Source organism: Microtus oregoni, unplaced genomic scaffold (assembly GCF_018167655.1).
Source record: "Microtus oregoni isolate MIOR12 unplaced genomic scaffold, Mior012 000021F_ref0000039, whole genome shotgun sequence".
Taxonomy (NCBI): domain Eukaryota; kingdom Metazoa; phylum Chordata; class Mammalia; order Rodentia; family Cricetidae; genus Microtus; species Microtus oregoni.
In genome coordinates, this window is record NW_024543080.1 from 26,619,483 (window position 1) to 26,885,000 (window position 265,518).

A 265,518-nucleotide genomic window follows, 5' to 3' on the forward strand; every position below is an offset into this window, starting at 1 on the left:
TAAATTTTGTGGGGAAATTTCCTCCAGGAATTTCCTAGTTATACAAATAATGTTTTAAATAAATGTCATGAGATTATTTAATGGTTTTATTTTCAAAATAACAGCAATACATAAAAGTAACTATGGTGTAAGATCTCAAAGAACTGGGACACATTGTTTCTGCTATATTGCAATCCCCCCAGATCCTCTGTGAACTACTTGCTGATACATTAATAAAACACTTTAAAACGTCACATCAAGGATATAGTTATATATAGTTAATATATAAGATATTAAAATAAACACATAGTACAAGCAATTTAATTCAGTTCTGTGTTCTTAGCAATGTGGAAATACTCAGATTATTCCCCAAGGCCCTCACAATGTAGATGTTCATGTCTATAGCATCACTAGGAAGTGTGACTAGGAAGGCACAATTTTGGCTAACCTGGGAAACCTGAAAATCAGGATGGATGACAAACATCGTCACATTTTGGGGGAGGGTTGTTTTGTTTTGTTTTTTGTTTTGTTATGTTTGCTTTGGTTCGGTTTTCGAGACAGGGTCTCTCCGTGCAGCTTTAGAGTCTATTCTGGAACTTGCTCTGTAGACCAGGCTAACCTTGAGCTCACAGATATCTGCCTGCCTCTGCCTCCCAAGTGCTGGGATTAAAATCATGCACCACCGCCGCCTGACACGACATCACATTTTTAATATCCCAGTGTCATCATCCTAGGGTTCTAAGCTCAGTCCCCAGGAGGAGTGTCAGAAAGGAAGAACTGAGTTGAGTCTATTCCAGAGGAACCATTTGTGACATCCAGGGCAGAGGAGCACACACACACTCAGAACATTGTGAACTCCATTTTATAATTTTCCCTGCTTCTTTTGCTATTGCTGGCATGTGTCACTATTGAAAATGGACCTTGCTTTTAACTGCTGAGTCATCCATGCTAAGTCAGCTTTCACAGGTCACAGAAACACAACAGACTCAGCTCCCAAAGGCATTATCTCTTTTAATTGATACTCACAAGCCCACAATGCCAAGATGCCATGCCCAAGAACTGTCCATCCCAAACTTACGCTCTATCATAAACAAGTGGCCCTCACAAACAGGGAGAATAGTAAGAAGTCCACATCACACATTGTATCCACATTCCTTCCTGATGAGCCCCACCCCTTTTGGTCCTTGATATGTTTTATGAAAGAAGGCTAACCACATCATGGCCATCTCAATCCATCAGAAAAAAAAATTACACCATAAAACTGCAGGAAGAAAGAAAGTAGCATTTCAGTCTCTCCCATGAGGTTCTTCCTGGCCTCTCTGCAAACATGGATGGCACTCCACGGTGACCAGCGCTAGATGGGAACAGTAGGTAGTGTCCATGCTGCATGTGTAAGCCCACTGTGCAGTTGTGTAATGATAAGATGATTGCTTAAATTACCATCGAGAATTCTTTAAAACCTGCTATGAGGTGACAGTCTGTGTGTACAAAGACAAATGGCCACCTTGCTTCCTTTAGAATGTATTGTCAGACATCCTGTCTGTTAAGTAATTGAGAAGGATATTGGGCAACTATATGTACATATCCCATAATAGCACAGTGTACAGGGCAGTTAAGTTTGATTGAATGAGTAAGGAAGGACTTCCGAAGTGAAGAATATTTTATCTGCCTCTGAACATGCCATCCATGGTAACAGGGAGAGAAAGGGATTTGTGGGACAATTAGCAAAAATGAAAGGATTTTGAGTGGTGAGTCATGAACATGGGTGACAGAAATGGTTTTTACAGATAAGGAAGGAATGAAGGGACTGGAAAAAAGCTAAGAGACCCATCTTGGATACAGCTGTGGATGTAATGAATGAGGGTGGACTCTCCTGAGGACAATGAGGGCAGTCACAGACTTAGTAAGAGCAGCGGGGGCAGTGTGTGTGACCTGTAATCTAGAGATAACTGATGCCTGTGCAGATTGGAGACAGGCAAAAACTCCACACTGCTGTCACCCAGCACAGCACAACCCTGAGAATAGAGGCAACATCAACCAGAGAAAGAACAGTGAATCTACCAGCAGGGGTTAGCAAACATACTGGAACGGTGTGTACTGGGGAAAGTTAGCAGTGATGCTAAGGTTTGTAGTTAGGAGCCTGGTGGAAACCAGGACATTCGTGTGACAGGGTGTACTGGAGCAGCAGAGCTGTAGAAGGATGACAGGAAATGGTTTCTTTTGCTTGCATTGAGTTTGGAGTGCCTGCCGGCCATCTACACAGAGAAGAACCCTCTAAACTCATTTTTTAAAAGAAAAGAAAATTGTTCTCATTTGTCTGGAGACTCAAGACTATAGCAACAGTACTGCAAAGAACTTCTGCCAAAGCACTGTGGACATCAGAAACAAACAGAATAGACTGGAAATATTCACGTTTTTAGTGTCTGTATTGTTGTAAAGTGAAGACATGCAAATCAATAGAGAAGAAAAGGCTTACTTAATAAATAGTGACTCGCAGTTGGCCATTTGGGGGAAAATGTGTGTATTTCAAGCATTGCCTCGTGCCATGTACAAAATTGAGAACCTCAGCTGAAAAAAGTACCTCCATGAGATCTTATTTAGTGATTGATGGGGAAGGACTCAGCCCAGTGTGGGTGGTGTCATCTCTGGGCTGATATTCTTGGTTCTATAAGAAAGCAGGGTGAGCAAGCCATTATAAGCAAGCCAGTAAGCGGCTCCCCTCCGTAGCCTCCAGCTCCTGCCTCCAGGTTCCTGCCTAGTTTGAACTCCTGCTTTGACTTCCTTCAATGATGGACTATAGTGCAGAAGTGTCAGCCAAATAAACCATTTCCTCCTCAACTTGTTTTTGTTGTGGTGTTTCATCGCAGCAGTAAAAACCCTAACTAAAATAACTATTAACCACAAATACTTTTCCTTCTGTTCTAAGTAGATAATGTATTTCTCTTGCTGAGATTTCAGGGCAGGGTAAATATTTTAGACATATTAAAAGCTTATGATTATGATGGTATAATGTTGGAATAGAAGACAATGGGGAGGAGGGAGAAAAACAAGGGGAATTATTAAACCTCTTAATGTTTTACCTGAAGCAAATCTTAAGGCACTTGTTCTCTTTAGCATCATGGTATTACCTTAACATCCAGGAGACACTGCTGCAGCCAGTGATAAACCTGTTATGTTAAAGTCTGTTTTGTGAGTTTTTGGAGTCTGGGGCTGTGAATGTCTCTAAACTCATTATTGTTTCTTACCACCTGGGCTTTTGGCAATCCTTGTACCTCTGGCTCTATGTTTAATGATAGTCCCTGTAATAACAGCTGAGTGGTTAACTGGAAATTGAAGTATGACATTGGAGATATAGAGAAGTTGGTAAAGAAGATAGGAGAAAGAGGAAGAAGGAAAATATATGCAGTTTTGGCATGACTAAAGATGAATGAGCAAGATAAATACTCCTAAAAACACAGTTAAGTGAGGGGTCCCCCTACCCTGACAATAGGGAAACAAGAAGGAGAGGTAGGCCCCCAAAATTCCCTCAGTACCAAGTATGTGGCTCTGGTGTCCAAGAGAAAGGAGATGGGCCATCCTGATACCATGATGTTTACCCGTGGCTCCCTGTTACAGATAGTGGTTGTAGTCGGGTCAAAGGAGTCCAGGCAGCCTCACTTGTCCATGGCCAGACCTAGAAGGTCAACCTGGGAATTTTCTCCATGCCACAATGTACACGAGGACAATCAACTGCCCAATGTCTTTCCTTATGGCATCTTGGACAAGGTCTCACAGGACCAAGATAAGGATTAGGGCATGCTCAGCCCCAGTGATCAATCAGTTCTACCACATTTGAAACACGGGCCTGGGGGTTCTCAAGCCCTGGCAGGCAAAGGAGTAGCACAGACAGCACAGATTGAGCAGTCTGTTGCCTCAGCTGGTTGGAGGGCCATGGCTAGCATATGACAGTGATGATTGCGGGCTTTGTCATTCCTTGCATGGTACACCTTAAATGCCAACTCTAAGACTTACACCTGTGGGGGCCAAGGGGCCTTTCTCCAAATGTCTAAGTTTAGCCTTAATGTCAGGGTAGCACTGAAAAAGAATGAGTCATGAGTAACTGTCTGCCTTCCGTGGTTTCTGGATCTAAGTTAGTATACTGTAGCAGGGCTTTAGTGAGGCATTCCAAAAATTCAGAAAGATTTTCCTTCATATCTTGAATGATCTCTAAGAGCTTATTATAGTTTACTGGATAGAGGGTAGCCTTAGGGAAACTTCTGGCAGGTTTCCCTAAGGCTACCCTCTATCCAGTAAACTATAATAACATGAGCAGAAGTGGAGTGTTCTTCCGGCTCAGATGGCATAGCCAGGAACATGTGAGCAGGTGAACAACTTGCAAGGACAGAGGGCTTAGGCTTAGGGTTAAGATAGTAAAAGGCTTAGATATAAGGAAATGTCTTCCATTTGCCTATGTGCTGACAGTAGTTAGAAAGCTCCTGTAGAATATTGGGATCAAAAGTGCCATTAGACAGCTTCTTTAAATTGTTATCTAAATTATAACAAGGCCTTTTTTAAAAAAACAAAGATGGACAAGTGTGGGAATCTGTAAGTAGGGCATAAAGGCCTAGGATTTTAGGGCCTCTAAAAGCATTTCAGGGGGAAGACTGGATTGATGTTCTTGGATGGCTTGCTACCCATAGCTGAAATTGTAAAAACCTGCAAAAATGGCAATACCACAAGGCTTATAGGGGGATGTCTCTCCTCTATAGGGCGGCAAACACCGTAGGACTTGTAGATGAGCATCCTCTACCTACAGGCGGGTGGTAAAGCCTGACTGGCTCCAGTCTGGGAGACTAGGAAGCCAGAGAGGTTAGAGACTGAGCAGTCTCTCATGGTGGGGACCACTGGCGAATGGTCCAAAAGAAAAAGAAAAAAGAATCTGAGGTGGGTGGGTAACCCTGGGTTGTCCAATTATGTTTTTAGCTAAGGGAAGCTATCCAGAGATAAACATCAGTGAAGGGCTCAACCGTAGCCATGAAGGCCGTGGTTGGGGGATGTCCCCCCCCCCCCCATTTCTAGGAACACCAGATGATTGCCAGAAGCTCAACAGCCAGTTCCTCCGGTTCAGAGAAATGGTTAGGCTGACAAAAATGGGGAAACTCACCAATTGAAGCCAGTGGTTTGCATAGAGGTTGCACTCAGGCAGATGGAACACGTGGTTGTTGTGGAAAAAAAATACCCGGTTCTGGAAACCAACCTCAGGAGAGGAGCAGGAGAGCATCCCAAGTCTCACAGAACCAATGAAATTACCTGATACGCGTGAGAAGAAAACACGGAACATGCAACAAGCCTGCTCAGGAGTTTATTGGGGGGTGGTGTACAGGCCTGGTGAGGGTCAGTGTGCACAGAGAAAGCTAGATTGCATTCTTAAGGAGTTGTTGTAATAGAAGCGGCGGGGCTGCATCCCCAGCACCCCGGCCGCCTGGCTAGCTTATGCCCCGAAATAACAACATACAAACTGTATTCATTTAAGCACTGCTTGGCCCATTAGTTCCAGCCTCTTATTGGCTAGCTCTTACATATTAATCTAACCCATTTTTAATAATCTGTGTAGCCCCACGAGCTGGCTTACCAGGGAAGATCTTAACCTGCATCTGTCTGGAGTGGGAGAATCATGGCGACTCCTTGACTCAGCTTCTTTCTCCCAGCATTCTGTTCTGTTTACTCCGCCTATCTAATTTTTGTCCTCTTAAAGGGCCAAGGCAGTCTCTTTATTTAACCAATGAAATTAACACAAGCCAGAAGACTCTCCCCCATCAAGGAGTATTTTGTCAACTGTTAAGAAAAGAACACCATTTTGGTAATTGCCAATTCTGGTAAATATTTTCAATTTTTATTGATGACCAAATTTCCTAAAGCAAACTTTCAAACTTATGACAGTGGTTCTTAACTGTACTTCATGTTCATGTTTAGTTACTGTGATAATAAAAAAAAAAAAACACTAATTGTTAGCTAGGAATACAGTTCCTTACATTGAAATTTACTTTACAGTCACTTTGACCTACATTTGTCTATATGGCTAAATTACTTCTAGTGGGTGTAAGCCTAAATGATACATACAAGCTTCAAGAAGTATTCATGGTGGCCGAGTGCAGATACGAGGCCTGTGTAGAGGGCACCATCTTAGACCCTGAATTAGAGGCCACAATAAGGCTGCCACTCAGACCTGATTAAAGGAATCTGAGTTGCTCACACTCATGATGTCTCCTTATTAGTGAAGGAGTGCACACTTTACTCTATGCTTATTGATAGGGAGATAGACAAACATCACCTCTGATCTTTCTGCTGTTTACACTCTGAACCTATCACTGTTCTATGTTCCCACAGGACTTAGGAAGCAATTTAGACCACAGGCAATCTGAAAGCAATCCTGCTACAGGTTAAACACATAATGAGAGGACTTTGAAATGGGAATCGGTGTTACACTCCGCAGTGCCCCATACCTTCAGAGCAGCAGCTGGTTGTCCCTCTGCCCTTTCAGTCTTGGTGGCTCCTCAGTCACAGCACTTCTGACTCAATAAAAAGGCTATGAAATCAGTTTTTGTTGCTGTGCAACACACCTTAGAGAATTACTGTAGCCTCCTATGTTATAAGAGAACAGATTTTCAATATAGCAATGTCTGAAAATCACTTATAAAGCTATATAGTGGCTTAACAAATCTAATAACACTGTTCAGGTTGAAATGAACTCTATGTTTCCTTGCAATCAGAAAAAAAAAGCACCAATGGCCAGTGTGATAAGAAAAGCGGGTGGTCTTTATGTTCAAGCTCTAGAAAACAATTACTTAGTGAAAACCTAATGACTGTTAGTTATTCTCACACTTGCCTCGGTGTGCAATCACACTGAAGACGTTAAACAACAGTAGAATAAAATCCTTTTTCTTCTGGGCCACGGTGATGGTGCATGCCTTTTAATCCCAGCACGTGGGAGGCAGAGGCAGGAGGATCTCTGAGAGTTTGAGGCCAGCCTAACCTACAGAGAGAGTTGCAGGACAGGCTCTAAACCTACAGAGAAACCCTGTCTCAAAAAATCCAAAAGAAAAGAAGAGAATAAACCACTTTTCGAATGTGGCAAAACAGAATTCCAGCGAGTCTACGTCCACTGACTGACTCACTTGGTGTGGTCAGGGGGTGGCAGGGCAGGGCTGTGAGAAGAGGCTGTGAGATAAATAGAACTGTGTTTTTGCTGTTAGGTCTTATTTGATATGTATTTATCAAAATTCATCATGTATTTTTACCTCAAAAAATAAGCAATAGATTTTCCTGCCTGAGACATTAAGCAAAATGATAAGATAATTTAATCAAGGTCATCAGTATCATATATATACATAGATGCACACATACATTTATATAAAATAATAAAGAGAAAAGAGGGAAAATATTGGGGGTTTTGCTCACAAAATAATACTAGTGAAAAATTACAGCAGTAATTGAGCTAGAAAAATTACCATTTCATAACTCCTTAAATCATAATTAGCAATGATAAGAGACGTACATGAATGGTAAGGTCATGTAAGGAAGAGCTGTTGAGGCACAGGCTAATTCTACCCAAGTATCACCCCACAAATTACTTTTTCTCTGCAAGGGGAAGGCTTCCCCCTTTTTCGCAGGGATGCAGCGACACTTCTCTTTGTCACAAAGCTGCTCACTACTGCAGGTGACACAGACAGATAGGTATATGACTCCCAACCCTACGCAGCGGGAAGCACAGTACTGAGCGATGGGATGTCCTATAAGACATTCAACCCACAGTCCTCAAGTGTCAAGGGCAGGAAAGCCAAAAAGCTTTGTTATGGGGGATTGAAAAGACACATTAGGAACAGGTTTTATATGATTTTTGTTAATCATAATTTCCTTAAATGATTGTGAGACTTTTATTGAATAATGTGAGATGTTTCTGAAATATATTTTATGTGTTTATGTTATGAACTAAGGGTGTTGGGCACACAAATGAAATGTGGTTATTTAAGAGAAAGATCTCATTCTGTAGATGGAGGCATGCTGACTTCCTTAGAGATAAGCACTTATCACTCCTGCCACCATGGTTAGTTCCAGAAATGTGTCATTGTAACCACAAAAGAACAGATATGCACATGAGTTTAAAAATTCAGTAATACATGAGAAATAATTATTTTCTTGACTAGAAACTCAATATCAAGGAATAGAGATGGATATGAAGGCGTAAATATGAACAAAAATCATGGTCTCAGGCAAGCAATGTGCTCAAAGGGTAAAGGCGCTTGCTGCAAAGACTGATGACCTGAGTTTAGTCCCCAGGACTCACACAGTGATAACAAAGAACAGAGTCCCTCAAGTTACCCTTTGACCTCCACACCCTCCCCAAGGCACACGTGCTTATGCAATACACATTATTATTTAGATCATTATTTCGTATGGAAATTATTACTAAATGACTCAAAGTTCAAATATTGCTCTAAAGTTTAGGGTGATTTGTCTCTTCACCTCTCTCCAAGACAGCAAAGAAATATATAAAGGCTTCACATGAACCCATAAATATTAGCTGCTGAGATCTTTCATATTCTCATTTCAAATAAGATTAGCTTAATAATTTATACATTGGTCGAGGGTGAATTAATAAGCACACGCTTTCTTGTGAAGGGAAACAAAACCATATCTCAAGTTACACATGAGCTCAGCACTAGGAATGCTATAAAAATAAAGATCAGTGGGTCCAAGACTGTGAATGCCAATATTAGTTTATAGAGAGAAAGACGTGTTTACCGCAGGGATAAGTGATTGCGCAGTCTTATGTAACAGAATTTCACCCATTTCAAAGCAATTACAGATAACTTATTTTTCATCAGTTCAACTTTAGAAGTTTAATTTTTATTGTGTTTTGTTGTTGCTTCCACCATGATTTGTGGTGTTGTTGCTATTCCATTTTTGTTTATACTTTCTCCCACTGGGTTTTGGTCATAGTCAGCTATACATTAGATAGTCTTCTCTGGTCCAAATCGTTGAGGTGGTCTAGATAGCTTTGCTATGAAGTATGTGGAAACTTCTAGACTAATAACTACATTAAAAAATAAAATGGAATTTCCTCTCTAATCACTTGAGAAGCAGACGAACAAGGACCACTGTAAGTTAAAGGCCAGCCTGGTATGCATAGAGAGAAAGTTTCAAGCCAGACAGGTCTGACTGCTTTGTAAGACTCTGAAAGAAGAAGAAGAAGAAGAAGAAGAAGAAGAAGAAGAAGAAGAAGAAGAAGAAGAAGAAGAAGAGATAAGAGATAAGGCTGATACTTATTCAATGACAAACAAGATGCTGCTTTTGATCTGAATAAAACTCTCTTAAGATAGTAAAATAATTTCCTAGAGCTCATTAATTTTACATTGGATAAAATATATTTCATATCCTTTCGTTTTCACGTGTTTCAAAGGAAAAGTCACAAATAATTAAAGGGCCCTTTGAAATGTTCAGCAGTTGATCACTTGGAATTCAGTAGTCAGTGACTCAACCTAAATTACATTTCTAAGAGATTTAATTTGTAAAGAACTGATTATTAAATTTTTTTTTTTTTGGTTTTTCAAGATTAGAGCCTGTTCTGGAACTAGCTCTTGTTCTGCTCACCTGAGCAGCACAGTAGTTGACCCTGTAGACAGGGATGAGGGTGAGCCAGCCCGAGGGTATGAGGGGCATAGCTGTTACCACCTCCCTTGTCCGTGGTGTGGTGGTGAGGGCAAGGAAATGATGCCCTCCCCTTGTCCTTAATGCCTCCAGCTAGTGAGGAAGCTGACCCTCCCTTTTACCAGCTACACTACTGGGGAAAGCAGGCCCTGCACCTTGTCTGGGTTGCACAGCGGAGCTGGTTCTGATGACATGGGCACAGCTGAGCCTGCCCAAAAACACTAGCATGGGAAAGTTGGCCCCAGCCTTCATCTGTCCTATGGTGACAAGGGCAGGGGAGAGATGTGCCTCCCCTCCCCCACCACCACTTCAACTCCTGAAGCAGGTGGGAGAACTGGCTACACCACACCTGGAAAGCACAATAGAACTGGCCCTGAAGGTGTAGGCCTGAGAGAGCTGACTATGAGGACATGGAAACAAAAGAACCAGCCCCACCCTTTGCTCCTCACAGCAAGGCTTTGACTAGTTGGGCAACGCTGGTGAGCACACCCTGGTGGTGAAGACAGGAGAGAGCTTGAGGGCTGACCAACCCTGTAACCACCCAGGCCCAGAACCAGGCTTAAGAGTTGACCCACCCCAGCATCCACCTCATCTGTGATCTTCTAGATCATATAAAGGGGATAGTCCTGAAGACCCAAAGCTGTATGACTTCCACCAGACAGGGCAACAACAGAAGATCCAAGAGGAGTCCCAGTGAGGACCCAGCATTAATAGTGTAGCAGAAAGCAGAGGCCTTGCCGGGCAGTGGTGGCGCACGCCTTTAATCCCAGCACTCGGGAGGCAGAGGCAGTCTGTGAGTTCGAGACCAGCCTGGTCTATAAGAGCTAGTTCCTGGAAAGGCTCCAAAACCACAGAGAAACCCTGTCTCGAAAAAGAAAAAAAAAAAAAAAGCAGAGGCCTCAAACCAGACCACTGGCTTTTTGCAATGAACACTTGCACATAAAGATATATGGATAAAAGGGTTTACTGCGTGCGTGACTTACTATGTTACACCACAGCTTCCATGAGGCAATTTTTCTGTTTGTTTCTTTTCCTTCCTTCCTTCCTTCCTTCCTTCCTCCTTCCTTCCTTCCTTCCTTTTCATTCTTTTTGTTTTTTCTTTTCTTTTTTCTCTTAAATTTTACTTTATTTTGGGGAAAAGTTTGCAGGGGCAGAGAGCAGATACTAAGGAAAAAAGAATGGGAAGGAGATGCATGCTGTGAAAGACACGGAGAATCATACATGAAAAGTACTGTTGTCTGGGGACCAGCCTCCAGCAGCACAGGGCTTTGACAGGAATCCATGGGGTCGGTAAGCTAAACTTTTCTATCTCAGGGGGGGATTAGGGAAAAAGGCACTCACGAACTTCTTGATGGTTTCCTTATTTATTCTTATTATTTTTCCTCTCTCTTCAATCTCATGTTGTTTTACAGCTTTTATCCCCCAACAGAATCTTCCAGGCAGCACAAGAGTCAAAACAGTTGCTTTCCATTTTTCAAGTGAATGATTTTGAGTAAAAACATGGTTTTCATCTCCCTCACATGTTTAAACATTTTATGTATTACAGGTGAAAGACAAATTATCCCAAGAACCCACATACATTCATACCCAAGCAACTTGTTATAGATCAACCATGTGGCCAGCAAGGTATTTTTGTCAGGTCTTTTATGGGCAGGCCACATTTTGCAGTTAAAAAGAAAAAGCCAATTACTTTATCACTTACCTTGAAATGTATTCTTATCAGGATTCTTAAGGAAATCACAAACCTAAACTTTCATATATGGAAAAGAATCAGTCAGCTCTACTTTAAATCTTTAGGGTACATATCCATTCATTAATAAATTTTTATATCAGGAGATTGAGGACATAAGTGGGCATAAGGAATTATCATCACTTTAGGTCATCAACAAAACCTAGCAAGGAGAGGACATCTGCCAATAGTAATCGGTCTGTTTTTTTCTGGTTCCCTAACCTTAAAGAGTTCCCTATTCAACCACGTCCCTTTCTAAACCTTTAAATTGTCTTCTTGGATTTTCCACCTCAAAGCCATTTAACAAAACATCTTAGACCAACTTTGTTATTTTCTTTTTTTTTTCAACAGTATATAGAAAAGTTACTAACTTTGTTATTTTCAAAGCTTTCTTTCAGCTGTGGTACACTCAGTCCTGTGAACACATCTCCCAACATTAAGGTTAAAAGAATTTAAACAGCTCTGCTATTGGGACTCAATTGTTAGTCATTAACTTGAGTTACAATCCATGCAGCTCCGTTGGGGAAACTCACAGACCATGGCTATGAAACATATCCTTGTATTTATTTTTATTCATCAAAACTCTGTATAAACTATTATCATTATTATCAAATTAGATAGTATAGCTTAGGGAGGGGTCACCTTCTTGACAATCCACATATAAAAATGCCCAGTAGAATGGATATTTCCAAGAGATAAACACACTATATCATCGGCAGTGGAGATTGCCCATCCTCCACTCACACCATACTAGATACCAGAGAAAGAGAGCTGCAGCAAACGTGCAAGGGCACAGCAGAAGCAAAAGACATCCCGTGGTCTGTAGTCCCGTGGCCTTGCCGAAAAGAGACTGGCTCATCAGGGGAGTCCCTTCTGCTGGGCTGACCCCTGGAACTTCAATTGCTACTCGCTGCTCCTCTGGCATGGCCCATGGACAAAAAAGAACATTAAAAAAAAATAATTCTACTTACTATGCTTGCCTACTTTATTTAGAGTTTCTTTCTTTTTTCTTTTTTTTTAATCTGTATCGATGAGGAACGTAGACCATGGTTTAATTTTTTTTCTGCCATCTTTGCCTTCTTTTGTATGAGAATAGCAACACCCTCCCCATCATAAAATGAATGGAGACCATTCCCTCCTTCTAGTGTAGACTTAATGTTATGAAAGGTTAGGAGAATTCTCTAACTAAATTCTCTCGGCCTGAAGATTTCGTCTTGAGAAGTTTTTAAGTTATCAGTTTTGATTTATTTAGTCGTCATGAGGATTTGAAATTATTTATTTCCTATGGCGGGAGCTGTGGTTAATTTGTGGCTCTAAAGGAATCGACACATTTAATCTAAGCTGTCAGGTGTGTGCATATAGAGTCATTTGGAACACTTCCTTCCTGTCATTTCTGAATGGTCTCCAGGGGCATCTTCAGTTTCATTCCTGCTGGGCTTGGGTCATCTCGGATGGCTTTCCTCGAGGGTTGTGGCTCTTATTGATCATTTAAAAGTCAGAGCTTTCTGTTTCATTGATTTTTCTTCATTGCCTTTCCATTTCTGGTTTTACAAATCTCTTCATTTATTATTATTCCCGTTCTTCTCCTTACTCCTTGTCTCCCCTTGGCTTTTAGACAGGTAATAATTTAGATTATCAGTTGAGACTTTTCCTGCTCTCTGGTGGTGTGCATTTGTTCATTCCTGTGTTAGCTGCATCCCACAAATCTTGATCCATGCTGTTTTCTCTCTCATTCAGTTCGATGCATTTTTTTTTCTGTTGTCTTTAAGCTACACTCCTTGATTGTTTACAAGTGTGCTGTTTCAAGTGTGATGCTCAGTTTCCAAGTACTCAGGTATTTTCTATCCAAACTTCTCTCTTCTTAGAAATATACTAGCCACAGGACATTCACAGCACATTTAGGGTCCACACCAACCTAGCATAATCTTGGCCTTACCTGATTTTATCTGCAAGGACTGGGTTTGCAAGTGAAGCTGGATTTAGAGATTCCAGGGATTTGGATGGACTATTTAGGGGCGATTGCTCAGACTACATTGGGGGCGACGTTAAGCAAGACAAATGATGAGAGCTTCAGCCACAAGTGAGGTCAGCAGTGCTGCTGCCTTAGTTCCCACCCAACACCCCTGCTCTGGTTATCTCATTATCTAGGTCTAGGTCCCATTCTGACCCATCCCGCTCCAGCTATTTCTGACAGAAATGCTACCATATTGTAGGAGCCAGCCATGATAAGCTAACTATGAACAGATCACCCAAAGGAAGTTCTTTACTTCCAACCAGTATCACCTGCCAGAGTAGGACTCAGCCATCGATAAGTTTAATGGAGGCCTGAGTCTCAGTAGTTTGTCCTTCCTGGTTGCAGGAAGAACCATAAACTAAGATTACCTGAGCACCACCCAAGAACAGACCACCCAAAGGAAATCCCTGACATTCCAACGTAGATAGGATCACCTGCCAGCACACACACACCAGGACACCCCTAGACAAATGTCAGCCAATCAGGGATCCTGCACCACAACCCTCACCCCCACCTTTACTACTATAAATACCTAACTCTAACTGAGCTCTAAGGCTCTTTGCTTTGACATGCGGGACTAGGTCTGCTTGTTGGCTTTTGGGGGACTTTGTAAATTTGGGCTTAACAATATGAGCATGGTACGTTACATATTTCTGTGTGTAAGTCCTCAAAACTTTAGTTCTAAAAATGATATCAATGATAAAGTCATAATTTTATTTTTTGATTATTTATACATTTCCATTTTCATGAATATTTTTGAAAGAGTTTCACTATGTAGCCTTGTCTGGCCTAGAATGTGCTATGTAGACCAGTCTGGTCTCGAATTCATAGAGTTCTCCCTCTGCCTCTCACCTGCTGGGATTAAAGACATGTGCCATCATGCCAGGCCCATTTTCAAGGAATTTTGAAAAGGAAAGTTTACCTAGGTGCCAGTGAGATAGTTCATCTGGTACGGGCACTTGCTTGTAAACTGGATAATCTGAGTTCACTCCCAGAGCTCACACAGTGAAGGAAAGAACAGTCCCACACGTTGTCCACAGATGGACACATTGGCAAGTGTGCTCGTGTATACGCATGTGCCCACACTAAGGCATACAGGTAAATAATACATTTATGTGGCAGCTGGGAAGATGACACTTCCTCCTCTGCTATTCACAATTGTTTCAGTCTTTTTAAAAAAAAAAATACACGAGTCTAGCAATGACCACAGTCCTCTTCCATTGATGTTCATCTCAGATCCATGGTACTCTTCTTTCTCCAGTCCCTTCCCCTGACTATTTGGACTTTGAGCAGAGTGTTTTCAGTACTTCTTAAAGATACATTGGCATTTAGCGCTCCTGCCTGTCTTTACTTTTATAGTATAAGTAGCTAAAGCATGGACGGTCAGATGTATCCACCAATGATTGGTACCGTTTACACGTTGGTTTACAATGCTACATAATAAAAATATCCACTTCCATTGTGATTTTCTTTTCAGCTCTCTCTTCTGCCTCACTAACCCTTCCCTTTGTCTCTGACCAATAGTTTACAGGGACTAATGTTGCCAAGAAGGCAATTCCTCAAAACTTGTCTGTTGTGAAATACTAGTTTCAAATGTGTTACATTCAAATGTGTTATCGCTGTGGGATATTTGTTTAATGGTGCAAAGATGTTTTACATTCTTTTACGTTGCAATTGTTTAACTCGGTAAAGCCGTGCTACTGTGCCTGCCTAAAAAAGCACCTGATTGGTCTAATAAAGAGCTGAATGGCCAACAACTAGGCAGGAGAGAGAAATAGATGGGGGTGCCCGGCAAAGAGAATAAATACAGAAAAAAGAAAGAGGAAGATGCCAGAGGCCAACCACCCAGCCACACATCCAGCCAGAGTAAGATGGGAAGAAAGGCAATTAGAATAGAGAAAGATAAAAGCCCAGAGGCAAAACATAGAAGAAGAGAAACAGGTTAATTTAGTTAGAAAACCTGGCTAGAAACAAGGCAAGTTAAGGCCAGGCATTTTTTTTTGTATTATTATTATTTTATTTTTTTCATTTTTTTTATTGAGAAAAAGAAAAAAAACAAGTTTCCGCCTCCTCCCAGCCTCCCATTTCCCTCCCCCTCCTCCCACCCTTCTCCCCCTCCCCCCACCCTTCTCCCCCTCCCCCTACTCCTCTCCCCCTCCCTCTCCAGTCCAAAGAGCTGTCAGGGTTCCCTGTCCTGTGGAAAGTCCAAGGTCCTCCCCCCTCCGTCCATATCTAGGAAGGTGAACATCCAAACTGGCTAGGCTCCCACAAAGCCAGCACATTAAGTAGGATCAAAACCCCGTGCCATTGTCCTTGGCTTCGATGGGGGGAACTTGGGGAAAAAGGATGATTGGGATAAAGGAAGGTTGGATAGGGGAGCACGGAAGCACAATTCTTAGTTAAGGGAGCCACCTTAGGGTTGGCAAGAGACTTGAACCTAGAGTGGCTCCCAGGAGTTCAAGGCGATGTCCCCAGTTAGTTCCTTGAGCAGATGAGGATAGGGAACCTGAAATGACCCTATCCTATAGCAATACTGACGAATATCTTGCATATCACCATAGAACCTTCATCTGGTGATGGATGGAGAGAGAGACAGAGACCCACACTGGAGCACTGGACTGAGCTCCCAAGGTCCCAATGAGGAGCAGAAGGAGGGAGAACATGAGCAAAGAAGTCGGGACCACGAGGCGTGCACCCACCCACTGAGACAGTGGGGCTGATCTATTGGGAGCTCACCAAGGCCAGCTGGACTGGGACTGAAAAAGCATGGGATAAAACCGGACTCTCTGAACATGGCGAACAATGAGGGCTGATGAGAAGCCAAGGCCAGGCATTCTTAAATAAGAATAAGTCTTTATGTTTTTATTTGGGAGCTGGTGGCAGGCACCTAAAAAGTAAAAAGAAAAACCAATTACACTTGTTGTTTGTCTTAGTTCCTCTGGAATCCTAACTTCCCTACCAGCTCTTGGATTGGCTAGGAAGCCACATCATCCCATTTTCTCCTCAATCCTCCCTGGAAGTCTCTTGCAATTACTCTCTGAAACCCGAGAGTGATTTAACAAATAAAGTGAAAGTAAATTTTCTCTATGGGTTATTTTTATTTCTATTTTTAAAATACAATATTTTTCTAATGGTAGCTTTGGGTCTCAGGCTGCAATTTTAACTCTGAAACTCTCTATGAGGCTGTATGAGAACATTATTTGTTTCAATTTAATTAACTTGCTCAAACAAATATACTTTTTGATTCCGTATGTCAGGTTACAAGAACGTCCAAGATCTGTCTGAGAATTGCTATATCCTAAGTCAATGTTTCTCCACAACCCCTTTGACAACCCTCTTTTTCAAAAAAAATTACATTATGATTCATAATAGTAGCAAAATTATAGTTATGAAGTAGCAACAAAAATAATTTTATGGTTGGGTATCACTACCACATGAGGAACTGTATTAAAGGGTCACAGCACTAGGGAGGTTGAGACCCACTGTCTTAAATGGTCCAAAAATCCCTGAACATGAATCAGGCAGAAAAGGCCAGTTGTATTTGGATGGCAGGTAGACGCTATCCATTGTCATCCTTAAAACCATCATCCCTTCCCACTTTTCCACTCTACTCTCCATCAAACCTTGGCTTTATGACCTATCCTCAAAGCTGTCGTTCCATGGTGGGAGGTATAGCAGGGGTGGCACCTGATCCCAAGCAAGTGACTCCTGACTGGCTAAAACAAGTCATAATTATTTTTATCCCTCCCAACAAATGATTGATTTCGAGTGAACATGTGATTCAGTCCTGTCTGATAAGACATACAAACAGGCTGAAACACTCAGAGCGATGCTTTCTTTCTCTCAGAAAAATATCCAAGGCAGAAATATTTGATTTGTTCCTTTCATCCTGACTGATAAGAAAGAATATGAAAGTTGAACCTGCAGAAACTACCACACAACCATGGAGTAAACAGCTGGGTGGGATTTCTGATAACTCGGCTGATTCTTGAGATGATCAATAACCAAGTGAAACCCAGTCTTCTCTACAGACTCTTCTGAATCTTCATGGCTAATGATTGTTTACAAAATGCCCTGTCTAACTATACCTTTCTCCTTCTGCAGGGACTGTACTAGGTTACAGCATTCTGTGGGGTGTTATGTCACACTCAGACACGCCTACTTGATTTACTTATGCTATCATTTTATCTACTGTAAATATATTTGAAATTGTCCTGTTCTAATCACAAAATTCCAAGGACATTCTTTGTGTTCTCCTGAGCCAAGCTCTTCTGATTCTGAGACTACCAGAATTTTTAGTTATCCTTACAAATGGCTGGAGCTGGCAGAATATTCTTACCTTCTGGAATTCTGATTATATGAAGAGATGTGATAAGAAATGGACTTAATTAGAGATAAAAGAAAATCCAACTTGCATGAATTCAAACAAATTTTTCCTTATCTTGCAATACAGTCTAAAAATAAATATCAGACTTGGAACATGACTGCCATTGAGTCTTAGAGAAGGTGCCTTTGCTAAGGTATTGATCAATATAGGAAGAAAATGTAAATTTATAATAGAAACTAGATAGTAAGGATTACAAAGCAGGCAGATTACAAAGTATGAAGACTTGAGTGATTTAAGGTCATGCCTACTTTATGTCTTCTACAGAAGTGCACCTCCCAGCCATCTACAATGTGATGGAGTAAACAGCCTCTCTCACCTGTTGAGGCCAGAAGTGTGCTTTCCCTGTCCTGCATGTTGTTGAACTAAGGAGGAACAGCACTGTCATCAAAAATCAACTCTGTAACCACAGGAGAAAGAATTCACTGTGACAAGACCGCTTGCTAGACTCAGTCCTGTGACTTTTCATGCCTCATACATGAATTTAGCACTGTACTGATAAAATTAATAGCCTTGAAATTGGCATAAATAAGAAGGTACATTATCAAAGAACAGGTCATTGGCACTTGACTGACCAATTGAGGAGGCTAGAAGTCAACACGTCTGTTAGGCTGTTCTCTGCTGTGATATAGAATAGATTTTTATGTGGATAGAGCCCTCAGCATTACAAAGGAAAGAAAGATGGCATATGATGGGGATTTCAAACTCATTCAGCCTACTTAATATTTTTTCTACATTCAAATAAAAAGATGCAACATTAAAGGAAAGGATCCAACCTTCTTCAAACATTGGTGGACTAAAGGTACCAGAGAACTAAGTAATAACTGAGACAATGATAGGCATTTTATCGTCAAACCTTATTGTTGAATTGAATAGCTGAGGTGAGGATTCAATGTTCGATATGTTCTTCAAAGGCTTGTACCACTACTAGCAATATTTGTATGTGAGTGGTTGAATTAAAAATAGCAATAATAATACCTCTTCTAAGATACTTGTAGATTTTAAATTACTCTAAATTTAATTTAAATTTAATTGTGTGTGTGTGTGTGTGTGTGTGTGAGAGAGAGAGAGAGAGAGAGAGAGAGAGAGAGAGAGAGAGAGATATTAAAGCCATTTACTCAGTCCTTACAATAATCCTGTAGGCTAAAGTCTACTATCATCTCTACAAGTGCGGAAACTGCAATAAGAGAGATTAAATTAAATTATGCACCCAACCACAGAAATCGGAAAGTGTTAGTATTTAAAGGTGAAAAGTGATAGTATTTAAAGGCAGAACTCTATTTCAGAATCTCTGCTTAAGTACTATGCTATATCACTCCTCAAAGCCAAAACAAAAATTTGAGGCTTAAGGCAGAACTTTCAGCTGTTTAGAAAAAAGTGCACTCACGCTGGGATAGATTTGTTGGGGTGAATGTCAGTTATGCACTTGACCAGAGAGAGGGCTGTCTTGCTTAGCAAGAACAGTGATCTGGGTGAGTCAGTAAACACATTCCAGGAGAAGATTGACATGTGAAAGAAAGGGCACCTGAGAGGCAAAGACCTTTCTTGACTGCATATAGCACCACCAGCAAGTCAGGGACCCAGAAGAATAAATAGATGAGAAAGCCAAACAGCACGTGTGAGCTTTATTCTACTGCACTCAGGGTGTCTGCCACCGCTGCCATCCCCTGTGGACATCAGGCTCCAACTTCTTCAGTCTTTCAACTTGGCATTCACACCAGTGACCCTCCAGAGATTTTCTGAGGCTTGTTAATTTTTTCTTAGCCCTGATCCTGACTCTTTGAGCCTTATCTCAAACCAGTTTGGATTTATTGATATGGAAGCACTGTTGTTCCTGGCAGAGGACAAGAAGCCCATTACTAGCAGGGGTCAGGAGATCTAGTCCCCTTCAGTTTTGGAGTACCATGGCAGACAGAAGATCAAGTTGGTGCTGAAGGATGTCAAGCTGCTATGAGATTTCTTTAAGGATTTCTGAAAGCTGAGGAGGCAGAGAGGTTAATTGGCACAAAGTAGCCCTTAGTTCAGCTCCTTCAGTTCTCAGTCCTGAGAAAATGGCCAGAGCGGCAAGAAGAGGGACGAGATTGATGTTCCACTGACGAGCCAAAAGCTAATGATATTAAGGAAAAACCAGTTTTTTAGAAAAACGGTTTTTTAGAAGCCAAAGGGAGGCAGCAGAGTTAGACATGGAGGGGCCATTAAGTATTTGCCTAGCCTAGGGATGTTACCCCCACACACAAATATTGAGAACCAGAAGAAGAATCAGAAAGATTGGAAGTAGAAAGGACAGAAAGGAAGATAGTGCCAGAAGGGTGATACCCAGTCTTGTGGAGCAAATGTGAAGGCTAAGTTGTATTCGTTGTATTTGTAAAACTGGAGGGAGCCATCAGGAATGGACACACGGATGTGGCTTCTAGGAACACATAAGATTTGAAATGAAGGCTTAATGACTTACAGCAAAGAACAACCATTGAGTTGAGACATTCCTGTCAAAGAAGCTAACATATGGATAAGAAAAACATCTGCTAACATTTATTATCCTGAAATCAGAGAAAACAGATTTCCAGATGGAATTTTCCACCCCCACCCCCAAATCCCACTTCTGTCCTATAAAACTCTGAACCCATTGTGACTGGGAGCACAGTCTCCTTTCTCTCAGAGAGACTGCTGCTCTTAATTGTTGTAATCAAGGAAATCAAGGATGCTTTCCACCTGTGAGGTCAGTCTCCTCTTTCTTTTATTTTCATGTCACCTCAGCCAAGCACAGTCTAACAAAACCGGCAATGGGAAAATTCATTGAATTCTGCAGCTTGTAATTTTCTCAATGTGAGGCTGTTCCAGGAGAACAGAACAAAATCTCACCCTTGGGCGGCCACAGTGTCTCTGCTGCAGGAGCCAGATGCTCAGATAGTTGAATGGTCTGTGAGCACGTGAGAGGACAGAGCTCAAGGAGGGAGCAGCCTGCCTTGCTGTTAGCTGCACTGGGTGCGCCTGAGCAAGCTGCTGGGCTGCCTAGTCTGCACAGAAGCAGGGGGTGGGGAGCTCCTTGACCTTGCCTGATGCATTTTATTGGGCACTTGTCAGGACTTTCAGAACATCTCAATGTCAAAACAAGAGAGTTCAAGGTTGCAACGAAAGGAGGCAGGTTTTTGAACAGAAAGCTGCAAGGCAGATCGATTTTAGCCTTAACTCACTCCATCTCTAGCTTTTGAATGCCTGCCAAATACTTCAGGTTTCTTCAAGGTGACCCGTGCAATGGTTCACTCATATCCCATCTCCCACTTGCCAGTGTTTCCAAGGCACATTGTACCAGGATAATGACTGTATACATATAGATGGTTTAGTGATATAGATATGAATGCACACACACACACAAACACACACACACACACACACACACACACACACACACATTATCTATTTGCTAATGCCAGAAAACAATCTGAGTCAAATGAGTCAAAGTGGAGAGAATGTCAGCTTGTCCTCTTATTAGAATGAAATATTAATTGTAGGAGTAATTTGCAGAATAGGAATTTTTACTACTTAAAATTGTATTGCATTTCCCACCTCCATTTCCGGACCATACTTCCTAATATGTTGGGGAGATGGACATTCAAAGGGAGGTCCTAGTATTTAACTCTGTAGACTTTTCTACCATCTACTCTACAGAGAAAAATCAGAAGTGATGTCTTGTGCGACACAGTGAAACATTTCTTCTCACCTACTTATGCCACTATTAAGAGTTTTGCTAGTCAAGCAAGGTAGCTCTTCCCTGTAATCCCAGCGCTGGGAATGCACAGGCAAGAAGAGTATCAGTCGTTTAAGGGCTGCAAAGTGATATCCTGACTCAAAAACATTTTTTCTTTATTTTTACATTCAGTTGGCCTACAAAAGTTCCTGGAGCAAGATATGTAACATGATTAAGAATATTAATTTTGATCAGTTTAATGGTTTTGATCTCATATATCAATGAGCTTTCCAGAGTTCAGTCAAAGAGTATATAAATCCTACAGTGGTCAGATCCATGTCTTCAGAAAGTTTTCTTTTTCTTTTTTGTTTTGTTTTTTGAGTCAGGGTTTCTCTGTAGCTATGGAGCCAGTCCTGGAACTAGCTCTTGTAGACAAGTCTGGCCTCAAACTCACAGAGATCCACCTGCCTCTGCCTCCTGAGTGCTGGGACTAAAGGTATATACATCACTACTGCCTGGCTCAGAAAAAAAAGTGTTAATAAATGCTATATATGTAAAAGAAACTTCCCTTAATTTTTTCCATCCTATATAATTCCTTTCGGTAACCTGAACTCTCAATGAGTTGCATTCCCTGTATTTATTTACTTTTAAAAGTTGTGTTTGGGGAAATGAGGGGATAGGCGTAATGGGAATTGAGGCTTCCTCCCCAGCTGTTCTATACAAGGCTACAAAATTGACACAATAGATGGCCAAAGGGGCTCCATGGTTACACCCAAACAACTCAGGCTGTTGCCAGTGCTGTTGGCTGCTCTTCACAAGTTCGTGGTAAGGCCCTATTGCTGATGACAACGCATGTATATCTCATTGGACAAGGACAAATCAAACTGGTGCCTAAGTAGCGCCTTCACTCCTACTGACTGGTGTTCATGGTACTGAAAGGTACTCTGCATGATATCAGAGGAGAAAGGTAAAGAGCAGCCCAGCTACAAACCCTGCAATCTACAACAGAGATCTACTGCACGGTACGATGGTACAGCAGGGGCATACATGCTGCGGGAGTAACCAACCACTGACACATTGGATTTAACTGGGAGGGAATCCATGTCTAGCACTGCTCAGGGAGCTGAGAACCAGAGACTAGATCGAATATGGGCCTAGAGAAAAAGCAAACACTATTGTTCCACTAAGGAAACATGGCAATAAAAGGATCCCTAAAGGCATTCTGCTCTACAGTACCTCACTCTGTCATCATCAGAGAAGCTACCTCTTGCAATACAGAGACCTACAACTGGACAATGTGCAGAGAGTAAAAGACTTTGGAACATGGGGTCCTAAATAGTATATCTTCATCAAACCCCTCCCCGGGTTCAGGGAGCTATTCCAGAAGATGAGACAGATGAGGATGGAAGACACCAAGGAAGCAATGTCTGCCAGACACAGCAGAAATGACACACATATGAACCCAAGGTGACTGTGGCAGCACACACAGGGCCTCAGTTCAAGCCAGAGGCGCTTCCAGCACTCAGGGGGCAAGTGAACACAAGCTCCCGATCCTAAATAAGAGGTTATTGTCAATCTACAACAACACGCAAAGAAAAAAAAGTCTTATTCAATCAAGTCTCACTGGGTATATATGTTTAAGAGCAGACCCCATGTCCAGCAGAGGATAATCAACACAAAACAAACTCAATGCTGTTTTTGTAGATATTTTTTTGTCTCATATCACTTTGTTTGGATGTTTTTTAAAAAATCATTTTAGTCATTCACCTGTATATTATAATTTTTGACTTTGTGTTTGTATGAGGTGTGTGTGTATGTGTGTGTGTGTGTGTGTGTGTGTGTGTGTGTGTGTGAGAGAGAGAGAGAGAGAGAGAGAGAGAGAGTGTTTTTTTCTATTCTGGTTTGTTTTATTAGCCTATTTGGTTTCTAAAAAGAGAGTGAAAGAAGGCATGGTGTTGGATGGGTAGGGATGTGGAAAAGACCTGGGAGGAGATGGTGGAGAGAAAATCATGCTAAAAATATTATATGAATGTCCAATAAAAACAACTTTTAAAAGAATCTAAAAAGATATTTTTAAAAAAAAGCTGGGCTAGCAGAAATGTGAAGATAGGTACCAATAGCAGAGCTGAGAATAACAGCCAGGCTTACAAGTAAAGAGTGAACTTGGAAAACCGAAAGAGGGAGGGACAGATGGAGGGTGGGCAGAGGCAGAATGAGGGGGAGAAGCAACAGCAGGCTTCTTTTCCAAAACTGCAGAATAGAATTGCTAGGTATGATGGTTTGAACAGGACTGGCCCCCACGGGGACTCATATAGTTGGATACTTGGTCATTAGGAAGTGGCACTCTTAGAAGGTATGTCCTTGTTGGAGTGGGTGTGCCCCTGTTGGAAGGCATGTGTCACTGGAGGTGTGCTTTGAGGTTTCAAATGCTCAAGCCAAGCCTGATGTCTCTCTCTTCCTGTTGCCTGCTGATCCAGATGCAGAACTCTCAGCTACCTCTTCAGCCCCATGTTTGCCTGCATGCCACCATGCTTCCTGCCATGATAATAGTAACTAAACCTCTGAACTGTAAGTCACCCCCCAGTTAAATGCTTTCCTTTATAAGAGTTACCATGGTCATGGTGTCTCTTCACAGCAATAGAACAATGACTAAGATGTTAGGCAAGATTGACTAAAGCCAGTGTTTTCCACCAGCCGGTGCCACTTAAAAAGGAACGCCCATATTCCCTGAAGTGAAAAAAATATGGCAGTGGTTCAGCAATCCAAGCTGACCCAACATCAGGGGGCTACCCACAGCCTGTGTCTCCTGAAAGAACACATCCATCATTGCTTCTGCATTATCTCTGTCGGAGCCATGAAGAGACCGCAGACAGCCTCATACATGGAGGTGATATTCTGTGAGACATAGAGCCTGTCCTCTTTAAATACATCATTGCAGTGAATTCCAAAGGAAGCCTGAGGAACTGCTCCAGATCAGGAGCAAGTGGCACATGGCAACCAAAAGCAGTGCACACTCTGGAGAACATGATCTAGACGAGTGATAAAAATAGGAAGAAGGGCCGAGATGGGGTGGTGTACTGTTGAGGCACAAGTTCCGGATTTTTGTGCGGAGCAGATTCCTTTTCCAGCTGCCGTGACTCTTGACTAAAACCAAAAGAGGCCAGTGAGGAAATGCATCATGAGGTGAAATAAACAGGATCCAACCAAATGGCATTAAAATAGCTGCGGTTGTCCTTCAGCATCTGTGAGAGAAGGGTTCCAGGCCCAACCTATCCCCAACAAATTACAAAGTCTACAGGAGCTCAAGTTTCTCACATAATACGGGGTAGTGTTTGCATTCTACTCATACTCAGACACACACACATATCCACATACACACGCATGCACACGCACGCACACACACCCCTGTATACTTTTAAATCATCTTTAGGTGGCCTGTAGTGCTTATTACAATGATGCTATATAAGCAGTTGCTATACTGTTTAGGGAACAGCGTTGGCATATGTTCAGCACAGATGATTGTTTAAAATGTTTTCTGTGAGTGTCTGAGTGTGTACATACATAACACAAATACAGAAGACCAACTATAAACATGTTACTTCTGACAGGGAAAATATAGACACAACTAAAATAATGGCACAGTCATAGGCCAATGGAAGCCAATGAAATGGATTTGAAGTGGACTTTTGTGAAATAAAGAAAAATATCAGGAAGTGCCTAACCTGAATCTGAGGTCCCATTGATAGGCAAATGCATCAAACATTTTCAAAGATTTCTGTAGTTCTCAAGTTCAGAGGTCCCCGTTAATATTTATCTCTAGTGTAACCCTTTAAATATACACCTGAGTGTAGCCTTCAAAAATACTTAGAATGCAAACCCTAAATTTGGGACAATCTCACAACTGGTCAAAATGCAGAGAACAAGTGACCATGGGTTAATCAGTATCAGTTGATCTGTCTACAACACTATCATTATACCAAAGGCTCAGGGACCATCACAAAAGAGGGACGGAAAGATTGTAAGAGCCAGACAGAGGGCCAGGATTACTGTTGCAAGATAATGTGTTCTAGACGTGACAGAGTAGTTACAGCCAGGAAATCTCAACAATACAGTTGCCTAATCAAGATCTGCATTATCAGGACACCAGTCGGCATGCCAGAGTGAGTGGGGTATTTTCACAATTCGAGCTACAGGCAATCAGTGGCTATTCTTCTGGAATGAAATAACCCTGATAAAAGATCTAATCTCACTTGGTCAGACCTAAATGCATATACATTGAGCAACGCTAAATGGACTAAGCATATGCATGCATGCACACATGCGCACAGGCACACACACACAATAACAACAAACACACACATCCACAGCAAACACTCACACAAAACACACGTGTGAAAGAGAGAGAGAATCAGTAAGAATTAAAGAGAAGGTCTTGAGTTCAAGAGGTAGCTGGACAGCATGTGAGAGAGCACCAGAGGAATTGGAGCAAGGAGATGGAGACCTGGAAATGATGTAAGTATGGTACCCATGAACGGCATCAACAAAGTAAGAGCTTTTAATTGGGGGGAATGAAGTTGTTCCCAAGAGAATTGGAAACCTTAACCCTGAGGAGCAGTGTATTTCCAATTAAGCAAATAAAATACAAACTGCTAACATTTTTAGATATCTTAATCATTCTGTTTAAGAGAATTTTATCTATTATTGAAGTCTATCGTCTGTTTCAAAATTAAATTTAAGGAACTAACTGGTGTAAGTTCAACATTTTCTGTCGAAGTCCAACTTAGGTGAAGTGTTGAAGCTTAAGTTTTACTTTTATTACTTGCACTTATTGTATAATAATAATATTGAAGTGCTTAGAAAACACTTTTCCTAGGACTGACCTTTAACAAGCAAGAATTTGTCAACTCTATCAGAGTAATTTAAAATGCTTAAATAACTGCAAATTTATAAATGAAACCAACCATTAATCAGATACTTCCTTAAGACTAAGTCTATGACTTAGTTGGATTTCAAAACTTAAGAGAAAACTATTGTATATGTAAATTTAATGAATCAAATAGTAATTTTTCTTAAATGCAGGTTTTCTTTAGATAGTTTTGCAGTTCAGAAGTACCTCCCCCTGTGTTGTACATAATGAACACACTGAACTTTCAGGGTCTTCTGGTGGTTCGTAGGGCTCCATCATCAGAGTAGGCACAACCCATCTGACCCCAGCTTTTTTGTACCAGTGTCTGTGTGTCTATCTCTGTCTGTCCTTTCCCCATTCCCTCTCCTCCCCTGATCAGGGCTCCAGGACCAAGCCCCACCTGTCCTGGCACGTTTTTCATTTTCAGTGGCAGAGAGAGGCGAGAGCTTTCTCCACCCTCCCTGCACTGAATGAGTATCTCAATATGACACACACTCACGAGTATGAGAAACACTGGTCATGAACTGAAATTTTCAAAACAGTGAGCCCAATCAAATCTCTCTTTTTTAATTTATTGTCTCTAGCATTTAGTTACCATAACAGAAAGCTAACAAAAGCACCACTCCTTATTATTATTGTTATTATTATTATAATTATTTCTCTCATAGAGTTTCTCAGCAGTTTCCCCTCCCTCTGCTCATTTCAGTCCCTATCCCCCAGATCCACTCCTCCTTCATTTCCTTCAGAAAAGAGCAGGCTTCTCAGGGACAGAAAGGGACACAACAACACATAATAAGACTAAGTGCAAACCCTCATATCAGGGATGGGTGAGGCAACCAGCAGGTGGAAAAGGGACCCAAGAACAGACACATGCCCATTGTTGGGAGTCCCACAAAAACACCAAGCTACATAACCATAACATATATGCAGAGGACCTAGTACAGCCCACGCAGGCTCCGTGATTGTCCCTTCAGTCTCTGTGAGCCCCTAGGAGGCCTGTTTAGTTGATACTGTGGGTCATGATCTCCTAGTGTCCTCAATCCCTCTGGTTCCTACAATCATTCCTCCCCTTCTTCTGTGGGGTTCCATGAGCTTCAAGGGGATGGTCCCAATGGAAAGCTCCAATTAGGGCTCTCTCTTGGCCTACTGTTTGGCTGTGAGCCTCTGTATCTGCTCCCATCAGCTGCCAGATGAAGACAACAACTGGTCTATGAGAATAGCAAAATACCATTAGGAATCATCTCACTGATTTATTTTTATCCTAGAAAAAAAGATATCTGGGCTATCGAGCCTCTGATTCCCAGATTAACTATCCTTTTTAAAAGGAATAACAAAGATGCAAATAGCATTAAAAGATAATGAATAATCTTTTGAATAATCAAGCATATGCTCCAACATGTATTGCTGTTCAAAGAATGACAGAAATTCTGATTCAGTGGGAGCCAATCCAAAGTCAAACAGTTAAAACTCTATCTGTATGCAACTGTGTTGTCTCGTTGCCTCCTTTTGCCTCTGCGCTATCCTGAGCCCAAGTCTGCTGTGCTATCTACATCGAGGACACTTTGCCCGTCAATTGTCCCACATGACAATAGTCTCCAGAAACACTTAACAGCTACACCTAGAATTGTGTGATCATGATCTCCTAGGAGCCTCTCTGTTCAATCGAGTGGGCTATGAAGACGGATCATCAAGCTCACATAAACAACTTTGAGGGTCTCCAGTGAGAAGTGGTAAAGCTCAGACATATTCTAGAAACAATTATATCAGAAACTGACCATCTTGGCCACAGAGTATGACACGTAGCAACTTTATATTTATTTATGCAATTATTTGATATCTATTTATCACCCTGGTATGATAAAATATTCTGTAAAATATGCATCCTGTCAGTTTCAATTGCCCATCAGTTGTCCTACATGACAATAGTCTCCAAAGGCCAGATAAGTCAACATGATAAACATCTTAGGCATGTCATATATTCTATGGAATCCACAAAGTCAAACCATCGTGAATGACATATAAGAACCATGCTATGAGGCAAGAAGAGACTTTTAGAATGCATAGATGATCCAGTAGATGGTTTTTCTTGAATGTACATTTCCTTTTGAATAAAACATTAAATATTCAACAAATGCCTTCCCCCAAAGATGTGAGAATTGACTCTTCCTTGGAACACACTGGCAGCCCCTATTCCTTCTGTATAATACAAATCTATATCTTAAAGCTACTCTCATTTAAGCTGGAGAAGAGTATTTTCAGTTACACTGGAGTAAAAACAAAGTTCTTAAAAATATCCCCAACTTTTGAAGAAGATAATGTTCGAAAATATTAACTTGAATTAAAATCCCACTGATACTTGCAAAGAGAACGGTAATACAGGCATAAGAAACAAGTCATGAGTTTGAGAGAGAAGTATTGATTTTTTTTGTCACTGAGAATATTAAGGGACTGGATTATTCAGTGAGACAATTTAGAGCTTTTGGCTGTAATTGGTTTGTATTTAAAATTTGGTCGCTTAATTTTGACAGCATTATTTGTAGTGCACAATTTTCGTGCCTCTGTAGTTTGGACATTTAAAATTGGAACCGTGTGATTTGTGAACCTCCAGGTCTGTCTGTCACATCACTCAGCAGGATGTTCTTGAAGTCATGTGTGTTTAGCATGTGTCCACATATCACTCCACTGATATTCCATCCTAGATCACATTTTATTCACCTATCACTTGGCTGACAGATAGCTTGGGTTGTTACTTCCTTTGGATACAATGAGTCCTATCCATCTGAACATACAGGAGCAGATTATACAGAGACCTATGTTTTATGGTTTTATTTTTCTTGGGTACATGCAGTGTAATCCTAGGTCATGTGATACCACGTTTAACTATTTGCCCAACTACTTCAAACAGCTGTGTCATTTAAATTCCAGCCACCAGCATTTGCATATCTCACCCTGTTATTATTTATGTTGTTTATTTCCCATTCTTTCGGGTACCAACTTTTCTGATCTTCATTAACATTTCCCCAGTGGAATAATGATGTTGAGCATCTTTTCAGGAGCCTATTCCATGTGGATATTTTCTTTAGCAAAATGACTATATATGTATTTTAAAATTAGGTTATTCTTTTTTATTCAGTTATAAGGATTCTTCTTAGCCCGGCAGTGGTGGCTCACGTCTTTAATCCCAGCACTCAGGTGTTGAAATAGGAGCTGTGGGGCTACGTTCCTGGCACCCGGCCACCTGCATGGTTAGCTTTATATCGGAAATAATTACACAGAAACTGTATTCTTTTAAACACTGCCTGGCCCATTAGTTCCAGCTTCTTATTGGCTAGCTCTTACATATTGATCTAACCCATTTCTAATATTCTGTGTAGCACCACGAGCTGGCTTACCAGGAAAGATCTTAACCTGCGTCTGTCTGAAGTGGGAGAATCATGGCGACTGCCTGACTCAGCTTCTTTCTCCCAGTATTCTGTTCTGTTTACTCCACCCACCTAAGGGTTGGCCTATCAAATGGGCCAAGGCAGTTTTCTTTATTAGTTAACCAATGAAAGCAACAGATAAGATACAAGACCCACCTCCATCACTCAGGAAGTAGAAGCAGATGGATATTTGTGACCAGCCTGGTCTACAAGAGCTAGTTCCAGGACAGGCTCCAAAGCTACAGAGAAACTCTGTCTCAAAAACTTTAAAAAAAAATTGAAAAAAATATGGGTTCTTCTTATACTCAAGGCATGTATCACTTATCAGGTATATGATTTTCTATGTTTTTTTTTCTACATTGTTTTAAGTGTTCCTCAGAAGCACAAGAAGACTTTGATGCCATCTGATAAATCATGTTTTCTTTTGTTGCACATGCTTTTGGTGTTACACCAAATAACTTAATTTACTGAGATAAACTCAGAAAGAGTAACTCCTGTCTTAGTCAGGGCTTTTATGGCTGCAATAAAACACCATGACCAAAAAGCAAGTTGTAGAGGAAAGGGTTTAACTGGCTCCAAGTCACTGTTCAAAGAAGTCAGGACAGGAACTCAAGCAGAGCAGGAACCTGGAGGCAGGAGCTGAGGCAGAGGCCAGGGAAGTGGGGAGGAATGGAGGTGGAGGGGTACTGCTTACTAACTTGCTCCCCATGATTTTCTCAGCCTGCTTTCTTATAGAACCCAAGATACCAACCCAGGAATGGTACCACCCACAATGAGCTGGCCTCCCTAAACAAGCACTAATTAAGAAAATGACTTGCAGGCCTGCCTACAACCTGACCTTATGAAGGCATTTTCTCATCTGAGGTTCCCTCCTCTCAGATGACCTCAGTTTCTGTCAAGCCGACATAAAACTACCTGGCACACTCCCACTTTTCTTCTGAGTGTTTTATAGTTGGAGCGACTTTTGCACTCGGGCCTGTATCCATTTGAATGAGTGTGGGCAGATGGTCTGAGGCAATGGGTCAGTTCCATTCCATCATCTGCCATTTAGATTGCTCTTGGTCTCTAATTGTTTAGACATGGAGAGTTCTTAGCCCCAGTAAGAACATTCCCCTGGTCCTTTATGTTTTCCTCTTCTTTTATGATGGTTACTGTTCTGAAAGTTCACTATCCACTGCTGTAGCAGAAGTCCTTAGATGGAATGATGAATAAAGGGCAGAGATTTGTTTCTCACATCTTTAGTGCCCGGGGGATCCAGTATCAAGGCAGCAGCATCTGATGAAAGGTCTCTCCACTGTTACTCATTGCAGAAGGGCAAGCGGGCCTATGAGCGTACCAGGGGCCCAACTCACATTCCCCACTCCTACCATAACACCACTTATTGGTCCACTGAGGAGGGCCCAGCCCTCATCCCTAATTGCCTCTTTAACTCACAGGTACAATTTACAATTATATTTTCAACCCATAAACTTTGGAGGATACTGGCTAACCACAGCAACCATCTTCTCACTTGAGGGTCACTCCTTATTTGTCTGAAGTTTAAATAAAGCTGGCTCTACGCTCTGCTAGAGCAGCACAGTGAAGCTATGTTTGTAATACTTGGTTTTCTGTAGTTACTCAATAACACAAGCCATCCTAATCGAAAGAAAAATTAAGGAACAAGTTTTCCCTGAGCTCCTCTATGGAAAACATTTATTACCTTAGGCACAGTCAGTCAGCAAACTGAAGGGACATCCAGGGACAGTAACACAAAGATGACTGGGAGTAGGCACAGTTGAGGTTCCTAATCTACTGACTTAGAAGGTTCATGGGGAAGGGAATAAAGGTGTCCTTAGAGTGACATTTAAGACTCTCTATTCTGTTACCATGGATCCAGATGAGAAGCTTTGTTATAGACAAATTTGTTTGTTACCCATATACTCTGTTCTATCACTTCAGCCATCTCATTCTCTAGACAATCTTTTCCTCTGAGGATTTATTACGGAGTTAACAACTTACTTGGCAACAGGTTTCATTCATTTCTATAGACTTAAGCCTTACTCAAGCTCTAGTTCAAAAATGTTGGTCATCCCTGCATATGGAATGTTCCCTTCTCTCCCAGTCTGTACTTGTGTCTTCTTGTCTAGCTGGAATGGGGTGTCAGTCATCCTGCATCACCACCAATTAGCTTTCCCCAAGTCCATCATAGCCTAGCACGCTGATCCAGGCCCTGACATGAATTTAACGTATGTTTTCTGCATAATGATAAAAAGGGATCCTTAGGGAAGCACGGCAGCTATCCTTAAATAGCCTGCTTTCTTTTAAGTCATCAGCTAGCAAGGTGATCGCAGGACCTGAACGTTTTTAAATGACTTGCTGACATCTGAATTCAGCTGCAGATTCTGTAACAAGGTCATGTTGCTAGAACCAGAGTTCCCTGCCAGGGCCTGGCTGGATGCATCTCACACAATGGAAGGTGAGATGTTCCCTGAGCTCTGAAACCAGGTAGGTGCAGATTAGTGCAATTCTCAACCTCAATGGAAGGTGAGACGTTTCCTGAGCTCTGAATCCAGGTAGCTGCAGATTAGTGCAATTCTCAACCTCGATTACAGTTCGGAACCAGAAAAATGGATGACTTTCTAGCAATCACAAAGGAGCCAATTTTCAGAAAAGAGGGAGTTAGGATACTCCTGCCAATATGGATTCTGCGATGGGAACATGTGGGAAAGAGCCAGAGGAAAGACACAGGCTGCATCTTCCAGCCTAGACTGTATGAGAAACTGTTTTCATTTCCTGTATGAACTGAACGGCTTTGGCTGTCGGCTCAGGTAATACACGCATATCAGACAGCTCTATAGAAAACAGGCTCTTATAGAAACCTTGGAACTCCCTTTATAAAGTTATTATCAGTTACATAAGCAGAAGCGAATCCACTGAAGGGCTCACAGGAATTACAAGGGATTGCTCATAAATCAAACAGGTCGTTTTTTTCGAAGCAATGAGTTTATAAAAATCTCATGCAAAGTGCTAAACAGAAACTACTACTCCCTACCCCTCTACCCCCGTTTGTTTGCTTACTTTTAAAGCTGATTCCTCTCCCCCCCCCCTCATTCTTAGTCATTTACTTTGTTTCAGACACATTTATATCAATCAAGAGGAAGCCTGCTTTTCCCCCAGGAGATTGTGGAACCGAAGAGGAGTAAAAATGGCCAGTTGATGACAGTCTTGTTAAGGATTCATTCCTTTTCTTTCTTCCAACAGACTATAGTTTTAAATTATGGCCATCACTGCTACGGACATATTTACGTTTAAGTCTGCTCTAAGCTGAGAGATTTCAAGAACACTGGAAATGTGTTTTCTTTGTTCTGATCCCAGCCTCTGAATATGAGGCAGGTGGAGTGAGTTCCTCATACATATGGATTGGCCACCTGGGAATTCATGTGAGGTAGAGTTCTGATTAGCCAGTGCGACCTTGCAGGAAGTAGAGGAAATACCACAAATGGAGAAGACGCCGTTAGCAGATTTTATTTATCTTTTCCTTATGCTCGAGCTGCAATCACCTCTTTCAAGTTAAACTCCGTATTTTCTCTCCCAAATCTGAATGAAATCACAAATGAAAGGCCTTGGTATGAAACCCTTTCTACTGGGTGCCCAGAAGAACAATTCAGGGAGAGGGACCAAGCTTACCTGGTTATTCCTTCCTTCCCAGCTCAGGAGATTACTAGGCATAAAGCCGTCCTCATTCAATCTTCAGGGTGAAATCAAGAACAAATTAAAAACACTTCATTTGCTTCTACTTGTTATATTTTACTATACATAAAATAAAAGGTACTGAGGTCGTGCTGATCTTTAGGATATAAGGACATCTTTATGGATTTTATATCAACACCCCACCAAGCTTTGAGAATAAACTACTGCATCGAACTTTCTGGGGCAGAAACCACAAACTGAATTGCTTGGTTAACCACGTGCTTAACTGTTGATTTGCTTGCAATTTCAGACCCTTAACAGGTTGAAGTGTTGAAGATGAGCTGGTGGGAAGCACGGGCTCACACCCACGTTGGTGGCGAGGTTCTAAGCCTTCCAGACAAGAAGAGGAGCGGCTCCTACGGCTTCATGCCTCACAGCCTGCTACTAGCGAGGGTTCAAGTGCAGCTCAGGCCAGGAGTCAGCCTGGGAGTTGATCTAGGCTACGATTCCACCCAGAGGGCCAACGCAGAATCCCCCACACCAGCAGAGACGTCACCCTGACCAGCTCAGATCCCTAGACTCTGCCTGCCCACACCGAACCCAACACTCTGGCGCTAAGGGCGGGCGGTTCCATCGCATTGCGGAACCAGAGAGTGGATGGAGGCGGCAAAGGAGCTTTCATAAACTAGAGTAGCTCTTCCTTTTTAATTAAGACTTGGGATACTAGTGCTGGCCTTGAGGAATGCTGAGGTGTGCCTAGAAACCGAGAATACTAGATCGATGTCCCCTCCCCGCGGATGGTACGGCCCGAAATGGGCGGGACCTGGAGACCCGGCGCTGTCCCCGTCCCACTCCAGGAGACCAGCGAGTGAGCGCGCGCCCCGCAGACCCCGCCCCCGGCGCCGGCTCCGGCTCCGCCCCTCGAGCCCTCCCCTCTGCCGCTGCGGGAGACTGAGGCGGCTCTGCGGACGAAGCTCCTCTGTCGCCTTCCTCCTCCCGCGAGTGCCCAGGCGGCTCCTGGTGGCGACGCTGCCCAGGGTGGGAGGCGCGGCCCCGAGGCGGTGCAGCCCTCGGCGCGGCGCAGCCAGCTCTCCCGCCCGCGCGGCGCCGTGACAGGTGCAGGGTCCCCGCCCGAGACCCACCTGCAGGGGCTGTCGTGATGCCCACCATGAGGAGAACAGTGTCGGAGATCCGGTCTCGTGCGGAAGGTGAGTGACCGCAGCAGCAGGAGGCTGTGCGCCCAGCACGCCTGGGGTCCGACGTGTGTGTGTGTGTGTGTGTGTGTGTCCCATCTCTTAACCCCTCCCAGTCGTCTGGTTGTCGCCTCTGATCCCTAGTGGACCCCTCCTGCAGCTCTGCCTTCAGTGCACTGGCAAATGCTTTCCAGGATCCAAAACCTACGAATTTGTGCGCTGGCGGGAGCCCCAAGGTTTCCTTTACACCCGCAGCGCGACTCTTCAGTCCTTGCCTCCCAGCGCACTCACTCCCCCCACCCCCGCCCTTCACCTCCCCCTCCCACACGCACACCGAAAGCGCGCAATCTTTGCAACCTTTCTGTTCCCAATCAGCTTCCCCACCCCCATGAATAGATTTCCCCCAATCCCCCGGCCTCCAGTACCCACTGTTGTTGTGCTGCCCCCATATCACGGCTTCCCGAAGAGCCGGTTTGCCATTCCCAGGCGTCGCGATTCTTTGATCCACTGTTCCCAACCTCCCTGGGCTGGAGGAGCCTTAATTGGGTTTGGGTTCTCAGTGGGTACCCGGCGGCGTTCCAGTCTCGGGAGTTCTGCCCCCTGCGGCTCACCAGGCTCTAGTTCGAGGTTTCATTTTTGTTTTTCTTTTTGCGTGAAGCCTGCACTTTGGCCGGCTTCGCGGATTTTGAGTAAGGTGCATGCTTTCTTTGCTCCACCCAGGGCCAGCTGTTGAGTGGCTCCACTTGTAGGAAGTGTGCAACAGATGCCCTAGGTTATGGACAAGGGCGCCTTGGGAAAGGCTGAAAGGCTGTGTAACCTGAATGAGGAGCCCTCTGCCTCCCGTCAGGCGTGTGGCAGGCATTCAGTAAACATTCCTTGGTTTTGTTAGTGCAAAGCTAGAACGCTGTACTTTTATTTTCCTCTGTTTGTTTTCCCTCTACTGTAATCCTGCCCTTGGACGCTGTAAGAGGTGGGATAGCACGATTTTGAGAAATAGTCTGTCTTACTATGGTACTGATTCTCATCCCTGTCCCTATCCATGACCAAAAGGTACATGATAAAGTGGTTCTGATGGGGGGGGGGGGGGAATAGAAGTGAGGAGAGGAAGGCAGTAAGAACTGTACTGCTCTCTTGTGAAAAATAGGGATTCTGGGCTCTTAATAGGTAGGGTTTTCTGATTCGAAGAGACAGGGAACTATTAAGTTAAACTGCTGTGTCAGAAGGTGACACAAAAGTCAAAATTGACCTGTATCTTACTTAAGAATTTAGTACTATAGACATGGGTTTGTTTTGTTTTGGTTTTTTTTTTGGTTGTTTGTTTTTTTGTTTTTGTTTGTTTTTTTTTTGTAATTTTGAGTGAAATGAATGAATGCACTCACCAATTGAGCCATGGAAGCCATAAAGTGAGGACAGTTGGTGTTGAAAATGTTATCCTATTAGTTGATGTTTACAAATAATAGCAACTGATAGAGTAAAGGAAATAGAGGGAAGAAGACGAGATCTAAAACAACAAGGCTGTGTCAGGTTGAGAGAATTGCATTAGTATTTGAGAGGCTGCACTGTTGTTTTTGATTGACACCTGTGTTGTTCAAACCCTTCCCCAACAATTGCCTTATGGGATCTTGCAACACTTCTGGAGGCTGTTGAGTATCATGGTGGGGAAACCTGACCCAGAATGGCGTTGTGAGCTGACCAGAGTCAAACAGCTAGTTCAGCAGCAAGCTCGTGTCAGGAGCGACAGATGCTACTGTTCATTGAGTCTGTGTGGTCCTGTGTATTCACAGTATCAGGGCTGTGGTGCTGATGGGTGAATGACCCCCCCCCCCCATATTGGTGGATTTCACCTTATTAGGTTCCAGTATCCCTGGGCTTGTTGGTTGGCCTCCCCTCTGGTTCCTCTCCTAGGAATGATCTTTGCCTGCTCCCACTTACTAGATAGGCCCTAATTCCAAGCTGCAGTCCTCTTGGCCTCAGCTGATTGGAATAAGGTGGGCTCCTCACTCAAGGGGCAGCCAATCCCTGAGTGATTCACGAGTTTGTAACTTTGTGGCTCTCTAGAAAGGAGTCCCTGTGCTATCAAATGGCTTCTGGGAAAATTAAACCTAGAGGCAGAGGGAGAATCGAAACAAAAAGGGGCAGAGTTAAGTGGGCTCGCAGGAGAAAAACTGGGTGGCTGTAGCGTACCCTGCAAATAATACCCAAACAGGCAGCGGAAACTGGGTGAAGAGCAGAGGACCTTGCCTTGCCCTCCTTCCGTAGTTTTCTGTTCTGAATTCCCAGTGGAGTGTTAAACCATTTCACCTCCTTTGAAGTGACTTGAATGGATTTCTGTTCCCTGGACTTCAGATTGGCCAGATGCACAACTGCTGTGTCTTGTAAGTTGTTTACAACCAAACCGTAAAGAAAAACCTTAAATAAAGTAGGCAGCAAATCATCGTAGTGGGCAGATTGTTAATTGAACTAACTGTGGGTGGTGGTGGCATAGGTCCTGTTTACATTTAGGGCTTTAATTTGTGTTTATTAATGAGCAAGAGAGTAGGGATGACTGCAGAGCCCTCTTGTGGTGCCAGCTTTGCATATGGAGAATCACAAGGGGATCATGTTAAATACAGATTCTCATATAGGAGCTCCAGGGGTGTGGAGAACCATTATATTTATGACAAGCTCAAAGGTCGGGCTGAACACTGCTGACCTGCAGACAGCAATCTCTAAAGGGCATTGAAACTATTTCAGAACTAGAAAGTGACGAAGGTAATAAGAGTGGCTTGAAAGAGATGCTGTAAATGGGCATGGCTTAGATTAGACTTCAGGAACATGGCTACAGGTAGGGGAAGTCTGGAAGGAGGGTGTAAGTTCAGACAGGCGGAGCATGGCTGGATCAAAGCATTGTGACTACCAAGTGAGTCATTTGGCTATAGAATTGAATATTTGGACAAGGTCTTAGACTTTGCCTAATCTAATTTCTCATTTCAGCATGACACTAATATACAGTCCCCGAAGGGCCTGGTGTGGTGCCAAATCCTTATCACAAAGTGGTACCCCAAAGAACCATGTTAGTGCAGTCAAGAAGTATGTTGAAGTTTGATGGGCAGTCTTCCTTGGAAAGGTAACATGAGGGAGGTCTGATATAGATCTGACTAGAGAGTGTTGCAGGCAGAGGGGATGGTCTGGGCAGAGGCCTCAAGGCAGGGGAGTCTGGGATGTTGTTACAGGAACACACCCAGGCTGAACTCTACAGTGAGTGAAGGGCGGGAGACAGACAGATGACAGACACACACACACACACACACACACACACACACACACAAATGTTTGTTTTATTTGTTTGTTTTCTGAAAGAGAGTATCCAATCTGCATATTTAATTTTAATTTCCATGTTTATAAGATCCCAGTGCATGAAGATGCAGCTTCTGAGACTGGACCCTGGAGGAGAGACTAGAGTGGGCGGGCGCAGTGGCGGCCTAGGTGCCTCCTGAGGTTCTGGTGCAGAGTCCATTCTGAGGAATTCTTTCTTACAGTCTTGAGCCTGACTAGTAGAGAGAAACCTATCAAACCGACCAAAGATGCTCAGTACAATAAGAGAATAATTCAAATTTTATAATTATAACACACACAAGTTGACTGTTTCTGCTGAATGCTATTGTTCACACTTATAATCTAAACACTTGGAAGACTGAGGCAGGAGGACTGCTGAGTCATCAAGGTCAGCCTAGGCTAGAGAGTGAGTTCTAGACTAGCCTGGGCTACAGCACTAAAGAAAAGAAACAGAACTGACATGTTTTAAAGATCCTTAGAAATAGTGAAGTCAGGTACAGGGAAATAAATCAAACTTGGGACGTTTCAGTTCAAAGGCGATATTGAAACACTCATAGTTATTTTCTAGAGAACAAGAAAGATGAAACAGAAGGTTAAATACTTTCTTTACTGCTATCCCAGCTAAACCAAATGGGTATTGGAACACAGTTTTCATCATCACAGACTGAAATACTGATGGCTCACATAGAATACTGATGTGGGGTTCCCCTCTGTATTGTGATGAATATGTTTTATTACCATTAGTTAATAAAGAAGCTGCTTTGGCCTATGGCAGGGCAGAATAGAAAACTAAGCTGAATGCTGGGAAGAAAGAAGGCAGAATCAGGCAGACACCATCAAGCTGTTGAAGGAGAAAGACACTGGAACCTTACCAGTAGGCCACAAGCCTCATGGTGATACATAGATTAATACAAATGGGCTAATATGCCAGGCGGTGGTGGCGCACGCCTTTAATCCCAGCACTCAGGAGTCAGAGGCAGGCGGATCTCCGTGAGTTTGAGGCCAGCCTTGTCTACAAGAGCTAGTTCCAGGACAGGCTCCAAAGCCACAAAGAAACCCTGTCTCAAAAAACAAAACAAAACAGACAAAGAAACAAAAAACAAATGGGCTAATCTAAGATGTAAGAGCTAGTTAGAAATATGCCTGAGCCATTGGCCAAACAGTGTTGTGACTAATATAGGTTTTGTGTGATTATTCAGGTCTGGGTGACCAGGAACCAACGTGCAGTCTCCTTTACAGAATACCATTTTCCTCTCTCAAAAGCTAGTGTGGAAGAAGCCAGTCAAGGTCAGCCATGCCTGCCACATAAAGTCCTACAAGATATTGACTCCGTAGGCCTTTCTACTTTATCATCCTGTGTTGGGACCAGCTTTGACAAGTATACCACTTAACAGGGTAGGGGCATGGGGATTAGAGAAATAAGTAAAGCGAACAAAGACACAAATGAAAATAATAAAACAGAATCATAGGGTAGTATTGGGAGGGAGTTCCATATACTTTTGTACCCCAATACTACAGGGAAGAAGGAAAAAGATTGCTTTAACAGGATACAAAGGACAACTAGAACAGTTACTTGTGTCAGTGCTTAGAGCCATCAAGTCATTACTTCCACGAGAAAAGCATTCTGTTCTTTAGGCAGTGAACCCACCCTAGACCAAGTATCCTGAAGGCAGCCACTCCTTAAGTCAAACCTCAAAATTCAAAAGAAGGAGCAGAAGTGTGCTTGAATCTCTGACCTTGGTCAAGGTGGAGTGGATCTACCTGTGGAGGCCTCCGTGTTGCAACCACACCCTAGGTCAGGGTTTGTAGCCAGAGTTGTTGTTAACAACTCTAAGCAAACAAAAACTCTCTGACCTTCAGACAAGGTGGGAATAGGCTCACGTGTTTGAGCCTCCACTGTCCTGAAGTTTTACACCTTAAACGGCAAGGTCGCTGTGTGTCAGCTCTCTTACAGGAGTTCCAAAACAAGAAAGCCATAGGGGGGTGGGGGGGTAAGGGATTTTCTTGCAAATGCCACACGATGACAAATGCCCCATCTGCGTTTGCACCCATCTGCAGGAGAAGCTGGGCAGTGGAGTTTTCCAGCTGAGCATGTCACTACTCAGTGGTGTGTCACTAATGTGAAATGGTTCCTAGGCAAACACGCTCAGTCACAGTCAGGTACCCAGACTGCCAGAGGCTGTTGCTTGAAGAAAGTGGGGAAAATTTTAGACCCCATACTTTACAAAATCATCCGCATCATGTTATTCAAAACTGAGGAAATATACTTTAAAACAACAACCATAAGCAGACCTCCCCATGGGCTTCTGTTATTTTCTGTTGAGTGTTCCAGTGTGGAAATGTGAGACTAGTCAAGGTTGTTTGAAACATGCCATGATGGATTTAGAACCTCTGAGCTTTCATCCTCTCAGCAAATAGCCACCTTTGTGATATTATAGAGTACTATGTTCAGTTCACTTCAAAGATAACAAAAGGAGCAAGGTAAGTTCTCGCAAAGGACAAATTTTAGGAAGCCTTTTCCGTTGTATAGACCAAACATGACTGAACGACCTTGTTTCTTTGGCCAGCGTGTGTGGTGTACCTGCCTTATGCCAGCTAGTTGGGAGCTGGTACAAAAAGGATGAATGAAAGAGTCATGGAGATGGGTTTATAACCAGGAGCAAGCACTTGATCCAGTCTCGAGGTGTCGTTTCAGCTAATGTCATTCTGAAGACACTAAGTGCAGCAGACTCCCTTAGGTTGTCTAACATATAGAGAATCCACCCCACGTTCTGTCAGTTCACCGACAGTAAAACAGGATGCTGGTGCCTGGTTAGCAGCCCAGGAAAGTTTGCCCAGGCAGAGGAGGCTTGTGGAGGCTGTGAGGAGTCTGCTATGTGCGTCTCTGCTGAGAATTCTGTTAGGGTGAATGTCAGCGTGGGGATGGCTGCCCTTGGCTTGCCTTTCATTCTTTACTCCCTAACAAATGAACCTTTCCATGCTCTTGTCCTCTGGCTTGTAAGCTCCCCAAGGGCAGGACTGTCTGTCAGTTTTGTTCACTGGTATAATGTCACCCTATGGGAGGGCACAATGGACCAAATCAGCAATTCTACTCACCCAGCCAGTTTGTTGGGCTTACATATAGGACCATAAGGGACACAAACCAGCCACATCTCAGAAAAGTCTCCCCAGAGTCATGAGTGATGTCTTATAGCTGCATAGGAATGTCCCCTTCGGTTATATACTCATATATACTCAACAGCCTCTGGGGGCCACGTACAGTTGGGGCAGAGTTTGCCCAAGGAAATAATTCGCAGTAACTCTTTAACCAGCATGTGCTGTGTGTCCACTGTGTGCCAGTTGGAAGCCAGGACAGAAAGGGTGGTGAATGGAGTTCCTAAGGCAAGGACTGTGCATGTTTGGGGTCCGTATTTGTTAAATGCAAAGACTGCTCTTCATTTCATTAGAGTTTGTTTGGCATTTTGGTTAGCCTGCTGGTTACTCAGAAGTTTTCTCTGGGTATGCATTTAGGCCAGTTGAGGTTTTTTTGTTTTGCTTTGTTTTGTAAACAAACTCTTGAGTAGGCATCATTATACACTGTACTGTCCCTTTTCAATTATTTCCATGGGCAAAGTCTCTAGAAATAGGACTTCTAGGTCAAAACTCTGTGTGTTTTAGTAATTTTCGATACATATTTCAGATTTTCTGGAAGGATTATTTTGCTTTAGACTTCCATTGGAAATAATCAGAAAGTGTGTGTTCTTCTGATTATTTCATAATCTCTCACTCTTCTCGGCAATCCATAGTGAATTTTATTTTATTCTGATAAATATACAGCTCTGGAGGGGTTACCTCTGTAAGTCTAATTAGGTTTTGGGTAAGTTTAGTTTTTGATTTGTTTCTGAGTTTTTTACTTGTATTCCTATACAAAGTTTATTTTATATTAATATTTTCTTCTAAGTATATAATAATTGTGAGCTCTATGGTGGCATCTGCATGCCTGCAAAGACCACACTTGGGTCACATTCACCTCCCCTTCGCTCTCTCCTGCATTCTCCTCTTATCCCTTCCTATTTTTACATTTTTTTTTCAGATTTTACATGCAAGAGAAAACAAGATATTTGAATTTTAAGAACTTCTTGTAGGTTAAAGATTGAACTTCTTCCTTGATTGTACGTTATCTGTTAGTTTTATAGTATTTTGCATGTATGCATGCTAATCTTGCCAGGGGACAGTTTCAGGTGTCATTTCTCAGGAGCCGTCTACCCTTGGTTTGCTGTTTTGAGGCAGGGTCTCTCACAGGTCTAGAACTCTCCAAGGAGGCTATGCTCTCTGGCTGTTGACTGAGCTCCAGAGTTCTGCCTGTGTCAACCTCTTCAACTTTGGGATTACAAGTGTGCACCACCAAGCCTGACCTTTTACTTCTGTGGTCTGGGGTCAAATTCAGGTTCCTGTACTTGCAAGTTAAGCATTTTACAGATTGAGCCAGCTCCCTAGCCTACAAGTTACCTTCTAAGAACTATTATCTTCTAGATTTTTCTTTTGCTTAAAATTTCTCCTTTGGCCGGGCGGTGGTGGTGCATGCCTTTAATCCCAGCACTTGGGAGGCAGGGGCAGGCGGATCTCTGTGAGTTCGAGGCCAGCCTGGTCTACAAGAGTTAGTGCCAGGACAGGCTCCAAAGCTACAGAGAAACCCTGTCTCAAAAAACTAAAAAAAATAAAATAAAATAAAAATTTCTCCTTTGTTATCACTTTTTATTTCAAGATGACAAGTTTTTACTTAAAAATTTCTTCCAGTACTTCTAGGTTTCAGTTTGTATGAGGACATCGCTAAGTCCTGAGGGTTTCACTTTCTTTTTTTTTTTAATTTTTTTTTTTTTTTTTTTTTTTTTGGTTTTTCGAGACAGGGTTTCTCTGTGGCTTTGGAGCCTGTCCTGGAACTAGCTCTGTAGATCAGGCTGTTCCCGAACTCACAGAGATCCACCTGCCTCTGCCTCCCGAGTGCTGGGATTAAAGGCGTGCGCTACCACTGCCCGGCGGGTTTCACTTTCTTATGAGATGTCAGGTCATGGTCTTATTTTTGCCTCAGATTTCTCTCCATTCAGTATTTAATATTTATATTTAATAGCTTGATTTCCCCATTGTGGTTTAGAGTGCTTCTTTACACATGAGTTTTTCTGGCGTTGATCTCCTACCTTAGAACTGGTGCTAGTTAGTTTTCTGTCAACACAAACTAGAGTCATGGGAAAAGGAAATCTTAATTGCGAAAATGCCTCTACCAGATTTGTCAATAGACAAGTCCATAAATATTTTCTTGATTAATGATTGATGTGGGAGGGACCAGCCTCCTGTGGGTGGTGCCATCCCTGGGCAGCAATCCTGTGCTGTATAATAAAAGCATCAAGAACAAGCCAGCAAGTAGCATTCCTCAGTGTTTTCTGTTTTTGACCCTGCCTCCAGCTCCGGACTTGAGCTCTGCCCTGGCCTGTCTTGATGAAGAACTCTAACCTATAAGCCATAGAGACACTCTCCTCTCCAAGTTGCTTTTGGTCATGTGTTTATCACAACAATAGATTGCTAGAGCAATCCCCACCATTCTATATTAGTCCTCTGTTCTGTTACCTAATATCACATTCCTTCATAGCAACTTAAAAACATGTTCTTCAGCTGGGTAGTGATGGCGCATGCCTTTAATCCCAGCACTCAGGAGGCAGAGGCAGACCGATCTACAAGAGCTAGTTCCAGGACAGGCTACAAAGCTATAGAGAAACCTTGTCTTGAAAAACCAAACCATATTCTTCAGTCTTACTCTTGCTGGTCTATCTTCTTACAGTTTTTTTTTTACTGTTTTTATGTTTATTTACCCACTCAAATTTTTAAATTTATTTTCTTATTTATTTTGTATCCTGGTCACAACTTCTCCTCCCTCCTCTCCTCTTAGTTCTTCCCCCAATTCTCTCCTCTGTTCCCATCCCCCCAATCCACTCCTCCATTTCTATTCAAGAAAGGGTAGGCCTCCCATGGATATCAACAAAACATGGCATATCAACTTGCAGTAAGACTAAGTACCTCCCCACGTATTAAGGTTGGGCGGGCAAGGCAACCCAGTATGAGCGGTAGCCCCTGTTCCTACTGTTAGAAGTCCCACAAGAGGACCGAGCTACACAACTGTATATTGTGGCATCCTGTCTTTTGAAATCTGTCGTTTGGGTTTTGGTTTCTTAAAAATAGATTTAATAGCCGGGCCGTGGTGGCGCACGCCTTTAATCCCAGCACTCGGGAGGCAGAGGCAGGCGGATCTCTGTGAGTTCGAGACCAGCCTGGTCTACAAGAGCTAGTTCCAGGACAGGCTCCAAAACCACAGAGAAACCCTGTCTCGAAAAACCAAAAAAAAAAAAAAAAAAAAAAAAAATAGATTTAATAAACAAAAGCCATCTTTCGTACATTTTATTCATTTTTATTTTATTGATAACAAATGTGAAATGGATGTAACTTTCGACCGCGTGTTTTTATGTAAGGCCCTTTTCACCTTCTCCCCTGCTGGTCTGAAGAACTGTAGAACTGGCCTTCATGGATTATTTACACCTCTAATTGCCTTGGCAAAGAGAAGTGTCGGTGTTAAGTTAAACCTTTATTCATTATTTTGTGCACACTATCTTTGAAGTTGGCTGATCTTGAGCCTGCTGGGACTATGCTCAATGGGATCAGCTTAGTCATGTGACAGACATTTCAAGTAGGCACAGGAAAGGCAGGGACCAGGGAGCCTCTTTAGTGGGTCAGCCCTGCTTAGGTGAAGTATGGGAAGGCTTTAATGTTGCAAGCAAACTCAGGTGAGCAGCGGTGAATTCAAAGGTTGCTTTGTTTTGATTCCAGTCTGGGAGGGCTTAGGCCCTGCCAAAACTCTGGTCGCCCAGGTAAAGTGACCCTGGTGTAAAAAGCCATTTCCTTCCAGCCGTTACCGCCATCTTTTCTCCTCTTGGCGGCTCCTTACTCTCCTGTCTTGATCATCTACAGAGCTCTGACTTGGCACTTTTAAAACACGACACAATAAAAGGTGGGGGTTTCGGTTTTGTTTTGTTTTTTCCTACTCCTCTCCAACATTTGTTGTCTGTGGTAGCTATTCTGACTGAAAGGAGCAAACTAGTGCAGCCATTATAGGAATCAGTATGGTGGTTCCTCCACAAAGAGCTCTCAGTGACTCATCCGTAGTACTCCTGGACTGATACCCAAAGGACTCCATATCCTACCACAGAGAATGTATAAGTTCATGGTTTCTGCTGATAGGTTCATGATGTCCAGGAAATGGAACCAGCCTAGAGGCCCATCAACAGATGAATGGATAATAATAATGTCATACATACATACATACACAATGGAACATTATTCAGCTATAAACAAATATGAAATCATGAAATTTGCAAGGAAATGGATACATCTGGAAACTATGCTATTGAGAGAGGCACCTGAGCTCAGAAACACAAAATCTCCATGTGCTCTGTTGGTCTTGGCTATAATGTAATCATATGTGTATGTGAATAGGTATAGGTGGAATAAAGTGTCAGGAAGGAGACAACAGAAGGTAGTGATAGGTGAGTAGGAAGGATGGATGATGTGCAGAAGGACTGGAAAGAGGAAAAGAAACCAGAGTAGGGAGACCACAAGGGGGAAGCAGAGGTTACCAGGGAGTGTGGGAAAAGAGAAGGAGGCCCACAGAGCACACTTTGAGAATTTCGTGATTGTATGGAAGGTGTTGTTTGTCACTTTTAATTTGTTCCAGGGCAAGGGGTTTGTAATCCAAAGTTTTCCCCATTTTTTTTTTTTTGGTTTAAAACTATTAAATCACTACTTAATATGTAAATTGCATTGCTATACATAGAAAAGTTGTTTTAAAAATAAAAATATTTATACACATACACACACACACAGATGCAAACATCTTGCCACCATTTCCCCAACCTTCAGTGCCTACCACAGTGATTGGTGCAGTCCCAGGAACAGATACCCTATCTTCACTGAAGATGCTGGTACCTAACACAGCATGGACTTTAGGCCTTTGCACTTGTGGGCAATTTTGATGCTGATCCAGACAGACCTACCAAGGCTTCTGAATAACATTGTTTGCATCTTCTCCACCACTGCTCTTGGATGACACATTAAGACACACTGACTTCAGGTGGCAGAGTTCGGGTTCTGAGGGCCTCCATCGCCCATGACCACAGCTCCCAAACTCCTTCTGCTCCCGGGGTGTCATTCAGTAGCAGGGACCAGCTGACCCTTTCAATTCTCTAGTGTATCTTACTCTTTTTCTTTACTCCAGGCCGTGTCCCATCTCTGGTCAAAGAAAAGAAACATCTCCATGCATAAATTTTACCCAGGTTTGATATGTTGTACCTTATTAGAAATATGCTTTATTAGAAATATGTTGGGTTCCTTCTGCCATCTATGCCAGAATTGTAATTAATGTTCTGTGGTAAAGTCTGTCCATTTTATTAGTTTTGTTTATTTCCACGGGTGGGGGCTGACATTAGAAAAATGACATGGAAAAACGGTCTACCATCTTTAGTGCAAAATTTGCTCAATGTGGGCAAGGCAGTGGCAACTTTGTGTGAACTAAGTGGTACTCAGTGCTGGCTTCATGGTCTTACTGGGGGCTTCTAAACCATTCTGGGGCTTCTAAACCATTCAAGTCTATGTAAATCAAAGGTTGTGTGTTATCTCTTAGGTAACAATGATGTGTATCAGTGTCCAATACACTGGCGTAGGTCCCTGAGTTTACATGATGGCAGAGAAGATGAGGAACAGAGTGTGGAAGGCCACAGCAATTACTAGCCAAGAATCCAAGGGCATGTGGCTGTACCTGGTAAAATTTTATCTTAATCACCTGGTTACCAGATGGTGATAATTTTATTCCTTTTAATTCCCTTCACGGGAATGATCGAGTTCATGAGATGATACAGCCATTAGGTTTGGAGCTTTACTCTCAAATTCTGAACTGATTATTCAGTTCAATATAAGCAAATGCAAGGTGTATGTGGTTTGTTTTTAGCTGTGTTCCAACCACTCTACGAGCTTGTTGACGGTGAGTGACGCCAGTCCTCACGCTCTCTAACCCCTTTGCCTTATATGTAGTGGTAACTGTTATATCCACTGTTATATCCATCCTGTGTTTGAGGGCCAGAAATGTATCATTACTTTTCAGCTAACAGGCAGGACGGGGAAGCTTAGCAACTTGGCAGAAAAGGTCTTTGAAACATCTTTGGTGACTTTTATCTCCAGGGAGGAGGCAGCCCTGTCAGATCCCTGTTGATTCCTCTAAGGATTGTGTCCAAAGCGCCTTCACCTACAAGATCTTAACTTTAAAAAAAAAAAAAAACAAAAAAAAACAAAAAAAACAATAGAAGAAAGCTTTGAGTTATTAGTTCAGTTCAACACTAGATAGCCACCCATTCCTGTCTTTTTAAAAAAAAAATCAGAAAAGAATCATTGCACAGGTTGACTTTTTGTTAACTACAAAGTGAATATAATTAGCAAAAGGAAAAAAATTAAGGCCCTCTTAATTTCCTCAGATACCTACTTGAATTTCCCCTGGTCCTATTAAGTCACTCTCCCCATGGACCTTATTATCAGGGCTTGCAAAACAATCGCCTGTATATTTTACTGTTGGCTAATACCGAAGATCAAAGCTTTTTGTCTGAGCTTGACAGTTCTCTTCATATCAGGCATCTTTCCGTATGTTCGACTGGAATTGTCTTTCTAAAGGCATACACAGAAGCAGTTGAATGGCATCATTTCTGGCTGTTCTTCTTGTGGCTTTGGTCTGTTCACTGGCACCTGTTGATCGTGGAAACCATAGACAAGTAGAGTGTGTTTGCTTGGTGACAGACCCCTATGGCTCTCCGTCCTTCAGTGCTCACCCACGTCTCTTTGTCAGCTTTTAAAACATTTTTTATAGACTACATTTTGATCTTATTCTTTTCCCTTACCCAGCTCCTCCCAGATCCTTCCTTCCTGCCCAACTTCTCAGGAGAGAAAGAGGTAAAAGGGGAAGGAGGGAGGGAGAGAGGGAAGAGAGAAAGAAAGAAAGAAAGAAAGAAAGAAAGAAAGAAGGCGGGCAGACTAAAACAACAGCAAACAAATAAGGTAAGGTAATCACTGGGTGTATCAACCACACTCTAGGGCAGGCACCATGCCCAGGAGAACTTGGCCAACCCAAAACAGGTGTTCTGTTTAACATCTCGCACTAGTGTCTTACAAAGAATTCCTTTGAGAGAAAGTGAAATGAGGCCCTTAGACTTCCCTGTAAGACTGATGAGCACCACTGGTTTTGCCCTTTCAAAAGCACTGTGGCCTTGGGAAAGTTGCTGTTAATCTCCTTGCAGGTACCAGTTTCCTTTGGCAGAAGGCTAGTAACCGCCAATAACCTGTCTGCTTTGAAAAGGGAGGAAAGTCTGGTTACACCGTGGAAATTTGGGGGGGCTCCTAGCATGCCCAGGGATCTCTCACCCAAAGAGTCGATTTCATCCACACCAGGAAGATGGTTGAAGCAGGAGACTTGAGTGCCCGTGGAGCTGATGATAAAGGGGCATACAGAGGACACAACCTGAGAGGCCAGCAGATTCGTTGATAGAAAAGATGTAGTGTGTTGAAAAGAGAGTCCAAGTTTGTGCCTGTGGCCAAACGGTGGCACCCTTACTAAGCTAAACTTACTTCCACTTCAGAAAAGGTGAGGAACTCCCAACATGCAAGACATGAGAAGGATCATTCTGCCCCGGGGTGGCCTTTATCCATGGCGTCAGAAAAGTTCTTGAAGCTTTTGTTCCATGCCTCCCCTCAGCATGCTGAGGCTGCTGGTAGTCTCAAGCGTGTGTAGGTGTCGCTGCTTTAATGTCGCCGAGAGCTGGGTCTGGGTCTTTGAAGTTCTGCAGCCCACCAGCCGTCACTTACACACCCCAGTCTCATCTCTTCAGTGGAGGTTTCTGTTGCCTTTTCTAGCCACATCCTGGCAAGCTGAGGGAAGCCAGCCCTGACCTACTTGGATCTGTGCGCCTAACCCTTAGATCTGCGCATTGTCTCACCTAACCAGGCTTGGGTTGTTCAATCCTGCCCACGTGCTTACGCCAACCAGGCATCCCCAGCACCACACCCAGTCTCTTGGTTACACTAGGGCAGAGTGCTTCTTCATGGCTTTGCTAGTTTTCTAGCCTCGTGTAATGTGCACTTGGGTGTTTGGCGTGCCAGGCAGCTACACCACCTTTCATAAATGGCCAAACAGGGTGCTACAGCTTTCCCCTTGGTAGGGTGTTCAGAGGTAAAAGCTGTTGTTCTGTTTGGCACACAGACGATGGTGTTGTGTGCCCTACTGATGACCGCCCCCCAAGGTTGTAGTTGGCAGCTGGACTTCAGTTCCTTCACTAGGTGGTTTTGTTTCTGTTCTTTGTGTATTTTTTTTGTGATTGAAGCATTGTTTTAAAAGAATCAAGGTAGATTTTTGATTCTTTATTGCAGAGTCACAAGGGAGTTAAGAAGCAGGTGCCAGTCAAACGCCCGTGAATCATCCTGAGAATAGTGTGACATCCAGGTGATGTTATTTGGGTACTTCGGTGGCTTGTATTCAAACGAGGTGAAGTCAACGAGAGCCAGTTATTCATCTGCCTGTTTTGTATCCTAAAATGCTTAAGTGCCTCCAAAGGAGGAAAATTGCTGAGCCTCATGGTTGCTTATTAATACTTTCCCAGGATCCTCTAGGAGCTGGCTAGCTCATTCAGAGCTGGAATTCAGTGATATCTGCCTGTAAGGGCATTGATTCTGCCGTCTCTAGAGTTAACTGTCTTATGAACATTCATTGTGACTCAGTGGCTTACTTTTCTGTGTTCCAGTTGTTGAGAACTTGCTTGCTGGGCTAGCACCGTATGTGACCTTGAAAATTGGGTTTTTCTCTTACTTTTCATTAAAATATGATTATGTCAGACAAAAGAAGTAACAAAGAAAAAATAGAGAATTACATCATCTCCTCCCTCCAACCCGTTCCATGTCCCTCTACCTCCTTGCAAATTCATAGCCTCTTTTCAATTATTTTTGTTTTGTATATACATATACATGGAAATATACATATTTATATTATATATAGTTGTGTAAATATAACCAGCTGAATCCATTTGGTGCTATTTGTATGTATATGTTTTAGGGCTGGCTACATGGTACTGGATAACCATTTGGGAGGGGGGCTCACCCCTGGAAAAGACTCTTCCTCTCCCAGCAGAAGCTGACTGCCTGTAGCTCTTCATTTAGAGGTGAAGCCCTGTTAGGGTTTCCCCGTCTACATTGGCATGTCAGTTGGAGTTTTCATTGTCAGGATCTTATTTAAGTAGATGTAGTGATGAGATTTCTCGGGTGCAGGTGCAGGGGTTGTGTTGTATGTTAGCAGTGGTTTGAGGCCTCCTTTCCTGCTTGAATCCTGTCCTGTCTGGGGAGGGATCACACCTTTCTTTTGCAGCTCTTTCTAGCTAAGAAGACTGCACATCAGTCCATGTGCCCTCTTCACATCATGGGGATTGCACCCTGACCTCACCTACTTCTAATTTAGCCACTGGGAACGCACCCTGAGCTCATCTACTCCTAACGAATCCCCAAGGCCTCCGCCTCTAAATTGTTTCATTCTCTTACTGCCTCACAATGGTAATTAGATTTCAACGCACGAGCCACTGTGGGACATTCGTAAGCCACATGCAAACCATGGCAGCATGCCTGTGGCACCCTCTAGCCCTCATCGCCATGGTACCGAGTCAGCTGGCCTTGCTGTGAATTACAAGTCCATGTTCCCAGAATAGGCCTGACTCTATTCCTGTCTGGACTGTGTTGGTCCTGATACCTAGGGTTAGGTTTTAGATCAGGGAAGGAAAGGAAGTGGGAACCAAGAACAGCCCATGCTTGAACTTTACAAATTTCACCTGCTTATAGGTCTGTATCATTACAGAGCCATGGATTGTAATACGATGGTAGTCTGTCTGTCCCATCCCTCTCCCTAAAACCTCACACATGATAGACAAGCCCTAGACCACAGAGCTGGATTATATCTATAGCTCCTGTGTGCTATTATTTTTAGTAAAGAAATGAAGGGCTGGAAGTGGTGACCTTTAACCCCAGCATTCTGGAGGCAGAGACAGGCAGACCTCTGTGAGCTCAGGCCAGCCTGGTCTACACTGTGAGCTCCAGGCCAGCCAAGGCTATATAGTGAGACCCTTTCTTCAGTGGGGCAGGGGAGAGGAGGGAAGAAAGGAAGAAAAGAAAAAGGAAGAAGTTCATTTATGGAAGCCTGCTGGTTTCTGGTCATTAAACCATCCTCTTAATTATTTCTTTCCATCAGGTGTTTGACTGACATTGACTTCTAAATCATGAGACAATAGGAGTATTGTTCAGGCTTAGGTAATAAAAAGAACACTTGCTAAAATGGCATACCTTTTCATGTATCCTCTATTTATGTATATATTGAAATAGCTCCTTCAGAGTAATTAAATCCTACTCAGCCTTTCTGAATTCTCTGTGAATAGAAGATGTTCTTCTTAGCTTCCAAATTAATCGTGTTCAAAACATTTCTACAAGTCCTCGGAACACATGAGTCCAGATCTAGGAGCGTGGAGAGCACATATGTTGATTTCCTGATGTGTAAACAGTACCTTGTGATGTGTGAAATCTGGCCCTTTAACTGTGCAGACAGTGGGATTTTTGTTTTATTGTTTATTTTATTTTGTGTTTTGTTTTTAGATCCTCTGTATGACATTTCACTTAACTATCATCCAGGTTCTCACAACTCTGAAGAGAGAGAGGGAGAGAGATTAGCTATAAGATACAAAAATCTTGTAGGTGCTACCTTAAAAACAACAAGAACCCCTCCCTACGCCGTGCACCCACCCCCTCCCCCATCCCAGTCTTCCTTTTGCTCTGCCCTTCCTGGTTTTCGATGCTGCTTCTGGATAGACAGTGAAGTGAAACTGGAGTTCTGCTTCTGTTATCTGTTAACTTAGCACATCTATTTCAGGCACGGCCTGTCTCATCAGTTTCTTGCATCCCAAATGAAAGGGGAAACTATTTTGGTGGTCTCTTTAACATTTTTAAAAACACATTTGCTCCATTCTTGGGTCCCTGTGCTTGCATTCGCTCATGACCACCGAAGCCTGTGTCCTGCTTTTTGAGGCCTCCTTTAACTTGTTCTGGAAATTTCTGTCCAACAACAGTGGCATCTGCCAGCGGCCCCACAGACTGTCCCTGCCATGCAATTGTCACCCACATTCAGAGGCCTAGTTTGGTCTTATGCAGGTTCCCTGATGACCCTGCTCAGGTCATCTGTTTCCCCATCATGGTCTTGATCCCTTTGCTCATATTACCGCTCTCTTTGACTGGACTCTGAGAGCACGGCCCAGTGCTTAGCTGTGGATCTCCACATCTGCTTCCGTCAGTTGCTGGATGAAGGTTCTAGGACGACAATTAAGGTAGTCATCAGTCTGATTACAGGGGAAGGTCAGTTCAGGTACTCTCTCCACGATTGCTTAGGTCATTCCTGTGGATTCCTTGGAATTTCCCTAGTGCCAGATTTCTTGCTAGCCCCATAATTGCTCTCTTAATCAAGATTATCTCTTTCCTTACTCTCCCTTGTGGCACAATTATTAAAAATCGAGAGACAGAAATTGGGGTTTGACCTGAAGGTCAGAAAAGCAAAACAGCCAGCCACTGGCTTTTACCTCTACCTCAGACCAAAATGGTGATCCTGCCTCCAGGAATCTCAGAATGAGACTGTGAGTGAGAGCTGCCTTCTCCTGTTTTTATATTCCTCTCTAGTGCTGGGAATAAAGGCATGCAATTTATATAGCAAACTAGCGTGGCTACTGGGATTAGAGGTGTGTGTCACCACTGTAAGACTGATCAGTGCGGCTGTTTTACTCTCTGAACTTCAGGCAAGCTTTATTTATTAAAATAAAAATGAAATATCACTAGAGTCCCTCTCTATCCTTCCTCCATTTCAGTCATCCGGTTCTCTCATGTTCTCTTCTCCCCTCTCCCTCCCCTTCTACCTTTTCTTATAACCCCTGCCCATGCTCCCAATTTTCTCAGGAGGTCTTGTCTACTTCTCCTTCCCAGGGGAATCCATGCACGTCTCTCTTAGAGTTCTCCTGTTACCTGGCTTCTCTAGGACTATAGACTGTAGGCTGGTTATCCTTTGCTTTATGACTAATATCCACTTATGAGTGAGTACATACCATGTTTGCCTTTCTGGGTCTGGGTTACCTCACTTGGGATGATTTTTTTCTAATTCTATCCATTTGCCTGCAAATTATGTGCTTGAACTGGCTTTTTGGAGTCCATTCTTTTTGGAGGGATACCTTGCTTGGCCTAGATATAGTGGTCCTGCCTCAAAGTGGTATGCCAGATTTTATTGACTCCTCATGGGAAGCCTCACCCTCTCTGAGGAGTGGATGGGGCGTGGGATGAGTGGAAGGTGGGGGGGGGGGGGAAGCCGGAGGAAGAAACAGAGTAGGAACTAAAAAAAACACAAACAAACATAGAAACTGGCCAAATCTTAGATTATCAGCTCACTAAGGAATTACATCAAAGGGAATTTAGCAAATTAGCAGCTGTGTTATTCAATTATCCACATTTCCAGGAAATGAACTTTCTATTTTGTTTCTCATTCTTCCAACATATTTAGCAAGTAAATGTCTGTGGCTCGTGTCACCTCAGGGGGCCTTGATGAAATCTGAGGGCCTGGCTGGTCCAGGGAAAACTGACCCTGCCTCTAGCTCAATACTGAAGCAAGAGAGCTGGTATGGACTCTCATGGGACAGCTGGTCCCTGTTCTCTCTCAACACAGGTGATGGAGGATCGCCCCTGATGCATGGTCATAGGGAAGCTGGCTCTGCCCTCTCACTACAGATTGATAGCCCTAGGGGCCCAGACCAAGTGACAAGCTCAGCTACTGTTCATGCAGTTGTGTTGGCCCACCCTAACATCTGACCCACCTAGGGTCTGCTGGGGCTTGTGAAGGAACTGGTCCTGTGGAACAATACAGGATCTGCAGGATCTCCATGACTCAGGGCAGGCCCGAGGGATATCCCAGAGGAGTTCCGGTGAGGATCCAGAGACGATGGTGTACCAGAAACCAGAGCCCTTGAACCAGACCAGTGACTCATCGCAATAAACATTTGCTAGTAAAGCTGACTATACTATGTGACACACCGCTCCCAATGCCACCAGGATGAATGGAGAGCTGTTGAAGAGGTGGGAAGAGAAAGAAGAAGTGAAGAGGATTTTTGTTTTGTGTTTTGATTTGTTTGCTTGCTTTCTTTGTTTTGTTTTGTTTTAATTTTCTTTTAGAGGGGGCACTGCAGAGGGGAGGGGAGGATATGGAGGGGCCGGGAGGTGAGAATTGGAGTGCACAATGTGAAATTCCCAAAGAATCAACAAGGAAATTATGTTTCAAAACAAAACCCAGTGGAATCTGACTGCTCCTCCATTTTCTTCTCTCTTCAGAGACTTTCACAGTTAGTCAGCATGTTGCCGTAGCCAATCAGGCTTCTCTCCTTTAGGGATCTTGGTAATAGCTTGAAGTGTGTCCTGAAGTGTATAACTTGGCCTCGCATTCCCCTCTCTGATTGTCAGAGCTCCCTGTCCCTTTGCGTGTTTTAGTACCCTTCCTGCTTTACCACCTGTCCATCAGTTAGCATCCAGTCCACCGGCGCAGCTCCATCAGCAACATTTCCAAGACCTTCTTAGAGTAGATGTTGAGGCTTAGGCAAGCTGCCAGTGCTTTTAGCTGACTGCGACTTCCAGCATGTCTGATAGCTGTCTCGCCGTGGAGACCCCCTTGGTGCTAGTCAGTCTGCTTGGTAGCGTGTTCTCCATTCTTTTTTCTCTCAGACCAAGTGGTCCATGGGGTGTTTCTAAGCCGATGTCATCGAATCCCCCTCCATCTTTCGTTGTGTTTCGTGCCTTTCCAGTTGAGCGTGATGTTAGCATTAGTAAATGCTTTATTGCCACTTCTAATAACTCAACCTGCCCAAAGTGATTATTTTTCTAGGACGATTCCCAACTGTGGCTGCCACAGAGACTGAGGACTTGGTCTGTGTGAGGCCCAACACGAGGCAAGCCATCAATCTTCATGGAGGTCTGCTTATGGCTAGGGTTCTGTTCTGAACGCCAGGGATTCTTTGCCTTAGCGTTTCCCACTTAGGTTTCCTAGTACTACTTTTAGAGCTTGCTGCACTCAGCGTGACTCCAGGAAGTGTTCCGCCATCATTTTCTTCCTGTTGTAGAGAAATGATGTTAATGTGTTTTCACACTTGTCTATTTTTAGATTCGTTCCCACAGAGGCCCTTAAAGAAAACTACTATTTACTATGTATGGAAAAAGCAGGTCCTTACAGTAAAGTATCCTAGTGGCTGTCATGAGAGGGGCAAGATTACAAACATCTGAGATTTCGGGATACCTTATATCAAAGTAGAAAATTTAGTAAACATTTAATGTATATACAGGACTTCTCTACGGAGTGGTTTTTGTGTTACCTCCCTGTATAAGAGCAATATAGCCAATAATTCTTAAATGTGCTTTTGCTCCTGATCTAGCCTTGCTGTCTATGTTAGGGGCATCTATAAATCTGTTATTCTCACTTGTAATATACATAATATGTGTGCACACATGTGTATACGTGTGTACACTACTCAGTAAGTATGTCTAGATTTATCATTTTTTACATCAGAAGCACATTCCTCATATGGAAACTTTCCTGCGTGATGCATCGAAGAAGAATGATAAAGGATATGTTCTTATATGGAAATGAAATCCACCAGGGCTATGCAGGCCTGGAGCCCCTTACCCAGAAACACTGTGTGGGAGTTGGAATTCAAGGAAGAGGTGGGGTCACGTTGAGCTGTGGCATCAATGAGTGATGGCTGCGTGTGTCCACTAGTGTTAGTGTTTTAGCACTAAGGCAGACTTCATTGGTTTCCTAGTTATGCACTGATCCAGCTGCTCACTGCTTCTCTGGCCATGAGAGAAGTGGGGCTTTCTTATTTCTATCACTTTGAGGAGAGTTCTTTTCAAAGTAATTGTATTATAAAATACCTATTTCAGAGCATGTAGCCATACTTTATATTATGGGGTTAGGTGTCTCTTTGTTATAAGGTTTTTTTTTTTTTGTTTGGTTTTGTTTTTGTAACTTAGAGAGGTTTAAAGGTAATGGGTTAGGATCACAGCTGTTTGAACAAGAAGGTAATGAGAAGAGGCTAGTGATGTGGAAAAGCTTTTCAGCTCTTGTGTGAGTCCTTTTGGGTGGCAGTCCACAGTGTTCCAGAATGTACTGGATGAAGAACTTAATTAGAGCAAGCAGTTGATCTGATCCAGCAAGTAGAGCCTGTTATGGAAGTTTCCCAAACCTTGATGACCTGTTGAGGAGGGCAGGGGAGCCTTGAGTGAGTCCAGGCAGAAATGCCAGTCATGACTGCAAGCCCAGGAACAGGCCTCAGCATCTGGAAGAAGCTTGGCCAGGTTCAGGGAGGGGTTGGTGAGCACCTTTGCTCCAAAGGTAGAAGCTTGAGGACATCTGGCCAGCAGGTGAAGTTGCTCCTGGGCACAAAAGTGAAGCTTTACAGACAGGCCAGGCAAGAGCCAAGGTGTTTTGCAAGGTGGACTGTCATTTCCGGGTACCACAGTGCCAGTCGGACTACGCTTAGCATTTCTTATGTCCAAATGGCTGTTAAGTTAAATGGGGCACAGGAAGATGATGGGAGTGGTGCTCCAATACTTCTGTGGGTTAATCTCCAGGGGAAAGAGAGAAACTTTTCCAGAAGTGGACACTGAACTGGAGGCAGCAGCAGATGTCCACAGTGCAGAGTCTGAGCTGTGCACAGTCCAGCTATGATTGTATTGTATTGATACAATTGAAATTTTCTTTCCCTCAGCTATGCAGTCCTGGTCTATAGACCTGAGGTTTAATTTCCATACTTGGGCAGCTGCTCCATTTTCTTTAGTGCCTTGATTCAAAGTATAGTATGAGAGAGAGCCCAAGCTGCCAAGTGCCCAGCTCAATGTCCCAGAGTTATGGCCTGCCTTCTGTCCTCCCTCTCTGACCAGCTACTGAGCTCCCAATTTGAACATTCAAAATGACCCTTCACTAGGGCAATGCAGAATGCAAGGTTTCAAATCTCCTTTGTAGCTGCAGTAACTGCCTCCATGTGTATAGAGAGCATGAAAACATCTAAATTGTTCCTCCACAGATTTCTTTGAAACTAAACCCACATCAGAGCTTGGGACAGGAGAGAAAGGAATGTGTGTGCACACTCAAGTGCACACCCAAATATAATTATTTTATAATCATTTGCTCAAATAACAATACACACACAGAGCCTTTGAAAAGGGCAGTGAGCAGTGTTTCTATTTGCTCTTAAGTATTACCTATCTTTAATTGCACCTTTAAAGTCACCAGCTAGTTGTTCAGTTTGTATTCTTTTATTAGCTTTTGACTGTTGCAAGCATGATTGTTTATTTAACTACCTAAATCTAGGTCAAGAATCTTGAGGAAACAATATGGTCTCTTTAAGGACTGATATTGGAAAACATTGAGTAAAAGATAATTGGACTCTGCCTAGCATGTTTAGGAGATAATACAGTAGACATTCTAAGTCCTGTTGTGGTCTTACATCTAACTGAAATCAAGTTGGGTCCGCACAGTCATAATGGCTATCTAGCCATATTAAGAGGCAACAGAAAAATTTTGTATCTTGTACTATTCTCCCGCTTACCTTCTCACCCCTGCGTTTCATTCCATTTCCCCTACACAGAGGATAGTTTGGAGGAAAACACTTATTTAATATCAACTTACAGAATTGCATGAAAAAATTTATTATTTTGCTGCCAGAATTGGTTCACATTGGGCATACCTCTGATTAACTATTATTCCTTCTTACTTGTGCCAGTAACAGTTTTTTCCTATATCAAATATTTTGAACGAAAAGTTACCCTTTTTAGTCTCCAGGGAAACCAGAATGCACATCTCCAGAAATGTCTGGAGCAGATTCTGAATGCAGATCTGGCCTAAAGGCTTCCCATTCCTGAATCCGCCTTTCAGATAAGATGATAAGGTAAGGTAAGATAAGTTAAGGTGAAATAAGATATGATGGGAATGGCTAGAATGTTTCCCTGTGTCTGAAGAAGCGGATCTTGCCCCACTCCTCTCACAATTGTATCATCTCCTACAATCCCCACTAAACCCTGTGATAAAGTAGAAGCCATGGGTTAGCATTTTATTTCACTTGGAATATCCAGAGTATTTTAAGCTTAACAAAAAGTCACAATAAGAGATTATAGATACAATATTTTTTTATAAATACAATAATTTTTTTTAACCCCTACATCTCTTTCAGATCTCAGGCTTTTGCTTCGCGTGCATCCGGTGGCAGATGTGTCTGATACCATACAGTGGTGGGAAGACAATGAGAGACACAGGCTACAAGGGCTGTTGTTGTCTATGTTCTTTCCCCATCAGCTGTCACAAGCTGAACCCAGACCTCATTGTCTTTCCCCTGTGTTATCACATGGTCTCCCAACAGCCTTTCTCCTTGGATTCCCACTGGATTAGGAACATAAATTCAAGTTGCTCCTTGTGTCTTTGGGTCTGGTCTTGCCTCTCTTCTTGATTCATGGTCAGGATTCAATATCACAGATCCTGTTGCCCCTTTGTTCCCCTAGGGTCTCATTTCTCCCCCTCCACTCTTTGGTTGAGTCAATGTTATCCCTTATCTTTTCTTACTATCACTAAGACCTCAATTCAGCTCCTCTGGAGAGGCCTTCTTTGACCTGTATGAAGCATCACCCTTCCTGGACAAAGCACTGATGTCTGCAGAAACTATAACCACATCAAGAATAGGGAACTTGAATGGGCTTTCACTCCCCACTAGCCATTTCCTTTGTCTCCCTTAGAGTGACCTGTAATTATCTTCCTCTACTCTAGAGAATAAATCCCAAAGAGGGAATCTTATCTTCTGCTGTGTCTGTATTGTTTTTTTTAAAATGTCTTCCCATAGACATAAGTATGTTGACTGAGCAAATGATGATATTAATTTTGCCGATTGGAATGTGATATTTGTGATGAGGGTTGAAAAACCTCAAGCCTTTTACATGAATAACCTTTGAGCCTTTCTGTCCTTGGTTGCATCATGCTTTGTGGCTTGAAAGGACATGCTGGGTCTGGGCAGAGGGAGGAGGAAAGCTGAGGTCTACCGACTTGGTAACCCAGCAGTAACTGCTCAGAAGAAACTGTTATTCTTAAAAAATGCTGCAAGATCCCCGCGGCAGTAGGTAGCAGAAATGCTGTAGGTCCCAAATGGTGGCGGCGGGCCATGTGGTGGCAGGCAGCAGGGTCTGGGAGCAGCCAGTCCCAGGCAGAGACGGCTGCTGGTCTCAGAACAGTGGTGGCGGGCCATGTGGCAGCAGGCAGTGGGCCCCAGGCAGAGACGGCTGCTGGTCCCTGAGCAATGGCTGGTCCCAGGCAGGGAGACACATGGTGGGCGGGCAGAAGACAGATACATGGATAGACACGACATGCAGGGTGAGGTTGAATGTTTATTCAGGGGGTTATGGAGGAGGAAGGGTGAAGGGGGGGACAGAGAGAGAGGGGACAGAGAAGGGGGGAAGCAGAGAAGTGGGGAGAGAGGAAGACTGAAAAGAGAGCAAGCTCAGGCCGGAAGCTGAAGATCAGCCTGCCTCAGTGGATGGGGAGGGGAATGGGTGTGGCTTGTCTCTTAAAGGGATCAAAACCATAACAGAAACCAGGTGGCTGCTGGCAGGAGCTAATGGTTGCTGTGCTGTCTCTTCAACTAGAGAACTTTGGCAACAGAGCCAAGTGAGCATTCGCCTTCTGGCTAAGTGATGACTCCAGGTTAGGTCAACTGGTTTGGCAAACATCTTCATAAAAACTTGTTCCTGTAATGTCCTTGTTCTTATAAATACACAAGCTGCCGACTTTCTACTCTTGCCCAGAAGACACTGAGTGCTCTAGAACTAGACAAGAGCATAAGGTTATCAGCCCTGCTTCCTCATTTAGCAAAAACGAGACGTAACCAGGGAGGCTCTCTGTAGTGACAGATGTCATTGATAGAGGAACCAAGACTGGCCCCACAGCCTGTGCACGATTTCAGTCATTGGCACCGCTGAGAAAGGGGAGCATGTGTTCATGTCACAGGGGTAACTAAGATACAGCCCCACCTCCAGCCTTCATTTGTTGATAGTAGAACTTATTGAGGAAGGGTGAAATGGTTGCCTTCAGCATGTGACTTTTGTATTCTTGTATGCAAGCGCCCAGCAATGTCTCATTAATGGTACTAGGTGACTATTTACTTCCCTCTGGTGCTATTTTAGGTTCTTCAGAACTCTGTACACATCCTTTGGTCATAGTATAACTAAAAAAAGACATCTGCCTGATAAATCTTTGATATCATGTGTACTTAGGACATCCTAAGTAATTTTATCATTAGTTGAAATGATGATATTATTCAGAAAACATTTTTTTTCTGAGGAGACTAGATGCAAATCAGGTAGGGTTTTTACTAAATTAAAACCTTTAATATAGCTAGAATTCTGAATTATTGAATCACTATACTCCTTGTCATTTAAAAAAAATAAAAGGTGTGTTATTCAGCTTTCTGTTGCTGGAACAAAGAATTTGAGATAATGAACTTACAAGGAATAATTTAGGCTTGTGTTTTATATTTTTCAGCGCAGGATTGCTTTGACCCACCACTTCAGTCCCACTGCAGAGCAGCACATTTTGGTCAAAGAAATGCTATCAGGAATCCATATCTCATTATAGATATGAAGAAGAGAAGAGAAAGAGGGAGACAGGGAGGAGGAGGTGGAGACAGGGAGGAGGAGGTGGAGACAGGCAGGAGGAGGAGGCAGGGAAGAGGAGGCTGAGAGAAAAGGAGAGAGAGGGAGTCCAAAGCAAGCCAGGTGGTGATGTCCAGGTCCCCTTCAGAGGTACATCCTTAAGTACCTAGCTGTTTCCCCCCCAGGCCTCAGGTCCTTCCCCCTAAGAGTTTTAACTCCTCCCAGTAGTGTCAGAGGATACTAACCAAGCATTTGACAGCAGAGCTTTGAGGGACATTTAAGATCTCAGCCACCACATTGTTCATTTCAGTGACAGCTATACCAGAATTCTGGAAAACTGGTTTAACTCTGGTGGCCTTAAGAAGCTACAAATCTTGGCGAGTACAATGTAAAATGAGGCTCGTTCTGGAGCTACTATATGCTCTAGTAAAGTAGGACCACTGCTTGCCAGTTTGCTCTGTAGAAATTTTCATGTAATCAGATAATTAGGAAAGCTCTTTCCAGACCCCACCCCCTACTGCGGAGGAAGGAAGAAACAATTTGTTTTGAAGGTGTCTATGCTTCTGTGGATGGCTCCACCCTCGTGCACGTATGGACAGAGCTAATTGGACTTGGTGTGTTATGAGGATCAGGGTGAAGTGGGAGGGGAATCACATGGAAGGAATATAGAGGCGAAATAAGAAGTAGATATGAGGAGCTGGAGAGATGGCTCAGTGGTTAAGAGCATTGCCTGCTCTTCCAAAGGTCCTGAGTTCAATTCCCAGCAACCACATGGTGGCTCACAACCATCTGTAAAGAGGTCTGGCGCCCTCTTCTGGCCTTCAGGCATACACGCAGACAGACTATTGTATACATAATAAATAAATATTAAAAAAAAGTAGATATGAACATATGTCATTATATACCTGTATGAAATTCTCAAAAATAGTTTGTTTTGTTTTTAAGAAACTAATTATATTAGTAGTTGTCAAGTGTCTAGCTGAGTACCTAGGACCTGGGAATGAATACCTGAGTGATTCTAGAAACTCCAAAATATGCTGAAGAAGTGTGCACCTGGAGCACTTTGTGTTTGTTACACTGGTAGGCAAAGATATAAATAGAAGCAAAATTAAATCCTCTTTGCAGCAAGAACTCACTGTTCAGTATAAGATTGTGTGTGTGTGTGTGTGTGTGTGTGTGTGTGTGTGTGAAAGAATATGATACTTGAGGCAGTTCAAAACAATGATGGTATTGATACTGAGGCTGGCTTCTAAAAATAAAACATTGGTCCTATAAAAGCATTAGAAAGCGTAGTATGCAGCTAGAGTTATGCTTGTATTTGACAGCCATAATGATGCACTTCCAGAAACTTTGGGGGAAATATGCATATGAGCATCCCTCCTCTCACTTTTTCTTTTTTTCTCTTACTCACTCCTTCCCCCCTCGACATATGACATAAGCAGAGTCATCTGCTAGAAATATATTGGTTCCTAGACTTTGGTTTGAATTCCACCAAAAGATTAGATGCCAGATTGGATTTGGAGAAGGTGGCCAGAGTTATACATTGACAGCTCTGTGCAGGAAAACTGGTAAGCAGCATACCTGCCATTTCCAGGGTCTTCAACAGACTGGAGACGTTGGTCCTGTGAATGTATCTGTCCTTCGTGGGATGAAGCGCATTAGGTGTGTGAGCCCAAGCTGTGGATTCCTGTTTCATCCATTCACCAGTGGCTGAGTTGCATTGGTTCTCATGAAACACATGGTGACTCACTTGACTTTCCAAACAGGCCAACTTAGGAGAATCAGCTCAGCTGTGAGGTTTCTGTTAGCCTGGAAACAGTGCTATAGGAACCATGGTTCAGTGATTCTACACTGTTAAAATATACTAGCATCCCTCACCACCTGCCTGCACTCCTAAGGGTTGCTATGAATTTTGATGCCTTTCCAGGAAGCAGGTGACTCTATGGGATATGTTGATTGTTCAGCTTTCCTCTGTTGGGACATTAGTTCCTCAAGTCCCTCTGACACTGTCTCACATCATAAATTGATCAACAGTTTTGGATTTATGCATCTTAAAAATATGGGGAGCTTGCACGTACTTGTAAGAAAGAGATCTGTTCTCAACATACTGCTGATGTGGCTTCGCTCGCCTGTGAACTTATGAGACAACTTGTGGGAATCCAGTGGAATATTCAGGAAACCTTCCATGTAGCAAGGGGAGCAGATGAGCTCACAATTGCACTACCAGGAAAGAGTTACCACTCTGAGACACTGTGACCGCCTTCCCGTCTCTGAGACCCATCATCTGAATTCATCCATGCCAGCCCATTCTTCAAGCACATAGATTACTCTATCATATCCTTGGTAAATAGCAAGCATTTTAATTTTTGGTTTTTTGAGACAGGGTTTCTCTATGTAGTCTTTGCTGTCTTGGAACTTGTAGACCAGTCTAGCCTCTAACTCACAGCCTGCCTCTTCCTTCCGAGTAATGGGATTAAAGGTGTGCACCACCGCCGCCTGGCTAATATCAAACATATTTATAAGCACTGTGTATACAGCCTCTGTCATCTTATACTCATTATTGTGGGAGATGGACATGCAATATTTCCGTTTTGCAAATTAGGATACTAATGAGAATAAACACCTGATATGTCTTATTGTTTGCCTTGACATTTATCAGATATATGTTCAATGAGATTTTGGTTTCCAAGTTCAATCAAGACCTTCTCGATACTAACCTGGAGATAATAGGTCACTGAGGAGGTTCCAGAAACAGTAAACCAATGCTTTAGGGTAGATTTCCATTGATTGCGTGAGTGCTGTGTACCCTTGTGCAATTTTATAGCAGGGAAAACTGCCAAGGATGCTAGAGAGTATGATAGCCATGCATTTGTCTCTGATGTTAGAGAGAGTGATAGTGATGCATTTCTCTGATGCTAGAGAGTGATAGGGATGCATTTGTCTCTGATGCTAGAGAGTGATAGTGATGCATTTCTCTGATGCTAGAGAGTGATAGGGATGCATTTGTCTCTGATGCTAGAGAGTGTGATAGCCATGCATTTCTCTCTCCAACCCAGTTTCATCATGGTTTCAGTAGTTTGAGAGGGCCTGGCTGACCAGGAGAGCTAAATGAGAACTCATCCTAAAACAGTGGTTTCAAACTTCTTCCTCTTCCTGTAAAGGTGGCAGACTCCTAGTCTGGACAGGTAGATGATAACTGCTAATAAGTTTATCAACTTAAATGAACACATCACTAATAAGCAAGCCCCCTGGATTACCAAACCACTCCTAAGAGATATCATTTCATTTTGCTTCCTTTTTTTTGGGGGGGGGGGGGGGTTCGAGACAGGGTTTCTCTGGAGCTTTGGAGCCTGTCCTGGAACTAACTCTTGTAAACCAAGCTGGTTTTGAACTGACAGAGATCTGCCTGCCTCTGCCTCCTGAGAGCTGGGGTTAAATGGTGTGTGCCACCACCACCCGGCTATCATTTCTCTTCTTAAAGCAGAGATGGAACTGTGTGTGGAAAGGAACCTGGTATCTCCTTGCCATCTTAATTTTGACCTCTCTAGAGTGGATCGCCTTTGTTACCACTGTACCACTGTACCCCCAAGCTCTTCATGAGGCCTTCATGATTGATGAGAGATCACACAGACTGGTTATCCTAGGGTCCAGGAAATGAGAAACATCCTCTGGGAAACACCAAGTTCAAGACCAGATGACATGAGATCCTGCCTTTAAAGAAAACAACACAAATATGTTCTTAAAAGCCAGCTGTGAACTATACATGGAACAGCTATCAAATTGTATGAAGAGAATTGCATGCAGGTTTTTTTCCTCAATCAATCGCTACCTTATTATCTGTAAGGCAGGGTCTCCCATTTGATCTCAGAGCTTGACAATTCAGCCTGACTAGCTGGCTCGTGGACTCTCTTGTCTCTACCTCCCGCTTGCTGGTGTATTGTAGGTGTATTGCCACGCCCATTCTGCATTTATTTGATTTCTAAACTCAGGTCCTCACCCTTGCACAGCAAGTGTTTTACCAAATGACCCATGTCCCAATCCCTGTGTGAAATTAGGATAATGCAAAAGTAGAGGGTAAAGCTTGTGTTGCATCTGAAATATGATGTTGCAATAGACTATGACTGTTGGGCAAAACTGACCTTTCTAGAACTGAAAGAATAGGTGTGATTGAGCATAGCTTGGAGCTGTGACCTTCAGGATGCTGGGATGGACTGTAACTCTGATCCTGGAAAGCTCTTAGTGGCTCCCTGCCAGGCAGAGACTAGACTCCAGACTGCTTTCTCAGCATTGAGAACCCTCTTTGAGCTGGCCTGAGTGCTTCCTCAGCATGACCTCCAGTCCATCCCTACCCTGCCCATCCTTGGGGCTGCTTCCCCTTCTTAGCTTCCCTCTGAGTCTCCTACCATATCTGTGCCCCACAGGCAAGCTTGTCTGTACCACTTGTCTGTCACTACCTCTTGGTAATCAGTATCTTTATCAGGAGGTGGAGGAGTTTTCTCTTGCCTTCCAAATGGGGCAGTGGAGACAACCACTCCTTTGTCTTTTGGGGTGTATTTACTGGGCAAATGTTTGTTGAGTGCTTGCTGTTTGTGGAGAAGATGAATAGTTCACAGACTACAGCCCCGGGCGTCTCCTGTTCTGGTAGGGGGCACCTGACTGGTAACCAGAGAGCCAAAAAACCCCATGGTAAGTGGGCTGTGGGGGAGGAGTTGGCCCCGGTGGCTGCGGGCCCAGAGTGGCTTTTCTGGCTTCAGCACTACAGAGCCCTTCAGAAAGCCACATGTCAGCAGGTTGCATGGGAAGAGCTGGCACTGAAAGGTGGAAAATGAAGATAAATGGATTTTTGTAGAATGTTATTGTTGTCCTTTACTGCAGGGGAAGAAGGGCTTAACTTAATTCACTCCTGTTTGCTTGCTTAATTTTGCTATGGTGCCAGGTATCGGATTCAAGGTCTTGGCAGTAGCCCCGTCATCCCCACCTCCCCCCCTACCCCCCCGCCAGTTTCTCTAGGAAATAACAATGAGCCCTTTAAACATTCTCCTGTTCTCTCAATTATGTGACCTGTATTTTTTGGGGGGGAAGGGTGTTGTCAGTCTTGCAGCAAGGGGCATCTCAGGAGACGTTGATTACATTTGATGTGTGACCATGGATAACTTAACAGGTGTGTGATGGTCTTGAGAATGAAGTTAGAAATTTTGCTTCTACCTGGAGGAATGGTGAGATGAGTGTAGAGGGATCACTGACGACTGCCTACTTAAATCTTTATATTAAACATTTTTTTTATTTTCACCCCCAAATAAAAAAGGACCAAAAATATTCAATATGATGTCTAAATTTTAAAACATATTTTAGAATACTGTGTTTGAATTTTACCTAAGCTGTCACTTAAACTAGTCCAAAATTATTGACTTTGGGGTATCTTTTTATAAAATGAAAGAGACTAAGACATTCATTAGAAAGGATGAATAAATCTTATTGGTTTTGAAATGTATCATTTTAAAATAAATAGTAAATGACACCCTTAACAAAAATATTATATGGGTTTTACTTTTGATTATAAAAGGAATACCGCCGATGAGGGGAAGCATGTGCCCTTGTCAGACTTGACATTGGAGAATTGATTTGAAATGTAGGTCTGGTCTGAATAGGGTATTAAAACAGTTCTTTTTGTTTGTTTTTTTGAGACAGGGTTTCTTGGTGTAGTCCTGACTGTTCTGGAACTCACTCTGTAAACAAGGCTGGCCTTAAACTCAGAGATATACCTGCCTCTGCCTCCCAAGTGCTGGTATTAAAGGTGTTCACCAACTCTGCCTGACAATCGAAACATTCCTTGTCCACTAAGAAGCATGTTTCTTTCAGGTTACGAGAAGACAGATGATGTTTCAGAGAAGACCTCGCTGGCTGATCAGGAGGAAGTAAGAACCATATTCATCAACCAGCCTCAGCTGACAAAATTCTGCAACAATCACGTCAGGTAGGACGGGCTGAGGGGAAGCATGGGAGGACAGGATGGTAGAGCAGGATGGGTGGGAAGAAAATCCTGCCTAGTATGGTAGCACACATCTTGACTCCCAGTACTCTGGAGGCAGAGGCAGGTGGATCTCTGTGAGGTCTACAGAGTGAGTTCCAGGACAGCCAGGGCTACACAGAGATAGAACCGCTGTTTCAGAGGAGTTTGGTGAGGTGAGTTACCAGGAGCTCTCAGCTCAGGTAGGACGGTCTGCTGTTCTACTGTTTTCCCTCCAGAAAAGAAATGCAGGCTGTGGCCTGACTCATGGTAGAGTGCTTTTGTCTAGCATTTATAAAGCTCTGGGGTTAATTACCAGCCTCTCAAACAAAAGAAAAGAAAAGGCTAAGATCAAAATCCCCCGGATGTAGGAAGGAGCAGAAGGGGCAAGCAACCATACTCCAGGAACTTTGACTAATCAAAGCTGCCCATGGACGGTTGTCTTTTCCCTCAACCTGCTAATGTAGCAGTGTATTATTTTTACATGCCAAGTTTTAACAGCTTAGGAACAAATCTTGCAATTCTATACCAAGAACCTTTGGAGGTTTGGTTTGTTTGTTCTCGCTAGAGTCTTAAAATATGGGTTTGGATGGTTGTAATTTAGCATGCTCAATACAGCATGCTTTGAGAATGCCTTCCTTACTGTAAACCATAGGCTTTCAATTTCAACAGTCATGAAACAATTCCACATAAGCAGTAGGTTCTAAGTCGCTTTGGACCACATGAACACCCCAAGTGCTTGCCTGGTTGTCTCCAGGGGCAGATTTACCGTATTTGAGATGTACCCATTTACAAGATTGCAGATCCTCTCGACGTATCTCTGTTGAAGAGTATGGCATGGGTTTTTAATCTCCCCCTATTTATTAGCCAAAGGAAGGAAGACGTAGCTGTTGCCAAGACCAATGCATTTATGCCTTACTGACTCTGGGCAGTGTGGAGTCGTCGCCATGTTCCTAGCATGGTCATAGAGACAGCACAGGAAGAACAACCGAAAAAGCTGTTGGCCTGGTTATCTAGGGAGCTGTGTCCGCTGTCTGCCCTGTCAAAGGCCGATGTTTCTCTGTTGATGTGCTATGCAGTGTCTTATCTAAAATTGCCCTTCTTTGCAAGCTCCTCCTGGTACTGTTCAGCGTGATAACCGGCCAGGGAAGACAAGTGATGTTCTAGAGAAACAAAGCCCGCGGGATTCAGCCTTGGCTTTTTCGCCCGTTCCTTTCCCTGTTTTGCGTACATTAGCAATCCTCACTATAGTTTCCAAATTTGAAACTGTGAACAAATGTTGTCCTCTGATCGCTCCTGCGCTGGGAACAGAACTCTGAAAACACACGGGTGCTAATTGCAGAGGAGCTAAGCTCTACGCTTCCTTTTGTTTTTGCTTTCTAGTACTGCAAAATACAACGTGATCACATTCCTTCCAAGATTCCTCTACTCTCAGTTCAGAAGAGCGGCGAATTCGTTCTTTCTCTTTATTGCCCTGCTCCAGGTAAAGTTCCGTCCATCTTCAAACCTCTGTTCAAAGCCAGTGTGAAGGAAGGAGGAAAGGCTTTGTTAAATCCTCCACTTATACCCTGAGGCTTGTAGAAAGGCTGAGCTATGAGCTGGCCATAATGTGTATCCCCTGCTACTGGTGCTGCTACATACCCACCGCATCAGGCATCCGCCCCCCTCAGAGCCTTGGGTCCGTGCTTATTCAGATATTTGATATGATCTGTAAATTCAGTGCCAACAAGTGCTCGTTTTCAGTGTTGAAGGGAATAGACTTTCTCCCCAAATTGTCCAGTTAGTTATCTTTCAGTGAAAGTGTTAATACTGATTGACTCACTATAAAAATTATCACTTACAAAAATGACCATTTAGGTTAGTTGTTATAAATGTTTTAAGAAGAAAAACTGCATTGAAAGTAGCAAATGTTCACTGTTAGCAAAAGAAGTTGAAAACGCAGCACACGGAAAAATGAAACCAATCATTACATACAGCACCAGGGCTAACTGCTCTTGAGAGTGGGGTGTGGTGCTCTGGTCTTCTTTCCGGGCCCCCAGCATTATTTTCTGATTCAGATAACGAAAAGGGATAATGAAATGAGCATTATTTTGTAAGCTGACTTATTCGTGTTAGATGTGCAGACATTTCTGCAGATATCTACTGCATCTCTTAAGTCATCGTTTTGATGGTGATGTGTAGTATCATGTGCTGCTCTGTCTTTTTCTCGGTCTTACACTGCGTGAGCGTGACGTACCGTGTATTTATGATCAAGCAGATTAACTTGTTCTGCAGATCCTTCACCCAGTACTAGTAAAATCAGCGAGGAATGTTTGAGAAGACCTGTGACTTTGTTCTTTTAGGTATTTGATAGCCATTCTGGTTCTCACTGGAGTTATCTTGCCTTCTTTCTTATTCAGCAAATACCCGACGTGTCACCTACAGGTCGTTACACAACACTGGTTCCTCTCTTATTTATTTTAGCTGTGGCAGCTATCAAAGAGATAATAGAAGATATTGTAAGTATTTCAACTTTTCATATATAAACTGGCTCAGGTGTATTATTAATTTTATTTTCTTAAGCTACTTAATTTGCAGCATAGGCCCTTTAAAATGCCCATTCAACTTAAAAGTGAATAGACCTGGAAATCGGGTGTAACAGATTAATATCAAGAAATTCTTGATACAGTGTTCTCTTCAGTTTATAATTTATTAATAAAAGAAATAAAATATAGTTATTGACTTGAAGATAAAATTGCATTTGAACAGTTTCCAATTAATTGAAATAATCTCCAAGTTAAATATAAAAGATTTTTATTTGTACTTTTTATTTTTAAAATTAAACATTGTGGTTTTCACCTTGTTAGATGCCTTGTTTCTTATCATTCTATTTTAGAATTCTGAGTTTCCTTTCCATTTATCTTGTCTTATTGAAAGAAAGTAGCAGTAAGTTTGTTATTTTTAGCTTCCGTGGTAGGAAAGAGGAAGTCAGTTTCCCTTTGTAAAATAAATTCCCCCAAATAACTTTAGACCTTTTCTGCATTCTATTTTAGCTGTCTTATCTGATAGAGCCAAGGTTGTGTTTTACACAGTGGGTTGTTTAGAATTCCAGTTGTTATACAGTACTCCTTTGCATGTCTAAAAATGACCCCCATCGGGCTTTAGAGAGTCAGATTTGGGTAAGGGAGGCTGAGAAAGTCTTTATAAATACACAGCCCCAAATTTCACAAATAGTAGCATTACTTCTGCATCATCACTAAATTAATATTATTAAAAAGAGAAAAAACATAGACTCACATGACCTGATAGAATTGAAGTGATTGGGCATTGTGTTGGTGGTCTCAAGGCTCTAAGTACCTAACAGTAGATGCTGAGTACATAGGTGTGTGTGTGTGTGTGTGTGTGCCCCCTTTTTACATACGGTGGTGCTCTTGATTGGTGATATCCTGCTTGGGCCCACACTCAGGGAGATTGAAGGAATTCTCTTTCTTCGTGTGTTCCACTGACTTTCTTTAAGCTGTGGCTGGTTTCAGCAGCCCCTGGGGACTGGTCCTCACCTTAACTTTTGTCTCTTTCTTTTTATTCTTTTCTTTCTTTAACTTGATTGTTTTCTCGGGCACATGTGATTCATTAGGCATTGTGCTATTGGTTTTGGGTTTGCTTGTTTGTTTTTCACTCAGTGGCTTCAAGAGTTCTCCATTTAAAGCATGGAAATTGGATCTGGAGAGATGGCTCAGTGTTTGAGGATGTGTACAGCTCCAGCAGAGGACCTGAGTGTGTTTCCGAGCACAGTGTCAGAAAGCTGGCAATTGCATGTAACTGTTTCAGAGGATCTGATATCCTCTCCTAGCCTGGTTTCATTCACAATGCTCACACAGTCATGAATATAAATTTAAAATATCAATTGGTCTTTTTTTAAAAAAAACAACACATCATGGTACAAATCAAAATTAGAGTTGTCTGTTGAGTTGGCTCAACCATAAAGCCATATTCAAAACCATAAAAACACTCTTTCTTTTAAGCCAGAAAATTATTAAACATTAGTAGGTTTCAGTCATTGCAAAATGAATACGTATTCAAAGTCTGTGGGATGCAGGTACCAAGTATCAGTCATGTGCTGATGAGTGAAAGAAGTCTGATGGAGCTGAACATCCGGGAGAAGAACTAGATGGGCACTTGGAAAATAATGATTAGCAAAGAAAGAGGGTGCTAGATAAAGTAATAAAATAAAAGAAAGTCCAGGGTGGCTTTGAGTTTCTGATTCATAAAACCGAGTGTGTGTGGGTTCGTGGTTCCTTGCCTGGGCTAAGGTAACATTACAGCATGGGCACAGTTCAAGGCCCCTTTGAAACAGAGAGAGGAAGACAGACCCAGAGAGAGCAGAGAGAAGGAGAGAAGTTGCGAGAATGGACTAAAGGCAGCCCCAATGATAATCTTGGTGTGAAAGAGTTGAGCTAAGTAAGGAATGTAGGGTAGAAGTGAGAAAGGGCGGGGACTAAACCCTGGTCATCCGCATCTCTGAAGAAGGGACCAAGTGAACTTGGAAAACAGTACCTGGGGGACAAAAGGGGTTCATGAACAAGGAGTCTGAGTCCATCACCTTCTCAGAAAAATTCCTTGACCCCTTCAAAGACTCAGCTTCCTTCCCTCAGATGGAATTTAGCATGCCACTTCCAGTCTTGTCAGGGAACTAATTCTGTTCATAGGACGCCATTTGCTGATGGACTTCCTATCCAAAATGGAAAACAGCAAACATTCCACCATCTCGCAGTGATAGTGAGTGAATTTTGATTATAAGCATTTGGAATCAGAGAATAACTATGTTTTTGTGAACTTTTAGTTTTAGAAGGAATAATATTTTTATCATTCAAACTATAAATTCCTTGTCTTTGGAAAGTTAGGAGCTGGATACTGACCTAGTTTATTAACTGGGGGGGAGGCTGGAGACAGAGAGGGCCTGGGTTAAGAATTTTTGGTAGGTGAAAACTAATGTCCAAGGCCACTTTTAGTTTCGTAAAATTTCATTTCTTGTATGATATGAAATGTTTCATTAATTAACCTTTATCCCCATCAGTTAGGAGTCTAACCGTTGTCCATCATATTTGGGGAAAGCAAAGATCTACCTTCTTTTACTATCTAAATTTACCTTGGACTTTAAAGAAGTTTCTTGAATCAAGCTTATTTTGGATTACTTTCAAAATTTCTTGTCATCTCTACTAAGAAAGAAACAGTGGCAGAAAGTAGTTTGAACTTGACGATTGTATTTTTCTGTTGCTAAGTACAAAATGATTTTATTCCAAACAATATTCTAGCAAATTATACTTTCTTTTGGAAGCAGTAATATGCCCATGGGATTTCTTCACCATTACACATTTATTGCGAGCAGTTTGCGTAGAGAAAGACATGCCGTGTAGATGTGTGCCTATCCTGTCCCACAGCTCCGCACAGAGAGACTTCGGTCCTGTTTGTATGCTGCACAGTTCAGGTCGTACTCTGGCGACTTGAGTCCACATTGTCAGCTCTTCCTCCACTGTCTCAGATACAGCAGTGGCTCCCGGGAGCACTGACTCTACATGTTTCTCTTGGGCAATTATTTTCACTAAGCTTCAATACTGTATTTTCTTCTCAGATGGAAGGCTTAGGCACTTGCATTTGTCCTCCGTTCTCACAGCTGGTGCAAGCCTTGGCTTTCTAAAGTAGGATCTTCGAGCAAAGGATTAGTTACTCTCAACCCTTGGCTGCCATGTTGCCCAAGTCTGGTGTGTCTCTCTCCATGCTGTAAGTTTAGACCGAAGCCACAGGAAACCTCCGGTTGAAGTACAGAAGAGATCATACCCATATCGGGGCCGCTGGCCATGAGCGTCTCACCTTTCCTCTGGCCTTTTGTTTCTTTCTCTTACTCTTCTGCAGTCTTGGCTTATGTAACTGTTCAACCTCACCTGCCTCAACTTAAAAATCACCTGCTCACCATTTCCTTTTGTGGGTGCTTTGGGAGGAAGAGAATAGTAGCTATTGCTCGGTGGCGTCTGGTTGCGCGTGGTGGTCCCGTGGGGCCGTGAAGACAGGCTGTAGTAAAAGGGGAGGATGAATGTGTTTCCAGCTGTCGGCAGACATCCATGCATCTTCAAATTATGGAGGATGTACTCAGCTTAATCAGATAATGAGCCTCACAAAAAGCTGAAAATACTTCAGTCCCATTATTAAATGGCAGTTATTATAGCTAATTCTCTTGGGCGATCTTCTACGTGAGTTATTTAAGCAATAGACTAAATCAGGCTTTTGCTTCATGTTTTCTCTAGTAACGTTAAAATGTTATTCTCCCTGTTTGCTGTTTAAGAACTTTCTGAGTGCCCCAAGCTTGTGCTCCCAGGGAGGGGTCTGTGAACAGTCTAGCAACACCCCTGTCTATGAGTGCAGAAATCTAAAAAGCCGGAGAACATAAGTTAAATGACCTTTGTTGGTTGTGAGTGCCATTTTACTTTATCAAACTCGTTCACTTTTTCACTGAAGTTTTTGTTTTGTTTTGTTCTGAACTTTAGAAACGGCACAAAGCTGATAATGCTGTGAACAAGAAACAGACACAAGGTAGGTCCTTCACTTTTGTCTTGTGTTTACCAAGTGTGCTCACCGTCATATCCTCAAACTCTACTTAAATATGATTCGTTTGAGAATACTATGCTATATTGAAATACCTTCTGTCCCAGATTATCCTTCTTACTTTATTAGCAATTATTAGTATGGCACTTAAAAAATCACATGAGAGTGATATTTTCGAGAAAGCCACTGTTTAATATCCTCAGGTGCTTCCTAGCTATATGCTTCTGAATATATTGTTTAAAAGGTCTACAGTTTTTTCACTGTGTTAAAAACTATAAAATGCTTTTGCTTTATTTGTGGACAGTGTTGACTGTAGAAAGAAATAATAGAAAATTATCTGAAATTTTGTTAGTGGTTTGAAAACCACGGAGTTATTCCACACGGGCAGATGAAATTAGCCATCAGAATAAAGCCCATGGTTAAAACCAGGGCCAGATTCTGAATGTGCATAGTGTTTTCACGGTCTTTTCTGGTGTAGACCAAACCAAAATGACCTTCAACACAGCCAAGAAGACTGTGTCTCTCATGTTTTTAAAAAGTCCCTAGAACTTTCTTGCAGACATCTTACACCATCCCTGAGTCTGCTTCTGCGGAGGGAGTCCTTTCTCTCAGCAGTTCTCTGGTGAAGGTATCGGGTATCTTCCAGCATCACCTAGTCTTCATGCATAGTATTTAGAGCAGCTCCCGTGGGGAGGCCCTATGGCAGGGGTTCTCAACCTGTGGGTTGACAAAATTACTGTTATGAATAGCAGCGAAAGCATTTCACGGTGGCAGGACACCACAACATGAGGAACTGTATTAAAGTGTCCCAGCATTGGGAGGTGGAGAGCCACTGCCCTATGGGAATGCGCTCCTCTTTCTCATCACTTCCCACCAAGGCCGCATCTGCTAGGTGTTTTATATATTTGAGGAGGATGCATTTATTATTATTAGCCTAAAATATTTGGAGTATCTACCGAAATATTCCTTTGTGATGTAAGAAAAGATCAAATGAGGATTTTAGCTTGGAAGAGCTTGCAGCCTACGTGTTAGATTAGTACGTAGGAAAAAGGAACATACATGGTTAGAGATTTGGGTGGAAGGTGAAGGATTGGACTGTGTGGTCTCGACGCATTAGATTTTTGTGGCAAATAGTATTTTCCCTGTCTGATCCTGTAGAGACCTCCCCCCCCCCCCCCAAAAAAGAGAAAAGTCCTGGAATTCCTTGAGCTAGGTCTTGAATTTGGGGAGGACTGTGGATAAGTAGAGAGAGACACAGGGGTGGGTTGAGTGGGAAAGGGGAAGAGAAGAGAGCCTGAGAAAGAAGACGGACAGCTGCTGGATTGTTGGAGTAAGCTATTATTAGAGCATCAGGTGCCCATAGCAGAGGGAAGCAGCCATGTGATTACACGATAGGCCGGTCAAATTTTATGAGACGGTAAATGCCGGGCCGAGGAGATTCCAGCTTTCCTTGTGCGTTCCCAGCAGCTATGACTAAGGCTTATGAATCACAACAGAAGCAGATTGAACACATAGGGTCAGGATGGGGAACAGAAAGGATCACAGGAGAGGGACTGGGAGCTGCTCCAGGAGTTCCATGCAGAGAGGCAATCACAAGGATGCAAGGGAGCTATCTAGATGTTTGGGGTGCTAGTATTTCCCACAGTGCATGGCTCTTGCGTTTGTTGTCATGTTGTTTGGAATACTTAGTGGAAGCTTTTGGAGGACAACTATGCGAGCCATTTCCCAGCTTGTAATTATCACTGGCAGAGCACTCCAGTCTTTGGTGATTGGCTGGAGACTTCTGCAAGCTTTGAAAGACAGCTTTCATCATGGTATGATTTTTCGGTCAGCAAACCTTGTGCCAGAGGGAGGCTGATTTCTTATATCTCCACTTCCCAAAGTGTTCCCTTTGGAAGGAACATTCTTTGTGGGTTCTTCCTGGTTTTTTTCCATCCTCTGCGTGGGGTTGCAGGATTATCTCTCCATCTGGAAATGAAGACCAGACACGTGTGCAGGAAGGCTTCCCCACTAAGTGTAAATGAGCCTCACTTATGCAATGAAATAGAAGGACTTGGCTATAGAAACCAGGTTAGTCAGCAGAATACTTGGAAATCCTGTATCCAAGAAACAAGGTTGATGCTTGAAGTTGTTTCCTGGGTGATTGGCATCTTCCTGCTAACCTCTGCCTAGTTTGGGCACTGGTACTACTCTTGGTTTGGCAAATGATGGGAGATAACAAAAATGTTTGAACAGGATGCTGTCTGCTGTCAGATAACTCAAATTAGTTAATATGAGAGCCATCTGTTGCCATTAGACCAGAGTGAAATTCGATTTACTCTCCTGAACCAAGGCAGTGGTTGGTGTGTAGGAGGGGGAGGAAGATATTTATGACAGGTAATTAATTTTGACAAAGATTTAAAGTATTAAGCTTAGATTTTCTAAATGTTTGCCAAGGCCACATAATACATGAAAGGATGCCTCTTATTCTAATGCGAGGGCTCACTCTCGGATATTCCCACTCAAAGGAATGCTCTTTCGTATTTTGGGTCAAGACACAAGAAAGCCTCCTCCGCTCTCTTACTCTCAGCATCCCTGGAGACTACAGAAACAAACAAAAAAATTACCATTTATTTCCAATATTTTTTAGCCACTTGGCTATCGTTTGGTGCCTGTCCGTCACCTCATTTTTACCAGCTAAGTTACGGGGCTTGGCTCCAACTCAGAGCTTTATATTTAAGCTTTGTCCTCGATATTTCTGGAGAAATGCCACTTTTTGCCTTGGAGATCCATATGTTGGTTAAGCAGATAGCTTAGTGATCTGGCAAATGGAAGTTATTTATTGTTTTCCAAGAACCTAGTTGCAGAGAAGGGGCAGGGCATACATTGATACTAACAAGTGCAGGTACACATGAATCTGGGTGAGCTTTGTGGTCCATTCTTGCCAAACAGTGGCGACTGCTTTTCTTTGTGTCTGTGTGCTGTGTGCTGCTGTGGTGATGGTTTGTAGTCGACAGGGACACTGCAGAGGACAGGCCCATTGCTTGCTCGTCTCTAGATTTCCAGGAGCTTCCAGCCCAGGGGCCTGTCTTTGTGGATGCTGCACGCACTTGCCTCTGTGTGTGTGTATGTGCGTGCATGCATGTGTGTGTGTTTATGCATGAGTGGTGTCCGTGTGCACACACACATGTATGCGCGCATGTGTGCATGTAGGTGCATGCATGAGCAGTGTGTGTGTGTGTGTGTGTGTGTCCATTCTCCAGAAGAATACTTGGCTATAACTAACAAAGGGAGAACAGAGAGACTGGGCATGCAAGGAGCTCTCTTGAGAATTTGTGATCTAAGGTGAGAACAAGATGAAGTAATATATGTATACACATACACTATATATACATATATGTATATGTATATCACTGTGTTCTGGACTGCTTTGCAGGCACGGATCAAATCTTAGCATGGTGGTAACGCTCACCCTTCCGTACCTTCACTGTCAGTCATTTTAGCAGCACTGTCGCCCTAGCTTTACCTCCTGTAAATGGATACAGTATCTATGTCTCGCTTTCATTATTCAGAACTCAGCACAGGGTCATACTTGAGGGCCTCGGTTTTCCTTGCATCTAAATTCCCCTCTAGTTCCTCTGATTTCTTCTTTCAACTTCTGTTTTTCCTGTGTCGCGCACACACACGACATTCTCTCCCTGTCATCCCTGAATTGGGGTGTTTGTGCCAAGCTTACCTCTGTGGACTTTACACTTGGCATTGTTACTGTAATATCTACATTGTCTCCAATCCCCATGTGGATTTATTGTGGTGGTTCTGCCAATGCTCTCTTTAAATTGTAAAACCCTTCTTCTGTTTTCTATGGAATGCTATGAGAATTTCGAGTAAAATGGAAGTCTTATGTAAAATTATGGCATGGAGGGCTGAGAGAAGATGGAGCTTGGGTACAGAGAGGAGATGGAGCTTGGGTACAGACTAAGGTAGTCAGGATACTTTATAAGTAGCGGTGAATAGAAGTGATATTTAAAACCCCAGGTTTGGACATACTCCCTGAAGGATGCTCTGCCGATGTCCAGCAAGTGTGGTTTGGGAAGCAGAGCCACCTGCTGACCCCCTGGCTTGTTCTGTGGTTGGATGAAAGCCAACGTTACTGGAGTTAGTTTTCATGCTACCTTCTCTTACTATCACAGCAGGTGTGTTGTGAAAAATAAGACTTCGTTAATGAACTTTCTCTGCAATTAGACTCCGTAGAGAAGGCAATATGAAATCCTCGTAACCTAGGCACACCGGCTTTTTAAAAATTTATTTTATGTGTATGAATGCTTTGCCTGTTTGTATGTATGTGCGCCATGTGTGTGCCTGGTGCCTGTGGAGGTCAGGAGAGGGCATTTGATTCCCTGGAACTGAAGTTAGGATGATGATAGACCACTAACCCAGGTCCTTTGCCAGGGCAACAAGTGTTCTAAACTGATGAGCCATCTCTCCAGCCCCTCTCATCTAGACACACTGGTCACACCACAAACTAACTGACCCTCACTTGAATTTCCTCCTCAGTGTTGTACTGTCTCTTCTGATGTGGAAGTGAGGTAGTATCGTCAGGGTGCAGGGCGCAAGCAAGACCCTGTGGTGTGCACAGTTGGTAGTTGCTGACCGCCCCCTGGAAACCACGTGACTTTTAAAGTCTTCTGTGGAAAAAGCATTGAGGTGCTGTTTGGGTAATTCAGTCTGAAGTGACCCACTAACAGGACAGAGTCCATCTGCTTCAGTTCTCATCAGAGCTGACAAAGGACTTAAAATAGCACTAACCCACTGGCCCATGGAAACGCGGAGCAGTGCCTTCTGTCTCAGGGCAGGCTCCCCACGTATGAACATGCCCCTTTCCATGTGAACATCAGCTGACCTGTGTGCAGCTTTTTAGATGGTATGGTTTCCTGCGGCTGAAGGTCATGCATGTGGATCACCTGAAATTCAGACATCTTGAAGACTAATAGTATCTCCAAATCATTTGCATGTCCTAGGCATGTGTAAATTGAGCCCACTGGAAGTCCTCCGCTATAATAACTCTGGATAGGGAGGCAGTATTTATTTATGGAGTAGCACAGCCTGGGTTGTGTTTCACGTCTCCCATAAATCAAAAATGTAACACAGAGAAACAAAACCCACTGAGGAAATTTAGGAGCACGGTTTAATCGTGAGGGTTCTGATTTCAGAGTTGCGGCTTCCCTTCCTGTATGGGCAGACCGCTCTCCCCTTGTCTTTTTTTCTTTCTTTTCTTTTAAACACAGCGTTACACTGTAGGCACTTCCTCCCACCTGTGTTAGATAAGCCCAGATGAATTGCATGACTAGAGTTCCTGAGAAAAGTAGGTGTGTTTCAAATAAAGGACGTTTGTTATTCCCCTCTAGTCAGTCTGTGTCGAGCTCCTCCCCTGTGCTGAGACCTAGGTAGAAACACAAGCACAGTCCCCTTCCCCGCCTCATGGGACCTTGTGGTAAGGGAGGGAAGATGAAATGCAGATGAATGTGCTAGCCAGACCAGGCACTGAGGACCAAATGAGAAAAGCAGAACTATAAATGGCATTTGGGAGGTTCCCAGTGGGTGGGTGTCAGAGCTCGAAGCAGACAGGGCTGCCTGTGGCTGAAGGGCTACTATGGGCAGCTCAGTGGGATGTGGGCAGATGGGAGATACCGATCTGGAAACTGCAAATGGTCCCTTTTGACAATAGCAGAGATGCATGTTGGGGGAGCAACAAGAGCGTGGAAGGGCAAGTTGGGGTCATGCTTAAGAGGCTTTTGGAGACCCTGATAAGAAAGAGGAAGACATGGTTGTAGAGGTAGCTAGATTGCCAGTATGAAGCTGACAGCTGTAGAGGGCAGGGCAAGGTTCAAAGTGGCCTCGTTGGTATTGACTGTGGATTGGAGCAAGGGTGGCAGCTAGAAGGACATGGGAAACAGTAATGGTGAGGTTCACCTAGGGCTGGAGGTGGGAGAGGAAACCCTGCCAACTTTTAGTGCCAACTTCCTAACAGCCAGGCCCTAGACAGCCACCCTACCCAGCATTTCAGAAGCAACAGGGCTTCATAGCTCTGAGCTAAATCTATTTCCTGTTTGTAACTGGACAACAGTTGAGGATCTTTGAAAGCGAAAGCCAAGGAACTGAGAGATGTGATTGATTGGTGAGACACAGCGAGATGTTTCTTGTAAGAAATTTCTCAATGAAGGGAAGGAAAAGGTGAATGGGCTGTTGAGCATACACTGCTGGCCTTGGGCTCCTGTCCTGTCACTTCTCTGCACATTTCCCTTTAAGGTATCTCAGATCTGATCATGGCTCCGAGTCCCTCAGAGGGCTCCTTAGATGCTGATGGCTAGGGTTCCTGGACACCTGGCACGGGATCTCAGAATTCCTCTTTCAAGAAGTTTTTAGAGCTGCTGGGGATACTGGCACTTCAGGGGTCACTTTAAAATGTTATAATTGAGGTTATAGAAATGCTCCCAGCCTCCTTGATGCCAGCATGAACAACTTATTCCAAAGGCATCAGCTGAGGAGGTTCCCTCTGTCCTTCCTGTCAGTAGAAGAAAGTGGTTTGACCACACATGCAGTGATTGAATTTGGCCTTTATAGGCAAGTTTACACAAACTATTTATGTTACACATAAATTTATGTCATTCTGGGCCACACTGATGCTTCTGTCTTTAAACTATCTTTGCAGTAGAGTGTTCGGTGAGTGCATGGTGCTTCAATAGGAGTGGATTGGATTCTTTACAGAAGTCCAGTCTCGGCTGCACACTTGACCTTTACCATAACCTAAGATCTCTCTCAAAGGCTTGCTTCTGGAAAGGAAATCAAACACACTTATCTCTCCCCACCCCCCCCCGTGTGTGTGTGTGTGTGTGTGTGTGTGTGTGTGTGTGTGTGCACGTGTGTGTTTTCTACTCCATCCTATGTGATACCGTTTAGAAAGATCTGCCTTTTTCTCCCCACCTTAGGAAGTGACTGACTGCCCAGGGACAGGTAGCCAGTGACTTTCAGAGACATCCCCAGTGACAAATCTCTTTAACTGGGGAGCTGGGGTGACATCCTCTTTCCTGGAAGCCGTGAGCATGCAGTGAGCTAGTTTGCAATTCCTTTTGTCTGTCTCCCATAGCCTTATCCAGGCCTTTGGGGAGAAGCGACCCAGGAGCTCTAACGGAACGTGTGCCATTCACAGACAAAACCACTGCAACAAAGTGGCCTGCCAGTATACTGCCGGGTACCGGTGCCGGTATACTGCCGGGTACCGGTGACGGTATAGTGCTGGGTAAGGGCAGGCTCCTCTGGGGTGTTTGTTTGATGTCGGAGCCCTCCAGTGCACGCTGTCACACTCATTAGATTGTGTGGAAACTGTAGCAGGTGTGTTTGGATGGCACCAAGGAGAGGCGGAAGAGTCGCATATCTCAGAATGAGCTGTCAAAGCACCTCGCGGCCATTCAAGATTCCTCCCTCCCTCAAGAGGCTCCCGCTCCTTTGCCAGCAGCATTAATCATCTCTAAGGTAGGCAGAATAGGAGGGCTGTTAGCTTTGGGCCAACCAAACTAAGCAGAGTCTCTGCCAAGGACCCCACAGCTTTCTTAGAAGAAGCTGGAATGGAGATAGAGGAGGCTACAGATGAAAGAGACCTAGGTTCCTGGTTCCCTTGCCAGCACACTGCATGGGATGGGACTTACTTTAATTGTTCTAAGGGTTAGATGGTAGGAACCAGTTCCCAAAGAGAGACAGCAGTGAACTATGACAGGCAGGTGTCCTTGGCTGGTGGTCAAGCCTTGATTTGCTCAAATACTTTCATGTTGTGGCTGATTTTTTTTTTAACTTCACCATATTCTGTACTGTTCTCAGAGCCGGAAATCTATATAGTATCAGGCTGTGTTTCCTTTATTCCCATACCTTGTATTTCAGAGGCAGAAGACACAGGGGAAAGGGTGGTAGAACATTCCTGTCAGCCTGGTCTACTAGTTCTGCAGACCCACGAAACAAGTGTCAAAGAGTAGGGTCCTGCTGTAACTTCTGAACATACCGTGTAGTGAGGACTTAATGGTAATATACGTATTGATCAATCCAGGCCGCTGCAGACTCTGGAATAAATAGCAGGTTCAGATTGTATAGTGAGACTCTGCCTCAAGTGTGGGGGGGGATGGTTCAGTGGTTAAAGTGCTTGCCACTAATCCTGAGTATCTGAGTTCAGTACCCAGGCCCTGCATGGTGGAATAAGAGAGCCAGCTATCGTAAGTTGTCCTCTGAATTCCACACAAGTGCCACAGCATAGGTGTACATGCACATAAAAGTTAATATCATCATCATAATAATAATAATAATAAAGCCAGAGAGACAGAGGATAACATGCCATTGGCTAGCACTGTATTCAAAGTGTTCTTAGGTGTGCAAATTTTTTTCAGTAGTCCGGCTACCTCTTCAACATTAAACCCACAGGAAGCACTTATGTGGAGAGAATGTACCACTGGTACCACTGGGTGGAGGCAGGGATCCCAGAGAGATCAACTGGAGAAAGCAGTGATTAAAGCAAGGTGTGAAGTAGGTGAGCGGGCTCAGGGCAGGAGACAGGACATGGACCTGGAAGACCACTCTAGAAGCCTGCTGGGACTCTTGCTGTGTGGACTGGAACCAGAAGAGTGGGCCAGAGCTGTTTTTACATGTGACGTAGCAAACCCCTGCTAACACGGCATCAGTTCTAACACCCTGGCTTAGATGTTAGAACTGGAGGGGTGGCCCCCGAGCTGACGAGTATGTTACTTCATCTTTTTTTACATAATGCTTTCGAATGCTTGCCATGGGAATCTTTTTAGCGACTTACAAAACCGAGACATCTATTTTAAGCAAATGTCTCAATAGCTCATTGCATATTTGTGTGGCTATTTTTGTTCAGTTATCACTCACCTGCCAGAATATTCCCCATCTTAAAGTGGGCAGCCCTGGGGCCTCGGCTGATTCAGGGAGACTGTGTACCCACCACACCACCCAGTTCCAGCACGTTTTCAGAACCCCATAAAGAAACCCACACATGTGAGTGACCAGCCCCTACTGTCCCATTCTTTGAGCCTGGCGACCACTAATCTGCATTCTGTCTCCATGGATTTGTCTATTCTAAGTACTTTATATAAGTGTGATCATACAATCTGCCATCTTTCACTTGGTGTATCTTCAGGGTTCATCCACGTCATCCTTTTAGCTCTTCACTCCTTTCTGTGACATGGAGCATACTATTAAATGGCAGGCCACTTGTTTGTTTCCTGGCCACTCAGATTCCTGAAATAATCACACAGAAACTATATTATTTGGAATACTGTTTGACCAATAGCTTAAGCATATTGCTGGCTTACTCTTATATCTTAATTTAACCCATTTCTATTAATCTGTGTATTGTCATGTGGCTGTGACTTACTGGCAAGTTTCCCTTCATCTCTTCCTGGCGGAGGCTACATGGTGTCTTCTGACTCTGCCTTCTTTCTCTCCCAGCATTCAGTTTAGTTTTCCCCACCTGCCTCTATTCTGCCCTGCCAGGCCCAAGACAGATTATTTATTTATTAACCAATAAAAGCAACACATTCAGAAGGACCTCCCACAGCAGGCCAGTCCACATGTGCTCATCTGGACAGCAGTTGATGCTCATCTAGGTGATTTCCACTTGGGGGTTCATATAAGTCATGCTGCAGAGAATTCATGCACAAGCTACACGTGAAACAGCTTTTCTCTTCTCTCGGGGCTACACACCCAGGAGTGGGAGGGATTTCAGGGTCTTGTGGCAATTATGTGTTTGACTTTTTGAGAAACAACTAAAGTAGTTTCCTCTACAACTGTATATTTTATTATGACATTTGCTAGGGAGTAGGGTTGTATCATCAATACATCTGTGTAACTACTCTTCTGACTTCTTATGGTCACTAGGGGACACCAGTGAACCCGGCTTTCCATCCAGGTACTTTCATGAGGCAGTGTTGTAACCCTGGACATACTAGTGAGCAGAATAGGGGTGGTTGCCACTCTTCTGACTCTTAGAGTTTGGGGAGGAAACAGCCCCTCCCCAGCTACACATATAAGTAAGACTGGGATCTGTATTCTGGAGGAAGTGAAGGTTATTTAGTCTTGAGATAGTGATAAAGGGCCGAGTATCCGCAAAAGTTACCTGAGAACATTGCACGAAAGCCGGTATGGAGGAGTGTTCTGATCACAGAACCATGCACAAAGGAGCCCAGAAAGAGCAGGGTGCTTTGACAACAGAAAGCACAGAGAGGGTGTAAAGGGAATGGCAAGAAGTGAAGATGGGAAGTCAGCAGTAGCTGTGTCATAGAGATGAGCTCTGTCAGTAAGATTTCTGTCATACAAGCATGATGACCTGAACTCAGATCCCCATGTCTATTTATCGGAACAACAAATATCAGTTATAGTCATGACTGACAATAACTTTAACGTGGGGCAAACAGAGACAGGCAGATCCCCGGAGTTCACTGGTCAGGCGGTCTATCCAACCAGAAAGTATCTGGTTGGGTGATAGACCTCATCTCAAAAAGATAAGCTGGGGAACAATTGGGGGAAATACCTGACATCAGCATGTTGCCTCCATATACATACAAGTGCATATGCACCCCCATACACACAAGTACACATGCTGGCACACTACATATACATGTGCCTTCATACACAAGTCTGTTTGAGATGAGGAAAAATAATATTATAAAAACAAGACATTTTTAAAGATTTATTTTAATTGTGTGTGTGTGTGTGTGTGCGCGCGCGCGTGTGTTATGCTTGTGTGTGGGGTGGTTAGGGAGACAAGAGAGACAAGAGCAACATGCAGCATGTTTGCCCCTTTAATTTTGATTCATGGTGACAAACCATTCTGAGGAAGACACGAGGAAGCATCAGTAGACACAGCCTAAGCCCGGGCTTTCCTGTGAGATGTGTCCTCTGACACTGCAAAGAGCAGCCTTCCTTGTGGAGTCAGTTTGTGTGTTCTCTGCTCGCCTTAGAGTTTTACAGACTAGATAGAATCCTGGGTGTGTATAGTTGAAACTGAATTTAATAAAGTTATCAGCTCACCAAAATGTCTCGCAAGGTATTTATTCTTGCATTTGTTTTTCTGACAACATCTGGATGTCTCAGTGGCAGAAATGGTGCAGAACGTTAGAAATAGGGAGCCAAGTGAGACATGAGCCCTGATTTAAGAGAATTTGGAAACATAAGAATTTTTATCTAGATTAAAATAGTGTATAAAAAATAAAAAAATATAAAAATATATATATAAAAATAAAATAGTGTATATTATTACAATACCAATTTTAAAACATGATGTGGAATTAATATTGGGTTTGCTATTTAATGCTTTGTGCTTGTTTTCATGACTTTTTCTAAAGGGTTCCTCTCTGTCTCTTCTAACATCCAAAGGAACTGAATACCGTGTATTTTTTTTTTTTCTGAATGTAGGCAGTAGTTTTCCTGTCTGAACTACCGGCTCCCATCCCAGTAGCCGCTTCCAAATTACCACACAGAGACTTAACATTATTTATAAACGTTCAATCAGTAATGCAGGCCTGTTACTAACTAACTCTTACATTTAAATTAACCCATTCCTATCTATCTGTGTATTTCCATGTGTCTTGTTTCCTGTGTGGCTGTCTTATTTCTCTCCTGACTCCGCCCTCCTTCTTCTCATCATTCTCAGTTCGGCTTTCCCACCTAACTTCCTGCCCAGCCTCTAGCCTGTCAACTTTTATTAACCAATGAGAGTAATACATATCCACAGTGTACAGAAGGATTATTCTACAGCAACTATGAATTGTTCATTTTGTAATTTCTCATTGTGGATGTGCTGTGCTCTTTCTAATTAAAGCAAACCTTGGCTTTGCCCTCAAAGCTTTAATGTCTGTGTCATTTATCAATGGACCATGATTTTTTTTTTTCTTTAACTCCTTGGTGTGCGGTGTTGCTATCTCCCATTACTGCCTTGCACTGTTTTCTGGTTTTGGAATGCATAGTGTGCTCAGCATCACATCACACACCTAGAGTGGGTGGGCTTAGAGATACTGAGTAAGTGTGCTGTACCCTGCAGCAGTAAGCCCATATACAAAACCCACTCTTCTCTCATAATGTTAGAATAGCTTGCTTCACTTGTTCTAGTAAGCCAAACATGAAATGTTTTTGCATTATTATGGACCTAATAATACATATTTTGTTTGATTGCTCCGTTGTATTACAGTCTTACTAATAAGAAATCTATGATGTCCCTGTTGTATTTTCTTTGTGTATTCAAGTTTAGAAGTTGATAGTTACAGTAATCCATGTAGACCAGCACAACCTGAGGATAATGGTTGTCATTAGGAAATGGATGTAGGCCAGTTGCTTCCCTTTTATATAATTTTTGTGTGTGTTTTTTCCCTCCCCACCCCCACCCCAACTTACTCCTGCCGTTTCCCTGTGTCTTGGAGGAGGCATGTAGCCTCTCCAACAAAGCTGCCTTGAGTGAGAGGCGAGTCACTGTGGGGGCTGACATAGACACTGGAAGTTTTTATTTCCATATGTGATCCTGCTGCCACCGCTGGTTCTTAAAGGTGTCACATTGCTGCTCGTCATTTTGCTCGAAGCCATTCATTTCGAGCAACCGTTCCATTAGACAGAGGCTTGCGTCTGGTAGTAAGGGTGTGTTCTTTAACCTGTCATGTCTTCTCTTTGCAGTTTTGAGAAATGGTGCTTGGGAAATTGTTCACTGGGAAAAGGTATGCATTCGTTTTTTATTTTGCCGCGAAAGAAGTGCATAGAGGTTCACTTTATAGACGTAACTGTGTACTATTACAGGCAGCCATCAGCAACTCCACTGATATGGAGGCTGTTTAGTAGTTAATGTGAAGATCTGTGAGTCTGCCTTAGCTCTGTGCACTGAGCATTTCTGTACTCGTCCAGGAAGGCTATTTTGGAAAGTTCTGTCCAGAACAGTCCTGTTTCACAGTATATTTTGAGCACTCCTTTCATAGATTTTATTTATTTTGTTTTATAAATTTTGTTTTGATCATCTACTGTCCAAGTAAAAAAAAATTCAAGTTCTGATATTTTACATTTGCATGTTTTAGTTAAATTCATGTAGTGAAATCACCCCATTTATTTATTACTATTATTTTCAGAAAAGTAGTCGTATAAACTAAACATCATTTTCTAATGAAGCAGGAGTCAGTCCTTGGCTTTGGAGGTAGATCTGCTTGCTAGACCTCTGCCTCGGCATTTAGTGGGGGGAGTTGTAATTTGACAAGGGCTACCCAGGTGTCCATTCTTGTTAGGCCTTGAAGGTAAGCAAAAATGACGGTCAGTTCTTAGTTCCAGAACTTGGATCCCCCAGTCATCCACAGTGGATAGCCGTGGTGACTCGTTACATGGCCTTTTGGAGGCCACTGCTGTGGACACTGGACATATATCTCACAGCAGAGTGTTTGGCTGAGACAGCAAAAGTGTTGCCTGCTGCCAATTCATGTACACCCCACTAAAGTCCACGCACTTGATTCTCCCTTCTGACCGTGAAGGAATAGGGTCTCTTCTCAATAAGAAACTAATTCCATTTTTGTTGATTTTTTTTTTTTTAAATCAGCGGCTAGACTAGCAGCTGACATCTCCTCTTCCAGAGATGAGAACATTCACATCTCTCTGCATTCTGGTCTTTGACATTAAAGTAATAAGGAGAAAAATGCCTTCAGGGTGTTGTATTTCTGTGCTAATCAGCTCTGTTGCAGAAGAATAAAGTCGATAACAATACAGCCAAAAACTTTCAGGAGGAACTTGCCTTCATGGGCTCATCTGGTCCTTGTGGACTTAGACATTTCATAGACAAGACAGATGGGGTAGAATCAGATACAGTGGATTGGATTTAGATTATCAGTACAGTTAACAGAAAGGCGCATTTTTGAAAAATAATATATCAGGTTTTTTTTTCTTCTTTCCTAAACTTCTTGCTCAGGGAATATACAGTCAGGCAATAGTTCTCTTCTGCTCCCTTGTAAAATTAACCTTCGCATTTCCTAATGGCGATCATTATTTTGAGGTTATGCTAGTCTATATGGATTATTGCAACTATCATTTTTAATTTATTTTGTTTTGTTTTGTTTGTTTTTCGAGACACGGTTTCTTAGCTTTGGAACCTGTCCTGGAACTAGCCCTGTAGACCAGGCTGATTTCAAACTCCAAGAGATCCACTCTGTCTGCCAAGTGCTAGGATTAAAGGCATGTGCCACCACTGCCCAACTCATTTTTAAATTTTTTGTTTTTCGAGACAGGGTTTCTCTGTAGCTTTGGAGCCTGTCCTGGAACTAGCTCTTGTAGACCAGGCTGGTCTTGAACTCACAGAGATCCGCCTGCCTCTGCCTCCCGAGTGCTGAGATTAAAGGCATGCGGCACCACCGCCCAGCCACATTTTTAAATTCTTAATAGACAAAGACAATGAATCACTGACTGGTTACCCGTGATGATAGCTTTGTTAGTCGTTCTTGAGGTCAGGGCCAAATTTAACATGCATATTCCATATTATGATTTAAAAAGACAGAATTTAGATTGTCACTCAGAAGCCACCCAACTAAATAAAAAGAGCTGAAGTTATTTAGTAGTTATAACTAGATAATTGCATTCCCAAAGTTGGTTCAGTGATGAATTCAAGATAAACACACAAAACTCACAATATTTTGATGTTTGCAGTATCATCAGGAAACAGGAAAAAGAGCCCTCATTCCTACTGATAATGTAAAATGCTTACATACAAAATCTATGTGACCTGTGGAAAGACAGCAACTGGCTTCAGACCAAGCCAGTCTTTTGACTCAGCTTCTTGAGCGCTGGGATCCCAGGAGATGCTATCACAGCAGCCTCACTCATGTGAATCTTTGACATCTAAAGAAAAGCTGCCTTCTTTCTCGCCCCCCCCCACAAAAGATACCAATAAATGCACAAATACATGTTCTTTCAATATTAAAAGTGAGATCTCTTGTTTCAGATTATGAACATAACATACTTCCAAAGAAATTATCATTTGCCTTAAAAGCCTGTTCAAAAGTAGATACTAACAAATAAAATAGAAAAGAATGTAGTGTCCTGAAATGACGCATGTTCATTATTTGATAAGTGAGGCAAACATTGCAGATTGGCAAGGTCAAAAAAAATGAATATTTAGGTTACATCTAAATCATGATTTGTGCAAAATTAAATTCCATCTGGCTACAAGAAGCAAGCATAAAAATGCTGTTTTGAAATACACACTAATAGAACAAAGGTCTTCAATGAGTGTTTGGGAAGATCAGTATCTCATGATCATGATTATATAAATTTTAAACCTAATGCATAACAAAAGATGCCACAGATAACTGGGGAATGTATTAAATACTTGCAGCAAATAAAACAAAAAATTCACAACATTATACTTTAAACATAAAATCAAGCTCTTGTCCTTGCTCTATTAGTTAACTGTCACTGCACATTTTTAAAGGATAATAAGTATTTATGCTTACCAGTTTTATAATTGTAATTTTTTTTCTTACACCCTCTTTTGAGGCAATTGATGTTCGATTCCAGGAACCTTTGTATTTTGTCACTTTTAGATATTCCACATGGCAAGTTTCAACTAAAGTGATCTTTCTTTATTTTTGAGCATGTTATCCAACACGTTCCTCCTTAAACAACTAGTGTACATACTGTAGATTATAAGATGGCCCCTCCAACTTTCCCTCACCTATTTCTCCCAATAGATAAAACCGAGCACAATGGCCCTATCTGCAGTAATTCCCTGTCATGATTCCCACTAAGGAAGTAGAGCCAGGTATTGCTGAGTGGGAGATGCATTGTTTGCCAAAAGTAGTAAGAACACTGGCAAATCATTTCTAATAGTTTCTGGCCACAAAGGACTTTAATTCATCTTCATACCATACTCAGGGATAGTAAATGCATAATAAACAAACTTTGCTGTTTATTTTACTTTAATTATAATTATAGTCTCATTACAGTTATGCCAAGCATAGGACTATGTGATGGGTAGGTGTGGATTTGAGCTTTTCCACTCACCCTGAACATGTGACTCAGGAACTTAGAATCTTAGATGTTTTCTTCCTCTCTAAATTATAAATTTAAGTGGATTCTTTTTGCGTGAGGGTCACTGTGAAGAGTAGCCACAGATACGATTATTTCTCAACTTGTACTGAGACATCCTTGGGTAGGGTAGAGGTTTTAGCCAGCAGCTTCCTCCTTCTTATTTTTATGTCAAAGCAAGAACATTTAAGAAGTTGAGATGTCAACCAAGTAGTTATAATTGTTCAATAAATTTTATTAAGATAAGTAACAGATTAAAAACAAATATACATTTGCCCCTAAATAATTTTATGCCATTTTTGTGAAGATTAGAATGTTTTTTTTATTCTGTGTATTAATACAATGGGTTGTATATTTTTTTTTTTGCTATCTTTTCATGCAGATAATTAACCAATTCCCAGTTTTCTTTCAGGTAAATGTTGGAGATATAGTTATAATAAAAGGCAAAGAGTATATACCTGCTGACATTGTCCTTCTCTCATCAAGGTAGAGACACCTACTGATGCTCAAACAGGGTAGAGGATGGTTTCTCTACCCTGCATTGACCTTGTGGTTTCTCCAAGGAAATAAAGAATAAACGAAGAATTGCAAACCTCTCGAGATTTTTTAAGTGTTTAAAAAATGGATTGGCTTCATGTTTGCCATACAGAACAAGTACCTAGCCCAAGCTTGAGAATCTCCTCTCAATCTCCTCTGGCTACATCCAGATCCTTGTGGTGTGTGTGGACCACTAACTCAGCTTAAGACTCCCTGTCATTGACTTTATGCCGTTCATGGACTGGGCTCTGCTGATTTTTTCCTTTCAGTCCTCATTCACGCATTCCTTTATGGTGCAATAACCATCTCTCTTGCAAACTTTCCTATTCCTTATGGTGATATGGTACAAGAGAACCGATGAGTGGCTTATTTCTTTTTGTCATTGTACCTTACTAAATAATACTGTTTTCTAGCAAAAAAAAAAAAGAGTACTTTATTCTTTCTTTTGGTCTTTTCTGTTACTGAATTTAGATAATTTTTGTTGTATTCATGTTTAAGATAGTTGTGAATCAGTATTCAGAACATATGGCTTTAGGATTAAAAACTATCACACTAGTCCTTATGTAAATTTAGGATTTAAAACCTTAAAACTAGTCCAAAAATAAATTAAGAAGAAATGTTTTTTAATATTCTTGAGGTTGTTTATCATCATTTCCTTGGACAGTTTGATTTGTAAAATCCACATAAAAATATGGACAGTGTCCTTTTTTCAAAATCTATTTAATCAGGTCGTGGTTTAAAATGATTGGATATTTATAATTGACAAGTTAGTAAATCATAATCAGGAAGCTAGTAGCTCCTTGGCTATTTATAGAAACAGGTATTCAGGGGTTGAAGTAAGTCAGGGCAGTTTTATTTCTCGAGTTTGTCACTAGCATCTTTGTGTAGCACAGAGAACTGTCCTTAAGTCAGACTTTCTGTTCTCAGCGACTGCTCAGAACTTCGTCAGGGAGCATTTCTGAAATGGAACTGTTTGCTCATGGACTTGGTTGGCTAGGTTACGTGAGAGCTTGAGGTGGCTTGGAATTAGGTTAGAATTTCATTGAAAGTTCTGTGTTTCACTGACTTTCCACTTTAAATGAGCAAACTGAAATTTCAGCACGCGGCCACGGATACCACTATGTGACAAAAGCATGGCACACAGCTACCAAGACTTTATTTAATTCATGTCCAGGCAGGTTGTCGGTCAGGCCTTTTCATTCCCTCCTTGAATCAAACTTTTCTCTGGACACAAAGGCTTACTCTCCTATACTCTGTAAAGCACAATATGTTACTTATACTTTATCAATTATTAAATAACTCCAAATGGTGCAGTCATACCCCTAACTGCCTAAGACAGGTATCTGTGCAGCTTTCCAGTAAAGGTAATATGATAGGGATGCGATCAACTTTGAAAACATTTTGGAATCAGAACAGAGTTTATTACTTTTGCAGTATGTATGTGAGAGGGGGCTTAATGTAGTATACTTGTTTTTCAGATAGCTAACACATAGTTTTAAATTTTTTCCTTTGCTTATTTGATAGGAGTAAGCATAGTGTTGGCAGCAAATTAAGGATTTTTACAAAAAAAACTGGAAGATAAAATAACTCTATAAAATGTTTAATTTGATAAGAAATACTTATTTATAATATTAACTTTTCACATTAGAAATTGAAAATTGGGCTTACAAAATCAAATAAGTATCCTTTGGGTGCAAAATATTTTCATTTCCCTTCAGGCCTGATCAAAATAAGTTTTGAAAAAATCGGCATTAGACATTTTTATTAACATGAATTCTTTTCTATAATAATTTCAAACCTTCTGTCTCTTTTGTCCATTTGTTTGGTTTTTATTTTCTTTGTTGTTTGTTTTTTTTTCCTCCCATTTTAATTATTTTAAACTGGGACGTGTAGGTGGCAGTGGGGGAAATAGTGAGAGTGGCCAATGGGGAGCACCTCCCAGCAGATCTCATCAGTCTGTCCTCCAGGTCAGAACCACAGAGTCACACAGGGTGTGTGTACGTGGGTCCTCACCTTAAACCAAACAACAATGGCGCCCAAACGCAGTTGAGCTTGGTCGCTTCCTTAAAAGCACCAAGCATGCCTATTGCTAGACAATGCGCATCAGAGGCGTTTTAAAGGCACTTTGTGATTACCATGTTGGATGCTGTTTGTCCCTCGGCTGGGCAGACGGAAGCTCCTGTTATTATCAATAGGAGGCCAAGAGATGTTGATTTCCTTTGCACCAGTCACATATGTTTTAACAATATGCCTCAACTTTAAGAGTTTTGCCACTAACTCTCCAGCATATTGTTATTGTACGGTGTTCAGCTTTTCCTGAAACAACCACTGGAAGCTGACTACATTTTAAGCATGTTTTCTTATTCTCCTATTTCAAAATTTTCTGTGGAATTTCTGCAGTGACTGCGACTAAAATTTGGGCTTGTATAGGGTTTATAGAGGACCCCTGCACAAGGCTGGATGTCGTACGTTTTCGTGCTGCATGCTTGGGGACCGGTCTTTATCCCACTTGTAACTTGTGAGCAAGCGCACATTGCTGTGGTCCATGTCAGCCGTCCCCTGGTGTCTGTACCGTGGTCTGCATCTTGTTTCGTTTTTCCACTTACTAATCAAAAAAGCTTGCTTTGCGTCTGACTGTGTCTTGGATGTTATCCTGACTTGCTGAGGTATTTATGAACTAGCATGATTCCTGACTCTTCTGCTTCTTCACAGCCCTGCAGTCATAACTGTCTTAAATCATCATTAGGAATGTTCCAAATTGGGGTGATTTAATTGGCTTCACGTTAAGTAGAAGTGAGCATTTAAACATCCTAATTTCTTAGTCATTTAAAGCTCTACACAAGGTGTTTTGTATGGAGGGCAGTGTTAGAATGTTGTTCTTTTTACTATAAGACTGGCTTTAGATAAGTATATCTATTAGTAGCATTTTAATAAGTTTTACTGCCTAGAAAGACAACCGACAGTTCAGTTAGTGTTTTGTTTGTCGCCATTCTTCTCTGTTAGCAGGGAAATGTGTTTCACGGTTTGAGAAACCATTTATGTTTCAAATGGATATGAGAAAATTAGAAAGTTGGACAGTTGCCAGAGTGAGAATAACTATTTTGACCATGAGTTAAAAACATTCTTTTGGAATAATTGAGAGTGAAAATACAAATATGGAAAGATTTCTCTGCTTGGGAAATAGCAGTCTATATGAAAGAAAAGCTCATGGGAAAAAAAATTAGAGAAGGTGGGAAGTTACCTATTGATTGATGTCTATGTCTTTAAGTAACTTTGCTTAATTTCAGGATGGCATAGTTAGGCTAAATGCCCATTTCCAGCACTTAGGGCAGTTTGTTTTGCACATGTACAAATTGGAAGTTGATTAAAAAATTCCAATATTTGTGACTTGTAAGTTTCTTTTATATTAACAGTCATTTATCAGATAACACACTAGGCTTATTATATAGCCAAGTGTTAATGAGATTGGTTTAACTTAAGAATGCTTCTTGGGTTATGTTCAGAATGTTTTCCTATAGAGTTGAGGATTAAATTTACGGTCCGGCCGCACTCACATGTCTGCAGCAGCCAAGCAAATAAAGTAAGATGCTCTGACAAAACAGGAGAACACAGTCACCACATACAGAATCCACTTCTGGCGCTCCCATGTGACAGCTTCAGGACACGAGGCAGTATAGCCAGGTGGACTGCCTAACGTTAGCTTCAGGACACGAGGCAGTATAGCCAGGTGGACTGCCTAACATTAGCTTCAGGTCATGAGGCAGTATAGCCAGGTGGACTGCCTTTAGTTTAGTATTTTTCTGCTTCAGACATCTCAGTCAGGCTGCTCACATAGCCCAGTCTATAAAGTGCCTGGTCATAAGCCTGAGGACCTGAGTTCAGTCCCTGAGAGCCTATATGAAAGCGCCAGGTGTGATGGTACACTCGCAAGCTCACAGCCAAGGAGACAGACACAGGCGGATCCCTTGAGCTCACTGACCAGCCAACCTGGTCTACTCAGCAGGTTTGAGGCCAATGAGAGACCCTTTTTCAAAAATACGTGGACAGCACCTGAGGACTGATAGCTGAGCTTATACTCTGACCTCCACATCCGTGCCCTCCCACACACACATGTACCTGACCACACATGAACATCACACACACACACACACACACACACACACACACCTCTCAAACAAGTTTTTTCTTATTAGGCCAAAAAATATAAAGTATATTGTCACTTTGTAAAAATACATCCTTTAAAAGTAGCCTTAGTAGTATGTGGTCTGTGTGATCTTGTCGTCACAGCTAAAGGATTAAACTAGTAAGGACAAGCTTGTAGAAGGAACAATCTGGAAGTTTTTTTTTTTCAATCTGGAAGTTTTTAATCAACCATTTTGCATAACCAATTTACATGTGGGCTACAAGCATGAAGCCTGACTGGACCTTCTGAGCTGGAGATAAATCTGGACACAACCCTCCATTAGACTTCAGAACAGTCTGTGTTGTGTCTGTGTGGATAAGCGGTTTACATAGTGTGGCTCCTCATTAATGTGATCTTGAAGCTCACCACCCGGTGTTGTCAGGAAGTAGCTTTTGGGGTTCTCCCTGCTGGAAGGCTGATCCATGAGTGTGTGCATGAGTAGCTCTGCCTCCTATTGTCTCGCTGTTAGAATGAGAATCACCAAGAAGCTAGGTAACCAGAGCTTTGTCTAGAACAAATGGCTTTGGTGAGTCTGAACTCTTAGATCAATGGCAGTTGGTACCTTCCTTTCCTTCCCCAACTGAATCTTTGTGTTTCTCAATTACGAATAACAGTGAGCCCCAGGCCATGTGCTACATCGAGACATCCAACTTAGATGGTGAAACCAACTTGAAAATTAGACAGGTGAGTTCTGCCATCAGCTCCCAGTTGCTGCTTTCTGCTGTGTGTTTAAGAACCTCTAAGTGTCTAAGAGTGATTCCGTCTAATTACAACTGTTTTCTCTTTAATATTATTTATAATACTATTTTGTATAATAGCCAATGCTTGAATGATAATAATAGTAATAGTAGCAGTTCTTAATGCTTGTGTGTGTGTGTATGTGTGTGTGTAAGAGAGAAAGAATGCATACAAGTGTGCCTGATTGGCCTGCACTCATTATATAGACCAGGCTGGCTTCAAACTCACAGAGATCCACCTGCTTCTGTGAGTGCTGGGATGAAAGATAAGTGCTACTACCATCCAGTGTTCCAAGCTCTTTGGCATGTTAATTTGTTTTTCTCAGCCCCCCCAGTTAGCACTGGGTTTGCCACACTTACAAGCCAAAATTTTCATTGCTCTTCAGAAGCATTTATCTTGGGAATTTGAATTACTTGATATTTCTAATTTGCTTTTTATTCTATGAAAAGTTGCACAGAACAACTGTGAGATTTTGTCTTTAAAGCTTTGAGGGGATGGGATTAAAATATATAGTACTGACTTCTTGCTGAGTGACAGCAATGCCAGTGGGGTGTTTGGATTGTGGTAGAACTGGACGTCGTGAGAGAACTGAAGTCAGATGGCTGGGTGAATGGTCTCGGTGCCTGTCACCTCCAGCTGGGTGAATGGTCTCGGTGCCTGTCACCTCCAGCTGGGTGAATGGTCTCGGTGCCTGTCACCTCCAGCTAGGTGAATGGTCTCGGTGCCTGTCACCTCCAGCTGGGTGAAGGACTGCTCGGAAGTTTCTCCCTCTCAAGGTGGGAGCGAAAGAAGGAGGAAGAGGATGGATGGACAAACTGCTCTGTTGAACAGACTGTGCCTGTGTTTCGTCCCTTTCATTAGACCCTCTCATCTTTAAAATACAGAGAGTCTACAGCAGCAAAGATTGATTTTTACTTGGCACACTGGGTACTTCAGGACTTCCACAGAAGTTACATTATTTTCTACTAAAGGTCCATGCTCACACTGATAAGGATATATTATAGTTTGACAGTACTGTATAAAAAGACAGGGAATTACTTGAAAAATAGTGAGATTCCTTGTCTGTAAGACCTTGGAGAGTGCCCCCACCATACTTAAGTAAAATACTCTGTCTGAAAATATTCCAACAGGGCTTACCAGCAACATCAGACATCAAGGACATTGACAGTTTGATGAGAATTTCCGGCAGAATCGAGTGTGAAAGCCCAAACCGACATCTCTATGATTTTGTTGGGAACATAAGGCTGGATGGACATGGGTAGGTAAACTCACTTTCACCGTGTAATCCTTTAGCCCGTATGGTTTTCCTCTGCTCTCACTGAATACTCACTTCCCACCTTTGTTTTAAGCATGTCTGTTTTCTGACTCACATTTTTTGGGAAGGAGGCTGAATCCCAACCCACTCGTGTAATGTGATCCAGGACCTTCCCATGTTCTGCCAGTCTGGCAGTTAGATGTTGTCAGTGATGTTCCCGGATTCTGGAATATTCTTTGGTGGTTAAATAGCCTGTGACTGGTTCTTTGACTGAGATTCTTGCCATGAACTTTCCAGTGCCCATGACCATGGTCTGTTCCTGTGATCTCGGGACGCCTCGAGGAGTTCAGACTGTACCACAACTGGCTATTTTTTATCTCTTCTGTCTGACTCTGTTGTATAACTCTATATGCTTTTTTCTAGGCCATACTATCATTAAAGTCACTGTTATCTGTTACCAGATTCCCATCTTTCCTACAACTTCCTTATTACCACTCTTACTCATTCAACTAGAATTTCGTATGTACCTGATAATAAAGACAGTTTACAAATATTACACAAGCCATAATGAGCAAATCAGATAAATACCTTTGCTTGTGTGTTTTCACTGATTCATTCACTCCAACAAAGTTACTTAAAATTCAAAAATGTATGAGCAACAGAAATCTGGAAGATCAAGGCACCAAATTTGGTGGCTGATAAGGAAGTATTGCACCCTGTGTCCTGGCATGTTGGAGACCCTCAGGCATCCTTTGTAAGGTTTCAGTCCCAGTCACAAGACCATAACTCATGTGTATGTGTGTGTGCTTGTACGCACTGCACCTGTGTAAAAAGTGTGCACGAAGAGACCTCAGGTCAACCTCAGGTGCCATTCCTCAGGAGCCAGCCACTTTTGTCTTCTGATCCAGGGTCTTGCACTGGTGTGAGCTTATCAATTGATTGGCTGGTAAGCTATGTGACTGGGTAGAAGCTTCCGGGATGTTCCTGTCTGCCAGTCCCTGTGTTGGAATTATAAACACAACCAGTACCTGGCTTTTTTTAAAAAATATGAGTTCTGATAATTAAACTAGGTCTTCGTGATTGCACAGTAAGCCATCTCCCCAGCCCCATGAGTGCAGACATTTCAAGAGTTAACTACCCCTTCTCAAGAAACCAACATTCTAAGTGCCACAATATTAAAGATTGAATTTCAGTGTGTAAATATATAGGATTTTGTAAGCTTACTTTCTTGTAGTAAAGTAAATGAAGGGAAAACAGAAATAAAGGAATAAATAAGAAAATTTTATCCTTTATTAATTAAAAAAACAATAGAGCCTTCAGGAGATACAGCCTAGGACAAGAGGTGAGAAAAATCTATTAGGTAAGGAAATTTCTTTAGGAGGGAATCTCTCGGGGTGATTGAAGTCAGCCTCCTTTAGGTGGCATTTGAGCAATGGTGATTGTTCAAATCACCTCCTAATCAGGAGGTTAGGAGCTTAATCACTTGAGTATCTGAAGTAGACAATTCTGAACAGAATAAATAGTGTGAATCACTGTGATTAGAAGAAGAGAAATTGAAGTGAAAGCCAACAGATGGGCCAGATCGCATAAGGCTGTGTAGGGTATTACATGATTTCTGAGCAAACTTGGGATTCTTGAGTGAGTTATGGAGGGGAAATATCATCTTTAGTTTTGGACTTAATAAGTTTATGGTGTCCAAGCAGCATTTGAATATATCTGGCCGGCAGTAGTGGCCTTTAATTCCAGGACTCAAGAGGCAGGAGCAGTCAGATCAATGTGAGTTTGAGGCCAGCCTGGTCTGGAAGAGCTAGTTTCAGGACAGGCTCCAAAGCTACAGAGAGACCCTATCTTCAAAAACCAATTTATGTATATGTCTGAACTTTGAACTTTGATAGTAGTTCACGTAGATATTTAAACTCCTCACTGGGGCTGGAAAAATCATTGAAATTGAATATAAACAAAAAAATCAAACGACCCAAGGACTGTCTAGCATTGGGAGGCTGAGAGAAGAACAGGGATTAGAGATCAAGTTCATGGGCTAAAAACCAAGAAAGAGTAAAGAAACTTCCAAGAAGAAAGAGGTACAAAGTTGGGTCAGCTGTCACTCATGACCAACTGCAATGTAGCTGATCACGAACATTTTGGTTTATTGAGCAGAGATCATGGCCCATGATTAGAGCAGGATGAGCCTGATAAGGGTGAACCTGACATCATGGAGAAGAATTGCCTATAGCAAGCATAGGCTTCTTTATCAAGGAGGTTTACAATGCAAGGCAAAGAATTCAGGCAGAACTACGCAAGACAGATGGGGTGTGTGCTGCCCCACTTCTGTTTCCTGTCTTCATTCTTTCCCTCTTTGCCCTACCTCCTCTACACAGTAGATGTTGTCTAGAGATAGGTGTGGTGGACAGGTAAGCGGCAGCTAGATGTTCTGGTCCAACAGCCTAGAGGAATGTTGTCAATGTTCTCACTATTAGAATATGAATAAGATACTAAGTAAATGGCACGTGACACATACCCTGAGGTGGCAGGCACACTTACCTCGTCCCCCAAAACTTCCTATGATCTTTGAGGTAAATGTTAATTCTAGAATTTTCAAAATAATATTTCCTTGAACATATGGTTATAGACTAATGATAAATCTGGCCATTTGGACAAGTATCATTTCTCAAGTCTGACATTTTTTACCTGGCCAGCTTCCATTCCTTAACCAACTTCTCATTAAATTGGTGCCAAGCAAATCCATGCCATGAAGAAAACTTTACATGATAGTGCCAAGATTTAAGGAACTGGAATTTTACAATATGCTTAATTTTATCAGAAAGATCAAAATGAATGGGTGAGGCAGGTGCTCCAAGAGGAACAGGTACAGTGGGAGACAGTGGGAAGCAACAAATGTATGTCACCTGTAATACTGAGCCCAGTCAGATAGGTGAAGATTGGTGGGTATACTTATGCCCTGGAGCAAAATCCATTAACTTCTCAAGGACTTTGTGGAACCTGCTTTAGCCTCAAAGCTACCACCACCACCCCAATCCTGAAGTGTACTCCAAATATTGACATATATACAAGAGAGTTCTGTGGTTTCAATATGGTTTTGTCTCCTGCAGGGTTTACATACTGGCAACTCAGCCTCCATTGTGATAACTGCAGATTGACTCAAAATTAAACCTCTTTTTCATACATAATAACCAGTCCTCAGGCATTTATATTCCTTCACACAATGGTCTCAGTTTCATTCCCATCCCCAGAGGCCCTAAGGGCTGCTGTTGGATGTAAGTGATGGGGGATGAAATACTGTTTTCTGAGGACTCCCACAGGGGCTGTTCTAACTCACACATCCGGACTGAGTATATTTCCTGAAAGAAGCTCCAATGCCCAAACTATCTCTATCCTCAGAAGCTGACTCAACCACCTAAGCCCACCAGAAACAGAGTTCCCCCAGCTCCACAGCCTTTTCAAACTGTCTATATTTTTTTATAGACTTTCATTGAAAATGCCTTCCTTCTTTTCCTAGAAGTTTTAAGTATATTTTCTTTGTATCAGACTTTTTGTTTTTTACATTTCACTTTCTTGTTAAATGAAAACCATCATGGTTATTAAGAATCTTTGACCCATTCAACTTTGGGTCTTCCATTTGCATCGAATGACTCAATGCACACACCTGCAATAGTCCCTTAGTACTCTTGAGTCAAATTTATATACCGCGCCCAATAACATGCCCCATGGTTAACCTTAGAGGATACACACAAAAGACCCAACCTGGGCCTTATTCATGAAAATGTGATTTAAAGTCTTGGAAGCACATGGCTTTAAAATAATTACCATTTATGGGAAATGTGTTTGTATTGCTTGGGAAACTGACACTAATCCTGTAAGATGAATACTGTAACGTTTAGGTCTAGGCCCTGATTTCAGAAAGGGGATGATGGTGCCAGAATACAGAGAGAGCTTTGGGTTTACTTTACTGTGAGTTGTTTTTAAACCCTGATTGTGTAAAAAATTGTCTGTAATTTAAAATTGCGTTTGTGTGTGTTTATTGAGAGGGTGGGGACAGATATCTTAGCTCCACCAGTTCCACACTTTACATAAACTTAAGTCAACTTAGTAACGCAGGAAAAATCATTTGTGAGATCAGCTACTGCAGCCCCAAGCATTGCTTGCCATTTGAGATAGTATATTGGATTGCTCTGACTTCCATGATGATAGAACCTGATAGTTTTGTCAGTAGAAATTTGTTTTTCTTCCCATCTGGATAATGGAAATTATCCAGCATGATTGGACTCTAATGAAGGCTATCTTTGCATCTGGCCAAACACATCTTCTCTGTGTATATTTATGTGACAAAGAAGGCTCTCTGTTGTCTTGTTAGGGCACTAATCACATCAGAGTGCTTCTCCCTCCCGAATTCACCTAAAACTCATAGCGTGGTAGAGGTACGACTACAAATGTCATCACCGTTTGGGGTTGGAGCTTGTAGTCCCAATATTTGGGGGATACTTGTAGTCCTTCAGGGAGAAGAAAGCTATATAGGAAATGGTCTTAAGGACAAAACAAATGTCTTCCCAACAGTTATATTGGAAAATCATCATTGTTGGTAGGAAAAAAAAAATGCTTCCTTTCCAAAAATAAAGTTTTCATGGTGGCGACTTTGATAACTGTGATGGCTGTGCGTTTCTTGGGCATCTTGGACAATGTCATTTCTAATGCCAATACACTCTGTCACAGCACTGTCCCCCTGGGAGCAGACCAGATTCTTCTTCGAGGTGCTCAGTTAAGAAATACTCAGTGGGTCCATGGGATAGTCGTCTACACTGGACATGACACCAAGCTGATGCAGGTGGGACTTTTATCTATGAAATCTTTTCAGGCTCTTTTGGAAATGCATGATTCATCATTCTTGGTGCCCTTGGCCCAAACAGAGCAAATCAGTCATCAGATATTTCTTAGCCTCATACCACACACCCATATTGGGAACAAGGTGAATGAGATCTTGAAATTCCTTCCCTGTGAGAAGAGCTCTCTACATATGGGAACATTGAGAAACTTCTCCCAAGATCACATGATGCAAGAACGCCCAATGGTGGTGTGTATTTTCCAACTGCTAGTGCTCACTTCAAGTGGTCTGTGTACCAGTGTCTGCAATAAAGTATTTATTTTATGCTTTTATTATAATGCAATGATCAAATTTTAAACTTGGAGTTTTTTCATAAAATTTAAAGATAATATAAATTAAACAGCCATTTTTTTCCCATGGCATTCCATACAAGACTGTTTATGCCATCTATTGTCCTGATGTTTCTATACATCCTTGGGGGCTTCATCTCTCCATTGTAATACTATCTGCATTCAGTAGTGTAGCAAGTATAGGAAACTCACTTTGAAATACTGATAGGAGTTCTACTCTAAGGAGCAGTGTCCCTGTACATCATACAGGTGTGATGTTGCTGTCAATCCAGGTGAGATGGTTGGTAGGGCTCCTACCCTGGTCGTGCTATCAAGTCTGTCATTCTTCACTTATATTTGCCATGAGGGATTTCCTTTTCTGTCCTGAGGATGCTCAGATCTGGCATAACTACTGAATCATCACATAGAGCAGAGAAGCCTTCCTTGTCCTCTGCTGCATAGGTCAGGCTTGCTCCACGGTCCTCCTGCCTCTGCCTCCTAAGCCAGCCTGCTGCTGCAGCTGCTGTTACTGATCATAGATGATTTGACTCGAACTACTGCTGCCTCCAGTAAAACAGCTGCCGAGCAGCACCAGAGAAGCTTTGGATGTTGAGATGTTTGCAGAGCCGTGGGCCCTTTTTCTTGGCCTCTTTTCTAAGCCAAGGCAAGGAGTAGGTGCTGTGGAAAGATCTTGTTTGCTTAAGTAGACAAGTACATCTTAACTTCCCTGACACAGTCTGCAAAATGAATGTTAGCCTCCCCTTTCTCTCATTATTTTACAGCCCAGAAAAAGGTGTACATGGTAAGAAAAAGAGGTGGCAGCCGTGGGCACCTTATTGTACTTGTCATGTGTTTGGAAAAGTTTACAGCTCAAGCCCAAGTGTCCGTTCTGACTTTGTCACCCTCATCGAATACTAAGTAAGCAATGCTGAACTGTACAGTGTTTACCATTCGTTCTGTTTTGTTTTGTTTTACAGAATTCCACAAGTCCGCCACTTAAGCTCTCCAATGTGGAACGGATTACAAATGTACAGATTCTGATTTTATTTTGCATCTTAATCGCCATGTCTCTTATCTGTTCTGTGGGCTCGGCCATTTGGAATCGAAGGCATTCTGGGAAAGACTGGTACCTCCATCTACACTGTAAGCAATGAAGGGCTGACTTCCTTATTTTTTCCCTTGGAGTTAAATAGGCATTTGCTTCACCATCAATCTTAACTTAGTTTGAGGAATGTCCTCTTGTTTCTGAAAAGAAAACTTGTGGCTAGGATAACTGGAAGTCTTCTCTTCATTTTTTTCATAGATTTCCAGGAAAAGTGAGTAAAATCTAGGTTCTCAAAACTTCAAAATACTTAAAAACATACCTCCATTCCACAGTAGTATAAAATGCTTTATAAATAAATATAACCATTAACATGATACACGAAATAAAAACTGCCTTCTAATATATATTAAATGTGGCAGTTAAACTCACGAAAGGAGATGATGTGTGGAGAAAACTATGAGTACTGAATATATTATGAAAGCATAATTTGTATGCTTTAAAAATGTTTGAACTGAATGTTCTTCCTTCCTACCCTCCTTCCTTCTTTCCTTTCTTTCTTTTCTTCCTTTAAATGTGCTTTCCTTTGAACTCAGTAAAAGAAATTTTATGTAAATGTTCGTTTTATTCCAGGGAGAGTGGTCTTAATCACTTCCGTCTGGAATATGTATTCTCTGCTGTTCTCATATTAATGTGTCCCCTCTGGGGATTTCTAGGAAATGAGTTTGCATTTCCTTGTGATGAATACTTAGTCAGTAAATAATTTCCCCAAAGTGTGAAAACAAATTGCAATAGTCTTACAGGAAAAAAACAAAAAACAGATTTTTAAAGCTGTTTTTATTACATTGATCTAACTTTTTTATTACATTAGTTAGCTCTGCAGCTATTCCAAGTTATTTTATAGTTATTGATTTATTATTTCAGCATGGAAAAAAGTGTTATTACTGCAATCAATTTGTTTGTGCATATTCCTTACACTATATTAGTCTTCCCTGTTTTATTTTCCTTACTGAGGAAGAAGTTATACTTAGGAGGCTAATTTACCTCCACATGAATAATGTTCCTGTAGCTAAGGATACAGCTCAGTGTAATGCTTACTGACTGTTCATGAGGCCTCCCGGGAGACCAGTACTGGAAAAATAAATGTTCTTACAACTTGGATTGTTCTAGTTGCTATTGTGTTTGCTTTGGAACCATGCTTTGAAAATGCTTTAAAGAATTTACATAGAAGTCTTCTGCCCAATTGAAACTTTGCATTTACAAACCTTCAACCCTCCTGATATCTCTGAACTTCCTTATTGGAACAGGATGTGCTATACCAATAACTAGAGCACTTATCTTTCATCCACACATGCCGCATGCCACCACTCTCCCCTGCCCCCGCCAGAACAGAATGGGGTTTCTCTGTTTAGCCTTGAATGTCCTGAAACTCACTCTTTAGACCAGGCTGGCCTTGAACTCAAGAGATCCACCTGCCTCTGTCTCCCTAGTGCTGGGATTAAAGGCGCCATGCCGGGTTTCTTGCACTTTTTAATAGCACTATGGAGGGCTTAATAGGATTAACATACTGAATACAAGTACGGCTGTCTCTCTGTAGCATTGGAACTGATTCTAGGACACCAGGAAAAGACCATAGCCTGACAGATGCCCAAGCCTTTCATTTAAATAACCCAGTATTTGTACTGTGTATTCTGTCATGTACTGTGAGTCATATCCAGATTACTTAATATGCATGATGCAAAGTATATGTTGTGTAAGTAGTTACTACACTGTGTTATTTATCATCTACTCATATCAGGTATAGACAGATTATTGTCAGTCTAAAGTTGGTTCAGTCCCTCATGTGGGACCCTAGAGAAAGTGATGACGGAACTTTGATTCTACACTGAAAGAGAGGTTTGAGAATCAGGATATGTTATTAGCAAAGTCTTTGCCTAGCTGTGTAATATAGGAAATTTGGGTTTTCTCACTGAAGACATAAAAAGTTATAAATGATGTTCTCTCTTCTCCCCAACAGATGGTGGCGCTAGTAATTTCGGGCTGAACTTTTTGACTTTCATTATCCTTTTCAACAACCTCATTCCCATCAGCTTGTTGGTTACATTAGAAGTGGTAAAATTTACCCAGGCATACTTCATAAATTGGGTAAATATGAATTTAAACTATATTTCATCTTCCTAAGTATGTATTTTGTCCTTTTTAAAAATTTACTCTATTACGGTCTTTTGATTAGTGGAGGTTAAAAAAAATTTTAAGTCTTAACTGTATGTCCTTTTTGATGACTCTGTGGTGGTAGTTTTTAAGCCTTATATTTTAACATGGTCTGCTCAGAGTCAGGCAAATTGATAACACCAGACATCCTGAGGAAAACTGGTGTCTAGTTCAGGAAGCCTGTTGTGAACGCAGTGTCTGTAGAGGAAGGAGACCCCATGTGTATGGAACTGAAAATCCATCTTGTAGAAGCAGTGTCATAATTTACCACATAAAATTTACCACATAAAATTTACCACATAATTTACCACAGCTCTGTCCAGTCACCTGACTTCGTGCACCTTCATTTCTGGACATTAACAAGGTGCTTAGTCTCTCGGTATTTGTGCAGCTCAAGAATCTGTTTCGAAGCAGAGTTTTCTAAGCAGTCAAGCATGTAACTGTGTTTCCACCACCATGGCTGTGGGATTTGCTCATCCATCTAGCTCATTTTCAACTCTGTAAATGATTTTGGCGTGCATGGATTTCCTTTTTGAATTATTATATTGATGATTTTAATATTGGAGAGATGTAGTAAACATCCGGTTTCTATATTCTTCCATCAAATATTGTTTTGTTCTTTCTCTTTGATCTTAGTTAAAATTAATGGATTTGTGTAAATTATATTTTCAGGCATTATTTGCCAAAAAGTTGAATTTTTTGAGAAATTTTGATTTCACTTTTTATGTTCCAAACTCATCTTAAAGCTCTGGATATGAGCAGTATCAGTAGTTTAAAAATATAACCAAAGATACGTTTGCAGCTGTTCATTGTCTTCCTGTGGTGAGTGATCTTGCTAAAATGTCAGCCTCTTTCTTGTGCTTGGGAAAAGATCAGTGTAGTTTAGTAATTTGAAATGAGCAGCAGGCATAGTTCACTTCACACAGGGAACGTATGCCAGAGAATTGAGCTATATATGCAGATAAATTAAAGTTAATGAGGGGCTCTCATTCATATAAATAATTAGGTAAATGCGCCATGACGATCAAATGGCTACTCAAGTCCCTATTTTTTATGTGAATTTTCAAAAAGTAGAATTGGTTTCAAATATATAATGGTAATGTTGAGTTAGCCTGGCAGGCTCTTGCTTTTTAACTACCCTCTTAGCCAGCAGAGACTTTGTGATGACCCTGACAAGCCTGCTTTTTCCTTGGGCGAAAATGAGATCAATAACTGTCTCCTGGATTCTGGTTCTGGCCGGTTGTCATGTTATACAGTATGGATTCCCGAATGATAACTTTGTGATGTTTACCCTTGGCTGTCCTCTCGTGCCTGTTCTTCTGTCATGCCTGTCCCTCCTGACTCAGACCCCCTCCTCTCCTCTAGCTGGTCAGCATTTCATGTGGTTTCCAGACTGATCTGTGTGAGCCCTCTCTTCTCCTCTCTCAACACAACTCACTTGGCAAATGTCTGTCTTCCAACATGACATGTAAACTCAAAAGCCTGCCCCAGAAACAGAGACAGGAGAGGTGTGAAACCCAATGGAGCCACAGCCAAAACTCGTTAATGCAATATTCTACTGTAAAAACTCTCACACATTGGGGTTGGATGATGGGGTCAGACCTCATGGTCCCTGGGTGCAAGGCAAGTTCAAAGAAATATAAAATTATACCTTTCTCGGTTGACTGTCAAATATCTGTATTAAAAGAAATTTAGCCTGGGAAGTCCAGCCAGATGTGGTCACTCGAGATAGCTTTTCCCGTTGCTTGAAGAGCTAACCATATGAAAGCATTAGCTGCCTCTCTAGCAAGCATCCCTGAACAGTCACTTTGCATCACTCTAGGGAGCCCTTCATGAGTATTGCATAACTTAACCCCAGCACAAGGTTAAGTTTACTGACTCCACAGCAAGCTCTCACTGCCGTTTGTTCCTTTCCATTCCAATGAGAGCAAACCATTCCCTGCTGGATACTTCTAAGGTCGGCCACATAGAATCATGTCCAGACAACAAGGAACTAGAGTGGCTCCACAGAGCTCAGCAGTCCCATGGTGACTTGTGAAACGTGAAGAAAACAAAATGATTTCTTTTGCTGACCCCGTCCCCTAGCCCTTTGTATTCAAGGGTGTCACTTCCTTCTTTGTAGGATCTTGACATGCACTATGAGCCCACAGACACTGCGGCAATGGCCCGGACATCTAATCTGAATGAGGAACTTGGCCAGGTAAGCTCTTACTGGCACAGTTGGATCAGAAGTGAGAGTTGATAGAATTTCTGCCTTGTGTGGTGACTTCAGAGGAAGTAGCAGCTCTTCATTTACCCTTGTTTGAATAACTCCCATAAACGCATTTCTAGTGCCTGACATACAGTGGTTATATTTCATAGCGAAATTTTCAAACAGTAAAAAGATTTTTCTTTCAAGGTGAGATACTGTGCAAAGGCTAGGTGTGTTTCTTAGCAGGCAGTCTGATGAAAATATTGGCTGTTTTTGAGTTATAGGACTTTCATCCGGAACGAAGAAAAAGTTTTAAGTTGTATGAGTCGAGTCAAATAAGAATTCAGATTAGATTTATAACTGAGACTTTATTAATGTATACAGCCTTGCCTCACCTACCAGGGATTGTTCTGAGCAGTGCATTATCAGGAGATGTCATCATTATGTAAGCTTCATAAAATTCACACAGCTATGACCTCAGCAGGCAAGCGATATAGTCTTGTGGTGTCCACATCATACGTGCATCCTTCACCAGCTGAAGCATCCTTAGGTGGCATGTGACTGTGTGTGTGTAACCATTTATAGGTGCTAACTGAAAAAGGATTTTTGTTTTCTCTCCCTCCACTTTCCAACGCCAACTATTGAAATTGCATTTAGAACAGATTATATTGTTCCTTACCAATTTAGATGGTGTCTGAAGTTAACTACACAAGCTCTTGCCAACCGTAGAATTTCTTGTTATTTTGAGAATTACTGGCTAGGTCTTAGTACTGTCTGTGTTTGAAAATAGCAGTGAAACATTCTGTCAAAATTCAGACTATCCTGAAGCAGATTTCTCTCTGACTCTAGTTTTTCTAGTACACATTAATATCCATATACAAGATAATTGATCACTAAAATACTAAAAGAGCTGGATTGCTCCTTAAAGAATGTACTAGAAGTAATTCTAGCTGTCATTATACCCCCACAGTAGAACAAAGTTGACTTTTAAAGAAAATATAATTTAAATACATTTTCTTCCCTCTATAAAAATCTTCTGGCCAGGATGGATATAACTCATAGGTAGGGCTCTTGCCTGTTATGCATAAGACACCAAGAGGAACATTTTAAATTTTTTTTTAAAACCCCGAAATATTAATTAGGACTTTAAACTTGTTCATAGGTTAAATACATATTTTCTGACAAAACTGGGACCCTGACGTGCAACGTGATGCAGTTTAAGAAGTGCACCATCGCGGGCGTGGCTTATGGGTGAGTGGGTTCCCTTTACTTGGCGTAAGAAATACACATTTAATTGATGCATCGGTTTGAAATATTTGGAAGTTCTTGTGCAAGGAGGGTTAAAGTTTTGTTTTGCTTTTCAGTCTAGAAAGCAGTTCTTTTTACTCTGGGGTGGATTAATTGTGTATTTTACAGTTAGTCTTGCTTTTTTGGGGGGGATGCTATGCGGTGGAGAATGACTGGCATGTCTCTCAGTATTTAGGGCCTTGTAAGGTCGCCGTCTGGGCCTGGCGATAAGAAACCATTTCCCTTTACTCGGACCTAAGTCAGGGTGCAGTGGAGATATGGGAAGAAGCTGCAGAGGGGCCTTCATCTGTTGTTAAGTTAAATTATACTATGGTGCTTAGACAATTACTCTTGTTTTATCCTTTATTATGTCTCCTCTTTGCAGTCACAGAGCAATCTAAAGTGCTGGTGACAGGAAGGAGGTAGGGACACAAACATATTCACTTTGAAGAACAGCAGTGATAATGTCCTTCTGACTGGCTGTGGCGTCCATTTACTTTATGTCTTATTATATGTGTGCCTACCTAAACCTTGAGTGGCACTAGCCTTATCAGCAAATTTTGCAACTGTCCTTACCTCAGTGAAGCGAGTCAATACTGGTTTCTTAATCACACTTTCTTGCTTTGGGCATTTCTGACTTATACCCACTGTTTTCATTCATGCGTTATCTTTAAGCAGCAAGTCAGTGGAAAAGGGGTGTTCAGTTTTGAAGACATTTTAAACCGAATTTGTTATTATTCCTATGTACAGTGTCTGCAAACAGGAACAGAGACCAATATGCTTGTTCCCAAGGGCAAGAGAGAATTTGATTCAGAATGACTTCAGCCTGTGGATACAGCAATTGATGTCTTTTCCACACCATAGAGACAGGCTTTTGATTTGGGAAGAATACTGATGTTTCCAGTTTGCATTTTTTTTTTCCTCTCTTTATCCTGAAGCCTGATAGTTCTCAGACAAAACAGCTCTCCCCCATCTTCCCCAGAATTGTTCCTGGGCAGGAGACTCATAGGCACATTCTTTGACATCAAGTACTTACACATTCTACACATGGTTCAGTCAGAGGCAGAAGGGCTTTTCCTTATGCTCAGAATAGGGTCTTAACCTTGACCACAAGTGTAGAAGCGGAGCTCTTCCCTTGTCTGTCGATAACTTCTTCACGCAAAGTGTGGGAGGACAGCCTGGGTTTGAGTGAAGTGCCAGTCCTTACAGGTGGGCAATGAAATGAACATCCTGTGAGAACATTTAAAATTGAGGTGAAGAGATAAAGTATGAATCTTAGAGCTGTGTCTTCGATTCCCTCCTGCGACCTTAGACAGTTCCCTTTCAGATATTCTTAACTCTGTAAAGCTTTAATGAAACTCAATGAAATGAACCTCTAAGGTCCTTTCAAGCTGTGGACCCCTAGCATCATGTTTAGTAGTAAGAACAGATGTCCCTTTGTTTGCAGATGATCAGCAATATGATAGGAGTGAGTCCTGCTCAGGTGTGGCGTCATGTTTTCAAGAACACTGGAAGCCACACTTCAGCTAGTTAAGCTCCTTCCAAGCATCACTGAGGGTTTGTTCATTTGTGTTAGTGCCCATAGGTCTTGGTGTGATTTTATGTATATATTTCATATGTGAATTATCAGGGGTGTAGCCTTGTTGCCTGTTCGCACAGGTGACACACAGAGAAGAGTCAGTCACAGCCAGCCATCTTACTGTGCACTCGTGGGTTGCAGGAACCTATGCAGTTTTTCATTTACACTCTCTGTTCAATACGAGGAGGGAGTGCAGAAGAAATCCTGGTGTTCATCCCCACTGCACCCTCAGGAAATGACAAAGCAAGAGAAAGTAACACACTCTGGATGCCAGCAAACAATCTTACAGCTAATCCTCCTTCAGGCTCTCAGACGAGTCCTGTGCTGTCTCATTGGATCAGCTTAGAAGGCCAGGGCTGTCAATCTCCCGGCAGCGCAGTTTTTAGCAAGTTCTCTGTATCCAGCAATTCTGTAAGAATAGAATAAACTCCAGTGTTTCAGAATTTAATTCTAACAAAGTTTCTCTCATTTCACTTAAGCTCTGCCTCAGACTTCCTTTGGATTTCATGACAAATGAAATTCAAAGATTCATACACAGTTGCCAGCCATCACTGTTTCATAGAAATCAACTTTGTAATAAGGATACCTCTGTTTATACCACTGTCACACACTTAGGAAAGTCTCAGTGTAGCAGGTTACACTGTGGGGATGTTGTCACAGCGGATTGAGTTTCTGCAGTAAATAAGCACATCTGTGTTCAGGGACCGAGTTCTCAACACTGTGACAGTTTGAAGAGTTTTTCGTATAGCCAGTACTTGTCAGCAATTTAGTCTATGCTATCTTTGGGGCAAAAAAATAAAATAAAATAATTAAAGAAAAACAACGGTCTATTAAGCAACTTGAATAATTCTTTTGTTGCTGTTTTATTTTTATTTGAGGGATCAGACGTTTGACTAGTGTTAAATCATGCACCCTTCCCCTTTAGATAAAACAGATGAAGATTCTTAACAACAATAGTATGTGAGTAGTTTACATGGAGGTTTTGTTTAGAAGCATGTTTGATAGATCAGCTAACTCTACAACCCTGAGGAGAGATCCACCAGGAAAATCTTCACAGTTATCCTACACCCAGCTCCAAGGACTAGATTATAGCCTGCTCATGTGTCTGGTGACCAACCATGACCTTTCATTTACCTACAACAAATATTGATCTGCCTCCTTCTGCGGGTGGCTCTTTGTTAGGTATCAGAAACCTACTAATAAACCGAGTTTACATGGTTTCCGCACAGAATTCACCGTGGTCGATAGGTATTAGTTAATTATAATACAATAGTGCTAACATGGATTAGGATAGTTGCGAGCCTCAGATGGCATGGGATAGAGTAATGAGGTCAAGGGATGCTTCTACACATAGTGGTCTTTAACCCAAATCTGAGAATGAATTTAAGTGCCGAACTCCCCGGGACAGATATGATCACACTGACTTGTCTTCATGGCAACTCATACAGACAAGTCACTTGCTGCCCATCACCCTCTGGATGCCACTCAACTTCTGCCAGGGCTGCACCAGACTCAGGGGCAGGCACTGTGGCCCTTGTGCTCTGGGGCTGGTAAGTCTCATGACTTAGGAAGCACTAGCTCCAGAGCTGGTGTAAAGCCTTGAGCAGGGGTACATACAGTACCAATGCAGCCTGTCAGGACCTTCCCTATGAATGGGACACAATACCAATGCAAGCTGACAGGACCTTCTCTATGAATGGAATACAATACCAATCCAAGCTGTCAGGACCTTCCCTATGAACAGGACACAATACCCATGCAAGCTGTCAGAACCTTCTCTATGAATGGGGCACAATACCAGTGCAAGCTGTCAGGACCTTCTCCATGAGCAGGGGCACAATACCAATGCAAGCTGTCAGGACCTTCCTCCAGTGTTTCCTGATTGGACAGTTACCAGCGCTCCCCTGGATAGTGCCAGGGATGGAACCCAAACTTTGAGGTTAATCGCAAGTGATTGCCCTTGGTTCTACAGCCCATTTCCACAGGCCAGCACCTTTCCTGGAAATCCAGCCCAAAATGGTCAGGGTGAGTGTTTCCTCCAAAACAATAAACACAAGCCTGTGACAGGAAAGAATAGTGGGCCAAAGGATCCCTTTCATTGTGACTGCTGTAATGGAGGGGATGTTGTTCCTGGACGGAAAATTAATGTTTTGGAAGTACAAGACACTGCCCTGGCTAGGTAGGTTAAAAGTGGGTAGGCGTTTAGGGAGTTAATGAAGTCTTTAAGTTTCCAGCAGCTGTTGTGCTTATCAAGAACCATCTGTGCATTTGAACTCTACCTGTGTATAGAAAGTCTAACTTAAAGGGGAGATGCTGATTTAACATGTGTAATGAAAGAACTGCGAAATAAGAAAATCTACTCTGATGGGTATTTTGTGTGTCATGTGGAGGTTGGAATGGACTGTGTATCCGGGGATCTTTTCTCATGCTTCATGGACTCATGGGTAAAATTAAAGTATCATTGAAAACATGTTTCAAGATTAAAAATTGTTTGATGGGTGGACTATTTTGAATATCAGTGGTTCCATTTAATCAAACAAAGTAACAATTAACTTGTACTTTCCCGTCCCCTCTTAGGAAGTTAGTCATTGTCTCAAGGCAGTAAAAGCTTCCTGAAAAATATTTGGCAGATTTTTTTTTCTGTGCCCTAGGTGACTAGCATGTTTGTGTTGTTAAAATACTTTGTAATGGATATAAATATAGATGATTGACGTCCTACGGGCTTTATAGCATATGTTTAAACAGCTAAATTTAAACATGTTTATTACTAAATTCTGGCTTCTGAGCATCAATCAGTTCTGGGCTATGGAGTACCTTTGTAACTCCACCTGGTTACCATAAATCCTCACGTTCTGCACATTGTACTAACCGCCATTCTTTCAGATCCAACTAAAAGCTCATTTTTCTTAGCTTTCTAGAAACCCGCCTCTTAGCACTTCCCTCATTCATGGTTTTATGTTTCCAGCCTTTCTGTGATTGTTTTTCCCTCTCTTTCTGTCCTTCCTCTTGAAGCCATGTCCCCGAACCTGAGGATTATGGGTGCTCGCCTGATGAATGGTAAGCTACTTTGAACCTTTGATCTCTTTGAAAGGTTCCCTTGCATGGCTGTGTTAGTTTCCCTGGTCTCGCTTCCCTGGTCTCGCGGGAAGTCTTCCCAGGTGCTGGGTGATGACGCTCCGCAGTGCATGTTTCTTAAACTCTGTTAAGTATCTTTAATTTTTCTATCGAAAAACCTTTATAAACATATTCTGAAGCTTTAAAAGTTGCTAGAGCCTTGTATTATTTATCTATTACCTGTGAGGATTGATTCCGAAGTGCCCTGGTAGGGAACACTCAGCTATAGCTCTGAAAGCTTGCTTGTGTTTTTTTAGCTCGGCACTGCCCCCTTCTGCCTGAGCTGCGGAACAGATGATGCTGGGCCATGTCATGCAGTACAAGTGTCCTTTTCCACTGCTCCTTATTCTAGTGTCTCTTCCGAGGCTGTAAGATGACCTTTAAATGTGCAGCACAAGTGTTCTGAACTCTAACAGTGGACGCAGCATGATTCACTTCAGTTCCTGTTTTTCACTTTTTCCTGATTCTTTGTGAATTTCACGTCATGCATCCTGACGTCAGCATCACCTTAGATTTATTAAACACAGCATATTATGAGTTTAGCTTGACTGCTATGGGAAGTTTCTGGGTTGTTCTACTTTAAAATCCTTTCAGCCCTGGGTTTATGTTTTTATCTAGGGTAGTTTAGTGAATTTTGTTTTTGTGTGAGTTGTCATGATTTGGTAGCAAATAAAAGTTATGAAATTGATTCCTTTAGAGCTTTTTTTTGAGAATACTGATTTTTGAGACTATTGAGGCTCTCTTCCATGTATTTGGATCACATATACTTTATGATTAAGTTATATTCCCACTGTTCGTTGTGTTCCAGCCACAAAATAAGTGTTCAACCAACTGGAATTTATTTCACTAGAGATTTACTAAGAGTTTGTAGTAAACCTCCTAATACCCAAGGCTCATTGCTGATGGAGGCAGGTGTTTGATTCGTGTGACTAGTGGCACCATCAATGCCCGTTACACAGAGTTCCATACCTTGTCAGAACATTTTATCATTGGTTGGCTATTCAAGCTAAGCACTGCATACACCCCTACTTATTTGGTCCTGTGACTCTAGTTACCATGTTTATTGGGGTGTTCTTTGACTTGTGGCTGAGTGCCATCTGAGTAAGCTCCTCAGGCTTTTTAGGACCTGTGTGTCTTTTCATTCGCTGCTTGCCTATAGCATAATAATCCTACCATTTTAAACCCTGTTTAGTAATATAGTAATATAGAGCTAATACACACATCTTCTTATGAGACATAATTTGGTTTTCTTAGCTTCTCCAAATACATATATAGAGTTGACCCAGATCATTAAAAGCTATGAGCAGAGAATGTTTTGTGGCGTCAGTCACTGCTGGAAAGAGATGATACCATTTCATCTTCCTCGTAAGGATTATTTTTCATAAAATATCTTTTTGGGAAAAATCTGAATTCAAGTGAAATATCCCAGCTTTTTCACAAATTGTATATTTTAACTTGCCATTGAATCTACAAAAAGGTTGCTGTTTTAAAAATCAGCACCAGGAAAGACATGTGTCGCCTCACCGTTATGGCAAAGGCGCCCTCTTTGTGTCCTTGGGTTCTCCATCTGTAAAGTGATTACGTGTAGGCTTGCAAAGGTGGGGGTACAGATCTGTGAGGTTCTGTGTAAGGTCGTGTGGAGTAGCCATGCATGTGAACTTTGGATTCTGACCCCCAAAGTTCGGATCTTGACATAACCTTAAAACAGGCCACTTGTGGCCCGAGTAGCTTCATTGGAAAACTGTGGTCACCAATAGCACTTACCTCCGTGAGAAACTTTGAAGATTAATTGAACTCTAACCAGAAGGCTTTATTCTCACTCCTCGTCATATCTGTGACACAGTCATTTTCAAGTTGATAGAATTTAGGTAGAAAAGCCAGTAAGTAATCTGCCCAAGAACACAGCCAGCAGACATGGAAACCAGCACTAAGCCCAGCGGAGCCTGATTATGAAGGAGGTTCACTCTATCCCACACCCATAGGCATTAAAGGACTTGTGTTTCTCTCAAAATTGGCATGGAATCCTGCAGACGAATTCCTTTCTATTAAAAACTGTTATCTAAAGTGATAGCATAAATTTTGAGAGGATTAGAAAGAAAAACACCTTTTGCTTTCAACACTCGTGTAATCATAATTTCTTCTTATTTTCAAAAGATATAAGTTTTTTAATATATAGATATATATATATAGATTTTTAAAAAAACTTCCTTTGGAAAGTGTAAGGATAAGCAGCACCAATAGCTGTCCCTGTCAGTTGTTTTAAAGGTATGTGCCCTGGGCCAGTTTCATCCCACCTGTGCCTTTCTCCCATTATTATTCTGAAGCAAATCTCACAAAATAGATTATTTCATTTTTTCTTAAGTATTTGATATAGTCACACATCATATTCTTGTTGTTTTCGAGTAAATGGCCACAGGGTGATTCTCCAGAGGAAATGCCTTTGAGTCTGTTGTAATTGGAGCAGCGGGGCTGTGTCCCCAGCACCCCGGCCGCCTGGCTAGCTTATGCCCCAAAATAACAACACACAAATTGTATTCTTTTAAGCACTGCTTGGCCCATTAAATCTAGCCTCTTCTCTGCTAACTCTCGCAGCTGGACTAGCCCATTTCTAGTAATCTGTGTAGCCCACGAGTTGGCTTACCAGGGAGATTCTAGCCTACATCCATCCTGGGTCGGAGCTTCATCGCGTGTGCCTCAGAGAGCAGAGCTATCACGTCTTCCCCGGAGAGGGGAGCATGGCATCTCTCTGAGGCATCTGCCCCTGAGAGGAGAGCTGTCGAGTCTGAGCTCACTTCCTCTTCCTCCCAGCATTCTGTTCTGTTTACTCCACCCACCTATGTTTTAACCTATGAGGGCCAAGCAGTTTCTTTATTGCTTAACCAATGAAATCAACAGATTGATATATGACACTCCCACATCACGAGTCGGCCCTGCAGTCATTTCAGTGGCTTTGGCTATTATTATAGCATCTGCAGTTGATACTAGTCTCTCTTTTCTGTTGGTTATTTTCTCATTATATTCTAGTCTATAATTATGTGTGGAGTGAGTGGCATTTATTTATTCTGCTGTAAAAATGTAGGCTCGCTGAAGCATTCTTCCAGGCATGCCCTTATAATAATGAGCTCTAACACATCTATATTAGCGTCTGTCTTCAAAGTAATCCCCTTGGCAAGCTGTCTTATTCAGTGGTGCAGACTTTCACACAGTGTTTTAGAGCTCCTCTTTTGCAGTTGCCTTCAGAAATACTTGTAGTCACCCAGGAAACTGAGTCTCATTGTTTTGGTCCAAACCAACCATTATCAGTAAAAACAGCGAACTTAATCACCCGTTCATATTCTTGGACTTGACTCTGAGTAACAAACTCATGGCTAAAAATTAAATCTCCCTGCAAGCAATTTTGATTCCAGACCAGCAGCATCTTTAAAAATCTGAAGGGACAGACCCTTAAAAAAGAAAGAAAAAAAAAAGTCAGTGCCCTTACGGCTGGGGCCAGAAAGTCCTTCTGCTGTGGCAGCAGGGTTTACTAGGTTAGGGAAGGGGTCAGTCCCTGGGTCAGAGAGGATGCCAGCCCAACGGGCTCTATTCCACCCTGCTCATTGCCTCAAAAAACTGCTTTGTGCTGCCAAAGGAGCTCTACCTCATGTTGTCCCGGAGATGTGGCACTGATCAGGAAACCAACCTCTACACAGCAGCTGTATGGTGGACTGTCCACCCTGAGCTTGTCCTGGCTGACACACTATGTAAGTGCTGTTCCAGTAGCTTTTCACCACCCAGCCCGTCACACAGTGTCTCCTGGGCCATGTGCCAGTGGCTGGGATTCACTTGGCCTCCGAAACAGAAGATTTTCCAAGTCAGATGGGGATGCTGTTAATCAACACATTTCACTGAAGTGTTGAAGAGAGAGATGTACCTTTCTTCTGGCTTTGAGATGATTTTGATTTTAAAATTGAAGCCTTGGGGTAGAAAGCGGAGTTCTTGCAGACCGAGGACTCTGCTTCCCTGCGATCCTTGCCACGGGTAATTATTACATAGCTCTAGGGGTTAACATGTGAGCACAGCCCGGAGTCATTATCTTACGGGATATTGGTTATCAGTGTTCACCACGTGTTCTTGTACAGGTTAGCCTGCCAGCATCACCTACACCAGTGCTAATCTCTCTATGGCTGGAGTGCTCTTGCCTAGTGGTCCCCATTGGTTTCTTGGAACAACTTAATGAAAAATGCAGGAAGTCTCCTTTCAAAGCCTGTTCTTCTTGGGAAGGTTTCTGGACAGGAAAAAGTTGGGAGGGAGCAAAGGCTTGAAGGAGGGACTTGCCACCTAGTGGTGCAAGATCTAAAACACACTCTTGACTGGAAGGAAGTCCAACAAAAACAAACCACTCCGAAAAATGCCGGTAGAAAATGGAGGGATGGAAAGGCAGAAAACTGAGGGGCAGAGCCTCGTGATTTGACAAAGAGTGATTGAGAATGAGTAGGGGCTGCCCAAGATCAGAGTGTGTGAGGTTCTGTGAAGGCTTGCTGCTTAGGAGGAAGAGCTACGGAACTTGTGACTTGAGGCCACACTATAGCATTCCCTAGCGAGGTTCCCTGCTTGGGAGAAACAAAAGTACCCACCCAAGGGCCTCATAAGTCTTGGATCCAGTCCTTACCCCATCCCAAAATCTAGGAGCTGCAGAAATTAGACATTAAGCAAGGTCTAAGAGTAACTGGCCAGCCCAGACGTGTTCCCAGAGGGACATCTAGGGAACAATCTGTCTTTTAAACTTTGGCTAGAGAAGCCTTGTCAAACAACCCTTTCTGGGGAAAGCTGATGGATCTGAACCACGTGAGGAGTGTAGAGATAGAATTGAAAAGACCATTGGTCCCTTTGGGTCTGGCCTGAATTAAAAAATGCTCTTGTCCCAGTACACACACCGATATAGAGCCTCCTTAACAGTAGCCCTGCAATTGGATGGATACAAAAGTAGATGAGTCATGTGATGGCCAGCAAGCTATCTCTTCATCCACACTCAGTTGCATTAAATCAAGAAAAGAGATTTCTAGAACCTCTGTCTCCCATAAATTGTACTAATGTTCAGATTCTTTATTGTTTCTTAGTCAGAACAGGGCTTGATGACCCCTTTTTCACAACCTTTATTGTGAATAAGAACAGGCTTCAAACAAGTTAAAGGTGCACATAAAACACAACCTGCATCCTGTCTGTCTGAAATCTGCCTGGAGAATTCTAGTTTTTTTTCATGTGAAAATATTTAGATGTGTGCTGAAAGTTGTATGTTTTTATCTCTAAGCCAGAGATAGTGATGCACACCGTCCTAGCCCTTGTAAGATTGAAGCAGAAGAATTGCCAGGAATTCAAGGCCAGCACAGGATACAGCACCAGGACAGCCAGAGCCATCAAGACACTATCTCAAAGGGGGGGAGGGGTAAAACAAACTGTAGGCATAGACCATCAGCCCCCAATATAAAAGACACAAAGAGAAAGAGAGGTTTTGGGTTTTGTGTGTGTATCTGTCTCATCAAGGGTGTTGAACACAATTTAAACACAATCCTGCATACTAGGGACTTCTGTAGTGTTTATCTGAAGTTTGTCCTGCTTGCTTCTGGACAGTAAAGCCAGCCATTGCCTTCTAGTGGTCTGTCCAGATGTCCTATTCTCTAACCTGTTCCCTGCTCTCATTGAAATAGTGACTTTTGTAAGACAGGGAAAAGCAGTCCTCATAGTCACACTGCTGCTTGTGTCTTTGTTCATGTGCATGAGCTGTCTGTGTCCATAGGGTGTGCAGTTTGGTCTTGTGTAGTGTATGTAGATATTTCAAGTGGCTATTATCTGAGACTTGTTCACACTGCGGGGAACTGTCCCTTCCATACAGTATTCTGTCTTGTGGACACACCACAAGTCCCTTAAACAGTACTCTGGTTACCTCTGCTGTTGTCATTGATGCTCTTGAAGAGCCAGAAGGGAAAACTGTTTCCTTCTTATCAAAAGAATGTAGCCTCCCTCTGGGTGGAGACCAGCCCTGGTCCCCCAGGATTAACCCAGGTGGGTCAGTCACCTTCAGTCCTGCTGAGGAAATGGGAGGGGTGATTGTTCTTTTAATGAGACTTTTTCTCATTAATTAATTAATGAGACTTTTTCTTCCCCTTATTCAGGGGAAGTCAAGCTGCAGTTGTGAAGTCAGCATAACTTTTTCTTTTACCTCTCCTTCTCTCCTCTCCCTCCCCCCACTCCTCCCCCTCTGCCACCTTCTCCTCTCTCTCTCTCTCTCTCTCTCTCTCTCTCTCTCTGTGTGTGTGTGTGTGTGTCTGTCTCTCTCTCCCTTCCTCCCTCCCTCCTTCCCTCCTGTACTTGCCAAACATAGGCATGGGCAGGGTATACTTTCCCAGGTACTCTGGTCTTTCTTATTCTTTTTTCTTCTTTTTCTTTTTTCTTTTCTTTCTTTTTTTTGTTTTTTGTTTTGTTTTGTTTTGTTTTTGGTGGTGGTGGTGCTGATGATAGATAGGGATGTTTTTTTGTTTATTTGCTGTGGCTGTTCCTCCAACTCACAGTGGCTTACGAACTAAGGCCTACTTTCTTCCCCTTCTCCATCTTATTCTTCCAGGGATCTACACAGATGTACACCTTGCTTCTCTGGGTTTTTTTTTTCTTTTAGACACTAATAAAATTGTCCTCAAGGTTTCTTCTGAGCCTAGTCCTAAATTCTTTTATTAATAAGGCTAAGAACCCAGAGGAAAGACCCTGTAGAATCAGTTCTTGCCTTACACCTGAGAGTCCTAGGGGCCAAATTCCAGTCGCCAGGTTTGCCGTCAGCTGCCTTTTCCCACTGAGCCATCTCATCAGTCCCAACAGTAAAACTATACTTTTTAAATGAGAATGTTTATAGAAATGTGTTCGCTCTTCTATCTTCCCACTGACAAATCATTTGAAAGCCGTTAGATCCCGTACTTAATACTCAACAAATAAAACCAATGATAATTTTCAGAATTCTTAACTACAACTTGCTAGCAAAGATTTTTTAAATATTTTATTTATTTGTTATGTATATGGTGTTCTGTTTCTATATAGGCCAGAAGAGGGCGCCAGATCTCATTACAGGTGGGTGTGAGCCACCATGTGGTTGCTGGGAATTGAACTTAGGACCTCTAGAAGAATAGCTAGTGTTCTTAACCACTGAGCCATCCTTCCAGCCCTAGCAAAGATATCTCATATAACTTGTATAATCCACCAGCCAAGTGCTGATATTTAAATAAAAGAAGCTGGGTAGTGTTGCAAACACTCATGAGATTTACTTCATCAGCTCAGGGAGGCGTACTGGTTCCATTTATTCGACTTTCTTCAGTGACCTCTCCCTTTCACACTGCGGTTTAGGGTGTCAGAGGATGTCTTGGTGCTTCACACATTAGCGCTGTCAAAACTCCGTAACTCAAGCTTAAATTATGATTAAAATCTTCTAGACTGTCATTACTTATTTCATTGAGATGTTGGTTTTTCCTCAGTCAATTCTGAAACTTTTATACAGAAAAGAAAATGTTCACATTTACATTTTCAAGGTGCATTCAAAGATACTTTGCAGTATTTTGCTGTGCCTACTTACATGCTCCTGGTTTTGGGTTTGCGTTTCTTAAATACAGGTTCATGAGTTAATAATAGATTAAAAGTTAATGCAGATCCTATTTGTTTCAAGTAAAGTACATAATTCATTTGTTAATGTAAAGAACCAGCCACAACACAAATCCCATATACATTCGTGATTAGTTTCCTTTCTGAATAGCTTAATATGATATTCTCAGAAATAATCTTTTACATATTTATAAAGGTTGTCAAACTATGTAAATATTTTATTGTTCACATTTTTATATTTCATACAATCATTTGTATTGTTACTACATATAAAGGGTTCTCAGTTGGCCAAAGTAAAATCATATTTTAGTAACCTCATTAATACTTAGAATATTTTTTAAAAGCATGATAGTCATGAAATCAATTATTTGAATTCATTGAAGATAATCATTCATCATTAGTTAGAAAGTAAATGGATAGGCCTGTCTGTATAAGCGATCCAACTTTGCTTTATTTTTTTTCCCCTTTAGGCAGAACTCACAGTTTGGAGATGAAAAGACATTTAATGACTCCTCACTGCTGGAGAATCTCCAGAATAACCACGTAAGTGTCGTCAGAAGGTGATCTGTTCCCCCGGAGATGAGCACTCGCGTCTTTCTCGGCTGTCCTCCATCTTTCTGTTTTTTTGTTTTTACTTGCATGATCTTTTTTTAGATTTCTTTTACTTTGTGTGTACCAGTGTTCTAAATGTCTCCTGTGTCCAGATGCTTGTGTCTTTCCAAAGATTTGAAGTTTCCCGCTGTGATTTTATTGAGCCTATTTTATACGACCCCTAAATAGGAAGGGGAGATAGAATATAGTTAGAGTAAACAGAATTCGAATATTATTAAAGCTAGAGGAAAATCAGAAAGTCTACAGAGGACGGAGTGGGGAGAAAAACAAAAGTCAGGAAGAGCGGGCTGTAGGTATGAGAACAGAACACGGCAGAGTGGTGCAGAAGCGGGTCTAACCTGGTTGAGCAATACAGCATATGTGGATGCCAGTGGGATTCTTTACAAAAAAAAATAAAAACAGCAAAAATGAAAGTAAACTAAAACACAAGGTACTGTATCATCAATCCTAATCTCTTCTTGCTTATACTGTTAGAAAATGCCTTTCTTCTCCCTCAGCTGCTGTAGTTTTAACATTGGTAAAAGTACCTGCCCATCTTAGTACCAACTTACGACACAGCCTTAGTAATGACTTATGACATCATAGCCTTAGTACTGACTTATGACATCATAGCCTTAGTACTAACTTACAAATTCATAGCCTTAGTACCAACTTACGACACAGCCTTAGTACTGACTTATGACATCATAGCCTTAGTACTGACTTATGACATCATAGCCTTAGTACCAACTTACAAATTCATAGCCTTAGTACCAACTTACGACACAGCCTTAGTACCGACTTATGACATCATAGCCTTAGTACCAACTTACAAATTCATAGCCTTAGTACTGACTTAAGACATCATAGCCTTAGTACCGACTTATGACATCATAGCCTTAGTACTGACTTATGACATCATAGCCTTAGTACCGACTTATGACATCATAGCCTTAGTACCAACTTACAAATTCATAGCCTTTGTACCAACTTACGACACAGCCTTAGTACTGACTTAAGACATCATAGCCTTAGTACTGACTTATGATGACATCATAGCCTTAGTACTGACTTATGACACAGCCTTAGTACTGACTTATGACACAGCTTTAGTATTGACTTACTGACTTATGACACAGCCTTAGTATTGACTTATGACATCATAGCCTTAGTACTGACTTCTAACACAGCCTTAGTACCGACTTATGCCTTAGTACTGACTTATGACATGAATGGATGATATATGGTTGATAGATACATAGATACAAATTTATAGATATATAGATATATTGGAGAAAGGGAAGGTGGCATTACAGAAAAATGCACACATAATCACCCCCACTCAAAGGTTAGATGTCTGAAATTTAAATCTGACTAGAAATTACAAACAAATAAGTGAATATTTTAGAATATGTCTTCTGCCCGCTAAGGACCAAATTCATCATCTTTTTCTCTCATTTCTCTTTAAGAACACAAAATCATGTTAAATAAATGTTTACAGAATGAATGAGGAAGTACAAGAACAAATAAATTGAGCTCTAACTAGGTTTTCTTCATAATAGCTATTGGCTGTAATCCCACACCCCCAATGCTGTCCAGCTGTACTGTTAATAAATGGCCGTGAAGTAACATTACTGCCATTAGTGTCAAATGTTTCAATGAAAGGGATAAATTATGTGTTTACTCCTCACAGCCGACCGCACCTATCATTTGTGAATTTCTCACAATGATGGCAGTCTGCCACACAGCTGTACCAGAGAGAGAAGGCGAGAAGATCTTTTACCAGGCAGCATCTCCAGGTACAGAAGAAGCAACAATGGAGTATTTTTCTGTAGACAGTTGTTCTGAAATTTGGCATTATAGAACTTAAATTTTCAATTTAATTTATAAATGGAACATAACCATGATTTTAGATTTAAAACAATTGGATCCTAATTAGAAGCTTGGCTTTCAGGGTTAAATGTGTGTGTGTGTGTGTGTGTGTGTGTGTGTGTGTGTGTGTGTGTGAAAATATGTTGTTTTGTGTATGTGATTTTTCTCAAATTAATTATATGGAAAATTGAGTTATAAAGTGTACACAAAGGAATAAAATATTTGTATGCATGTAATTATTCCCCCTTATAAGTAACAATAAACTCTTGCGTGATGGGTTTTACGCATAGTCAGATGGGAGATTTGTTTGCCTAAAGAAATCTGCTATGCATGGTTTTAGAACAGAATTCTGCCCTCTCTTTAGGGACTGGAGGGCACCTTTTCTGTGTTCACTTAGGTGAGGAGAGCTTCTTGCACTTCAGGGGCGTTCTATAAAATATTTACTGGTCATTAAGCTATTTAGGCTTGATTCTAGACTTATTTCCAAGATAAAATTAGGTAAATAATCCAAACTTTAAGGGAAATGATACACTTTGTATTTAAAACCATATTCTTAATTAGTGGTTATGTCTTGAACAATTCATCAAATTTCTTAACCAGAGTAAGAAATTTTGTTGTTTCACATAGAGTATATGTGTGTATGTATATTGTGTATGAGTGTATGTATGTGTGTGCACATATGTGTATATGTGTGCACATGTGTGTGTTCACTGTGTGTATGTATGCATGTGTGCATGTGTGTGTATGCACGTGTGGATATGTGTGTGCATACACATGTATGTGTGGATGGATGGATGTGTGTGTGTGCATATGTGTGTCTGTGTGTGTGTATGTGTGTGTGTGTGTCTTATCACTGTCCCCAGTGACAAAGCTTGGTGACATGGTGAGGAAAGCAGCTGACATAAACTAAGCCTCTGTTCCCTTTAAGTGAATCAGATCTCAGGCTTTGGAATTAACACTCAACCATTTGGGGGGAATGGATAAATCTTTAAAAGACTTCCTGCCACGGATTTGGAGAAAGGTATCCTCAAGCGTATGCTGACTAAGGTTCAAGCTGTCACTTTCAGGTGTGGGTCACGAACGGTTGTTCCCATTCCTCTGGCATCATCTTATACACAGAAAGGATGGGTTTCAGAGCATAATGAAAGGAATTTTTAACTGAGCAGAAAACTGCATTGTGCCAGTTTCTTTCCCTTACATTTGCATATATCATCTGTTTCTGTCCCGTTTCTGTCACCTGTTCCCTGACACAGATGAGGGAGCACTGGTCAGAGCTGCCAAGCAGCTGAATTTTGTCTTCACTGGAAGAACTCCTGACTCGGTCATCATAGATTCAGTAAGTCACTTGTGTCTTAAGGATGCTTTAAAACCTGCATAGCACATTCTTGTAGCTTCAGAGATAAAGGCAGTATGGAAAAGATCACAGTGGAACCAAAGTTACCTCTCCAGGGGGCACCACTGTCCTTCCTTTCATTTGGTTCTTTCAACACTTAGCAAAATTGTGGCTGATAATACGCTTGATAGACAATGTTGATTCTTCCAAACTAGACCTATCTACTGATTTTCTGCCCTACTTAAAGGAGATTTATCTGCCTTGAGTCATCTTTCCATTTATTTCTTCTCATGATTCCAGGCATTATTAAATGTTTGGTTATGTGAGTATGCAGAAGCCTGGGTATAGTACATAGGCCTGTTATCACAGTGCACGGGAGGTAGGAGACAGGAGGATCTGGAGTTCAGAGCCAGCATGGGCTACATAGCGAGTTTGAAGCCAGCCTGGGCTACATGAGCCTGGGCTACGCTGTCTCAAAATAGCCAACAACAAGAAGGTCATTCTTCAGGATCTGCTTTTACATGGGAAGTTTTGAACAGATTTATCACAGCAGGTGATATCCGGGTGGCTACAAGCAGACCATGGTTAGTCATCAAGGACATGCAAAACCATAGTGGAACACTACTGAGCACCCACTGGGAAGACTGAAATTAAAATCTTTGATGGAAACAAATGTTAGTGAATTTTTGAAGAGTTTTCTAATAAAGGAAAGCTGCCTCGATGCAGCAGCTATACTCAGTTCTCAGCTACTCGGGAGAAAGGGAAGTTCGTGTCCACCATAGGAGGTCTAATGGAGTGCTCATGGTGGCTGTCTTCACTGCTACGCCCAACTGGAAGCAGATAAATGCATATGAGCAGGGGAGGATGAACAGGTTGAGATCCGTGTGACAATCGAAACAATGAAAAAGGCGAACTCTTGATTCTTGAGTAGTCTGGATAAATCACGAAAACTCTATTGAGGAAGGAAGAATGCCAGGCACGAAGGAAAGCCTCCTTTATGAGCCCATCTGTCTGCAGCTGGAAACTGTGCAGACGTGATTTATAATGATAGAATCTTGAACAGCCATTGCCTTGGGGCGGGGAGAAGATTGATTGGAAATGCAACGAGAATTCATTATGGGTCAGATGTTCTGCATCCTCAACAGGGCGGTGTTTGCACAGGCAGTACCTTTATCAAACTGTACAGTTTGCATTGAAGATCTCTGTGGTTTATTTAATGTAAATGATAGCTCATTTTAAAAATTATTATTAGTGTTTTTATTACACCTGTACATATATTCATAACTAAGCATCTTTGCACTTGGTATCTTTTCATTAAACTCTTTCCTAACTCAAATTTTTTTCTTAAAATTGGTTTTCCATCATTTCCTAAGGATAAATTTTTGACATTTTTTATTGTATCCTTTTCTTTCTCTGACTCTGTGGGTCCTTGCCTCCTTAGCTAGTAAGCTCAGTAAGGCCACAGCAGATAATCTTGTCTGTTGGGAGTTCTGTCGCGGTCTCCACTCAACAGAGTTCTCCCGCCTGCCTCTGTGACCCTCGGAATGCTTCTGAGCCCTCTCCTGTCTTCCACTATTCACTAACCTGAAAGTTTAATAAACTCCCTCCTGTAATTGAGAAGGAGGAAGGGAAATTGTGTTTGTGTTGACATTTTACAATAAAAATTTGTAACAAGTGATTATTTCCAAGAAACCTAAAGTATTTTCATTTCTTTTATTCTGCAGCTGGGGCAGGAAGAAAGATATGAATTGCTCAATGTCCTAGAGTTCACCAGGTAAAGACACATGCTCTAGAATTTGTGTGGGGGGAATACATTTTCATTCATTTTTTGTTTTTCCTATCTATAGCTGGAATGTATGCTTTACTCTTAATTTATGGGTTTAAGCAGAATATTAAGATCTTCCATGTGGTTTAGGTGTCCTGTCTGTAGACAAGTCATGCACAGTTTTCTTCGGGACATGGGACTGTGTGGCTTCTGCTGGCTGTTCAAAGGGTCTTTCTGGGAGTCTGAATTGCCTCCCTGAATCCCAGCTGCAGGACAAGACTAAAGCCCTGCGGCTAGCATGTTAGCTAGCCTTCCGATATAATATCGAGTGTCTGAAACAGTCACCTCCTGAAAATGAGTTTATTTTGACACGTTTTGGAGACTGCACTCCATGACCAATAGCCTAGCTATGCTGGGCCTATAGTGAGGTAACACATGAGTCAGGAACACGGGGAGAAGTAAACCTACTCGCCTCATGGCTCCACTACCATGGAGTCTTCAGAGATGGCCTTAGTGCTCATGAGATACTTACAAATCTCAAAAGAACAAGAAAGTAGACATGGTTTCACAGATGCCCCTCAAAGCCTACCCCCATTGGCCCAAAGACCTCTTACTTTTTAGAGGTTCCCACCTCCTAATAGCACTTCTTTGGGATCAGTCCTCCAATACATGGGGCCTTTGGGGGTATATTTCAGTTCTAAACTCTAGCATCTAAAGACCTAAAATCATAGATACACTAAGAGGCAACAAGATTTATGTGGAATGAAATTGTTAAGATTCATTTTATGTTCCTTATGCCCACTTGTCTCTGTGAAGTAAGAATTACCATCTAGTAGGAAGGAACAGAAAGCAAAGTGAGTGTCTCATTCACTCCTTTCTTAAAAAGAAATAATGTTGGCAGTGTTCATCACTGTGACAAGATCCTGCCAGAAACAACATAAAGAAACTAAACTTAATGTTAGCTCACGTTTTAAAGGGATACAGTCCATCATGGCGGGGAGAGCAAGGTGCCTGGAGCTCTATGGTTAATGGCAAGAGCTTGTGACATGTCTCATTAAATCCCCATGAATCCAGGGGCAGAGAGATCAGAGCACCAAGCCATAACCCTGAAGACATCTCCCCCAGTAACACCGTTCAGCCCAGGAGGCCTCATCTCCTAAAATTCTTAGCACTTCCTAAATTAGCTCTCCAACGAAAGACCAAGTATCAAATATAGGGGCTTATGGGGATGTCTTTGCACTCCAGCTAGAGCAAAGGCCTTCAGCTATACCACCCTACTCAGACTTATATTGGGCCTTGTTGCCTAGCCACCCTGTGTTCACGGGACAAGTGGGTCTTACTACAGGATCTCTAAAGACTGTATGTCCTCTCAAAGGGCACTTCAGAAACAAAAGCCCAGGAGAGAACAATGCTTTGTTTGAGAAAAGACATGCCCACCTGTTTTTCTGAGCTTTCTCCTACATAAGCAAATTTACACAGTGCCTGGGAGAGACAGTTCCTTTTGTATGCTAACTTTGGTGACCACAGGACCAAATAACAGGGTCTTCTGAGACACTATCCTTGTGCTATATTTTCCAAACTGTTCAAAGGAGGAAGCTAAGTTAATTACCTAGGATAGAATATTCCCACATACATCACTCATCTCTGTCTTCATGATAAAGTGTCTTTTCCAACCCTGTTTATGTTAAAGGTAATATAAACAGCATATAAATTAGCATATAGATGTGGTTTTTGAACACTCTATGCTGATGAAAAGTGCCATGGAGAAAAATAAATCAAAAGTGAGGACTTTCCAGTCTTTGATTCTGTAGTGAGGGTGGGCCTCAGCCTGGAAAGGGGAACAATTGTGATGCTGTCAGTCTCCATGAGTGCACTAGCAGTTTGGATAAGAATAACGGTGGTGAGATTGAAGAAAAGTTGATGGGCTTTTTACACCTATTTGAGGGAGATCAGTGGAACTTGGCTATAGATTGGATGGGGTGGGCAGGAACAAAGAGAAGAAAGGGAAGGGTGAGGATCCTAGTTCAAACAGCTAGGTATATAGAAATTCCTTTTACATGGATGACAGAGATAGGAATAGGAACCGATGTGGTAGATGAGATGTTTGGAAACTCTATGCTTTAGATGTCTGGGAGACATACAGATGAAAGTGTTCAGTAGGGAATTGGCTATAAAACCAGAAAATAAAACCAAAACTATGGTTGAAGTACCTGTTCAGTAGTCCCTGTCTCCAAATGATACCAAAAGTTTATAAGTCAATAGGACCTTCTGAAGATAAAATAGAGATTAAGGAGGAAGTGGAAGGCTGATGACTGAGCTACTTATTACAAATAATTCTAACTATTAAGAATTGATTGCAAACTAAGAACTAGCCAAATATTGTGGCACAGACCTATAATCCTCACTAGTTTGGAGACAGAAACAAGAAGATTCCCTGGGATGCAGACAAGTTTAAGGTCATCTCAGGCCCATTTCTCAGAACTTGTCTTGAAATGAGAAATGGACTGTGTGGTATACTTCAGTGGTAGAGTGCTTAGCTAGCATGGGCAGCTATTGCAAGAGGGGATTAAATAAAATCAAGTTTTTATTGTTAAAGATAACAGAGGACAAAAGCAGAATGATAAATAGGCCAGAGCCGAGAGAAATCTTAAGAAGAATAATCACCTGTTCAGAGGCAACTGCCAGTGTAGGTAAGGGGAAGTTTGGAAAAGATCTGTTGAGTGTTCCTTGGAATGGTGGGAAGATGGGCGTGGAGGGGAGATGGGTGGAGCCTGAATATAGGGCATAGTTCACCCAGAGTTGAGTTACAGAGTTGAAAGGACCTGTGACTCACAAGGGAGGATGCCTGCTCGGTGAGGTATAAGGGAGACACTAGAACATGTTTGTGGATCAACATGATCCACATAGAAGGGGAAGGGGGCAGATTCACCGGAGAGCTGCGTGGTTTCAGAGTGAAGCCGCTGAGAAGGTGAGGTGAGCGATTTAGCCATCCTGTGGAAGGAACGGCTCTAATCAAAACAGAACTACTTCCACCTGGTGTCAAGTAAATCCGAGGGAGGATGGAACAACCTTAGCCAGCTTTGGAGGCTGAAAAACGTGAGGGATTGAGGGTGAGCCCCTGAAATTCAGAGTCTGGAGCAAGAAGGAAGCGTGGAAGGACTTGGAGAATCAAGAATGTGTGCTGAGGCCTCGCAGGGGTGAGGGAGCCAACCTCGCAGAGGGAAGAAATGTACAGGTGGTCAGTGTGGAGCACCTCTGCTTTGTACATCCCATAGTATTCCCTTCGGACTCGGTGACTTTTCTCTGCAATGGCCATCTTACTTTGATGGATCTCAGGAGAGGTTTCCCAGTCGCGATTAGAGATCTTGCCAGGGGAAGTAACTTGATGATTCTGGGACCATTAAATCAGCACTGAAGTAAGAATGTCATGGGCCAAGAAGGGCTGAGTTAATGTGTAGGCGAGACCAGTTTGCATATTCGTACAGTGTTTCTACCCTGGCTTAGGCCTCACTTCCTCATGGTCAGCCATACTCTAAAAATATCTAATGGAAAACTCTAGAAGCAAACAATTTCTAAGTTTCAAATACCTTTTACTAAGATATATTATTATAATTTTTCTTTTAGTCACTGTTGTTAGCTGCTTACTCTAACAAATTGGACCATGTCATAGGTATATATGTACAGAAAAAAATGCATTATTGGGTTGACACTATCCCCAGTCTTTGGCATCTTCTGGGGGTCTTGGACTGTACCCCTCTCAGTAAAGGGCCTGCTACAATCATTTAAACAACAATGAATGTTTATATTGCTTCTTACAAGTACTAGCATTTGCCTTTATCTGTGATTATATAGTTAAAAATATTGTTTCTGTTTTTAATTTTTAAAGTGTAGCCTATAATCATCTATTAAGATACTAGCTCAAAATAATTTTCGAATATTAACATATTAAACATGTTGCTACTCTGATGGGTATTAACTCTTAGAGGTGTCTGGGGAACTGTTTGGCTTATTCCTTTAGGACAGTAGATGGTACTCCAGTGATGTCAAAAATCTAATGTGACTCTCTGAGGCCACCAGCTGTGCACTCGGGAGATAATTTGTATATACGAAAGATTATGGCTCATAATTTGGTCAGGTTAATTTTGTCACCTTGAGCATTAAAATCTGCAAAGCCCAACAAGAACCTGTCTATGCAGATCTGCGGTATGATGACCCATTATGGAAATCTCTTTATTTCAGCGCTAGGAAGAGAATGTCGGTGGTGGTTCGCACTCCCTCCGGGAAGCTACGGCTTTACTGCAAAGGCGCTGTGAGTCTTTTTTTTTTTTTTTTTTTTCCTTTCACAGTTTTGATTTACGGTGGTTTATAATGTACGTGTTAGGCATCCTGCTATGGAAATGTAACACAGATGTTTAACGTGAAACTGATGACATCCACGTTTGTTGGTGTTTTATAGTAACAGCCTTCAGCCTCTTCTGGTGAAATGGTGAATTCCTTCTGGATAAATTTGGTGCTTTGAAAAAGTCTGGCATAGGTTACTTTTGTAATTCAATTTTTAATACATGATATTTGAGGTTTGTGTTATATTAGCTCTGTTAGTGGATGACTAAATACAGAAAATATTTTTAAATTGTATTAGAATCTAATGATACACTCCGATTTTAATCTACTTGCCTAAAGAGCGTAGAAATGAGGAGAGGGTTGGCTCACAATTATTGCTGCAATTTCTCATTTGGTATTGCTTGCTTGTCTTGCTTTAGACATTATAGGACTGCTGATTGTTGGCTGGCTTCAGCATGTGAGTAGGTTATAGTGGCAGAAATAGTATTGCCTATTCCCACTGAATTTTCCAATGAAAAGCATGTTTACAGTGGTGGGAAGCATGAGAACCCTACCAACCAAGCCATTCTTTGCTGGGATTCATCAGGACTTTCCTCTTGAGGTGCCCTTTGCCTGGTAAGACTTCACACATTTCAGCTTGGAATTTTACAGTTTTAAAGGGACTCAATAAGTGTGCTCAGTTCCATGGAAACTGGGAAACTAAAGTTAAGAAAGCCAAACCTCTTGTTGAAATTCCTGTTGAGAACCTTAAATGCCTTGGCTTTAAAGTCTCGAAACACAATTTTTGAATGCCGCTGGTTTTAGGACACTTTGGTAGAATTATTTCATGATGTCTTCTGAATTTGGGTATGTAGGGTTTTTTTCTTTTTTTGGTTCTTGTGTTCCCATTGATTAAGATGCCAAACATGTGTTCATCAGGAGTGTTTTATCTTCAGACTTTGAACTTGACTTTAGAGATGTGACGACAGGACCTAAGCCATGTGAGGAGCTTAAGTCTAGCCAGGGAAGTCCATGCAGAGATAGTTAGGATGTGGTGCTGAGTCACATGGTACAGATTGTCCATGTTCCTATGGCAACATGCACAGTAAGAGAGTGAAAGGAAACTAAGACCTCCAGGTCACTGGTCGACGTCCATCTGGTTTGCAACACCCAAATCACACCTTCGCTTTACAATCTTGGGCATTCTACCTCTAAACATTTACTGGAGGGAACTAAAGTATTGGACAGAAAATAAAAACATGGATTTTTTTTTTTTTAGCCACAGAGATTGCACATATTAACATCGTGTTGTATCATTTTCCCTCCCGAACAGAGATAAATCGTAAAACAGCAAGAACTGTTTGACAATGGTAGTTTGTAGATTGACATGGACTAGCTGAACATGGGCCAGGCAGAAGGGTTTGTATGGATTGGCTTTGGGTGAGGGGTTGTGTTGGTTTTGCCCCCATACCTGTGCTCAAGAGCAGGTATTTTCTTCTTGATCATTTCCTTGTTATTGGGGGGAGATGATTTGAGGGCTGCGAACAGATGCAGACAGAGGTTCCGGTTAAACCTTATCATCTCTTCCAGGCAAGAGCCGCTAGGGATGGCTGGAGACAGGCACAGAGAAGACTGGGAAGGGAGATTTAAGGCTTAGTAATTGATGTTTGCAGGTGCTGAAGGAAAGGATTATCAGGGATCATTTGGGGATTTCTACTTGGCTTGCCAAGTGTACTAACACTGCTTTACCATGATAGAGAGCTGGGAATTATACACAGGGCTATCAGGTGCCGAAGCCGGGATTTCCCAGGAAAAGAAATTGGAGTAAGAGAATCTGGAAAAATGAGCCAGCTGTTAAGAGTTCTTGCTTACCTTCCAGAGAACATGAGTCTAGTTCCTAGTACCCACACAGCTCCAGGGGAGCCAGATTCTCTTCCAGCCTCCAGGGCACCCACAGCAATGATCTACATTCACATAGACACCCTGAAGAAAAGACCAAGTCTTCTTTGCTCCACATTCCTTGGTTGCATGTAGTTCATTGTCTTTGGGTGGAGCCTGTGGTAGCTGGAATGAAAGGACCCACATAGGTTTACGAGGTGTGACCTTGCTGGAGTGGGCATGACCTTGCTGGAGTAGGCAGGATCTTGTTGGAGGAAGTGTATCACTGGGGGTGGGCTTCGAGGTTTCAGAAGCTCAACTTATTCCCGGTGGCTCACTCTTCCTTCCTGCTTCCTGAAGATCCAGATGTAGAACCCTCAGCCCCTCTCAGTACCATGTCTGCCTGCATGCTGCCATGCTTCCTGCCGTGGCAATAATGTACCAAAACTCTGAACCCTAAGGAGCCCCAGTTAAATGTTTTATTTTACAGGAGTTGCTGTGGTCATGGTGTCTCTTCACAGCAATAGAAACCCTGGCTAACAGGGCCCCTGAGACTTCAGCCTTCAGTGTTTAGCTTCCCTTTCATTTCTGGAAGACACAGTCTCACAACAGACTTTCTGATCTTTTTAAGCCTCTCGACCGTGATATTCCCGGAGCCTTAGGTGCAGGTGTTGTGTTGTAGATGTATCTACTATGACCGGCTGGGCTCCCACAATTGGCTGATCTCTGCTTTGGGACCAGTTGGACCAGTTGTGGTTTCTCTGTTTGCTACAAGGCAAAGTTCCTTTAGTGGGAAGTGAGAGCCACACTTAACTGTTGGGCAAAGGGTGAGTTTTAAAATGGAGTTAAGAACTGTGGCAGGAGGAGGTTCTCCTCCAAGATCCATAACATCACTAGTGCCAGGTCGTTGGCTAGGCTTCTAGTACCAGGCATGATTTCCCTCCCATGGAGCTGGCCGTAAGTCCAATTAGGGAGCTCAGGTGCAAGCCAGCTTCCCTACTCTGAGGCCAAGCCCAAAGTGCTGAGCTTTCTAATCATGCAAAGGGGCTGCAGAAACACTCATGCCAACCCCTGCTAAGACTATAAAACCATGAGCTTGGCATGCGTACAAGAAAATACAGAGCCAGGGATGTGTGTGGAAATCTCACACCAGAGGAGCCAGGGCACCATAACCAGAGAAACGTGGATTAGACCATCTGTGTAGACGCTCTGCCTCAGGGTGTTGGAAGCTCGGCATGATAAATAAAAAAGTTACAGCTATTTGTATTCAAAAGACATCGGGAAGGGGATCTGGTAGATGTGCAAGGTGAGTCAGAAATCTTAAGCGGTCTTTAAAATCATAAAGTAAATTCTGAATTAGGCACAATTGAGGGGAGACTGAGGTTAGCAAATTAGAAGACAGTACTGAAAATTCCCTGCAGCATACAGTAGAAAGAAGCAGGGATTGGGCTGGCGTGTGATTTATAGTTCCTGGTTTTTAAGAGTTTCTGTAAGGAAGATGCCTTGCTTTCTTAATTTTTAAATTAAAAATGGAAGCATTTACAGTTTACAGTTTGCATCTGCGATCATAGCCAGTTAGAGAAAAAGGACCATTTACTCAACTAAATCATTAGTTTACTCTCAACCACAGGAAGACTTGAGAAACTTGACTAACATACTTGATCTTACAGGAACCTTAAGAAGACTGAAAATATCAAAGTAGGTATCTCTTAAAATTCTCTGCTGTATCCAAAATAGATCATCTCTAAAATCAGCTGCGTTTAGCAGTTCTCTCTCACATCAGAGGCAAAGTTTAGCTAATTCTGAATGGAGCCGATCACAGAAAATATTTGTGCATATTCAAATGTGAGCATGTCATGGGCTGGTGAAACGGGTATTTAAATAAAGGTTCTGACCTAAAACTTGCCAACGTGAGTTTAATCCCTGGGGCCTGCGTGGTAGAAGAACAGAACCCAGCCCTGTAATTTGTTCTTTGGTCACCACACACACAGCATGGCACAGTGGTTACATCATTTTCCCATCCCTTTCCCTCCCGTAACACTGTTCCTTGCTCTTTCGAATCCATGGCTTCTTTTTCATTCATTGCTATTACATGCATATGTATATATGCATATATATTCCTGCTCGGTCTGTTTCATGTTACTTGAATGCACTTAGTCACTGTTCTATTGCTGTAAAGAGATACCATGACCAAGGAAACTCTTAGAAAGCCTTTAGTCTTGGGGCTTGCTGACAGTTGCAGAGATCTAATCCATTATCATCCTAGTGGGGACCATGGTGGCAGGCAATGGAGCAGCAGCTGACAGCTGTATCTTGATCTGTAGGTCGAACAGGAGAGTGGGCCTCTTGTGGGCTTTTGAAACCTCAAAGCCCATCCCCAGTGACACACTTTGTCCAACAAGGCCACACCTCCTAATCCTTCCAATCCTAATCCTTCCAATCCTTTCAAACAGTTTCACTTTCTGGTGACTAAACATTCAAACATATAGACCTATGGGGGATATTCTTAGTCACTACAGTATGTTTTTAGGGCTGGCCATTTGGTACTGGATAGCCAAATGGTGTGATCTTCCCTGGGGAAGACTATTTCTCCCATCATTAGCATTCCTTAGACCTCAACCCTACACAGAGAGTTTATTCTTTTTTTAAATATATTTTGGTTGGGGCTGAGGAAATACCTCAGTAGGTAAGATGCTTGGCATACAAGCATGAGGACCTAAGTTTGATCATGAAAACCCACATAAAAGTAAACAATAAATAGTGTGAACTTGTAATTCTAGGAGAAGTAGAGATGGAGAATCTTTGGGCTTTGTTAAACAGCCGGTATAGCCAACAGGCAAACTCCACAACCCAGTGAGAGACCCCATCTCACAAAAATAAGGTGACTAGCTCCTGAAGAACGATACTGGAGGCTGACCAGTGGCGTCCATATGCATATGAATACACACATGCATACATGCACATGCACAAAAATATGTCCGTATACATAGAGCTGAATTTGAACTTTAGTCTTAAATACAGTAGGAGCCAGAGGTGGTGTCCCATGTCTTTAATCCCAGTGCTTGGGAGGTAGAAACAGGAAAATCAGAGGTCAGGGTTGTCCTCAGCTACATAATAAATTCAAAGCCTGCCTGAACTACTTGAGACCCTGTCTCCAAAAAGCAAAAAGATAAAAAGCAAGAAGAAAACAGTTTTTTGAGTAAATGATCACCAAAAAGGAATGATTAACTGCGGGTTTAAGTTTCCTCAAAGCCTCGGACCCATCCATAGTAATAATAATTTGGCTGTGCCGTGCCATCTACAATAGTCCGGTCACTGTGGTTTTCCAACTTTTCCTTACTGAGGGCCAGGGTACAAGATAACCAAGTTCCCTGAGGAGCTTTCATAACTTCTAAGTCTGAACCGATGGCATATACCTCTTCTAGTGTCTAAGGAGGAATTTTTTTTCACTCCTAAAAGCATGGCATACTTAAGTATTTAGTTCTTTACTTGCAAGTTCTTTACTTGTAAGACTGTTTGGAAACCTGTATGTGCTGCAGAAGGCCACATCCCCTCCCTTGCTTTTCTCAATACCACAAAGAATGTGGTCAATGAATCGCTTCTTCTGAGCGCCAGTGTGTTCAGACATACTGCGGAATTCAACCTCCCTCCTCTTTCACTTACCACTTCTGTCTTTCAAGTTTTTAAAAGGTTTTCTTCCTCTGAAAATGGCCCCTGTTAGCCTTGTGGAAATTTTCATGAACCACTATAAAAAACAAGAACTCCAAAGTGACTCCTTTCCCTCCCAGGAAAGAGCCGGGATCGCAAACTGTCATTTCCTTCTCTGTTTCCCTTCCCATCCACTACTGGAAAATGAAAAGAAATTCATAACTGGGGCTTGGGCCATTCCATCTGTTCTGAGGTCACTTGGCTGTGTTTCTCTCAAGGGCTCTAAATCATACTCCATTAGTCAGTTTCCAGATCTCGGCCCGAGCCTGGAAACCCCACGGTGGGTACTACCACCGAGAGAGTAATTGCAGGTAAATGATTTATTTTTTCCTGGTCTAATAAAAAGTCATGAAGGCTGAATACTGACGTTCTTTAAGACATTAAACCAAAGCCAGCGAATAACTGAAGGAACAATAGGCAATTTATAAAGGAGAAAAGAGCAGAGGGAAGTAAATGGCGCATAAAGCTAAAGCCAACGGGACTTTTGAATGGTTCGGAGGAGGGGTGAGTGGGATCAAAACACACTGTATGGCAATTTCAAAGAAATAATACTGTTTTTTAATTCGGGAGTTTTAATTTACAAATTAAGTCAACCAAGTTTTAAAGCTAGACACAGACACAGAGATGTCAGCCGTTTGAAGCAGCTCCAGGATTGAAGGTCCTCATGTGTCCCCACTGAACGTCTCAACACATTTGGTAGCCTCTTACTGTGCCTCCTCGAGTGTGTCCCTCTGTGAGGACAGACCCAGAAAGGTGCTCTTGTCCCTGGAAGGGTCTATAGTTGGGTAAGTTTTATGTATACACATAGCCACTGAGGCTCCAACTCATCGGGGAGCTGCATAGGACAGATTTCTTTGTCGGGCAAACACACCCAATATTATTCCCTGAGCCTAGACCATTTTCTGCTAAATACGATTCGCGAAATTCTACAGAACCTCCAGGGATAGCCCTCTCAGCCACTTAGTGGCTCCGCTTCTCAGGCGCTAAGGCTACAAATGAAGGCCACCAGGCCCAGTTCCTTCTCTGGGTTTCCAACCAGTTCTAGATGAGTTACAATTCTTACTGTGTCGTAAACATTATGTGGAAAACGTTTTCGTACTGTTTATGGAATTATCCCGAGAAAATGTGTGTGCATGTTCTCTGCAGACCCAACCTTACAGGCCAGATTACATTTTCTGCCTGTGATTGATTGAATCCATGGATGCAAACCCACAGGTCCAGCTGTATTCCTTCCTGCCTTTGGGAATCATTGTTACTCATAGGCCAAAAAAAAAAAAAAAAAAAAAAAAATTCTGTGCTTAAAAGAAAACACTGGGAGTTTTTGTACAGATTCGCAACTAATGACATTGCTGACTTCAGTCTTATTACATCCAGGATACTTAATTAATCCACCGCACCTTCTGCTTATTTTCCAGGACACAGTCATTTATGAACGGCTTGCAGAGACTTCAAAGTACAAAGAAATCACCCTAAAACATTTAGAACAGTTTGCTACAGAAGGTGAGCATTCTATGAATAGAACTTGATTGAAACACGAAGAAATCATGGACTTTTGATATCTTGCAGGGTCATTGGCGGTTTCACTTCCAGATTTCTTAGATGAATTATTGGTTATTGGTGATAGTTTAGATATTCCTATGCACTATTCCCACAAGTTTTTTTCTTAAGGAGAAAAAAAACCTAAAATACCAAGACACTTTGGCCCCTATTTGATCTAGTAAAGCCTTTAAATCTGTATTACTTTTTAGAATGAATACCACTTAAATTGCTTTACCTTGTATCTCATGGAATTAGTTAAGAAAAATTAAATAACTGAGCTTCCATAATCTGAATAATAAAAAGAAATAAATACCTATATTATTATGTAAACTTCTAATCTGATTTTTTTATTATTTTTATTGAACCCCAGCCAGTGTCTGTGTGAGACCCAAGAGTCTATGGCAAATAAAATCTGCCCTGTAACTGTCCTCCTGAAATAGATGAAGATGTAAGAGGCCAGCAATACAGGGTCTAAACAATTGTTCTGGATACAAAAAGTGGAAGAGGGCCATCCAGCCTTCTGGTCCGTTAATCGGAGAATGTGTATGATCGTATTACCGCACTTGATGGCGGCATTCACTGAGTGTGTAAATCATCAACCTTCGTTTTCACTCCTGCTTCAGCTAGCCCGACCCCTGCTCAAGTCCTTGCTTCTTCATAATCAGGTCTTTGAAAAGATAAGGATATTTTCTAAAAACATTAGACCAAATTAAGTAAGTAAATAATCCGTTTCAGAATAGCAGGGCATAATGTTCTCCAAGTTCCCAAGAATGCAAGAACTCAGAAACCTCCACATCCCCCACCTGGGTATGCCAGGTTTAAGCCTCCTAGTTTCAGGTCACACAGGTTTTAGTTGGAGGTCTGGACTCTGCCACATTGGTAGCAGTATTACCAGGCTCTGGTTCCGCTGTTTGAATTGTCTTGGCCCCCATCACGACCCAATTCTTTCTGCCCTTGGGCTGAAAGAGACTTCTTTTCCCTTTGCTGCCCCAAAGGAAGTCTCCAGCCACGTTCCCAAAAGAGGAAAAGAAAAACTGCTGGAAATACAGCCTGAAGGTTTAAGTTCCACCGAGTGACCCGGTGGTCAGTAACTCTGCTCCTCTCTCAGGAGGTAGAGCTGTCCTGCAGACAGTGAAGGGGTGTTGGGGAAAGGGAGGTAAAATGGATACCCTGGCCAATGAATGCAGAGAACCCCCTATGTCCCAGGAAGTGAATGGCACGAAGTATGGGGAGACAGTTGAAGAGTGTGAACCACCTTCTGGGTTTGGGACTTCATCTGGGTGGACCCTAGATGTGGAGGAAGGGTTAAAGGGGCTTGGAATTGTAAGCAAGGTACAAAATTTAAAAGCTGAAAGTGCATTCTAAGCATTTAATATTGAGGTTTGTATCATAAAGTCACATGTCAACAATTTGATTTGGAAGACTACTCAAAATTGGATTTTGTTAAGTATTGGAAACGTCAGACGTGTGACTCGGTCTTGTGTGGTGTGCTGGGCATGCTGCCTCTTGCAGGGCTGAGGACTCTGTGTTTTGCTGTGGCTGAGATTTCTGAGAGTGACTTCGAGGAGTGGCGGGCTGTCTACCAGCGAGCATCCACATCGGTGCAGAACAGGCTGCTGAAGCTGGAGGAGAGCTACGAGCTGATTGAGAAGGTGCGGGGCGTTGTCGCCTACAGAAAGGGCATTTCCACAGGTGTCCAGTCTTTCCTTGCCGGGGGACCAGTAGAATCAGAAGAGGCTATGTAGTAGGTGGCTGGTCTAGGGTTTGCTGAGTTCATTTCCTGGCATGGGCCAGGAAAGACAGAAGGCAAACCTCCAGAGAAAGGTAAAGAAGCAGCTTTATCCCTTTGGGGTGGGAAGGGGCTAAGGTGGAGTTCTCTCGATGGATGCTGGCTTGGGTATGCTATGGGGCCCCTGGGCCCTTTCTTTCTCCTTATTAGCCCTTCGTGTCGCCAAGTTCTCCTCACAGTGCTTTCTGGGAATGAGAAGTCACAATCCCAGGGAGCCTGTTTTTACTTTATTATCTACCTGCATCTTTCTAAGCCCCATTCAGGTATTCACAAGACTTCACTGTTGGTCCTCAAGATCAGCAACCAGTAAATCTTAATATGGTCCAAAATCTTGCTGAAGGACCCAAGGACTAGGTATTGTTATATATAGATCTTCACTGTTCCCAGTTTTGTGTCATGATTTGGCTACTCTAGCAACTATTGACCAGTGTATGTCACTGCTTCTGTATCACTAAAGACTTGGGACATGTGCCCCCACAGACACATATACAGAGACATACATACAGGCACATATACATGAGAACATACGTGCACGTGGACACACACACACACACACACACACAGATCTACATATACAGAGACATACATACAGGCACATATACATGAGAACATACGTGCACGTGGACACATACACACACAGAGATCTACATATACAGAGACATACATACAGGCACATATACATGAGAACATACGTGCACGTGGACACATACACACACACAGATCTTCATATACGAGCACAGACACAACACGTACATTTATTATTGATATGTTTGTGTAATATGAAATGATGCAGCTCTGAGGATTTGTAGAGAACCCAGTGCCTTCTCCTGCACTGGAGCTGCATTGGGCTGCACCCGCTGTGTCCTTCGCCATTTCTGTCAAATACCTTGATTTTTTATGCTTAAAGAAATCAAGTCTGTTCGGGCTGACGGTGGTAGATAGCCTGATACGGCAGCAAGAACTCCTGTGTCCTGAAGGAACGACAGCAAGCTTTTTGTGTAGTCCTTACTGTGCGCTAGTGGTGTAGGAGCACTTTGATCTGCTAACATGCTTAATCCTCTTGAGGAGCTAATTGTCCCTACTTACAGATGAAGAAATCTAGGTGACAGAGAGACTAAGACCCTGAACCAAGGTCGCAGAGTTCAGGAGAGGATTAGCCAGAGCCCTGTGCTCTGATGTGTTCAAGGGCCCTCGCTCTAGCCTGACCTTGCCACTCAGTCACTGCCCAGTTACCTGATTCCCTCAGTGTCTCCCCTCACCCTTCCGGGGTGCAGCATGGGATCAAGGGAGCCTCTGAAATGCGGTCCACCCGGTCATGCCTGCAGGTGGATGAGGCTGATGTTTTTTCCTCTCTGCCGTGAAACTGGGTACTTCCTGGGTTGGAAGGCAACTAGCACCAAGACCTCCCAGGATTTGTTCCCCTTCGCTCACACCCACCCCACTCCACTCCCCACAACCCTTCCCTTTATGTAACACTAGGGAACATCTTGTTCTAGCTGCAGTGGTTTTCTCTGACATATAAAACTCAAGATAGTCTTCTGTTTCCAAAATACACTGCAATTACCTTAGGGTTAGTATCTGGTTTATTACATAAGTTAAGGAATATTATATGCCCCTTTATGCTTATTATTTATTATTTAAGGGGAAGACACCTAGAGATACACACCTATGATAAAAAAAAATCCACTTTTAACTGGAATACACATTCAATATTTGTCCAGCAGATGGCGATCGTGAGTTATATTAAAATTTAAGTTTCCTGGGAACTTGTTCCCTCCCACACACACTTGGATAGTATACAAATACAGAAACCTCCTTAAGACTGCCTTTTAAAAGAATGGGGGGGGGAGCAATTTAAAGCTAACTGAGTTTTAACATTTGTAATAAGCCGCATGTTGAGAAATCTAAGATGTAGACGTGTGGGGAGACTGGGTCCCGTCCTCAGCCAGCCTGCGGGTTTTATGTGCTTTCCTACTCCTAACATGGGGTTCTCCTTCAGGCTCTCATTTAACTAACGTTCACTGAAAAGATCAAGGCAGCTAGACCACAGGGTGGCTAAGCGATGGAGGACAGCTCCCTGAGGCCTCTAGACACCACCGTGCTCTGCACAGATTCCCTAGGTGAGGAACTTGGAGGAAGGACCACTCTCTCTGTCTAAAGGAAGCTTCTGAAATGGCTCTCCAAAGATTGTTTTGCCAGATACAGGACAACAGTAGTCTTTGGGGGCTAGGCAAAGTTGGGGAAAAATAACACAGGGGTCCAGGTGCCTGAGTTCTTTTTTCTGGAAAGTGTCAGCCAGTCCCATTCTCGTGAGGACTGCAGGATTTCCACACATGTGAGACTGAGCAAGATGGTTCTCCTATGTGCCGGAATGTCCCCTCTCTGTTAAAACCAGCTGGATTCACACTCAGAAGCTGTGGTTACTGCCCCCCTTGCAAACAGCCTAGTGGGACCCTTTGAACAGAGAGGCCACCAGTTCCTTAGGTGTTTATTTCATCCGCTGTAGCTTCTTTGGCTGAGACACACTGATTTTGCACTCTGGTCCTTTGTGTTTGGAATCCATTAGCATGTAGACAGTGGTATTGGACTGAGAGTCGAAGGCAGTTCATTTCTAAACTGTGAGAGTGGTTTTTGCTTTTCTCTTTCTTTTTAGAGCAGAGTTCGTTTTCCAAACAAAACACTGGCTCAATCCTAAGGTATGCAATTGATGATAGCTGTGCTGCTCCAGTTAGCCTGAGGGCAGAAAGAAGCCCCCACTGTTCTCTCTGCCTCCACCTTGCTCATGGTGGTCCGCAAGGGGCTTCCCAGGACTCTGGGCTCCACTGGGTACAGTCTGAAAACCGTATCATGTTACATCTGTGCGCGGCTGTTTTAGAAACGTGCTTTATAAAGGGTCAGATCATCGATGTCATGCAAGATACTTCTGAGCATGTTTGAATTAGTGATGCAAGATGCCATGGACACAGTAATCGTGTTACATTGAAAACATTCTAAATTGGAAAGATTTGTAGAGCTTCTCCTAAAGAACTACAGTTTTCATGTATGGCGGACCAAGTGACATTTTTACAGCATCATTAAAGCTGCAGTTATAAACTCTGTGAAGTCTCATATCCCTCCAGTATTTGTCCAAACTAGTAACTTGGTTTTTAAAACTCAATTAAAGCCTTTTTCCTTCGGGGGGTTATAACTCCTGCATAAGCTTAAAAATATGTGGCTAGGTGTGGTGGCATTGCCTTAATCCCACCACTGAGGAGGCAGAGTCAGGGGGAGCACTGTGAGTTTGGGGCCAGCCTGGTCTACATAGACAGCTCACGCCAGCTGGGGCTACATAGTGAGACTCTTTTTCAAAAAGATGGTGGATGGATGGGACAGATGGATACATGGATAGATGGATGAGTGGGTGAGTTGGTGGATGGATGGATGGATGGATGGATAGATAGATAGATAGATGAGTGGATGGATGGATGGATGGATGGATATTAAGTCGATACAAATAGGCCACATCCAAGAGAATACTGACACTTATCCTTTGCTGTGACCCTGTTACATTTCTTACAGAGTATCTATATCTTAGAATGCACCAGATTTACCCTCCAGGACCACACTACACGGAACAGAACATAGGAGGCTCAAATATGTTCCCAGACACTGCCCTCTCTGTTGACAGTTATTGTTACAGAAGATTTGGGATTTTAGTATCTATCTGTAAAATTTATTCATGATTGTTCAAAGACAATGTTGTTTGGGTGCCAGCATTTGCATTCCTCTTCAGAATAATAATTCTAATACTGTGGTTTCTTTCAAGAACTGCTTACTGGTACCTTGTTACTGAATACAAGACAAAAGGTGACACTTAGTATAGGGAAGGCCAAGTTCCTCAACAATTGGAAGCTGAGAGGGTTGAGATGTGGGGGGCTGGAGTCCTGGCAGCCCCCCCCCCCCTCCCCGCTCTGCTCTTGACCCACTTTGTGGACTGCAGCACCTCCTCTTCTCTCTTCGTCACCGCCTGAGAGAATTTACAGTTGTCTCATTCTGCAGACGCCAAGCTTGACCTCTTTTGTTTTCCTTTGGAGGACAGGCCCTATATTCAGACTCAGCGTGCCACTTATGAAACTGCTTCAGGTGTGCGCTCCGTGGTGTAAAATCAGATTGCTTTAAAACAAACTTAAGTTTCGATCCAATTTATTTATATGTGCTCAGGAAGAATTATAGGTAACAATAATGAGAAGGTTTTGTAGTTGATTAGTGATTGTCTCTATGAAGTTTCTCGCCTTCTTAATGTAATCTGTCTCTTTCATTTTATTCTAGTATTTCTAAGACACATAAATTACTTTTACCTTAACCTCATATGATGCTCATATATATATATATATATATATATATATATATATATATGTATATATACATATATATGTGTGTTCTTTAAAATTAACAGAACACAGTATTTCCCTGGTAATAAAAGTTTTATCTTTTATTTCAAGTCGTGACTTGGGAAATGCATTCTTCAAAGTGAACATTTGAGTCAGGGGATCCTTCATTATGAGCTGGGGAGTGAAATCAGAATGCTGTAGTTTGGGCAGCATCTTGCCCTGCTTTGTCTTTTGTGATTAATGTAGATCATGCAGTAGACTGAAGCTTCACGCTGGCGGTGGCCATAATTACCATATTCATCACCCTGTCCCCAGTGCTTGACTACACCTGGCCTGTGTTAATCACTCAGTAAATATCGGATGAAGAAATGAATTATTCAATTAAGTAAATTCTGCAGAAACTAGCGCCTACTAAGTGCTTTCCTGATGAAAACCTGCCCCCTAGTTATGATTTCACGTGTGCTCTCCAAGCACTGATGACCTGGGCAGCAGTGGTGACAGCACTAAGGATCAGTAGAGGAGTGTGTTAGAAAAGGAGCAGCTAACTTTTATGTCATTCTTTCTTTAGAAATATAGGCTCGTTCGGTTTGGTTTTTGGTTTTTGATTTTTCGAGACAGGGTTTCTCCGTAGCTTTTGGTTCCTGACCTGGAACTAGCTCTTGTAGACCTGGCTGGCCTCGAACTCACAGAGATCCTCCTGCCTCTGCCTCCCGAGTGCTGGGATTAAAGGCGTGTGCCACCACCGCCCGGCTCTTTCGTTTTTTTAAACACTCTTCCACGTTACTTATATATAAACATAAGGAGAAGATGGTTAAAGACACTCAGCAGCAAATACTTGGTCTCTGATATGTGATGGACTCTGAAGCGTTGCAATGGGAGTGGATTAAAAATCTCTGCTTTAATCCCAGCACTCGGGAGGCAGAGGCAGGCGGATCTCTGTGAGTTCGAGACCAGCCTGGTCTACAAGAGCTAGTTCCAGGACAGGCTCCAAAACCACAGAGAAACCCTGTCTCGAAAAACCAAAAAAAAAAAAATCTCTGCTTCCCGTGTAGTAACTGGAGAGGAAGAGCACACTGTGAAAGAGAGAGAGAGAGAAAGAGAGAGAGAGAGAGAGAGAGAGAGAATGTAATTCTAGACAAGGTTTAGAGCCCAGGCACGGAGACAAGGTATTATGATGGAATATCAAAGTCATGATCTTTTATTGATATTGTTTTCCTTATTGCCTTTATTTTCTCCCCAAAAATGTAGTTGATATTTTGAGGATATTTATAGATTGCCTTAATGTGGTACAATGTAGACCAACCGTGACATTCATGTGACTGATTCCAACAGCCTTGTGCCCTTGGCAGCGTGTAGCCAGAAGTGCCTTCGAGAATTCCTAGAGAAACAGCGAACTTAATGGAAAACAGGAGTTTTTCTTGAGCGCTGCCGGCTGCCAGGTTCACAGAGACTTTTGAATTACAATGGAATGCCTCTCCAGATAAAACTACCACGTCTATTCTTGGTGGCTGCAAACGCCACTTTCATTTGCCCTAACAGCTAGATGAAAGTTTATGTGATGTCCTAGTGACCATGGGATTTAGAATTCCAGTAGTTTCCTGTTTTACTATTTGCTTGAGAACATTTGCAGCTTGGCAGCCCATCTGCCTGTCAACCCTGCCCTTTTCTAACAGTTACTAAGCTGCAAATCTTCTACTCTTTGCCTGATTTTCCCCCCCTCAGGTCAGGGATCGAACTCGCAGCTTCACACGTGCCAGTCAGGCTACAGCACCCCTAACCCCAACTCCGTGATACCCTGAGTTGTCTAGAGCTCCCTAGAGTGGATGTACAAGATGGTTGTCCATTAGGATGGTCAGGAAAATGTTGGAACTTCTGACTACATTCATCTCATCTTTTTTATAATTCACCATGCATATAATTTTTAATATTATGAGCAAGTATGTTACTCAAGATTTTTTCCTAATATACTATACAAAAACAGTTTGAGATGATCTATCTAATTTCATTCCCCCCAGAAGAATCCTATTAAACCCGTAATTTTACTCTCTTTCTTGCTGTTGAGAAAGTAGATTCCCGGGTCATTTAGGTTACTTGATACAGGACATAGATCCATGTTAGTCAGCAGAACAGGGATTGAAAACAAAGTTCTGTCTTAATTCCAGTCTCATGTTAAGAGTCCATACATTAGACTGCCAACTCAGTTTAGAAGAAAACAGAGTGTGTAAAAATATTGGAGACTTGAAAAATCAAACATAATCAAGTGGCAGTTGCATAGTCGTTAGCCCAGCATTGGGGAAGGACTGGGCATCAACTTACTCGGGAGTTTTCCACTTAGCAAATGAGGCAGCCCCTACTCTCTGTGGTATACTCTTAGATAGATAGATAGATAGATAGATAGATAGATAGATAGATAGATGGATCCCCTACTCTCTGTGGTATACTCTTAAATAGATAGATAGATAGATAGATAGATAGATAGATAGATAGATAGATAGATCCCCTACTTTCCATGGTATACTCTTAAAATAGATAAATAGGTGGATGGGTGGATGGATGGGTGGATCCCCTACTCTCTGTGGTATACTCTTAAAATAGATAGATAGGTGGATGGGGGGATGGATGGATGGATGGATGGATGGATGGATGGAACCCCTACTCTTAAAATAGATGGATGGATGGATAGATAGATAGATGATAGATAGATAGATAGATAGATAGATAGATAGATAGATAGAGGACATACGATTTTTGTGATTTTCCCTTCAACTTATGATCTTAGTTCGAATGCTCGTGATTTCCTGTCATTTCTGGTCACATGCTCCCCGTTTCTGGTATGACAGCTCCCTTTTTAAAAGCACTCCATGGTAGACTTTCCTTCAACACTGGGCATCACTATCTTCTGACCCAGATAAGATAGATGAGTTGTTTTGGAGAGCTACACCCAATTGCTTCTCAAAGTTTGAGTCTTTTCAGCTGGGTGTGTGAAGTTCTGGTCTTATTTGCTAAGTTCTTAGTTTTATGAGTTCAAATGTGATTTCTGTTCAAAAAAGAAAATCAAGTTATAGCCTTTTTCTTGGCCTTAGAAGAATTAACCAGTTGCATGATGTCTGCAGAAGCAGTCAGCAAGTCATTCCAGTGAACTCATGTCCTTGGTTTTAGTCCTGTAGCCCAGCTTACACTAAAAGGGAAAGACATAGGAGCTCCTTTGTAAATGAAACTGCAACATGGCGTGCTAACGGATGCTGAGAAGCAAATTCCCAGAGGCCCCTGCTTCTGCATAGTACAGAACACAGAAAAGCCTGGCTGGCCCTGAGAAGCAGTTTGTGGTATAGCTCTGAGCATTCCAGCCACATCCAGATCCCAGGATGACTGCAGTTAAAACTGAAAAACAGTGGCCTCTTAACTGACCCCTGAGTCACCAAGCTTCCGTGCCAGGCTGGCCACTTGTGATCTTTCTAGAATGCAGAGCTGATCTCGTGTCTCCCTTACTGAAAATTCTTCCCCACATACCCTTTTGGCTTTGTCATTACCATAACACATGGGCCCTTCAGCCTTCCTTCCCTGGGGCCTCTAGTCTCATATTCCTCCCCACCCCGCTACATTGCATGTATTGTTCTTGTACTGGGTAAATGACAGCTTCTCAAACAAGATCTGCTTCCTTGTGGCCCTGTCTTTGCATGTGTAACCTGTAATTAGCATCCCTTTTGTTTCTTCACGTCTCCTGGCTGTTTTCCTAACTCTTAGTTCAGTGTTTAGGGTTAGAGGAATTCAAGCTTATATCATATAGAGTTTGTTTTATTATTTTGCTTTTGAAGTAGCCATGCTAGGCTGGTACTTCTTTCCTGTCATCATCAATTATGATCATTTGTAAGTACAGAGTACTAAACACATGTGTGTGTGTGTGTGTGTGTGTGTGTGTGTGTGTCTGTGTCTGTGTCTGTGTCTGTGTCTGTGTGTAATCAAGGATGTATGTGTGGATGGCAGAGGACAGTCTTGGATGTTTTTCCTCACATGGTCTCTCACTAGCTTCGAACTTACTTGATTGGGCTAGACTGGCTGGCCAATATGCCCCAGGGATCCTCTTGCCTCTGCCTCCCCAAGCACTGGGATTAGAAACATGCATCTTCACCCAACTCTTTTTTTTTTAGTTTTAGTTTTAGTTTTTTACATGGATTCTGGGGGTCCAGCTCAGGTCCTCCTGCCTGCTCAGCAAGCACTTTATCAGGGAGCCATCTCCTCAGTCCCCAAACATAGCATTCCTGTAATGTGACGCAATGTTTCTCTGGTGGTAACTCTATATTGTAGTTAAGAAGCCTTTCCTGGAGTTTAGGATTGCACAAAGGGGGAAGGACCTGGGAATGGAAGACCTGAAGCTAGGCCTAGGAGAAAGGCAGATGCTAAACAAGCAAACAGCCAGCGTATTCAACCAAGAAGACTCGGGTGCAGAGAGGGGCAACTGCAAGCCTCTGTATCCACAGATCTGCTAATGCCAGATCAACGGCCGCACCTACCCTCTGCCCATTTCTCTCCATTTGTTTACGTACTGTCTTTGGCACTTTTTATGCTATCATGATAGAGTTATGTTGCTGCAAAGAATTGTGACCCTTCAAACGCTGAACTATTTATTATTGTTTAGAGAAAAGCAGGTTGGCAATCTGGCTCTGACCAGCAGATTTTTTTTTTCAACCTTAGTGGAGGTTTTATTGTTGATGTTTTAATAGATAGTCATATAATAGACTTTTCAATAGTCAAAATGTCCTTTCAGAGAGACGAAATCAAGTTCTATCTGATGGCTCACACCTTTAATCCCGCACTTAGAAAGCAGGTGGATCACTGAGCTGGCAGCCAGGCTTGTCTCCATAGAGAGTTCCAGCAGTTCTTACAATGGAGGTCCTCAAACCAGCAACACTATGGGGAACTGCACATCCCCCTAGCCTCCCACGAGCCCCTTCAATGAGAAATCCTAGGTGTGGAGCCCAGGGTGTGCCACTGCGCCCCTAGCGGTTCTAATGCCTGCCAAGGTGAGAGCAAGGCAGGCAGAGGTTAAGGGAAACAGGCATTTCCAATAAGTTTTTTCCCCCCCATTTTGAGATAGGATCTCACTCTCAAACTCCCTACATTAGCCCCACCTAGTCTCAGATCCACAGCAGGTCCTCCTGCCTTGGTGTGCTGAGTGCTGAGATTGCAGTCATGAGCCACCAGGCTGGCTTGCTTGAAAAATTATAATTCCTCAATGGAAGGAACTCACAATTGTATTCCCGATATCTTGCTCTGATCTCCCTGCGTGGTGTCATGAGTGAATGAATGAATGAAGAGTGAATGAATGAGTGAAAGCGGACACGAGTGTGCCTGTGCAAAGGAGCTAATCCCTAACCGTGAAACCGGATCTACATGTGTAAGAGGGAATCAGGCGCGATTCACCTACCAGGATGACTGGGAATGGGGCAGGAAAGCATCTTCAGGAGCAGAGTACTGCTCAAGGCAAGTGTTTAAGGGACTGATGTCAAGTCGGATTCCATCCCGCTTGGCTCCTCTGGGCATGTTGCTCTGTTGCTCTCCTCCTGATGTCATGGCTCACCTGCTCCTCTCTGAATCCAGATAGTGTATTTGATCCCCTGAAGTCAATAACTCCCGATCCCAAATGGGAACCATTTACCGGTATCTGTAGCCTTCTCTCTGCTTTGGCCATGCTGGGTGCTTCTCCATCCTCGCTGTCCTACCATCAGCCTCTTTCACGTTGACACTAGGGCTCCTGTGTCTTGCTTGGTTATGTTTGTATTTCCTCCAGGGGTAAAGCTCTGCATATCAGTATTGTATCTTTGTCTTCAGAGAAACAGATGCCCAAACAGACCGTGCTGCATTTAGAAGTGCGAGTTGACATGAGCGTGATTATTGTATTGTTCTCATTCGAAAACATAACACAAATACGGTATCTAAGCACTGATGACCTACTTGCTAATATGAAAATGCAGGGCACATTGGAGGCCTGTTACTTAGTAAAGTATACATACATTGGGGGGGGAAAACAATGTTTCTATATCCACCTTAATATGTGTTACCGGAATATACTTGGAGTTTTTAAAGATACTTTATGAAAGTTTTTACTTTCACTGAGGTAGAAATTTTGCATTTATCTCCTTTTTAAAAAAAAAAGAGAGACTACATACTTTAGAAACATCTAAAGAAAAAAATGAGATTTTTGAGGGCTTTTGTGGGTAATTAAGTATTATTTCACGACTTTCCTGTGATAAATAAATGTGCATTATGTCAAAGAGTCATCAACCTGGCCCTTTCTAACTTTTGGCATGGTGACATTTTGAAAGGAAAATTAGCGTTTAGGCTTTTTTTTTTCCATTCCATGAATACCATGGGAATTTCCTGGTGTTTCAACACATTCTGAATATGTAATTCCCACAGTGGCCATTAATGGCCATCTGTGTAAGGTAATACATATTTGGGATGAAATTGATTACCGCCTGAACACTTTGGTGCCATGATCAGGAAAAGCACGCAAAGTTCACATCTTTTCTGTTCTAATGACGGCTGTGTAGCTAAAGATATTAATTTCCGAAAGCAAAACAGCCTATCAGTCAAGATCCTAATCTCACAATGAATGCCGAGAGGAAGGAAAGGCGTCTGCAGAGCCCTCCACTCACGGTGGGGACTGCCGTGCTCAGGGCACTCAGGATAAAGGGACACAGCAGCCTCTGGGGTGTAGTGTGTCTTCACACCTGGGTTAGGACCACTGTCGTTTTGCTGAAGGCTCAGAACTGGTCATGACACCTGTAGAAACTCCTGTGAGAAGAGCCACCTTCCGCACACCATGCTGGCCTGCTCATCACCTTTCCCCACATACCTGACTGGCCCTACATCCCTGTTTCTTTATATTTTTTGTGCGTAGGTTAAAATGTTTTCCTTTGCCGTATAAAACCAGACTCTTGCCTTTTTTCAAACAGGATTTCTTCATGATCTCTCCGGTGAAGTCATTTTATTTTTATAGCTTTGTGTGTGGTAATTTGTACCTATATACTTTCTGAGCTCATTTTCCCCCCGAGAGTAGAGCTGGGAACGACACAAATGTGTGTGTTTATACAGTTCTCATGGCTGTGTCCCGTATCTTGACTCACACCAATTATCTAGTTACCCAGTGTTTTGTGAAACACATTACGAAAGGTAATCTTTTTCTAGTTTAGAAACTTTCAAGGCTTTGTCTCTGAACAATCTCTGTGATTATTAAAAGACCTTATCAAGCCCCCATAGAAAATTTAAAATTTGAACAGAGCTCTATCTTTATCCTCGAGAGGATGTGAGCCGGAATGATGTAACTGCAAATGCCTTAAAGTAGATGCAAGAGCTGATGGAGGCACTGTGCGCACGTTGGGATACAGCAACACTGATGCTGCCTCGCTGACAGTGAGCCTTCCTGCCTCTTCTCCTTGACCTCAGTGATAATTATTCATCGGGGTATGATAGACTTCAAATCTGCTTCCTATTAGAGATAATATAATGATACTGTCTTCTTTTAAAAAAAAAAAGAATTCCCATTTTTTGTGTCATATACTAAATGTCACATACCAGATGTGTCTGATAGCTGTTCAGGGGACTTGGAACATACTGACAATAAAGAGGTCTCAATGGTAGCAATATTTTGGAACATTTGGGTTTGGATTCTGTCTTGTTTGTCACTTAGGGAACATACCCAGTGCTTACTCTCGATGTCATTTGGATGCAAAGATAAATGATGTGATCCTGTATTTCAGCAATCCTTCCAGAGTCCCACATTCTAACACCTGATTGTAACACAGTCAGACATGCTCGGGACCAAAAGTGTTTCAGAGTTGGTTCTTGTTGTTGTTGTTCGTTTGGTTTGGTTTGGTTTTCTTCCCAGGTTTGGAACTTTGTCTACATAATAAGATTCTTCAGAAATGAGACCCAAATCTAAATATGGAATTCATTTCTTCCATATACTCCTCACTTACAAGTCTGAAAGTGATTTTGTGTTCTAACCATCCGCATCCTGTACCTACACTTTGACTGCCACCTGTTACCTGAGGTTATGTATAGGATTTCCTTCTCACTTGTGGTATCTTGTTGGTGCTCAAACACATGCAGGTTGCATGTCATTTCAGGTTCTTCCATGGTACGTGTTCAATCTGTATTGTACGTGAAAACATGTAAGAGTTAGCTGAACTCTGAGCAGAAAGGGAAAAGAAGCAGTAACTTTGAGTTTGGCTTCGTTGTATGAGTCAGGTGTCACTAGAGGGGGGACTGAGGAAGGTGAGGAGCTATAGCTATAAACATACCATGCAAGCACCTTTCATACACTTGGCCCTCTGTGTGTCCCTTGTAGAAGAGGCTATTGACGAGATAATTTAGCACTCAGTCCCACCCATCCATCTGCCTTGGCATATCCACCATGGAGGCTAGAAAAACTAAATGCATAATTGGTGACAGCCCTATAACATAGACTGGCCAACTGGCTTTGTTTGGAAATATGTTGGAATGTGTAGAAACAGTTGTTTTCCAAATGAGAAGCAGATAGATTTGCTGTTGACTCCTTGTTCTTGCCTTCAGAATTGCCATTTCCGTTGTTCCCAGGGCAACCACTCTGAGACATTGGGAAATGAATTGTGGAGTTGAATGTGGAGATGTGGTTGAGTTCCCAGTCACTACCTACCTCACACCTACTTATGGAAGGAAAACCAAACCTTCTCCTAAGTCATTTTTAGAGTTTCCGCTAGAAGCACCCCGGGCTGATGCAGGCATAAACTACCTGCAAGTCTGGCATGTGCTCACAACATGTCTTACTGTTAAGTCTTGGTAGTTCTTGCGATGTTGCATAATAGCCAGACCTGTCTTGATTATTGCATTTCTTATGATAATCTGTATTCCGTAACCCTTCACTGTTGTACTTGTTTTGAAACACCATAAGCTTAATAAACGTGTGTGTTCTCATGGCTCCATTAGCCAGCCATTCCTCTATCTCCCTCCCTCTCCATGGCCCTTATTCTCTGAGCTACAAATATTGGAAGTAGATTCACTCTGCTGTCACATCCAAATACTTAAGCAAAAGGAAGGGTTGGGTGTCTCTCATTTTAAATCAAAAGCTGGAGACTATTAAACTAAACAAGGAAAGTATATCTAAAGCCAAGAAAGACTGAAAGTTGGTCTTTCTCACCAAGTAGCCTAGTTGTGACTATCATTCTTAAAGGAAGTTAAAGTCCAGTTCCAACGAACACATGAATGATACAAAAGCAAAACAATATCCTGACAGTGATGTGGAGACCGTCTTTGTGGTTTGTTAGGAGATCAAACCTGCTAAAGCATTCCTCTGAGCCAAAGCCTAATTCAAAGCAAGCTCTTGGCATGGGTGGGTCTGTGACAGAATTCTCACTCTCAAAACACAGCTCTTAACCTCTTCAATTCTGTGAAGGCAGATAGGGGTGAGGAGAGCAGTTCAAAGCCAACAGGTTGGCTCAAGTGCTTTAAATGAAGAGGCCATCTCCATACATGGAAGTTCCAAGTCATTCAGCAATTGTTGATGCAAGAGCTGCAACAAGGTATCCAGAAGGTCTAGTGGAGATAGTTGATGAAGACTTCTATATCAGCAAACAGATTTTCAGTGAGGATCAAGCAAGCTTCTAATCAGAAAAAGAAGCCACCCAAAGCATTCATAGCTAGAGAGTAGAAATCAGTGCCGGATTTCTTTTTTTTTTTATTTTTTTTTTTATTTTTTAAATTTATTTATTTATTAAGGATTTCTGCCTCGTCCCCACAACCGCTTCCCATTTCCCTCCCCCTCCCCCGATCAAGTCCCCCTCCCTCATCTGCTCGAAGAGCAATCAGGGTTCCCTGACCTGTGGGAAGCCCAAGGACTGCCCACCTCTATCCAGGTCTCGTAAGGTGAGCATTCAAACTGCCTAGGCTCCCACAAAGCCAGTACGTGCAGTAGGATCAAAAACCCACTGCAATTGTTCTTGAATTCTCAGTATTCCTCATTGTCCGCTATGTTCAGTGCCGGATTTCTAAGGGACAAATTGGGACAATACATCTGGTAGCTAAGGTAGACCAGTACTCATTTGCCATTCTGGAAGTCTTTGGGCCTTCGAGGGTTATACTACAGTGAATCTTCTCTGCCTATATTCTGTATATTGGACAGCAAAGCCTGGGTGACATATCTGTTTATAACATGGCGTGCTGGACATTTGATACCCATTACCGAGGCATACAGCTTGGGGAAAAAATAATTTAAAATATTATTACTCATTGACAGTGCACCTGGTCAGCGAATGATTTTAACAGATTTATAAACATAAGAAGATTAATGTTTTCATGCCTGCCAGCACGACATTCACTCTGCAGCCCACAAATCAAGGAGCAAGGACGGCTTTTAAGGCTTATTACTCAAGAAATACTTTCTGTAAAGGATGTGGGTGTAGTAGTGATTCTCTGATGGATCTGGGTAAATTGAAAGCCTTTCAGAAACAATTCACCATCCTAGATGCCTAGATCCAATTCACTGGATGAGGGAAAAATAACAACACATTAAAGGACCATGGAGAAGCGTGGTTCCAGCCCTCAGAGATTCCTCTCAGGGATTCAAGACTTCCGGGAAGGGAGTAACTGCATATGAGGTGGGCATACATAGCAAAAGAACTAGAGGCTGCAAATAAATTTCTGTAGTCATATGATAAAACTTTAATGGATGAGGGGGAAAAAAACACAAGTAAACAAAGCAAAACTGCTTTCTTGCAGTGGGATCTATTGCCAAGGAGGATGCTATGAAAATTGTTGAAATAGTAGCAGAAGATTTAGAATGTTCTAGAAACTTATTTGGGAAGACAGTGGCAAGGTTTGAGATGACTGAGTCCAACTTTGAAAAAGTTCTACTGTGGATAAAAGGCTGTCAAACAGCATTGCGTGCTGCCGAGAAAACAGTGCATGGAATGAATTGACCACGTGGCAGATCTCATTGTCTTATTTTAATTGGCAAGCCTCCTCAGCTGACGTGTCAGGAGCTATCAGCATCAATCAAGGCCAGATGCTTCCCTGGCAAAAACATGTTGATCCTGAAGGCTCGGGTGACCATTAACATTTTTAGCAATAAAGCATTTTGAATTAAAATGCATGCATTGTTTTTTCATACATGATGACATTACATACTATATAGTATAGATAGATAGATAGATAGATAGATAGATAGATAGATAGATAGATAGATATAGTGTAGTATAGGCATAAGATATATTTACTGTAAGAAAACAAAAAGTTCATGTGACTTGCTTCATTAGGCTTTTGACTGTGTTATGTTAGTTAGGGGTTTTGTTGCTGTGAAGAGACACCACGACGACAGCAAGTCTTATAAAGGAAATACATTTAATTGGGGTGGCTTACATCTTCAGAGGTTTAGTCCATTATTATCATAATGAGACATGGTGGTGTGCAGGCAGACATGGTGCTGGAGGAGGAGCCAAGTGTCCTACATCGTGACATGCAAGCCACAGGAAGTGGTTTGTCTCACTGGGCATGGCTTGAACATATATGAGTCCTCAAAGCCCACCTCCAATACAGTGACACACTTCCTCCAACAAGACCCTAAATACTCCAACAGGCTATACCTCCTAATAGTGCCACTCTCTTTGGGGGCCATTTTCTTTCAAACCACCACAATTGTGGTATTTCAGAATCAAAACTCTCAGCATCCCTGAGGTATGAATAAATTCACTATATTAGCTTTTATGGGAAAGATAGCGCCCAATACACTAGAGTCCTGTGATGATCTCACCTTCCAGCACACAAATCTAAAGCCACGAGGAAAACACTCAAACTGGGTTTTCTTAGAGACTCACACTGCCGCTCAGCTTATTGTTCCCACCTCCTCATCATGTTCGGTTCTGTTGGTGTGTGTTTCCTGACACTGCATCAAAGTGAAATTTAAACTCTTTTTAAACACGTCAAGATCATTTCTCCCTGACCTGTTTCCAGTAGCCACCTACTCCTTTTTAGCCGACTTTTTAGTGCCCCTCATTTGGGGAGTGGGGGTCAGGTTTGTTTTCATTTTATGAATCAGATCCTTACTTTAGAAAGAGTTAAGGTAATCCAGCTTCAGGGAATGTCATTCTCAGCCAAAAACAACTGGATTAAAGTCAAGGATCCTTAAGAAAGAAAACAACAGGATAGCTGGGATTTATGCCCAAATCCTTGAGTTACCTTTGTCTCTAATTTGAACATATTTCACATTTTGTTCTTAACCAATAAAGTAGTTTTCCCCTTCAAATCTGTAACACTTTTTCCCCCAGAATCTTCAGCTACTTGGAGCTACAGCCATCGAGGATAAATTACAAGACCAGGTGCCTGAAACTATAGAAACTCTCATGAAAGCTGACATCAAAATATGGATCCTGACTGGGGACAAGCAAGAAACTGCCATCAATATCGGTAATTCACCCCACTCCAATTTTAAATCCTGGTACCTTCTAACAGGCCAGTGTGTTTTAATAAGATGAATTAAAGATGTGTTAAAACCCTGGTCTGGGGACACTGAAGACAGGGACTTTGGTCATGAGATAGTTAATCTGAACAGATTCAAGAAGGACAGGACTGTTGGAAAAACAACAAAGCCAGTCTCAGTGGACCCCGGATCCCTTGCAAGGAGCCCCACCCCCTGACCTGGAGCAGGTACATGACATCATTGCCCTTTTCCCTAGAGAACGTCTCAACTTTATGTGAATTCTTATATGTAATGTACTTAATTCTAACAGACTGAAATGTGTGAAAGGGTCTCTTCTAAGAAAGCCTCTTCCTATTCCAGAAAGGAGATTATGTCAGACTGTCCCAAGGGTGGTGTCTGGCTAGTTTCGTATCAGCTTGACACATGGTAGAGTTATCTGGGAAGAGAGATGTTGTGGAATATTTGTTTAACTCTTTTACCTTGCCTGCCTAAGACACTGATTGGTTTAATAAAAAGCTGAATGGCCAGTATTGAGGGAGAAAGTATAGGAGAGACTTCGGGCAGGGAGAGTAAGGAGGAGGAGGAATTTAGGCTCGAAGAGAAGAAAGAAAAAGAGATACCAGGGAAACACAAGAGGCCAGACAGACAGACACATGGCAGGAAAGTAGGACATGCTGAATGAAAGAAAGGTTAAAAGCCCCGAGGCAAAATGTAGATAAATAGAAACAGGTTCAATTAAGTTAAAAGAGCTAGTGGGACAAGCCTAAGACCAAGCATTCATAGCTAAAAACAAGTCTCTGTGTCTTCATTTGGGAGCTGTTTGGCAGCCCAAAGAAAAACTTCTGACTTTGGAGGTACGTTGCTTGAGAAAACGCCTCCATCAGTTTGTCTGTAGACAAGGCTGTAGGGCATTTTCTTGATGGATGATTGATGTGGGAGAGCCTAGCCTGCTGGAGTTGCTACCCTGGCTCACAGTCCTAAATAATTTAAGAAAACTGACTGAGCAAGCCATGGGGAACAAGCCCATAAGCAGTGTTCCTCTACAACTTCTGCTTCAGTTCCTGCCTCGTCCCCAATTGGCTTTGGGTCAAGGTATTCATCACAGCACTGGGAATTTAACACAGACTGATGGTAAGAGAAGTAGATGCTATTAACCAAGACACCTAGTCCAAGGGCTAGAGTCTCCCTGGGCCTCTCGCTCAGCCGAGCTGCCTTCTGGGGAGAGAACGCACTTCCCACTTCTGCTTTCTCACCTGCAGAAATAAACCCTCACACCTTGCTTGCTACACCTGTCCCCCAGTGTGAATTCTTCTGGAACACAAGAGCTGAGATTGCTGCTATAGCTGGGGTCAGAGAGAACACGGGAGGAGGCCACCTCTCCTCATCCATAACAAGATATTTTAAGATGTGATATCCCAAGGCTCTCAATGCGTAGTGTTATTAGGCTCACCTATTTGTTTACTTGTGGCCCCAATGCCCCCCTTTAAAGTTGCAGTGGTTTTGTGATTGCCACACCAGCTCGTACAACCACGCATGCACTCTCAGACGCTGCATCTTGCTGGAGGAACGTTTGATCCATCAGTGGCCTATGAATGTAACGTTTCTGCAGCTGTCTTTCAAAGTCTAGAAACTGGACTGGTGGTGTGTTTATGGGCCAGATCTACTTGTTGTGGCCAGACGTTGTTCTGAACATCGGGCTGTCCGTTCACTTTCATTCTGCAGTCAGTTCCTAATTTTTTTGCAGAATGTTTGTATTAGTTCTCTCAAGCTGCTATAAGAGAGTATCACAGACTAGGTAGCAACAGAAATGTATTTCTCACATTTTTGGGAAATAAAACACTGAAATTTGAGGCGATATAAGACGACACAGACCATAGCAGGCCACTTCATTTAACTTTAATCACCGCCTTAAACGGCCATGTCCATGTGCAGACCACAGTGGGGAGAGTCAAGGCTTCAGCACATACATTTGACGATGGAGGAGACAAAATGTGATTCGTAATATAAGTCTCACAAAGAGGAAAGTATTTGGTGTTGTTCAAAACCTGTAATGCTAATAATATGGAAAAGGAAGAATCTTTTTTCCAGGTTCAGTAACCGTGGATAGATAGCCCAAACACTGTAAGACAAAGATTCACTTCTATATACTGATCATGAACATTACATACGAAACTCCCCAGAATTGAACATGCATGTTATACATAGCATGGAACCACACCCTTAGAAGGTTGTTAAGATTTCTTCATCTCAAGTACATTTAGCTAACAGTGCATTTTAGCTTTAGCAGTCTCCCTAAATTGTCCTTAAAATATAAAAGCTATACCATAAACATATAGTAAATTTGTATTAGGGCTCTCTAAAGGAACAGAATTTGTAGAATGAATATGTATATATATGTTTATATATACATATATATACATAATTCTATGATCGTTATGTATTATATGTTACATATAATAAATATATATTCATAGTATATATATTCAGTCTTAAAGTTTTGTTCCTCTAAATATAGAGACACAGATATATAGATATATAGGAATTTATTACAGACTGTGGTCCAACTAGTCCAACAACGACTGTCTACCAGTGGGGAGTCCAAGAACTCAGTAGTTGTTCAGTCCAGCCCACAAGGCTGGATGTTTCCATAGGTCTTCAGTACATAAGAGAATCCCAAAGAAGTGGGCTCTGATGTCAGTAAAGCTGTGAACTTGCTATCGAGGGTGAGAGCAAGCAGGCAAAAAGCTTCCTTCTTCCATTTCCTTCATCTAAGCTGCCAGTAGACTGTATGGCCAAGATTAAATGTGAAATCTTCCTACCTCAAATGATCCATAGTAAACATGGGTCTTCCCACTTCTAATGATTTAATTGAGAAAAAAAGTCCCTCACAGATGTACCCAGCTGCTTGGGTTTTAATTAATTCCAGATGGAGTCAAGTTGACAACCAGGAATAGCCATCACAAAGTCTGTGTAAGTAGTAGAGATTTTATTTATTGAATTTTTTTAGGTTAGCATTCAAGCAATGAGCAGGCACAGGCTCAGCCTGGCCTACCGGGTGAGCTCCAAACCAGTGAGAGGTAGATGGCACTTGAGGGATGGCACTCATGGTCAGCCTCTAGCCCTGCATGCATGTGCATACATGTGCATACATGTGCGCGTGCGCGCACACACACACACACACACACGTCATATGGGAGGAGAAAGGGCATTGCACAGAGGGAAATCAGGAAGAACTTGCAGAAGGTGACATTTGAGGAAAGACCTGGAAGAGGAGGAGGAGTTTGCTGTGGGTAGCAAGGTATTGATTGCCCTCTGCTGCAGAGCGAGCCCTGGTGCTGAGGGGGGAGCCAGACAGGATGGCAGAGACGGGCCTTGAAAAGCCTCTGGGTTTGCTCTACGTGACAGGGAAGACATAGGATGATATTCCACAGGGAGAGACATGATGGGCTTCCTGTGGACACAGACTGAGTATAGAGTGACGTCAGTCTTGAGAAGCCAGTAAAGCAACAGAGTAGTCAGTGAGGACACTGCCACAGTGACCCAAGGGCGTGTAATGGTGGCTTTGACCAAATGGCAATGATGAGAGGTAGCTGGTATTCCAATTTTTTAATTTTTTTTTCTTCTTTTGAAAATAGAATTTTTCTCACATCCTGATTACAGTTTCTCCTGTCTCTGTTCCTCCCAGTTTCTCTCCACCTTCCTTCCCATCTGAATCCAGCCCCCTTCTATCTCTCATTAGGAAACAAACAGCCTTCTAGAGGATAATAATAGGATCAAACAAAAACTGTCACATTGGAATCAGACCAAACAGAGGGAAAAGAGCCCAAGAAGAGGCACAAGAAACATATAGATGCAGAGACCCAATCGTTCACACACCTGAACTGGAAGCTATAAATTATACATGAAAGACCTGTAGGATAAAAAGAGAGAAGATATATAAATAAAATAAAAAGGAGCATTAAAAATAACTCTTAAGCCCTGTCATGACATTATGAGACAGGAACCTCCAAAGATGCCACTGAGTCTGTTTTCTACTGGCCGTCTACTGCTGGGCATCTATGCGGCCTACCCTGAAAAGTAGTTTGTTTCCCCAGTGAGACTCCCTTGGAAAAAACCAATTTTTCATTGGCAAGTAGTTACCAATTTGAGCTCACTTTTGGATTAAGAATGGGGCATGTATCTGCTTCTTTCTTCATCTCTAGGACCCCATCTGGTGCAGACCAGTATAGGCCCTGTGCATTCTGCCTTAGCCTCTGAATTCGCATGCACAAAGATCCTGATGATTTAGAAGGCCTTGTTTCCTTGGTGTCCTCCATCCCCTCTGGCTTGTACACCCTTTCTGCCTCCTCTTCTCCAGGGTTCCCTGAGACCTAAGGGAAAGGATTTAATGGAGGCATCCCGTTTAGGGCTGAGTGTTCCAGGGTCTCTCATTCTCTGCATAATGTCTGGCTACTGTTGTGGCTACGGTATTGGTTCCCATCTGCTACGGGAGGAAGCTGCTCTGATGATGGCTGAGCAAGGCACTGAGAGTACAGCGACAACGAGTGTAAACAATGCTGGTATAATTTTTGCTAGTGTAAGATGAGTCAGGTAAGAAGGGCAAGAAATTGATGTCACTACCATCCAGGACAGGGAGATAGTGAGGCCAGCAGGTCCAAGAGAGTCGCCCACCCTCCCTAACCTTCTCTGTAAACACCTGCTGGCCCAGCCTTTACCCTTCATATTGGCCACCATAAAGGATACAGTGCATATGCCTGGCAGCCTTTAGGATGTGGAAACACTAAACTCGGTTGTTCCATATTGTTTATCAAGGCAGCTGCAAATGTCGTCCTTACCTCACACCCTTCCTGATGGCCAACGAGAGTGTTTCATCTTTAACTTCCTGTTAGTCTGGGAAACAGCTGATAACCCTTCCCTCTCTGTAAAGATGCTCTTTCGGTATTTGATCAAACCCTTGCTCTCCAAGCGTTCCTTCTTTCCTGAAAGACTAATGGTGCCCGTTTATTGTGTGCCTAGGACACTCCTGCAGACTTCTGAAGAAGAACATGGGGATGATCGTTATAAATGAAGGCTCCCTTGATGTGAGTGACTTTATGCTTCAATGCCTTCTGTTGTTTTTTTTTATATCCGATACCTGTGGAAACACTCCATTGGCGTAAGGTTAAAAGATAGCTTTGTATACTTCTTTCTCTTTGTTTGCTTTAACTGTGTGCTTTAACAGCTTTGGACAGCACTAACGTAAACTGACTCACGCTTTACACGACATGTATTAGCTAAAGAAACTTCTGTCTGGTTTCCTAAATGTTATAAGACAGAAAAGTTGCTTCACAAAAAACCCTGGGTGCGTATGGCCTGCAGCTCATTTATATGGAATACTGCGTTTTGTGTATTCAGCCTTTTAGATCTCCTTTAGCTTCGAAAGTTAATACCTATTTCTGTTTTAAAGAGTTTATTGAAAGGGATACTAAACCAATACAAAATAACCATGTCTCTGCAAAAGGTCTCTTAGTGGTGTGTGTGTGTGTGTGTGTGTGTGTGTGTGTGTGTGTGTGTGTTTTGATGCCCTAACTACTAAGATGACATATTTAGTGGACTAAAATGTAGGACAAATGACCTGTAAATACTTTAAAGTCAAGGTGGTTACTGGTAATGTAAGGTGGAAGACAAAACAAGGAGGTGATGGTTTTACACCTGCTTAAAATACTCATGATGACGCAAAAAGCAGAGGAGAGCATTGATAATTAGGGGTTTGGGTGAAGCTGCAAAGCCACCCGTCTGTGTTGCGAGATGGCGAAGAAGTCACTGGGGAGAATGCTTAGAAGGTGCCTAGGGGACGGAAATCCTCAACCCTTGATTGCAAATGTTTTAGTTACTTAATTTCAAAACCTGGTACTTTTCCCTTTTCTTGTGAAGTCTTTGAACAACCTGCAATAGTGTGTGGTTTTGCAGCAGTACCATCATGGCCCTGCATCTGAACCTCTTTGGGAGTCTTCCCACCTTCTTATGTATTAGCTTTGGGTTGGCACAGCCAGAAGACTATCTTGTGAGCAATGACCAAGTCGGCCCTGCCTTTCAAACGCTGACACACACGCAGTAAAGTGAACGTCCACAAGACAGACTCAGAGGTGAGGAAGACGTCTGCTTGGGGCTTCTGTGACGTGTTAGGATGTATTCGTAAAGATGACAGTCTGGTAGAGATGAGTCACTCAGTGAGGAAGACTATTTGAAGCAGAAAGTCCTTGCAGCAAAGATCAAGCCATACTTGGAGAAGGAAAAGGGAACATAAGGCTGTAACTTGTTAAAGATTGTTTGTTGGAGTAAGTAGAAGCATGCAGTGTGGATTTCCAGTTTCGGGAAACAGTACAGATCATAGACAAAGGACCGTCTATGTTTGCATCTAAATTTTATCTTACCATGTGTGACTTTGCCCAGAAAGCAGTTCTGTACCTGATGGATGTTTTGGTTTTGGTTGCTGCTGTTGTTTTTACATTTCTTCATTTATGTAACGTGTGTACATACGCATGCCATGACATGTATGTGAGGTCAGAGGGAAACTTGCTGGAGTCAATTCTGCCCCTCCTACCACCTGGATTCCAGAGCTAGAACTCAGGTCAGCAGGCTTGGCAGCCAGTGCTCCTACTCACTGAGCTTTCTCACTGGTCCGTACCCCTTAAAAACAAGTGGTAAGCTTCAGAGGCCTCGCAGAGGACCCAGGTTCGGTCCCGGCACCCGCATGGTAGTTTATCACCTTCCCTAACCCCAGTTCCAGGGGATCCCATGCCTCACATACACGGCGGCAAAATACTTAGATTCATAAAACAAAAAAAATCTAGAAACAAATTTAAAAACAATCATACCACAGGGCACACAGCTTTTTGATTTCTGTGCCTTGGTTTATTTATGTCTTAGTCAGTGTGCGTGTGCCTGTGTGATGCCTATGCGAAGCCACTGATTTTGCTGTGACATGGTACTTGCAAGGCACCTGGAAAGAAATGACAGAGTGAGAACTGGAAAGGTGATCTCCAACCAACCAGAGCAAACAGGCCAGGTTAGAGAGCACGGCGGCACAGAATGAAGAGCACTATCCTCAGCATCATGCATGTGAGGTACCTAGGAGAGTGATGGGCTCTAGGCATATTTGGAAGGGTAGGGAGGCATGGATCTCATGTAAAAGACCAAAACAAGGAGAGGAAGGACGTGGGGCCCCAGTGCCTCAGGAGCCTCTGAGAATGGCCCCAAACGATGCTCCATGTGCTCATAGCATTATGGAAAGTGCCGTGGGAATGCTCCATCCGCCTGCTGGAGTCTGTGCTTTTCTGTCCCCTGCGTCACACTGGTAAACAGTTTCTCTAGCAGCAGGAGGATCAGCATTCTAGGACCTATGGGACTTAATGCAAAAAAAGCAAGCACACTTCATTGCCCGCATCTGGAGCTGGACTTTCTTCTTCCTGAGCATGTGGCCGCGTGCCTGCTTTCATTTTATTATGCGCCATCATTTTCCCCCATTTCTTCAGCAAGCTTGGCCTTAAGTGTTTTAGATATCAAGTACTATAAATAATAGCCTGGAGGGAAACGGCTAAATATCAAAAAATATTTGATATTTAATGTCCCAGTTCACTTCTCTTTCAATGATAAACACTGTGACCTAAAGTGTCTTGGGTGGAAAGAGTTTATTTGGCTAATAGGTTACAGTCATCATCAAGGGAAGCCAGCATAGGAACTCGAGCCGCGAACGGGAGGCACGTTGCTTACAGCTCATTCCTCCTGGCTGGCTCAGCTAGCTTCCTTTGTTATATAGTGGAGGAGGCCGTGTGTTTAGGGATGACACCTGCCCACTCTGGACTGGGCCCTCCTACATCAACTAACAATTAAGAAAATGTCCCCATAGACACAGCCATGACCTAATCTGATGTAGGGAACACCTCAGCCAAGAGTCCCTCTTCCCGGCTACGTTTGTATCAACCAGGCAAAACCAACTAGCATGCACACTGTATTGTTAAGACAGTGGTGTTTGTTTTCGTTTTTTAGATTTCTTGGGTGGTAACTCAAATCAAAAAGCCCCTCAAAGGTACCTTCGCTACCTGTTTTTCTAAGAAATAAGAGAGAAAGACTTTGGGAACACGCTATTTCGCTGCGAGCAGGGACTGCTCTGGCTTATCCCTCCTGGTGCCCAACAAATTTCAGAACACATAGTCAATACTGGACGGATAGATACCTGAGCGCTGAGTCACCATCATTTCAAATTAAGGGCTTCCCTTTTTTAAAAAATAAAATTGTACATCAGTTTTCAATTTGAGGTACTTCGTCATATCTGAAGCCTCCTTATGAATGCAATAGTTTAGGGTAGGAGCCAGACTCTGTGGCTCAGTGGATTAACACTCATTTCCCTACGCTCCCGACTGCCAGTCTTCCCAGCAACGTCTGGGGAAGGTTTTTCTCCCTGGGAGCTGAGTAGTGAATTTACAAACTGGCTGTCTGAGGTCAGACCTCCTGGGGTGAACTCATTTGTTTCTCACCAGGAGGTGAAGCATCACTTTGCACAGAGCCTTCGTAAAAATCAGGGGCTCGGAGTTCGGGCAAACTCTGAGAGCTGCTGGGTTGCCTGTAGGTAAAGCATTGTTTGTATTTCCCAGCACAGAGGGAAAGAAAAACAGCCCATCTGTAGGCTATATACTGACAGATAACGAGCCAGTCTGGGGTGATCAGTCCATGAACACAAAGAACAAGTAACAAGGAATAAACCGAAGACCATAACTGTCTCAGGAAGGAAGATATGAACGTGTGTCTTGTCAAGGGCGCTGGAATCGTCTTCTGAAATAACACAATGATGACCTTAGACATTGAAATCAGCTTCTCCAAGCCATAGTCTAGCTGTCTATATATAACGAGACTGTAACCTTGGTGTGGCAAACATAGTGTTTGAAACACACAAAGAGATGTTATGAAGCGTGGTGGGACAAGAACTATTCCAATAGCTTTCTATTTTGTCTAGTGCGTGTTTTTATAAAAGTATATCATTTCCTATCTTTAATATTTTTCATAAGGTGGTAAGTTCTAGCTGTAGATCATCGTTCATGAGTGGCCCATATTGCTGTACACACTGCCCAGGTTTTCTACCAGACTAATGTTAAAGTGGGGAAGACAGGTCTCGTGTCACGTTGTTATAAAGAATTGTGTTTTGAAGTTCTGAAGACTTGCATAGACACCATCCCCTTTCCGCAGGTGGCACAGCAGCGTGCCTGTAATCTCAGCATTCAGGAGGCAGAGGCAGGAGGATAACAAGCTTGAGGCTGACCTAAGCTGCAGAGGAAGATGCTATTTCTCAAAAGAAGTGAAAGTTTCTTCTGGTGACTTTGATAAAGGGGGGGACATTTGTCTCGCTTTCCTGTTATCTTTTGCGTTTCAATGTCACTAACCTTCTGAACACCACAGAGAGAGACACACACAGGTGAAGAATACTACTCAGTATCTCATTCCCCTCTTCTTTGGATTGCCACCACATGGCGAAGTAAGATACTCTCTGACAATGCAGATGTCTTAGGCAGAAAGACTTGTTGAGCTTTTTAAATTCCAAAATAAGAATCTCAGTGTGTGGAAAAACCTCAGTGGGTATTACGTTTGCTACGCACTTATATGGACTTGAGTTTAAATCTCCAAAATCTACCTAAAAAAAAAAAAAAAAAGCCATCAGGGTGGCACATGTCTTTAACCCTAGAGGGAAAGAAGTCCAGATTCAGGGGACTTTCTGGCCAGCTAGCCTAGCTGAGATGGCAGGACCTGGGTTCCGAGAGAGACCCTTTCTCAAGAAATAAGATGGAGAGAAATAGGAAAGGCCATCCAAACAATGTCCTCCTGCTTACACACACACACACACACACACACATACACACGCGAGCACATGTGCATATTCCATACATATAAAGAAAGAAAAGTTCATGGATAAGTGTCATTAAAAGGCACGCAAGGCTGACGAAAACCTTAGGCAGTAACAGATCCTTCCCATGGTTTGGGATTTTTCTCGTGTTTCATTGACCACCCTCTTAAGGATCCTGATTGCACACTTGCTGAGCAGCATCAGGGAATTTCAGTGTACTGGCTTCATGGAAATATGCTTTTCCCCTGCCCCACCCAGGGCGCAGAAATGATCCCACCCACCTCTCAGAAGTGCCTCGTTCCTTTACCGATTCTTTCAGGACTCCTTTTTACATTTCCTGGAAATCCTTCAGTCTATTGGAAAATAATTTATTCAAAACATGTTAAAAACTGGAAGCATTTAAACTGTGAGGCAAGAACCAGGGAATCTTATACTGTGGCCTATTTTTACTTCCCAGATTCTAATTAAAGTCTCTCAAAATGACTGAAACTTGTTGTGGGAAGACTAGGTTTATGTCACATTCAGAAAGGTAATTGTGAGGTCACTCAAGTCCTTTTTGCTGTGACAGCACTGTGGATCTCTAGAAATGTTTCCGGGTGGCTCAGCCTTTGTTTGTTGTTCTTTTTGTGGTTGTTTGGTAGCTTTTTGTAATTGTTAAGGTTTATTTTTGTGGTTTGTAACTACGTGTGTAAGTCTGCGTGTACACATGGGCACCAGGGCCTGTGGAGACCGGAAGTGTTGGATCCCTTGGAGCTGGAGTTACAGTTATGTTCCGCCTGATGTGGCTGCTAGGAATCAAACCGGGGTCCTCTGGAAGAGCAGCCATCTCTCCAGACTGAGGTTGGTAGCTTTGGTCCGAGATTTTTGCATGATTGGAAAAATCTTGAAGGCTTGCCTCATTCCAGTAACTCAAAACAGCATCCCCAATTTTACCTGTCAAACTTAGGGCAGGTTGGAGACTGTTATTTCTGAAGCCACAGGTAACTCCAAGCCCATCATTCTTTGGGTCTCCTGTGCCCATCCTTACATGCATCTAGCATCTCTCGCGTATGAGGAATCTGTGGACTTTCCCAGGGGGAAGATACATTCCTATTCTAAGATACATTCCTACTCTGGTATAGCCTTCTTTCTACTGTCTGGCTTTCCCTTGAGGAACAGATGGAGAGATAGTCTCTATTTGTTGATTCAGTTAACGAGATTGCTATTCAGAGAAATAAATTCCCTCCCCTCACAGTCAAAGGCTCCCGCATTCCCAAGTTCCTAACCAGCCCCACCACCTCCGCCCATCTAGCTGTGCTTTCTCTAGACTGTCTCTGCTGTTACAGACATTCACGCGCAGCCTAGTCAGGAGACCCCACCTGGTGTTTGGGGAAGCTGTGTATCAGCTGTCTCCTAGGAAAATGTCATTTGCTGACTTTCTATGCATATGACGAGTTGCTTTTCTCATTGCCAAGACAAAATACTAGACAGAAAAATCCCGGGGGGGGGGGGGGCATTCCTTTGGCTCGTGGTTTCAGTCCATCGTAGTGTATAGTGTGAGGGTATGTTAGAATTCATGCATGCAAGACGATGCAGCTTCTCCTCCTGTCTTGGTAGAACAGGAAGCAGAAGTGGGACTAGAAACTGGGCCAGGCTTTTCCCACTCAAAGGCCTGCCCCTAGTGGAAGACATCTGCTAGCTAGATACCATGTTCCAGAAGTTCTACAACCTGCCCAAACAACACCTTCTCCTGGAGACCAAGCACTCAAAACATGAGCCTGTGAGGAATATTTTACATTCAAGCCATGACGCTGTGAGCAGGGGACTCTTGTCTCTTCTGCAGGATTCTGTGCTTCATTTTTCTACTCCGAAAAAGATCCACAGCTTATAGGCTTGTAGTTACCAAATGCCTTCTCCAGAACATAATATATCATTTTTTGCTTTGCATTCAGCTACCATATTTGTGAAACAGAAGTAATAAAAATATCCGTCTCCTTAACATGCTGTTATAAGGGTTAAATAAAACAGTGCCTGTTAGTACTCACCCCAGTGGCTCACATGTAGTAGGTGCTGGCAGCAGTGGTGTGGGAGCCAGAGGTAGCTGTGCCCGTCTCCACCTCCAGCAGCCTGGAGTCCGTCCAAGACTTCCAGTCCGGGGCAACTGAATCTCTGGACTCGCCACAGAGAAGAACCTCAGGAGGAGATGGTAAAGACAGAGTTGGGGGTTTGGTAGAGATTTCAGCATGAGTTAATAGAGCGAGAAAGAAGACACCCTCGCACATTGGTGTGGGCGTGTGTCCCAAGAGTTACCCTTCCATGTCGCAGCCGTAACCAGGAGGCGGTTTTGTTGGCTCTTGGGTTGCATCTCAGAGAGTTACTGAGACTTCCTCCTATCTTGCCCCCTTCTTTTTCGATGAATGAAATTACATGGCTGTTCTGGGGTGCTTTGGATAGGGATCACAGTCCGCAAAATGTCCCCCATGAGCTACAAGAGTTCCTCAAGGCGGTTAAGACGTTGATGTTGTCACTTTTCTTTCCTTTTCTTTTTTTTTTAATATTTATTAATTTATTATGTATACAATATTCTGTCTGTGTGTATGCCTGCAGGCCAGAGAGGGCACCAGACCCCATTACAGATGGTTGTGAGCCACCATGTGGTTGCTGGGAATTGAACTCAGGACCTTTGGAAGAGCAGGCAATACTCTTAACCTCTGAGCCATCTCTCCAGCCCCTCCTTTTTTTTATTTTTTCTTTTTGGTTTGGTTTTTTGTTTGTTTGTTTTTGCTTTAGAAGAAAAGGGGTTTGTCTGAGATTTCTAGTAAGTATATTGTGATTTTACCGCTGGGAAAGGAGGAAGGTAGTGGACTCGTAGGCTCATTGCTACTTTAACATTCCTTCTTGAAAATAAATCTATATAAAATATTCTCTAGATAGGCAGCTTTCACAGCCAATCTTAATTGGATTTGAATGTTTTATTGCTAGCTGGCGAAAGAGAGGCTTCAGCCAGGCTCAAAGGTCAGGGCCATCCTCTCATCCACGGTCCCTTACCCTCCCCTGGTCCTTCACACTGCCTTGGTAAGCATCCCAGAAACGCTGTGACCGCAGCCTTCACTGCTCCGATTTCTTCAGCATTATTTGCAGGAGAGGAGAGCTTCCATGAGAGATAACTTTACACAGCTTCTTGCTCTGTGGGAGAGGAGAGCGTCCATGAGAGATAACTTTACCCAGCTTCTTAACATGTCTCTATTTAATTAGAGAATGTGGCCCCTAACCAGCCATAAATTTGATTATGCATCCCAGTATTTCCTCTCTGATATATGTTGGCCACACCAAGCATTAAAAAAAAAAGAAGAAGAAGACAAAATTCCATCACTTTGGTAAAGGAAAACACTTCCAACAATTGCTAATTTTTTTTTCCTATTCATTTGACTTTCTAACCTGAAAATGTCTCCTATAACATACAGGACATTCCAGGTATGAATGCTGAAGTTGTCATCTATACCCTTTTAAGCTCGACTTACATGTTTTATGTAGACAAACCTCACTGTTTTGGGATCCAGCCACCAATAAATGGCTTCTGAAAGAAATCCAGAATAAGCAAATCATTGACCTGATTCCAGAAGAGAAGGGGCAGGGGGAGGAAAATGCGAGCTACTTCAGGTTTTGTTTTGATGTGTCCCCTGAGTCTAATACAATACGTTTTGTATTGCTTTGAAAACTAGCTTAGACGGGTTTGAAACCACACCGAGTTCCCTTCCACTGCCGGTTTTGGTACGTCTAGGCTGCTGTTTCTCTTCCCATTAGCAAAGTCCTTTCAGTGTGAGGTCGCAGTCTTCAGATGGTAGTTAGAGGTGTTCGCGTCCTCTATCTGAAGCCTCAAGCTTTCCTGTCATGCCCCGTGGTAGGGAGATTGTTTAGATCCTGTAATTCACACTGTTTACCCCAGGAAGAAATGAAAGCATTAGTAAAAAGTGAAAATGATGTTTGAACAAATCGTCTCTGCTCCGTGCCTCTAATTTAAGACCGTATCCGCTGGCAGCCAGAGTATGTAGTTGAAAAAGTCTCATCAAACACACTGTTTGGTCTCGTGGAATTAAACGTGTCCCCTTTTGTTAAACACGCTGCAGCGAGACTGGCTGGTGTACAGAAAGAACCCTGAGTGAAATTGTTCACAGATTCAAAGTGTCTCTGGTTCAAGAAGTTCTCCCACCCCCAAGTCTGAATATTCTTTCCCTCATTCGGCCTAAACATCTGCACTCTTCCCCAAGACCGAGAATTACAGATAAGTGATCTCTAACCATGCTGCTCCCTTGCTGTTCTCCCCTCAAACTGTTGACATTTCTGAGGGCGCCCTCCTCGCCCTCCACTTTCTTCCCATCTCTCCTGCCCAGACCTTTGGCGGGTCAGAACAGCATTAAAACCAACAGTTTGTGAGAAACTGACTGATGGGGTGCCAGGTGTACCCAGAGGCATTGCCCGCTCTGCTCCTGTAGGTAGGGCGGGGTGCCAGGTGTACCCAGAGGCATTGCCTGCTCTGCTCCTGTAGGTAGGGCCGGGGCTGTTAGTCCACACTGCAGATGGACTGTTTGCGCTCACATGCTGGACATCACAATATCCCTCCTGATGTTCCATGCCAGCTACTCCAAGTCCAGAGTGTGCTCAAGTCTGAGTTGGGATGTATCCTTAAATAACTGTACCTTCTCTAGTGACAAAATGACTCAGTCACAGGATTCTGCATCCTGAGAATCATTGCCACGTCTTCCAACTTGTTTCATTAATTCTTTCACTCAGCCGCAGGGCCACAGGGCAACTAAAGGAGAATGCCCTTCTGGAAAATTCATGGAATTCAGTTTTGCCCGTATGAGAATTGTACACAGGAGTTATTTAAGACATGGAGTAATAGGAGCAGTGTGTATTTGGGCTCTGCCCTGAGAAAGTCCTGCAGATAATGATTCTTCCATATCCCTCCATTCATTAATTGAAAATATTAAGCAAATGGGTTCATCATTAGCTTTCTCTGGGTCTGGGGAACAGTTTCTCATAGGCCTCAGAACTTACCTTCTCCAGACCGTGGATTTGGTAATTTGCTGATTTTCAGAAAAACCAGTGGTATATTCTGAGCAACCTCTTCCTGGCTGAATTGAAGGCACTCGGAGAGACTGGATGTCTGCCGACCCCCTCCCTCCCAGCACGCTTCCTTTTCGTGTTTGAGTCGCAGCCACCGCCGGAGAATATTTAATACCAACCTCAAAATAAGTGTTTAGGAGGCTCTCAGTGGTGGTTTGAAATAATTACCGTGGAGGCTTTGGTAAAAGCCTTTATCCACAAAACTATTTAAATTATATAATTGCTCCCCCATCTCATTCTTCCTTCCTTTTCCTGGATTGATCTTTCTTTACTGCATACCCCGACCCCGACACCAAAACACAGGCTGGCTACGCATTCAACACTCCTCTCTCTTCCTCTCTCCCGGACTCCAAGCGAGACTTGATGCTCTCAGGGAATTATTTTCCTTATGGAACCTATCATAATTCCGAGTTTCAAACCTCTACTGAGGTTTGAGTGCAATTTACCCAGCACTCCGACTTCCTCCTCTTACCTGTTTCCATTTTGTGACCCTTGACCTTTCTCAGATGGCACGGCCCCTCTGCAAGATTGAACTGTTTTCTCAACAACAGCGTTACACATCTATCCTCCTTCAGGAAAACCCATATTTGTATATCAACAAAGCATGCGATTTTTTTTTTTTGTCTCCTCCCCCGCCCCATTATCTTCAGCCATATATATTGACGAAATGCATTCGTTTGTCTGCCTTCCACTGAGCTACTTTGGAGGACCTCTCTGACCATATGTTTTTAATGACTTCACCTTCTGTCTGCCCTTACGCATTTTGGAAAAATTACTTTATATTGGTTCGGTCTATACACATATGTTTTTAAATATTATATTCTAATTTAGGATAGGAATTTAGAAACACCAAAGGTTTTCTATCAAAAAAACTATGTCAAAGAGCACTAGCTCTCCTGACTGGGGTGCATACTAAACAGACCGATTGTATATAAATGTAGTTTCTCTCTACTCTCGGGTGTATATCCTTTTACTATTGCCTGCAGTAGCTGAAGGAGCAGTTGATATATGTATTGCGTAGGCGTATTTGGAATGTCCACTGTTCCACTGAATCAGTAACACATTGTAGAAAAATAAGTAATACCCAGTGCTTTATCCAAGTTGTTATTACAGGAGTCGTAACTCACCCTTTAAGAACGTGCTAACATTGTCCATACTTGATGTAGTCAGAGTATGTTATTAAAAATGTTCCTGGAATGTTCTGCTAATTTGCAATTTTAGGGTGTGAACATTTGGAGAGCATAAAAGCGGGAAAGAATGAAGCATTTGGTCATAAAACTCATGTTCTAAGTGATGATGAGGTAGGATCACATGCCACCAAAATAACTAATAAAATAGGTTTAGATACCAAGTTCTTATTTGTGTTCTTTTTAATATTTGTTCTTACATTATGGTGAATTAAAGTAAATCCAAAGTAGAATAAGTCCCCACTGTCCAGGTGACACTTCTGTCTGTGCCTAAGAACTATTCGGTGCCTGAGAATTGCCGTAATGGTGCTACAGCTGAAGAATACGCTGGAGAAATAGCCTTCGGTTTATCGTGGACTGTTTTACACAAACACGTGTATTAATTTATTCACTCACACAATAAAACACAAATCACAGCAGAGAAACTCCATTTTACTTTGTGATTTTTGAAATGAGCTGTATCAGATCATACTACCTCAGGCAGAAATTATTAAGGGAAAACAGACAGTAATTATATAAATATTTCTCCTCCCACCATGCACCAGGAGCTGCATGCCCTTGGAGAAGAGGTGATGTTCTCGGTGCTAGAACTGGGGGGCAGTTGGGTTTACAGATCATGTTTATGCAGTAGAAGACAGGCTGGGAGAGTTGAGTTTTAGCAGCCACAGGTAGATGGGAATATTGTCATTGGGAGACTTTGTAAGAACGCTTAAAGTGACCCCAGCCCGGGACTGACTGCCCCTACTGGATTTTCTGTTGCTCCACAGAGCTTGGCAGTTGGAGGTACTGTCTCTTCACATAGGTAACTTGTTGCACCTGATGCCAGAGCAGGGAAAAGAACTCTGGTGTCAGCTTTGTGCCGAGCACTTGGCAGGACGCTTTCTCCACAATGAGGAAGTGGAAGTCAGCACAGTGCATCGAAACAGTCACTCTGGGAAGTTAGCACTAATCCAATCTGATGAGTAGGGGGAAACTGGACTCGGAGGAGCCCAAGAATCCTGCCTGAGGAAAGAGTCAGTAAGTGGTAGAGCCAGGCTCCATCTCAGGTTGCTCTAGTGCCACCTCAGGGGAGGTTGTCACCTGATGGGAGGTTGTCAGATGAGTATGGAGAGTCAAGCCCATGAGAGTTAGATGGGGACACGGCTCTATCACAGCAGGAGATCTTTTCTGGAACTCTTGACTTACGTAGCTGCCTCATCTTACCCAAAAGGGATTTTGAGCTAGGCGTAGTAGTGCACGCCTGGAACCCCAGCATTGGAGCTACTGAGGCAGGAGGTTCACGAGTTTGGGCCCAATCTGGGCTATATATTGAGTTCTAGACCAGCAAGAATCTCAAATATCTCTCTCTCTCTCTCTCTCTCTCTCTCTTTCTCTCTCTCTCTCTCACACACACACACACACACACACACACACACACACATACACACACATTTAGAGGTCCTAAGGTGTTGAGTTAATGTTTGAAGCTATTCAGTATTTTTTTCAAGTTTTTTTTTATCATGAATTTTCTCAAAACATCTGCTTTTTCCTTTTTACAGAAGGTAAAAGGTTTGATGGCCTTTGTTGTACTCTGTATCCATCTGAGACTGAGGGAAACCTTGAATGTTGAACCATGTTGAACCATGGTGTAGGTTTAGCTCCCAGAACTTAGTTCTTCACAATATGACATCCTCACTCATTTGACGCTGTTAATACACTGAAGTGACATGTAAGCCCGACAGGCGGCCCCGGCGTCTCACGTCTCCCTTGACATGGCTGCATATGTGCGCTCTGCACAGGCAGCCGCCTCTGTGCTGATGACATCTGTGCTCACCTGCAGACAGGCTCCGAAGAGCTGTTTCACAGGGGCCCCGCCTCCTGCCGGTCATCTCAGCTGGGCAGTCTCCATCTTTAATCAGCCTATTGCTAGACTTTGCTCTTTTGGAGGACAGCAAGTGAACTTGAAGCTCTGGGCTCTAATACCGGCTGGGAAGGACTGTCCTCCTAATCCGAAGTCCACTCTCACCAAGATGAGAGCTGCATCTTCCCACTGATATGCCCGTTTTCCTTAATTCATTAAGACAAAAGAACAAATCCAAGTGTAACAGAATTGCCTTAGTTCAGTCTGGCTGCTCTAAGAACAGTACCACAGATGGGATGACTTCGGCAACGAAGATCCATTTCTCTACATTCTGGAGTCAGGAATGTCTGCCCGCAAGGTGCCAGCAGCTAGGGGTCTCCTGGGCCTGTGTCCTGGTTCACAGTGTCCTTTTGCTGTATCCTCTGTGGCAGGAGGAAGGAGCACTTCACGGAATCTCTGTTATAAAGCCATGTACAAATCCCAGAGAGATTCCATAACCTAACGACCTCACGCGGGTCCTGCCGCCTAGGACGCCATCACATAGGAAGTCAGCATTTCTGTGTAGGAAGTTTGAAGAAGCACATATTCAACCCAGAATAAAAATGCCTTGTTAAATATTGCCTGGAAGTTGGTGTTATTCAGAATTTCTATGTATTAGTTCTTCCTTTCTGGGGCTAACCCCTCTTCATAATATAGTTTATCACTTTTTCTTCTCATGTTAATAGGTTCCCAAAACTAGATAGAAAGCTAGATGCTTAGTTGTGTTTGGGCCCAAACACCAAAATATGCTTTGGATAAGTAAGTGTAAGTAGGCTTTGTTTCTTTCAATGCTGGTTAGACCTGCTGCTGATGCCCTCGGAGTATCCATGGGTGACCACATTGTGTAGGGTCACTACAGCTAAGAAACTCTAGCTTCAGGGCAAGCTGTGGCAGCCAGTAGTCTCAGGCACTGTGTGCTGGTCTGTCCTGGATCTTCTCCTTCCTGTTCTATGATGGTTCTTTCCCTTTGCCTAGGGAATTCTGCAGATTCTCAGGAAGGGTGTTCCTTGGAAGTGTTCCTAAGTAAAACTCTGTCCTAAAAACCTCTGAGAGGAATCTGGAAAGGAACAGAAAGGCGAGGAACTGAACAGGGTCGTTTTTATGCAGCTGCTCTCTGGGGCACTTCATTTGGGGCCCATCACAGACCTGCTTCTTAGGTGGCCCAATGCGCTCTCTGCGCATCTGGCCCTCAGCTTCCTCAGCTGGTTCTGAGCAGTTCCGCCAAAAGAAAAATGACAGCTTGTGTCCTGCGATCCTTACCATACAAATCACAGCTTCTGATGTATCTCCCTGTAAGATCGTATCCAATTTCATTGTCTGGGGCACCTTCTGTAATTTTTGTCAAGGGTTTCCTTGCTACAGTTCTTGTAAACATAATGCAAAAGATTTCTATAAAGCTGCCAGTCCCCGGGCTCCTGCAAGATTGTTGTGGGTTGTTTCATTTCACTGGAGTGTGTTCTGTGAACATGCTGTCTATTTGACCGGCTTCTGCTCTAAATATAAGTGAGGGTTTAGGAAAATCCATGGCCCTATTGCTGTTGTAAAGAATTCTGCTTACCCTAACTGCCTTCTTCTTCAACATGCCTCCTCCCTCTCTCTCCTCTTTCTTCCTTCCATCTCCTCACCCCCTCTCAGTTTCTTAAAAACCAAATAAAGTACCATTTCCTCCCGCTTGGCCTACAGCTGCACACCTTGCCTTGGTCACTCGGTAGTTAGCCTGGGTGTGTGTCTTATGGCATTCAATGGGCAGTCGATGCTGTTTGATGCAGAAGTAGATGTGGGGTTGTCATTAATTATTTGTTCCCTATTTCTTTTTTATTAAGAGAAACACAGTAACAATTTCTTCCTTCTAATTGAGCGTACCCCAGGTTCTTGAAGAGTTTAGAGGCAGCAGGAAAGCATTCACAGGGGTCACAGGAGCAAGTGAGACATTTTAACTTCCCACAAGGAGTTCCATTGTCACTAACAATTTTCTTCTCTGTGGCCTCCTCATCACAGACTTCAGGCACTGGAAGAAGGCTGAGATGCAAATCAAGCTATGCCACAGCTATTTTACATAAGCAGACAGGGTATTTAGGGGACCCAAAAGATGGAAGCATTCTTGTTACCTGGGGGACTTGGAGAAAGTAGGATCTTGAGAAATTATTTTTAGTTTATTTATTCATTGTTTTTGGAGTAAGAAAACTTTGACCTTGTACGTGGGCTTAAATAGTCATGGGGGCTGGGAACGCTGCTAAGTGGAGAATGAAGCACACAGATGTTTCTGAGTCAGGTTTTAAGCAGGAGGAAAGAAGGATGTGGACTAGCCTCTGGGGGAGAAGAGATTGATTGATGCCTCTGTTTTACTGTCTATGCTGGTTTGCCATCTATTGCTGTGATAAAGACTGACCAAAACCAGTGTGGGGTGGAAAGGGTTTGTTACATTTAACAGATGATAGTCTATCAGGGAAATCAGGGCAGGAGCTGAGACAGGAGCCTGGAAGCAGGCACCACAAAAGACCTCTGCTTACTGGCTTACTCTCTATGGCTTGCTCAGCTTGCTCTTTTAACACAACCCAGGACCACCACTCAGGAGTTGGCACCAACTGACAGGTTCAAAGGCCAACCTGATGGAGCCCATTCTTCAACTGAGGGTCTCTCTCTCCAGTGACTCTAGTTTGTATCAAGTTTGACAAAACCTAACCGGCACTGAGAAATGGCATTTGTTGTAGCAAGGTTGTGATGTTGCAGAGAGGAGAAGGTGGGGCAAGATGGTAGGGAAGGACTTCCTTGCCTTGAATGCTCTCCTTGAGTATACAGCTGTGCAAGACACTGGCGTCCAGGGACAGGGGACTAAAGAGGAGAAGCCATAGGAAATGTCACAGCCTTGTCAACCCCACTTTTCCCTTATTGGCCAAAACTATGACCTTTCCTCTGTCCCCGTGTCTGGCTCCACAAACTGCCTTAGCCTTGGGACACCTCTGATGCCCCCTTTTATCGAGCTTACAAATAGCAATGGGCAGGATGTTGCTCAGACCTTGTGTTGTTCCGCCCTATACCGTCTTTGATCCTTTTTTTCTAACTTAACTTCTTCTTTACATATTTTCACTTTCACAAGTCACTGAGTTTAAATGTTTAAACATTTCCCCCTCCAGTAGCCAAAGAGAAAACAGAGTGGCGGCTAATACAGTAATAAATTCATCCATAGCCACAGGAGATAAGCTTCGATGCCATGAGGCCATAAAGCACAGCTCCCACCCAGGCTTGGAGAAAATGCAATGATGTTTCATAAAGAAGAGAATTTTTTAAACAGCACCAACAGTAAATAAGGATAAAATATAAATCATAATTAGCGGCACCCAGCCAGCAATAGAGCTCCTTGTGCATGGACGCTCTGAACTAAAATAGCGCGAGTTAGCAGGCTGGTGTTGGTGTAACCTCGCACCCGAGGTGGGCTGCTGAGTTTTTCACCCTGCCTGAGATGTTGCCTCTTACATCTCCTGACACCTCTTGATTTGCTGAAGGTCTTTGATAAGTGACCAAGGAAGCACAGGTCCTGATGCCACAAATAAGAGAGTTTTCAGCCAATTTGAAGGTGTCAGAGAAGACCTTAGAAAAGGAAAGCAGGGCACCAGGCTGCTCCCACAGCCTGGGGAGCATGGGCGTTCCACAGTGCTGGGGTGATTTCTTCGTCATTTACAGCTGATCCCCAAAGAGACCTGAAGTCTCCCTGGGGTCCCTTGTAGGTTCTGTTTCAGGTTTCCAGCTCAAGTGTCACTTAAGCAACACACACGCACGCACACACAGAGGCTGTTTATCTTTATTTGAAAGTCTGCTGTCTTTGTCTCTGTCTGTCGTGTGTGTGTGTGTCCACACGCATGTGCACACTAAAGAGAAATGGACTGTTGCCAGTGGAATGCTGTCATTATTTATCAGTGCTGTCATTAAATGTCTTTCTGAGTGTGTGATAATTGTAGGCTCTGTACATGTTGTGGGCAGAGCCTCAGCCCTGGACACTCCCAAGGAGTTGAGGGCTTTGTTAACATAGGCTTGGTTGCACAGGGCAGCCTGGGAGCCTGGTAGGTCAGCTTTCTTTGGCAGGAGAGACATGCAAGAGTCAAGCCTGTGGAAGGAACTCTGGGGAAAGTTCCTCAGGATCAAACTATGGATTTGATACCATGTAAGGGGATAGATTTTAGTGGGTTGAAGCCCTGGATAGATGGGAGAGCAGGAAGAGACATGGTTGTGCTTTAACTCTGTTTTATGAACAGGTGAGATGAAGGGCAGTGAAGGCTTCTGGGAAACCACAGAAAGAATACAGTGGCCTTGAACTTGCTCCTGGTGCTACCTGATGCTTCAGGCATTTGGTTTCTTTTTGATGGGGTGTATGGAGAAAGACAAACCAGAGCAGAAACTTAATTCTGAGCTGATGTTACTTTGTAAATGTATTCTTGAGCAAGGAGCTTGAACACTGCACTGTGTCCTAACACAGATACAAGAATAGTATCTATACTTCGTGTTAACATAAATGTCTAAACACATAGTTCTTAAAACAGCCCGGTGTACAACACATGTCAGGCATTTTATTTTTATTCCAATTTTTCACACCTTTATTGGTTTATTTATCCACCTAATCTCTGAATTTGCTTTTAAAACAATCTGGAGTCATGTGCTTTAGACTGCCATTCATAAACTTTCCTGGCAGAATTTTATAGACTTTTATACTTCCTTAAGTCCTCTTGGAGCAAGTGTTCACCCCCGGTGTGATGGAATGTGTCATGATCAGATTGGAAGATTTTACTGCTGGGATTATTGGGCATTCTTACTCTATAGTATGACATGGTTTGTCATTCAGATAAACAGATTCTAAAATGCTAGGATATAGTGTGAACCACGATCTCCAGTGTGAAATTTTAATCTCCTTATTTCTTCCCACACCATGAAATGATTGGGCCACACCCTTAAATTGGAAGAATACAGTATCAGTTACTTTTCTGTGACCAAATGCCCAATAAGAACAACTTAGCGATGAAAAGGGGTTCCTTTTGCTCACAGTTTCCCTGGTTCAGTTCACGATGTGGGCAGGGTGTAGCAGACCAGCACAGTGGGCAGAAAGCAGGGGCAAGCAGAGATTGGAACAGACCCAGGTAAGAGCACCTCGGCCCCGCACCTGGTGACACTTCTAACAGGCGCCACCTCGCTTCACCACATCCCAGCAGCGCCACCACACTGTGAAGCTGTCAAGGTGTGAGTCCATTATTAGTTCAGAGCGCCCATGATCTGCTTGTCTCTGCAAACACGGTCACAGTCACACTCAGGTGCCGCTTAGGCTAACGCTGTTGACAATCCAAATAAACCATCACACTTAACTCTCTGTTTTGAATATAATGAACACAAAGTATCCTATAAGTGTATTCTGTGTGACTGTATTTTATTCATATAAATAATTGTAGATTTAGTACCCATGCCATAACTTCAATGTCTGTTTCCTTGTGGAGAATGAGTGCTGTGTTTCTTCAGTGCCAGGGCTCTTTAGAACAGGAACTGGACAGAACCATTATGTTGAAAGAAGAGTCTTTAGGATCTGGGGAGGAAAACTGGGTATACAAAATGATAATTTTTTTTGTGTGTGGTACGTTGTTTGTTGTTAGTAGTGATGGTGGGTATGGTCTTTTTTTTTTTTTTCCCTTTTTCCCTCTGAGGGAAAAAGCCTTGATGAAGGACCTACACCTGTTCTTATGCAATTTAAATGAATAAAGCTTTCCCTGATACTAAAGGTTTTTATTCTGCTTAAGAGTAAACTTTTGGTTGATAGAAAGGCTCCTTATATTGACTCCATCACAATTACCAAGCTACATGTCTCTGCCCCCCACTAAAATACAGCATCACAGAACCATGATTGGAGCCACGGAAGCCAATTCATGAAGTTACAGGAGATTACGAACCCTTTGTTTCCTGCTCTAGGTTCCTGGGCATTAAATTTCAATAGCACTGAGTATTCTCAAAAGAACACTCATAAATTATTTCGAATATGTTCCCCAACTTTTTTTCTTGGTTTGCGGCAAACCAGTTCTGACTAGTTCATAAATTAGGTCAGCATTGTTCTTTTTCTTAAGAAGAGAATTTGCTGAAAATGCTATGGGCAGTATTGCAGTCACGTGGTGAGAGTAATGAATGGCATAGTCACGCAGGATGAAGCTACCGTGGTCCCATCCCTGCCCCACTGTGGACAGGTATATAACCCACAGAACCTAACTGATAACCTTGTCAGTTGCCCTCTCCAGGGGCTGTTGTGAGAACTGAGTGAATGAAGGTTTGTGAAAGTAATTTGAAAGTAATCACTAAAAATAACTAAATGTAGTTACTACTTGAAATTTAGCTACACCTTGAAGACTTTGTAGTAGAACAAATAGAATGAATGTTGACGACCTTGGCTGATGTTTCAGGGAACCAGGGAAACTCTGAGTCGGCACTGCACCACCCTTGGGGATGCCCTTCGGAAGGAAAACGATTTTGCTCTTATCATTGACGGGAAGACCCTCAAATACGCCCTAACCTTCGGAGTGCGGCAGTATTTCCTGGACTTAGCTCTGTCCTGCAAAGCCGTCATTTGCTGCAGGTAAGTTGTCCCCAGCACTGTCCACTTGCAACCAAAGTGACTTTATCTTAATGGTATCCTTTAGTGATTTTATTTTAATTATATGTCTGTGTGAAGGCAAGTATGTCCACACATGTGGAGGAGCCCAGGGAGGCCACGAGTACTGGATCCCCCTGAAGCTGGAATTGCAGACAATTGTGTGCTAGTAACAGCGAACGTGGATCTCTGGGAGAGCAGAACGGTGCCTCCTAACTACAGAGCTCTCTCTCCCGCCCCATCTTAGGCTTTTAATTTTTAAAAGTTCCATACTGTTTTTCTTAATCCAGAAATTACAAATGTTAGGTTCGTTCATTTGTTTACCAGAGTCCCAAGGTTCACCAACTGAGGTGGATTTGTCAGCAGAGACTTTGGAATGAGTCCTAACGATCCATATTAGATGCTATTCATAATCTGAACCCAGCAGCTCTTTGCCGTTATCTGTATATAAAATCAGCCAATGGCAACCAGGTATGTGGCACAGGCCAATAATCCCAGCTACTTGGGAGGCAAAAGGCCAAATGTAGAAAGCGTCAGGTCTGCTTGGACAATTTACGGAGACTATATACATACATACATACATACATACATACATACATACGCAAACAAACTCTCAAGAGGGCTATGAATGTGGTTCACTGGGTTTGGCCTAACACATGCAACACTCTGGGTTCAAACCCCCATACTGAAGAAAAAAAAAGTTATGGAGCCAGAGCCAAGACTCAGTGATAGAGTGAGCTCTTAGCCTTAGCTTTGACCTTCAGCACCAGAGGGGTGGAGGGGGTGTGAATTATTTATCTGCATTTATTTCCATCTTGGTTCATTTATGGAAGAGCCCTGTTGTCTCTATTTAGATGGTTGATCCAACTGCTAGAATTTATTTTGTGGGGATAGCATGTTGGGAGGTACAAACTGAGTCCTTCTCCAAACAGCTGAATACTTTTCTGATGACTGCTTATTTACTCTAAGACTCGGGCCTCCTAACTTATAAAACTGCTCATATCCTAGATTTACATGTCTCTGAGTTACGACGGCCTAATGCATACAAGCGCCACTGAGCTCTAGCCTGTCTGATTTTCTTGTCAGGGATTGTCTTCCTCTGAAAATTTAGAGTACTGCATAGCACTGCCCATGCTCCTCTCCTGAGGTTACCTCAGCTAAGGATTTTCCTCTGCTGTCCACTGACTGACTCTTACCAGCTGGTCACAGTGGATCCAGAGACACGGCACTACCTCAACTCTCTTTCTTTTCTGAGGAGACAGAGTGTGCGTGGAGCTTCTCGAGAATTTCTCAGTCTCTCTTCTCACCATTGCCCTTAGCTTTCTTTTCTTTGCTCGAAATACTTTTAAAAGTTCAATTTACTAATAAAGGAGAATTATTCCTTTTAAACCACTTTTTGTCTCCGCTTATCTACCTTACATGTACTCTTTGAATTTCAATTGAAATTTACTTACTGGGATGTGCATAAACCACACCCTGTAAGGATCGGGTATAAGCATCATTTTGACCTGTAAAGCTATAGTTTCCTCAGAGAATTAAGACTTGCCTGTTATTTTCAGGCATCTAATTATTTTACCTATGGAGTCTGTTCTTCTCTGTGGGATGTTACTAATATGACTGAGATTCTTGAGTGATATATTCCGTAGATGCTCAGTGTTCATAACAGTCATGTTCTCTGTTTATCACAAAAATAGAAATGACCTTCTACTCTTGCTTTTACCTTGGCATCTTCATACTTTGTAAAATCTGGGGCTTCAGTAACTTTTCTTGGTTTCTCGCAACGTCTTGACAAGTGCTTAGTAACACTCAGCTCTCACAGGCTCCTACGAGCTATTTAGTCACTTTCGCTAATGGGATCTTGAGGATCAACAGGCGATTGCTCAAAAAAACCCTCAGTGTTATATCTGCTGGCTCCTACTCAGAAACAGAACACAGACCACAAAACAGCAATATTTAGATAAAGTGGCCAGTTGGCTCGAGTTAGCATTGGTGACATGCCTACTATGTGCTTGGGGTGGGTACTGTACTGACCAGGTACAAGGATGACTTGCTACCTGCTCTCCTTGCTGTCTCTCTCCACTCTACTGCGAGCATAATCAATTGGTCTGAAAGATGCAGGAGGCCAGTTTTCCTGACGCAGCAGACCCAGCAGCAGAGCTTCATGCATTCCCTCCATTCTTCAAGAAGATAAACCACAGAATTAAACAAAAACAGAAGAACACTAGAAAGCAGAGTCGAGGGAGAAGAAATATGTTCTGTGCTTGTGAAATTCTCCCTGAAGATCCTTGTCCTGGAGGATGATAAGTCATACGGACCTCAGAGCCCTTCCAGGCCAGGGATCAGGAAGGGACTCACCCTGCCATGCACCAGCAGCTCGGTGCTGACACTGTCCTTATAAAGATGTGTGTGGCTGCCTCCTCCCTCCTTGGCTGTTTCTGCTTGTAGTAGGGCGGCCGCTGCTTAGTTCCCAGCTGCTTGGCCCCAAAATAATTACACAGAAACAATATTATTCAAATCACTGCTTGGCCCATTAACTCTAGTTCCTTATTGGCTAACTCTTACTTATTAATTTAACCAATCTCCATTAATCTGTGTATTGCTATGTGGCAGTGGCTTACCTGCGGCAAAGTTTCAGCATGTCTGTCTCTGGCAGCGGCTCCATGGCTTCTCTCTGACTCTGCCTCCTTTCTCCCAGAATTTAGTCTTCCCCACCTACCTCTATTTCCTGTGCAGGCCCAAGACAGTTTTCTTTATTAACCAATAGTATTCACAGCATACAGAGGGGAATCCCACATCATCTGCTTTATGAGTGTTTGGGGGCTTTGAATTGCAGACACTGGTTCTATTCAGGATTTTGATGTTGTTTTAATAAAAATACCTTTTTTGACTTTTTTTTTAATTCTAATTACCTTCATACTCTTTTCCCTAAAGAGAAGCTTCAGGCCTGGCTCTGCAGCCGGTCAAAACACATAATTATAATTACATCAGTGCCACAGCCGGATTAATGTCTGTACACCTCCTTGGCCTGGTGCCTTTTCACATAGGAACCGCTAGCGGAGATTGTGTTTTTCTCATTCCTCGTACTGACCTTAGTGTAATGATGTTCCTATCACAGCTGGGGAATGTGGAGTGGGCCTGTGTATGGTCCTTGGAGAATGAACCCCAGGGTCACTCCTCATTTCTCGTGACCTCCCAGCCTCAGGAAACTCTAGATTTTATTCTATTAGAGGAATGATGCTCAGATAAATATTGATTCTTATTTCAAAATACTGTAATGATACTGTTTCCCGAGTTCCTTCGTGCTCGTGCTAACCCTTTGAGGTTAGTCCTCAAATTGAGACTCCTTTCCAGCCCGCTGCTTGTCAGTCCATATCCATATAAAGATAATTAAGAGGTGGACGCACCATCTACTATGGTCTACTGGCGCAACAAGGAAAATCTTCCCAGAACAGATAACGAGTCTCTCGTTCACTTCGTCTTCAGGATTCTATCAGATTTCTTCAGACATCAGCACCCAGTTCAGAAAGAGGCTTTAGTGTTGGCCCAGTTGCCACGGTTACAAAAATGGGCTTTCCATCCCCCCAGGCTCCCACTGAATTAAAAGAAGCTGCTGGCCTCTGTCAGTAGTCATTGCGTCTCTCAGTCACCACTGTTTTCCGAGGGGACTGTTCACAGACAGAACTAATCCCCCCAACCAAAATTATCCAAGGCATTTGAGTCCTGGTTTTGTATTACAGAGTATGGGCTACATGTTATACCTCAAGAAAAGAAGTGTGTGTGTGTGTGTGTGTGTGTGTGTGTGTGTGTGGTGTGTGTGTATCTGAAATCAAAACATAGCCTTGTTTTTGTGAACAACTTCTGTGTTCACAGATGTTTGTGAACTCAGATTCTCCGTGTGTCCAACATATTGGTGTAATCAGAGAGCCCCGAGCTCAGTTGGGGTTGGATTTTTATAATAGCAAAGGTAGGGCTGAGGGATTTCTAAGGTTCAGGACCCCTGATTGGCTGACATTTGTCTAGGGGTGTCCTGGTGTGTGCTGGCAGGCAATCCTATCTACAATGCTTGTAATATTAGGAATTTCCTTTGGATGGTCTGTTCTTGGGTGATCTCAGTTTGTAGTCTTTCTTGGAACCAACTATTGCCTTATGGTAAACTTCTGAGACGCAGGCCTCTATTGAGCTTGTCACGGCTAGGTCCTATAACAACGCTACGCAACTTTTGTGTTTACTGTTGGGCAATTTACTTCCAAGAACTTCTTGCTTTCAACATGTCAACATAAGCATCCCCTTCCAGTACTTCTTCCCTTTTATTCTCTTGCCCAGGTCCACTGCTTCTTACTTGGCATGATCACAGATATATTGGTTGTTCAGTTGGTTGTTTAAGTGGCTAATCTAGAGACAGGATCTCCAGAATTCCAGGCTAGCCTTGAATTCCTGGTCTTCGTTCCTCCTCCTCCCAAATCCTAGAATCACAGACATGTGCTGGAATGCCCTTTCAGCTGCTTTTGAAGAACAAAAGAAAGTTCTGGTTCACCTCCTCCATTGGGAGCAGACACACGTGCTTAATGCAGGATGGTGTGGACCATTGCCGTTTCACAGATGACCTGCAGCTCTTGACGGAAAACAACCTTTGCTCCAGGACTCATGGGGATTTGTGGAAACAGCTAAATCAAGAGCTATTCTGAGGTTCTAGAATCTAGAGAGAAATAATCCTGACTTCAGTTTTGGTGTGTGGTTCCCCTCTGTATGCTATGAATATGTTTTGTTACCACTGACTAATAAAGAAGCTGTCTTGGCCAATGACTTAGCAAAGTAAAGCCAAGCAGGAAATCGAGAGAGAGAGAGTGTAGGCAGAGTCAAAGAGTATGCCATGTAGCTGCCAAAGGAGTCAGGTGCTGGAAACCCTATTGGTAGGCCACAGCCTCGTGGTGATACACAGAATAATAGAAGTGGGTTAATTTAAGATGTAAGAGCTAGGAATATGCCCAAGACATTAACCGTGCAGTGCTGTAATTAATAAAGATTCTGTGTAATTATTCGGGTCTGTATGGCAGGGAATGAAAGTATAGTCTCCATTTGCATGCTTTTGCCCTAAGTCTTCCCATTTATATATTAGCACAGTGCTGGTTTGGAGAAGGAGTTTGTTTGTTTGTTTGTGGAGTTTTTGTTGCTATTTTGCTGTTTGTTTGCTTGCTTGCTTTGTTTTTCCTTTTTAATTTCTCAAGTCAGGGTTTCTCTATGTAGCTCTGACTGTCCTGGAACTCTCCCTGTAGACCAGGCTGGCCTCAAACTCAGAGATCCACCTGCCTCTGCCTGCCAACTGCTGGTATCGAAGGCATGTACCACCACCACCTGGCACATGATGCTGTTTGACTGGGGATTCAGAAAACGTGTTCTCACTCTACGACTCTCTGGCATCTTAGACACTGAATTAAATCATTCTCTCTGCAACATGATGAGATTGAGAAATGGTAGCAGGGATAAAATCCTCCAGGGTGCCCAGCTGCCTGGAGCAGGTAGAAGAGAGCTACTGAGAGGCAGAAACTGAAGGAGCTCATGCTCACACATTCCTTCCTACAGTACCTTCCTACCCCAGCTCGGGAGCCCTGCTCAGAGACCTGCCTGTCACCCTTGCAGTGTTTGGATGAACTCTGCTTCTGTTGGCTGCTCTGCGTCTCTCTGTTGCTTAGCTCCTGGTCTGGGGATACAGCTGTTCTTCCTCTGACCCTTCGCTCCAGAAGAGTGGGAAGGCCACAGAGCAGTATCGCTGTGTTAAATAGAGTATGGTCTCCAAGGTCCTCATCAGTTCACATAACCCAGCTTTTCAAAGAGTCTTACTTTTTTTCCCCTCTGTAGTTGTCAGTTTAGTTTAAACATATTTTGAAACTTACATTCTGTGACAGTTGGTTGAAAATTGGCTTAGAGCCTCCAGCTTTTAGACTGTCTAGTAATCACCGTTCTGCTACATAATTTATGTACTCATGTCTCCTGGAAAGCAGAAGTTAAATTGAAGTAAGCATTTTTCTCTACTTGCAACATCTCTAATCAAAGCTTAACCCCTTTAAGACTATCCCCCCCCCCCGCCATGGTAGACTTTAAAAAATACATAAATAAAGAAGTCCACTTGAATTCAGTAAGCATCGTCACATAGAGTAGCATTCCCAGGCAAAACCTTTTGCCTTACTCTGCCCAATGCCATCTGCCAAGAAGAGGCCTAAAGGGACACTTTGTATATTTTCTGTTGTAGCATAAGTATGTTGACTAAAAGGGGGAGTCAATGAAGATCTACTTCCTGAGTCTTTGGGGATTGTCTTTAGCTCAAGGACATCTCTAAATAAATGTCCTACTTAAGAGGTATCTAGAGAGCACAAATGAAGCCAGTAAATACTCAACAGACATTCCTCAAAGAGAAAGAGAATGTGCACGCCAATGGATGCCGGGCAGATGTTTACTTTGAGAAGACTTACAAACTGTTAATGAACGTCAACCCTGTATTTCCTTCCAAGAAAATCTGAATAAATGTTGGAACTGTGGGAGAGACTGTTTCCTGACAAAAGGACATACCGAGTGGGTTTTATAGCTTCATAAAATGCCCATATTTTGCTTTAACTTGATCCTCTGCTCAACTCGTGCTCCTTTCCTTTGCTCTTCCACCTCTACTAAGGGATGCTGAAGGAACTCTGGGTCTTATTGTATGTAGTAGCCACTTCTGATGCACTATGCCAGGAAAGTCCGCGTTTGCATGAACTTCCTGAGAATAGACAAGAAACCTAAGAGCTACCAAATGCTGCTTGCTGAAACTCAGTATGGTAGCGTCAGGTGAGACCCTAGAAAAGCCACCTCAGAAATGCAAAGACACACATCACACACTTCAATCACAGCTACTTGTACCAGAAACAATGTTAAAATATTAAAAAAAAAAAAACCTGTGTGTGCATACTCAGCACATTTTTACAAAGTCCACAGGCAGCTCACTCCAGCATGGCCAGTGTCCAAGGAGCCCCTCATGTTGCCGTTGCTTACCAGTAGCTGCTACCTTGATTTTCATCTCCATCCATCTTAAATTACATCTTCTCTTACTCAGCTTGTCCTTTCTGTTTTATATTTTACTGACTTCCAGTGTGCATATGTATCTCAGTACATTCAGATCCTTAGGAGGCCTTTGCTTTTCGTCGATGGTAAATACTGAACTTTGCAGCTCTCCCGTAAGAATTCCCCGCCAAGCTTGGCACCAGCTGATAAACCAGAACTCTGTTGTAGCCTTCAGCCAAATAGCAATCACCCAATACATTACCTACGGTCTCCTCAGCTCAGAATTGCTCAGGACATGATATACACAGTGGAGGATGTTTCTACGGTCTCTCAACCTGCAGACCCTGCTATGTTAAAGAGGGAGGCGGAATTCATTAGGAGCCCGTGATGGGTTCGGGTGCTTATCTTTATTTTAATAAATGTGTGGCTCAAGGAAAATTAAAGGAAGTCTGAGTTCCGAGCTCTGCTGGAGCTCCACGTGTGGAAAACAGCTCGAAAAGTAGGCAAGATTTTCTGGCAGCTCTGGGACATGGAGCAGAGAGAAAGGGAAGGCGCCCTACAGGAGGGATGGTTTTGAAGCACAGATGTGTCAGCAAGGGCACAGAGAAGTGAGGAAAGGGTACATACGGACAACTTGCAGATCGAGGTACGAGAGAGGAGTTGGTACCCGCTGTAACATCCTGCAACAGGAAGGAAGTGTCGAGATTGAACCAAGGGAATCATGCTTGCCAGACACACACTCTTTCACTGAGCTACAGTGCAGACCTTAACCTATGCCAAACTCTGATCTTGGTGTAAACATTACAATAAAAATTCCCACTAGGAGCGGCTTTCTTTTCCATGCCCGTTGTAAGGTCTAAATGCCAGTTTCGGTTTGCTGAGGTGCAGCGGGCACACCACAGCCCTCAGATACGCATGGCCGACATGAATGATCCCTGTGGAAAGTATCGTCTGGACCATTGAAACTGAAGGCACGGTGTTTGATCTCTGTGTAAGTGTACACTCCACAAGAAAAGCTGGGCCTCAGAAAGGAAATCTTTTCTGGAGTTGCTGTTCCATTTTGCTTTCTTCCCCCGAGAAGAGCTATCTGTGTGTTATTTCTGCAACCTTGGCCTTTGCATTGTGAAGTCTCTTACATACCTTTGAGTGCACAGAACATTAACAGATGTTGGTTTTGGAGGCTAGGCGGGTGCTTGCTAGCCGGTCATCTGAATAGCACGGTTTTCTTTCGCAGGGGTGGTTGAATGTTTTACTATGCACCCTATGCTAAATAGCCCTAGGATTTGCTGCATCAGCTGATGTTCCAGGATTGAATCCTCCACGAGCTCCTAGCACCGTTCCAGTACACATGTAACTTTGGTATGTGGTTTGGCCACATATTAATTAATGTCTTCTCAGCTCGAAGCATTATTAATGAGCCTTACAAATTTTAGTTAAAAAGGAAACCAGTAAGATCAAATTAGGTTTTTCTCTCTGTTTGTAACCGCGTTATTAGTCAACCTGATACGGCTCGATGGAGAATAGCCTGAGATTCACAGGAGAGAGCTAAGGAAGTAAGGAAGAAAGGGGAGCACAGCTCATCCTGGCTGACTTCTAAATAGCAGCCAGGAGTGAGCCTCATGCTTAACAACCAAAGTTTGGTTACTGCGTGCATAAAACACTTTATGATAACTAATTACCCTAGTTACCTTTAATTGCCCTCTCGATACAGCCTAAAATCACCTGAAAGATGGCCCAGATTGTGCTGACCTCTGGGCATTGTCTGTGGGGATTGTCTTGTTTATTATTAACTGATGGAGGAGAGCCCCGCCCATTATGGGTGTCCTGGGCTGGATCGGAAAGCTGAGTGTGAGCTGGGAGTCAGGAAGCAAGCCTGCAAGCAGCATCCCCCTGGGTTTCTGCTTCCAGCTCCTGCTTGAGTTGCTTCCCTGACTTCCTCTGTCGATAGAAACAGAAATAGTGTTTCCTCCTCTAAGATGCTTTTGGTGAGAGTCTGTTATTACAGTGGGAACTGCAACTATAGTTCTCCATGTTCCTGAAGGTTTTACCTTTAATGTATGGCTGAAAGGAATATAATAATTAATCATACTAAATTATGTTTTAGGGTGATAACCCCCCCAAAAATAAACCAGACCCACCTATACATTTAAAATTGTACTGACAATATAATGTTCTTAACTTTTAAGTTTATAGCACTGTGTAGATGCATATACATATAATCATTATCCATATTCTATTCAGAAAGATAATTATTCCCACTAAATGAGCGCAAAACAAAACCTGTATAAGCTAGACCACCTGGGCCTGGAGAGATGGCTCAGTGATTAAGAGCACTGGATGCCCTTCCAGAGGACCCAGGTTTGATTCCCAGCACCCACGTGGTGGCTCACGACTGTCTGTAACACCAACTCCAGGGGATCCAATACCCTTTTCTGGACTCTGCTGACACCAGACACCCATGCAGGCAAAACACTCAAATACGTAAAAACAACTTTTTAAATAGACCACCTATATACGTCTTAGCTTGAATGACAAAACATTCCTATGCTCTCTGTTCTAATGTTCACAGGGCATTGAAAGTTACTATATAACAAATGAGAACAATAATGAATAACATGTGCAGATGCTGCAGCCAGAATAATATCTGAGACGCACACTGCATTCAGCTCACCGCTAGGTTACACCACAAGGGACCACCCTCTGCTTGTGGTGTGCAGGAAGAAAAGCAGACCTTCGCAGCCCATGCTACATTAGTAATCCTTCACAGTAGAGCCACTTACTGCTTCCAGAAAAGCAAAGGCAACCGTGGAAGACAGGCTTGAATCATTTCAGTCTTGCAGAAAGCCCACAAGTGGGACAAACTGTGCGCACATACAGACATATACACACCTGGGAGAAGAAAACAGCTTGTTCCGACGCTTGTGTATTATAGAACTGGTCAGTGTTGGTACTTAGAAAGCTGAGGCTGCGATACTCCCAGCCCTGGACATATAGTTCATGATAAGCACTAGGAAGAATAAATAGCTGTGTGGTGAGGGTGCTCTAAGCCATCGCAGAAATTGTACAACTCCAAAAGCATGTGCAAAATCAAGAAAGCAAATCCTGGTGAGGAGTGTAGTAACCTTTGAGGAGCTGGAAGGACCATGCTCTGCGGAACCTGAGTGCAGGAAAAAATCCGCCTTGTGCTCATGGATGTGCAATGATCTCTCCTGTCCTTGACAAGGAGGCATCTTCTGTCATCTGGAATTACTAAGTCTAGGCGAACTATCAAGGCGCTATGTGCCATACCCGCTTCTCTTAGTTTCCTTTCCTGGTTCTTTGATAAAACATCCTAACAAAAGCAACCGAAGGGAGAAGGTGTTTATTTCTCTCAGAGTTCTGGTTCCAAAGCATTCAAGGAACTAACGTGGCAGAAGCCTGGGAGTCACATTATGCTCGCTTTGTTGTGCACCCCCGTGTCCCCACCCTGTGTAGCAAGAAGCCGCTTTTCAAGTAGTTGCCTTAAAAACAGCACCCATGGGAGTGTCCTGAAGGCGTAAGTCACAAACAATACCACACCAGTTTGGAATTATGATTAATAGGGTAGTATTTATTTAAAGGGGAAAAAACTTACAGATAACCGTCCCAGACAACAGCCCTCTGCGCAATCAGGAAGAAGTCTAGTCACTGGAACCGGAGCAGGAAGCAAAGAGAGTGAGAAGGGAAGTAGCAGCTTTTTTAATGGGCTGGTATCTCAGTGGCTATTGGCTGGAGGAGCGGAAGGATCTCCTGCAACAGTGTCCCTCCTCTGAAATGCTAGGGTTCTGCATGCTTCAGAACTCAGGATTCTCAAATGTGGAATATGTACTTATAGGTAATGAGATACTATGAAGATGAGCCCCAAATCTAAATATGACTTTCATTCATATTTCATAAAAATTATCTCATTATATATTATTTATGATCAATTAATTGTTAAGTAATTGAATAATTGTTAATGTTATTAAATATTATTATATAAATTATTATAAGGTTTTACATGAGCCTGAAACATGGGGCCAGAAGATAATTTTATATATTTCAGTGTGTTTAGACTGTGACTTGTCACGTGAGATCTGATGTTGAATTTCCAACATCACATTAGCACCCAGAAAGTTTCAGGGTTTGGATTTGAGGGACAAGAATCCTCAGTGGGCTCAGTGGGTAAAGCGTTTGCTATGTGTACCTGAGATCTGAGTTCAAATCCCCAGCACCCACAGCAACATGTGTGTGGAATCCTAACAGTCTTGGAGAGATGGGAGGCAGAGAGCAGGGAATCCCTGGAAGGTCACTGCCAGCCAGCCTGCCATACTCTGCAGAGAGAGAGAGAGAGAGAGAGAGAGAGAGAGAGAGAGAGAGAGAGAGAGAGAGATCCTGTCTCAAACAAAGTGAAAGGGGGAGGAACCAACATTCAGGGTGATCCTCTGACTGCTGGTATGTGCTTTAGCTGGTGTGTGCTTTAGCTGGTGTGTACCTTGTTCGAAATCTTTATTGCTGACCTTAGTTTTACTAACCATAATACCCCCTGAAGCACCCCCGTCTCTCAGAATGGCTACCAGCTGCCCCAGCACCTTCTGCCACAGCCTGGACATGATGCGGTGCACACACACTCTCTTCTGCTTCTGTGAGTTGACTTGGTGCCTTCCAGGTTGTGCTTATTCTGTACTGTATTTACCGAGGTTGTCTATCTCAGTGCACTTGCCATTAATTAAATACTTGCTAGATCACTGAGATAATCTAAAGAAAGCTATGGCTAAGAAAACCAGGTATTACCATGTAGAGCAGAGACGGAAGTCGCTGGCTGTGATCACCGAGAAGAAGGGACAAAAGGTTCAGTGTAGTTCTTTCTGAAGCTCCTGTAGGTCACTGGTTTAGCTCACTATGTGAGTTCAGTTCATTAAAAGGCTCCACAATGTCCTCGCTCCACAGTGTGGTTTTCTAATGTGTGTAGACTGGGAGGCATTCAAGGGAGCTTGATAAATGTTCTCAAATGCTTCCCTTCATTCATGCCCATTGCCATTTGCTTTCTATAGCATTTCTGGTGAGCATTCTTTTCTGACATTTACCAAATGTCAACCGTAGCCCGTGTTTAAAACCTTGTTGGCCTAGGGCCAGTGGGCTTACCAATTTATATTAGCCTGTTAAGAAAAATTAAATAAAACGTGAAAATGGAATGAAAATTGCTTTGAAGAGAAATGGAGGCAGACGCTGAAATGAGCCATTAGTAGCCTGATATTCATTCTCTGGTTGAGTTCAGAGCTGTGTCGTTCTGTACCGTTGCCAGACTCCAAAAGGAATCCAAAGAGAAAAATTAAAAGTAATTCCTTGAGATAGCAGCTGTTTACCAGTTTCTCTTCTGGATCAGCCTCTGAGAGCACAGAGGAAGCAACTGGACCACTCTGTCAGTGACTCTGCTCAAGCTGGGCTTCTCCAACTTCCAGCAAGATTCGGAGCTGCCCGTACCTCACCCCTACCTGGCTCGCTCCCTTCCTCTGGGCAGTAGATCCTCCTCAAGGCACAGATTTGTGCAGAGTTCCCACTGCTGGGGATTATCAGCACAATCAAAGAGTGTATGTAAAGACTTATCCGTTCCTTAAATGGCCTTTATTTTTCAAAAGAATAGCAAGTGATTTGCATGGTATTTCAGCAAGTATTTGTTACACATCTGTGGTGGTTACTTTAATAAAGACTTTATCTCTGACTGGGGTGGACTGGCGCGTGCTATAATCTAATATTGGGAAAATGGAAGTCAAATGAGCCTCAGCTACATAACTAATTCAAGCCCAGCTTGGGCTTACACTGCCTCAGATGTCTCAAGATGGTGGTGGTGGTGGTGGTGGTGATACAGCTCTAAGATATTTCTGTGCACTAGCATTTTATATCTTAGTTGCTTCTTTTTACCCATGTGTGTCTTCTTACCCATGGTGTGTGTCAGCACTTTGCTATGGGGCCCATGCAGGCCTAGAACTTATGACCCTCCTTCCTGCATCAGCCTCTAAGTGCTGGGATTACCAGTGTGTGCCACCACACCCAGCTCTAATTGCTATCTTAATAGTTGTCTGGACTGACTCACTGTTTAGTCTTCCTGTCTTTCTATTTCCAGTGCAGTATGGACAATAGATTAGGTTAATTGTGCTGCCGCCAAAGCACTCTGTCTTAGAACGTTTCTATCATTATCTTGGCATTTATTTCTAAAATGGCTTTTTAAGATGCATGGAAAATGCTTCAAATTTAATACCAAATGTGATATTAGTATAAACGCCAGTGCTTTCTGTTCCTGGTCCATGTTTGCTGAAAAGGCTATTGGATTTCTGTGTGCGTGTTCGTCTGTGCCTCTGGAAGAAAACGAAGTATATAGACTGTGTTCTAGTATCTGAAATTTACTTTTCTTGATACTCACAACGCTGTCTGAGGATGGGATGACAGACCAGCCAGCCCCCCACTATTAATTTCAGGAGTTTTGTGTTGTTTTACATTACATATGTCTGGCACTCGGAAGTTTCAAACTTTTTCTTTCAAGACACTGAATAGAACCTATTTAGTAATTTTATTGTTTGGCTTTGTCTTAGATGTATTTTGCTTTTTAAGTACGTGTATATAAGGGAGAATGTGCTTGTGAGAGGCAGGTACCCACAGAGGCCAAAAGGAGGCATTGGATCTCGTAGAGCTGGAGTTACAGGCAATTGCGTGGGTGATGGGAACTGAATCCTGATCTCTGCAAGAACAATATATCCTCTTAACCACTGAACTGTCTCTTAGCACCTCAACAGCTTGTTATGCCTTCTCTTTGAATTAAATTTCTGTGTCAGTTAAAATGCTTAAGAAAGCATTATGTCAGCCAGGCGGTGGTGGCGCACGCCTTTAATCCCAGCTAGGCGGATCTCTGGGAGTTCGAGGCCAGCCTGGTCTACAAGAGCTAGTTCCGGGACGGGCACCAAAGCTACAGAGAAACCCTGTCTCAAAAAACGAAAAAAGAAAAAAAGAAAGAAAGAAAGAAAGCATTATGTCTCCCGGATATCAGATTTGCTTCTAGGACTTTTGTTATCCTTTTTGTTTTAAATTTCCCTTGAAGTGACAGACAGGTTCACAGAACACCAACCATTTGCAACCCTTCCCTCGTAGTTCATCAGAAAACCAATCTTCTAGATGTTTTGCTTCAGGTATTGGTCAAAAACAACATCTCCAATTTTCTTTTTCCAGGAAACAGGAGTGATTTGTCATTTGTTATTGTTTTTAAGGGTTTCTCCTCTTCAGAAGTCCGAGGTTGTTGAGATGGTTAAGAAACAAGTCAAAGTCATCACGCTTGCGATTGGAGATGGCGCCAATGACGTCAGCATGATACAGACGGCCCACGTGGGGGTTGGGATAAGTGGCAATGAAGGTTTGCAGGCAGCCAACTCTTCGGATTACTCCATAGCTCAGGTAAAGCCTCATAGCTACAAAACACACTAACACTGCTTTCCAGCGGCTGACAGTGAAGAGGAAAATGCTAATGTCTTTTCGTTCCTCTCCTAGTTCAAATATCTGAAGAATTTGCTGATGGTTCATGGGGCCTGGAATTACAACCGAGTCTCCAAGTGCATCCTGTACTGCTTCTACAAGAACATCGTGCTCTACATCATCGAGGTAGCAGCGCATCCTGCCCCTCCCATTCGTAATTCTAACTGCTCACTTTGTGGAGATCTTTCTCGTTGTCTTCATGAGTACTTCATCGTCTCACTTTTTTAAAAAAAAAAGCAATTTGAAGATTTGTTTTTTGTTTTATGTGTTTTGCCTGCATGTCTGTCTGTCTGCCTGTCTGTGCACCATGGGCTTGCAGCACCCACAGAGACAAGGGCAAATCTCCTGGAACTGGAGTTACAGATGGTTGTGAGGCATTGTGGGGACTGAAACCCTGGTCCTCCGGAAGACAGTCAGTGTTCTTGACTGCTCCGCCTTTTCTTCATGTTTTATAATGTCTATTGTGTTCAAGCAAATAAGACGGCAGCCATGAGAATAGTCATCAATGTTTCGACACTAGCTAAAAGTATTAGGTCACGTTGGTAGGAAGTCGAAGTCGAATTGCTAATGAGTGATGTTTTCTGTTTTTAAAACTTGGAAGACTCTAAAGCTTGAGCATGTATGGAATTTCTTCAGCACACTGCCAGATGGGTAATACACACGTGTGAAAAACTGTATTTAAAAAGTAATAATCCTGGTGATGGGGTGGGAGGCAGATGAAAGCAAGGAGGGACAAAAATAAAGTCAAGGATAATAGTTAGCTCTGGTTCGGGGAGGGGCATGAGTGCAATCAGGAACTGCACTAGATTTAGCTGTCAGGCATTCTTGTTGTCTTAGATCAGCAGATCTCAGCCTTCCTAACGCTGCAACCCTTTAATACAGTTCCTCATGTTATGGTGATCCCCCAAGAATAAAAGTAGTTTTATTCCTACTTCATAGCTGTAATTTTGCTGCCGTTATGAATTGTAATGCAAACATCTAATACACAAGGTATCTGTTACATGACCTCTGTGAAAGGGTAGGGGGTCCTGACCCACAGGTTGAGAACCACTATCTTGGCTCTTCTCTACCTCTTGCTAGCCATCTCTTTTAGTTCCTGGGGTTGGCAAATAACAAGGCTTTAGATAAGGAATTGCTCTAAAACATTCTATTTCTAGGTTCTTTCCATATATCAACTATAACATCATCTTAACAGAGGAAGCCTTAGTCTGGGGAGCTCCCTTGGTCAAGTAGAAGACTTGTCAGCCCGAGAACATGAGTTCGAATCCCAGAGCCCATGTAAAATGGCAGGCATGGTACAGCATGCATCTGTAATCAAGGCACTGGAGAAGCAGGTCCCAGGAGCTAACCAGTCAGCCTAGCCTGCTCAGCGAGCTCCAGGACAATGTTTCCAACAAGCAGTCGGGGGCTCCTGAGGAAGGATGCCCAAAGCTGACCTTTGACCTCCACTCACATGCACACACGTGGGCATCTGCACACGTGCAAACACGTGTACACACAGAGAATTAAAACTTGGTTTTACCCTGCAGATATTTTGGTATCAAACTAGGCGTCAAATAACAGACAGACCACGTCAAGCGCAGGCCATAACCCCAGCAGCTGGCCAGTGAGGACAATGGAAGCCGTGTCTGTCATTTTAAGTTTTCTAGGGGCTGCATTAGCAAAAGCCACAACAAAAACCCAATTGATTTCAGTATTCTATTTTAAGTCCATTTAAGTCTATTTAAGTCTATTTTAACTATTAAAGTTTTTAATTTTAATAATTAAAATGATTACCACCCTCACCGATGTAAAAATTATGAATATTTTTATACTTGTGCTTATATTCTACATTCTTTCCTCCGTGCCCAGTGTATGAAATCTTGTACATATTTTGCCTTCAATGTAGTCAGAGACTGCTCGTTTGTTTTCCGGCCACCCAGCCCAGATAAACACACAGAAACTATATTAGTCGCAGCATTGTCTGGCCTATTAGCTCAGGCTTCTTCTTAACTAATTCTTACATCTTAAATTAACCCATTTCCAGTAATCTGTGTATTGCCATGAGACTGTAAGGGTATGGCAGCTGCAGAGTCTTTCTCTTTCAGTAGCTACAATGACATCTCCTTCATTCTGCCTACTCTCTTTCTCTATCTCTGTTCTGATTTCCCGCCTGGCTTTACTCTGCTAAGACACTGGCCAAAACAACTTTATTCATTAGCCAATAAAAGCAATACATATACGGAAGGACTTCCCACATCACTTCAGTGCATCTTAATTTGGACTGAATGCATGCCAAGTGCTCTAACATGTATGCGGCCTGCAGAGCAGGCAGCACAGTGTTGGTGAATAAGTGAACAAGAAAGGGTTACTCAGTTGTGATTTTTTTATTTTTTGGCATTTATTATTTTGTGGGTATAGATGTAGACACATACAAACTTCAGAAGACAGAAAATCAGAGGACAACTTGCAGGAATGTTTTCTTTTTTATTTTATTTAGTTATTTATTTGGTTTTTTTAAGACAGGGTTGTTCTGTGTAGCTTTGGCTGTCCTAGAACTCACTCTATAGACCAGACTGGCCTTGAACTCACAGAGATCCACCCACCTCTACCTCCCAAGTGCTAGGATTAAAGGCATGTGTCATCACTCAGCTTGGGAATCTATTCTATCCAGGTTCATTACATGGGTTCTGGGGATGGAACTTTAGTGTGGCAAGTCCTTCTGTATATGTGTTTCTTTTATTGATTAATGAATAAAAAAAATCTTCCTTGGCCTATGATAGGGCAGAGTAGATCTAGGCAGGGAAAACTAAATTGAATGCTGGGAGAAAGAAGGCAGAATCAGGAGAAGCCATGTAGCCCACCACAGGGAGACAGATGTATTGGAACCTTGCCGGTAGGCCACAACCACATGGTAATACACAGATTAATGGAGATGGGTTAGTTTAGGATATAAGAACAAGCTAAAAAATATGCTTAAGCTATTAGCCAAACAGTATTGCAAATAATATAGTTTCTGATTATTTTGTGATCTGGGCAGCTGGGAACGAACAAGCGGCTTCCTACTACAGAACTTAGATCTTCAGTCTTGGCAGCAAGCGTCTTTGCCTCCTGAGCCATCTCAAAGGCTCTTTGTCAGTTCCTTGCATAGCTCTGGGGAATTGGAACAGATGGACAAGGGGAGGGGGGCAGTGACAAGGTAATGAAGAAAAACGTAGAAATCTGGGGCTGAGTGGTCTGGGCTCTCTGCTGGAGAAACCACATCCCCCAGAGGCTGAGAGTTCTTATTAGAAAGAGCTGAACATAGAGGCAGGGTTATTGCATACACCTAAAGAAGGAGGCAGGGGTATTACGTATAGATACACAAGGAATCTGGGGTTTATGGTATACAGCTGGGTTAGGGGGCAGGTCCAGCTACTCTGTAGGGCCGTCTCTGTAAGCCAACAGTCTTCAAGCTGTAAATATCCGGGGAGAAAGCTGTGGTGGACATTTTCTGCCTACACTCACAGCACTCACACCTGGTGGCCCGAGGCTTTGCCAATCCCTCTGAGCCTCACCCCAGGGGGAAAGTTTTGCCGTTTCCTCCCTAACTCTGGGCCTGTGGAGTCCCATGGCTATGCCCATGTCACCAACCCACACTCACTCAGTACTTCGCTCCCTCAGGGCTTTCTCCGCTCCCCACGGTTTCTTACAGGTTTTTTATTTGTTTATTTTTTAATATCTGGCCCCTAGGTCATCAGAAACTGTATCATAATAATGAACCTCCAGGTAGTCTGAGTTCCACGTTCCTCTGGACAGCTCTGAGGAATGTGGATAATTTGCTCAGAAAGCCATCTTCCACTCTTCCAAGGACCTGCCCACATCCTCACAGATGGCTGTTGGTGCCACCTTTCCCTCTATCCCGTGGACATTTCAAACGCATCTGTTGGAAGGGCATGGCCCACCCCCTTCTTTATGGAAATAAGATCCATTTTCACTCCGCATCTGCTGTGTTAGTCGGAACTGCTAGGTAGTTGGCTCAGTCACCTCTGTCAGAATTCTTGTTATGCGTTAGATTGGGATGTGGACCCCTAATTTTGAGGTATCCAGACTATGTCATCTCTTCATCCCTTCACATCTGCAGTTAGGTTACCATGCTCTTAGCTAAAGTAGCCAGATACATGGAAACATAGCCTCATTGATTACCATTAGATTTGATCCGGAAAACCTGTGTTTGTTTAATACAGACTTTCAAAGTAATTTATAAGTTTTGTTGTTGGGTATTTGTTTGTTTCTTTGTTGTTTTTTAATCTTTGAAGTCAGGAGTTTGGTGCTCACCAGTTATCCTAGTACTTGAGGATAGCCTGGGCTACGAAGTTGGACTGTCTCAAAAAAATGAACAGCAATAGCAACAACAAAATGTTCGTTTTCTATGTACATTTGTGGTCCTTCCCTAAAAGAATTATTTTTATCTCCGTCCCCTCTATATATCTAACTTTCCTAATTATATGTTCTCAGTTAAATCAGTGAGAGAGTGATATACTTTATTTATATAGATTGCTTTTGTTTTAAGAATTTTAAGCCAAGAATGTAAGGTGTGTCAACAGAGAGCTGTGTACAAAGTATAATTTTAAATGAAATAGGTTCGTATTTTAAGTATAGACTAGTTGACAATCAATTGGTTTTTTTTTCCTTAAATCTGACCGACAGCAACAATGAAGTGTGAAAACCTAGATTCTAATGGGGAAACTTAAACTTTGTTTAATTCAAGTGAAAATGAAGTATTCACACCCTGTTTCGAACCCAGAATTATGTGACTTGTGGTTACCCAGCCCTGAATTTGACTTGGCTTTGAACATAAAGCCTCTTCATGAGCTATTTAACGCTGGTCGCATTCCTAAGGGGTTAAAAGGAAGTGAGATAAACTCCACTGGAAGCTTCAATTTTATTTTTCGGGTAGCACTTTTTTGGAAATGTATTTTGAATATAATTCAACTGTCCTGGACATGGGTTGAACTTTAAATCCATTCCGTCCATACCCCGCTTCTGCCAGCTAAAACAAGTTCTGCAGATGTCAATGGCTCATGTCAATACTGAGCATGAAAGGCAGAAAACGCGTCTCTGAATGTCTCCAGCCAGGACAACCGCCAGTCTGGGATCTCTCCTTTCTGTTTGTGTGCTGATGGGGCGTGGGAGCAGGGACCCCACTGACTCTTTGCAAGCTGCTGCTTAATATTCAGAAGTGCTCCATCAGGAAGATGTCTGTGAGGCTTTAGCTGACATGCCTCTGCGGGAAGGGCGGGGGAGCTTACAAAAGAATGCGTAAGGAACGGGGTCTTAAACCCAAAGGGTGTAATAGATTATCAGCAAGAACTGCTTTCTTGCCATTGGCCTGCCAGGGCTATCACTAGCTAGCTCTTCTGTTGCTGGGAATTGCAACCACGCACAGGTTCAGCAGGTGGCGATAGACAACTTGCTCGGGTCGCTGCCTGGCAGTGGCTGTAGGTGTTCACTTAAATCACTGGCTCCTTTCTTTCCCTTCCGAATCCTCTGATCCCTTCCTAACAAAGAGGAGCTTTTCTTTAAGATACTTGGTGGCATCTAGATTTTCTTAGAGCCCACAAAAACAATGTAGTGTTTCTCCTTCCTAGAAAGTCGTTTAACTCAATAAGGTGCTACTTTCCCAGGAAGCTATGCTGGGAAGTAAATTCTAAATAATCCGGAAGGTCTGATGCTTTCTTTCTACATCCAGGGCTTTAGTTGGGTGAAAGGAGGGGCTCTATGTGCTTATGGTAATTCAGGTTCTGTTTTAGGGGTGTGTTATGACTTGAACTGCAAACCTCAGACTAATGTGATCATGGTAGACCACTTTTCTGTCAAAGATATTCTCTTTCTCCTTAAAAGAAAAGCAGAGAGCGAACTTTTGAATACCAACTATTTACATAAAGATGTCTCCTGTATTGAAAGACTCTGCCCTTATGCAGGCATTTGAGTCTGTTCTCTTTTAAAAAGAAAAGCAGACGGAGACTAAGCTTTAGAAGTACAAAGGATAAATTTCTAAGCACATGGCACATACCTTTCATCCAGAAAGCACAGTGATAAAAATGTGTTAAGTCCCACTTAAGTGTTTTCGATTATAACACAGTCTGCTTATATATTTTAAAATATACTTTGAATGCAAACGTGCTGGTTTATTTGTGAGCTGTTTTGTGTTTGAAACCTTGTCTGTTCATTGGCTTGAAGGAGGGTCTTAAACTCTAATCTTGCACTCTAGTTACTGGCCATATCCACTTTATTAACATGAGCTTACACAGTATCAACTTTAACACAGTATCATGATTTAACAATGCATTTAAAAATTAGTCATTCCCTGTGCGCTGGATTGGAGGCATTCACGCTTAACACTTGCTCAGCCATTCCCTTCCACTATAAACACGGAGAAGGCCAGTACAGAAACTAACTGTTCATGGGTGGGGGCAGGGGGCGTCCTGGGTTCATACTGATGAATGTCTACTTTGTAGCAGTTCATGCTTCCACAATGAGGTTAAAGGAAACATGAAGTGTAGCAAGGTTTCTGTGACTCCAAGTGCTCTCTGGAGCCCCACGCCAAACCTCTTCCCGGCTGCCTGCTATTACTGTGCCCTGTGCGTGGATGAGCTTCCTGATGGGCCAGGCATCTTCCTTTTCCAAGTCCGCTTGATTCTTAATTATATTTAGGTTGGCTTTTTAAAAATGCATTCTTTTTTCAAGGTATTGCCAGTAATCACTTTAGTTTTATATTTGCTTTAAATACGCTGAATTAAAATCATTATTACTCCTAAATTTTGTTTCCAAGTTAGGGTTTCTCTTTCAAAGAAACTGACAAACATGTTCTAGTAATTAAAGACCTGACTTTATTCTGGCATTGAAGTTGAAGATGGGCTCACGAGTGCCTGTCACTGCACCTCCAGGAGATCCCATGCCTCTGGTCCCCTCCGGTACCTGCAGTTATGTCCCCATACCCACACGCAGACTCATACGCCTACACAGAATGGAAAATTAAAATTTAAATTTTAAGTTTAAAAGATTTCAATATGTAAATTCAAATTTAACATTCTGATGGCAATAGTTATCAAGAACCTCAGAAAAAAAGAACAAAAAAAGGAAACATATTTAAAGCATTAGTTTTACTTGAAATGTTTATCTCAAGGGAGGAGAAAGATATGTAAGGTTTCAGTTAGGAATCATTTCTGATAGCAAGAGCTGTTAAACCAGCCGAATCTCCACACTGCAAGTTCTGAATCCATTAACAGTGTGTTAAGGGGTTGTGAAAATTCCAGCGCTCTTTGTGATGTTAAGGGGAAGAAGTAAGCTGTGACACTATACAGTTGGTCTCAAGTAAAATAAACAGTGACATTATTTATATAAACTACACACATGACACAGGAGAAAATGATAATTCTATTACTATAGAAAATTACTTCCTAAATAAAGAAGTATAACATCTGTAATAAAAAATAATCTTTAACCAAATCCTTCTAGGATTCTGAAAGGGGAATTCAAGCTATGAAAATTTAATGACATAAATATATTCACATGAAGAAGCAATACCCATTTTTTAAATCTGCTATTGCTTGCCCATATAGGTATTTAGATTTGGCAAATAGAGCAAATTTTGTCTCAAATGGCAACTCTATAATGAAAGTGCCCCTTTAAGTCCAAAGTAAAGACAGGAAATGTCATTGTCCGGAGACCTGCAGACAGTCCACTGGTGCTACCTTTTAGGGTTCCATGTGTTGAAATTCTGTCCTAATTCTGGGACTTGGGACCTGTTTTCTTCCTAGATCTGGTTTGCCTTTGTCAATGGCTTTTCTGGACAGATCCTCTTTGAGAGATGGTGCATAGGACTTTATAATGTGGTAAGTTGAGCCCATTTGATAATCCCTGTTTTGTTTACGGCTGAAGCTAAGTGTAACCGCCGTCATCTGCCGTGTGGTGTAACGAGCAGTTTGTCCCTTCAGATGTTCACAGCCATGCCTCCCTTAACCCTGGGGATATTCGAGAGGTCGTGCCGAAAGGAGAACATGCTGAAGTACCCTGAGCTGTACAAAACATCTCAGAACGCTCTGGACTTTAACACCAAGGTAGGAGCTGCTGTCCACTCGAGTCTTCAGAGGGGTTTTCTCTGTGGCTGAAGCTTGGGCCATCTGGCCTGCCTCGGCCAAGAGCTCCAGAGTACTGAGTGTAGAAGTCATTTGAAGGTTCCGAGTATGGGGGACTAAGGAATTTTGTTGGTTGGATTGGATTGCTCGGGGGTTTTGTTGTTTTTTATTTGTTAGAATTTTCTTTTTCTTGTTTTTCTCTTTTGGAAGATGACAAAATTAAAATGGACCCACTCTTTATCAGGGTTCTTGGGGCAGCAGTGAGTAGACGCGGCCTGCCAGGCCATGTCCCTGTTCTTTCAGACAGTGTGGGAAATAGGTCACTTCTCACCAGCTAGTCACCTGGGACTGACACAGCCTGGCTTCACTTGTATATTGGGGTGAGGAGCGTTATCTCATTCTTTCCCAGTCTCCTATCAGAGAAAATAACGTTCTCATTAGAATCTTAAGACTGGGTGAGCCGGACATTAATTAAAACTATAATCTCCGGGAAGTAACTTCCTGTTTGCTAGGTAGCCCTGAGGCTTAAAATTAAAAAAGCAAGATGAAGCATCCAACGTTTTATCTAAAACTGTAGTTTGCCTGGGTTGTTGTTTTGTTTTTTGTTTTTATCTAGAAAGTTGTTATTCTATTTTCTTCATTAGCCTAAAAAGCAACAGGTTTCCTTCTGTGTGATGATTTTAGCCTCTCTGTCCCTTCTCCCACCCCGCTGTGTCTTCCCACCTCCAGTCTTCCCCTGTACTCTCAGATCTCATAATTCTCTTACCCCGCCCATCGCCCTTCCTTGAGCCTCTTCCTCCTTTCCTGGCCTCTGCTGGGTGCCTCACCTCAGTCTGTACATACTCTCACCTGAACATGCATGCATCAAATTGAAGTCACAAGGGCAGAGGCGAGGAGACCGGGAGATGAGTGGGATTGGGATGCATGCTGTGAGATGCACAGAGAATCGATAGTTTAAACGAAATAACTAAATAGTTTTTTTTAAAAAAAAGAAAGAAAAGATAAGATAAGAGAGAGAGACTAAGAGCCACATACGAGAAAGAAGACACAGGGTTTGTTCTGTACCTGGGCCACCCCACTTAATATACTATTTCCCAGTTCCATCCATTTCCATTCAAGGTTCACAGACTCATTTTCCTTTAATGCTGCATCATGAACATCCCCCATCATTTTCACTGTCCACTCATCTGCTGGTGGGTGTTTGTGCTGACTGCCTTGCTTGGCTTCATATTCTCCCTGACACCTCCTGTGCCACTGTCCTCTCCTGTGACCTGTGATAGTCAGTCAGTCATTCCAGCAGCAAAGATTCGCATATCTGCCAAGTTTACTTTGCTGCGAGTGTATCTTCCAGCCTGTTTCCCACACTAGGATTTACATAATGATTCAGGTTTCTGTCTAGTGTAACTGAGAGAGTGAATTTAAAATGGCAACCACCAAGGTATATGCCATTTGAAACTCTTAATAGCCTTTGATTAGGAATAAAACTAATGAACAAACGTGATACCTCTTTACTGACTCGTTTCCACTTAGGTTAGTGCACGATTAGTAGTAAATCTGTGGCAGTTAGAGATAATTGCAATCCTGGGTTTTGAATTTACAGGCGTTTAGCATAGGAACTTTTAATATGCATTAACTCATAAAGCTCCCTAGTGCTGTTTAGTCTCGGTGTACCAAGAACAACGTGAAACAGGTGTCTCGGTGCCTTTGTACCACACACTGTAAATGATAGTGTGGAGTCTATAACAGGAAGCTATTTTTCTCCTGAGACTCAGTCTTCATGAACACACTGCATGGGTGTCCAGCAGCTCACGTGCATATACCTGGTAGCTTCAGGTTAAATAATTGAAATTGCTCAATTAAAACATCAAACATCCTGACGCTTGCCTAATTTGTACTCTGGTTTTGGAATGTATTTTTAGTGGTGTATTCTTCAACTGTCTCTCTTCATAGTATACAGTGTCTAAGTTAATGTCTTAGTGTTTTATTGTTTAGGGTATTTATTTATTATAAACAATTGGTATCAAATTCTCCCCCACATTGCCACCATGGTTTTCATTATCAATGGCGAACATTTTCAGATGATGAAAAGCTTTTACGGTCAAGGCAGGTGCAGTGGTCATGAGCTCTTGTTTTCCTGTAAAAGTGATCTGGGAGCCAAGTGCAGACTGGTACATTGACAATACTTCTCACTAGCCTAGTGGGTTTTATCAAGCACAGCTACAGGTCCTTGCCTCCACAGTTTGGGCTCTGTGATGCTATCTCAGAAGGTAGCATCCAGCCACAAACGTGACCATGTCCCTCTTGAGTGAAAGCCCACATTGATCAGCCCAGGATTACCTAGTAATTCCTGAAAAGCTACATCCATCCTCGTATGCCCTCTACACATGACAATTATGGGCACAGTTTTGTGGTCAGGAAAAGGGCCTTAACAGGTAGTCTGCTGGATTGATGTAAGAGTAACTTTTTCCTTCTCTGTTTCATTGTTGAAAAGTACTTTATCTGTAGAGCCTGTCATTTAGAAAGACTCCATCCAGATCAACTCAGTTAGGCTGCACACGCCCCATATCTCTTTGGTAGGTATTTAGCTTATACATTCAGCTTGCCATCTATTTTCCTAGGGCTTACAGATTTTTGGCAAATGATTTCAGCGAAACCGTTTGATTGCATTCCATCTAAATGCTCTAAAATTCAGGAACAAATGGTTACAAAATGCATAGTTGTCTACACAGCGGTTGCCGAGGGTCCTGAGTGTGGAAGCATTGTTCCCTTGAATGATGAGGCCTACGTTTGTTATGGTAAAAGGGGTCGGAGGTCCTGAGGTCGTGACAGGGGTTAAAGGATTAGCATGTGACAATAAGTATCAGTCGGGGGAAATGGAAAAGTAGAACTAATTTTTCTTGCACCCACCTGTGCTTTCTGTCAAATAAAAACTTGTGGTAATGACATAGTGAGCGGAGGCAACAAAGGTTAATGAGTAACACAAGTTCAGATGTGTAAAGTGCTGGAGCGTAAAGCGGATCATACAGTCCAGTGTGGCTGGGTGAACTAACAAAGGAGGTTGAGATCACAGTGGAAAAGTTTGGGAGGCGGGGCACTTAATTTCTGTTGTTTGAACAGCTTAAAGCTATTAATACGTGCCGATTGCATTTAGCATTAAGCTTTGTTTGCATGAAGCCATCTTAAATGGTGAAGCTCCAGCTGTTGGGGGCTCATAAAGATTCGAAGCAGTATCCTATAGCTTAATCTTTCCCGTTCCGTTACCGGTCCCGACGATGCCGGCTCTCCCGTTCATAATACACAGGACATAAAAAGTAATGGCTGTTAAGGGCTGTGGTGACTGAAACTTGGTACTGACAGATGTTAAACAATGGTACAGAGCCTTTGATAAGTTCAGACGTAATCACAATACTTCATTTTCATGAATATATAATCTAAATGTTAGACTTCGTCTTCGTTTCCACACTCTATGCGTGTGCGTGTCTATTGCCAGAGAGAGAGAACAGCGTTCTGTATTCGTACCACTGAAACATTTTACACAGTAGTGGGACAGGAAGAGGGGGTGCATTTCCCAGGCATAATCTTTTAAAGGTCGGTTCTTCGAGAATTGTGAAAAGAATCCCAGTGTAAGAAATTCTGGGACCTGCATTTGTTATGAGAATTTTTTTTCCCGCTTTGGCCGGCAGAAATTTAAACTTTTGATAGTGATTTTTTTTTTTAACATAGGAAAAAAAAATTCCAAGTGAAGCTGAAAAAACATCTTGAGAAACATAAAAATAAATAAATGACCCGTGAGCGTCTAAGGCAAAGAGTGTCTGTCAGTTCTGTGAATTCACAGCGGTGGCCTCGGCAGAAACACAGTTTGTGCATCTAGCTCGTAGATAAAAAGCAAGGTCAGAGGTCACAGCGCGGGTTTATCGCAAATGGTTCTCATGGATTCTTGTTTTCCCTCAGGTTTTCTGGGTTCATTGTTTGAATGGCCTCTTCCACTCAGTTATTCTGTTTTGGTTCCCACTCAAAGCCCTTCAGTATGGTAAGTAGAAAGGATATGAATGCAAAGAGGTGGTGGTGTCTCAACATTCTAGGAAAGCAGCTCATTGTCAATACGTGGTCAGCGTTATGGCAAGCTTTCCTTTCGTGGTTTTTTCCTTAATCGAAAATACTGTGTCCCCAAAAGTTGTGCGCACAAAGGAGACTTTCATTATTCCTTTAAGTCACGTGATTAAATGTGCAAAGCCCTTCTTCTCATGCTTCCCAAACTTAAAAATGTTGTCCCTTTCCCCCTTCGCGAGTGTCTGCCGCGACAGTGGTGAGTGCCCGTGCCTGATGTCATCTGTTTATTGTTCCATGAGGCTCACGTTGAACACTTTCCACTGAGCGTCACCAGTTGTGACCGCGTTTTCAGGTGATCTTGAGCTGACAGTTTTCGTGTGTTTTCCCCTCCGTCCTGGAGTGTGCACTTTTGTCTCGGCTAGTCTCAAAGGAGCGATTTTATCCCATCAGTTATGAAAGAGAGGATCACGGTGTACTTCCTACAGATATAAAAATGATGAAGTGGGTGCCTTAGGGAGGAAGGATGTCTGTCATGCCTAGCCTAGTGCTTTGAGTCCCCGAGGCAGACCCCTTCCCTGGGATGCTAAGGAAGCTGCTGGCTCCTCGATTCTGTTCTCCACAGCGGCAAGAATGAAAAACATTGGCTCATTCTCCACGCAAGCAGCTGTCAGTCCTTCCTGAGTACAGGCATTCCCACCACGTATGAACTCATGGCTGTTCTCATAGCTCCATACCGGGCCTGTTCCTACCCGCATACAGATCCTTTAACGTGGGTTTCCAGGATGACCTTGAGAAGACATAAACCAAATGCTTCAAGGTTTAACACACTTGCAACGATGTCCTCCACTTCCAGAGTCTGTGTTCTTCCCCAGAGAGGCTCTCCCAGATCACCCCTGTTCCCCTGCTGCGGCCCCCACTCGGTCCCATCGTCATCCTTATGTCTGCACACTGCTTGCCTAGCCTGGCTCGATATTTTGGCCTCTCTGCCTCCTCCTCCTCCTCCTCTAAGCCTCAGCAGGCTGAGGAGTGGGTCAGTTTGCTGATACTTACTATGCTCGGAACAGTGCCTTGCTTCTTGTGGGTACTCAGTTAGCTGTGGCTGGATTACCAAGGCTCACAGGGGGAATGCATTAAGTGTTCCAGAGAAAGTGGTGGACTCCTGACTGAGCCGAGATTGTAATCTCCTTTGTCAATGACTCGGGAAATTGTTAACAGCAAACACTGCTCAATTTCAAGATCATGGGAAATAGTTTGTTTTTTTATTGAGGTATAATTAAGTTACTGCCACATTTACCTTCATAATGCACCGTTCAGTGGTTTTTAGTATTGAACTGTGTAAATGTCACCATCATACAATGCTACTGCCATCATATTTTAGCACCCCCGGAAAGAAATCCTATGCCCGTCAGCAGTCACTCCCTAATTTCCCATAGCCTCCTCATAGCCCTTGCAAACCACTCAGTTTTCTATCTCTGTGAATTTGCCTATTGTGAGCATGCCATGTAAAGCAGAGTTCTGTACATGCGCTGGGCTTTTTCACATTGCAGTATCCATAGTGATCCCCTTGCCGGTTAAATAATATTCCACTGTATAGCCATACCATTATTTAGTTACCCACTAATCACTTGGTGTATATTATGTTGTTTATGCTTTTTTTGAAGCAATCAGATACTGAAGTCCAGGGTACAATTCAGGACATCCTGGCCTTAGTCAAATTCACCAAGTAAAGTTAGTTTCAAAATGTGTAAAATCAACATAAGAATTAAAAGCAAGATACCGCCAAACCATGAAACTACCATTTCGACATCCTAAACTAGAAAAGGGAAATTTAATATCAAAAATAAGCCAAGCCAAACACCATGCAATATACTTTAAACATGCCAGATCTCTTGCTGTGTTTTCCTGGGAAACAATCCACATCAGCCCGCTTCGACCCAGCCGTCCCCAGCAGCTGCTGCCTGGGGAAACCAAATCCAGAAAAGTCTCAAGGATCCTTGCCTTTTTCTTCAAAGAATGAATTATAGGTAGCACAGGCTTCAGTTCCCAGTTTGGTGTTGAGAGCTTTGTAATTGTTTTTAAGTGAGTGCTAGGAGATTGGGAGACTTGTTTTGCTTCGGAAGGAAGGAAAAACTGGAGCCCGTAGAAGCATGCAACATGAAACGTAATAATCATTTTTAGTGGAACAGTTCCAAGAGTTGTCTATAGATGTCTTATAAAACTCGAGAGCTTTTGGAAGTCTGTGGGGGTCAGAATTTGAGTCTTTATCAATTTTAGTAATAGTCAGTTTTTTGTCTTTTTCAGTTGTGATACAAACTCAGTGTGGGATAAGTCACATGATGCTTTGGTGACTACAATGGCAGTGAACTTATGCTTGTCTCTGCATTCCCCACTGCCGTATATACCCAGTTTCACTTAAGGTTGCCCGTGAAGAAGCTGTCGGCCAGTGCTCTGATTAACCCTTGAACTCTGGTGTGTCTCGGTAGAGTTTTGAGAGACAGGCTGGGCAGACCTGAAAGCACACGCTCGGTGTCTCACACTGGGGGAAAGGATGTTCTCTTCATGAGTCGAGACACTGGCTGCCACGGGATTAAAGTCTCGCGTGGCACCACGTGACCAGTGGATTTTAATGTAACCAGGTACACAGAGTTCACTAGCAGAGTATCAGATTCCATGCTGGCAACCAGCCTTTAAAAAACAAAAACAAAAATCAGACCACTACCTCTGGGGGTGGGAATGCTTGTTGAGTTTTGATGTAATATAAAAGAATTACTGGGAAAGATTACCAAAAGAAACATAGACACACCCATCATAACTCCGTGTATATCTCTACAAATCCGTATTTCTCTGAAATGTTGTAACCAAAGCAACATGGGAGAGCCCAGCTGTAGTCTGTTAAATTCTGGACATTAAGGAGATTAATGTAAAATAATGCCAATTTTCTCACTCATTTTTGTTTAGGAAAATAGTTATTTTTCATAAAATGTGTTTATATGACTAGTACTGCGTTTATTACTGTTATTTTTAGATAAAAATACAGATTTTTTTTAATGTTCTGTTTTAATTTCTAATTTGGTAAATACTGATAGCTATAAAGCATGTATGCAAAAGCCCCTGGGGATGCGCAATCATTTCTGAGTGAGTCCAAAGACCTGGAACAACAGCCAGTAGTGTAACAGAGCCATCCAAGTGTCCCTGCCTCAGCCCAGACAGCAGATGTAACTTGAGTGAACCTGAAAACCACCTGAGTGGGGAGCCTCATGCTGCCTTTCATGACAGAGCTGAGTACCCTGGGACTGAGTATCAATGTTTTCCACCAGTAATAGCATCTCCTGGTTAGTTGCTATTCCTTCATCTACAATTACTTTTTGTTACTTATTCCTAGAATAACAAAAGACTTTAAATGTGCCCAGAAGTCCAGCCAGACCATCAAAGCATCCTGTGCCTGAGAGCGGCTTGGTGTATGGTTTTTCACGGCTCCTCTTGGTCCCATGTTAGCAGCTTCATTGAGAAGGGTCCAGTGACTGTCCCTGATGCTGTCAGCCTTCTGAAAATCTCATCCTGTCAATACCAGAACTTTAGGCTTTCCAAATGATTGAGTTCAACATTTTTGTTTATTTGTTTATTTTCATCTTGTGGAGTCTAAGAATTGGTTAGCAAGTCAGATTTCTCATTTGGTGTTTAATTTGTGGCCATCTGCAGCAACGAAGCGCAGCGTGGTCTCAAAGATACACTTCATTTCTGGCCCTACCATGCACCTCTAGGTTCTTCTCATGTTCAGAATGACTAAGTTGCCGTCTTGGTTTTGAATCTTCCTTCATGTTCTTCCCTAACAAGCCTCCCTTCTTTCCTTGCAGGCACAGTATTCGGAAACGGGAAAACCTCAGATTACTTGCTGCTGGGAAACTTTGTTTACACTGTGAGTTCAGCCCTCTTGCGTGCTTCTGTCTAAAGCCACTGCCTTTTGTCTCCGCCCCTTGCCTTCCAGACTTAAACGTGTGCAGGGTGGGGTTAAGGGTCATTTAGGGTTTCCTTTAAAAATGAAATAAGGCATTTGGAATATTAAGAGCTTTCTACATATGGTTTTGTTGGGTTTGTTTTGTGTATTGGGCTTTTTTGTTGTTGCTTGTTTTGTTTTGAGATAGGACCTCACTGTGTAGCCCAGGCTGGCCTTTAACTCCAAGCCCTCTTACCTCAGCTTCCCAAGTGCCAGAATGACCACCTGGCATAGGCACACCCCACCTGCTCTTTTTAAGAATGATTTGGAATCACTGACTTTAAAAGATTTCTGTTACTTTGATTTTCAGTATTTCCTCTTTACTCTTACTTTCCCATTAATTCTCTCTCCTCTAATTTGTCTTACTGCCATCACTGATGTGTGTGTGTGTGTGTGTGTGTGTGTGTGTGTGTGTGTGTGTGTCTTACCGAATGCTTACAACATCATCAAAGTATTCTTGGGTGTGTAACCAGCGAGTTCTCTAAAGGCTCATGCTAACTAACAGTAGGGTGATTTGGGACGGAATAAGTGGCTCAATGGTTAAGAGCACTAGCTGCTTCTGAGGACCTGGGTTCAGTTCCCAGCACCCACATGGTGCCTTACAGCCATCTGTAACTCCAATTCCAGAGGGTTTTTACACTTTCTTCTGGCCTTGGCAGACGCCAGGCGCACAAGTGGTACACACATATACATGCAAGGAAATATCCAAACACGTAATATTTTTAATGAGAGAGACTCGTAGGCTTAGGTAACGTTTCCCCACAGCTGCCAGAGACCCACCATGCTCTTCCCACTGCCTCTAAGATGCCAGAAAACACTCAGACCGTTCTTCTGCTAAAACCCAAGAGGTCTATGGACTGTTAGTGCGCATGGCCAGACAGCTGAATCTGGAGCACAGTCATTCCAGCCTGAATTGTATATTCCATGACCAACACTCTGTCTATTCCTTATACGCCTCACTCCCCACCTGCTCACTCACTCTCTCAATCCTCTTCATCCTCTGTGTAGAGAAAGCGGGCCAGCCAGCCATTGGTGTGGCTGACTCTTTGATAATTGTCCTCAAATGTCATTTTGAGCCTGAGAGTATAGCTCAGAGGAGAACGCATTTCAGCCCCCAACACTGAAAACTAAAATACATAAATCTCAAGTGTTGAAATAACTGAATGATAAGAAATTAGGTTCATTTGCTGTACTGACTTGTTTGAACTCTCAACTTCACACAATCTAGAAGAGAGTCTTAATGAGGAATTTTTTAGATCCACTTGTCCTATGGGCATATCTATCTGTGGGGATTGTTAATTGAATTGAGAAGACCCTCTATTGAATGTGAGTAGCACCAGTCCATGGTTTGGGCTTTGCATTATATAAAAATAGAGAATTCTAGCTGAGTATGAAGCAAGCGTGCACAGAGACATGCACTGATTCCACCTCTTCACTACACTGTGCCATGATAGAGAATTCTAGCACAAAAAAACAAGAGATAAAGTTTATCTGCTCACAGTGTCAAAGGTGTTCATCCATCCTAGTGATGGATGATTAATCTTGGTTGTCAATTTGACATACTTGGGAAGAGGAAATCTCAAGCAAGGAATTAATCACCTGCATCAGACTGGCCCATGGGCATGCGGTAGGGCAGTGTCTTGATTGCTAATTGATGTAGGTGGAGCCATCTCTGGTCACATGGGCTTGGGCTGCATAAGCCAGGTAGCTGATGTAAACCTAAGCGAAGTCCTTTGGCCTCTGCTTCAGTTCCTGCCTATGGGTTCTTGACTTGAGTTCCTGCCCTGACTTCACTCCATGATAGATATAACTTGCAAGACGAAATCAACTCTTTCCTCCCCAGGTCACTTTTTTTCATAGTGTTTATCACAGCAACAGAAAACAAACTAGAACAGAAATTGGTACCAGAAGTGGGGTCTTGCTTCCACAAACCTTACCATGCTGTGTGTGGGGAATAATGTAGAGTGGCAGGCTGGAAATGACATTGAGTGCTCAGAGCGTAATGAGCTGATCTCTGAGGGCTTAGAAGACAGCAAAGACAGACTTATGAAGTTTCAGAGAGACATCTGAGAGCCCCTCAAAGGTTCTCGGGGCCATTCGTATAATATTTCGAATTTAAAGTCTGAAGTTTCTGGTCAGCTGGAGCTGAAGAATCAGCTGTGATTAGCAAGAGGACTAGTGTCACGGCAGCAAAACCTTTGCTTTGCTGGGACAGTCGAGCGATTGATGCTGGGCAGCAGGGGCCAGAAAGTTGCCACAGAGATTAATAAGAGAACTCCTCTCAGATGACGTCAGCCTGTGTCAAACTAACATAACACTAGACAGGACACCATATAATCACCCCAAAGGGTGTGTGTCTCAAGAAGTGACTGACTCAGCAGGGCGGTGGTGGCACATATCTCTAATCTCAGCACTCGGGAGGCAGAGGCAGATGGATCTCTGTGAGTTCGAGGCCAGCCTGGTCTACAAGAGCTAGTTCCAGGATAGGCTCTAAAGCTAGAGAGAAACCCTGTCTCAAAATAAAACAAGAAGAAAAAAGTGGCTGACTCTCATAATCCTACATTTGCAGGCTGTATGAATGTATGTATGTATACACAAAGTTCCAGAATAAAGACTTAGATTCCTAAACATCTAGTTGTTTGCTTCTATAATTCATCTTTAAAATTCAGGAAGTGAAAAAGATTCTGTTAAGGGAAGCACATGCCATCACTGCTCATGGACTGTACAGGATACAACCAGCGGGGCCCTCATTAGCCTCCTTGACTGACTCTGCAGCAGCTTATGTGAGCAGAGGCAGAAGAGGGGCGGCAGGAACCATGCACATGGCAACTGTTGCCATGGCCTAAGGAGTGCCATTAACCTGAACCACAAGTTTGATAGGCACAGAGCTGGCTTCACTCAGACCTACTTGTTCTTTGGAAGGCCTCTCTGTCACTTGGCAGATTTGGATACCATGACACAATATTATAAGACAAAGTAACATTTTCCCTTTCTGTTTTTAGTTTGTAGTGATAACTGTGTGTTTGAAAGCTGGACTGGAAACCTCGTATTGGACGTGGGTAAGAATATCTCTAAGCATGTGTCTCTTTGTTACAAAGTCTGCAGTTAGTGATTGTGGAGCACTGGGCACAGAGGGAGGGAAGTAGGGATTTTGCGTTGAAAACACTGAGCTAAATGTGTTTATTATTGAGACCTCTCGAGCCTTTAACAGTGTTGTACACTGTTACCAGCTCACAAAGATGGAGTCTTTCAGGCTAGTGATGCCATAGGACTGGTGTTCCATGGGAAACCTGTTAGAACAAAAAAATTAATGAGATGTAGAAAGCTTTCTTATGAGACTATCTTTGGATTGCCAGCCCCCAAATAATGACATGGAGACTTTTTATTAATTATGAGAGCTTGGCTTTAGCTTGGGCTTGTTTCCAACTAGCTCTTATAGCTTAATTAACCCATTCGTTTTTAGTCTACTTCTGCCATATGGCTCGATTACCTCTTCTCAGTACAGCACTTTTTACCTGCTCCAAGTCTGCTGGTGGATCCTGCCTAGATCCCTCCTCCTCTTCCTCTTTCTCCCTGGAAATCCCACCTATCCCCTCTTGCCTAGCTATTGGCCATTCAGCTCTTTATTAAGTCAATTAGAAGGTACCTTGTCAAAGACACATCTTCACAGTGTGCAAAAAGATTATCCCACAACAATGAGATACCCGTCTTCAGACACTTAACAAATGAACACTGTATAAAACACGTTCCACTTTCAACACATTAGTTTTTTTTGGTTTTTTTTGTTTGTTTGTTTGTTTTTAAGATTTATTTATTCACTATGTATACAGTGTTCTGCTGGCACACCAGAAGAGGGTACCAGATTTTATTACAGATGAAGGGGTACCAAATTTTATTATAGATGGTTGTGAGTCACCATGTGGTTGCTGGGAATTGAACTCAGGACCTCTGGAAGAACAGCCAGTGCTCTTAACCTCTGAGCCATCTCTCCAGCCCTCAACACATTAGTTTTGCAGCCTGTCCACTTCCAGATAGGGAAAGTTACTAAAGAAAACAAAATTATAGTTCGATATTCAAGGAGGAGGGAAATTGGAGCGAGAAATTTGGATTTGACACCTATTGACTTTGGTGTAATTCTCTCTCGTGTGTCTAACATCTTTGAGGAAGAGCATGCAGAGCAAAGATAAAGGAAAGTGGAAGCTATGGATAAAAAGGATAAATGTCAGAGCAGAGGCCAATGGAGGCGATTGCGTGACGAATGCACGCAGTTATAGCCCAGTCCTGGGAGGTGGGGTTTTTCTGAATTCAGTACACATCAGAAGAGAATCTGCGACTGTCTTCATAACGTTTGCATGCTTGACTGACCCAGATTTCCTTGCTCACAGTTCAGTCACATTGCCATCTGGGGCAGCATCGCACTGTGGGTGGTGTTCTTTGGAATCTACTCATCTCTGTGGCCTTCCGTTCCCATGGCCCCCGATATGTCTGGAGAGGTAATGTATGTTAATGACTCATGACCCAGCAGAACCTTAGAAATGGGTATCCGTTACCGAGCCCTCATCCCACTCAGCATGACTTTCCATCTTGAGGGTCTCTAGTCAACTGCGTTTGACCACCCTCAAATGCCACAGGTGGGAGAGATAAATCTCCAACCGGTATTTTAAACTTCAACATTTAACTTAAATCTGACTTATCCTTTCCTAAACACACTGGAACAATAAAATATGGTTGTAGGGAATTTGAATCTTGTCACGAGTACCCACATAGAAGATACCATTTTAAAAAGTAGACCATAAATCCACAACTGCGCTCAGGATAAGAGACTTCGGGAAATGGTGTGGCTCCTTCTTTGGGACAATCTGTCATTCCCTCTGTTGTCTCTGATTCCAAGAAGAAGTCAATCATCACGAGATGAAATGCGCTTTTCAAGTTGTCTAAGGACAACAATTTGACTCTTCGTTTTGAAGGAACTGAGGCACGTGACATCTCAACCTTATCATACTCCATTTTCAATTCTGTCTTTCAGTTTCTTGTTACACTGGGAGGAATTGAGTTATTAGGTGTTCATAGGGGAGTGTCAAACTATCCCCTTTCCTTCAGAAGAGGGTCCAGCAGTAGGAGGGTTTATGATTTCAATTGCAGGAAATTTGACATAAAATGTATGAAAGAAAATGTGGAAAACATTTCGGGATTTCCTGTGACCTCACAGTTACTTGCAAATCAAGGTAATGTGAGCCCTGTTGCGGGCTGTTGTTCCGCCGTTTCCACAGGAGCCCTCTCCAGCGGTCTGCACGGAGTTTCTGCCCGTTAGTCTGCCTGAGGACCCTTCACTTTTGACAGTCTGGTTTATAGATCATTTTCATGAAATCTGATCTGACAGCACCCTGCTTTTTATAAATTAACAGAATGCAGGCACTTTAAAAAAAAATGTGGTTAAATTTATTAGAGAGAGGCATTCTATACTATTCCAGGGAAACCAGATGCATCGACCAGCCCGCTTGTCCCTCCATCACATGGGAAGGCATCTTTTGAAACATGCACACTGTGAAACCTAGCAAGTTTGCAGAATGTGTTCTAAAGAGAACAGAGAGAAAGCTACAAATGCAGCTCCTCTTTGCCTTGGTTTCCCAAGTCTTTTTTTCCTGCAGAGGAACATGTTCCATGCATGTGACAGTGCATGTCGCCTATCTCTGACCCAGCCCTGCCATGTCCCTGCTTTACGATGTCCGCCTGAACCTGCTTTTCCCCCAAGGTCACGTCTAACTGAATCTCTTTCACTGCATATTACGTCCACTGCATTTACCTTGTTTCTTCGTGTTTATTTTATCTTCAAAATGAGTACCCCAGGAGACTTTGAGACCCCGATCATTTAAGTAGCTGTGGCTTGTGGGTCTGATGACAAGAACTGAGTCGTTGACCACCTACTTCTAGGACAAGTGTAAAGTATGGTTGGCTTCTAGCCAGCCACATAGAATTCTAACCCTGCCTGTAGAATTCCTGGTATTACCCAAACACAGAACTTAATATTGTCTCCTGAGACGCACGGCAGTGCTGTGTTTAATTCAAAGTGGAATGAATGTCAGTGCTCCATCACATTCTGTTCGCCTCGTGGACGCTGGGACCTGCTAATGGGAGCCCTGTTTCTTCCGGCTTCATGACTACCGCAACTTTGACGAAAGTATTTACATAGCTGGAGCTTCGCTGAAAATAGAAGGACTGAATTAGTTCAGCCGTAGTCTTTACTAGTTTGTCCAAAACATGTCAGCTTCGCTTAGCCAACGGAAAAGATGGAGTCTTTACCCTTCTGTCGCCCTTCAGTGCCTGTCACATCTTTTGAAGTGTGTGTACATGAGTGTGTGTTCAAGTGACCCTCATCTCCGACCAAGGGGTTTGACAGAAATGCCATTCATGTTGTCAAACATAGGTGGTGTCCGTTTGTTGCTTAAGCAGTGGGGTAATTGGAACCCCTCTTTGTAGCAGTTCATGATAAGCACAGTCACTGGTTCTAGTAAACCTCAAATCACTTCAGAAAGAAGTGATTTCTCTTGTGTGTGAAATTTTACAAAGCCTAAAGTTCTATATTTCAATTGAGACTACAGAACATGTATATGTGTGTGTGTGTGTATGTGTGTGTGTGTATGTGTGTGTGTGTATGTATGTATGAAGTTTTCATTCTTGTGCCAAGGCTTTCTATCCGTTATAAATCTGTGCAGAATTGATTGGTCATCTTACAGTTTATTTAGTCATCTCACTTTCATAACAAAGCTGTTACAGCATATATAGGGCAGTATATTATTGTAGGTTGCAGCGGTCAGCACTGCCTGGTCTGACATGTGCTGTAGAGTACACACCATGAAACAGCACCCAGGACAATGCCCAGAATGTAGGGATAGTTCAAGAACACCTGACACACTGAGTAAGAGCTTTCTGTCACCAAATAGCAAGGTCAATGGTGTCTGATTCAGGGATTCTACCTGCCCTGCCATCCTGTCCTTCCCTTTCTCGACAGCACTTCCTCCCAAGACACAATTTTGTACATGGGTGTCTTAGAGTATCTATTGCTGTCAAGAGACAACTTGACAACTCTTATGTAGGAAACCATTTAATTGGGTGGCTTGCAGTTTTAGCGGTTTAGTCCGTCATCATGGCAGCATGCAGGCAGACATGGTACTGGAGAGGTAGCTGAGAATTCTGTATCTTGCAGGCGACAGGAAGCGATCTCTCTCACTGGGTATGGTTTGTGCATATATGAGCCCTCAAAGCCCACCCCCACAGTGACACACTTCCCCCAACAAGGCTACACCTCTCATTATTGCCACTCCCTTTGGGGCCCATTTTCCTTCAAACCACCACAGTGGGTGTGTTTTAGTTGCTGAAAAGCTTAATATATGTGGGCAGGCTTTGGAAGCTGAGACACTCGATGGCCTTAAAGGGACATTGGCTGAATAGAGGAGCTACTCCTAAAGGTAGCCAAGACCTGTGAGGAGCCATAGCACCAATCAGCCAGTGCTGTTGAACTCGAACTTTGCCCTCAGGTTCTTCTCCAGTGACTGCATGCATAGTCAGTCAGTCTGACAAATGTCTCCAGGGATTCCTCTACATTAGCCACTGTTTCAGGTTCTGGATTCAGGAATGACAGAGATCGTGTCCTCCTGCAGCTGACTTCTCTAGTGGGAGGAGAAGGACGATGGATAAATAAGCGGAATATACATGGGTAGAGAAGCGCAGCGGGCAAGGGTACCATGTGCCAGGGTTCCCATGGAACCCTGAGGCTTCTGCTCACGGTCAGACGCTAAGCCACTGGAGGAGCCTCAGGGTCTCATAACCTGACGTGAGCTTTGCACGGGGCTCTGCCTGTTGTGTCAGGAGCCTATGCATGGTTATTTCAGGGAACCAGGTGAGAGATAGCCGTCTCTCAGACTAGGAGGGCAGCAGTCCAGAGAAGAGGTAAGATGCTGAGAGCTTCAAGTGATGGGACTTGCAGATAGGTTTCGGAATGTTGGTAGAGAGAGGGAGCTTCAAGACTGACTCTAGTGTTTGCTGTTAACAAAACAAGAACACATTAGACATTAACTCCCTGGGTCCCATCACAGACTTGTTTTAGTGGCTCAGTTTCAAGATGAATTAACTGAGCAGTTAAATCTGAACTCACATGGGAAGTGGCCGAAGGCTTTCAGCAATGCTACTTCTCTGGTACTAGATGCTTGGTTAGGACTCCCTGAGTTTGCAAGGATGCTTTCTTCTGGTGGGTGTCTTGTAGATTTTCATAGAGAAGGAAACCTGTTGTCTATTGTCCTACAGGGCTACTTTTCCCAGGCATCAATGTGGCAAGGGTCATTACAGTGCCACAGCATGAGTCCTAATGTTGCTGTCACCATTGTCTTATCCACTTATATGGGGCAGGGTTTCCCCAGGGCGCCATGATAAATGCTAATTGAGCATTCATTTAAACTTCTGCTGTGTCTTCTGCAAGTGGAAAAAAAAAAAACAGTAGGGTAGAATTCGCAGAGAGATCGATTTCAACTCAGATAACTCTGGAGCAGGATGCTGGACTTGCCAACGTCATGCTCAGGTGATAGTGACCAATTCAGTCACTAGCAACACTGAAGCAGCGACTCATCCACCCCACACCTCCATGGTGCCTTCTCTTCCTAGGCATCTCCCACCCCACCCCACAGCTTCTAGAGTCTCTCAAGTAGAACAAGTTGAAAGAGCTCGACTCTTGCTCAGCTCCCAGGTCTCAGAGTGAGAGTTATATAAACCAGGGAATGTACAGATACAGGTTCGTGCTCCCAGTTCAGCTCAGTAGGCTCACATATGGTTCTGGATTTTGGAGTCATCTCTACCTTGTGCTTTTGGTTCATCTTTGCATCCCCGCCTAAAGACACAGCTGTTTCCCACAGCATGTGGAAGGGAAAACCCTTGTTCACTGACAGCAGGAGGAAAGAGAGCCCAGAGTGTTGTCCAGGCAGTGCAGTTCGTGGCTGGCATGGCTTGTGTTCGTTAGGTCATATTGTCATGAGCTGAGAAGTAGCCAGTGACTAGCTAGTGACTCAGAAAGTGCAACCTCAGAATGTTCGTTTCAAATCCCGCTGGTTTCCTCTGACGAGCTAAGGGATTCTATATCACTCCTTTGGTGCCCATTGCTGTTCCTACTCCCGGATGGGAGCTCTTTCTTTTCGTCCTGTAGCCGTCTTCCTGCGTTCATTCATCCTGTTACTTCATGGCTTACCTGGAACCCTGATCAGCTTCTTCGCTTAACCAGGTGTGAAACTGTTTTCGTCTCTTTAAAAATGCCCAGAGTTCTCATCTCTTGGTATCAGCACCCACCTTTCTTCAGCTCATCTACAGAAATCCTACAGGAAGGTGGCTCAGCCATAAAGAACTTGCGAAACGCACATGAGCATTATGAGTTCATTCCAGGACCCAAGCGTTGTTTGGTCGGTTGGTTGATTGGTTGGTCTTTTAAACGCCAATGGTATAATGTAATCCTATGCTTGTAAACCCAACACTGGAAAAAAAAAACCAAGCAAATCACACACACACAGAGACACTCTAGAAATTCTATCTTCATATCCTACACTTTGACCTATTTTGATAACAAAATCAGCTACTAATAATGTCCATCTTGTTTTTTGGGAAAAAAAAAACTATGAAATGTCATGTGTTAGAATAAGAGAATGCGTGGTTACCGCTGATTGGGGCACCATATGCCTGACCGAGACACTCTTAGAAACCCTTATTGGTGTTTACTTACCCAGGAGCCACAGCTACAGTTTGAGGTGGGGCCTAGTGCACACCTCACAGTCACAGTGGTCGAGTCACCTCCTCAAGGTCGTGAGTGTCTGAGTTGCACTTGGAACCCAGCCTCTTCCTGTCCGCATGACCACCCTGCGGTCAAATACGTTCATTCTCCTTTCTTCATTGTGACCTCTTCTCCCTGCGCCATGACGGCTTTTCTCCCAGCCTTAGCAACAGTAGATGCTTAATCTTCATTGGGTACCAGTGTCGTAGATCAAAACATTTGTATTTATTTCTGTGTGCTTGGTGAAGTGGCCAAATGCTGCACGTAGCATTTCCATCACCAGCTGTCCTCAGCTGCCTCGGTCACTGTTTGGAGGGTTGTTTCACGCAAACCCACGGCTTCTTTTCCTGTGGACTTGCAGAAGGATCACCTGCACGTCAGAGCCTTGCTCATCCTCCGCTGACTCCTCGTTGGTGGTTCTCAGTGGCGGGTAGGGTGTTCCCATGTGAGAACATTCCTTTGTAGTTCTGCACTGTGGCTCTAACCCAGTCTTCTGCATCCCTCCCCAGAATGATGGTCACATGATAATGATTAACTAGTAACTCTGTGCCCAAAATTGCTAAAATATGATTTTTAAAAGAAATGATGACATTAGTAGAAAAAAGTGGATTCTATGAAGTTAGACAATTGGAGGGAAATCTTTAAAAATAAAGAGGAAACAGCGACAAGCTAAATATGTTACTGTTTTTCCCGCCACTCACAAATATGGTTGTGATTTAAGAGGGGGACTTTTTTCTTCAGACTTGACTTGTGTTTTTTTCACACCAGGACAACAGTTTATGGGGTACGGCAGGCCCTGGGGATAGCGCTGTGTCATATAAACATAGACCAGCCTGCTTTTCAGACTTGTCTAGATGACGGCACTGGGTAGTTTTTGGAATTTCCAGAAGAAAATGTTTTAGCCAAAATGATTAGTAAACCAGATTCAAAAAAAAAATAAGAAAAAGTAGCTATATCAAACTCTATCAAGGGTCATTTCACGTCAGGATTAATACCAGAAGCTAGGTTGCAAAAATGAAAAGAAAAGAAAAAAAGGAAAACTTTTAAATTTATTGTCGCTTTGCAGACACACACTGTAAAGTACCCCCACCCCCAGCGCCATCTGTTTCTGCTCTCCCTGGCCTCAGGGACCTATAAAACTACTGAAGGAAATTGAAGTTAAGGAAAGAGCATGTGTTTTACAGAATTTCAGATCTCTTGATTGAGGTTTGTAAAGTCCGTCTGAAAAACAGTAAAAACTTTTGTTGGGCCCTTCGATGTCACCCCTTAAGAAAGACATTCATGAACTGCAACCCTGATAAGATTTTCCTAAACTGTGCTATTGCCTATTTCCAACATCATAAATCATACTTCAGATGAGGAATTTCCTGGTTAAAATAGTCCTTATCCATCCATCAGCTCTTAATTACTGGACAGCAATATAATAACTTATTGGTTGTAAGGCCAGGGCTCCTGAGTGGGGCAGGGTTTTTATCTGAGATTACTGTGTTAAGTCAAGTAGCCTGGAGGGACCCACTAGCCTAAAAGCCAGCAGAAGTTCATCAGTGAGCTAAGGACAAACATGCCCTTGATCACAGACCCGTGCCCTTGACAGTAAGGGAGACAGCTGGTAGGTTGCCATTTCCAGGCCCTTCCTGTTCAGAGAAGCCTGTCTAGTACTGCTCAAGCAGAAGAGGTGTGAACACACCAAACAGGATTTGGACTCAGGACCTTAGCACACACTTTAAAATGGACACGCTCTCCTGAGAGCCATGAAGAGATGTGGCATTGCTTTTCATAACCACAGCTTCTTTTCCTCCCGTGCAGAGCAAGTGTCAAACTTAGTCCAGGCTCTGTCTTAGGAAGCCGAGAGCGGAACTGGTCCTTGCCCATAGGTGGTCTTGCTAATGACACAGAGGTGACATCATAACTGTGAGCCAGATGTGGTCTGCCCAGATAACTGAGCACGGACAGATGTTCGTCAGAGCAGGGAGCAGGGGGACTTGATGTGTCAGTTACTCCTCTACGTGATGAGTTAGTGTCAGTCATTTGATAAAGTAAAGTATAATGGGAGGAAAAGAGTAACGGAATGGGATAGAATGGATGCTCAGAAGTGGTTTTGAAGCTGGGACAGTTAGGCTGAAACTCAGATGCCTGTTGTATATAAAAGAATATCTCAGGATCGAGGAAGAACAGGAGTCTGCGGTCTAAGGCTGTGGTGGTTTAAAGGAAAATGCCCCACCCCACCCCCCAAAGGGAGTGGCACTGTTAGGAGATGTGGCCTTGTTAAAGGAAGTGTGTTACTGTGTGGGCAGGCTTTGAGGTCTCCTATGCTCAAGATACTGCTCAGATTGTCAAACCACTTCCCATTGTCTGTAAGTCAAGATGGAAGAACTCTCGGACCCTTCTCCAGTATCCTGTCTACCTGCATGCTGTATTGCTCCCCACCAAGACAATACTGGACTAAACCTCTGAACTGCCAAGATTAAATGTTTTCCTTTGTAAGAATTGCTGTGGTCATGGTGTCTCTTCACAGCAATAGAAACCCTAATTAAGACAAAGGCATTTCTATTTTTAGATAGTAAGAACATTGAACATTGAGATAATTCACCCCTGTACAATTTACCCAAGTAATGGCATAATGCTTTCAATATGCATTTCTCATAATAATATTTTGTTACTGACTTCATCTTCATTTTTTGTTGTCTTTCCATTTTTAAAATAGCACAATAAGGAAAGCCAATATGCAACAACAACTCTGTTCCTAATTACTTTTACTATTCTGGAAACTGTAGTCCTAGAGAACAGCATTTCAGAGGCACAGTTCCCAGACTTCTTCTCCCGTGCCACTTCCAGTATGCATAGCTGTATAGCCGGGCTTTACTGTTTGGATAGAATTGACTTCTGATTGAGCCAGTGCCTGCTAGTACCTTCTTTTTCCTCCGAACACCTTCCTTACTGATTTACTCTCTATCATCTACTCATGAGACAATGGACATGTGAGAGTTTCCTGCAGGGCACTATTGCTTCCACACTGGGCATCTTAACTGCTCTCCATCACCTCTAGAATTCTCCACAGAAGAGAAGTGGAGATGTTGTTTACTGGTGTCTACTTTACATACTTCCGAAGATCTTTGTTTGGTTGGTTGCTTGGTTTTTGGTTTGTTTGATTTTTTTTTTTTGGTTTGGTTATTTTGTTTTTGTCATGTATCTCAGGTTCCAAGGTAGCAAAGGATATTCTTGTGTCTTGGATTTGATGAGCCAGATCCTTGCAGCCACTAATGTTGACTGACTGAGAACAGGATTTACAGCAGACAAGACCCTGTGGGGGACTGAGGTTGGGTGGGATGGGATTGAAATTGGAATGTGGCCACACACAGTATACTTCTTCCAAAGAACTGTATGACTGCTACTGTAGGCAGAAAAGGAGAAGCCGCATAGAGAGGAGCGCCAAGAAATAGCATAGGAAAAAAGTAAGAAATGGCCTGCAATTTGAAGCCAGTCATGGAAATAGTTTGGGGGTTTTGTTGTTGTTTGAATGATTATTTCACGAAGATGATGTTTCCTGAGGAGATTAGCAGATGCATGGGGAAGAGAAGAGAGGAAAAGTAAACTCACAACATACGACCAAAAAAGAGAGCTGGGAGTGGAGGGTTTGAGTTTTCCCCTCACAGTACAAATCCCTCTGGGTGTAGAAAGCTGAGCTTAGCCAGAAAGCAGTTAACTTCTTGAATCAACCATTTTATAACCAAATCCTAAGAAACAGGATAGGCTTGCTGGTAGTGTTTTCTCTAACCTGAACCTTTCCTGCAAGAAGTCCTAAGACTTCAAAGGTGCAAGGAAAACAGAAGACTCCACTCACCACACCATCAAGGAGTGTGTGTGTGTGTGTGTGTGTGAGAGAGAGAGAGAGAGAGAGAGAGAGAGAGAGAGAGAGAGAGAATATCTGTAAGTGTGTGTATATGAGAATTGTGAATGGATACATTGAAAACAATTTTTTAAAGTCACAAGTTAGGGACTGGAGAAAGAGCAATGTTAGTTATTCTTCTAGAGGACCTGAGCTGGGATTGTTCACAAACATCCATAACTACAGCTTCAGGAGATCTGATGCCCTCTTCTGGCCTCTGTAGGCACCTGCACACACACATGGTGTGTGCTTACATAGACACACATATACAAAAATAATAAAAAAAAATAAACTTTTTAAGGAATTTTTAAATTTTTTAAGGAAAAAAATATGTCTTTTCTGAAATTACAGTCTTGCCTAAGAAAATAACGTTCAGTGTGGAAAAGAACAAACCAAAGAAACCTGACCAAAGAATTAAAGCAATTATTATTTTTATCTTGAGATTTCTTATACCAGAGAAGATTAATGATATTTTGCTTTTTAAAAAATAAAATTATTAGTAAAAACTTCTTAATAACTTAAGTAGCTTAAAATCATTGAATAAGCGTCAAAAAATAGGTGAGGGGCGGGACAAACAGTAGCCCACATATACCTCTGATGTCAGTCACGCTGATGGGCTGTTTGTATCATATGCTGGACTTTGAATAGTTTATCCGCTTAACAGGTTCTCTCTTCTAGTTGCTGTGGGAATGCAGCTCTGAAAAGGAAGGGTTTGCCCTGAAGCTTATCATGGGTGGGGGGGATAGATAGATAGATAGATAGATAGATAGATAGATAGATAGATAGATGGGTTTGCCCTGAAGCTTATCATGGGTTGGGGGGAATAGATAGATAGATAGATAGATAGATAGATAGATAGATAGATAGATAGATAAGCAGAATGCCTGATGATGATAGAGCAAGCTGCAGGGTGCTCAGTGCCATGGAGCTGATGGAGTGATGGAGCTCTGAGTACGAACCTAACCAACTCTGGCTACAGTTGCAGGGGTCTCTAGGACCACCAAGGCTGGCAGACATGCTTGAAAAAGCTATGTTCGTATTCTGTGTGTACATTCATGTCTTGCTACATATACATATATCTTACTGTGTGTGTGTGTGTGTGTGTGTGTGTGTGTGTGTGTGTGTGTAGTAAAAGGGAAACAAAGGCAGTTCAGTTCAACACGATTAAGTAGACTGTATTGGTTCAAAAATCTTGAGTCTGACCCTAAGTAGTTTATTACAGGCATGTTTAAGCACAGCACAGTTTGGTTAAAAAAAAAAAAACTTCCTGGTGATAATTAACTCAATCCCATGTACACAATAAAGCGCAAAGTAAGCTAAATAAATATGGGACATGACTGCATCAGCACTCTTTGTAAAGAGTGTGTGCTCCTTTCCATGAAATTGAGTTCTAAGACTGGCTGAGAAAAATAAGCTTATGATAAGGGTCAGGGGGAATATTTGGTGTGGTTTCAGTCACACAGATAGCACCAAAGTCACCAGACTGTTAACCATGTCAGCTCCCAGCCTTCCCGGTGGATAACAGGTTATGCATCCCTTCCTTTGTGGGAACAATCCGATGTGGCTCATACTCCAGGTTCCCTAGGTTTATCTGTGAGCACAAGGACCCCTGTGCCTCCTACATCAAGTATTAGAGATAGAGAGTATAGTTTAAATGAAGTTATGCCTCTTGAGCTGATGTCAGCCCAGAAACCATGTATTATGTAACAAAGCACCATGTACCAGTACATGAAAAATCCTCTTTGTGAGATATTGGTCCAGGGAGTCTGAGGCTACCAAAGCATTATAGGCTATTGCTGTTGCCCTTGGTTTCCCACCAGAAACTGAAAATAAGTCCTAATTGCTGAAGAGCCATGCACTTTGGGGGCAGGAAGATCCAAACTGGATCTAATCTGAAAGCCTACTCCCTGAGAGCTAGCTTTCTTACTACCAGGAGGCCCTATACGAGCTGCCAAGGGAGAAAAGCAGCCAGTATTCCTACCTAGCAGTGATACCCATGAAACACAACAATGACCAGCATGGCAAGATGTCCCTAAAGGTGCAATAGTGGCACGTATCTTTCTCTTTACTCAAGGCCCTTCCAAACAATCCATTTTCTGCTCATTGCATTCTGTGGGCAGGATCTTAAAGAGCTTACAAAATAGGTCCCTCGTGTGGACATACATTTACTCGGTCAGACTGATCTGTTAGCTGTTGCTGTTTTACAGCGAATACCTGAGTTCCATAGCCTTGGAGAGGCATTGCAAGGTCCGCCAGTGCATTCGTAATAACAAGCTGCCCCTTGCGGCTCAGTGGGCTCTTTACTCCATCTCTTCCAGGCCTTCCTTAGGCTGTCCTGCCCTTGCCTCTGAGAGGCTGCAGTCACCTCACCACACCAGGCACCCTGGGACCCTGTAGGGACTGGTGATCACCAGATTCGTGAGATGCTAATCCCTCCACAGAAGCTGGGTGCAGATTGACACACAGTGCAGAAACTGAACTGTCAAATTGACAGGAGTGTTTGTGGCCCCATCCCTTTCCCACAGGCTACTGCATTTCAGGAGATCTATGGACTGGTACAGGTGTCTGTTGAACGGCAGCTCTTTACACGCCACGACTGGTGGCGCATTTTTTTATCTGATTTAATTTAGTGCATCCGTTGATGACCGCAGAGAATGACTGTCACAGGTGGATACTATGGCTTTTGAGAACACTGTTTCTAGCCTTGCCTGTCTGTTGCCATCGATGTGTATGAGATGAGCGGGCTCTCCTTATGCCCAGATAGTAGCCCAGAATCGCACGCATTTGAGACTCGTTCTCCAGCATGCTCCACCTCTCCACTCACATCCCCGAGCCTGTGGAAGTCCTGTGTTTCTGGAAATCTACTCATTTTGGAGAGTTCTTCCCCAACTATTTTTAAATATAGAAACCCTGTATAAAGCCTTATCTAGACAATGCCACTTCTTGGTTTTGATTCTTTTGCTGGAGTACTGTGGACTGAACCCAGGCCTCACATACAGCGTATGGATAGCCTATCCTCTGAGGACTGTTCCCAGGCCTATTTGTCCAGAGTTTTTAAAACTGTTGCTAGTGTTAACTTGCCGCTCCTTTGGATTTATATTATTTTCTGTTACAAAAAAGGAATGAAACAAAAGGATAAAGAGAGGAAGGGAGGAAGACAGGACTACAGGACTTGGTGACATGTGCCTGTAACCCAAGCACTCAGGAGGCAAAAGCAGATAATCATTTGTAAGATCAAAGCCAGCCTGGGCTACATAGCAAAAGTCTTAGTAATACACCTATGAAGTTAATATATAATATAATAATTTCTATTTTCTCCATTTCCTGTAAGCAAATTTCTGTGACTGATGTACTTAACCAAGCCCTCTCCTGTTAGCAAATCTTTAAGGCTGAGATTTATTAATGATCAATTTATGTTGACTCATACTATATTTGGGCATTGGAAATATTGGATAAGACAAACATTTGTATGTATGTATGTATTGATCAAAAACATAAAATTTATAGATTGCTTTTCCCTGAACTTGATTTAAAAAAAAAAAAAAACTCCCTTTCTTTAAAGTTCATGGGACAGACCACTAGAAAGAAGAGGAGATGAGAGTCCTCTAAAGAGTTCCAAAAGTTAAGATGAAAATAGGAGAACATATCAATAATAATGAGTGCAGCCATGTTGATAGCAGAGGAATCAGACCAAAAAGTCACTCTCCCTGGGGTCTTGGTGGCTGCTGTGGGCACTGGCCGACCAAGTCAAAGGCGCAGAGCACCAGACCTGCTCTGGTTGGGGCCCACGGGCTCTCAAAGGTGCTTTTGTTTTAAAAACTCTGGAAGAGCAAGCAATCCTTACCAGCCCTTCTAGTGGCCAAGTCAGAGACAGTCAAGAACTACGCAGCTAAAGGCAGCAAATGTGAGTTTTCCGTTTCGTAAGGTTGACTGTGAAGAACTTGTGTGGGGTCCCCACTGTGGGTCAGAAATAAGCGGTCCTGGTCCTGCACCTCCAAATGCGCTTGTTGTCTTCTCAAATATTCTTCTGCATTTACATGAAAATTTCAGAGCACTTCCCCTGCCGGATTGTGTTTTCCATTAGAGGTATGCCTGCTTTATTTTGAAGCCCTAGTGGTCCCATCTGGAGCTTGTGACCTCTGCAGAGACAAGCAGTTACTTGTTCCCCAGGCCCAGGCCGTGCACAGGCAAGCCTGCAGTGTACCAACCACACAGCCCTATGTGCACAGACACCCCCCCCCCCCACAAGCCCCTCTGGGAGCCGCTTTTGTGGCAGATTCTATTTGGTTTCACAGGACCTGGAAGAGGACAAGGGACACTTGGCACTGCCCCCCAATCTCCCACGTTCAGGACCATTTGCAAACCGCTCTCAGAGGGAGCCCCGGACCAACAACCGCTAGCAGACGTCCCCATAAGCACCATTGTCTGCACGGGGCTTGCCTTTTCCCAGCTGACCTGCCTGAGAGGGGGGAGATGTGAAAAGTTAGAGACAAACTGGCTTCCACAGAGGGAGGGGAGCTTTCTTGTACAGAAAGGAAGGAAATACCTCTGTGGGATTTCATTTTTTTTCCCCTCCTCTTCATCCAAAAAAAAAAAAAAATACAAAGAGACTCTCTGTCTTAAACGGGAACGTCGGCTTTAAATCTCTTAGGTTTGGATTAACGCTGCAAAAGGGAAAAAAAAATCTGACAGGCTTTCAGATATGACTCAGAAAAAGTTTTTCCCCTCAATTCACGTTGTTCATTTGTAAAGGCCAAGGCGGTAGCTGAATAGTGGGCTGTAGCTGTCTGTCCCCTTGGTCATTAGCATGACAATGGGCAGAATTAGCAGCCTGCAGGATCCAGTTTTTCTTGTCCAGGGAGACATTTAGCTCGAGGTTAATACAAGGTTTGCCAAAGGCAAGAGGGAGTCTTTCTTCTCTTGCCCTCAACGTTAAAATACATTAAAAGTAAGCCAGGGAGACAAGTTTTCTGTGATTTACGTAGCACTCACCTTACCCTTTTCCCCAGAAAGCAGAAGATGTTCGAGCGTTTTTGTTTTGTTGGTTTTGTTGTTTTGTTTTCTAACAGCTGTTACCTTGCTAGAAAGCGGCCATGAATGGCAACAAAGGCCCGTGAGTTGATAGGCATTTCCTCTTACACAGTTACGGTTGGTTTTCACTATTGAGGATGTCAGCAAGCACGTCCAAGATCATGTTTTGCTTATTAAATAAAGTGACTTTTATGGGGACATTTTTCACTTGTTGGTGTCTGGGATATGGGTGCTGTTCCTCAGAACCCATGCGACAAATTCTATGTTCTGAGATTTTTTTTTCTTATGATGGCATGTTTTTATTTTAATTTTATTGCCAAAAAGAAAATAGGAAAAACTCGGTGTGCTTGAGTGGCAGCCTGTGTGTTCATACAGGGAAAGCCCCTTTGAGAGTCGGGACGAATACCGGGTCCGCACATGCTTCAAAACTGATCTTCCTCTATGATGAGAAGGGATTGACTGCAGCTATGCGTGATCATGAGTCTACGCGGAATTAAACTCAAGATCCTTTTTTAATTCCTGAAACAATTCCTGAATTCAAGATTTTGAAAACAGAACCCTTTCTGATTGATTTGCAGAAGGGTGTAAGTATGCAGGGGCTAACTGACCACTGTGTACTGGAATTAGCATAGTGTCTGTGCGAACCAAGTAGGTACTGCAGGCTTGACCTTGAGAACAAATCAACTCAAAGAGAAGCCAAAATGTGTCTGTTATTGTACAAAACTCATCTTTTTACACTCTTGGTGATCTAACTCTATGACAGTGATATTTACTTCAATCACGAACAGCTAATAGAATTCATTACTTTTTAAAAACTGCAGAACTAATTTGTTTATAGTCTGAAGGACCCTGATACTGAATTGGAGATTTAATACAATGGAATAATTGAAAGTTAGTCTTAGTATACCTTTATTTGAATTCCACATACGAGATATTTGGTTTGACTTTAACAATCATAGATGTATACCGATTAAAATTTATGTGAATCTTTGAACAAAATTAAGATTACGTCTATTCAGTTGCACAAAATAATCAAGTTGTTACTTTCATAGATATCTTATTGTACCATAGTCATAATGTATCTGGATGATTGTAATGTCCTGCAGTATGGTAAGTGTAAAGTTCATTTTCATGTGCCAGAATTATTGGATTTTGTTTCTAGATATGAATTATTTTATATGCCATATTATTTCACTTAAATCTTGAATATATTTTTTCGGAAAGATTGATAATGATGCCCCGTTACAAAAGGTCAAAATTTACACTTTATGTCATTTTGCACAATAATTTTGCAAAATCATATGTATATGAAAAGATTTGATGTGTGATCAGCTACTTGAGAGGAAAAGCTGGGGTGTAAATGCATGATAAATATGGCTTTTAACTCCAAATACCTTATGTTTGAGCTTGGAGCATTGTTTTTCCCATTATAAAATGATATTTAAATTACCTTACTTAAATTATCTGAAGAAACTAAGTGTGACTGGTATACCCTTTGAGGGACGGAAGTGTCAACTGGTGATGTCTCCACAGGCAGCCATGCTCTTCAGCTCCGGAGTCTTTTGGATGGGCTTGCTCTCCATCCCCGTGGCGTCCTTGCTTCTGGATGTGCTCTGCAAAGTGTAAGTGCTCATATATGGCTGTAGACACAAAACTGTGTGTGCACGGCACCCCTGACATTTCTGCCGTTCTCAGACATGCAAAATCTGCAAAACAGGAGCCAGGGGCTTTATTTATTTTAAAGAAGAAAGACATGATTCAATAAGAAAACTAAATGAGCTGAAAAGGCCAAATGAGAAATAAAGTGGTTACTTCCACGTGCGCGTTGTTGGATTGGAGAAGATTGTATCAGGGCACATGCCTTTAGGAACTCCCTGAGAGACCTCAAAATAGAAAATAAAAAGAGGTTTTTAGCTCTGAACATGTTTCTGGGGAGCTATGAAAGGAAATTTCTTGCTTCTCTGATTCTAAACATATATAAACTATGAAAGGAACAAAAACTATTTTTCATAATTGTTATGTTTTAAAATGCTGTCTTACCCTACAGCATAGTTACTAAAGTTAATGATATATTTATTCAGTAACTATTTTAGTATTGTAGATCTCAATTAGCTTCTATGACTCCTGTCCCTATATTACTAAACAAAAGTGCCCTAGCTTTTTCGGTTTGTTGAAGTTCTGCTCACCCCTGGTTACTGCCGTGCTTGCCAAGGGCTCACAGTCAGCCACATGTCCACATCTGTGAAGTCTTCGCAGGAGAATTGCCATGCAAATCTTTTCCCTTGCAGTATCAAGAGGACGGCTTTCAAAACGTTAGTGGATGAAGTTCAGGAGCTTGAGGCGAAATCTCAAGACCCCGGGGCAGTCGTACTTGGAAAAAGGTAAAGGGCAAATTGAGTATGTTCTTTCATAGGAGAAGTTTTACATTTTTCTCTTCCTAGTGGCTAGAAATAAGCTGTGAGACTTGCATTTATCATTTAACTTGGCACTGGTGGTGTCACTGACAGGTTCTGGAATCCAGGAGTACGGATTCAAACCAGGTCTGCTGTTGCTAAGCAGTGAGCTGTCTTAGATGAGTTTCTTAATGCTCAATTTTTTTTTTATCAATAAAATGGGGCTCATATGCCCCATTTATAGAGGTTGTAAGGATTGAATGAAATAACGGGAATGGGATGACATAGGCCTGTAATCACAGCATATAGGGGGCTGAAGCAGCTGATCATAAGTTTTGGGCCAGCCTTAGCTGGTGATTAGGGAGAGTATGGTGGCTTCCTGCTGAGAAGCAGCTGAAGGAAGGGCAATGAGCTGTAGCGAGGACCACAACAGGACAGGAACGCTGTCCTACGAAACCAAACATTTGCACATAACATCTTAACATTTATCAAATCACCATAGCAAGAAAATGTGAATTCAGACACCAGAGGCAAGCGCTGGAAGATGGCTTAGCAGAGAAGAGAGTTCACTATGCGAGCATTAGGACCTGAGTTCAAGTCTCCAGCACCACATAAAAAGCTGGGTGTGGTCATCCATGCCTATAACCCCAGCACTTTGGAGGGGTGGAGGCCGAAGCTTTTTGGGGTTATCGGAGTCAGTCAGCCTATTTCCAAATTCAATGAGAGACCCTGTCTGTACAGAAGAAGAGGGAGAGTGACAGTACCCAGACAACCAGTGATCTCATGCCCTTCACAGGTGCCTGAGTAGGCACACCCCCAAAAAAGGGAGTGCGATAGGGATTATAGAGACTGTGGCCTCACTGGGGACAGAGACTCTTGGATGTCACTGGAGTATATGTGAAGCCATATATTATGTGCAGGTAAATAATGAGGCTTACGGTTTGATATTCAACTGTGATCATCAGCCAACAGAGCTGGTCCTTAACAAGTCTGGGCTCAGGATCTTCGTATCAGATGTCACCAGTTTGTACATCGCCACTGTTTGTCCCTTGGTCTCAGCATATAGGAGAAATTAGGACATACAGGGTGTCGGATAATTTGGTCGTGGAGGACCATGGTGGGGATTGCCCCCAATTTCTCAGTATTCTTTTCTTAATGGAAAGCAGTTTCAGGATTGTCTGAGAACCAACCAATGAAATTCTGTGTCCCAGTTTTTACTCCAGTCTTGATGTCAGTATGACAGCCCAGACTCTGAAAATAAAGAAGGATATAGAAAAGCCGTTCTGGGGCTAGGGAGATGCTATGGAATCTCGAGGGCCTGAATTCAGAACTCTAGAACCCACAAAAAAACCCAGGATGGTCGAGCATGCCTGTCACTACAGCCCTGTGAGGGCAAGAGACAGGCAGATCCCCGAAGCTCATCCGTGGAGTCAGACACTTGCCCAGCAATGAGCTTCTGGCTCACTGACAGAACCTGTGTCAGGAAGTAAAGGTAGAGGATGGTCCAAAAAAAAAAGACTCACCATCAGTGCCCTCTGCGTTCGTGCACACATGTACACAACTACACTAACAAATGACGTTCACCAAGAGTACAACACAACATGCATGCCCACAAGCACACGCTAATTTTATTTTCAATAAAGCCTAAAAATGGTTTTTTAAAGAAGAAGCTTTATTCAGCCTACTCATTACCAGGGTGAGAGAGATGGAGGAGATCCCCCCTCCTAGATAGGGATCCTAATCTGTGGTTCATTCTCCCAGCAACACTGCTGCGCATTAACCCTTTCGTGGTTAAATGCCTGTTAACTTCCTGGGCATTTCCTACAGCGAGCCAATCAAAATAGTTTGCCAGCTGTGTGATTTAAAAAAAAAAAAAACACTGCCCCAAAGCATCTTGTAACAGAACGTGTTTATTTCAGGTTACAGGTTACCATCCATCACATAGGGAAGCCAGGGCTGGACCTGGCAAAAGAAAATTGAACACAAAGACCGTGGAGGAATGCTACTTCCTTACTGATTGGCTTTCTTTGACTTGATCAGCTGCTTTTCCTGCACAGTCCAGGCCCGCCAGCTCAGGCCTATAGCTCACACTGGGCTGAGTGCTCCCACATTAATTAGCCGTCAAGAAAATATCCCCACAGACTTGCCCGCAAGCCAGCCCACTGGAGCAGTTCCTCAATTGAGATTTGCTCTTCTTGGATATATCTAGGGTTATGTCAAGTTGATTAAAAAAAAAAAAAAAAAAAAAGCAACCACCATGCCAAACCAACTCTTGCCACTTTAGCACCCTTCAAAGGTGACCAGGATTCCTTTAAAATACACATTCCTTGACTGTATATGAGTTTTAGCCAATAACATATTTTAGTGTTTCCAAAAGAAATACTATATTTAAATTCAGTATCTTTTCATTCACCTCCACTAAATACCTAAGTTACAACATTGTAATGGGTTGGAAATATAAAGCAACAGTGTTTAAATAGTAGTTACTGTGTGATTGCATTAAACAAACTTGGAATTTGCATATTTGGAATGTAAATAAGAGACCTACAGGATTAAGAGAACTACTACCTAAGAATTGTACTAGATGTGGTTTTAGTAAGGCTATATCTTGATCCTTTGCTCTCTCTCTTCTGCCATGCTGAGTTATCCAACCAAAAAAACTAAACTTTTAGTATTCTTATTTGTTAACATGTTATCCACATATTTTATAATGGGACCTGATGGTAATCTTATTCCCCCATAAACATGGATGACATAAAACTGCGTCAACTTTGAAATAATAAATTGTTTCCCATGGGTAGAATAAGACCGGGGAAATCCAACTCACCATCACTTCTAATTTGCTAAGCACCCTCCTATAGATGGCATTTATATTCTGGAGGAGGCAGAAAACAGAGTCACTAAGGACAGAGCAGAGCAACAAAAACCTATTTGTTTTCTTAGCAGTGAGGTAGGATGGGGGCATGAGGACTTAAAACTCATGTATAGCGGCGGTTCTCTCCCACCGAGCCAAGGTTAAGTACAAACCAAGGCATCAAAAGTGAGTCTTACAAAGCACTTTTTCTAATAATCCCTGGCTTCTGGGGGACAGGAGTGGGAGGGACCAGCATTTGTTGAGTGCTTCCTAAGTGTCAATCTCTATGCTGTCAAGCAGTTAGACCCTGCCTGCCTGTCTACCAGAGAGTTATGTATTATCCTCCATTATAAGTGAGATACCCAGGAAGGTTTGTCTACAATGGGCCAGTTAACAAGTAGCAGACTCAGAAAGTCAAAGACGGACTCCGGAGTCTGTGCTCTTCCCTGATGGATGTGCTAGGTTTCCTGGAACGCCTCGGTGCTCAAGACATAAATAAGTAAATCGGGGAAAAGCATCATCCTTTGTATTCCAGTTACTGAAGTACAGAACATAAAGTCCATCCCTAGACTTCTTCAGATTTTGGTGTTGTGATAGTAAAGTATGATGTATTTTGGAAGGCCAGCCTGAAACCTAAAAAAAAAGGGGGGGGGGGGGATTTGGGGAAGAAGCTGCCCGAAAACTCCTCTGCCCTCCTCCAGCCTTCTAGAATCATTGCAGCTTCAAACAGCAGAGACTGCCAGGCACCCTGTCCATAGCACTCTGCTGACAGAATCAGACTGTCCCAGGCTCGCACTCCAAACTTTCCCAAAGGAGTTACCCATCCTAGTGGCCTTTGGCTCTCAGTCTGTGGTGTTAGAACACTTAAAGAGAAGGAGGACAGGGAAAGTGACTTCATAGAGATGAGCCTTTCTCCTTTGTGTGTGGCAAAACCAAGGTTTACAACTACCGCAGTGCCGTTCAAGCTTTCCATGAATATGTTTTCTTCTTTTAATGCAGCTAATTCCCAGTGACAATAAAATATGTCCATAAGCCCTAGTTAACATCCCTAGGCTTCAAAAACTATGTGAGAGATTAATACAAACGTCAACATTTCTAAATATTTTCCTTCTTCGATTTTTGCCTAAATGTCTATGTAATTCATTTATACAATGAGAAGGATCTCTTTTGTGTATTGTGTATATGATAGAGATAATTCCATTGGGGGCTTTCAAAAAAAAATGGCAAAACACAGAACTAGCGTTGTTTATAGCAGCTTAACTAAAGCTGCATAGTAAGGAGAAAATCGAGAGAACTTTTTTTTTGTTTTAGCCGATGTCCTTCCAGTTGTTAGAACACGCTTGCATGGCTATTCCCTTCCGCAAAGACACCTTCTTTCCTCCCACAGTGACTGTTCTTTGCTGTCAAAGAACATTGAATAAATCAGTCACTAGAGAAACAGCACCATGAGTAAAGTCGGATAAGGTGTGTGAGCATGTCTCCAAATTGCCCAGAGTCCTTTACCGACAAATGTTTGGATTCCTGTTGCACGAGGAACTCCACTGTGCAGCGGAGGGGAAGATGTGCGATTTCTCACAGTGAGAGCCGCACTAGTTCCACGATTGATTCCGGAGTCCTCTCTGTGGAGGTCAGGCCAAGCATTCGTGGACTTTTGTTTCCTTGTTGCTTTTTCTAGAATAATTATTTAAAAAAAAAAAAAACAATTCATATTTTAAAATGAAATTGACATACTTAAACCAGATTAGAGCGGTAATAGAATTTTTCTAATTAAAAGGGATACTATTTGCACTCTGTATTGTTTTCATCTTTTAGTATAACTAAAACTATCATTTTATATCAGAGTATGTCAAAGTGTAAGCAAGCTACAGTATGGGTACGATCGCTGTATTTAAACTCCTAAAAGCTCTGTCCTGAGGATACTGAGTCAATCAAGGTTTTAGATGATTTGGCAATGTTTTACTACTTAGGTTGAATGGAGTCGGTATTTCATTTGATTTAGATATACTGGTGCTGGGTAAAGAAATCTTAGTTTTTCTAGATTATCATTAAAGATAAGACAGCTCCCTAGCCATACAGGGGGTGCTCACACTCTCATTTGCTATCTGGGAAAGTAGAATAAAAAAGAGTCAGATCAGACTGCCGGCTCTCTGGCTTTTGTTCGGTCTGGCTCCGCTGGTAGTCCTGCTGAGAGCCGGGCTCCTTGAGTTGACATTGTGTTTCACACTTCCTGTGCCTGCTCCACAGCCTCACGGAGAGGGCCCAGCTGCTCAAGAATGTCTTTAAGAAGAACCACGTCAATCTGTACCGCTCTGAGTCCCTGCAACAGAACCTGCTCCGTGAGTATCAGAGTTTTGATTAAATTCTCTGTGCTCTGTGGATCCCAGTATTTATCAGAGCGATGTGTTTTCTTTCCACCATGTTTAACCACTTAGAATTAATGGTTTAAAATTTTTGCAAGGTGGTATATAAAAACAAACGGTTGGTTAACAAGCCCGTGGGCTACACCGTCTCGCGGTGAATGGCGGATTTTAAAATGCTCTCTCCGCACTCCTTGCAGCCTTAAATCTTGAAAAGAAATGGTGGGATAAATCTTAACTCTGAAAAGCTGCCTCTGCGTTGTTATCTTTTCTACTTGAATAACTTCACAAGAGTCCTTTCAGCTTTCAGGCAATGCAAGGAAGCATATATTTTCCCCTTCAAAAAATATTTATGCATATTTAGAGTTGGGAGAAGTTATTGGGTATCTCACCCTCTTAACATTTCAAGAACCTGAAAGAGAACATAATACATACAGCCCTATAGTAAATTTGCTGGTGTCGGTAATATATCTTTTATTTTGTGTCTCCACGTGTAATCTATTTTCCTTTATGCTCATGTATAGTGCTCTTGATCTTTATAAGGCAGGGGCATTTTCCAAAGAAGTGATTCCCCCTAGGGATTATCTCCTATCCCCACACCCCCTCAGAGCATGTAAACATCACTGAGGAAACCAAAGAGAAAGTTACCTAAAGAAAGCAGGCCTCTCCTCCACCTCTGGAAATTCTGTGTGTTCGTCCCTTCTCCTCCATTGGCATTAATTAAGAAATGATCGTATATCTATTTAGAGAGTCTAGGGTAGTGTTTTTATCTGTGTGCTCAATCATGGTAGAATAATTCAGTCAAGCTAATTAATACATTTCTCTGTTCGCCTATATATCCCACTGAACCTTCTCTCACCTGGCACCTATCTGAGAATGTATCCAATGCCATGATTGGCCTCTGAGCCCCTCCAGTCATGGAGAAGCAAAAACGACCCACTAGCCTTGCTGTGTGGGTCAGAGGGCTGAGGGAGATTGGACAGCCTCTGCCTAGCTGAGTGGGGAACAGAATTTAAGCACCACTGGCAATCTCTGGTTCTCCCAACTCTCCCTTTTTGGCTGTTGATCTTTTATCTTTTCCAGATGTCAAAAATGAGTGCCCTTGCTTCTGAAGGTGGGAAATATGTGTCATTTAGCCACGGCTGACCGCCAGCCCTCAGAATGAACGGTAATTTCCAGTGAGTTCATTAAGCGATGTCTGTTCTTTCGTTACTTACAGACGGCTATGCTTTCTCTCAAGATGAAAATGGCATTGTCTCCCAGTCGGAAGTGATTAGAGCCTACGATACCACGAAGCAGAGGCCCGATGAGTGGTGATAAGGAGGCCCCAGCAACAGGCTCTGCTGTGTCTCTGAGGAGAGCTGTCACAATGTAAGGTCATCACTACAACCTGCTGACCAATCCCAGTCTGCTCCCCGGGGAGGAAAAGTGGATCTGAGCTCATCTCACAGCTGGACTTCATGGACATGCACCATCGCCCTCAGACGTTCTCAAGTCCCCACTAAGGCTTTCTAAACCGGAAATGACCTTGTGTCTTTGCCTGAGGGCTTTCTCAAACCGGGGACAGGTCAGTGTTCACAAGCTGTCCCTCTGGGGCTGTAACTATCAGTTCATTGGCTCAGCCAACAGTCAATCAACCATTTAAAAAAAACAACTCTGAACCGGTGTTAAGGGGAGGTCTCTTGATATCCAGACTTCGATTTCAGGCTTTGCTGAAACAAACCAGCATTCTTGATTCGCTCTTCTGAACACTTCTGAACCAGGCATTAAGTGTTTGTGTCAAAAAGTGTCTTGCTAAGTGTTTGCCAAAGACGTTCGGTGTGTGTGTGTGTTTCTCACTCAGTAGTCAACTGCCCAGAAATCTAAAAAGAAGTTTCCTCGCAGCATGTACGATCCGCCTGCTTGACTTTTCAAATGTGAGCGCGACTTGCAAAAATTGAACATTTCCAGGCATTTGCTACTAAAATCTGTGATGTTGCACCTTTGGCCTTACAACTGCTTCTCTGTCGATTGTCTCTGTATTTGTTCCAGTTGGAGGGACCTATGTCCCTGTGACCCTTGTTACAACACTGGTATTTTTTTTTTAAACTGTATTGTCTGTCATTTCTGATGAACTTTAGACTCCTTTAGATGTTCCTAAAAATCTGGCTTCCGCTGTGTGTTGAATGATGTCACTTCGTCTTCAAATCTTTTTCCCCTCCTAAGAAAATTATGCTTACGTGTTTCTGTGGGGTTTCCCAAGCTTCTGTTTCGACATCATCCAGCTGATGATGCATGGGCTTCTTGTCATGTGCGTAGGGCTCGGCTTTCGTCCTGTGTTCTGTTTGTCCTCACCGTGTGTTCCCACTGGAGATGGGATGTGTGACAGAGTTGGTGTGACCATAGCTACCCATATGCTTAAGCCTGAAAATTATTTCACAGTTCACTGGGCCAGCAATTCCCAAAGTCAGTCACGCTCCGCTTATTGACACGAGACAGATAGGTAGCAGACAGATAGGTAGCGCATTTGCCTGGTGTTAAGGAAACACCTCTTCTACTCCAGGAAACCGTCCAGTCCGTGACTACTTCTCACCGTGAACAGGGCTTGCTGGTGCACTTTCAAATAGATGTCCATGCTCATTTGTCTTGGCATTTCCATGAAATCTCCTGACAAATGCCTATTTTGCTACCAACAATAAAAGGTGAAGGGGCTGTTTAAAAACCACACCCAGTTTTCTACAGTTTTTACAGTATTTTTTTCATCTTCAGAGATAAAGGGAGTTCTAGTTTTCAGATACACTTCAGAGATCGAAACAAACTCTTCTGCCTTTTATTCAAAAGCCTGTTTGCCTTTAAGTGGGTTACCAGCAAAATAGAGACTTTGAAACGTGTACGAGGACTGGCTCTGAGGAGAGGGATTCTCCGAATTACCCCCCGCCCCATTTACCTTATTTTCCCCCTTTTTCTCAGTCTGGATTTAAAATCAGGCTGTTTCTTCCTCCTCTAAATGTGTAGCTAGTTACCAGTGTGTCTCCGCATTCCCTACAAATGAGAGGTTCTAAGCATTCACATAATTCTAAAGGGAGTGGAGTGGACATATCACATCTCCAACCCGGCCTGTTGGAGCTGAGATTAAGCAACCCATGAATCAAAACGCCTAGCAGAACTGCACACGTAGAACTGTTCACCTTGTAAAGCTGTAGACTTTAACCTTCTACCAACTAAATCTGGCGAGTGGGTTTTCCTCAGCCTCCTAGTGGTGACAGTTGAGGTCACACCACAGACATGAGAGGCTACCCAGGGATGGCTTCCCTTTGCCCTCGTTATTAGAGGCACCTGTCTCCAGATTCCTCCCATCAGCACATTGTGGGTGAGAATACAGTGGTCTGACACCCGAGTGGAAATCGAAAGTCTTCTTTTTGATCTTGTATCACAAATTATTTCGATGGGACTCCTCCACATGAGATTCCTCGTGGTTAATCAGTACACTGCATTTCCCGAAATGAAACTCTGTATTCCCTTTCATTCCCGCATCCTGTGTTTAAACAATGGACATCAAGTCAGTCTCCCTGTCCCTTAGGCTGGGGAGAGCAGGGGAGCAACAGCTTGGGTAAAACTTGAAACAGAGAGTTGCTGATGCAGTGAGTTTATAGAGACTTGATACTCTGGAGTTTCTAACCATTGTTAGGTGGGAGAAAAGTTCATGGTTTTACTGGGATTTAAAAGACTGCATTCAAAGTGACTTTAAACCTATGTTTGCTCAAAAAAACAATATGTAACTCCACCTTAAAAAGTCCCCTTTAGCGGCTTTAGTAAATGCTGACATGACTGCTTTGTAATGTTTACACTCCAGAAAAGACTATTTATAGCAGAAAAGCCTCATTACTCTAGCATCGAAAAGCTGGGAGTTTCTTCATTGCTTCTGGAAGAGACCCAGGAATATATAGCATGGGTTCTCTATGTGCTAGATATACATGGAAAAATGCATTGGTGCCTCGCACCCTGAGAGATGCTATACCGTAGAAGGTATTGGCGGGAAAGCAGTGTTGTCAGGAACGTGGGAAATTTGAACCTGGTAAGTGTGTTTCTTGGCTGGCACTCCCCTCAGCGCTCCGCGTGCATCGACAGCAAAGAGAACTTGCTAGAAAGTTCACAGGCAGATGAAGGGATACTGCCAGCTAAGGGAGCCATGCATTGTGTTGTCATCGAAGAGAATCAGTCAGGCATTTCCTTCCCAACAGGCAGAACGAATTCTCGAAACGACCAGCATGTCATCCCCACATCTAATTATATATTCTGATTTTTCAATTCAGCATCCCAGAGGGCTGGGATGTTACTCACAGGTTAATTTGTGCTACACTCAGTGCCACGCTCATACGCTGGCACTGAAGAACACCCTCTCAGAAAGGGAACTCTAGCCAGAGAGCGATAGAGAGGGACATCCTCTTAGAACAGCGCGGAGCTATCGCAATGCTACCTGCTCGTCTTGCGGCGGGTTGTTTGATGGCTCCGGGTCTTAAAAGTGTTTCATGGAATGAATCTTTAGTCTAATAAGTAAACTACAAAATTCATCAAGAAAACGTCTCACTCACGCACACTGTGGTGACCACGTACGTGGAATTCCTTCTGTCCGTTGCTTACAGTAACCCCATGTGACCCCGTACCTCAGAAATGCTTTGTAATGATGAGTATTTCTGGACGGCCTCTTAAACATACCACAGCCTGGTGTTTCTCAGATTAAAATAAAGCACTTGTGAAACTCAGTTAGACTTTGCTGCGTTTTACTTAATCCTCAACAGCTATTAAGGTGGAATGTAAGTTAAATTTTGAAGAAAAGGAAATAAATGCTTTCCATGTCTCTTATTGATTTTTTTTTCTGTAAAACAACAGGTGTTTAAGTTTTTGTTTCTGTGTGTGTTTGTTTTGTTTAGTTTTTGATAGGTTTGTGGTTTGCATGACTTAATATTTAAAGTGATCCAGGCAAATGCATGGCTTTTGTAAAAAAAAAAAATCTCGATATTTATTTCTGTCTTATAAAACTTTATCATGGCCTAACTAGAATTTAATGGTCAATGGATAAATTAATTGGTCCTCCACACAACTTTTTTTTTCTTTTACTAAATGGGTTATTTTACAAGTTTCAACAAATTCAATGGAATCTTTTTATTTAATTGGATCTTCTGTTTGGCTTGCCTCTAAGAACTTTTCTTTAGAAAGTTCATGAAACTTCTCAGCAAATGAATCTTCCCTAAATAGGAAGAAAGCTGGATTGCATATGTACTGATTCTGACTTAGCAGCAGCTTTCCCCAGGTGAGTTCGCTGCGGCAACGCTGTGGACAGAGTATTGTTTTTATTCCCAGTCATAGACTAGAAGCCATAACTGCAGTGAACACCACTTGTTGGCCTCTTCCGGCTTCAGTTTTCACTTCCCCGAGTGGGTCACGTTAAAGTTAGAAGGCAGCCTCGAAAGGCAGCTATGAGAGGTTACACCGATGCTCAGCTCTGTGGAAAAGCCATTCCTGCCGAAACTGCTGTAGAGGTTGTGGCGTTGCGTGAGTGGGGAGTGTCGAATCTGTGCTTAGAGTGGTTCTCTCAGGTTTGTGTACCTTAGTGTTTATAAATAGTTACTAGCGTTGAGTAAACTCCGTTTCTATGCACTGTTCCGTGTCATTGGCCTTTTGTGGATGTGCATGTTTTAAACTGCAAATTTTAAACATTTGTCCTTTAATTGTTATTAAAAACAAAATAAACTTTACCATTACATAAAGGCACTGGCTGAAGTTTTCATTGCTACTTTTAGAAATTACGTCGTTTTGTAAAGCAGTTCAGTCTGAGACAGTGCGGCCACCTGATAGTTCCTTCACATTTTGTTTACAGCTATATTTAATCCACTTCATTCGGCTAAGTGAAATATAAAACTAGCTCTGACTTGATAGGCGGGTGGTCTGTGTGATTAGCGGAGAATTATTTTTTGGAAAGTTATCGTATTTTGACTTTATTGTTTAGAAACGTCTCCCACCTATCTCTGCATTTTAAACCAGCTTGCCAGTCAATAGTTCACTCCGCTCTCTGTCCTTTTGTGTTGGATGGATTTCATAGGTTTTCTAAACCCACTTTAAAGAGGGAGGGAGGGTGGGAGATAGAGAGAGGTGGCCAAGTTTAGATAATAGCATTTGAAAGATGGAATCATAAAATAATAAAATTGGCCAAAAGTTCAGGGAAACACCAGAAATAGGGATCATTTTTTTTTTCAGAAATAAGAATCATTTAGTAGAAGCGCACCCAATGAAGATGCAGTTTGATTAAGTGCAGAAATAGGATTTCTTGATACAGAGGTACTGGGTATGACAAATTGGAAAGTATCTGATTTGATTATACTGTGGTCGTGTCTGATTGGCTGTTGGGAGCCCCTGTCCTCTCCCACAGACCTTCTGAGGCACCCAGTGGTGGGTCTTCATGCAAAACCTCAGTAAAGTGCTTGATGGAAAGTTATCTCTGAATCCTATTATAACTTACACACTTAACTGTCATTCCCCTTTAAAAAAAATAGTGTGTGTTGATACTGATGCCTTGATTTAATATGCCTTCTACTGTTGCCATAGGCAACAACAAACTGAAATATAACGTCATAAATTCAGTATGTCATCCCCATTTAAAGTCTGCTTTCCCATGCTCACAGCATCTCTAACCTAAAGCTACCAGGGCTGTAACATAGGCACCTCAATTTAAGGAAGAAAGGTCTTCCGAGGCTAGATAGCTTCACAAGTAAACTCATAAAGAGATGTTGGAAAATATGAAATACTTTGTAACATTTGGTCTTTATTACCTCTAAGTACAAACTGGGTAGCAACTGAAAGAAACATTCTGTTGGAATAATTCCACTAATAATGAATGTCTAACTGCAGTTTTTAAATAGCCAGGTACATAATTGTATGTTAACACCTAGCTCCCGTAATAACATGCCTGTAAATTCTTATTTTTTCTAAACATATATGAAATTTAAAAAGTAAACTAATGCCAGCTCAGTGTAACGTATCAGATTCCTGGTTGTAAACTGGATGTATTTTTCAGGAAGCCTTTTATTTATCTCATTTTAGAGAAAATTTTCCTGTGGGTTCAAATCAATCTGATAATGTGACATACAACTCCTAACACCAAAAAAAGAATAAGTGGATAGAAGAAATAAGAGGGAAACAACCTATCCATTTAGGCAGTTAAAAGTATAATAAGTTGTCTTTAAAATGTATAATAAAGCAATCTAACTCTGTTAGATATGTTTTCTATAGCATATGATAAAATGAATGTCTAACCCATGCGGTGTTTTGGGCCCATGTGTTAAAGGCTTGGTACACAGAGTGGTACCCCTGGGAGGCGGGGCCTACTGGAAGATGTTTGGACACAGGCTTTCACAGGGGATTGGATGACTGGCCCTTCCTCAATCCTGCTTCTCCCCTTGGCTCGCGAAGGATGCAGCTTTGCTTCCTACATGTTCTGGCGATGATGATGGCATGCTGCCCCAGCATGAGCCCAAAGCAAACAGAGCCTCCAAACCCATGAGCTCAAATAAACCTTATATCCTGAAGTTTAACCTCAACTATCCTGTCCCAGTGCTGGAAGGTGACTAACAATAATCACAGTACCCCACATGCTGGAGCAATAATAGGCGACGACAGAAATCTGGCCACCTGTCAAGGGGTCATAAGTTATCAAGATATTATTCTGTTCTCTGTCCCACAGTGGTGCCTGCCATCCCAGGTGGTCCTCTGTTTGTACTCCAGGGCTCTTCACCTGCTCTGTGTACACACATTAATTTAGCACCCCGCTCCCTCCCTACTAGAATGCAAGTGATTTAAGACAGTGGTTCTTCCTACCCAGAAAATCCAAAGCAATGAGAACTGTTAACTCTTCCATTTTACAAACGAGAAAATGAGCCATGAAGCAAATGGCCCAAAACCTCTTTTCTGCAAAAGCCAGAAACCCAAGCAGACATAAGGCTCAAAATTCCTGCCAAACCACGTTCTGGTGGTGTCTCCTGTTTCTCACATGTAAAGGGTAATTTTTTAAAAGATTTATTTATTTATTTATTTATTTATACAGTATCCTGCCTGTAGGCCAGAAGAAGGCACCAGATCTCATTATAGGTGGTTGTGAGCCACCATGTGGTTACTGGGAATTGAACTCAGGACCTCTGGAAGAGCAGTCAGTGCTCTTAACCGCTGAGCCATCTCTCCAGCCCCAAGGGTAAAATGTTTATCATTTAATACTTCTTTTTATGCTTTATTTCATGTTCTTATACTGTAGTACAAGCTACATATATGACCCCTGATGCTATAGGACATGCATGACCCTATTAAACTCGTCAGTTCCCCCAGTGGATTTTCTGAGAAATATGTTGGAACTGTTTTCCTAAGAAACTTGGATCTTCTAGGCTATGGTCATAAAGAACATAGAATTTTAAAGCTGACTTCCTGGGACACAGATCTTAACTCTCTTGCCCTTGTCTCTTGCCCTGGGACATTCTGTTTAACCTTCCTGCCTTGGTTTCTCCATCTGTGAGACAAGCATATAACAGTCCTACTTCAGATGAAAGAAGATTCAACATCAGAGCATAGAAAGCTCTTGAGAAATATGCATTGCTTAATAAATGTAACCATACAAACAACCATATTTCAAAGTTCTAGTTTCCTAGAGTTCTAGTTTTCTCAATAATCATAATTTGAGGATGCTAGAATTCAAATTCTTCATGAAAACAAAATTTCAACCAGACAACTTGCCCCTGTATCTTGTGGTGGTGGGATATGGCTATCTTGTCCTCAGAGATGTCAGATGACTTGACCCTTCATGTCTAACTGTCCAATACGGAAAATATGAGGACTTATAAAATGAGTCCCTTATAAAATCTTTCAAGACTGCCACTTGTACTTGGTGTGTATCCAGTCACATGGATGTTCAAGAGTTCTAATCTGTCCCTAGATGTCCCTGGTTCTTTTCCTTCATAGATCTTCTTGCCTCAAATTCCATCACTCTTCTCTACTGCCCCCGCTAGTCCTCCTCACTCAAACCCTCCACACATTTCCACATTTCTTTGTGTTTACAACAGGCCCTCAGTATGAGTATGTGGTCTCTTTCCATGTGTCCTGCATTCCCGTCATGCCTGCAGTTACGGTGAGTCCTAAGCACTGACTCAAAGACTTACCTTCCCCTACCTGACTGTGAGCTCCCAGGGAGAAGGGACAATAGCAATGCCCCTCTGTTGTTTTTTTTTTTTCTTTTTACATGTGTATGTGTGGTATTTGTGTTTTGGAGGGGAGGGTTCACATTTGTGTGGGAGTGTGCATGTGGAAGCCCAGGGCTGATATCAGGAGTCTTCCTTGACTGTCCTCTACCTTATTCATTGAGACAGGGCCCCTCAGGGGAAGCTAGGGCTCACTGATTTTGCTGGTCTAGCTATCTGGCTTGCCAGGGATCCATCCTTACTTTCGTAGGGAGCTGGAAATACAAGGTGACTGCCTTGCTCGTTCAGCATTTACGTGGATGTTAAGGACACATCGGGCATGCAGACTTGTCCAAGTACTTTATCCACTGAGCCACACTCCTGGTGCCAACAGTGCTTCTTTCGTGAAAGCACCCACAATGCCTCTTCTCGAGTATTAGCTGCTGTGCCTTGGGCAGTAATGCAGTGGAGTGACTTCTGGAATCAGAACTGCATTTATTCCTCTTGGTGTTCTCAGTCCCTCACACAGAGCTAGACCCAAAGGTGAAGAATGCCATTCAAAGGTTTGTTGAATGGGACATGTCTAGAAATTACCATGGGATGGCTTTACTATGATAAGATCACAGTAATATTAATAATATTAGCAGTCACTTAGCTTCCAAGGAGAAGACCTGTGCAAAGATACCAAGTACATGAGCATATGATTCAATGTCACTGAATGCCACATAACAATGAGGTACGTACACAGTATCATCCTAATTTTAAATACTATATGGCCAGTTGATTGGATGGAGAATCCTGCAGGGAAATCTAGATGTGAACCCTCCACAAATTCCTCAACATCAGTGTGCCTAAAGAGTGTGTTCTGCTCTCCAAAACAGCAAGAAAAGGAAAGTACAGCCACTGAAGAACTAGAATCCGGCTTGGCATGGGAGGGGACGTTTCCACCCTCTAGCAAGACTCTGAAAGTGGGCACGGGGGGCATATCATTCTCTAGCAGACTCTGAAAGTGAGCATGGGTGGGCGAGACTGGCTCAGTCCCCTCACTGTGACTCTGCCTAAAGGATTGGCCTCTGAATCCTTAGAAATCTGCTGAAGCTTTGACAATGTCTAATAGGTTCCTGTTCTCCCCCCCTTTTTCCCTCCCTTCCTCTCTTCCTCTATCTCCCTCCTTCCACCCCTCCCTTCCTCACAGGTATATTACCCATGAAATTCATTTTTTGACAACTAAAGAGATTACAAAGTAAAAAACATTCACTGCCCTCAGAATCAGCATATAAGAGCACACCCACGTCCGTTATGTGAGACATACCCATAACCCCAGCACACAAGTCTGGGGGGAGCTGACGAGGCAGGATTGTGAGTTCTAGACCAGCCTTGTTGTAGGGACACCTTATCTCAAAAAAAAAAAATGTTCAAAGCAGATGCGGTCCTGGTGTTTGAACCAACTCTACACAGCAACTTCAGTATTACCTAGCTGTAGAGAACTGCCCAACACTCCTCTGCCTCCACTTCCAAAGCCGTACTATGGTGATTATAATGTGTTAGAGTTGTTTGGAGCACGGGGTAAGTTAATACACACCTACTCGGCACTGTAGTAGGAATTTGGCAGATGTGACCTTAAAAAGAACTAGTACAGGGCAGACATGGCTATAACCGGCCTAATGATAGAGACATGTATCAGACATGAGCACAGTCTCGAAGATCTGTTCTTTACGTTCAGCTGCTTCTGTAATGGTCTCTTGTAATCTTGAATACTTGGGAGAAAGACCACATTTGCATGTAGGAAAGAGAAGTTGGCACGGCTCTAACTTCCTGGCAGAGGAGGCACGTCTTCAAACTAGTTTCCTCTGATCCTCAACTGGAAAGCAAGGAAGCCAGTTCACCCTCGTGGGGCGGAAGCCTACCTCTGTTGACGCTGGGCAGAGCTACCGAAGGTGATAGGTGACAACAGACTCCCATAAGCTAGACTCTCCAACTGCACCATCGGGGTGACAGCGAAGGAGATGGGTCACATGAGGAACAGGCAAGGCACTGGGAACGGGCAGGTGTCCAGCCTGAAGGGTCGGCCGGACTCCACGTTGCGCAGGACGAGAAGTCACATCTTCTGTGTGTTACAAAAGACAGAACTTCGGATTCCTATGAAAAATGTCTAGATGCTCAAACTCTACAGGCCATGCGACTGTGTGTGTGTGTATGTGCGTGTGTGTGTGTGTGTGTGTGTGCGTGTGCGTGTGTACCACAAACAGCCTGTTTTCTGAGATCTCTGTAAGAACTGACCTCTGCAGCTTTCGTAAGTTCTGATGAAGACAATGCTTTCCTTCATTCTGACATATGGGATAAAGATACCTTCTCTTATTAGGCGGCCAAGAACTGCATTGCCACTAAGAGTATACATTGAAGAACTTTGATTTGAAAATCTCAAATAGAGTTCAGGAAACCAGAGAAATGTATTTATTCTAGCCTGATCCATCTGTGTAATCACCAGACATCACACACACAGTGGCACACAAAATGTGGATTCCTCGATGGCTCCCCTAACAGATGGTCTTTGACGTCCACAGAAGTTACAGTGTGACTTCTAGATAATTAGTGCTGTAAATGTGGTGAGTTAAATTACACATCTTCACATTTATATATAGCTCTTTTTACAAATAAATGTTTTAAGACCCAACTGTCCAACTTTTATTCTTAAACACTAATATTGCTGAACAAAAAGTCTGCAATAAATATTCCCCCGGGTTGGCAGGGGAAGTGATTTTACACAGAACCTGTGCAACAGCGAATGTCTGAGTCTATATTTAAAACTATAGTTGTCCCGTGTGGTTACTGACACCTTGTATTTTGGAAAAAGAAAACTCTTACGTTTTAAACAAAATTTGTTATTAATTTAAGAAGTAAATGTTCTCATCCTACTAATATTACTTATGGTTAGATTACCTCCAAAATCATAAATAGGTGGTTCACTGGCCCCTCGAATTTACTTAACAATTAAATTTTAAGTGAACCTTTATAATTACAATTAAGTGTGTTTCCTTCCTTATTTATGAATATATTTGTAATTATAATTCAGTCAACACAGGAAAAGGAACATAGGACACCTTTCTACAAAGGATAGCTGAACTGTCCAGTGAGATATTTTCCTTCAGCCTGAAAACAGAACATCAAACTGCGGAATATTTTAACAAAAGATGAATGCGTTGTAGCATTCACCATGTTTGCAAAGTCAGATCTCGTCGGTAGCCAAGGACTTCAAGACCAAAAAGTGCTGTGTCTTTCTGGACCTCTCTTCCACAATCGTGATAGGTTACCACAAATGTCCTCAAAAGTGCGAGCGACTCAGCCGGTGTAGCAACCTCCCACCTGGCTTCTACATCACCATATGGGCTTATTCACAGCCACCACCCGTCAACTGGAACTGAAATCCGGACAGCTCTTCCCAGGTAATGGGGGTTCCTGCTGCAGAGGGTAGGCAAAATACTGGGGTGACACCAGGAAACCAGACGGCTGGGTTAGGTGTATGGCATGGCCGGTGGAGTAAGGTGGAGGTGATGAGGGTACCAGGCAGCCTGGCTCAGGCCTGGCAAAGGAGAACCTCCGGACAGAGCCCCCTGTGGAGCTGGAGCTGGTGGCTGTGCTGGACTGCCTGGAAGGCGCTCTGAGGCTGGTGGAGGTGAGGATCATGGGCAAGGTCTCTGTCTGGTAGCTGCGGAGTGAGAAGCGGATTGGCTGCTGGGAGGGCTCCTTGGGTCTCAAACAGGTGCAGCAATAAATAGCCACTAAGGAGCCCAAGATGATGAAGGCGATGAAGATGGAGCCGACGATCAGGAAGGGGACGTAGACAGGCTCTAAAAGGCAAAAAACAGACACACACAAATGCTGGGTAAAGGTCACTCATACCCTTAGTCTCTCTGCTTTAGCATCTTAGATGTGGGAGGCCCGAAGGTTCATTACCGCTACTGCTCAGCTTCTCAAAGCATGTGACTGGCAATCTCCGAATCACAAACTATGATGTTGCAATGTTCAACTGATACTGTTGCCACTGTTAGCAATTAGCCATCATATTAAACATCTGGAAGTCAGAAATGAACAGTCTGTCGTCCTGTTCACGCACTAAAGGGAAAAGCTGAGTTTGAGGGTCACCGTGGATGTGCATTAGGAGTTCTAGCTATCATGGGGAACACCTAAGAGCTTAATCCAACTCGTAGACTGACTATCTTCTGTCCAAATGTTTCCAGTCTAAGAAAAGAGAAGCAGGCCTGTTGAAAGAAGCCCCAGGTGTTACAAGTCTCTAGAGATATATAAAGAGGTCCACAGGGAGCCCCAATTTACTGCATCTCCCACTACCTCACAAACCACCAGTCCTGACTCCAGGTGCCATACCTCTGCCTCTGCATTCCCACCCACAGGCAGACCAACGTGCAATTCTTAGTAGTGGCAACCCAGACTTTTTCTAAATGCACCCTCAGACAGCAAACTAGTTTGCTTCCATTTCTAAAGGGAAGATAGAAATAAGACTTTTCCCCCTAGATGTATCATGGGGCAGCTGCTCCGGTGGCTTCGCTGTGTCAAAGAATCACCGAGAGGCAGCCTCCAGCTTCTGGGCTGCAGACAAGACCCCTGAGTCAACTAAGGCCCTTGTGCTGGCTTTCTGTATCTGATTGGTCTTACCACGGAGACCATGAGAGATAGAAACTCGCTCTTATCAGGATACAGATACAAATCAGAATGCTGTTTACTTTTCCAGAGATGCTCAGTTAGTTCTACAGTGTCCCTTATCCCCCCCCCCCCTTCCCCCATAAGTAACAGAGGTGTACAAGGCGGGGCAAAAGTGACCTGCACGACCTGTGCCCTGTGCCAAGCAGCTGCATGCTGGTTTCATCAATATGATTCTCCGATGGCAATATGCCCATCTTAAATTCGAGAAGTGGCTCGGTGTAGTTAAGTCACCAGAGGTTAAACTGCTCGCAGGAGACAAAGCCACTATCCGTCTGGTTTGGCCTGATCTCAGAGTCACTAAATGGTGAGAGTACTCCAATCCTTTGCTCTCTCTTTTGGAGTCCCACCCACCGCTCCCCGGAGGAGGCTGGCTTATCTTGTCCCAAGTACAGGACCAGGACCGGGAACCAGCAGAGAAGTCTAGTTGACCAACAGGCCATGATAGCCCAGAGTTCCCGCTTTCCAGGAAATAGTCTGGAAACTACTTCCCATGTCCTCAGGACTGGAAATGTTGACACCCTCCCCCAACCACCGAAATGAAATTCGCTGAACCCCTATCCTCTGGGTTGTCATTTGGGGATTGAGACTCTGATGGTCTCTCCGGCCCCTCTCCCCCTGCGTTTCTCAGGCTCTTAGTGTGCAGGCTCCAGGCCGCTGCCTCTCAGTCCAGGGGAGTCACCAGCTCTCAGCTCCACACTTCTCGGGTTTCCTGGCCGTAAAACCATCGCCTTGAGCTGTAAAAGGTTTCCCTAATGTTCCAATTCAAGTGGAAAACTTTTTTCAAGGTGTAAATTTCCTCTGCTTGGGGTAGTGATTTATTCACCTCTTAAGTGAGCAAGTGAGCGGAAATTTGACCCGTGTTTTCCGACGTGAGAATAGGGGGCCTTGAGAAAGCCCTATGACCCTGAATTTTAAATCCCTACCTTGAAGACTTGGGTGTTTCTGAAAAGCATGACAATGGGGGCTGGGCCAGAGAGTTAGGTAATAGATGTAAAGAAATAAAGGGAGTTTAGAAGAGTGAGGAAATGTTACCACTCGACAAAAAGAAAAAAAAGGGGGGGGGGGGGAAAGAAAGCGAGAGAGGGGAAGGGAGGGGAAGGGAGGGGGAAGGAAAGGAAAGAGAAGAAAGGGAAAGGAAAGGAAAGGAAAGGAAAGGAAAAGAAAGGAAAGGAAAGAAAAGAATGCTGCCTACGAACGGATTTGGGCTGTTGACCACAATCGCCTTCACTGCCTTTCCTGACCAGAACGCCCACGAAAACCCAGGCTAGTTCCAGCTGTCTTCTCTAGGAGCACCAGGTGCACGCCAGCCCTACAGTCCCTGCAATCCCTAGCAAACTTTCCCTAGGGCCGAACCGCGCAGACCACGTGCAGCTGGGATCCAAACTGCAAAGCAAAAGTATTCCCTAATCTGAAATGCGGTCATCCACCCTTTCTGAATCCCTAGACCCAGCGGAGTTCATTTTGCGCCCCGAGCTAGTAAAGCATGTCTTTGGTGGACACGGCTGTTCCGTGCCGGGGAGCCGCACTTACGCGCGGTAATGCCGGGATGCTCCAGCTCTCCGCGGTCGTTGGTGCAGCCGCCCTGCTCCAACCTGGCGTCGGCTGCAGCGCAGCAGTAGCGCAGAGCACACGAGCCGCAGCAGATGGTGGCGTCCTGCGTGTCGAAGTCCTCGGGGCACTGGAAACCCTCGTGATAGTTGCCCTGAGCGTCCACCCAGCCGTGGCAGTATTCCCCAGGCTCCTGTGCGTCCGCCGGGCCACAGCACAGCAAGCCCACGAGGAAACAGAGCGCCAGCAGCGCCCCCATCGTCGCCCCGCGCCTGGTGGCAGTTGGAGAGTCGGAGGGCGGAGCTGGGGCTCCGGGGACCACGGTTCCGCCTCCCTCCCGGCACTGCGCGGCCAGTTGACCCGGCGGTCGAGAACGCTCTCTCGTGGGTTAGCAGCGGCGGGGCAGAAGGAGCGGGCTGCGCCACGGACTCCGCTGGCAGAAGGATAGCATGGTGCGCGAGGGCGAGGGGATCAGGGCGCAAGGGAGGCCACCGCGGAGGCCGCAACTGAAGCAGCGGCCGCCCTTGGCCCCGCTCATCGCGCTAGGAACACCCGGGCCCGGGCCGCCTCCTTTCCCTCTTTCCTCGCGGGCCGTCGGGCCCCAGACTAACAACCACAAGGCCGGGCAGCGTCCCGATCGTGGGCTGATGCGGGTAGCGCACCTTGGCTCCCCACGTGCAGCCCGGGGACCGGCTGCTAACTCAGCTCCGGCCCCTGACTGTCACGCGGGCCGGAGACAGCCTAGCCGGGCCGGAGACAGCCTAGCCGCGACCAAGTGCAGAGAACTTGGGGTGGCTGACAGCTCTGCCTGCAGGGCGTCCCTTAAAAAGGCAGAGGGAGGAGGAGACACGCGGGTGAGGAGAGTCCGCCCTCCGGGGTCGCCGCGCGAGCTAATCACAGCGGACGCACCGTGGTGCGGTCCCAGACACCCGCAGGTTCACGCGCGTCTCCCCGCCTCCCCCACCCACAACGCTCCCCCGGGACTAGGCGGTGACCCGGAGGGAAACAATCACCCTCCCTTCTCCCCCCCCCCCCCCCACCCCCCATACACACCTAGCTGTCATGTAGCCAGGAAATACCCGCAGAACGACGACTAAGGCTACGGTCCCTCCTTCGTCCACGCACGCCAGCTCGCGAGGGGACACGCTGGCCAGGTTGAGTTTCACGGGTTTCATTTAAAAACGAGCGCGGAGGCTGGATGTCGTCGGGTGTTCTCTCGGCTTCTGCACCGACCCAGTTTATTCCTGGGCTGCCGATTCTAGGGATTCGTTCGGTTCCGATAACCTGATTTTTAAGATCACCAGCATTTGCACTTCGCTCCCCACCCCAACCCCCTCCACCCCCCTCCTAGCCGCCACAAGTTCACTCTCAGTCGCCTCCTTCCCGCACCGCTGAGCCGGCGCCGGGGAGGACCCGGGTCAGCTCCGCCAGCCGCACTTCAAAGGCCAGGATTTCGGTGTTCGCGCCCGCAAAGGAAATAAAAGAGCAGAATTAATGATAATCGAGCCTATCTGAACTTCTGTTCGGGCAAAGAAACACATTTATTTAAATGATGCGTCCCTTGTGGGCTGTTTGCAGGGGCACGGCTCTTCCAGCGGAGGGAGAGCCTTGTGAAGCCAGAGTTATGTGAAACCTGGGCTAACGTCAGGGCTTTATTTTTACGGCAACCTGTGTTTCCTCTCCGGGTTTATTGGTTCGGTACGTGTGAGGACGTTTGTCTTAGCCACACGGTTTGTCAAGCACTCTGAATACCGCCACCGATTTAGATGTTAGCCAAGTCTCGTGAAACAAATGAAGGAAAAGTGTGTGAGCGCCGCTAACACGAGTGTGCGGTCAGAAGTATTTATCACATCCGCAGCTCGCCCATGGTCCCAGAGGCTTCTAGAAAAACGTCAATGTCGAATAAAGCGGCTTATTTTTAAGCATCTAAACTAAAGTCTGTTCCGGGTAAAGAATTGCTTCTAGCTTCTAATCTTAAAAATCGAGATTATTATATAATTATAAAATCAATCTCCATCATGACACGTGCTTAACGGACTGCGCAAAACTTACTCTCTGATAGATTTGGGGAGGAGGGGACAACCATAAGTTAACAGGATGTTAAGGAAGGCCAACTTACGTTTAGGCAAACACATAATGAGTACGTTTTCTTTGACGAAGAACTTAATTGACGCATAAAGGGAAGCTATTTTGGTAGAGATTTCGTAGGTAATGGATTTTTATTTATATAGGGAAAAAATGTTGCCACTAGGCTTTAAAGTTGAAAAAAACAAAAGCTCTAGTTTTTTTGCAGCCAGGGTGGTTTTGTTTTCAGGAAAACAAAGGTGATTTAGAAACCGCAGCAAGCGTGAGCTACAATGATCCTAATAAAATGATCAGACGCAAAGCCACACTAACTCTTAATAACTTTCCCAGAACCACACTACTTAATACCTTTTTTTAAAAAAAAGTTAAGATTTGAGGAATTTCATTACATCACAAGTGTGTGAAACTGTACAGCAGCAACAGCCCCTCCGACAGTTCCCCAAGGGTCAAGTTTCCCCCTTATCCAGCTGTTCTTTGATAGCGTTAATATTTTAAAGAGTGATTTGTTGGCACTTCCCGCCCATCAATTACGGTCTCTGTGCCGCAGTGGGGTGCTTTTCCCTGGGACACGAGCTATAATTAATTTCCTCATTTAGAGCCCTTGTCTGCTTGACTTATTCAGAGGGTGTTCTACCCAAATTTAGTTGGATGATGTTTACTAGTGAAAAATAACCAAACTCCTAAATTAGTTGGTGTTCCATAAATCAGGTGCGTTCCTCACTAAGTCCTGAATCCTAAGTGCTTTCAGGTTAAAAAAAAAAAAAAAAGGCCCAGGGGACTAGGGCAGGGGTAAATATGTGAGGGCTGTGTATCATAAAAGATTCCCTTCAGCTTCACACTTGCCTTCAAAGACAATGCTCTAAGAACAGCACGAGCCTCTTTTAAGGTTTACAAATAATCCAAAATTTCAGGGATTCTGTTATTGTTTTCATAGTAAAGGAAGATTTGAAAGTCCCTAGAGACTCCCTCCCCAAAGCTTTTGTGGGGAGTGTCATAGCGAAAGATGACCAAAACTTTCTACCCAAGGTATCATGTAGAGGTTTTAGAATGTTTTACATACACACGTGCACGCACGCGCACACACACACACACACACACACACACCACTCAGCAACAAACAACAACAAAAAATCCCTATTTTGGGAAATAACCCAATCTTAAGAAATCACTTTCCCAGCCTATTCTCTCTTGTGGTCTTCAGGAAATTTCTATAGGAAATGAGTTACATGATATGATGCCTTGGGTTTTCTTTAATAAACACCAGGAAGGGGGTGAGGGGAAGAGAAGGGAGAAGAAAAGGGGAACATGGAAAGAAGATGGAATGGCAACATGCTGATTATTGCAGCTGAGCAAAGGGACCTCGTATGACAGAATCACAGCTCTGTTTTTTCACACATTTTCTCAGGTGTCACCACTGTTGGGGACGCAGGGCCTTATGAATGCTCAGCGTGTCCTCTGCCATTGGGTCCTACTACCAGGTCCGTTCTCTTTAAAATCACAAATCAGTTCTGTATTCTCCTTTATCAAACCTTGTTCTGTTTGCCCCCCCCCCCCCCCTCTCATATTCTTTCCAGCACAGTAAGTGGAGAGAGAGGCAGAGAGAGAAGACAACCTGGTGAGGGCTAAGAACTAAAATATGCAAAAGAAAGAGGAAGAAACTCCAAGGGATGCCTTAAAAAGTTGGGGGTGGGAGATTGGCTTTAATTGGAGCTTTCTTTGGCATTGTGGCCAGTTTTCTAGATCCTTTAAATCCCAGGATGCATAATGTCCAGAACCTTCTTTGTTATTAATGTTCTCTTCTGCCAAAACAGCAACAAACGGTTCTTTAACCCATCCTTTTAACCCAGTCCTTTTCTGGAGTGGTTCTTTATCACCAACTCTCCTTTAACTCCTTTGCTGGTGACCTAAAGGAATTTTAGGGTCACTCACTATAAATCTCCCAGACTCTTGTCCACCTGAGGTATTTAAAAGTGATTTCTTTTGAGAGTTTCTGTATCTCGTATTTACCATTAAGTATAGAAAGCTCCCAAGAAATAGTAAGTTTTACCCTTAGAGCTTGGCAACTGGTCCCCATGGAGGTATTGTAGAATCAATTCCTCACGATTGATTGAACAGACTTCCCCCTGTCCAGAATATCTGGCTGCCTCAGTCTTGTCATCTATAGAAAGCAGGGGTTCGACACAGTGCCCTTGAAGCAGAATGTATGGAAACACCCTGGGGATCTTGGGGAAACATAGATTGAGGCTCCCCGCATCTACAGAGGCTTGAGGCTAAGGAGCTTGGGCATGGTGTGGTCATGCTGAAGCTGCTGAATTTAGGACCATTTTCTAAACCCTTCCTGTTGTCCTCTGTCCACAGCCCCAGACTCAGGACGAGTGACGGAACCAAAACTGCATGTTCATCAAAAGCCCACCTCCTTTCTGGGTCACTTCTCAGCCAAACATTTACTGCAGCTGTCACTCACAGAAACCACTTCCTGGCTCTAAGAGGCTCTCAGTGAAAGTGCTCAAATCTGTCCACACGGACCATAGTGTCCAAACACACACAGGAGCGGCCCTCGTGGCGTAAGATGGACACTAGGATGGGAGGGAAAGGGTCGAGGGAGCAGACTCAGGCCAGCGGCACTGATGTCTGTTCTCACCTCGCGTCCACAAATGTTACAGCTGCCTAGTACACGGTAGAGGTTCCATAAATAGTCAGAAAGGAAATGGATGGCCAAATAAATGACAAAATGAATGTTTCCCCTTGGTGATTCCACAGCACTTACTTCCACACTGTAATTCCATGTCAGGGCATCTGCCTTCTTCATGAGTGTTACTTCTCACACTATGTGGCTGGCACATACGGGGTGTCTGGTAGGTGCCGAATGAATGAATGGCCGCACCCAGTAGGTGACTGAACGAGAACTTGTTGCAAGTGAGTAGCGAGCTTTCATGACTATGAAGAACCCAGAGGAGGCAGGGTGGGCATCCATGGCTGAGGTAGTACAATCAATACTTCGTGGTTTAATAGGACTGCTTTCCACGACAGCACCTTCACAATTGGGAAATCATCAACCCATCCTCCATGGAGACACTGACGACCCTTGTCCAAGGCCATGGGAAACAGGCCAGTAGAACGGATACTCTGATTGTGACTCTGGCAAGGCTGAGCTTTCGTGTGCCTCTCTTGGCCTTGAGCAAGATCGCTTCAGCTCACTTTCTGGTACCTTCTGAAAATAATTTTCTAAAACGAGGAGAGTAGAATAAAGCAATCCCTTAGCACAGATGAGGCCGAATTGTAAGAGCCAGATGTTTGGAAAATCTGCTGTAGGTATCATCCCCTAGACATGACGGGGGAAATGAATTCATGAACACTTAACAATGTGGTCTTCTGAACAAGACCAGCACAATGACAGCCCCCCACCCCCCCACCCCGTCTACAAGGCTATGATGGCGTGGGACATCCCGTATGGTCCCACCCCAGAAGAGCTACTGGTGGCCAATGACCACTGAGAGAGGAAGAATCAGGGGTGAGCTCCCCCTTAAACTGCCTAATCCCAAGTGGTCAGCTTGACACACACTCACAACCAAAGCGAAATGGCTTCTGTAGGCTGTCTATGCATGTAACAATAACACTTAAAGAAGACCAAGAATTTACGTAAGAGGTGCCGGAAGAGTTGGAGGGAGAAGAGGGGAGGACAGGAACAAGGCAAAGGCCCTGCTCGTGTACAAAGTTCATAGGAAAAAGCAATTAAAGAAAAGTGTCCCCCTTGAAGGACTGCTGCAGAGACCCAAAATAAAGCCATGTAGCCTAGCATGGGGTTGGACCTCTATAACTGGTGGGCACTATGGACCCCCATCAGCTGACCTGAATCTGTAGTAGAATCGCCATAGCAAGCTCCTGCTGAAACAGGGGAGGCCTCTTCCCTGATTGGCTTGAAAAGATTATCTACAGTTCCCCATCACTTATTCCCTTCTTTGTTAAATGGACCCATTCATAAGTCCTGACAAGAGCCTCTGGTTATTCCCGTTTCCATCACTCTCAATAGACACCCCCAAAGCTGGAGACAGGTGGATGTGAGTAAGGGTGGGGTCCAGATGATCGCCCTTGTAGGGACAGGCCCCCCTGTATCAGTTGGATTTCTTCAGGGTAGAGCCACAAACACAGGTGGGAACCTAATAAGTATCTGATTAGTCTGTGATTCCAGGTTATGTCAGTAAAGATGCAATTTATTAACTTGGTCTCCTGGCATCCTTCCAGGGCATGTATAATAAAATGACATTTTTCATGAAGAAATATAAATTAAATTAATTGGCATCCATGTTTAATTGAAACTTCCTTGACGGTAGATGAATTCTCCCCCAGCGTCACCCTTGCTCAGCAAGGGACATATTCTTCTGAACGCTTGCAGACTGAAGAGAGGACAGCCCATCCCCAGGGCTCCAGGAGGGGCTGCCTTTCGACAGAGTTCAGAGCAGCAGAAAAAGTGAGCTGACCCTGGAAAAATCCTAAGCTGCTGCTCAGCGGCCCTCACTTTTTAGTAGGGAAAAGGTTTCTGGAGGAAAAAGAAGACAGAGGGTTTTCATTTCTGTCTTCTTAGTCACCTCCCCAACCTTACCATCCTCCACAGAACATTTAAGTAGCCTTCAAGTTTACAAATTACGTATAAGTCTAGGTTCTAGAATCTAGAAGCTGCCATGAAGTTAGTAACAAGAGTACTTTTTTTTTTTTTTAAAGTGTTTCCTTCTCAAATAGTCTGTGTTTGTTCAGCTCTGGGGCGACACGAGGGACCAATGGGGCAAAGGTCCTGACTTCCACCCTTGTAGGTCAACTCTTTCCTCTGGCTCAGGGATACAGAACGTGCAATTGACCCTGGCTCGCACACACCTGTGAGTCATTTGAAGGGCTTAGTTGAAGACCTTGGGTACAACTACACAATCAGATAAGTAATAAGGAAAGTGAAGCCAGTGTCACGTGGTGTGACAGCGTATGGATGGATAACGCTGTTTTCATCAATGACCCAGGCAGCTGACTCCCAGCCCTCATTCCTATTCCTCGGACTCTCTCTGGTTTAAATGCTCTGCCCTCTACTTTGCTCAACCATTCATTCTCGAAGCACTCTTAAGTTACACTTCCTCCACGTACTTGTCCTTCGGTGTAATCAAAGACAAAAGAGATGCCACACATGCATCCAGCGTGGCTTCTCTGCTTTATTTGAGATTAAAGTAGCTACAGCAGTTGGTGCTCTCTGCAATGCTGTTCCAGTGTAGGAAACCAAAGCCCAACAATTCTGAAATCCTTCATTTGCCAGGCACCTCCACTTGTATGTCTAAGACATTGTAAGCTATCACAACGTCTGTCATTAAACTTAATTTATTGATAGCAACTTACGTATATGCACATAGGCCTGTCCTCTATGTGTCCCCTGTCATAATAGCAACCTCCTTTCCCCATTTCATGCATAGGGACTATCAATCACAGTCCCTCTGCTGGCCAACAGGCCTGAGAACCCACTAAAGTCATCAGAATGTTTTACCTGCCTGGAATTTGTGAGCAGATCAGGCAAGGTCAAGCACAGGACTCAGGCATGGCTGCTCAGAATGCTCTCATGAGATATGAACAAGGGAAACAGGGACTTCGACCTTTGAAGTATGGAGATGTTTGTTTAGGGCTATCAAAAACATAATCCTAAACAAGAATAAGAGAGCTCTAGCCAAGTATAAGGTGAGTCACAGAATGGGGAGAATAGGTAATGTAATCCTATTCTTTCCAACATGTGAGACTGTGCTTTAATTTTTGGCTTACGACAGTTGGGGTTGGTTTTGTTTGTTTGTTTGGTTGGTTGTTTTTTGGGTTTGTTCATTTTTGTTTGTTTGTTTGGGATGGTTGGGTTTTTTTTTTTTTTGTTAGTTAGTTTGTTTGGTTAGTTGGTTTGGTTTGTTGTTGTTTTGTTTTTTTCAAGACAGGGTTTCTCTTCATAGTCTTAGCTGTCCTCAAACTCATTCTGTAGATCAGGCTGGCCTCGAACTCAGAAATCTGCCTGCCTCTACCTCCTGAGTGCTGGGGTTAAGGGTATACACCACCACCACCAAGCAACTTTAAATATCCCAACTAGGGCCTTGCAGATGGGCACAGCGTAGAAACCTGTGGGTCAGAGATTCCCCTGCCTCTGCCTCCCAAGTGCTAGGATGAAAGGTGTGCCCCACTGCCAGGCTCAGGGCTTTGCTCTGATGACATCCAAGTGAAAACAGTTTGACTATGACCGCTAATACCATACAGCCTGTATTCATACATGACTGCTAATACCAAAGAGCCTGTATTCATACATGACTGCTAATACCATAGCGCCTGTATTCACACATGACCACTCTTGCGGTTCAGAACCAGGGAGCTATCGAAAGGGAGTGCCAGGGAAAGACAGTACATGGAGCTTTGACACAAAGGGACAATGGTTTCAGCCACCTTTGTCTTCACGGTGTGGGTCACAAAACATCCAGCAAGTCATAAAATCAGTTTACTGGAACATGAATAGCGTTTGTAAAAGGATAGAAAATGATTAAGTGGTCTGCTCATGGTTTTAGCTCACGGTACTTTTATGTCAGGCATATGCATAGTCATGTGTGGTTTTAGTAGTCATAAAAATATCCTTTTTTAAGGCATGGAGGTTATCAAAATGTTTCTGTCACTGATTCGAACAAAACTGCATCACAACATTGAATAAAGAAGTCAAAAATTGGCACTTACATTCTCACATAAGATCTAGTTTCTAGAACTGTCACTTGCCCTCAGTCAGCATGCCTGTGTTGATGAGGACAGTTAGGCTCTCGATGAGAATTAAGTCACTGATTAAGGGTCTAGAAGATGCTTCTCCCAGAAAACTGCTACCTTGGCACTATTTGTTCTGCCGACTCCGAGTTCACCTCAGCAGGAAAGCTTGAAATACCCTTTTCCTCTTCAGATCTCAAGAGTGGCCTGTTGTCAATCACAGGTTTCACCTGGTTTCTGGGGAAAAGCCACTGAAAAAGCCTGTGGCTGGCTCCTGAATGATCCAGAAAGCCCCATTCCTGTCTCTCGCTCTCTCTCCAAACCCTGCCCTCTCAGAGAGAATCTCCAACAAAGAAAAGGTGCCAAAAAGCTCGGTTCCACATTCCTGGTGATTATTTCAATTTCCTCCCCTGTTGCCGCCAGTAGCCCAAGTCTCCGCCAAAGCATTCCAGCTTTTGACCATACTTGGGCACAAACCCAGCTTGTGGTAGACACATCATTACCCCTCACGTACAGGCTATATAATCTCCCTGCTTCAATTCCAGTGTGTGGATTCTCTGGCCTTGATCCTTGGGACTGGAGAACACACCTGAGAGTTGCTTTGCTCAAATAAACCTGTTCTGCTTTTTCAATTTGGCTTGATTTGTCTTACTGCATTGGCAGAGAAACCTATTATGGGGGTACAGAAAGCCTATTACCTATGTTTTGGAGCATTAATGCATATCCTCTGCCATTATATGTTGGAAGTATGTGATCTGTTTTTTATATTGATTTTGTTTTGATTTTATAGGTGACCACAGTTAAGAGATTGCATGAATCTCAGAAGAGACTTTGAACTTTGGACTCCTAAACATTTTTAAGACTGTGATAGACTATGGGGACTTTTGAAGTTGGACTAAATGCATTTTACATTATGATATTGTTACAAACAAATGGGGTTCAGGGATTGGAATTTGGTAGATTGAATGCAATTACCCTCTTAAATTTAGAGAGTGGCACTATTAGGAGACGCCATGTAGCTGATGAAGGAGAAAGATGTCAGAGCTTTACCAGTAAGCACAGCCTCATAGTAATATACAGATTAATAGAAATGGGCTAATTTAATATATAAGCACTAGCTAGGAATACACCTGAGTGTATTGGCCAAACAGTATTATAATTAATATAGTTTTACGTGATTATTAGGGTCCGGACAGTCAAGAAACAAAAGTACAGTCTCTGTTTACATAATGGCATCCAAATGTTTGGCCTAATAAAGCTTAAGAGAAAAGACTTCTAGACCCACAAAAACAGGAGTCAACTGGAGCTTTTGGTAGCCATATATTTTCAGATAGGCTTTGTTTGCTAGTGGTGAGCAGAGGCATGGATCTTTTAAAAGAAGCCTTCTTGACTCAGCCTTAGCAGCAAAAACTGTGAGGTTTCTTTAAGTGACTGCTCCTGGCTTGAACTGGTGACATGAATGGTTCTGGCTCTTTTGGGAGGTCCTGCTGCAAAATGTTTAAATGGGGTTTGAGATAAGAGTTCTATAAGTTGCTTAATGGTGACATGAACCGGCTGTGTTCCTGGCGCTGGGGTAGTGAGCATGGCTCACAGAGATGGCAGTGGGCGTACCTCTGCCTTATTGGAAGAGGGAAAGCCAAAAGGCAAAGCTGCAGCATTAATGCTAGCCATACCACTTAGCATTTTAAAAAGCATTCCTGGTCAGAAATTGATTGCAGATACACAATAAGAGATTCAGGCAAAAAAAAAAAAGAGAGACCTTTGAATGGATCATGGTGTTGGATAAATGTACATAAGTTTAGGAGAGAGAGAAGAAAGAAACAAACAAAAGAGTATAGATTAAAAGCGTAAAGATAAATTTTTATTTCCACAGAAGATGAGAATCTGTGGATTCCTTCCAGGATAATATGATTTGATGGAACAAGACTCCTCAAAATTCCCCCATGAACCCTAAAAATACTTCATCCAATAAGCAGCATAAAGCAATCTGTAGAAAACTATGCCCAAATTCCAAACATGATTGTTTATAAATGTTTGTTTTCTTTAAAGGGGTGTGATATAGAAATGAATACTTTACACTGGTATGGACTTTGGTTTATTGGTACAGATTTAGGTTCATTTTTTTTCTCTGTGTGTATTTCTAGTCTTGTTTGGGGTGTTGTGTTTGTGAAAATGTAATTAATGTATAATCAAAAATTACAGAATAATGGATAGTCACTTATAGTGGTCAAACTTGTGGTCATGTTGGTTGACTTTTCTGGGTGTACAGAGACATGTTTCAGTTGGATGGAAATCCTTGGAGGATTTCAGGGACCTACAGGGTATAGCAGTTAGAATGTTTTGAGAACTTGGACTTTTCTCAACAGTGAGACTTGTCTGCTTCAGGTGGCACCAATCTGCTTCCAAGAGGCTGATGGATGTTGAAGAAGCTTGTTTTCGAGTTTGCCTTTAGTGTGGCAAGCCTAGCCATTTGGGCAAGAGACTATTCTTCCCTGGACTGCTTGATGGTATGATGTGTGAACTGGACATGCAGGACCCACAGAAAAATGACTGCTGAACTTGCCAAAAGAAGGTGAGACAGTCTTTCAGAGTTCCTGCTCCACCAAAGAAACTGCCAGGTATTCTGAAGGACACAGAAGAGAGTGGCTGACAAACTGCCAATATAGGCAAAACAGTCTTTCAAATTTCCTGCTTCATGAAAAGTCTTCCAGATACTATGGGCCTATAGGCTGAAGAAGGATGCCCCAACATTACAGAAGAACTTTGGTTGACTGTCCAGGCAGTGAGATGTCTCTGTCAATTCTAGAGTTTTGGAAGTTGCTTGCAATGTACTTCCTGTTTACTTTGGTGATATTATATCCTTTTAGGGTCTTTGTTGGAGTTGAAGACAGATAATTATAGCTACAATTTTCCTTAGTTATGATAAAAGATAAACTAGATATGAAACTTTAGACTCACAAAGATAAAATAGATGTTAGAGTATTTTCTTTAATTTTGCCTGAAGTTAAAACCTTCCTTTTTATTTAGACAGAAAAGGGGAGATGATGTGGAATTCCACTTTGTATGTACATTTTTAGGTTTTACTATCGTTGGTTAATAAAGAAGCTGCTTTTGTCTATGGCAGGGCAGAATATAGCAAAATGGGGAATTCAAGCAGAAATGGAGGAGGAAAGAAGGTAGAGTCAGGGAGAGGCCATGTAGCTGCTGAAGGAAAAAGATGCCAGAACCTTACCAGTAAGCCACAACCTTGTGGAGATACAAAGATTAATAGAAATCGGTTAATTTAAGATATAAGAGCTAGCTAGGAATATGCCTGAACTGTTAGCCAACCAGTCTTGTAATTAATACAGCTTTTGTGTAATTATTTGGGTCTGGGCAGCCAGGAAACGAAAGTACAGTCTCCATTTAGAGAATGCAGTATGTATTTTAAATGTATAATGCCTGTATAGACAAACTCACAAAGCGCATACTTGTTTGTTATTTCCATAATAAAATTTTGGGAGAATCCTCATCATTGTCT

General features: G+C 42.9%; 2 protein-coding genes across 6 annotated transcripts; one reads left to right on the forward strand and one right to left on the reverse strand.

Moving 5' to 3' along the window:
• The first annotated feature begins 34,414 nt into the window (after nucleotides 1-34,414).
• Atp8a1 (ATPase phospholipid transporting 8A1) lies at nucleotides 34,415-243,453 on the forward strand. Of its 5 annotated transcripts, none has more exons than XM_041671068.1 (37): nucleotides 34,415-34,683; nucleotides 66,691-66,805; nucleotides 68,222-68,321; nucleotides 69,238-69,336; nucleotides 73,357-73,402; nucleotides 86,114-86,154; nucleotides 89,874-89,977; nucleotides 94,826-94,895; nucleotides 96,080-96,207; nucleotides 100,933-101,044; nucleotides 102,348-102,513; nucleotides 104,430-104,557; nucleotides 106,746-106,823; nucleotides 107,977-108,065; nucleotides 112,693-112,737; nucleotides 120,882-120,954; nucleotides 122,696-122,801; nucleotides 124,128-124,210; nucleotides 125,932-125,981; nucleotides 130,212-130,281; nucleotides 137,294-137,378; nucleotides 138,930-139,069; nucleotides 155,876-156,014; nucleotides 161,044-161,108; nucleotides 180,499-180,671; nucleotides 194,975-195,158; nucleotides 195,252-195,362; nucleotides 203,018-203,092; nucleotides 203,195-203,317; nucleotides 207,287-207,365; nucleotides 211,240-211,301; nucleotides 214,382-214,438; nucleotides 215,765-215,872; nucleotides 231,635-231,723; nucleotides 232,390-232,482; nucleotides 237,593-237,684; nucleotides 238,925-243,453. In XM_041671068.1, the coding sequence occupies exons 1-37, from the start codon at nucleotides 34,635-34,637 to the stop codon at nucleotides 239,020-239,022; spliced, it is 3,525 nt and encodes a 1,174-aa protein (XP_041527002.1). In that variant the 5' UTR covers nucleotides 34,415-34,634; the 3' UTR covers nucleotides 239,023-243,453. The 5 variants fall into 5 exon arrangements, with proteins under 5 accessions (XP_041527002.1, XP_041527004.1, XP_041527003.1 ...); XM_041671070.1 differs by having other exon boundaries at nucleotides 89,904-89,977; XM_041671069.1 differs by lacking the exon at nucleotides 89,874-89,977 and adding an exon at nucleotides 91,922-91,995.
• Nucleotides 243,454-249,382: 5,929 nt separating this feature from the next.
• Nucleotides 249,383-253,948, reverse strand: Shisa3 (shisa family member 3). The gene is made up of 2 exons (XM_041671513.1): nucleotides 253,149-253,948; nucleotides 249,383-250,747 (listed from the first exon to the last, which is right to left on the reverse strand). The coding sequence occupies exons 1-2, from the start codon at nucleotides 253,423-253,425 to the stop codon at nucleotides 250,308-250,310; spliced, it is 717 nt and encodes a 238-aa protein (XP_041527447.1). The 5' UTR covers nucleotides 253,426-253,948; the 3' UTR covers nucleotides 249,383-250,307.
• Between the last annotated feature and the right edge of the window lie 11,570 nt (nucleotides 253,949-265,518).

Excerpts from the sequence above, each read along its gene's own strand:
- Atp8a1 (XM_041671068.1), top strand. The coding sequence starts at position 34,635 with ATGCCCACCATGAGGAGAACAGTGTCGGAGATCCGGTCTCGTGCGGAA. Across the intron at positions 66,806-68,221 it reads TTCTGCAACAATCACGTCAG|TACTGCAAAATACAACGTGA; the intron begins GTAGGACGGGCT and ends TTTGCTTTCTAG. Across the intron at positions 195,363-203,017 it reads TCGTGCTCTACATCATCGAG|ATCTGGTTTGCCTTTGTCAA; the intron begins GTAGCAGCGCAT and ends TTTTCTTCCTAG.
- Shisa3 (XM_041671513.1), bottom strand. The coding sequence starts at position 253,425 with ATGGGGGCGCTGCTGGCGCTCTGTTTCCTCGTGGGCTTGCTGTGCTGT. Across the intron at positions 250,748-253,148 it reads GCATCCCGGCATTACCGCGC|AGCCTGTCTACGTCCCCTTC; the intron begins GTAAGTGCGGCT and ends TTTGCCTTTTAG.